At 32.4% G+C, this 288,358-nt stretch overlaps 8 protein-coding genes and 2 long non-coding RNA genes across 14 annotated transcripts in view; 3 read left to right on the forward strand and 7 right to left on the reverse strand.

The window, feature by feature from the left end:
- The first annotated feature begins 7,239 nt into the window (after positions 1-7,239).
- On the forward strand, positions 7,240-12,666 carry LOC127714680 (uncharacterized). Its single transcript, XR_007987867.1, has 2 exons — positions 7,240-8,385; positions 11,648-12,666. It is a non-coding gene; the product is annotated as an uncharacterized LOC127714680 (long non-coding RNA).
- A 30,435-nt stretch (positions 12,667-43,101) lies between these two features.
- Positions 43,102-59,054, reverse strand: LOC127714295 (uncharacterized). Of its 2 annotated transcripts, none has more exons than XM_052220355.1 (11): positions 58,988-59,054; positions 55,363-55,495; positions 54,030-54,177; positions 52,668-52,862; positions 51,743-52,088; positions 51,149-51,285; positions 50,275-50,469; positions 49,663-50,002; positions 47,428-47,764; positions 44,089-45,542; positions 43,102-43,385 (listed from the first exon to the last, which is right to left on the reverse strand). In XM_052220355.1, exons 2-10 carry the CDS (start codon positions 55,449-55,451, stop codon positions 45,509-45,511), a joined length of 1,821 nt encoding a protein of 606 aa, XP_052076315.1. In that variant the 5' UTR covers positions 55,452-55,495; positions 58,988-59,054; the 3' UTR covers positions 43,102-43,385; positions 44,089-45,508. The 2 variants fall into 2 exon arrangements, with proteins under 2 accessions (XP_052076315.1, XP_052076316.1); XM_052220356.1 differs by lacking the exon at positions 58,988-59,054 and adding an exon at positions 58,480-58,760.
- Positions 59,055-59,303: 249 nt separating this feature from the next.
- Positions 59,304-73,658, forward strand: LOC127714081 (OCIA domain-containing protein 1-like). 2 transcript variants are annotated; one of them, XM_052220029.1, is made up of 9 exons: positions 59,304-59,495; positions 61,276-61,339; positions 62,866-62,919; positions 63,476-63,508; positions 64,455-64,599; positions 65,165-65,185; positions 70,503-70,627; positions 72,491-72,757; positions 73,510-73,658. In XM_052220029.1, exons 1-9 carry the CDS (start codon positions 59,349-59,351, stop codon positions 73,548-73,550), a joined length of 897 nt encoding a protein of 298 aa, XP_052075989.1. In that variant the 5' UTR covers positions 59,304-59,348; the 3' UTR covers positions 73,551-73,658. The 2 variants fall into 2 exon arrangements, with proteins under 2 accessions (XP_052075989.1, XP_052075990.1); XM_052220030.1 differs by lacking the exon at positions 65,165-65,185.
- A 4,376-nt stretch (positions 73,659-78,034) lies between these two features.
- On the reverse strand, positions 78,035-94,435 carry LOC127714080 (lysosome membrane protein 2-like). Its single transcript, XM_052220028.1, has 12 exons — positions 94,226-94,435; positions 93,619-93,760; positions 92,459-92,668; positions 90,419-90,501; positions 89,907-89,956; positions 88,025-88,094; positions 87,066-87,238; positions 85,412-85,527; positions 82,412-82,485; positions 81,523-81,577; positions 79,848-80,006; positions 78,035-78,889 (listed from the first exon to the last, which is right to left on the reverse strand). The coding sequence occupies exons 1-12, from the start codon at positions 94,408-94,410 to the stop codon at positions 78,740-78,742; spliced, it is 1,467 nt and encodes a 488-aa protein (XP_052075988.1). The 5' UTR covers positions 94,411-94,435; the 3' UTR covers positions 78,035-78,739.
- Positions 94,436-98,576: 4,141 nt separating this feature from the next.
- Positions 98,577-134,490, reverse strand: LOC127716537 (lysosome membrane protein 2-like). The gene is made up of 13 exons (XM_052222756.1): positions 134,336-134,490; positions 120,606-120,766; positions 119,235-119,379; positions 116,560-116,775; positions 114,487-114,578; positions 113,336-113,385; positions 110,962-111,031; positions 109,267-109,445; positions 108,626-108,744; positions 107,560-107,633; positions 106,763-106,817; positions 105,151-105,309; positions 98,577-103,944 (listed from the first exon to the last, which is right to left on the reverse strand). Exons 1-13 carry the CDS (start codon positions 134,456-134,458, stop codon positions 103,879-103,881), a joined length of 1,509 nt encoding a protein of 502 aa, XP_052078716.1. The 5' UTR covers positions 134,459-134,490; the 3' UTR covers positions 98,577-103,878.
- Positions 130,128-132,352, reverse strand: LOC127716538 (uncharacterized). Its single transcript, XM_052222757.1, has 5 exons — positions 131,867-132,352; positions 131,532-131,663; positions 131,164-131,328; positions 130,741-130,920; positions 130,128-130,553 (listed from the first exon to the last, which is right to left on the reverse strand). Exons 3-5 carry the CDS (start codon positions 131,326-131,328, stop codon positions 130,212-130,214), a joined length of 687 nt encoding a protein of 228 aa, XP_052078717.1. The 5' UTR covers positions 131,532-131,663; positions 131,867-132,352; the 3' UTR covers positions 130,128-130,211.
- Positions 134,491-143,338: 8,848 nt separating the features above from the next.
- LOC127716634 (uncharacterized) lies at positions 143,339-218,924 on the reverse strand. 2 transcript variants are annotated; one of them, XM_052222879.1, is made up of 17 exons: positions 218,822-218,924; positions 209,886-209,953; positions 206,397-207,589; positions 204,308-204,389; positions 201,838-201,970; positions 193,138-193,319; positions 190,851-190,895; positions 174,523-175,529; positions 174,094-174,178; positions 165,052-165,144; positions 160,087-160,257; positions 157,882-158,058; positions 155,217-155,399; positions 153,479-153,658; positions 152,040-152,222; positions 150,538-150,726; positions 143,339-147,658 (listed from the first exon to the last, which is right to left on the reverse strand). In XM_052222879.1, the coding sequence occupies exons 2-17, from the start codon at positions 209,935-209,937 to the stop codon at positions 147,366-147,368; spliced, it is 4,248 nt and encodes a 1,415-aa protein (XP_052078839.1). In that variant the 5' UTR covers positions 209,938-209,953; positions 218,822-218,924; the 3' UTR covers positions 143,339-147,365. The 2 variants fall into 2 exon arrangements, with proteins under 2 accessions (XP_052078839.1, XP_052078838.1); XM_052222878.1 differs by lacking the exon at positions 218,822-218,924 and adding an exon at positions 218,656-218,748.
- Positions 166,781-168,790, forward strand: LOC127716635 (uncharacterized). Its single transcript, XR_007989055.1, has 3 exons — positions 166,781-166,863; positions 167,945-168,077; positions 168,540-168,790. It is a non-coding gene; the product is annotated as an uncharacterized LOC127716635 (long non-coding RNA).
- A 28,074-nt stretch (positions 218,925-246,998) lies between the features above and the next one.
- On the reverse strand, positions 246,999-267,656 carry LOC127714679 (sushi, von Willebrand factor type A, EGF and pentraxin domain-containing protein 1-like). Of its 2 annotated transcripts, XM_052220742.1 has the most exons (8): positions 267,485-267,656; positions 263,182-263,358; positions 258,519-258,695; positions 257,688-257,864; positions 255,596-255,772; positions 250,368-250,559; positions 248,592-248,780; positions 246,999-247,482 (listed from the first exon to the last, which is right to left on the reverse strand). In XM_052220742.1, the coding sequence occupies exons 1-8, from the start codon at positions 267,579-267,581 to the stop codon at positions 247,172-247,174; spliced, it is 1,497 nt and encodes a 498-aa protein (XP_052076702.1). In that variant the 5' UTR covers positions 267,582-267,656; the 3' UTR covers positions 246,999-247,171. The 2 variants fall into 2 exon arrangements, with proteins under 2 accessions (XP_052076702.1, XP_052076703.1); XM_052220743.1 differs by lacking the exon at positions 257,688-257,864.
- Positions 267,657-278,832: 11,176 nt separating this feature from the next.
- The window catches only part of LOC127715870 (uncharacterized), a 17,115-nt gene continuing 7,589 nt past the window's right edge, over positions 278,833-288,358 (reverse strand). Inside the window, exons 3-6 of the mRNA XM_052221993.1 lie at positions 287,846-288,358; positions 284,632-284,716; positions 281,807-281,899; positions 278,833-279,020 (exon numbers count right to left, since the gene is read on the reverse strand). The exon at positions 287,846-288,358 is cut by the window's right edge and continues 686 nt beyond it. Coding sequence (XP_052077953.1) covers positions 278,833-279,020; positions 281,807-281,899; positions 284,632-284,716; positions 287,846-288,358 — 879 coding nt within the window. The remainder of the gene's footprint in view (positions 279,021-281,806; positions 281,900-284,631; positions 284,717-287,845) is intronic.

Consider the following 288,358-nt stretch of genomic DNA (forward strand, 5'->3'; position numbering starts at 1 on the left):
CGATGCAAAGCTATTACTTTCATTCGATAAACACGCCATTTTAAACACGACGGGTGCAATATGTGAAGGCGGGTCTGCTTACCATCCCGGAAAACCTGAGATCATCCCCAGGTTTTGGTGGGGTCTTTAGTTTTCTATGTTGTGTTTTGTGTTTTGTGTACTGTTGTTTGTTTGTCTTTTCTTATATAGCCATGGCTTTGTCAGTTTATTTTCTACTTATGAGTTTGAATGTCCCTTTGTTATCTTTCGACTCTCTTTTGTAATTATTACGTAACAAAAAAGTTCTGATTTGTTTCCAGGCCTTGCGAGAATGATGCTTAGATTTTATATTGGCTGAACTGGATTATAGAACTAGAAATGCCCTACGGACAGGAGAAGAAATTATATACGGAAGTGTAACATTATGGGTACTCGAGACCCGATCGAGGAATAATATTGCTATAGAATCGCAGCAGATTCACATTGTTGAATAAACACATGAAGTTGGAGTCTCTACCTTTATAAAGGTAAACGCAGACGTGCCGCTGGTATGGGTGTCTTATTTTCATATATGCAGAAATGTACCTGTCAATGGGTCATACATATTTATCTACTGTTAAGCTTACTGTAAAACAATGTACTTATTTTTATTATGAATGATTCATGTTGTTAACATCTAATACATATGTCAATCGTATGTTTGATAGCTGGGAAATATATAAATAGGTGATGATATTCCTACGAAATATATTTATCATGCAATCAGCTAACTATTGTACAAATAACAGGTATACAAATAAAAACTGTGCTTTATTTGTACTTGTAAATATTTGAAATATCCTGTTACTTCGCTCCAACGTTGAGCAAATGGTAATAATAATATTTCTTTTTTCGTAACAGTTCATTTTGTGGTCTTCTTCGCGGTCCGCGTTATATTTACACTATATCGATTTCTATGAAAAATCAGAGACAACTATTTGGATTCAAACAACTGAACCTTAAAGTGCCGGGTGTAAATTTCAGGATAAAAACAATATATGTACATTGTCGGAAATATAAAATTTATTGGTACTCGCAACGAAACAGGAGAAAAGCTCGTTGAGCCTCGCTTTTCTTTCCTGTTTATAAAGCTCGAAAAAATAAATTTTATATTTTCCGATAATGTACATATATGTATATATGTATGGGTAGGAATTTTAAATGAATCAATATATGAACTTGAGCGGTTTTTAACCCCAAACAGACACTTGTAACCATTTCCCCTTAAAAAAATCTCAAAAATTGACCTAATTTTGACATTGCGAAGCACTCCGTGCCGTTCAAGAAAGGTTTAACTTTGGTTATATAAAATTTGTATTTAGTCGTGATTTGCTTCATAATCATGTCTTCTGCCATGTCTGTATAGGTTTGTTTTGCTGCCGGGACGAATTTTCTTGTTTTGTAGATTTTCTGCTTCTGTAATTACCGACTTGATTCATATATCATTCTTATTTTAATTATTCCTAATTACAATGATAATTAGAATTTGTATTGGTAAAAAATGTATATCATATGGAGTGTCTTTTACTGGAATTGTTTTTCTCAGTTATTCTTCTCCTGTGTATTAAACAACTTATAAAATATATTCCTGATAAGAAACAAACTTTTTTTAGTCCTTACCCTGACTTACCTGAAACCACGACTGATACAGTTATACCAATGTGAAAGAAATCGATTCTTCTATATATGTCAACATACGCAAATACGAGAATGAAAATCTGGGTTAGTAATACAAGAACCACCAAAGCTCGTGTCCAGTGAATAAATGCTGGAAATAAAAAACAGCTAATACAATATATGCATATATGCAGTTAAGACCAGAATCTAAAAATCTATTTTGTTAATCTACTCACAACTTTCAAAAATAAAAAGCATTATTTTTTATGATTAGATAGTGCGGCATCGTCTTGTAATACTAATCACTGAACTTTGCCAAATGATAATTTTATTGCATGGTATAATTTACAAATTAAAGGAAACTGCAAAATACCTATGTTTCATTTTTTATTCGTCTTTCAATACGAATTCATGTTCTATTTACAATTTTCTATTGCACATGAACTTATACAACCATGCAAGTTGTCTCTCAAACTTTACCTCCAGTTCGAACTCGTGCAATATTCGAACGAATTTCGAACTATACGTCAAATTTAAAACTCACAAAAAAGCTTCAGACATTTCACATGTAAAAAACTTACCATGAATAGAAAAGTTAAATTTCTGACACATTTTTACTTTTTCAAACTTTATCATTTAACTAAAATATGAAAATCACAATTAGTTATTTACTAATAATTAGGCCAAAGTATGCACCCATGTTTAATAGCCATTGCCCGATTCAGTTCTATTTAATAGTATGTTGTTTTTGAGTTATATTTTATGATAAAAAACAAGTTCAGATTATATAAAATAAAGAGTATCCAAGTGGTCATGTTTGTAAAACCATGAAAGAATTATATATTACTTCCATTGTAAAACAAATAAGAGATTCGTTCTTTGAAGAAACGAGTTATTGTTGGGAAATATTTTCTCAATATCTAACCATTATACATATAAATTCTTACATCTTTAAGCTTTCTTATTTATTAATTGCCCAATTTCCTTTGAATTAACATAAGCTGAACTAGTTAATTGTCATGCTCATGTATTTCGAAGAATAATGTTACAACTTAATATGCTTTAGCTGAACATAGTTTTCCGTCGTAATAAACTATTCATTTTGTGAATACAAACTTTTGGTTTTGTATTACGTCTTAATGAAACAATTTTAAAACCAGACTAAATGTACCATCTGCTTTTTTATAAATGTTTTCTAAAAGTGACTGAAATCCTACTACACTTTATGGTCCAAAACTATTTAAATGTGAAATGAAACAACATTACACATAATCAGATATGTATTCCGTATTTTATACTAAAGAAAATGTATCATTTCATAGGTAAAACCCCAAAACTGTCATGCATGCATTGTAGAAATTTGACAAGTCCTTTGAAACTGTCTTTTTAATATGAAAGTAGTCAACGAAGCCAAACATTGAAAATGGCTTATATGGATCTCTGAATAGGTAGCGTTTTGTAAGTTGTTTGAGACGTTTTTGTTCCAAAGACGGTTTTATCTTTCATTATTAGTGTTTTCATTAAAAGAGAAAAGCTATTACAATTAATACTTTAAAATTTTTTACCAAACACCAAGCACTGAGGTGGATGACTTTTGTCTCTTAGATTGTCTACTACCTCTTCGCACACCGATATTCTAACTTTATATGGAATTTAATTTTCAATCCTTTCGGTACAGTTACATTATATATATATGCATTTTTTTTTAATCGGAAGTTATTTTATCAACTTTAAGAATAAAAAAAACACATTTTGCTAAATTTTTAAAACAAAAACGTGACCAACTGAAATACTATATAGTTTTAATTTACAGCAGGAACGCTCAAAGCAGAAAATTTGAAAGCCAAGGATGTATAAGAACCGAAACAATTTAAGAGTTAAATGACCAAAAAGCACCTAAAATGACAACCAAATCCATCTAGGGTCAACTTTGCCTGAGGAAGTTGAAACCTAAGTTTCTTTAAAATTTATATATTTATCATATTCAACGGAAAATTAAAAAAAAATTTGTGATAAATCATGTCACTACCGAAGTGCTGACTAATGATCTGATGATACCCTCGGAAGTTGATCGTCCACCAGCGGCGGTATCCATCAAGTGCCTTAAAAAATAAAAACAACACTTTATAAATTCAATGCGTCCGAAGTGTCTTTCTGGATTTACCTTTATCAGAAACAACAAAACCAGAAAGTTAAAAAGTCAAGGATGTATAAGAACCGTCAACTCAGCTGGTGATACCATCGGGAAGGAAACCTCCACCGGCAGTGGCAGTGACCCACTGGTTGTAAATAAACTCATCAAAGATACCAGAAGTTTAATTTTGTACACCAGACACGCGTTTCGTCTACAAAATATTTTGCAGTGACGCACGAAAAAAATGTTAAAAATACCAAATAATATACGAAGTTTAAGAGCACTTAGTACTCAAAATTCCGAAAGGTTTTACAAAATACAACTAAGTTAACATATTCTGGCGTAGAAAATCTTTAGTATTTCGAAAAATTCAAAGTTTAGTTTACAGTGAGTATATTTATGACCATATCAACGATAATTCACGTCAACACAGAAATGCTAATACAGCTAGGAAAAAAAAATGAAAACAACACGTTATAAATGTGATGCGTCCGAAGCGCTTTTCTAGATAATCTATTCCTGGCGTAGAAAATCCTTAGTGTGTCGAAAAAGTTTAGTAAAAACTAAAAGGAAAGTAACAAAAATACATAATAAAGTATATTTGTAAGTAAAATCCCCTTCTACAGATATGTTAAAGTAAAATAACAAAATACCGAACTCCAAGAAAAAATCAAAACGGACAGTGCCTTATAAAATGGCAAAATCTAAAGTTCAAACACATCAAACGAATGGAAAACAACTGTCATATTCCTAACTTGGTACAGGCATTTCCTGATGTAGAAGATGGTGGATTAAACCTGGTTTTATCGCTAGTTAAACCTCTCACTTGTATGACAGTCACATAGAATTACATTATATTGACAACAATGTATGAGCAAAACAGACAGACATAATAGGTAAAAATGTCAAAAATTGGGGTACAACAGTCAACATTGTTTTATAATCTTAATCTCTATAAAAACAAACAAATATGTCAACAAAGAAGATGAACAATGTCATTATCTAGAATTTATATTTCAAGTCCATCATGCATTATTTGTGAAGTTGATACGGAATATTTATCAACAAGGTCTTGGTATCTTCCGATGAACTAATTTTAGAAAAAGGACGAGACGGTCTTTGACATAACCCTGGTTCATCAACTTTTTGCTCAGATAATGGTTACGTTTTATAAAGTCTAAGTATGAATGAGTTGGGAAATGTATATCCCATATGCAGGTGAAGTTAATATAGGTGGGGGGAATTTATAATTTCAAAATTAAAATCATCTCGTTTGTCATTGATTCTGGTACTGTGATGACCGTTTATGTCAATTCGAGATATACATCTAAAAATGAGGCAGAGGAAGCCGTGTCTGTTATTTCCTTTTATTTTTAGTTTTGGGTGATATATGAAGGGAACCCAATCAGACAAGTTTGGATTGTTTATGGAAAGAAAATCATCAATATATCTGAATGCTTCTTTGATCCTCTTGTTCTTCCGACTCATAAAAATAAGAAAAGGTCAGCAAGGAGGGTTAGTTTAGGATTATGATATCATCACTGCTAATTCACGTCAACACATGGTTATACCGTCGGGAAGGAGGATATGAAGAAACATTGTGTTAAAAATGGGGGGGAAAAAAACTTTATAAATTTCATGCATCCGAAGCGCTTTCCTGGAATTACATTCATCATAAACGTTCCAACTTTCCTACTACGTTTTAAAAGTAAAGTACAAAAATGACAATAACTTAAAACAATTTTGAAACTAATATTTCAAGCATGTTTCCCAAAAAATCTAGAAGGTTGAAATGGTTATTTTTTGGTTTTAGTTCCCTTTGATAGTATGATGTTTTTGGAATAAGTCATGTTATGAGTATAGAAAGTTCCGATTAATCCTAAAAAAAATTCCAAAATTCTGGATTTTGTTAACCGAACTACAAATTTTCCACTTGAAGCTACTATTTTTCTGTTTAACTTATTTCATCGTGCAGTGGTGGATTATACTTATGTAATAGAGGATCAGTATAGCATTTCCAGCTTTATTATCTTTTCTGATGATCAAACCAATATTCTTTGAACGTCGTGAATACGCAACACATACTAAGCTATTTTATTTGCTATATTCCCGATTTGTTTCAAATAAGCATTTAATAAGCATGTTTATGTCATGTTCAATTATTTTTTACAATAAAATAATAATCTAGTTGACTTAAAGTGAACAAAATACCAAGTTAATAAAATTCGTTGATGTGATGAATGAAAACAAATCTGTTTTAAAATTTATTACGTCTTAACAAAACAACCCAAAAACCCTGACTATATGGACCATTTACTTCTAAATAACAAAACATTTTTGTTTGGAAAGTCAGTGAATTACAAATGAACTGAATGATCAATAATAGAAGTATTGTGGGACAAAATAATAATACTCATTAGCACTCTATGATTTTTTAAATTTATATGATATTGTAGTATACAAAATGTGTCATTTCGTAGTTGAAAACAAAATACTGTTATGCATGCTTTTTTTGTTTATTGCATTTAAAATTTAATCGAATAATACGGGATGTATGGATAAAGAGATTGTAGTCCTACAGAACAAGATCACAAACTGCACACAATTTTTGTTAATATAAAAAAATGAAGATGTTGTATGATAGGAGATGAGAAAACTATCAAACGACATGACTATAAGCAGTTATATTTCCCCATTCGGCCTTGAACAATTTGAAAAAAAATACCGTTTAGTTAGCTATAAAAGGCACCTACATAAAAACGTGAAACAATTCAAGAGGGAAAACCACTTTGCGTCCCTAGTGGGGACTGTATATTACTTGACAATGTTTTTTCGTATACTTTTCAAATTTACATCTTTATATTCATTCTTAGAAAAATAAGTAGGGGGATGAAATTACACGCTAAAAATTTGGATGATGAATTTTAAGGTTAAGTAGTGATTTGATCCAGTTTAGAAAGGTCATCGACTTGTCCACATTTTAAGTTAGAGCTGGTAGAGTGTCTTTAATGATTTGTCCTAAAAGTAGTACACCAGACTGTAAAAATAATTTTGTGATATTCCAGGTCCGATTTTTTTAATTTGAATTTGTTGTCTAAAAGAAATGCAATACGAATTAACTGTGTTCTTGGGCCAATTGGTGCTTTTAGGAATGCCTAAAACAAATGAATTTGTACATGTATACTTAGATCTTAAATAACTTTTAACATTTCTACACAATACAAAAATTAATTCACAAGGTTCTTCCATTATACCATATCCGCAACATTTAATATCAGATGTTTTGTTACATATTATCCAGAGGCCTTGGTTTATGAGACTTGTTTCATTCCCATTATTCACGGATAATGTTAACCAATACTCAATACAAGAGGATGCAAGAATCCATAGTAATGACAGAAATGATGTTAAAACCCAAATAATATTTCGATCAAACTCTCCTTCATTAGCTTTATTGACTGCAATATTATGAGCTTGTCTCACAGAAAACCATGCAAAATTTGAAAAATCGTCCAGGAGGGTAGTTAAAACTTTTCCAGCTAATGAAGTTTTTTGATATCTTAGGTTCAATGGAAACCAGAAAATATATTTTAGACTTCTCTGAATTGTGTCTATTTTTAGTAACAAGCTAATTTGCATAATTGAATAAAATTAGCTAAAACATCTTTCAAATATATGTTTAGTTGAATGTACTTTAAAAGTCACCAAATTAGTTCTATTGGGTTTCTAGTCATTTATATTGTGGAAATATATATAAAAGATCATAAATTATGCATTTATAAAGCATTTTCTATTTTTTGGCACACTTAAAGGGTGCTATCTTATATGCCTTATTTTGTATACGTCATTTACTAGCCAAGTTCAAGTCACTGGTTTTCGAAAAGGTGAGCACATAAATACATGAAATAAATTTCTTTATACACCTTTTTATTGGATTAAAAAAATATAAAAAATCCACCCATGGGAAATTAGAAGAAATAGCCTTATTTATAACTCTAAAACCCCACCTCAAGCCTTTTCCCACATTTTTTACTAAACCAATTTTGGGTATATATCAAACAAAATATGATGTTATTATCATTTTAAATGTTCAATTTTGAACATTTCAAAGATTTTATTCAGATAAGATACTTTGCAAATGTATAACATCTGAATAAATAAGATATTGTAACTTTCAATAAATAATTGTTATCAAGAGTTATCTCCCTTTAAAATGTTCTCCATAATACCATAAAGAAGGTAACTGCTCAGATGCAGACTTCCCTGACACTAGCAACTAAGCCTTCTTGTGTTAGTAGGACCTTACCTAAGCTCTTTGAGTGGTATAAAGATACATCACACTTTGTATTGATGTCAATGTTGCAATATGAAGAGAAAATTCTTGAGTTTTCTCACATTTTGTCAGCTCAGTGCTTCTGCACGAAAATGTCCTGTAACTGAGTGTCAGATATTACAGAAACGTAGAGCTGACACAGAGAGATTATGTTGAGGTGAAGTGAAGAAGGAATTTAGTTTGCTGTTGCTATTATTACCACAAAGAACGTTAAGTTTAAAGCAGGTCCTGGACTTCCGTACAGAAAACTGAACAGACACATACAGCATGTAAACTACAGCAGGTAAATATTACAAAAGAATCATTGTCTGCATATATAATATCAAGCACTAAAGAAGGGTCTGCCAATACACACCCATCATAGCCAGGGGGTTCGAGGGGTTAGTATGAAGCCCCCCCCCCCCCTGTAAAACAAATAAGTTCTGTGTGTAAGTCGATGTTCTGTTATGATTGTATTGCAAGTCAATGTAACCTCCCCTTGGAAATTCCTGGCTACAGGATGGGGCCTGTGATACAATATCTATAGTTTTAAGGAAATTTAACCGCAGCTGTAATCCTTTTACAGTTTAGGATTCCAAGTCCAGAGTCTCGGACGAGCCCAATTATGAAAATCTCTCTGGGGAGGGGGTGGGGGGGGGGGGGGATTTCCCGGGTAACAGTCACCAGGGACAGTCTATACTTTGTTAGTAAAGAAAGTCCCTGCAGTCACTTTTTTGTGACAAATACATATATCCATCATGTATACATGTACATAAATATTAATGTCATGAATGTAATTTTGGCAAGATATATAATAATACATGTATTTGCATATATTTCCAATAGGCAATACTTTTTTATATGCCCGTTTATGGGACTTATTATGGTATAACTTTGTCTGTAAGTCCATCCGTCCATCTGATATGGCATTGAGAAGTTATTGAACTTTTATTTTTGTAACAGCAACAGGCGCTCATGGCGAAGCTGTTCATTTGTCTCTTACATTGTACCAAAACCCAATATTAGGCATTACATTTCAGTATAATTTTCGATCAATAATGTTGCAAGATTTTTTGTGAAAAGAGCTCATGTTGTTCACAATTAACAAATGATTAAATACATCAAATAAATAAAAAAGTCAGCAACCTAATGACAAAAATTTCCCAAATCAAAAACATTGGTGATATATAAATATATCCTTCGTATGTATTATCTATCAACATGCAGATTACAATAACAGGTGTAGTACATGTATCATCTATGTCAAGCTCTAAATTGTTCGTTATCTTTCATATGAACTGGGAATTAATTTAACAGAAACAGTGGTTGTCGTTCGTTCTTGTCTGTCATATATATATTGGTTTTTCGTATATTGTTTTGATATGAAAATATGCTGTTAGTTTTCTCAGTTGACATTCTTCATGTCGAAGACTTATAACCAGCGATTCTGTATGAGTATGGGTTTTTCTCATTGTCTCATTGTTGAATGGTTGCCTCTTATTGCTTACATACATGCACTTCATTTGAACTTTGGTGGATAGTTGTCTCATTGGCAATCATACCACGTCTCCTTATTATTTTTATAACAATCTGCTAATAATCCCTCATTTTCAATTGTCAAAATTTACACTTTTTGTTTAAAACAATTATCCATCATTATACAACATAAATGTGGATTGTGTCCACATGTGGACACAGATGATGCCCCCGCTTGCATATCATATAGTTATAAAGGGACATAACTGAAGAACGGTAAAAGTGACGCTACCCAAATTTTGAACTTGATCTGAGTTTTGTGGTATAAGCATTGTGTGTAAGTCTCATAACATTTGTTAAGTAGAGAACAGAAACGAAAAATTCAGCAATTTTTCTATTTGTAAACACGCATAACTCTAGAACGGTTGTGTATAAGTTTTATAACATTTGGTTGAGACAAACTAAAGTTAGAGAACGGAAACAATATTTGTACTTGATCTTAGGTTTGTGGTAATGAGTATTGTGTATAGGTTTCATAATGTTTGGTTGGGGCAAACTTAAGTTACAGAATGGAAACTAAAAATTTTGCAATTTTTGTATTTATAAAGGGGCATAACTCAATAATGGTTAAAGTGACACTACCCAAATTCAACTTGATCTGTTTTATCAGTGGAAGGCAAAATTAAACATTGCATTGTATAAAGCATTGATTGTAGTTGATTTAACTATAATCACGGACAAAGGAAGATAACTTAAATTTTAAAAATTACTTGAATAATGACATTGATATTTTTGGAAAAAAAATGAAAAATTTAGCAATTTTTCTATTTGTAAAGCGGCATAACTCTAGAACAGTAAAAGTGACGCCCCCAAAATTCAAACTTGATCTGTGTATTGTGTTAATAAGCATTGTGTATAAGTTTCATATCATTTGGATGAGGCAAACTTAAGTAAGAGAACGGAAATGAAATTTTTTGCAATTTTTCCATTTATAAAGGAGCATAACTCTAGAACGGTTAAAGTGACGCCACCAAAATTCAAACTTGATCTGTGTTTCATGGTAATAAGCATTGTGTATAAGTGTGATAACATTTGGTTGAGGAAAACTTAAGTTAGAGAACGGAAACCAATTTTGGGACGTACGTACGTACGTACGGACAAGGGTAAAACTAAATGGCCCCTCCGCTTCGGCGGGGGCATAAAAAATAATTTTTCTTCTGAACTGAGATTAACTTTAGGTATGAGACCTTGATGTTTAGTACATTTGTACTAATTACTCTCTCTATCATGTAATATTGAATTTTTGGTTTCCACTCCGTCTATCTGTCTGTCTGTCATTCCTTCAGTTGGGGAAATCAGTTTTCCTCTCTTTTTTTCTTTGTGCTTGAAAATATTGATTTGATATTTGATATCTATTTTCATCATGACAAGTTACAGATCAAGTTCAAATTTTGTTCCGTTCCGATGATTTTGTCCAGAGTTATGGTCAATAGACTTAATAAATTCACTCAAATATTCAGGTTTCCGCACATTTTTTATCATGCTTGTAGTTTATTACAATACACCATGCCAAGTTATAGATTAAGTATAGCATTTTGCTCCAGTATAATGAAATTTTATCCGGTAGGGGACTATGTATTGCCATGCATGATACTATACTCTTTCACTCTCATAATTATTGTCATGATTGAAATTCGTTATTTTAAAAATGAGTAAAAGTAAGTTAAAATTTAGATTAACCAATTCTGTTTACATTACAATGTTAACCATGCAGGCGAAATCGAAATTGTTCTCAGGGCTGGAATACATGTATTTTTAAGGTTGGGATTTAGAAATCTAATTTAAAGTTATCATATTAGTATGTATATACATGTACATGTATAGTTACATCAGTTTTTGCACACATCATGCACATGAGTAAAAGGAGATGTGGATTATATGTCAATGGGACAGCAACCCAACATCATTGTCGATTGTATTAAAATTGTATTTTATTATATATAAGATGTTGTTTCTTTCTGTCATAATTTGGTTTCTGTTCAAAAGGGTTATATTGGTATATCTAACAATGTAATTTTTTCATGTTTCAGGTCGTCCAGGCTATTCAGTGAGCACATACTTCCGAAGCTATTCATTGCTAGAGCAGTATAACTTATATGTACAATGTACAAGAAAACAAGCCGCCTATGAATGAAATTTCAACAGTCAAAGCTACTTGCTGTTAATAATGATGCACATTTTATTTTTTTTCTGTTCATGTCCTGATCTGCATAAATCATGATAGAAGTTATGGAGAAATTTCATACTTGAAAAAACATGTACAAAATGTTTCAAAGGGATGGAAATTATAGTACATGTTTAATAGGATAGGACAAGACTGAATTTCCAGGTTTCAAAGTGCAAATATTCATGTGTGGATATGGTCGATATATTGAACTTAGCAGTTACATAAGATACTGAATAAAATGTCAGCAGATATTCAGAAAATGGAGTTGGAAAGGCTACATCGCAGTAAGAGAAAAGTATTAAGATTCACACTGCAAGTCCAAAACTACTTATACATGTATCTGTGAAGCTGGTGTAGAACTGGAAAAATTCCATATTTTATGTAATCATGGTATTTAGTCATAATCATATCATGATAATGAAGCTCCAAATTACATAAACTACAATAGTTGCCTAAGTTGGATAATTTGTTAAAAAGGAAACCGATTAACAACTTAACAAACTAAAAGAATCAATGCATACTTTCTGTACGAAAAATTGGAGACCTCAACCACCAAACAGTTAGTTTCTGAAAATGAAAGTGAATAAGTGACGATAGAAAGAACCTACCCAAAATAAGAATTATGCTATTCATGGTAGATATTATATGTGTTGATCTTGTTTTTGTGAATATACAATGAGAATTATAAGCCAGAATGGAGGTGACAATTCATAGAATAGTACAAAGACAATGATATGGCTACTTTTGCTGTAAACTGAAATGTTGATCAGTTTTTGCCAAGTCAGCTGGTATCAATGATTTTATGAACTATAAATTCTATAATCATGATAATGATTAATCATTTGAATGTCATTATGGGCTATTAAAAAGAAATGTAAAGGATTCAGTGTCTTATTTTATAAAAACAAACAAAAAAAGCTAAAATTTGTGTAATTTACACTGGAAAAAAGAAGATTCTGATGGATTTTTTTAGTTAAAAATTTATAAAAAAATATTCTGTCATCACCTTTTCAAACCTGACCTACATATAACCAATCTCTTTTCATTTTGACTAATGTTAGGATTTGTGTTTTTTTAATTTTACAGCCTCCATATCAGGTACTATTTGAACAAAATTATTGAATAACGGGCATAATTACACACAAATTAATGTTCATGAGTAGCATGGAAAATTTCCAACAACATTACATTAGAATAAATATGCGGATACAGAACATTTCTGTGCTTATATTTCATTATAATTATTAAAGTACATATAACAGCAGGTGCCAGATATACTCAAGGAAACAGGTTAAAGACAAAACATGCAATTAGCAGTTTCAAATTGGAGAAATTGTATTTTGAATCTAACCGTCTTTTTTTTCATTTGTAAAAAAGAGCTTTCCATGAGAGCTTTTAGTACTTTGATTATGGTTTTCACTATGATTTTGCTTTGAATTAATAAGAAACAGCAGTTGAAGTATAAAATCACTCATTTTGATAAGAATTACTTCCTAATTTGTGACTTTGTGTTAAGAAAAAGATTTTGTTACATGAACATTTTTATAAAAATACTATAAAAAATAGCCTTACAGTGATATATAATAAATATATTTCTAAATATTTGCCGTGTGTGTTTTTTTAATTTTTTTTTAAGCTATCATAGTACTTCATTTTGATATATTCATCCTTTAATTACAGCTTCACCTTTTCTATATTTTAGCATTTCTTCAGGTCTTAAATTTGGTAAAATAGCCAAATTCTCAAACACCTGTTTAATAAACATAGAGGCCCTACTAAAAAAAATCAAATATATATTTATTACTTACATAATTTTATTTCCTTAATAATGCTTTATCACATGCATTGGTCAAAAGAGATATTTATCATGGCTAGAACTGATTATTTATTGGATTAAAATCCATAAAAAAACCTTGAATTTGGAAATTTTCCCGTAAAAAAAGGGTGAAAATAGATGGCGCTGTAAAACTCTGCTATCCTATAAAATTTAAGCAAAAAATTTTGCAAGTGATATTGGCATGGCCTAAGTGTTGTGTGTACCAAATTTCAAGAGATTCCGCAAAATTCACTCCTGGACACTTTTGCATGGTTTTCTGTGAGACAAGCTCATAAATGCATTCCAGTATCATTGTAGTTTGTTAAGGAATAACGTCGTCTGACTTTGGAAAGAAATCAAAATATATAAGAATTTGAACCCGGAAGAGTACTGCCAGAAACTTAAAATCCAATGATTAGATTTGAAAAGAACTGTTTTGTTTAAATTCCAAGAAAAGATATTAGGTTTAAAGAAATCTTGCTAAAAACCGAATGCGGTTCAAAATTCGAAAATGAGTTGTTAGATTTGAAAAGTATTGCTCTATTTGTAGAAAATACATTTTCATCATAATCAGGTAAGATTAAAGAATTTTTTTTATAAGAAAAATAATAAGACTTTCTAGATGCCTACAACTGAAAAATACTTATAAACAGTTTTTTAGGCAATTGACCAAAACTTTTATCTGATTTATATGATATTTAAATAAAATTAACACATGCATGTATACATGTACATGTTACAATATTTAGGAGCTTGCGTTTCCGATCATGATTTATTGATAGAGGGTTTCTGCTTTAAAGGAAACTATTGAACCAACCAATGTTTTTTATGGTAAAGCTGACGTTATCGCTTCGACGGTTTTATGCCATCATGAGTAGGTTGACGTTTATGGAATATCTGTGTCACAGATGACCACGGATATGCTCAAATTGTCATAGTCATTTTTTCATCCTCTTTTTCTCTATTGTTGTATCATCTAATGCGACTTAACATCGAATGTGAACCTACCATGATCAACACGGGTATAACATGTTGGACGGGATTTGTTTAGGGTAAGATAAGCGTCAATTAACAATTCTATTCTTCCGGATTACATAAGATCAACCCGTGTTTTTTGGCGGAGATCGTGTTGCTTAGTCTTTGGTTTTTATGTTGTGTTTTGTAGATTGTTGTGTGTCTTTGCGTTGTTTTTCATTTTATCTTGCTTTTGTCGGTCTCTTTTCGTCTTTTAAAGGTAAAAATTCTCCCTTTGATGTGTTTTGCCTCTTAGTCAGATTTAACGCCATGATTACAAAATTGACCCCGAGGGTATCATCAGCTCAGTAGTCGGTTCTTAGGTACTGACATGATTTATAACGCCTTTCTTAGCTCACCTGGCCCAAAGGGCCAAGTGAGCTTTTCTCATCACTTGGCGTCCGTCGTCCGTCGTCGTCGTTCGTCGTCCGTCGTCCGTCGTCGTTAACTTTTACAAAAATCTTCTCCTCTAGCTGAAACTACTTGGCCAAATTAAACCAAACTTGGCCACAATCATCATTGAGGTATCTAGTTTAAAAAATGTGTCGGTGACCCGGCCAACCAACCAAGATGGCCGCCATGGTTAAAAATAGAACATAGGGGTAAAATGTAGATTTTGGCTTATATCTCTGAAACCAAAGCATTTAGAGCAACTATGACAGGGGTAAAATAATTGTTTATTAGGTCAAGATCTATCTGCCCTGAAATTTTCAGATGAATCGGACATTCTGTTGTTGGGTTGCTGCCCCTGAATTGGTAATTTTAAGAAAATTTTGCCGTTTTTAGTTATTATCTTGAATATTATTATAGATAGAGATAAACTGTAATGAGCAATTATGTTCAGCAAAGTAAGATCTACAAATAAGTCAACTTGATCAAAATGGTCATTTGACCCCTTAGGGAGTTATTGCCCTTTATAGTCAATTTTTAACCATTTTTCGTAAACTTTTGTAATCTTTTACAAAAATCTTCTCCTCTGAAACTACTGAGACAAATTTAACCAAACTTGTCCACAATAATCATTAGGGTATTTAGTTTAAAAAATGTGTCCGATGACCCCGCCCGCGAACCAAGATGGCCGACATGGCTAAAAAATAGTACATAGGGTAAAATGCAGTTTTTGGCTCATATCTCTACAACCAAAGCATTAAGAGCAAATCTGACGCGGATAGAATTGTTCATTAGGTCAAGATCTATCTGCCCTGAAATTTTCAGACCAATCAGGCAACAGGTTGTTGGGTTGCTGTCCCTGAATTGGTAATTTTAAGAAAATATTGCAGCTTTTGGTTATTATCTTGAATATTATTATAGATAGAGATAAACTGTAAACAGCAATAATGTACAGCAAAGTAAGATCTACAAATAAGTCAACATAACCAAAATTGTCAATTGACCCCTTAAGGAGTTATTGCCCTTTATAGTAAATTTTTTACAATTTTCATAAATTTGTAAATTTTTGTAAATTTTTACAAAATATTTTCCACTGTAACTACTGAGCCAAGTTCATTATAGATAGAGATAATTGTAAGCAGCAAGAATGTTCAGTAAAGTAAGATCTACAAACACATCACCATCACCAAAACACAATTTTGTCATGAATCCATCTGTGTCCTTTGTTTAATATGCACATAGACCAAGGTGAGCGACACAGGCTCTTTAGAGCCTCTAGTATAATAGTCCTTTTATAATTTTAGAATTATTAAGAAACTAAGATTCCAATACCCTCAGTCAAAGTTGATCTTAGATAGATTTGGCTATTAATTTTGTACCTTTTTTTGATCATATAGCTCCTCAACTGTTTTGGTTCTTATACACCCTTGTCTTTTGAATATTTGAGCGTTCCAGATGAAAGTAACCAGGAAAGCGTTTCGGACGCATAAAGTTTTTGTTTGTTTTGGAAACTAATAGTAAATTAAAAATTAATCAAAGATTATGATGTCCAAAAATATGTTACGTAGTATGGCATGCAATTATATCTAGACTAAGACAAAAACAACAAGGATAAGCTCTAAAACATCAGAGTCTAATCAGTTTTCAAAGTCTTATGATTATGTAACAAAAAATGCGAATACACGGCCATACATTAGCTGTTGTTGTAGCTTTAATGCGAAAGGATTCACAGCAATTGTCACTTTGCTTCTTAAATCAATAAGTGAAGGTGATGAGAAACGTTATTGTACTATAGTGAACGTCTTAATACTTGTTTCATGTCCCTGAGCGAAATACTGGTTAAGTTCAAAGGAGTTTATATCACTGTGATGTTGATGTATTCCCTTGCTATGATAAATTGCTTCAATACCGTTCCTGCATCATGTTAAAATTAATTATAATGCAATACCTTGACAGACAAAACGTTATCAATATCATATAATAATTTGTACTGAAAATAAATGTGATGTTGGTGGGTGAGCAGGGGCGTATCCAGAAATTAGTCAGGAGTAGGTCACCTTACAAACTCTCATAAAAATAAAATTTTGTTGTATTGATATTAAAGTCATGGAAATAGTAACAATTAAAGCAAATGGTTAAACAGGACTTATAGAATTGATTCCAATTGCACAATTTCATTTTTCATGGATGCCTGCGTGCAAACGTGTCAATGATCACATCAAGTTCTAAATGTAAACTATAATGCATTTGCATCATTCCATCAATTAAAGTTTGTATTTCAACCATCTGTTGTTCAATATAGTAAAGGAAAAGCTGTGTTATGGCTCTCGCCACAGCGTAACTCTTTTTCCAAGGTTCGTCATCCCGGCCGCAATGTTTGTTTAGTTTAGTACAAGCATGTACCATATCAGTTAATGGTTTGTATGCTAAGATTCCCAAATTGTCAACAACCCCAACTAAAGCACAATATATACAATAAACTCCTTCTTTTGAGTGAACCCGCTAGTCATCTCGAATCAGTGTGAAACAGGTTGTTCTTTCCTGCGTATTTCTTAACGGGAACGTTGTAGTTTGTTCCTGGTTGAAATTATGATCAACATAGATTTTGGATCCTTTGTAATTTGACGTGTTGAGTGCTTCACAAGGCCAATGTCGTTTATACTTATATGTATATCGGGGGTTGTTTCATGATTTCAATCACCATTTTTGCTCGTACTAATGCTAGGTTCATTACGACTCGTTGGTACTTCAAAAGGGGCTAATTTGTGGCGTTTCTTGAAGGAAAAAGGGGGGGATAGGGTTAAGAGTTTTAATTAGACTCAAAACGAATAAAACATATTTGAATTTTGGCATCACAGAAGAAGACCATTAATGGTCGAGGAAAGTTGCTATACAAATTTTAACTTTTAAAATTTAGATAAAAGTAATATGAATAAAAATATCAGTTACCTACTGACAGCATCTATAATTGAAGACTGTTTCTTCATTTTTCACATCTTCACATCAAAGAAATCGAAAAAGTAATTAACGATCGCTGATTACATAATCATTGTATAACCAATCATGTGAAGGTACATGCACAGTATTTCGCCTTAAGGTAACTAATGCCAACTGTATTACCAGTGATAGACAAATTGATGAATAATTCAAAAGTATTACATTAAAATGTACATGGTGCATAATTTTTCCAACCCCAGGGGTGGTCACGTGCACCGGATGACCACCCTCTGGATCCGCCTCTGGTGAGTTTGTACGAAGAAAAGATTGTCTGAACAAAGGCCTGACATTTCTGTTTGCAATTATCAAGCGAAATGAAACGTTACCATTCAGATTGATAATTACATGTAATGAAAATATTTACCTTGCTACTAGTATTTAAGAAAGGAACAGAAACGAACAGATACTACAGTAGTTTTGTAAAAACGATGTCATTATAATCCATTAAATTAGATTATTTACTGGCGTTGCATGTGTCTTGTCGACAAAATTTCTTTCACGATCCATCACAATACTTGACCACCGTTACTTATTCTTTCACGATCATTTTTCTAAATAAATCGAATGACAGCCATGGATATCTATTAAAATGATATAAACTATGATCTTCTAAAGCAGACAAAAGCACGAATGGAAAAAAAATAGCATTTAGAAAGTATCAAATATGTGCAAGAAACAACTACTTGTTAAGGGAAAATACAAAATACTTATTGTTTTGATGTTTCTTACCTCTCTTTAGTTAAGATAAGAGTAAAAATTGTTTGTGTTTATTAATCATTATGTGAAAAAAATGTTTCACTTGTTCCCTTGATTGATAGCGTTTGATTTTGTCTGTTTTTATGAACTTCTACTTTTTGAATTTGCCTTGGAGTTCGGTATTTTTGTTATACTTTTCGGCCTTTATTGTCCAAAGACGACTATGGAAATAAGGATATTATCAGGATTGTAAATTTATACTGTTTACAATAGAATTTTGATTGCATCATATTTATCAATTCCAAATATTTATTACATTTTATCTTTTGATTTGATGATCAGGTTGTTCCCTTTACAGACTGCGATAAATTGTAAAAATGATAAAATTAAACAGCACTGGAAAGAAAGGAATGTTGTGTTCATCAACTGTACAGATCGCTACCCTTTTACATCTTTTATCATACGGAACAGATGGATGGGCAAATAATGCAAACGAATATCAAGGTTTATGGAATTTTTGCAATCGGACAGGAAAATACAGTTGTTGCCAATCACTGAATTCGTTTATCCCTTATGATGAGTTTTCCATTCCAAGTAGGTATTTTAGTAGTTTGATGAAATGAATTTCCGAAAGTCTAATTTTCGTCACTATTTGCTTCTTACGGGTTTTATTACACGCGTTGGATGAAAGTAGCGACGTTAAAACGTAAGAAACCAAAATTCCGTTGTCGCTGTTCTGTCGTCTATATTTATATTCAGTCATTTTGGTAAAGCTTTTTAGACATCAATAACATTGTGAAATCGTCATGAAATGTTACGTTCATGGACAGAAACTAAATAACAAACAAAAGACAGGGCAAAATTTAGAAAATATACTTTTTTTTTTCGTTTTGTCCGTATTTTATTGATAAATAAACTGTTCTAGATTATTCTTGGGTCAAATGTTCATAGTATTGTTATAAAAACCTAGACAGCATATGAAGCAAGTTAAAACAAATATGATGGAGTTTTGTTATTTAACATTTAGACACAGTCTGGAGTTAATATGTTTAAATATCAATTTTACATTATTTTTATTAAAAAAAAACTCATCTTACCAATAAATGGACTTGTTTTCTTTTGCAATCAACAGTTATGTACAGTCTGTGAAAGATTTGATAACCTTCACGGAATTAAAAAAAAAAATTTAATAGAAGCTTCTTTAAAATCAAGAGATGGCCCTTCTGACCAAATTAAGATTTTTCAAATTATTATTTTTTTTTGTATTTAACAGATACCATGATTACAAACTTAAACTTGCAGCAGCAATCGCAGTGGGGACAATGGGCTTTTAATTGTTTTCTGTATATTGTACAGTTTTAAAATTGTACATAGCATATTTGATGTAAAGTTAAAACATTTTTGTGTGAACCTTATAATGGTATCCGTGAATGAATGATATCAACCATGGGTCATTTATATTACCTCGGAAAGCCTCGACAATTTTAATCGAATTATAACGTTAGGAAATAACAACTTTGAAACAATCCCAGTAAGCGCAGGCTGTAATCGTTTTTAAGATATGTAACCACGTAATATTATGTATTGCAGCAATATAGCACATATATTTATATAAATTATAAGAAACTTATTATAAAACTTTGCATTTTTCGAAATACTAAAGATATTCTACCCCCGGAATAGATTACCGTAGATGAATTTGGCAACACATTTCGGAATTTTGGTTCCTCAATGATCTTCAAATTCGTACTTTATTTAGCCTTTTTAACTTTTTTGATTCAAGCGTCATTGATGTGTCTTTTGTAGAAGAAACGCGAGTCTGGCTTACAAAAAGTTAATCCTGGTATCTTTGACGAGTTATTTTATTATAAAAAAGCTACTTAAATAAAGGTTCTCGTCATAACAACTCATTTTATATCTTGTCTTTAATGGGGTTTTTTTTGTGTTGTTTACAGTTTCTGTCTTTCAATTGTATTTTATAACTAATCGCTTTATTAAAAGAAATCGTCAGTTAAGGGCAAAGGCAACAATAAGGGGTAGTTGGAGGAGAGCTGGCGTTTAGTATTTATATATATTTATATATGACCTGCGAAAAGGAGATAATATAATGTTTCCAAAATATGAAGAAGCAAACACTAAAACTAAACAAAATGGTTCATTTTAATCAGATATTGATACACACTCCATAATAACAAATCTAAAACGCAAGGCAGCCAAGAGAGACAACAATGGTGTACAGTTTGCTTTTTTTCTGATAATGATTATTTTACAACCACTGCACCAAGCAGCTTGAATTTTTTGGTATACATATAAATTATAACAGACCAACCCTTTGATTACGATATATATCCACTCGAGATAGTGAACATTGAAAATTTAACTATCGAAAGGGAATAAATATTTAAACGAAGGGATAAAGTGGTAGAATTTGCTTGTTGAAAGATTTGATGGAATCGGGGGTGATCCCAGATGCTCTGGAAGGATAAGCAGATCCTGCTCCGCGTGTGGCTACTAATCGTGTTGTTCAATTAAGTACTACCCCGGTGATAAGTCTAATTCCGTAGGTCACATTCGGGGAAAAGAGGACGGGATTTCAAAGTCATTTTTACAAAGTAAAATTTATCCTTCCTTAAGACAAGATACTAGTAACTACGTTGAACCTTCTTTTCAATGAAACAAAGCAGGACCACCTCTTTCAGTTTGACTTTAACTTTTGAATGGGGAATACTAGTGTAAAGTGTAGAAAAGTCAAATGTCTCAATACTATTGCGAGATGAAAGAGTCTCAGATTGTATGTACTCTAAAAGAGGTTTGGGATGTTTAAGTATCCACATCTTCTTCATACCGCCTATAGAATAGGTAGGTAGTTTCACTATAAGTTTTAAGCCCGGTTTTGATTGCTGATAAAATTTATGTTAATAATTTACAAAGAGGTTTTGTGGAGCACTTGGAAGACCCAGCAATATAAAGTTTTTTGTAGGGACACTTATGTAATTTAAGTATCCAATACAGTGAAGGAAGATCCAGTTCTTCATCTTTGGTTGAAATTCCAAAGGAACATAGAACAGACGTATGATTATTCAGGATTTCCTCCTTGGTAAACGTCGTGGGGCTATAATCCAGGATTTCCAAGTGAATTGTCAATACCTTAGTCATTGTTCAATCAGTTTATGTAATATGATTAACAACGATGTTCTTTGGGGCTTTATCTGCGGGGACAACAACATATTTGTGATGAAGGTAGGACAGGTGTTTTGCAACATTTGGGTGAAGATTGATGTAGCATGTGTATTCTTAGACCCGTTCAGTTTGCCTTAATTCTTATTTGTATCAACGACCTTGCATCATTAATCCATTCGAAAAGAGTATCTACGTTTTTTTTCTGTTAACCCATCCCCTTACATAATTCTCGACAGAATCCATCAGTATTTGAAGTTGTGTTTCCAATATAAGGATTTAGACTCACGATATTTCGGGCATTTGAATAACACATTCCGACGAGAAGTGTTAAAGACAATGTTTATGTCACCAGTGATAACGTGGCCAGTCGGATTATATATGAATGTGGAATTAGTACAGGCGGTTTCGATTTGAAATCGTTAATATGGAGATCCTGCAACACGTGTTTGTAATTGAAATTTTTTGTTGCTATTAGTTTGGTATAGGTATATGAAATGATAGGTACAGACTGATCTTTGAAATAGGGAAGTATGTTCGAGTGAGCTGATTTATGATGAAGGATATTGCCCAAGTTGATGACTTTGAGACCTTTGTTGGCAAAAGAAAGTTTTAGAAAGGATCTTTTCTCCTTTTCATCGTTTCAAATGCGAACTTGCAATATCCGATGCGATAGCTGTAAGGTTGTATTGGTTTGAATGAGGGTTTGTAACAGTGGTTTTCAAACGTATGTTGTACAGAGAAAGAAGTTTTGAAATGGGTAGTGAATAAAGCTTCGTGCGAATTTGATAAATATTCATTGACTTTTGTGTAAATGGCAGCAGGTCATTTAAAGACACATCATGGAGAGTAGGTGATGTATAATAACGAATACCATGACTGCGTCTACGTCGAAGATACCTATACCATCAAATTTGTCATTGCAACCATATTGTATCGCAGTTCCCAATTCTCGAATCCAGTAGTCTTCCTGTTGTCCACGGAGAGGCGTTGCAAGATGAGGATTATTAGTCCTGTAGTATATTTTTTTCGATGATGCATAGAAAGGATTGCATGATCAGGCTGATTAAAATGCTGGTAAATAATGTCGCTTGCATTCTTGTTGATGTCTTATCTATGGCTGCATATAGTTAAGTAAGCCTTCCTTTTGTTTCACCGACATAGGCGAATCCGCAAAGGTCACAGTCTAATCCGTAGACGAGATTTGTTGATTTTCAATTCAGATAATCGTATACGTAGCTTCTGGTAAAGCAAGATTTTTTAAAATTTTAATTGCTAGTAAATTGAACATCTATTATTAAAATGAGGGGCCTCGGTGGTCGAGTGGTCGAAGTAGTCTTACTACTGTATCACTAGCAAAAAACACCGAGGTTGCGAGTTCGAATCCCGCACGCGGCAGATGCACTCGACTCCAATCTTAATTGACTAGGATGATCAGTTTTCCTACCGAATTTCGCTGGATCTCTCTGGGCACTCCGGCTTCCTCCATCAATAAACACTGATCACCACGAAATAGCACAATAGTGTTGAAAGTGGCGTTAAACATCAATCAATCAATCAGTCAATTAAAATGTTACATTGGTATCATCAGCTCAGTAGTTAGTACTTCGGTACTGACATGATTTATAACAAACCTTTCTAAAATTGTCTGTTTATAAATTTTGAAATTATAAAGAAACTAAGGTTTCAACTCCCTCAGGCAAAGTTGACCTTAGATGAATTTGGCTATTTGTTTTAGGTATTTTTGTCATATAGCTCTTCAACTTTTTCGGTACTTATACATCCCTCGGATTTCAAATGTTTGGCTTTGAGCGTTCCTGATGAAGGTAAATCCAGAAAAGCGCTTCGGACGCATGAAATTATTAAACGTGTTGTTTTCAATTTTTTACAGTTTTTGCAGTTTTTGGTTTTTCATTTAGAAATGAGAAAATCGCGTTCAGAGACATTAAAGTCAAAATTGTCTAATTGATATTGTCATTAGTTATCAAAGGTACCAGGACTATAATTTAATACGCCAGACGCGCGTTTCGTCGTTTATCATAGTATGATAATCTGAATGTGCCATACTCGAGGGATTTGTCATATCTGGTAATGAGGGGACACTTGCAATTTCGGACACCGTGTCCATGGTAACGCTTGGTGTACAGATACTTACAATAAGTGTAACAGAATAGATAATGGAAACAAGGAATGTGTCCCGACCAAAGGCCCCAAGGCCACCATGCCTATCCATGCTAAAATAAGCATACATGTAGGACATAGCATGAAAAAAAAAATTTTACATATAAAAACTAATTATTTTCTAATGAAAAAAAAGTTAAAAAGGACAATCCTGAAGTTGTAAAATAACATCATATAAATGTGAAATCTTTTGTATCGGATTTATATACGAGTAACAACCAAATGTAAGGGTTTGCGTTTCCAGTAATTTCGCAGCAACTTGTGTTAAGAAATTCTGTATATATAATAGCAAATAATAATGAATCCGGTAACTTAATTTCTTGTCCAATGGATGTTAATTTGACATCGTGTTATCATTGTTTTTTCATAGCTTGGCTAACAGTAGCCAGAGCGACTCAATCTTTGGGAGTGATGTGTTCGTGTGCATCTTTAGTATTGATTTTCTTGTACACGATCCTAGAAAGAACTGCAAGAAACAAAATTTGCAAAGTATTCTCCGTAATTTTATGCAGTTTAACAGGTGATGATACATCTTTAGATTTGCTAAATGAATCAATAAGTAGAATAAACGCCAGCTCAAAGTCAGCAATAATTATTGGTGGGGACTTTAATTTAGGGAACATCAATTGGGAAACAACAAGCGTCATCCCTGGAAAAACAAATCAAAAACAACATCAGCAATTTTTAGACATAATAAATGACTATTCTTTAGCACAAGTTGTAAACATACCAACTCGAAATGATAAAATATTAGATCTTGTGTTAACAAATTATCCAGCCATCATTGAAAAAACTGAAACCATACCACCATTAGGAGAGGCAGACCATGATATTGTATATATAGAATGTTTATTATCATTAAAAAGATGCCAAACCAAGCCACGTAAAATCTATAAATATAAAAATGCAAACTGGCAAAAAATAAAAGAGGATATAGATCAAACATATCAAAAGATCATGCATAAAAAGGATAGTGAAGATACAAATACACTTTGGTTAATATTTAAAAACTCATTACAAAACACTATCTCTGAGAACATACCACAGAAAATGATGAGAAACAGCAAAAATCTACCTTGGATAACAGACAGTCTTAGAAGACAAATGAAAAAGTACAAGAAAAAATATCAAAAGTACAAATTGAAAGGCAAAGGAAAACAAGACCAACTCAAAAAATTAAAACATGAAATACAAAAACAACAAAGAACATCTTATTGGAATTATATTGAAAATATGATATGTGGTATACCAGTTGATGACAACCCTACTACTATATCAAAGAGCTTCCCCAAAAATCTGTTCAGTTATATAAAAACACAAAAGTCTGAAAGCTCTAACATACCACCACTCCGAAAAGAGGGCTCACTTACATCTGATTCAAAAGCAAAAGCTAATATTTTAAATGAGCAGTTCAAAAAAGCATTCACACCTGTAACAGATGATCCAATACCAGATAAGGGCGTCAGTAAACATCCACAGATGCCTGATATTAAAATACAAAAACAGGGCATAGAAAAACTTCTAAATAACATCAATTTCAACAAAGCAGCTGGGCCTGATCTCATCCATGGAAAAATTTTAAAAGAGTGTAAGACATCTATCACTCCCATCTTGTCAATCATATTCCAAACATCACTGAACTCTGGAAAGATCCCAGATGACTGGCGTCACGCAAGTGTATGTCCAGCATTCAAAAAAGGCGACAAACACGACCCTATAAACTATCGCCCCATATCATTGACTTGCATCTGCTGCAAACTATTAGAACATGTTGTAGCTAGTAATATAATGAAACATCTGGAAAAAAATAAAATTCTATATGACTTACAACATGGTTTTCGATCATCTCGCTCCTGTGAAACTCAGCTAATATCATTTATTCAAGATCTTGCAAATTCAAATAATAAAAACATTCAAACAGACATCATAATAATGGATTTTGCAAAAGCATTTGATAAAGTTTCACACCACCATCTCATGTATAAAATCGGTTTCTACGGTATAAATTGCAATGCATTACATTGGATTCAAGATTTTTTAACAAACAGAACACAAACAGTAGTCCTTGAAGGTGAAACATCAAATAAAATTCCTGTAACATCTGGGGTACCTAAAGGCACAGTGCTTGGTCCAATTTTATTCTTAATATTTATAAATGATTTGGCAGAATATATTGAACATAGTACATTAAGATTGTTCGCAGATGACAGTATTATTTATAGGGAAATTAAAAAACCAGATGACACATATAAATTACAGTCTGACTTGGAAGCGGCCGGCAGATGGGAGCAGGACTGGCTCATGCATTTTCACCCTGATAAGTGCAACATTCTCAGTGTAACTCAAAAACGCAAACCTTTAGACTTCACTTATAAATTACACAATCACTCTCTAGAAAAAGTTGACTCTACAAAATATTTAGGCCTAACTCTTCAATCAAATTTAAAATGGGACAAACATATCAATAACATGACATCAAAAGCAAATCAGTCTCTTGGATTTATTCGTAGAAACCTTAAAATAGCCTCACCTAAAGTTAAAGCACATGCATTTAAAGCTCTTGTCCGACCAAAACTAGAGTACTGCTCAACTATTTGGGATCCACATCAAAAACAGCAAATTTCACAAATTGAAAAAGTTCAGAGAAGAGCAGCGCGCTTCTCATGCAACCGCTTCCATAACACCAGCTCAGTTACTGAAATGATGACAGACTTAAATTGGTACCCACTTGAAATTAGGCGTTTACGATACAGACTTGTCTTCTTCTACAAAATTATACATGAAATTGTTGCAGTCCCTACATATAACCTTTTGATCCCACTAGACAATAGAACTAGACATAGCAATCCACACTCATTTAGGCAAATACAAACATCTAAAGACAGTTATAAATATTCATTTTATCCACGAACAGTTATAGATTGGAATCTTCTGCCACAACAAATAGTATCATGCAGTACAGTACAGGGATTCAAGAGTATGATCTCAGAATCTGCTCTCATCCCCATTTTCTATCCCTAACTATTTTGTTATCAAATGTATATAGTTTTATCTAAATGAAATTTTACAAATGCACATACATTATTTTGATTTTTTGATTTTGTTTCTTTTTATTTTTCTTGCTACAATGTAAATTATAAAATTTTATATTCGACGCCCGGCGAATAATCTTCAATAATTGAAGGATCGCTAGAAACTTAAAGAAGAAGAAGAAATAAAAAAAAAATTAATGCATGGCGATGTATTTTCACTTAAATGGTAATAGATAACTGGTTGAGGATCTTTCGAGGGAACCGTCACTAGTTATCAATGTTATCGTAGCAACATAAATAAAAGAATAAAAGGAAATGCAAGGTTTACGTCTCTGAGATATCAACATAACACACATTATAAAAATACTTGATTTTGTTTCAGGAGGTTTGATTCTTCTTGGATCTGCAATATATGGCTATAGTTATAGGTATGAAGAATGGTTAGTCTCGTACTTCCTGGACTTCTCTTTTGGTTTATCAATAACGTCCGGAGTACTCTACATTATAGGTGCCATTTTTGTTGCTGTAATTAATTTAGATACACAAGGTAAATGTAAAATAAAAAGCTGTGCATATATCACGGAGAAAGAAAAAATGACTTTGTATATGTTGAAGTAAACTAATTCAAGCTTTTAATAGGTTATGTTAGTTGTATTGATAAATCCACAGGTCGATAAAATGCAGAGAGAAGTTTAACATAATGTCATAAACATGTTGAATTCGATATTTTGGTTTTATCTTAATGTTCATTTCGTATATGGTTTTTTTTTAAAGATATGACCCAGAGCCTAACCCAAAATGACACTCATAACATTAAGTGGACGACCATTTAATTTTCTTGGTCAAAAGAGTGGAGGGGATTTGCTTGAAGATTTTGAAAATGAATTTCCTGGCCTGGTAAAAGCTGAAGATAAATAATCTAGCCAAAGACAGGATGAAAATGAATATTCTGCAAGACAAAATGCAGGAAATAATTTTTTTTCGAAAAGCCTTGAAAAAAAATAAGCATGCTTAATAAAATATGCTAATTATATTTATTCCGCAAAAAATATTTCTGAAAACCAAACATTCTCAATTTTATTGTTGAAAACAAATACTGGTGAATCTGAAGGATGCTTAGATTTTAAATACTTTTATATTTTCGAATATAAGGGGCCAAAAAAGTGGCCTCATCATACTTTCTCCGTTTGAGTGTTTCAAGAAGATACCCTGAAAATATGTGTATCAGATCAAATTTTGTCTGATTTTATACTTTGTCGACTCGTTTTATTTCCTATGGAATCTATAACACTCTTTGGTAAATAAATCAGGTTACCCAAACAATTTTATTGAGAGGATTTGTCAATTTAGCCGGGATAACCTTTGATCGTGCTTCACTGTAGGTAGCCATGCAGAGATCAGACTCCTGTTTCCAATGCTATTGACGAGAGGAAAAATGTTATAGACTTCTTAAAATTTCAAAAGAATTTTTGTTTTTAAAATACATTATAAGACAACTAACTCACACATTATAAAATATACAAGTGCATGTTATAAGGATGTCCGAAATTGAAATTACTAAATGATCGAAACAAGAAGGAGACAATTTTTTTCAAAATTAGCATTTCTGTTTTATAGGTAAGGAATATCTCCAACAATTTATTATAGTTTGCACAGCAATATTCATAGTTATTTTTGATCGACATCATATTTGTTAAATTTGGAGGATTGATATTTATAAAACCAGTATGCATTCGAATAAGCTTTTACTGTGGGTCTATGCTAAGACTTGTGAACAATTGAAGATAAATTCATAATAAACCACCCTTAAAGGAAAGAAGATAATCGATCATCCTTCAGTATCACTTTCAAATATGTTGATAATGTCCTTTCATTCAGTGATCCTTTTCAGAGTGAACTACATGTCATGTATCTCTGTGAACTTTGGGCAAATTATACAACAGAGTCAATATCATTTCAGCATTAAATTGACAAGAATAGCTCGTCCTAATCATTTGTCGATACAATTAACCTTATTTCATTCTTTAATTCTTTAACTATTTATGCATTGCGAAAGCTAATTGAAAACACTGAGCATACCTCTTCTTTTCTGCACTCTGTTTTAAGAACAATGTTATTTGCTGGTATCATGATATGTTTTATTATTTCCCCACAATACAAATTTCAAAAGAGAAAGAGATTTTGTCTAATTCTTTTTTTTTTATTACAGTTATTAATGTCCAACACACTTGCTCAGGTCAACCGAATCCAGGGCATGCAACAGGAGGTATGGTAGCAACACAACATTTAGATCTACGAAATCTCCAAGATGATCGTATCACATGTAAAATATGTCTCGACGCCGAAATAACTGTGCAGTTTGATCCATGTTCGCATGCAGTTGTATGTCGTCCATGTGCATCTCGGCTAAACATTTGTCCTGTTTGTCGAGCAAACATTATCACGTTACGGCAATTTTACTTGTCATAAAAACCTCTCTCTATCTCTTTCTGTTTTTTTTTTAAAGGTAAATAGGGAAAGAAAGATAAGCCATGTGTTTGTATCAATTTGATCAATATTGCATACACAAATATTTTGCAACAAATATTGATTGAATTTATAGTATATTTAATTTTTTTCCATAGCATTTGATGAACTGTCTTTATATCTTCATCTTTTAACGCCTTTTAATCTTTTTAACGCTCGTTGTCAACTTCCGGTCGTATTTCTTCCATAGATGTGTTACATTTTTTTTTCAAATCACTTAACAACTTTGCAGATTTTGAACAAATCTGACACAAATTATGTATAAAAAGTCTTTTTACAACCACTTCTCATTTGAATATGATTTATAGAAAAAATATATATGATAGACTCAAGTCATGGATCTGACTGACAAATTGTCAAAACAGCCTCAAATGAAGTACATATCAAAATGTGTTAGTACTATGTATTGATTTGGGGAGAGGAAAACCATTTCTTAATCTTTTTATCCGCAATTTATTTTGACCAGTTGGAAACATGACGGCCATGGTAGCACAATGTTACAATCGAATTTATGAGAAACTGTTCGGCCAATTAAAATCCAACTTATATGAAATGTATATGAAAAGTAGTCTTCAAAAAGGTTTCGTTTGTTTCTCATCGGATAAAAATATGGGTGTCATAGGCATTTTTAGATTCTGATTGAACAATTAAAATGTCTCCCCTCTAATCATAACTGCAAATTGTTATAGTAAACCCTCTGTATTTGTTTTATAAATGTATTTATGTATTTGCACACTTTGCGGCAATGGTGGCACACAAGTTCCAAATGCAAATTCTTTGTAGAAATACAATTTATCTTACTTAACAAAAATCTTCATGGACAATCATTAGCAAAAAATAATATATGGAAGGCTAGTTTCAACGGCAGATCTGATAAACATTAGCAACCATTCAGTTGGTATTGTCTGTAACGTGGGGGGTACTCTAATTGCACCAATATTGAACATATATTTTTCACCTACGTTAATTTAATTAAAACAACCAAATATTCTGTAATGACGAGTGCCTTAATTGCATCCATGCTCAACTTCACATTCTTAACAATCGAATAACGAATGTTTTATTTTATTTCTCTACATTTTATTTTAACAATGACTTTTTGTGTACGTCGCATGCGACGTTTCCATAAATTTTAATTTTTAGACTAGATAGTTCATATGTTTATTTATAATGTGACTGTTTTGTGTTTATTAAAATATATTAAGCTATGTTGAAAGAAGTGCATAATGGCAAATAAAAAATACAAATTGTTTAGTCTCTAAGAAAACCTGTAAAATACCCATAGCTTTTAAGGCAGAAAGGGTGGAAATTTTGTATTCAGTCGTTGCATTCATGTACTAATAGACCTTTTCAACAATTGTCTACACCTACAGTTGAGAACGACTACGACAGGTGAGATATGAAGGGTCGTCTCAAAAATGAAATTAAAAAAAGATATTTACTATAGATCGCATATGATTATTTTGATTGCCAATGAGAACTATCCAACAAAACGTGTATAAAAGCATTTATTGTATACCGCACCTTATTTTGTTTATTAAGTATTTGCTTACCAAAATTAAACTTATTTGTGACTTGACTATGAAGATAAGGAGGACTTCATTGTTTCATATCTGTTAGACGTCGAGTCGGAAAACGAAAAAAAAACAACAAAAAACAGACCTGTATTTTGTAGTAGATTGTTTAATTAATCATTGTTTTATGTCTGTCGACTAGGGCGGTACAAAGTAACACGATTTTACAATGCGTGTTCATCTTGGCATCGGATGCCTCAATGATACTAATGACTTAATATTTCTTTTTAATTCGCAAATTTAATGTTCAACGTGAAATCGATATGAGCGACAATGCAATTTTAATTTCTTCTCTTTCTTTTTAAATTATTCGGCTTTCTGTGCCGTTGCTAGACCTGGTCCCCGGCAACCAGATGCCGTAGCTGACCAGAGAGAGGGGAGGAAGCTGATGAATTGTCTTGCCCTAAAGAACTTCACGTGGTAATCAGCTGCAGTACAACAAATTCATAACAGAATAGATACCAAGATTTTGAAAGGCCCTTCGTGTCTCTTCTGATTCAGTATCAGATTCAAATCGTTATATTTTTTTTTTCGTTATCTTGCTATTCTTATGACTTCCGCAGAAGGGAATAAAATCACACAGTGCAACATATAAAACAGACAATACTGGTATAATTGGATATAGACCTCCCCTATGTATAGTCAGAAATGAAATTTATAAACCACTATGCGGGGAAAAAAAGGATAAAAGAGTAGAAAAACCAAAGCTATGTCCTGAAAAGGGGCAGGGTGAGCAGTTTTCGCTTCTTGCGAAACACATGAAGGTCATTTTTCGGGAACAGGGAAAGGAATCTACGACAAAAGCACACGTTATGTTGCCTTTCGGGACACGGGCAACCTATAACGGCCAATCAGTTAAAAAAAAACAATGCAATGACAACAAGTTCTGTTGAGATATAAATATCATACGCATTACTGAAGACACAATACTTGTGAAAATGCGCATGTGGCGCGGACTTGAAAAAATAGTGCCGTAGCTGATTCCAATTCATTAAGGAAACACATCATCTTTAGCATGGTATCTTGAAGCGGAGTAGTCCTGCGTTTCTAAATTATCGATATACCCATTTCCGTTTATCTTTACCACAATAGGCGTTTACCCCTCCCACAACTGAATGTGTACAACAAGTGACGTGAAGTCCTGTTACAATATAAAAATCAGGAGATGTGATATGATTGCCAATGAGACAACTATCCACCAAAGTTGTAATGATGTGAAACTAAGCAATTATAGGCAACTGTAAGGCCTTCAACAATGAGAAAAACCCATACCGTATAGTCGGCTATAAAAGTATGAAACAATTCAATTGAGAAAACTAAAACCCTAATCTATATCAAAACAATTTAAGAAAAAACAAATATGACAGACACGAATCAACGACAACCACTGAACTATAGGCTCCTGACATGGGACAAGCAAATAAAGAATGTGGCAGAGTTGAATATTTTTGTGAGCGCTCAACCCTCCCCTTACCTGGGACAGTGGTGTAACAACACAACATGTTCCTCCTTCAAATTTCATAAATAGCATTACAAAAACGAATTTATCGCTATTGGAACATTCTGCGTTGACAGACACGCTTATTTAAAGGAACGACCATTTAACTTCAAAGGGGGGGTATGGTTTTTTCCTTACAAAATATTCTGATCCCCAATTTGATGAGAAAAAAAATACTGTGGTCAACCAGATGAAAAAAAATATACTAAATCCAGCATTTCCTCCTACCATATAGTGTTAAATTTTGAAAAAAGTAATTTGATAGATAGCGTCTAAAAACTAAATAAAAATATAACATCCCCCTTTAAAGTTAAATGGCTGATCCCTAAATACTCACATGAAATTTAACAAAAAACAAACTTAAAAAGGCAGATAACAATGTGAAGTAATTACAAACTATTTCCGTTATTAAGTTTAATCATTTCAACATAAAATGTTGTATAAATACAATATTAAGAAAAGAGAAAGGTATAATTCATATTTGTTTGGAATATGTTCTTTCGTCAAAATATTGCAAAATCGATAAATCGAAGTTGTAAACGTAAAACTTTTCATGAATAATTTTTAATATTGAGACGACCCCTCCATTTTACCTGTAAACTGTAGGGGCGTATTTTTTTGTTCTTCGGTAGTGAGCCAGAAGAGGTCCATTTTTGTTTTTTTTTTAATAGGGAAGATCTTCTGGCTCTCTTCCGCCTCTTCTTTTTTGATAGGTAGTTTAGACGGCAGAGGCACATAACAAACATGGCGTCGTTTAGTCAAAATGACATTAATAAATTTATGAATGCAGATATATTAGAATGTGAGCTGTGTTATATAAACTTATAGATGAAGGATGGGGAAGACGAAGAGGGCATTATTAACTTTTTTAATCTGTCGCTAATTATGCCTATTTTCAGCTCTTACCAGTCAACCATATTCATATATGAAATCCTCCTGTCCCCACAACAACAAAAGGAATAAATATCAAATGATTTTTCTCCTTATTTAACACAAGTTTAACTTGATTGTTTGTTGCTAATTTTTAACGCCCAGTGACAATTATGTCATGCATGTTCAGGACTCGGTTCAGAAAAACACAAGTTTAAAAGTCAGGTATATAATATAAAAATGAAGAGATGTATGATTGCTAATGAGGCAACTATTCACCGGAGTTCAAATATGAAGTGGATGTAAGCAATTATAGGCAACCGTAATTAAGGCCTTCAACAATGACAAAACCCGATATTGTATTAAAAGTCGTCTATAAAAGGCCCGACTTGAAAAGTGTGAGAAACAATTCAAACGAAAAAACTAATGGTCTATTTATACATAACAAAATAATTTACAAAATATCAAATATGAGTCGAGACATGAACCAACGACAACCACTAAACTATAGGCTCCTGACTTGGGACAGGCTCACAAAGAATATGACAGGGTTGATATACAAACGAAGATTGCTAATGAGACAACCCTCCACAAGAGACCAAATGACACAGCAATTAACAGCTATAGGTCACCGTACGGCCTTCAGCAATAAGCAAAGCCCATACCGCATATTCAGCTATAAAAGGCCCCGAAATCACAAATGTAAAACAATTCAAACGAGAAAACTAACGGTCTAATTAATGTACAAAAAAATGAACGAAAAACAAAAACGTAACACAGCAACAAACGACAACCACTAAATTACAGGCTCCTGACTTGGGACAGGCACATACATACAGAATGTGGCGGGGTTAAACATGTTAGCGGGATCCGGCCCAACCCGCCCCCTAACCTGGAACAGTGGTGTAACAGTACAAGAACATTTGTGTGAGCGCTCAACCCTTCCCGAAGCTGGGACAGTGGTGTAACAGTACAATATAAGAACAACCTGCACAAATCAATTGCAATTAGATTAACTCAAAAGATCGGTACGAGACACACAAAAAAAAACTTACATTAAACCAAAAGACACAAAGCACCGAAATAAGAGTATTTGCAATAACAACTAGTACTGAAATAAATCTTGTTCTCCCAGACTGAAGTATCAATCAGTACTCAACCAACGGATTTATTAAAAAAAAATAGAAAAAAAAACAGTCTGAGAAATGTCTGGTATACATTGTATACTTGCATATTGATACATATACAATGAAAATTTTTGAAAAGTGGTGGTCCGAAAAATGATTTTGAGAACTTTCCGATATCTTTGCTTTATACAAAAATAATCCAGTTTGGTTACTTTAAAAAAATTGGATAGACAAGATGTCCTTTTCATAGGCGGATCCAGGGGGGGCCTGGGGGGGGGGGGGGGGGGGGTGGGGGGGCTGGGGGGCGTCCCCCCCCCTTTCGTGGGAAAAATTTGGTTGATTATATAGGGAATCACTGAAGCATGACTGGAGCGGCCCCCCTTATGAAAAGTTCTGGATCCGCCACTGCTTTTTGATCATATTCGAGACAAACATTCGTCTGTGCAGTTTAAGATTATTCTTAAAAATCAAATCAAATAGTGGGGGTTTAAGCCAGATTTGTCTAGCAAAATTGAGTTAGAGGAAAGAACAAAGAAAAATGTCACGAACAGAGCACACTTTTACAGTCATATCTACCGGACGTATCTTAATTTTCTATAAAATAATCGTAAATTTCATTTATGTCATCCAACATAACAACAATCTGCTATATTCGACGGCAAATTGAATTTTTTATTTTATTGATCTTCCGTAGAATATCTCAAGAAGAGGTCCACATTCATTTTTTTGGACTCTTCACCAGAAGACATTCTGGAGATGTGCAGAAGAGACCAATAAAACACGCCCTAGGTGTCATTAGTCGGTGTCGAGAGTTGTTGAAAAGGTCTACTACTGCAGTACTGCTACGTTAGCATAAATAGTACTTCAGGAGGATTTAGACAGACCTTTAGTTTTTTTTTGTATTCTCTGCGTGTTTGTTCCTCACAAGCTGCAGTCAGTAATAATATAATAAAGTTCTCCTCCGTTCCATGTTACAAATAATGGGAAAGGCAGATTCATAATAAACTCATCATAGATACTAGGATTAAATTTGTGTACGCCAGACGCGCGTTTCGTCTACAAAAGACTCATCAGTGATGCTCGAATCGAATCAAAGTTAAAAAGGCCAAATAGGTTGAAGAGCATTGTTGACAAAATATTTTGAAAGTTTTTTTTTCAAATACAGCTAATGCAATATACTCCTGATGTAGAAAATCCTTAGTATATATTTCGAAAACAAAATCAAAGTTTTGTAGACAGATAATTCATAATTATGACCATATCAATGATAATTCATGTCAACACAGAGGTGCTGACTACTGGGCTGGTGAATAGAGCTAGTGCAGTGTATATTATTTGAAAAAAAACTACAGAAAAGTAATCAATAATATGCATAGAGTATTGTCATAATTGTACATGTATATTATTAATGTGTTGGTAACTTAATAAATATAAATGCATGGATGTCTTTGCTATTGAGTAATAAGAAATATATAACCTCTTCTTTTTTTTTTTAAATCTCAAAGAAGCAAAGGGAAAAGCAAATCTAATCTAAAATATATTCTTGTATTATTATTAATGAACGAATATAGATAGCATATGTTAATCAGACACCAATTTAACAACGCAAAAAAAAAAAAAGAAAACAAACTAACAAACCCAAAACATTTAGTGATCAACACATGACAACTGTTCTCGCCATATATCAAGCTTTACTCGTGTTAAAAATCTGCCATCAAACATAGATTCTTAGATGAAATAAAACACTACAAATGCTTGTTAGAATCTGAAAATCGGGACAGGAACTGCTAATATAAGTATTATCTTTTTTACTGTAATTTAATAATGTGAACAAAGACAAGCAGAAAAAGGCATCAGCAGTAATTCAAGACATACGATTAGAGCAATTACTTAGACCAAAAATAACTATGATTTAAAAAATTTATATATATATATATCAGCGAACTTGATATTGAGGACACTATCGAAAGTAGAAGGTTTGCTTTATATCTTGATCGCTACCTCGATATTAACACATATAGACTTCAAACTAGAATCTATGACAAACGTGATGATTTCGACTTTTCAATTATATCTTATTTACAAGCAAAACCTGACCATCTGAGTTTTGGTTTTTCGTTTTTTATCATTAATTAACTATATTATTTGTTGTTTATATTGTATTATATTATTAATTATCCTCGATATTGACACAGATTAACAACTTTAAACTAAAATCTATGACAAACTTGATAATTTCAACTTTCTGATTGTCAACTTCCTATTTCTCAGTAGAAACAACCTCTGCTCCATTATATGGCCTTTACATATCTCAGTTAATACATTACGCTCGTGCATGTTCAAACTATGCGGACTTGGTTAATAGGAGTATGCTCCTCGCACAAAATCTGCCCAAACAGAGTTATATGGAAGTACACTTGAAATCGATACGCATTAGTTGTACGGTCACCATCACGAATTGGTTGATACTAGTAGATACCATGTATCGATGTCTCAACTGACCAGCGACATGTTTTCGCGGTCTTAGATTTTTAGATAATAGTTTAGGCGTCTGATGCGTCATTTTGCAAATGTGTCCTATTCCCAGTGTGACATTTTGACTGAGTATGGATTCGCGTAAGGAGACGCTTAAAACATGTCGACGCAACCGGTCTCGCTCCGTTTGGATCCTTTTTTTTTTTAACCTCGATTTGTCTCTTTTTATTCGATATACGTGATTTGAACATTGGGAAACTACTCTCGCCTTAAGGATGTTCTTGGGTCAGATTTAGGAATTATTTTCAACTGTTCGGACTCCCTGGGTTTTTTCCCACGATATAGGGTAAATTATTTTACCCCATAAAACCTACTTTTCTTTTTATATAAGACTTCAATAGCTCATAAAAGGTCATTTACCAAACTTTAAGCAGATTCTAGATTTCTTTTCTGAAATTTGAGACCGAAATAATGCCAATGCTAAATATAAGGTAAAAGTCCGAGTCAGCCTTTTCCCCCATTTTTTTGAAAATCAAATATCACAAAAAGGAGTTCCATCAATATTTTTAGCTTATTTTGTTCCTTAATTAATGCTATTCTGACTTATAATATCAATTTCAAATTCTAGATTTTTTTTAATTTCACCTAAGTATATCCTTAATTTATCTTATCTATTGTTTCAAGAAAAAAGTTTAATCATGTTTACGGTACATAATGCATCTGTTTTTATCGTTGGGTTGTCCCCACATTTTCATCATATGAAAGAACTTGACCTGCTGATGTGAAATCATGCCATACAATACTCTAGTATTGCTGTTCTTCGGAGTAGCTTTCAGCAACAACAACTCTATCAGCAGTACCTGAAAACATGACCTTGTGCAATGACCATATTTTGATTACGGCTTCAATGCAGAAAACAAATGTTCAAAAAACCAAAACATTTGAGTATTGCTTCAAACTATAAATGTTCATCGAAATACAACCGTACAAAATGATAAAAAACAGTAAAAATACAACTTTCATCAATTAATCCATCAAGTTAAAAATAAAAAATAAATAAAATGCACTTCATAAACTTGTAAGGTTAATAATACTAAGAGACTCCCGCATAATCTTGGGCATATGAATTTGATTGTCATATACAAAGAAGAAGATAAATGAGAAGGGTAAATGATAGGCAAGTGCGTTTAGCTATTACTTTACTTGACATTGAATCAACTTTTCTAATGTTGGTAACATTGTATTTTCTTTTAAAAACCATGTGTTGCGTTGTTGTTTGCTATTCTTTGTTTTGTTTTTTGATCATATACGTCGTGGTGCGCTGATGTTTTGATATTTCATTTACGTTGAAAATTTATATTTTATATGATTATAATGTAATTTAGAATAAATAGCAGAAAATTTATAATTGTTGACCGAGACAAATGGAGAGCTAGGAAAATTATCAAGGCAAACTGGAAGACGTAAAAAGATATATTAACGGCAATGAAAACACTTTCTTGTTAAACTGATGGCAATTTTATATCCCTGAACGTAAAGGTTTATCTTTCTGGATTTGTTTGTATTGAGAGCGTGTTACGTTAACGTTCTAGCTATTATGATACTGTGTTTTTTTTTAGAGTTACGTACTATTTGCTCACTAATTTCTGATATACTGATGTGTTTTAGGTTACCTTTGGTAATCCATTAAACAAAAATTATTTAGTGCAGGTTGAATCTAAAAAAATAGTTTAACCTAGGCCTACCTCAAGTCAGAAATCTCGTTAGTAGTAATGTGTTATTGTATGTTGTAGTTAAGAAGAACTTGATGTTGATAGCAGATCTTTGATAGTCTATGATATTAAATATATACTAGTACATGATCCTTTTCAAAAACCCGGGGCGATTTAGAGCTTAACAAAGATATCTGTCTAGTATATAAGAATGCATGATGGTTCTTAGATTGTTCGTTTGCCGTTGTTTGGTTGTACGTATACCTCCTTTTATTCATAGATTTAATACTAATCAGAAAGTGGATGATAATCGATAATCTGTCCACATGACCCGTTTGCAGACACCTTCTCTGGTTGTTTTCTAACACACCAGTAACATGTAGCTGGGTCGTACAACAATTCAAGTTTGACTTTTGTGGTTTTGGGCGCTGCGTCGTAAGATATTCTCGTAGAAATGTCTTACGACATGGGGTTTACTTTGTAGATTATCATGCAAAAATTCCTGAAGAATTCAAATAATTATGTTCGTTAGAAAAATGAATTCAGATGTTAGGTAGTGGTTGTGGTAGTCAAGTCCTACAGCCGAATGTTTTAACAGCTTCTTAGCGTTTGTAAAGTCTTCGTCGTTGATGTTCTCTCAGTTGGCTTTGTAAGAAGTTCTGCTTGGATGTTAGTTCAGCCTTTTTGACTCTACGTTATAGTAGGGATACACTCCCGTTTGTAGCAAAAACTCGAATTGATCGCCACACGTCTTCACAGTCTTGAACAAATCCTTCGTCGTCAGGTGATTTACCAAGATGTCCAGTTAGTTCGGCATGAACTGAAGAATCAATGAATCACATCTTTAGATCATCGCCTTCTTCGAAATATGATGTACGACCTGTCGGTATTTGATATAAAGTTTTGCTTGCTGTCACGAATTTCCACCTTCCCCCCCGCGAACATATGGGCATCATACCTGCTCCAATTGTGAAACGCGATCGGAATGTAACTTGGGAGTTGATATTCCAAGGTACAACTAATATATGCAAACTCACGATATTTTCCAAATAGATGTTCGTTATCACAAACCCTGTAATTTTCTTGTGGTTTTCTTAGCTAGAGTTGAAACTTTCTTTGTCTTAGTTGGTCATCTTCATTTCTCTTGCTGCGGTAATTTTTTTCAATGTCAGTCAATTCGAACAATAGTAGTTTACCGATGTTCAAATCTCTCAGATAATTTTAGAACATACAAATCCAGGTGAAAAAAAAATATCAGGGAATCCTGTGAATTCAAAAAGGAGCAAGATGATGTGCGTCGACAGGGTAATCGTATTCTGCTACGCATGAATCACTCGGCATGCAAATCCACACTCTGACAGAATAGCAAAATAGCAAAAGTACACAAATGGAAAATTTACAGAGTAGAATCTTCTTTAATCTAAAGATCTTAGACCACGGACACATTTCACTAGGGAGTTGAAACACATGTACAGTGCATCGGTTAACCAAGGCATGGTGTTGACGGTTACTTATGTAGTGGTGAATTCAATTGTTTTTCCTCATAACCATGTTGGGGCAGGTGTACAGCCCTGATAATAAAGTCCATAACGGTTAACATACTCGTGATGGCGCCCGTAAAATTTTCGAAGGGATGATTAATACTTCACCACTGGGAACTCTTGGTTCAATAGCTTCCTTGTAAGCAGCAACCCTTTATCAAGGAAATCATGATAGGAAATGCGAGCTCTGGAATATCGTATCAACTGGCGCTGCTGGAATGTAACTACATAGAAATTGAAAGTTCGCAATTGAGATAATGAAATCACCTTTTTTTGTAAAGAATTGTTCTCAATCGACTCTCATTGTCAATTTCTTTTAAGATATGTAAAGGCCATCGGATATGTTTCTGCAGAGGAATTGGAAGTTTACAATTAGAACGGCTGGAATTCTCACGTTCGTCATAGATTCTAGTTTGAAGATGTGCATATGTGTTTCAAAATCAAAGAAAAGAATAAGACAGACCCTCTAGTTTTGGTAGTACCCTTAATTTCATGATAACTTGGATATATGAGATGCGTACACTGAAATTCTAATTTGGAAATTATTAATATATCTCTGTGGGATGCCTTTCTTTTTGTCTTTTATAAATTCCAGTATGAATGCGGCTTCAAATGAGTACAAAAACATTTTAGCCAATAGAGGTTACAACTAGTACCCATTGAAATATCGACTGTTTGTTGAAATACCAATCCAACAAACTCATCAAATATGTTGTGAATCAAAAAGGTCATCATTTTGAAGATATCCTTTTTGGTGTATTTGTTGTTGAAATCAGTGTAATTTTTCATAAAAGAAGATTTTTATATGGATAAAAAAACAATTGTTATCTACCATCCCTAGATAAGTAGAGTTTAATGAAAAGATGTAATAGATCTTTTCATTTGAGAATGAGGATAGTAGTGTACAGCTTTGAAAATTCAATGGTTTTGAAATTTCAGCAACATTGTAATGAATGTTATGGAAGATTTTGGAGTAGGTACTTTTTTTATAAGAATCCACATCTCATTGAAACCACCGATTGGGTTCTTTCAATATTTTTTAAGTTCAGAAGCCCAATGTTGGGACCACTTCGTCATCGATCTAACAGATTTAACTACTGTGGGAGCAGACTTCATACCGAAACATAGCATGGCCTTGAATGTGAAGATGATATCAAAGTTAGATGAGATCAGATGACATAGACTGACTAAGAAGGTTACATGTGGCAACTCCATACACAATTTTGTCATTCTGATGAAAGAGGGTAAAATATATCGATTCATTTGAATGTGTTTTCAAATACTGCAAATTCAGAAATTATTTGAAGTTTTTATTTATGCAAACGGGTGAGTATCGAAATAATAAGAATTTGCATTCTGCAATCTGACACATATATTTGTATGCAGCTTTTCCTGTAATCGCAATAATTACTCTCAAATTTTAGTGTTTCATGTTGGAATTATTCCAGATATCTTAAATTTAAACTGAATCATGATTTTTCTTCAACTAAGATTACAAGAGTTTATATTCTGTTATTGTTATATATGGTACTAATGTTTGTTTTGTACTTTCAAGGTTCAAGTTGTGGTCTAACATACAAAAGATAAAAAAACTAATCAGTATGATATAGTGTTTTTATCTGTAAAGTCAGTATTTGACATTGTCATTTTTTTTTTTGCTGTGTATTTTTTTTTTATTTTGTATTTTCTCTTTTTTGTAAGTTCCATTCTGTTTACTATACATGCATTTTCCTCTTCTCTGTTTATCTGACTAATATGTACATATCATTTATAGACATACTGATACATGTTAAGAGTCTTTTAAGTCTTTTCTGGAAGGTATTGGTGTGTACCTTATTCTAATATATCATACAGCATCACATGAGTGACAGTGTCATATACAATGTGTATTTGGAAATAACATGTACAATCCAATACCTCTATTCACTCCTCCCATATAAAGAAATATTTTCCCTTTCTGTTACAACACTGTCATTTTTCTTAACACCTTTCTCCCTCCACCCTTTACTATTTCTATTTTATGTATAACAACCAATAATGAACTTTTTTTTAGTTTATTGTATTCATTAATTGTTATTTGTTTCATACATATTCGTTTGCCATTCAGCATGTAGATATAGTTTTGTAATCTTATTTTTGAATTTAGGGAGATGGATTTATATAAGAGCACTTCTCTTGTTTCCTAATTCCAATTTTTCAATTACTTTTATATTTTTCATTTACTTATTCTTGTAGTTATACAAATCAAATTCTTTGATTAAATATGTTTACACTAATATAAGATTACTTTTTAGGTTTTTTTGTGTTATGTCACTGTCTGACTGATCTATACCCCGTTTTAAGTATATTTTCAGTGTACTGCTTGAAAAATCATATTGAGTCACATCATTTCAAGGGATTTGACCATTAGAAGACTTTGAACAAAATTATAGCCCATTTTGATATGGGTTTTCTCCTTGGTGACACTGTTCATATGAAGTTTCTTTAATGAAATCGTACACTTAGCAGACAAACAGACATGACTATACATCTATTCTAGAAAAAAATATAAAATAAGGAGATGTGATATGATTGCCAATGAGACAATATCCAGTTCAAATGAAGTGGATAACAGCAATTATAGGCCACTGTAAGGCCCATATAGGAACAATGGAATTACCCGTCAGCTTTATATGATATGGAAATACAAAATTAACTAAATACTTTTCATTTTATTAGAAAATAAATATCAAAATGGAATGCATTGGCCATGTGAACAAATTCAATTAATAAATGCACAACTTCTTAGGCACCAGTTCCATGAACTATTCATGAAGATAATTTAGAGAATCTTGCACCAGAAACAATAACAGATGACACGATTTATTTCTTGACACCACATTGTCACAATAACAAAATTGTCATTACATGTTACAATTTGGCATGATACAAACAGAGCAGATAATTTAACAATGAAACACACATAAAACCACACACTTTTAACAGTCAGGGGCGTTACTTAAACAAGTTATTTTTTTAAGTTACTTATATAAGTAATTTTTGTTTTTAAAAATAATAAAATTACTTAATAGAGTTATTTTAAATTTCAATAGAAGCATAGACTAAATGTAGTTTTCATGAATTTTTACATCATTTTATATCATAAAATAAAGAATTTATTAGATTTGAGAGGAGTATAGAGATAAAGGGTTACTTTAAAAATAATGACAAAAATATTACTTGAATAAGTTATTTTACACATTTTTGAAAAAAATAGTAATAACACTTATTGAAGGAACATATGTAATTGATTTTGGTTACAAGTTATAAATAACTTCAAGTCTTAATTAATTCACAAGTATCTATCTATTTATATCAGTCTACCTTCAAGATTTTGAAGGAAAATGATAATTTAATAGTCCCATGACACCAATCTTTGACCCAGAAGCGTCAGTATGAAAGATAAGTGCGTCAGAAAGTTAATTAGTGTTTCAGAAGGATTAGATTTTATATTTCATGGGAAAAATAACCAGATGACTATGAAAATTTGTTAAAGCTACTAAAATCTGTATAATTGGACACCTACAAAAATAATATTCAGAAAAGTTACTTATATAAGTAATATTTAAAATAGCCTCGTTTTCAACATTACTTGTATAGGTAATTTTAATTGTTACTTATTTAAGTAATGCCCCTGACTGTTTAATAAATGTTAAAAAGTGTACGGACTTGATATCATACATATATACTGAATAATTGAGAATTGGGCTAAAAAACCTAGAAATGTTTTTGCATGTCTAAATGCAGCAAAAAAATCTGTATAGAATGATTTCAACTATTTCCAAAGCAAACTTTTTAAAACCATGTACTACATTAATAAATTAAAACTACTAATGCTTTTTTTAATAAATATATGTATACTGAAATAGACTTATGTTCCAACTATGGTAAGTTTTACAAAATAAATAATAATCTAGTACATGTAGAAACTCTTAGAAGACATTGGACAGATATACAACTACCTACACTGTTTCTCTCCCACAATCAACCACTACAGAAGATTAGAAGATTAAACAACAAGAATGTGTCCATAGTACACGGAAGCCCCACTCGTGCTATCATTTTCTATGTTCAGTGAACTGTGAAATTGGGGTCAAAACTCTAATTTGGCATCAAAATTAGAAGGATCATATCATAGGAAACATGTGTACTAAGTTTCAAGTTGATTGATCTTCAACTTCATCAAAAACTACCTTGACCAAAAACTTAAACCTGAAGCAGGACAGACGGACGAATGGACGGACGAACGAACAGACGAACTAACAGACGCACAGACCGAAAAACATAATGCCCCTCTACTGTCGTAGGTGGGGCATAGAAATAGGATAAAACTTTCAAGTCATTCTAAGTTTGACTCCTTGGAAGCTGAATCACACTGAAGCCATCTATGCCTGGGATAGAAAACCTTAAGTGTTTTGAATGATTTTAACATTTAATAAACAGTAAATTTACATAAAATGACTGTATCACTGATATCTCAGGAGTGCTAGCCTATTGTTGCCAATAAGATACCGAAAGGACTTTCAGTAGACAATGAGAAAGTTAACTTCAAAAACAAAACAGTGTTAATGTCTTTTCTCATTTTTATGTTCATTGACAGTTGAGTTCACATTTCCTTTTATTCTTTTCAAGTTTTATTAATAGTATAAATTCCCTACAAATTAAATATAACCTGGGTCTTTTTACAAACAAAATACACAAAATACACAAAGGCTGTGCTGCCACACTAACATCTGGTACCAATTCTTACATTGCTCACTTTATATTTCCTTCATGTATTTTGAGAACTTGACTAATTTTGATTGAAATACTATGTGTACAAATGTAAAATGACAAATTTATACTTTAACATTAAAAAAAGTGCTTTTTGTTCAACTTCCTTGAAATATGTGTCATCCATTTAAGTACTGTTGTAGTCTCTAGTCAACCTCCCCACTGTTACTGTTTAAATGTAAATAGAAAAATTAGGCAGGTCCTTTGTCAGATATTAGTACATATACTGTTCTGATCTATGTATCACTGAATATTGTCATTTGTCAGTTGTTTATCTCTAATCTCATTACTGGTTCAGCATAGTTTTTGTTGATACCATCCTGAAAAAAATATACAATCAGATGGCAAGGTGAAGAAACAAAGAAGGTATGAAAAGACCCATTTTTGGTCCCTTAAATTGCAAAAGTAGTAAAATTATCTAAGCCTTATTTAATTAATGAATGAGTTAAGCCATTTTCAATTGACTTTAATAGTTTGCTCTTATATTGTACTGTTACACCACTGTCCCAGGTTAGGGGGAGGGTTTGGCTCCAACAGTTTGTGTTTTAAAGGAAATTAAAATTAAAGGAAATGAAACAGGTGGTCTGAGGACATAGTTATCAGCCTTTGATTTTCTTTGTCTACAAATATAGTCCCCAGAGTGTGGACACTGTATAACTTGCAAATTTTTTTCATACACTTTCCAAATTAATTTATTTATATTTTATGCATGAAATATTAAGTAAGGGGATGAAATCACATATTAAAAAAATTTGGGTGATGAATTTTTAGGTAAAGTAGTGATTTGGTCCAGTTAAAATAGGTCAAAAATTAGTATGTCTGAAGCTGTCAAACTGAATTCTAGACCCACTTAACATAGAATAGTCCATATTTTGAGTTAGAGCCAATAGATTTTTCTATAATTTTAATATAATGTGTCCCAAAGGTAGTAAACAACACTGTTAAAATCTTTTTGAGATAGAGCGCAGGTGCAATTTTTTAACTTGAATTTATTGTCTGAAAGAAATGCACTACAAAATAACTGTGTTCTCAGGCCTAAGAGATGAATTCAGTAAATGTAGATTCTGTACTTAAGCAACTTCCCTGAATGATTTGCTGGTATTAAACTGTCAAACTGAATAAAAGTAAAGGATTTACATCTTATTTGATAGAAATTCTGTAAAAATGTCCCATTTTGGCATTATATGGCCAAAATAAGCACTTTTAAGTAGTTTCCATTTTTAAACCTAAGAGGCATGATAATTTTCAGTCTTACATGGCCTAAGACAATTTTATACTCATGTGGTATGCTATTTGTATCTCTTCTTTCCGTTTAAAGTTCATTAAATATATATGGAAGAATAATTTAAAATAAAAAAACTTCAAAACGTTTTAATTTGTGGAAAAAAATACATGATTATATAAGCCCCCCTTCCATTGGAAAATAACTATTTTCAAGCACAGGCTCATAAAAATTTGGCTTTTGAATCATTGTAATAAATCTGATACATCAATGAGTGTTCAGTTTCTTTAAATACATACTACATGAGGTGAGGCATAACAGATTTCCAATATTCAGAAGTGAATATCCGGTATAAGCAAATAGGCCAAAACAGCTTTTTCTGAATTTTTCTGGGTCCCAAAAGCTGTATTTATATCAACAGGGCAACATCATCAGTATTGCTGATGCTGATTTATCAGAATTAAGGCTGATTTGATCATTTCATTTCATAAATTGATATACTGGCTTCTTGAAAAATACCTTGATCATATAAAAAATGTTCATAATGCACCATATATTATAGGTTTTTTCTCTCCCTTATCATAAGGGTAACTTTACTACCCCAAAATGCCAAAGTTTAGTTTAAGTAGCCATGTTCGAGTTCTAAAACAATTATTTTTGCATTCATTCTAGGCAATGAAGTTTCAGAAACTATATTTAGAATTGACATCAACAAATGTCGAACTATAAAAAAAAATTTACATTATTATGTCACAATGTTTTTGTGTAATTAGGTGTTTTGCATATTGCCTTAAAATAATGGAGTAAGACATTTTGTTTTGGCTTCTAACTATTTTGATCTGAGCGTCACTGATGAGTCTTATGTAGACGAAACGCGCGTCTGGCGTATTAAATTATAAATTAAATTATAAGCCTGGTACCTTTGATAACTATTTGGTGAATACCTAATTCATAGACAGGTGAAACCATCTACAAAAACTTACATATTTTTTATTCTATCCACCCTTTGCTGCATTGATACATCTCCACATTGGAATGATAAAGAATCTTCACAGGTGGTTCTAATAGGAAGGTCCTTGAAATCTGTTGGTGTACTGGACCTTCTTGCATCATCTTCTGTTTCCAAGGCAAAAGTATCCTCACAAGTAGTGTTCTGTCCTGGTTTTATTATACTACTGTCTTTGATGGTACGGATAGGGGACAAGGCAAAGGAGAACTGGTCAGCACTAGTTAGATGAGACGGAATAGATGTATTATCTGAGTAGTTAGCACTATGAGATGTGTGTGAAGGGTCAACAAGAACTGGTTGTACAGTCTGGCCTGCGAAATATAGGTTACACATGTATTATCTTTAATATATCAAAAATCAAGAAATATCAGTACTGTATCTGAAGAGTTGTCACAGCAAAATCTCCTACTGATGGTGACAACTCTTCAAATACAAATACAGTACTGTTATTCCTATTCTAATGCAATAATTAAAATGTTCAAAAATAAATATCCTAAAGATGTGATAGTGCAATGTGGTTGCCTCTTTACTCCGACTATCAGGCATGAAATCAAGAGCCAGTCATCCAAAAGATAGTGTTATTTGTCACACTGCATTTGAATGTATTTTTACTAGTATCAATCTCATGACCTGACATTCTAGTATCTTTAGTTTTTTTTGTGTTTTTGGATTGGTGTCTCATTGGATAAACCTAGTGCTAGCACTTTCTATAATTTACAATTTTGTTGCAACTTTTTCATTGTGTTAAATTGACAAATAATTATTTCATTTCGCACAATATGTATCCATTTTTTGTGAATATCTAAAATATTTGACATCACTTTAATATGACAATGATGATTATAATTTTTGCATTGACATCCTAATTATTTAAGCAATCAGTCTGACAATTATGATACAGATTCTTTTAAAATATTGTACAGAAGGAAAGTTTGCAATCTGCACAAATACTTCATGCAAGGCTGAACATTATAAACCAAATCTAAAGTTTTCATTGTAAAAGACTATGAATTGTAAAATAAATGTGGATAGTGTCCACATGTGGGCACAGATGATGCCCCCGCTTGCATATCATATAGTTATAAAGGGACATAACTGAAGAACGGTAAAAGTGATGCTACCCAAATTTGAACTTGATCTGAGTTTTGTGGTAATAAGCATTGTGTGTAAGTCTCATAACATTTGGTTGAGGCTAACTTAAGTAGAGAACAGAAACTAAAAATTCAGCAATTTTTCTATTTGTAAACACGCATAACTCTAGAACGGTTGTGTATAAGTTTTATAACATTTGGTTGAGACAAACTAAAAAATTCACCAATTTTTATGTTTATAAAGGGACATAACTCAAGAAAGGTAAAAGTGTCGCCACCAAATTTCGTACTTAATCTGTATAATGTATTAATAAGCATTGTGTATAAGTTTCATAACATTTGGTTGAGGCAAACTAAAGTTAGAAAACGGAAACAAAAAATTTGTATTTGATCTTAGTTTTGTGGTAATGAATATTGTGTATAGGTTTCATAATGTTTGGTTGGGGCAAACTTAAGTTACAGAATGGACACTAAACATTTTGCAATCTTTCGATTTATAAAGGGGCATAACTCAATAATGGTTAAAGTGACACTACCCAAATTCACCTTGATCTGTGTTTTATCAGTGGAAGTCAAAATTAAACATTGCATTGTATAAAGCATTGATTGTAGTTGATTCAACTATAATCATGAACAAAGGAAGATAACTCCAATTTTAAAAATTACTGGATATTTAGAAGAAAATAAAAATTTTGCAATTTTTCCATTTATAAAGGGGCATAACTCTAGAAAGGTTAAAGTGACGCCACCAAAATTCAAACTTGATCTGTGTTTTGTGATAATAAGCATTGTGTATAAGTTTCATAACATTTGGATGAGGCAAACTTAAGTTTGAGAACGGAAACTAAAAATTTTGCAATTTTTCCATTTATAAAGGGGCATAACTCTAGAAATGTTAAAGTGATGCAACCAAAATTCAAACTTAATCTGTGTTTTGTGGTAATAAGCATTGTGTATAAGTTTCATAACATTTGGTTGAGGCAAACTCAAGTTAGAGAACGGAAACCAATTCTGGGACGTACGGACGGACAAGGGTAAAACTTAATGCCTCCACCGCTACGGCGGGGGCATAAAAAAGGAACATAGAATTCCTAAAACTTTATTAAAAAGATGCCTACCATTAGGTACTTGACGTTGAAGATGATTCTCTTTAGAATCCACATATTTTAAGTTTGATTCTAGATGTTGGGCCTGATTTGATGTATATGCATGGCTCTCTGTGGTAGTCTTGTGTACTCCACTTGGACGGATCTGTTCTGGTGAATATTTCTGAGATTCTTTAGGACGGATTTCTGTGGAAGTGTATCGCTGCACTTCACTTGGATAGCTTTCCTTAGACAAATAGCCCTGAATTTCTTTATGACGGATTTCTTTTGGACTATGTGAAGTGTACTGGTCTCTTTGGCCATTCACTAGAGGTTCTGAACTTCTTGCTGGTATAGGTGAGGATTTTTCTAACTAAAGATAACAATTAAAACCAAGTGTATTATTATGTTCCCATTTTACAATTGAGTCAATTAAATCAACAACAAAAAATAAAAAGAATAATTCAATTTTATATAAATTTTCCTCTCAAGAAATATGTCTTTAACATCCAGTGTATCTACATTTAGAATGACATTAAAAGCAATTCAAAATTTTAAAAGACATAGAAGGATAAAGCCAGTGCAATATTGACCCCAATATTTTTATAGTGGTCATATTCAAAGATATCAAGTTTCTCTGATTACCTTAGACTCAACAATGGATACTCTATTTTCCATTAGAACCATTCTGGCGGTTAGATTTTCTATCTGTTGTTGTATTCGAGTCACTACATCTATTAAATGGGGGTCTGTAGAGGTCTGATGGTCTTGCATAATCTTTGTAACTGAGGACATAGCTGACTCGAAACCTGATAGTCTTTCTGTTACAAGCTCAACTGACTGTAGAATAACAGAATATATTTTTAATCATGATTTAATAATAAGCATATCTCATTTATAAACTCTTAAATCACTGTAGGCTTAATGCAGTTAATTTGACAAATTTAAAACCAATGATTATGAATTGACTAAATTTTACTAACAGACCATTACTATTTTAGTACCATCATAAATGTTAGGTATCTTATATCAAATAAGATAACAAATACACAAGAAATTCAGCTTTATATTACTTTCTCCAGTTCACTAGTGAAGTGAAGACTGCTTTATTCCATTCAGAATCTCCTGAGCTCTCCCCTGGTTTATGATTAGGTTTATGTTGTTCAATCTAAGGTTTTCTGTGTAGCATATAGTGGAACAATGTTTGTTATTCTTTTATTTACCATTGTATTTTTTTTTTTATTTGACTGCTTTCCCCCCTCCCCCTCAACCAGGGTATGTTTTTAATTTGTTCCTCAACATTGTACCTGAACAACATTAAAGGAATACTTACATGTTGAAGTGTTGATAAATGATCCTGCATTTCTTCCTATGCAATACGAGTACTGTTGTGTATCGGTCCATACAGAATTATAGGAAAACTTACATGTTGAAGTGTAGATAAATGATCCTGCATTTCTTCCTGTGCAATACTTGTACTGTCGTGTATTGGTCCATACAGAGATAGAGGAATACTTACATGTTGAAGTGTAGATAAATGATCCTGCATTTCTTCCTGTGCAATACTTGTACTGTTGTGTATTGGTTCATATAGAGAAGCATCAGGAGATGTAGCATTTACAACTTCAATATCATCACATTCATCAAAATTTAATCCTAAAATTTTTAATTCAAGATGTAATAAAATTATTTCAATTAAATTATCAACATACATAATTTACCTTAGAACATTCACTTTCAAAAACCCTTGTCATATGTTATTTTACTGAGATACAGTGATAAATGCTGTGTTTTCACAAAAATATTCTATTTGCATATTTACATCTTAGTTTCAATGTCAATATTCCCTGTTTGGTCATGCCATATCTAATAAATTGGAATTGTTTTATCAAGCATAAGCACATGAAGACTAACATACAAAGATGTGGTTCAAATTTATCTATGAAGTTCACACATTTTAATTAGCCATTTCAAATTAAGTTTTTCCAAACAAATTTTTTTCTAAAGGTCTTGCAGATGTCCTGCTTTTTCTTTTTTACCTTTTTTGAAGTTGTGATCTTTTAACTGCAGGTGCCTGTGAACATGTTAAAAAGCTTTTTAATGGATAACATACCTTTACTGGCATTTGTATCACCTGCTCTTGACAATTTGTTAGGCATCTTTGCAATAGCAGGGGTCACTACAGCATATCTAAATCCTCTTGATGGATGTTCATCCATCCGTATAATCTCCTTGGTAACACTAGGAGACATGTTTACTATGGTAACTGGAGATGGTGGCTCTTTGTGTGCCACATGTCTAGAGGCATGCTGCTTAGGTGGCTGTTTTAATTCATTCACAACTTCCTCAGATGCAAATGTAACCTGCTTGTGATCTGCTGATCCTGGACGAGTAGAGGACTTTGCTGTGACTGATTGTGATGGAGGTTTTGTTAAATCTGTTAGTTTGGGTCTAGATGACTTTAAAATGCAATAAAAGTACAAATATCATTACAGATAAATTTAGAATGATTTAAAATTAAAATTTTGCTCTAGCTTTCGTTTTGATTCTCAACAAAATGCACCCCCTCTGATATTACTTTCAAAGCTGAACCAACTTTCATGTGACATTTAATCATTAAAACATCATTATTTTCATGAATTTGTGTGTTTGCTTGGGTCGATTATAAGGTTATTTATCATTTGATTCAGTTTCAATATTTGTGTGATGCATCATAAAATTATCAATTGACATGTTGAGTCAAAGTTGGAGCAGATATCCTGAAAATCACATATATATCTGGGGAGTTAAAAGAAACTAACTTTTTTTTGGCATGAAAAATGGCTCTCCTGTTCTTTTCAGCATTTCCTCTGATGTAATGGTTATACACAGCATGCACAGTGTATATACTTGTAATAATGTTTGTTAGAGGTTTGGGAAACAGAAGTTTTGTGTGTTTTTCATTGAGTATTTCTATATCATTTTCTTTCTCATATGAACATGATGATTTACAATGAATATTGTCTATAATCAAATTAAAATTTTATCAAACCGTATACCTTTTTATTGAGATTTTGGGAAATGGTAGAAACAGCAGATGTTGTTGACTTTTTATTAGGTTGTAAAGATTTGTTCTTCTCCCTGATCATTTGAATAACATCAGCACACATGATAATCTTTCTCTCAGCAAATCCAGCATTGAAGAACTGTTCTTTAGTCACTGGTGGTTTGTAAGTAAACATATCTCTCATTAGCTGTAATTACAATGGTAGATATATATCATAATGCATGAAAAATATGAACATAATTATAAGTGAAAATAAAATAAATTTATTTTTCGAATCAATATATATATGCCCTTCATTTGCTCTTTGGTCAGGTTGTTGTCTCTTTGACACATTCCCCATTTCCATTCTTAATTTTATGGAGTTTCTTCTCAATGATCACACTTTTAATTGATTTATTCTGTAGATGTATTTTACCATTGGAATAAAATCACAAAAGCTTTTCTAATTTCATGACCCACATTTTGTGGCAAATATTCCTCAGAAATTCATTGTATCAAATTCTCAAGTGAAGTGCACTCACATGTATATGAATGTATTAGTATATCACCTAAACAACAGTAAAGATTATTTTAATACACAAATGAGGGCTTTTAATGCACAGCTTAATTTTATCTATCATTGCAAAAATATGTGCCTGTACACAAGTAGGTTAATTGCATTTAATTGTAAAATGCATATCCAATTTATAAGGAATTTTGTATTGATTCTATAAAACTTGCAGCAACAATATGAAACACTACAAAGTTACTAATATAACCATTGATAACCAAGACCAACACCTCCTTTTCCTTTACTGTTCTCAATCATACACAATTTAAAAAGATATACTGGTACATACAAAATCCCTAACTCATAGGTGGAAGATTTTGCTCCATATTGTAAGCATTATTGTGATTTTGAGATGAAGAACAGCAATAGAAGCCCTATTCTTTTGTTTTGTCAAATGTGTGTAGGGATTTTGTGACTTGAGTTAATAAGTTATATCCCTACTTTTCCATTTCATACTAAATCAATAGATATAAGAAGATGTGGTATGAGTGCCAATGAGACAACTCTCCATCCAAGTCAAAATTTATAAAAGTAAACCATTATAGGTCAAAGTACGGTCTTCAACACCGAGCCTTGGCTCACACCGAACAGCAAGCTATAAAGGGCCCCAAAAATTACTAGTGTAAAACCATTCAAACATGAAAACCAACAGTCTAATCTATATAAAAAACGAGAAACGAGAAACACTTATGAACCACATCAACAAACTACAACTACTGACAACCCTGCTTTTACAGGATAAATATAAGCCCAACTCTAGTTATGACATGTTTGCATGGTTTTGAGTTTACAATGTAACAATACCTTATATACAGCTTCTATAAATCTAAAATCTGTTTTGCCATACAATTCTGTATCTGATGATGAGATCATTTCAGCTATGGCATGACTGTAACTGGTGAACAGATAATGATATATTGGCAGGAAAGCTGTGGGTGTTCCCTGTGACATTCTAAAACATACAACATTAAATCATATCAATATTCTGTTCTTTAAAGACATGTAAAAAAAGCTCAGAGGTTGTTTTCTTATACCTTGAAGCACTATAACTGTAAATTTTTGACATGAAAGAGAAATATACTGTCAATAAATTTTAAACTTAATTCAAATAGGATTAGAGTGAAAAATAAGTTTCAATACTCTATTGCTACAAAGATTTGGATGAAACACCACGGGCTGTAATTACTAAGATTGGAAGCTTAGAAGTCCAGTATGACATTAGGTACATTGAATTCGATTATTTCAGTAAATCAATAACCATTAGGTCAGGTTTTTGATATTCTCACTGCCTTCAGAAAAATTGTTGCACACATGCTAGTCAAACCATGTTCATAGGCGGATCCAGGGGGCCCTGGCCCCCTTTTTGTGGGGAAAATTTGGTTGATTATATAGGGAATCACTGAAGTATGACTGGAGCGGGCACCCCTCCCCTCAGGTCAGTCAGTGAGCACTGAGCCCCCCTTATAAAAAGTTCTGGATCCGCCACTGATGTCCAACTGCATGTCACAAGACCACAAAAATATACTTAAAATTAAAGTATAAATCTTTTTATGACTTATGAAAAGAAAGCTTATGTATGCTATGCTGATGACTCAACCATATTTTAAATGTAAAAAAAAAGTCATTACATAAAATGATTGATAGAACATACAAATGTAAACATACACATGATACAAATGTACACATTTTTTTTCCTTCAAAACGTGGAAAATAGTAAATAACAGGCAACACTATTTCAACATATGCATGGATTTACTGTCTGAAATTACAATTGGAAAAAAGCTATATGCATGACTTGCAAAAATAGCTTTTAACTTGGAAAGTGGGAGTTAAACAAGGCTTTATGATGAAAAATCTACACCAGCATTTAGACCCTTTTACATTTTATGTAGGCAGACATCATAGTGTAACTGAATACATTAAGCTTGGACACAGCACATATCAATAAATTAGGTGCAAAGATATGTATCTTAGCTTCTATATAATACAGGTAAAAACCATAAGATAATCATGATTATATGAATAAGAATTCCAAGATGTGGTATGAGTGCCAATGAGACAACTCTCCATCCATGTCTTGAATCACATATATGTAATTGTTCAACCAAGTGTGTGTAAGATACTAAATAAAAGTTACCCTGTGAGATCCACATTGTCAGAAAACTTGATTAATTTCAATTCCCTCTGAAGTTTTCTCAAATTGTTAGCAATATCACCAGTTGCCATCTCTTAATAATTATAACATCTGTCACAGTAAGCTACCCATGTACCTACATGTATAATAAATGAAACATATTATAACAGATACTGACTTTTCCAGTTAAATTGAGGATGACCAGAGTGACCACCTCATTTTTATAATCAGTTTATTATGCAAACATGCTGATCAACATTTGAATATCTAAACTACATGAAGTAAAATAATAAGTTTTAGAACAAAAAACTAATGTCTAATGTGATCCATTATGTTATAAATGTTTAGCGTAAACAATATTTTTTGATGAATTAAATACATCTTGTACAATTTATGAATTCACATTGTGGCAAATAGGATTCAGAAACACAAGTGCTTATATTGATTATATAAATGTTTTAATACATATGTATGCAAAAGTAAAAAAAAAGTGACTCTTGATGACTGCTTAATAGAAAAACAAAAGATATGGGGTATCCATCCATGACACAAAATCAGTAAATGCACAACAAAAAAACATACAAAAAGAAAAGGAACAGCGCTTTTATTGCTGTTCTTCATCTCAAAGTCACAGTGAGACACCAACACGGAGCAAAAAAACTCTCACCTCACTGCAAGTTTAAGACGGCCCCTAGCACCGGCTTAAGAGGAATTCTGTGCAAAAATAATTTGGATAGACTTTGTACATGTTGTAAGATGTAACACCACCCAATCGTTTATAACAAGAAATTGTTTCCTGTCTGTTCAACCAATAAAGAATTCTATATGTTAAAACCTGCATTCAAATTGTTCTTGCACACCTTTGTAACTAGTACAATTTGTCAAAACTACTTTTTTGAAGCATAACCACAAGGTACTAAACCGTTCTTACTGGCAGTATATACTGCCTGCTTCACAATTGCAAGTATGGGTTAAAATAATCAAACAAGGAAAATATATCACATCTTTAAACTTTATTGCTGTAGTCTCTCAATATCAGACTGAAAGGACTATAAGCAAACCAGCATATGGAACACTGGTTATATTGGCAAAGGTATTTTCTGTGAATATGCAATTGTCCATACTGTCTTGTGCTGTGCATTCAATTTCTATGTTGAATACACTATAATGCCACAATAAGCATCACTGTTTACCAAATGCAACATGAGCAAAATGCTTTCATTTCGATCCGTCCCAAGTCATTTCGTCCCAAGTTGATCTGGCTCCAATTTGAAAAAAAATATGAATTTTATAATAATATAAAAGCTGAACAGTAAAAAAATTCAGCAATTTTTCCATTTGTAAAGAGGCATAACTCTAGAATGGTAAAAGTGACGATAGCAAAATTCAAATTTTATCTGTGGTTTGTGGTTATAAGCATTGTGCATAAGTTTCATAACATTTGGTTGAGGCAAACTAAAGTTAGAGATGGAAACTAATTTTGGGACGTTCATACGGACAAGGGTAAAACTTAATGCCCCCTCCACTACGGCGGGGGCATTTGCGGTTATAAGCATTGTGCATAAGTTTCATAACATTTGGTTGAGGCAAACTAAAGTAAGAGAAAGGAAACCAATTTTGGGACGTATGTACAGACAGACGGACAAGGGTAAAACTTAATGCCCCTCCGCTATGGTGGGGTCATAAAAAGTGTGCTTTTGACGAATATTTAAATAGGTTATCTATCTGATTTTCATTAGATGAGACATTTACTGGATTACTTTTTTAAATATGTCAAATATTAAATCAATATTTCATATAGAAATATAACATTATTTTGATATAAAATATTTGAATTCAAATCAATTTATCACCTTAAGGTCAAGTGGTTACAGTAATTGGGCTTTGTCACAGATTTTGGTAAAATTTTGCATACAACTTTGGCTCGTTGTACTATAACTGAAAATTGAAAAAATATGCATTTATCTCTTTTTATCTCAAATATTACTGATTAAATTCTTTCAAAATAGGTAAACATTTTACAGGAAAGCACATAAAACGGCGAAAAATGTTCTTAAATTTGTCTTAAAATCATAAAATCTTCAATTTCAAATCCATAGATTTTTTGTAAAAAGCTATACTAGTATGTTGCTGATATATAAATTTCCATTTTAATTATGTAAAATAATAATATGATCACCGACTTCGTATTTACAGTCTACATCAGTCAAAAATGATATTCTAGGTGAAAAAATACCACAAAACATCAAAATAAAAAAAAAACTATGGATATTACAAGTAAACAAGACTATTGTGAATGCATAATTATGATAAAAACATACATAACTGAATTTAGCACCATCAACAATAATCAGCAGCAATTCACATTTTTTCAATTGACTGCGATCTTAACAAGTTTAAATTAACATGATGTTACTTTGTGCAAATTCCATTTACCCTGAAACAAATATGTAATCAAATCCTCCGATGTTAATATAGAATATTCATTATTTTATTATTAGGCCGGATCAACTTTGGGCTGGAACAAACTAATACCAACAAAACATCAATTTTTAACAGTTTTTTCTAAACTTTAAGGCTACAGTAGTGTCCGGTAATTCCGCCCGTCCGGTAAACCCGCCCACTCCCGTTTACTTCCGTAATTGTCACTTCTGTGAATATTTCGTCTGCTAATTTATTCAAAGGAACTGTACTTATCATCACTGCATGTCAAATTTTAAAGAAAAATCCTTTATTACGAAAATATCTAGTGATATTTATAATACAGTTCCTAAAGCTAAGGACAATCATATTATTTACAAAACTCATTTCTGACTTGAAATTTTTTTTTTGGATTATCTGGAATCCCTTTATAAATGGTCTTTTAATAAATAGATCACCTTTTCCTTCCATAAATTTGTGATAAATTGGCCTTCCATACATATTAACTGTGCATGGACGGATTTACCGGACAAACACATTTTCGATAAAAACATGGATGACCCACTTGTTTTGTTGATTTTAAAATTTATTTCAGATATTTTTTGGGAAATGAGATAAACTACTCAAAGTTGATCTGTCAGTGAATTGATTTATATTAAATGTGATACAATTTGTATATAATTAAGCAGAAATACATACGATCAAAGCCTTATGTGGGCGGATTTACCGTACTGCATCGTATAGACGTATTTACACTTGTATGCAAATTTGTCCGCCATTACGTAAAATCACACAGGTTCCCGTAAACTTTGACATCATAATTCAAAACACTTGACGTCACAATTAAAAAGTGATTGTTGCCTGACGTCAAAGGTGATTCGGAGTAGATCTAAGGTCATTCGGAGGCAAAATATAGCTAAATACCAAAAGTGTAAATACGTTTATTGACTACACCTTGTCCTATTTCTATAATGTGAATTCAGAGACATATATTCTTTTTAATTTAATGAGACATGTGCCTATGTTTTAAACAAATTTGACAGTTTGAAATGGTTGAGAAATTTATAAAATTACTGATAAATAATTTATCAGTAATTTTATTTTGAACTGTTGAATTTTGTTGTATAACAAGTTTTGATACTACCAAATCTAACAAATGAAAAAGGAAAGGTACTTCATAATATATATACTTTTTTCAATAACATACAAGCATTTCAAATTCTGAAAAAGAGTGTAGAGACGAGCAAATCAAAAACAAGTGTTTATCTGTTTACCGGGAATTTTGCAAGATAAAGTGATCATCTTATTTTTCAGATAAACATTTTCACATATTTATTATATTGACAAAATCCCAACTAAGTATAATTAATTTTAAGATAAAATGATTAAATTTGTAAATTTAAATATTTGCATTAATCTTACAAATTGTTTTATCATTTTAATGTCAGATCTGAAACCAGGAACTATACGTAAATTCTGACTGTACAGGAATTGATTTAATTTTTTTATTGTTGAAAGGGAGATAATCGCCAATAATTTGTGTCCTTGCTCCCCAGCTGACATACGAAATGTCATTTAATATGGACAGCAAAGAAGACTATAAAGCCCCACCACCTTACAGACAATATAATGAACCTTACGATCATAGAAAACCCCCACCAATGCATAATCAACACTATGATCAGCAACAGCGGATGCGAATGGATGATCCTAGGGTTTGTGTTCACAACAAAGTTACATAAATTTTCAAATTCATAAATTTTCAGTTATCATTTGTATTATATTAATTTTCAAAGGGTTCAAAATGACACCACAAGGAATAAACTGTAAGGTGTTATTGTGTTTATTTTGTAGATTTATTGAGATGCATGGGAGCAGCTCTCAATACACCTTATCGCTATTTCAGTATTTGTCCGCCATTACCGGACATCACACAGGTTCCCGTAAAATTTTGACGTCATAATACAAAATATCTGACGCCACAATGGAAAAGTGATTGTTGTATGACGTCAAAAGTTCAAGCGGGACAGATTCTCGGGTCAGCCGGGAATAGCGATAAGGTGTATAAAAGTATCGCTTTTTGGGAATCTGCGCCACTTGAACTATTTACGTCATACAACAATCACTTTTCCTTTGTGGTGTCAGACATTTTCTATTATGATTTAAAAAATTTACAGGAACCTTTGTGTTGTCCAGTAATGGCGGACAAATAGTGATAAGGTGTACATGTATGTTTGGTGCGAGCACAACAGTGTCTTCTAGATGGTTTTGAAGTTCCAGTTTAGCGAGCATATTAGCTACACAACCAAATCCTTTCAAGCTTGTTTACATTGTACAATTATAATTGTGAAGGGTCCCATACTATCGCTCCATATTTCATTGTTGACCTTATAAGCTAAATATATGCTGTTTTCTTGTTTTCCTATGGGCAATATCTCAAATTCCTTCTCTGGAAGCCTAGTGTTGAATTTGCTTATTTTACAAATTAAGAATAATACTCTTTTGTCTATATATTCTACATTTGTCATCGATCACATTAAAAGAAAATAATCCAAGATAAATTATATGCATCCCATGAGCTTATAAAAAAGATGTGGTATGATTGCCAATGAGACAACACTCCACAAGAGACCTAATGACACAGAAATTAACAACTACAGGTCACAGTACGGCCTTCAACTATGAGCAAAGCCCATACCGCACAGTCAGCTATAAAAGGCCCCAAAATGACAATGTAAAACAATTCAAACGAGAAAACTAACGGCCTAATTTATGTACAAAAAATGAACATAAAAACAAATATGTAACACATAAACAAATGACAACCACTGAATTACAGGCTCCTGACTTGGGACAGGCACATACATACAGAATGTGGCGGGGTTAAACATGTTAGCGGGATCCCAACCCTCCCCTAACCTGGTTTTACCTTCACAAGGAATGCCCAACCCTAAAAATTTAAAGCCAGGTATGTAGAAACATTTGGAGTTACATCTATATTACCAATAGGGACCTAAATAGCATAGCCAATTTCATCTAAGGTTAACTCTGCTTAAGGGAGTTGGAACATTTGTTTCTTAATAGTTTTCTCATTTATTAAAACGAAATTTTAAAAATAGTATGTAATAAACATGATAAATTATGTCAGTACCAAAGCACCGACTACTAAACTGATGATGCCCTCAGGGACTAACTGTCAATTGGCAGTGGTAATGACTTAGTGCTAGTAAATGAAAACATTTATTGGATTTACCTTCATCAGGAACACTCACTCAAACCTAAACATATGAAAGCGAGGGATGTATAAATACTTAGAAACATTAGGAGCCATATAATCAAAATGGGCATAAAAAGCATAGCCGAATTCATGTTAGGTCAACCTTACCTGAGCATTCCTGAGGGAGTTGGACCCTTATTTCATTACAATTAAACAAAAATGGCAGTCTTAACACTTCAATTTCGTAAAGAATAAACTATCAATTATTTATTTTTCAGACATTATCAGAAGAGGAAAAACAACTTTTGTATGGATGTAGAAAGGATTCTTTTTGGCAGAGAAGTAAGAATAGCATTTCAAATATTTATTTTATACATAAACAGTTCAGACGCCAGAGCTTTATAGCACACAATCATGACAGTTTTTACTAAGAACTATAGCATTGCCTTTTATTTGGAATATTTATATACATGAAAGTATGTTAAACCACTAATTAAGAGATGATAATTTGTGATTATGAATTAATTCACATGTTCACTTAGCAGTCAGGGATATAACTCTATAGGGTTATTACAGAAAAATAACATACATTTGTTATTGTGGACTAAAAAATCAAAGAACTGTGATAACATATGTATGTTACATGTTTCAAAGGGACAATATACATCACTAGTTTAGTTAAAATGCATCCAAGTTCTATTGATATTACTATTGTCTTTAAGTATACTTAACTATACAAAGATATAACAGTTCATAGTTTGCCAATTTTGCATAGTACACCTATGTTATTAAAGAAGAAATATGCCTGTAATAACTAAACGGTGGTATCACAGCTTCTCCAAAGCATTTTCTCAGACATACATCATGCTTAATTACAATGTATTTAAATTTATTGTAAGAAATAATGACAAGAGCATGTAATGAGGTTCTGCGCAAGCTTCCCAGTAATTCCCAAGTGTCTCATATAATAAGTTACATTCCTTTAATAACTAAGCTTTGTTATTACAGCTCAGTTTATCCCTTAAAAGCCTCGTCTCATTGATTTACCATGGTTAATCAAAAATGTATTAATTTAATTAAAAAATTAATTATCAAGGCTATTCATTTAGTTTCTGCGCAAAGCCTCAAGAGTTCCCTAGAGCCCATTATAAATTAAAATATTTTTGATTTATTTTACAAATAACAAACATATGTTATTGCAGATTTAGAAAATTTAAGGAATAAAGAGTAGACAACTCATGAAAGTATCTGTAATAACACACGCAAGTTATTTTCTGTAATAACCCTATAGAGTTATATCTCTGACTGCTTAGAACATAACGCCAGACAAAAAAAATTATAGGAAAGAATCATTAATATGTACAATCTCATTAAAATACAGATCCTGTGTCCATGCTTTGCTTACTAGGATCTGACAGCACTCAGTTCTACTTTCATTTTTATAGACCTTTGGGGATCCTCTGGTTTTGTCATAATGATACACACCTTCAAAAATTTATAGGCAGGAATACCATTGGCTGTTGTAATAATTACCAGAACAGAAAGTAGAATGGAGCATTGTCAGATCCTTGTAAGCAAAGCCTTGACACAGGACCTGTATTTTAATCAGATTGCATCATGTACTTATTAATACTTTATTGTAACATTTTCATGATTATTGGCTTTTTTAATATTGATAAAAGTATTGTAGGGCAACATGATTTGATAAGTTGATTTAAAAAAACTATTTTTTTTTTTAAAGAATGTTAAAATTGAATAATTATTGGACTGGGTTTGTACATCTGAGGTTGCACATTTGTACGACAAAAACTTTTCCCAATTCTTTGACTGACCACTTAAAAAGATATTTATTTTCTATTGATTTTCAGGTCTTCCTTTAAGTATTGGATGTTTTATTGGTCTCCGTATGGCCCAGCAGAAAGGTATGATAGTCCAATTAAGTACAGGTACAAAACAATGTATTTGGGTTTACTGAACATACAGTGAAAAAAAAAAATTATGGAGTAAGTTTAGTTAATTTTTGTCTAGTTCAAAATTATTATATAACCATTGAAGCTAAATGGTAAAATATTTATAAATCAATATTGAAAACATTCTTGATGATGAACTTACATAATAAAATATTGACACCAAAAACAGATAAAAATTGATCTTAAAGGTCCTTAAGGGATAAGTTGTGAACAGAAAGTAAACAATAACAACCAGTGGATAACTTGCTCCTGACATGGAACAGGCCGATGCACATAAACAAGATAAAAAATGGGCATGTCAACTGCACTACTTTATTTTATTCTGATATCCATTTCATAATTTTATTAAACAAATTTTCAAAACAAACATCTGTCTTTTTTTATATTAAAAAAATCTAAGTGACTTGGTATAAAATGTGATGCATTAAACTATAATGTAGGTCTATGTTGCCTAGTTTCCTACTATGCTAGCATATGTTCTGATATATTTGAAATCTTGTTTTTTCAGGTTTTGTAAAATGGTCAGTATGGAAGGATTTTGGTAAGTATTCATACATGCTAATTAAACACCAATAATAAATAGAAGAAAAAATGTCAGATTTTATATTGAAAATACAAATTACAATCCCACATGTACACTTATTCCCACTTTTCAAATTTATCCAACATGGAAAAGCTAGATATATTTTATTATGATTTTAAATTCTGCCATACAGAGATAATGTCTTATTTTTTATGAAAAAAAGTTAAATCCATTTGAAAAACAGATTTAAATTCAAAATGACTAAATTAAAGCAAACAAAAAACTGTATGCAGCTTCCTTGGAGTAGTTGGTAAAAAAAATATACTGCATTGTCTATATGTCAATCAGATAACAACATAACAACACAAAAAAAAACCAAAGACATAAAGCAGTTAATATATTGTCTTCAATAATAGAAACATTTAAGAGGTCAGTACATGTCCAACTTTTTTTGTTGCACAAATTCACAATCAGAATAAAAAAGAAAATGTCATTAAAGCTTTAATTAAGAAATGTATTTCAACAAAATATGAAACAGGATAAATGAAATATATATATACTTTTGCTAAGATACATTGAAATGTTATTATAATCAATGAGACAGCAACCCTACAACACACAAAAAAAAACACATTTAGAGGTCAACATATTGTCTCCAACAATAGACAGGAATCTACTCAATAAGTCAAACTCTAAATCTTCTATAAATTTAGCAGATACTGCCAAATTCCCAAAAAGCTCTCCAGGCCCTTAAAGCACCGCTGTCCTATAAGTCTTAGCACGGTTCTCTATTTCTGACCCGTGGTGCTATAATTTTCAGTTCAAAAATTGTATATCATTAAAATATAACCAGTACATTGATTGTTTGCAACACATGATAAATTTACTTGATGAGGTTAACACTCACCGAAATTTTTTTTATGATAAGTTAACAGACATTTAGTATTTTCCATATACTATTTAGGTGCATTATTTGGAGGATATGTTATTGGAAAGGCTTCCTTTATACCTGTTTGTAAACGAAGAATTGTAGAACGATTGCCTAACAGTAATTTGGCACGAGCAGTTACAGGCGAAAAGTTATTAGGGTTTGACCAAAGTACATATGGGTAAGTTAAAGCAAATTATGGCTTATTAGGGTTTGACCCAAGTACAAATGAGGGTCTAGATTGGGTTTACAGAATAAAAGATAATTGCAAAAAAAAGAGAATAAAGGACAAAAGAATAAAGAATAATGGGAAAGAAAAAACAAAGATTAGAGAATAATGGCATTAAAATTAAAGAATACAAAAAAAAGATCCCCTATCTAGACCCTCACATACATGACATATGGGTAAGAAATATCAAATAGGTAATGGCTTATTGTCCATCCTGTTATTAAGTGTCTACAATAAAAAAAAAATGATAAGTTTTAATAAGATAACCACTAGAAATATGTAGTTCTAAAAAATAACTAATTGTCTATATCATGTGTTAAGCAAATGCTAATCAATTAATCAACCATATCATGAAGAATTTTCACATTGGCCATAGGAAATCTGCTTTAAAGTAAAAATGATTAATGATCTAAATTTTATCACTACATAATTAATATCTATTTTTCTACTATCTAGTTTTGCATTTTCTTTCTCAGACATCATTATAATATTTCGGAATTATCTTTTATCATTACAGTGATTTAACAGTTGAGAACAAGTAAGCACATCTATTCATCATTCATAATTTATCAGCTTTCATATTATTCATGAGATCATACAGATAAACTGTTTTGCTTGTTGACATTTAAAAAGTATGATTTCAGATGGATTTATTCAGACTCTACTAAAAATGTCAACAGTTTTGATATTTATGCTTTTGATATCATATAACTTTCAAAATTTCAAATGAAATTGGACTATTGCTTACATCTGTGTCATTTAGTCTCTGGTGGAGTTTTGTCTCATTGGCAATCATACCACATCTTATATTTTGTTTAAATCCACAAGTAATATAAATGTATATCCCTATAACATTGCCCATCACAACTGTTTCTAGTATTCATCAGTTATGCTTGAGGCCAAAAATTTGCGATGAGTGCAGAATCAATATAGATAAAATTTATACTTTTACATTTGTATTTTCATTAATAAATGAAACTCATGATAGCATATCTCTTTCCTTCAGAATGTTAACAAAACTTTCATACAGTTTACACAAAATAAATAGAATTTTAGAATTTTTTTTTTTTAAGCATCAAAGCTCTTACAAAGATGAAATTGCAGTTTTGAATTTGATGTAATTGTTCAATTAAACCAATTTTTCCTGGAGTTGAAAAATTCGGGTCTGGCTTCGTTTACATCTTTTTCAAATACTTTGTTGAAATTTATCTGACTTCTCAAATTGTGAAAACAGTTAACAAATACTTTTTTTGAATGCCTAAGTTTATACTAGCATTATGAATATACATTTTTACTCAAAATATTTTCTATTCTACAGTCAAGGTCAAAATTGTGTCAGTACTTGCACATTCCTACTAAAATACTAATTTTAATAAAATTGTCAAAAACTTATTTCCGGTCCCAATTTGATGAGATTCTTACTGTTTCATTCCTAAATGTGTGTACTCTTGTTAGTCTTTTAGAAATACAAGTTTTTTTTCCTTGAAACTTTTTAATTTCTGACAGTATCATCAAAAAGTTGTATATGGGCTGTTTCTGGAAAGACAACCAACAATGGAAACAATTTAGAAATTAAATGATTTAACACCATGGAAAAGAAATATTTCATCAACCACCAATAACAGCTCTATGATATGCCTTTCTTAGGTGCGGTATCAGATATCCTATGTATGTTTAAACTGTACAAACACTGACTGAAACACAAGAAAAGACAATTCTTATTTGTGCTACACATCTATAGCCAAGCGGTTTAGGGGTTAGAACAACCCCTCAGTCTCCTGAAAAAAAGATTTTTAAAGACTACATTGTATTTAAGTCGAAAAGTTTGATGATTAAAGTCAGAGTGTCATGACGTAATAAAACAACCTTCATAGACATCCTGTTTAAAGACATGTGATACAACAAATTATATGTATGTTTTAAATAATCCAATAAACAAGATAAAGTAAGGATAAAACATGACACTTACAAAATGTTCCAATAAATCTTCTGGTCATGACTACCTGAGTTATGCAAATGTTCATTTTTTGGAGTTGGGATTTTAGCATTTGATGTGGTAGATCATATTTTAAACTTATAGGATTAGATTAAAGAAGATCAGTCCAATTATTTTATCATTTTTATACAACTGCAAAATTTTTGCAGCCGTATAATGGTATGACGTTGTTGTTGTCGTCCAAAGACATTTGGTTTCCAGACAATAACTTGAGTATATGTGTATTGATCTCTATGAAATCGTACTACAAGTTCCATACCACAAAAGGAAGATTGGGATTGATTTTGGGGGTTATTGTCCCAACTGTTTAGGAATTAAGGGCCAAAAAGAATAAAAAACCAAGCATTTTTCTTGTTTTAGTACAATAACTTGTGTATATGTGTATGGATCTCTATGAAATTGTACCACAATAATCCATACCTCAAAAGGAAGGTTGGGATTGATTTGGGGGTTATGGCCCTAACCGTTTAGGATTGAAGGGCCAAAAAACTTGGATTTTCTGGTTTCCGGACAATAACTTGAGTATAAGTCTATGGATCTCTATGAAATTGTACTACAAGGTTCCATATAAAAATTGGAAGGTTGGGATTGATTTTGACGGTTATGGCCTTAACCATTTAGGAAAAAGGGATCAAACACAAAACTTTTTATATACTGTGTCTACTAGTGAATTGCTTATTTCTTGACCAATTTCAATGGGGTTTAATTCAAAGTCTTGAATTCTTGGGGTTCTTTAATATGCTGAATATAACTGTGTAGATTTTGGATTTAGGGCCCTGTTTTTAAATTGGTCCACATTTAGGTCCAAAGGGTCCAAAATTAAACCTTATTTGAATTCATCCACAAATTGAATTATTGGAGTTCTTTGATATACCTACTTTAACCATGTGTTTAGATTTTTAATTTTGCGATCTGTTTTCAAATTGGTCCACATTAAGGTCCAAGGGTCCACAATTAAACTTTGTTTGATTTCAAGAAAAATTGAATTCTTGGAGTTCTTTGATATGCTGATTTAACCGTGTATTTTGATGTTTGATTTTGGGTGGTTTTCAGATTGGTCCACATTAAGGTCCAAAGGGTCCAAATTAAACTTAGTTTATTTTGACAAAAATTGAATTTTTGGGGTTCTTTGATATGCTGAATCTAATAAACATGTATTTAGATTTTTGATTATGGGCCCATTTTTTCTTATAAGTCTAAATCAGGATCCAAAATTAAACTTTGTTTGATTTCATCAACCATTGATTTCTTGGGGTTATTTGTTATGCTGAATCTAACCCTGTAATTATATTTTGGATATTGGACCATAATAGATAAATGCCCAATTTCAAATTTTTAAGTTCTTAGACCACGTTCATTCTGTGTCAGAAACCTATGCTGTGTTAAATATTTAATCACAATCCAAATTCAGAGCTGTTTCAAGCTTGAATGTTGTGTCCATACTTGCCCCAACTGTTCAAGGTTCGACCTCTGGGTTCGCATGAAGCTGCGCCCTGTGGAGCATTTTATTTTATGTTAAGATACATTTATATTAAGGTCACATTTGTATGCTTGAAAATGCAGAATAAATTCATCTTAGATATATAACTTAACATTCATATACTAGCAGGTTTCACATTCTGCGGGACATTTTATCATTATTAAATATGGACTGCATGTAAAAATCTCTATGCAGAGATTTGATAGAGGAAAGCTTATTTCATGTGTTAGAGAATGAATTGAGAAGTTAATGTAGAATATATAAATTATAAATAAGAAGATGTGATATGAGTACCAATGAGACAACTCTCTATCCAAGTCACAATGTTTAAAGAATTAACAATTATAGGTCAAAGTATGGCCTTCAACACAGAGCCTTGGCTCACACCAAACAGCAAGCTATAAAGGGCCACAAAATGACTAGTGTAAAACAATTCAAACAGGAAAACTAACTGTCTAATCTATATAAAAAACGAGAAACGACAACCACCTAAGAACCACACCAACAAACGACAACTACTGAATAACAGGCTCCTGACTTGGGACAGTTGCATAAAATTGCAGCAGGTTTTAACTTTTTAACAGGCGCCAACCTCTACCCTAACCTGAGACAGTAGTGTAACATTACAACATAAAAATACACACTATAAAATATCGATTGAAATGGCTTAAATCGATCAAAAAGACATTTAAACAAAAACAAGTAAACATACACTGAATGAATAAGTTTGATCTATGACACAATATAAATACAATATTAAAACGTAGGTGCCTATATAACATAGAGGTTACAAGTAGTAATAAAAAAGATGTAGGAAGAGTGTCAATAAGACAACTCTTACCTGGGACAAAATGGCATTAAATAAAACAACGTACACAGGTAAATTTAGATATAATAGTCTTATGAGTTGACATTAATAGATTTAACCACTGCACCGAGTGTAATAAAAAGTAAAATAACAAAAATACCGAACTCCAAGGTATTTCTTCACTGTAGTTTAATTTTCAAATTGAAAAACAAGACTTGCAAGTCTTTTAAATATTTAAGATTTAACTGTAAAGAAATGAGAAATATTGAATCACACTCGATGCAGTGGAAAATCTATAAATATCACTCATATCCTTAGAAAACAATCATGTTAATTAAAATTCTAAAACCAGTAGGTTGAGAAAAGATTAAAATTCATTATAATTTTGAGAGAGAAAGAAAAACCTTAATCAGCAACTTTCACATTTTCCCTTTTATCCTGCTGCCTAATGCTTTTTTTATGTTCAGGACAGGATGTGATACATCAAAAATATTAGGCATCAACATCATGTAACAATGCAGTGATGTTCTGTTTTTCATGTCAACCCATGCCAATTTATCAAAGAAAGACATGGGATGTCATTCATACAACCAAACAACTTTCACAATGTTTCAAACCCATAAAAAGAGTTTTAACTATTATTTAGTCCTGTAATTTCATATTCTCTCTGAAGAAACATATTGCAAAGATAAATTGTAGATAAAAAGAATAATGGCATTTAAATTTATTTTATACAGACCTAGTGGGCTGGCTTGATATTCTTGCTGATAAGTCAGTATCAAAAACAGTAATGCATTATTCTAAATATTTGTGCCTTTTGTGTTTATGAATATAAGGCATAATTCATGGCAAAGTCTGTGAAGACTTGAGGGATGATATTCCACAAGCATTACAAGTATTACTCCAATATTTTATTTAGATGTATTGATGCATTATTAACATGATTAAGCCTGGTTCAACCAACCAATTTATTTAAAAAAGAGGCAAAAGACACCAAAGGGACATCCAAACCCATTAGTCCAAAACAAACTTCTTTTGATGAGTTGTCTCATTGTCAGTCATACCTTATCTTCTTATTTTTATAATGGCAAAGCAATGGCAAAAAAAGAAAAAGACCAAAAGACAAACAACAGCATACAAAACACAACACAGAAAACTAAGCACTGAGCAAAACAAACCCCACCAAAAACATCTCAGGTGCTCCGGAAGGGTAAGCAGATACTGCTCCATTGTGTTGCTCATGTAAGTACAAACCTGGTGATAAGTCTAATTCGGTAGGTCACATTTGGGGAAAAGAGGACAGGACTTTGGTTACGACAATTGGAACATATCCTTCGTTTTGATTTTGAAAATTTTCTGGTGTGCCATTCCAGAGTTACGGGACTTTAACTTTAAGATTTCAGTAAATTTGTTCACCTGTTGTACCGTAACAAGATTAAAATGTTGTTTAAATTATATAATAGGTGCTTTGTAGACCATTGTTTAAACAAGGTTTTGCCAGCACATTAAAATTTTAGACTTATAAAAACAAAATTAACAAATAATACACTGACAATAATGATATTTTTCAGGTCAGCTGGGAGCAGTACAGAAACTAATAAGACACAAAATGGAGAAGAAATATATACAAACGCTAACTTGGATACACATAATAGACCCCAATATGACTTAGATTCAAGGATGTCACAATCACAGTGTAAGTGATTAGTAGGGAATCAATTCAATTTAAAGATCATAACATTAACACCATGTTTTTTCTCAGTGCATAAAATGCAGTTCATAGATAACAACCACATACAAACATGTCAGTTTCAATTTAACTTGTCCAACAAGGTACCGGTAACTATGCATTTCTTTAGGTTTTTATATGTTTGTCGTAGACAGGAATTCTTATGGTATACTGCAGTCCAACAGTTCATTGTCTGTCAATCAATCAATACATCATAAGATAATTCAAAATTTCTTTTACCAATTCCCATGAAATTTTAACATAACATTGATATTGATAGAAAAAAAAGCTGCGTTTCTATTTTAAAATATTTTTTTTTTACATTTGATATTTAGGGAACTTTAACCATCAGATTTAGGGGACTTTAATCGTCACATTTAAGGCAGTTCTGCACATATCGTTCTCTTACTCTCATATGTATGCTTTGATTGATTTCCTAAAAACTTAACACTATTTTTTAGGTTGCTAAAATGAGCTCCCTTTCGATTTTGAAATTTCTGGATTGTCATTCCAGAGTTATGGGACTTTAACTTTTAGATTTAAGATTTTTTAAAACAAAAAGTTTAAAAATATTATGCCAAATCTGTCGGAGTCCATATATGGCTGAGGATAGAAAATCCTTATTGTTTTGAATGATTTTTAATTTAATTAAGTAAAAATGACTGCATCAATGATATTTCATGTGAGTACAGCTAAATGCATTATACTGGGCTGGTGATTCTCTAGAGGCAAAATGTCCTCCAGCAGTAGTAATGACCTATTTGTAAAAACTCAAAAATGATGCCAAGCTAATAAATTTCGAAATCCAAATCTGGCTGAAACTGTTGTCAAGAAGAAATAATTAAATTGATATTGCTCACAATGTTTGAACAGGAGATTACTATCGAAATTTTCTTAATTTTCAATTTAATTTTGCTGGTTATAGTTTTGTATGTCTTAAATGCTTAAATAGGTTCACATATTAATATTATAGGTTATTTTATAATGTCATTTTTTCTGTCATAAAATTAGTACCTACTTTTTATACCCCTGCTTCACAGCAACTTTAAGTCATAGCTTCTATATATGTTCTACTTCCTGTTTGCCGCACACATGCACACATATGAAATATTCATCATTTTACCTAGCAACTACAAAGATTTGTGTAATACCAAGCTTCAACTGGTTTTGCCATACAGTGTGACATATTTTAGTTCATTTGATGTTCAGTGCTGTTTGCCAAAAACATATATTTTGAGCAGTGGTATAATTAGTGAGCAATAGATCATGGTAAAATCTTGTTTTAATTGATAAAAAACACATAAGTGTTATGTAAAAGTTGGATTTCTGAAATAAAAAAATGTCAATACCTTTAAAATTTAATGAAGAAAAAGACATGGAAATATAGATGAGATTAATCAAGGATCACTGAAAATTCAGATGAAAGTAATCAAGGATCACTAAAGAATCAATTTGAAGCATTTTGGAGTGGCTTGGGAATATTTTAGGAACCTTCATTAAAGTAAATTTAATCCTTTTCAAGTGTTTGTGAAATGGGCAAAACTTCAAATTTTTTAAAATATACAAATTAAACTCAAATTTCAATTATTACAATTCATTTAAAAAAAATACATAATTATTATAAAATTGAATTTCAAAGACTTCAGATGTTAAGAAATTCAAGGATGGAGTTGAGAAACCAAGGGTGATGTTATAGATATCGATTCATGAAAGGAAAACCTTCTCATTTGATTGGCCTTTGACAATACTTATTTCTTGCTAATTGTTTTATTATGAATCTTGGTACTCAAAGGACAATTTGTTTTTACTAGTTACCTTTTTTTTATTCAGCTGACCAGCCACCACAAGAAACACAGGAACCAGTTAAAAAATCTGTAACATATGACGAGCTTAGGCAAATGAGTAGACAGAAGGTTACACCATTACCAAGACAAGATATGTATCAATCAAGGTTACCAGTATATCCTGATAACGACAGACAAAATAATGACAATGATAGAAGTTCTTCACAGAGGGATGATTCTTTTAATCAACAACCTCAACAGGATGAGGAACCACGTTATAGACGTAGAAGACCACAGTTTTCTCCAGATTCAGGTGATTAAATCAAGGAGATAATTTTTTTCTTGATTTGGCCTTTTAATTTTTTTCTTTGGAGTGTCACTGATGGGTCTTTTGTAGATGAGCACATGTCTTGCCTACAAAATTATTAACTCGATATCTATGACAAGGTTATTCTCCATATTGATTGTTATTTTGTAAAGATGAATACGCATGATACTAATTTGCACTTCACATGTTTCTGGAATAACCTTCATCATATATGCTTGAGCCAAATAGATAAGACATTTAAGAGCATAAAAAATTATAAGGGGCCTAAAAAGAAAACCCAAATTGTCCACAGTCAACTTTGCCTGAGGGGGGGAAACCTTAGTTGTAAAGTGTATATCAAAGTTAATTATGGATCTAGAAATGTGAACGGAAATGATAATTGATGAACAAAAGAATTATTTTGGATATATATCAATGATACAACAACCCTATAGCACATTGAAACCATAATAAACTTCTATTGGTCAGGGGAGCATCCAGGTTTGGAATAGAGTAATTGTCTGTAATGGTAAAAATAGCACTGAACATACAGAGGCAATATTTTTTTAGAAATTTTATGCCAAAAAAAGAGTTGTTTTTTTCTAATAAAAAGGGGAGAAATACCGAAACCACTCTATGCCCACTTCCATCCTGGGACAAGCACACAATAGTTTTGATGGATATAAAGAATTGTTTTTACAAGTCTGAATGTTAGAATTATTTTACCTAATTCACAAAGTATATTCTCTTTATTTCAGGTGCAAAGAATCAGTATGGAGATGTTTGGGATAAAGTTTAACAATATTAATATACTATATTAGAGAAGAAATGTGTTTTACACTGATTGAACCCTATCTTATATGATGCTTCTTGGTTGATTTATATAAAAATTTAAGAATGTTTTAAATTTTGATTTTAAAACTATATCATTGCCCTGAAATATAATACTGATTTATATTTGTCCATCCTTAGGTCTTTGTTTCTGTCAGTCCATTTGATTAAACTACAAATTAGAGCTTGCTGAAATTTGGTTTCAGAATTCATGTGAGCATACTTTACTGCCTGATGCATTTTCAGATTCACCACTCATCAAAAGTACTTATCTGGTACAGATTTATAGATTATCTTTGGTTTTTGTCTCGCCTTGACAGAGTCAAAAAGCAAGACATATGTATGCTGTTTCCGGCGACGGCGGCGTCAACAATGTATTAGTTTGTGATTAGGTATAGTATATGGTGAACCACTAGTGGTAGGTCAATGATATTTGGTATGCAGTTGTATAAGCATTCCCACATCTCATTTCCATGGAGAATATTTGGTCCCTACCCCTCAGTCATGGTCTATTGACTGAAACTTTTGCTTAGTTTACATGTATTAGTTTGTGATTAGGTCGGTTCAAGGGGAACCATTAGTGGTAGGCCAATGTTAATTGGTATGCAGTTGTATAAGCATTAGTACATCTCATTTCCATGGAGAATATTTGGTCCAGTCCCTTTTTTTTTCTTTTTTGTCTCGCTTGACGGAGTCAAAAAGCGAGACATAGGTATGCTGTTTCCAGCAGCAATGGCGGCGTCAACAATGTATTAGTTTGTGATTAGGTCTAGTTTATGATGAACCACTAGTGGTAAATTAAAGATAATTGGTATGCAGTTGTATAAGCATTGGCATATCTCATTTCCATGGAGATTATTTGGCCCCTCCCCCTCAGTCATGGTCTATTGACTTTGAAATTTTTGCTTAGTTTTCATGTATTAGTTTGTAAATAGGTCAGTTTATGGGGAACCACTAGTGTTAAGTTAATGATAATTGGTATGCAGTTGTATAAGCATTGGCATATCTCATTTCCATGGTGATTATTTGGTCCCGCCCCCTCAGTCATGGTCTATTGACTTTAAAACTTTTGCTTAGTTTTCATGTATTATTTTGTGATTAGGTCGGTTTATGGGGAACAACTAGTGGTAGGTCAATGATATTTGGTGTGCAGTTGTATTAGCATTGGTACATCTCATTACAATGGAGATTATTTGACCCTGCCCCCTCAGTTATGGTCTATTGACTTTGAAATTTTGCTTAGTTTACATGTATTAGTTTGTGTTTAGGTTTGTTTAAAGGGAACTACTTATGATAAGCCAATGGTATTTGGTATGCAATTGTATTAGCATTGGCACATCTCATTTCCATGGAGACTATTTGGCCCCACCCCCTCAGTTATGGTCTATTGACTTTGAAACTTTGCTTAGTTTACATGTATTAGTTTGTGATTAGGTCAGTTTATGGGGAACCACTAGTGGTAGGTCAATGATATTTGGTATGCAGTTGTATAAGCATTTGCATATCTCATTTCCATGGAGATTATTTGGCCCCGCCCCCTCATTCATGGTCTATTGACTTTCAAACTTTTGCTTAGTTTTCATGTATTAGTTTGTGATTAGGTCAGTTTAAGGGGAACTGTTAGTGGTAGGTCAATGATAATTGGTATGCATGCAGTTGTATAAGTATTCGCACATCTCATTTCAATGGAGAATATTTGGTCCCTACCCCTCAGTCATGGTCTATTGACTGAAACTTTTGCTTAGTTTACATGTATTAGTTTGTGATTAGGTCAGTTCAAGGGGAACCATTAGTGGTAGGCAAATGTTAATTGGTATGCAGTTGTATAAGCATTAGTACATCTTATTTCCATGGAGAATATTTGGTCCAGTCCCTTCAAGTTATGGTCTATTGACTTTGAAACTTTTGCTTAGTTTACATATATTAGTTTGTGATTAGACCAGTTTAAGATGAACTGCTAATGTTAAGTCAGATATATTTGGTATGCAAATTTATTGGCATTTGCAAGTCTCGTTTCCATTGAGATTATGTAGCCCCACCCCCTCATCATGGTTCACTGACTTTGAAACTTTTACATAGTTTACAAGTAAATGTTTATGTTTAGATTTGTTTAAAGGGAAAGACTTATGATAAGTCAATGGTATTTGGTATGCAGTTGTATTAGCATTGGCACATTTCATTTCCATGGAGATTGTCTAGCCATGTACCTTTAGTCATAGTTCATTGACTTTGAATATTTGCATAACTTACATGTTAAAGTATTGCTATTTTAATTTCAAGATTTGCATTATCAAAATTACAAAAAGGCGAGACATATCTCTGTGTTAACAGTTTATTCAATTGAGAGGGCATTTCTCAGCTATAATATCAGGCGACAGCTAACATTTGTATATGTCATGAATAATACAACCAGTACCACAAGTTGATCAGGAACAGCATAACTTTCCAGAGCACCAAAGTTCACTCCAGTTTAAAGTTCAGACTTTTGTTCCCCATTTTAAGTTTAATTTTATGTTTAGTGTTTTTTGATCTGTTGTTTTTTTTCCTTTTTGTCTTGCCTGACAGAGTCAAAAAGCGAGACATAGGTATGCTGTTTCCAGCAGCAACGGTGGCATCAACAATGTATTAGTTTGTGATTAGGTCTAGTTTATGATGAACCACTAGTGGTAAATTAAAGATATTTGGTATGCAGTTGTATTAGTATTGGCACATCTCATTACCATGGAGATTATTTGGCCCCACTCCCTCAGTTATGGTCAATTGACTTTGAAATTTTGGCTTAGTTTTCATGTATTAGTTTGTGATTAGGTCAGTTAATGGGGAACCACTAGTGGTAAGTTAATGATAATTGGTATGCAGTTGTATAAGCATTGGCATATCTCATTTCCATGGAGATTATTTGGACCCGCCCCCTCAGTCATGGTCTATTGACTTTGAAATTTTTGCTTAGTTTTCATGTATTAGTTTGTAATTAGGTCAGTTTATGGGGAACCACTAGTGGTAAGTTAATGATAATTGGTATGCAGTTGTATAAGCATTGGCATATCTCATTTCCATGGTGATTATTTGGTCCCGCCCCCTCAGTCATGGTCTATTGACTTTGAAATTTTGGCTTAGTTTTCATGTATTAGTTTGTGATTAGGTCAGTTAATGGGGAACCACTAGTGGTAAGTTAATGATAATTGGTATGCAGTTGTATAAGCATTGGCATATCTCATTTCCATGGAGATTATTTGGCCCCGCCCCCTTAGTCATGGTCTATTGACTTTGAAATTTTTGCTTAGTTTTCATGTATTAGTTTGTAATTAGGTCAGTTTATGGGGAACCACTAGTGGTAAGTTAATGATAATTGGTATGCAGTTGTATAAGCATTGGCATATCTCATTTCCATGGTGATTATTTGGTCCCGCCCTCTCAGTCATGGTCTATTGACTTTGAAATTTTGGCTTAGTTTTCATGTATTAGTTTGTGATTAGGTCAGTTAATGGGGAACCACTAGTGGTAAGTTAATGATAATTGGTATGCAGTTGTATAAGCATTGGCATATCTCATTTCCATGGAGACTATTTGGCCCCACCCCCTCAGTTATGGTCTATTGACTTTGAAATTTTTGCTTAGTTTTCATGTATTAGTTTGTAATTAGGTCAGTTTATGGGGAACCACTAGTGGTAAGTTAATGATAATTGGTATGCAGTTGTATAAGCATTGGCATATCTCATTTCCATGGCGATTATTTGGTTCCGCCCCCTCAGTCATGGTCTATTGACTTTAAAGCTATTGCTTAGTTTTCATGTATTAGTTTGTGATTAGGTCGGTTTATGGGGAACCACTAGTGGTAGGTCAATGATATTTGGTATGCAGTTGTATTAGCATTGGTACATCTCATTACAATGGAGATTATTTGACCCTGCCCCCTCAGTTATGTTTATTGAATTTGAAATTTTGCTTAGTTTACATGTATTAGTTTGTGTTCAGGTTTGTTTAAAGGGAACTACTTATGATAAGCCAATGGTATTTGGTATGCAATTGTATTAGCATTGGCACATCTCATTTCCATGGAGATTGTTTGGGCATGTACCTTCAGTCATGATTCATTGACTTTGAATATTTGCAAAACTTACATGTAAAAGTGTTGCTATTTTAATTTCAACATTTACATTATCGAAATAACCAAAAAGTGAGACATAACTCTGTGATAACAGTTTATTGTCATAGTGTTGTCTTTCCTTGCCCCCTCTATGCCCCTCCTTAATTAGCCACTGAGTATGCATAGAAAATGAGGAGCTCCCTTGCCACCTTCATTACTAACCAAAGACAGACATGCAGACATTATAGAAATGACCAGACATAGATTCAAAAACACAGTCTTAGTAGATATCAGCTAGTATATATATAAAAGTAAATGTTGACAATCTACATCTATCCCTCGACAAAAGGGGTTCTCCCTAATCAATGAAAGAAATAATAGTATTGAGTAATGGGTAGGACAATAATATTTTGCATTCCTTATGTAAAAGATGAAACTGAATTTTGTCAGGCTAAAATGAAAATAAAACAATCAATTCAGAGTTCTATTTTTAATTTGTAAAATGAAAATAAGATAACAGAGATTTTTAGTATAAGAGAATGAGTGCCCAAAAGTTGAGCATCTGAATTTACATACAAGATATATTTTCATGCGGTATTTTGCTTATGAGAAAAATACAAAATGTATCGACTTTTCACTTCTTACAAAAGAAGCTTATAATACATCCACGAGTAATTAAATATAGATTAATACTAGTGCTGTGGATTCATTTATTTTCTTGGGTACCAATTTTCGTGGATTGAGGAAAATTGGCATTTAAGTGGATATTTGATTTTGTGGTCTTGCCAAAGTCTGCATATAACCTTATAGAAAATTTGTAATTCTTGGAACACTTAATTTCGTGGTTCATCTGTATCCACGAAATCCACGGAAATTGGTATTCAACGAATAATGATGAATCCTCAGTATATGATATATGCTGATGTTATCAATACTTGTGTATATATTTGTATTTTATAGATGACATGATAAACAGAACAAGTCCAATAAGCATTAACTAATTACTACTGTCTGATTGAGGAGTAATTAGTTTCACAATTTTCACATACTTTATTTTGATTGAAAACTGACTATTTATCATTATCTTCATCCTTAAACATCACTTTTGGTTTTTGTCCTTTTCTTTTTGAATTGGAGGATATTTTTTTATCTGGATTGATCAGCTTTGAGTTCTCATTATTGTCTTCTCCATGCAAGTCACTTGTAAAAGAACCTTTTATCTTTTTGAATTAGAAGGAAACAAAGAATTAATGCTAGCAAACTGTGCATATAATAATGGTCAACTGGTAGTAAAATTATTATATTTACTTGCAAAAATGAAGTTCTGAATTAAAAACTTGTAAAATACATGTTGTCATGTACAAAACATGTATATTGTATCTGGTTGTCCCGTGGTAACATCTCACCTCGAGTGTGGGAGTAAGGGGGTTCAAACCTTGGGCAGGTCAAACTAAAGACTTGATGAGTTGTTTATAAGATGATATTTTTTTTTAGTTTTATATGTCCAGCAGTGTTTTTGCTTTTTTTACATTTTAAAACTATTTATGATTAGTTAACTTTTTTTCTGAAATATTGTATAAATGCCTTGTTTTTCTCTGTTATAGTGATCATGAATTCATTGATTGTTGTTTACTTTACATGCAAATAATTCTTAAATATTTTAAAAAGAAAGTGTACTTGGTCAGTAGATGCTATTACTTTTCATAAAATAACAGTGTGTTATCAACTAAATCATTTTTCTTGAGTAATGATATTTAGTTGGTATTAATGATAATTAGAAATCTCAAACATATCAAAATATGGACTTTCTAATAAAGGAAAGGCAGTGCTACAAGTGTTCATTTCTATAAAAAAAAGGAAATTGGGTTTTGCTGTTCTAGATGCTATAGCCTGTATTGGAAGGATCTTCATATAACTTTCAGCATCTAGAACAGAAGAACAATTTTTCATTTTTTAAATAAGAACACTTATATCACGACCTTTCCTTTATCTATAAAGTCTTTGTCTTGCTATAGTATGGCAGTGACGAAAGTTTCACAGTGTAGATTAACAATAAAAGAGATGATCTCTTAATAAATCATCTTCTAATACAACATGTATTAGTCATTGTTTTCCTCACACTTGAAGACAGTTTGCTTAATGCCCAAGCCCGACTTTGAATTTATTCAAGGTACTTACATTATTGAAAAGACATTTTTTGAAAGAAAATAAAACCACACAGCCAGATAGCAAACAACCAGTTATAATGCAGGCATATTCTAATCCCTCAGCCAACTTTAACGGATGCAGTATTTCACTCTTAAACTTCTTGGCACTTTTGTCATCCAAACCAGCACTCTATAACAAGAAATGTATTTTCTTTTGGCATTTTATTTTTAAAAAATATGTTTGCTAGTATGCATGGAGGCAAGCACTCTCTAATGGGAAAAATATTTTCTTTTGGCATTTTATTTAAAATAACTATGTTTGCTAGAATTCATGGAGGCAAATAAAGACATACTTCAAAGGCAAAACTCATGCCTTTAATTCTTTTATTGACAAATCATATTGATTTGGAATGGCAACATTGGTCGTTTGCAAATGAAAGAAGATATATATTGTATGGGTATGTGCTTATTGGGTTTTATTTATATCTATTCCAAATAAGGTATTTTTCGTAAGTTTTTCTTTCTGAAGTGGGATTTGTAATGACTATAACAGAAATAGTAACACATAGATGTGTTAAAAGACCATTTTATCGAACAGGAAAAGTTTAATCGGATTATTGTATGTGGTAGTTTAGTATAAGGAGTATAGAAATCGTAACTATAAACGGATATTATTTTACCTTGAAAGGATTGTAGCTTATCTAGGAATTTTTAGAACTCTGTTGATGCTCATCACATCAGCATATGACGTTGAGATGACGATTTTCTGTTAAAATTTGTTGTTGGTTAGTTAACTTATCGACATTTACAAAAAACAATCAAAATGTCTGGCAACCCTATGTCAAAAGAGAGGCTAAAGATACCAAAGTGACATATGGCAAAAAAAAAAGAAAAGGACCAAAAGACAAATAACAGTATACAAAACACAACATAGAAAACTAGACTGAGCAACACAAACCCCACCAGAAACCGGGGGTGATCTCAGGTGCGTCAGAAGGGTAAGCAGATCCTGCTCCACATGTGGCACCCGTCATGTTGCTCATGTTAGAACAAATCCGGTAATAAGTCTTACTCGGTAGTTCAAGTAGAAAGGTAGGAAAAGAGTACAGGATGGTTGTTAGGACAATTGGAACAAATCCGTCGTCATCTGTGAAACAGATATTCCATAACGATCAACCAACTCGTGATGGCGTCCATTAAATTTCCGAAGGGATGTTTTCAACTTCTCACCTTGGAACTCTTGGTTTAATTGCTTCCTTATGAGGAGCAACCCTCTATCAAGGAAATCATGATAAAAAAGCAAGCCCTAGAATATCGTTTCAACTGGGAAGTATATACTTCATATGCAGGCGCTGCTGGAATGCTGCTAAATATAAATGGAAAGGTCACAGTTGGAAACTTGTGTTTTCATATGTATTACTTATGCACCTCAAGTATAAACATTTTAAATTGAAGATATCTTTTTTTTCTCAAATTGAATGAAGTATCTTCTCTCTAATCAGCTGGAATAGGAATTGCAGTTTTGTTTTCTTTCTACAGATCACATAAATAAAGTAAACAGAAAATAAAACCATGGTCATAAGAACATAAAAGGGGACTACAATCTCTGCCTTTTTTAAAACTACATCTAAATATATATCAAGACATGTTTTAATGTTTTAATGTGCATATGTATTTATGTATAAAATGGTTAGAGATATACAAACCTCATTTACCCAGGCCATAGGCAGATACAGACCACCTGTAAAATGTGCAGAGTCTCTGAAAAGTAGAAAAAATAATTGAACAAAAAACATGTTTTCAGTGAGGTTTCCATTTTACACAAAATTAATTATACATCAGGTTTGTACCTGTCAAAAATTGTATATGAACAAAATACTCAACAATACCAGGCTTACAGTTTTGTACGCCTAACGCGCGTTTCGTCTACAAAAATCTCATCAGTGACACCCGAATAAAAAAAAACAGTAAAAGGGCCAAACAAAGTACGAATTTGAAGAGCATTCATGGCCAACCATTCAGAAAGGTTTTGCCAAATACAGCTAAGGTGTATTTACATCGGATACAAATTATAGCGTGTTTTTATTAACAAATATATGGAAAATTAAATATTGTTTAAAGAAAAGTTTGGTTCTGAAAATTAAAACCGCTTCTTTTCTCTTTTTGACTGCGAAATTAAGTGAAAATGTAAAAAGTTAAAGAAGTACCGAGTACTCATGACTCATGCAAATGCGTTTGGGTGTTTATTATTGTCGTCATTGAACCGGTCTTATAAATATCATGTCCATATTTCACAGTGAATAAGTATAAACGGAAAAAGGAAAGTACATTTAAATATAAGTATAGAAGTGCATAAATAATCTGAACCGAGAGCATAATCAAGGAAGAGACACATGTTTCATGGGAATGTTCTAGGAATGTTCTAACCATGAATTGACTCCATTCCGTTTCTGACCCATGATTTATCACGTAACTAGTTATAAGCGGTGGTACTAAATAGAGGTGCTCGAATCTGGAGTCCAAAAATTGAAGACCACTCAGGGATATTTTGTTGATGTGTCGGTTGCTGTCGTAATGCTTATGTTATTATCATACCTGATATTCGTAACATTTTGTAAATATATGTTAATCTGTAGTCTTTTATTTATATTCATTACGATACCCGTCATCTAAAATACAGAAACAAATTTCCCATCATTAAAAATCTATCCAAGGATAGTAAAAATTATTTTAGAATCTTTCAAGATTGATAATAACCAATAGAAAGTTTGACAACATTTTCAGTGAGTGTTCATAAATAAGAGGCAACAGCAACTGTAGTTTACCGATGTTCAAAAATTTATTTTGAATGCACGAACTTTAAACGGAACAATTAAGAGTGAGTGCGTCAACAGGGTAAGTATCTCCTGCTATGCATGCATAACTAGTCATGAGAATCAAGCTAAAACGGTCAGGGTAAGGAACAGGACACAATCGGTAAATTTAGACAGCTATACCGGTTTGTCTTTCGTGGTATCAGTTACCGCGAAAACATGTCTCTGGTGATTTTTGGCTGACCGATCGACGAAACTAGACCATGTTTTCTTGGTGTGTATTTGATTATTCTTTTTATTTTGGTGCCATACAGGTATAAACAATGTGAGGAAAGATCGCAACTATAGTAAGTGTGATATGTAAATCAGTATATTCAAATATATTCTTAATTCTGAATAATCTTTTTCCAATTCCATATCAAGTCTGAAATATGTTCATTTTTTCAGTTTCGATTTTTCAGGCAAACCTTGAAATCAACCATTTTGTCACCAAGCCTTATTTAATATGTAACTTGTTGTGGACGAATAACTAATTGTACTTAAAAAGCAAGAAGTTACTAAGGGTGATATAACATAAGTTTAAGAAAGACCGAAAACCTCATGACCAAACAAGAAAATGACGAAAAGTCAACAGTATAACACCAAAACCACTAAAAATCATGGTTGAACTCATGCTCCGGAAAGGAGACAAGTTCCTGTACTACTCACGGTCGTTGCATATGTCAACATGTTTTATAGAATGAAACAGTTATAAAAAATTGAAAACAACACATTTAATAATTTCATGCGTCCGAAGCGCTTTTCTGGATTTACCTTCATCAGGAACGCTCAATGCCAAACACTTGAAATCCGAGGGATGCATAAGTACCGAAACAGTTGAAGAGTAGTGTTCTTGGTCTTTAGTTTTCTTTGTTGTGGTTTGTGTACAGTTGTTTGTCTTTTGGCCTCTTTTCTTTTTATGTTTTGACATTGTCAATTATTTTCGACTTATGAGTTTTAATGTCCCTTTGGTATCTTTCGCCTCTTTTTTTACTCACATCTTGCTATTTAATTCGTCAAGTTAATAATTTTATTTTTTGTCTCTTTGAAAACAACAACAGATATATATGTACATTGCAATCCAATTCCATGTTTTTGCCATGACATCTAATACCCAAAATTAAAAAGGCGGAAGATACCAAGGGAACATTCAAAACTCATATGTTATAGAAAAACTGACAACGCCATGGCAAAAAATTAAAATCTACGAAAAGCGAGACAAACACGTCCACAAAGCAATAAATAGAAAACCAAAGACTAAACAAAACGAATCCCACCAAAAACAAGAGGAACATAGATTAACCCGGAAAGGTAAGCAGTTTCAGCTCCTCACGTGGCACCCGTCGTGTTGCTCATGTAAGAACAGATCCGGTGTCTCATTTGGTGACGTCACAATCGAAGAAAATTTGACTGGGTTGTGGTTACCACAGTTGGAACATATCTGTCGTATATATGTGACACAGATATTCCATAAAGGTCATCCAACTCATGATGACATCCATGAAACTTCCGAAGGGATGACCTCAACTTTACCACTGGGAACCCTTGGTTCAATACTTTCCTTGGTATCAATACAATCATATAGGAAACGCAAGAACTTTAATATCGTACCAACTTGGAGATATAAACTCCATATGCAGGCGCTGCTGGAATGTTGCTACATAGAAATGGAAAGTGACCAATTGAGAAGCTGAAATCATTAGTTTTGTTGTAAATTTTTGTTCTAAGCCCTCCCTCATTTTAATTTCGAGATGTAAGTCAACATTTGAGGCTAACTTAACTGTGTCTGTGTTATCCTTTATTTCAAATTCGATGGGATAGATGCGTTCAACATAGTCACCAAACTTAAAGTAAAAGGATATATAATGCTGGTCTCTTTTCATTTTGCTCATATGAATAAAGGATACATGAACAAGAAAAGGAAAACAACTGCCAATTATTCGCGTTTGTTGAAAAACACGTGTAACAAATATGTTGTAAATAAAAGAAAAGCAAGCATCTTGATGATGTCAGTTCCAGAGAATTTTTGAGTTTGAATCGGAGTGGTTTTTTTTTACAAAGTATGATTATCCCTTCCTAAAACACGATATTTGTATCTATGTTGGCCATTCTCTTTTATTAAACAAAGTTGGAATAGTTCTTTCAATCTGTTTGTAAGTATAGAACGCGGTATACTAGTGTAGAAGTTAGAAAAATCAACGTTTTAATATAATTGCTAGAGGTAAGAGACTTATATTGTATTCACTCTAAAAAAAAATCGAATATTTTGCATCCACATCTGATTCACGCAGCCCTAGAGTATGCAATTTCACAATAACTCTGAAACCCGGCTTTGCTTGCTGATAAAATTGATGATATAGTTTTGAAAGAGGTTTCGTTGAGCACTTGGATGACCCATCAATTATATAACTAACACATAATTATATAAGGACACACATGTAATTTAGGTAACCAGTACAGTGAAGGAAGATCAAGTTCTTCATCTTTGGTTGAAATTCAAAAAGAACATAGAACAAACCCATGATTGTTCATGATATCCTCTTTGGTACGTGTTGTGGGCTTAACTGTAGAGATTCCGAGTGAATTGTAAATACTTAATGCAGTTATCAGGCAGTTTATTTAATGTTATTTACACAAAAAATGTTATTTTTCGAGGCTATATCTACGGACAAAAACGTTTGGTTGTTTGAAGATAGATGTGGCATGAGAGTTTATAGACCTATTCACTTTAGCATTAGTTTACCGGTTCTACATCTAGAATTGTTTGATGTATTATTGGTGTAGGATGAAGACCAACCACACTGTTTATAATATCAGGATCTCCAGCGTAGAAATGTGGCTGCGACATATAAATAGGTGCTGAAAAAAATGAAAAGTCTGAATCAAACGATTTGTATACAGATCGCTGAATTGAGAAAAAAATCATTTGAATATCATATATAAATCCTTGTTTATATTTTTTCTATTTTATGACTAGCTCTAAACAGCACATCTGAAGTTTGAGATGAGGGTAGACAAATTTTGAAGGATGAACAACACTGTCGTTAGTTTATGTAATGCTACAAAGGTGAGGGAAATAAATTAAATAAAAGAACAGAACAGAGTTTCAATGTCCCCCGCGTTGCACATATTTTATCTCTCCAAGGTACAAGGGCAATAACTAAAAAGCACTTTTTTGTTGTAATATTTCCAAAAGGCATAACTCGTTAAAAATATTTGATCAAAACTTATATTTTCGAAAATTTAAAGACATTGCTGATATAAACCTATGATATAAGTTTCATAAAATTCTGACAAGAATTGAACGCATGAGAGCGCTAACAATACAATTTTCCATATAATCAATATTTCCATGGCGCATAACTCTTTATGAATAATTGATCAGCACTGAATTTTGTCAAAGACATTGATGATATAAACCTATAATATAAATTTCCTAAAAATTGTACATCCTGGAGCGCTCATAAGGCAATTTTCCATATAATTGATATTTTCAAGGGGCATAACTATTTTAAAAATCATTGATCGGCACTGATTTTACAACTTTACAAGACATTGCTAATATAAACCTTTCATTTAAGTTTTATAAAAATCTAGCAAGATGTGTACCCGTGAGAGCGCTAACGAGGCCATTTTCCATAAATTTAATATTTCCAAAGTTCATAACTCCTTTAAAAAATAGTCGATCGTCCACAATTAAAGAACTTGTCCGAGATATTGCTGATATTAACCTACAGTATACGATTTTTTTTTTAAATCTGGCAAGAATTTTACCTGTGCCGTGAGAGCGCTAACAAGGAGATTTTCTATAAATTTAATATTTCACAGGGGCAAAACTCTTTTAAAAAAGTCGATCGTCCACCATTATAGATCTTGTCCGAGATATTGCTAATATTAACCTATAGTATAAATTTTATAAAATTCTGGCAAGAATTGTACCTGTGAGGGCACTAACAAGAACAGACGGACGGACGTACCCCTGGTATTTCTATGTCCCCCTGCAAAACAGGTGCGAGGGGGATAAAAAGGTATTCGATACGTCGAATGAATATTCTGGATGGAAAAAATGACAACTTCGAGAAGAAGAATTTTACAGAAATGCTAATAACAATAAGATGTATAATCAAATTGCTAAACATTTTAAAACTCCAAATACAATTGTGCGAACATGTTTTGAGAATTCATTTAGCCAGATTTCATAATTGTATCAGGTCAAATGATTCCAGCATTTTACGTATCAAAAATAGTATCTGAATATAGTCAAGACGAATATATACTATATAGTAAAATGAACGGATATCGAACCATTCAAGCTTCAATTAACATGTGCATATGTTATCCCGTTTTATAAAAAGCGTGAGAATTTCTTTTTATAAACGCAAGGCTGAACAACAAACCATTTTGTTTGAACAAGCTTATGTTCTGCAATCCTGCTGGTGTGCATTGACCGTAAGGAGTACAAAATCCAGCATTCTCGTCAGTTACAGCGAACAGTTTATCTGGTATAACATAGCTGTATAAATTTATGTTCTTTATTTGCTTCTCGCCTAAATATTCCAAGTAGAATGATCTGAAAATAAACGAAAAAATTATTTCTAGCCTAATTAAGAAGTTGAAGTAGATTGATCTGAACACCAACGAAAAGTCAAAACTTATTAGTGTTGTAAGGTGAACATTCTTAAAATCCCATTCAAGCCCATGTCACGATTTTTTTATAACATGTACTCAGATATTCAAGTTACAAAAAGATGTGTTTGTGTATAACAATAATTGCCAAGAAAACAATTTCATCAAAATTACATAAATTGCAGATAGTAGTGCATAGCGTATAAATCTATGTGTTCCATCTAAAAATGTGGACAAAGGAATATGGCTCAAAACAAAATATTGCCTAAATAGATATTGGTCTGCTAAATAAAATCCAATTTTTAGTTAACTTAACAATGGAAAATGAAAGCAACCTTTCCCTTCAAGCAATTTGAAAGTTAATTGATAAAATTAAACATTAATTCGAATATAATATTTCATTGAATCAAAATTTATTGTGCATTAATTTATGCTGAGTGATACATATAGATAAGTTACAAAACCGAAGGCAAAGAAACAGTCACGGCTTTTATAGATGTCTGTAATTCCAAAGCCACACTGATGAAATATGCATACTTCGCTGCAAAATCAAGATATATTCCCTAGCACCAGTTTGAGGAGAATTCTTTGTAAATGAAAATATCACTTTATTAATTTCGTGCGTCTGGATTGACCTTATTTTTCTTAGTTTCTTGTAAGATATCGATGAAGTTTCACCTGTGCATCGAAGAACACAGGTTTCGGGTAAAATACATAGTTGTGTACTCACCTGTACAAATCTGATGCAAAAACATATAATGTGTCTTTAGTCTTAACATCTGGATGGAAAAATCTACCTTCTAAAAAAAACAAACCATGAACATATGATTACTACTTGACCTGTTTTAATATACGCTTTATTGACAAATGTTTATATGTGCTCTAAGCACTTTTGCATTATAAATATGCTGTTGTTCCAGCTGAGAAAGCATATGACAATATTGTTTTCATATGCACATATCACTATTTTGACTTAGTCGTATTCATATAAAAACTTAAAATCTTCAATTCATCTGGTTATCCAATAAATACTCACACGTGCTTTTAATACTAAATCATATATCTGTATTTTGCGCCAGTGGCATAATTATCAGAAGAAAAGGAAGTCGAACTTTATTCCTTTTATTGGTTATATCAGTAACACAATCTCAATATAAAAAACGCTGCACAGGGGGGGGGGGGGGGGGGGGGGGTACATCCTGTTCTTAGATTTTAACTACTGTGAAAGAAGGCCAAACTAGTGTGAAGACACCTTCTCAACCAACAGTGTTAATCAAATGTAAATTCTTGCATGAAATAAAGTTTACTCAAATGTCTTCAATCACAGTCAGTAAAATTTTGCATAAGTCTAAAAAGTCCACTATGATACAGAAAGTACGATAATTATAATTCCTTATTCGAATGTGTAAAGTATTTACAACACAAATGTATTGGAGTTATCATTGAAATGATATGGTCATATTTATAAATTGACTGTTTACAAAACTTTGAACTTTCGAAATACTAAGGATTTTCTACTGAGTTATAGATTTCTGTTTATGCTTTTCTATGATGAGGGCCTCAGGGAAGATGAGTTATATAGCTAACAGTGTAACTGTCTTAAAATGAAGTATTGTTGTAGTTATTACCTTAGCTGTATTTGGAAAAACCTTTTGTAATATTGGGTCCTCAATGCTCTTAAACTTCGCGCTTTATTTGGGCTTTTTAAGTCTTTTTTCCAAGAGTCACTGGTGATTCTTTTGTAGACGAAACGGGCGTCTGGCGTACACAATTTTAAGCCTGGTATCTATGATGAGTTTATTGAAAGATTGTCTACAACTTCTTATTACACAGAAGGGTGTTTTTACTGACAATCGAAAAATTCCGTTTCTTGTAGAAAATAAAATATAACATGTTTTGCAAATTCAATGAAAAATACAGAATTTTTTTTTATCAAAATGGTGCACTTTCTGATCATCAACATATTTGCCGATTTTAGCATGTTTCTTGTTGAATAATTTCAAAACAGACAATATATGTCCTGATGGGTACTCTGTTAGTGGTCTTTGTCTTGTATTCACATGATGTATAAGTTATGAAAAAAAAATTCTTACAGACGGGAAAATATTATATCTTGAAACATCATATAATTATGCCGAGAATACTGCCTTGCCAAGAAGGTCTGCCTTATTTATTTTTGTTTTACTGAAATTTTCACTGATGGGCAATTAGCTAAAGTATTGGATTAATGACAAACGCTATGGTTACCGCTAATTTCTATTTTGAATAGCAAAATACCACCCTCACCATTCGATGTAAGTATCTCATGCCAGAGCTCATAATAGCGATTTCACTAGCAAATAAATACCCTTCCATGATCTAGCTATAGTTAACTGTATGCTGTTTTGTAGATTATCTTTTTATTTCATCTTTTTTTTTGCCAGGATGTTAAAACCACTTGTCTTATTATCTTCGCAGCGTAAAAGATCAAGAAATGAAAAATAAAAATTTATTTTTGATTATGCGGCCAGATATTCGTCTGAACGTGTCAGTAATCGTTTATTTATTGTAACTTCTCTAAGTATTTTAATTTTCGGTAAAAAAATCCGTTCATTTTTTAATTGACTTTATACCTGTTCCGTTTATCATGCGACATGTTTTTGTTGTCCAATGTGGAAGCTCCCTGAAATAAAAACAAATGAATATTAAAAGTCGCTATTAATTATATAACTGCATAGCAATTCATTTCTTTGGAAAAAGTTTTAAGGTTAAATAATAACATATTACCATGTAACAATTAGAATAAAATATTTCCTCTGCTTCTTCAATTTTTTTTACGGAACGTGTAAAAGCGAACAAAAAAACTGATTAAAAACCTGCATCAGCTTATATATTTTTTTTTCTTGTATAAAAATATTAGGACGCCACCATGTTCATGGCCTTTATATATATATATATATAAGCATGATTATACGTTTCGCAATGAAACTGTAAACATGAAGAGCCTGCAGACACTACAAAATTTAAAACAAATATGCGGTTAGTACTGTCGAATTCAATATTTGATTTTTTTCATTTTAAATTTTCTTAATGAATCCTCAACCCCTATTGTACGTAATAATTGGATTATCTTTTCTTGACATACTTTAACCCATTCCAGCGACTTATCTGTCCCAATTTTGACCTTTCTGTAAAAACTGTGTAAATACCATCATCTGTATTATTTTTCTGGAAATCATGAAAAAATACGTTAATGGCCAAGGTGGGTTCTCAATATGGTTTTTTAATATATTTTGCATGCAACCAGAACAACTATAGCTGCATTTGAATATCGAAAACTAACATTAAATCCATTATACAATACAATACAATACAATATGTGTTTATTCCAAGTTAAGGTCCCTCAGTGGGTAATGCCAAAGATACAATCATAATTCAGTTATACAAACAATACAGTACAAGAATACAATGTATAATACATGTGTGGTAATGACAAAACAATATAAGAAGATTTTAAATGTTGAGTTCACTGCAATAAAGATGTTTGCGGCAGTGTGACCCAAGGGGAGACAACCATTTTGGTAAATTGGTTGCTTAGCTGGAGGAGACACCAGGGGACAGTGCTTTTAAGAATCATATGCATATGAATCTCCCCGTGTCGAAACCAGCAAAGCCACCAAGAAGTAATACATAAAAAGATAGGGTCATATATATGATTGCTTAACTGGAGGAGGCACCAGGGGCGGTGCTGAAGAATCGTTTGAATATGATTCTCCCTGTGCCAAAACCAGTCAAGTAAGCAGTTAAAAAAAAAGGATATGAAATATGAGTTTAACAAACTTGTCTGAATGATTAAAGCATTAAACTATTTACAGTGAGTACGAATAAAGTTACTCAAATGTCTTAATACTGATATGTGTCCTCACGGGCCATTAACCAAAAGAACTTTTCTGGAGGATTCATGTTAGCAAAATTACTGAGATATAGTTTTAAACAAATTTTGTCGCTCCTCGCTAAATTTGGTGCAATGAAGGAGAAAGTGTATCTCATCCTCTACCTCATCCGAGTCATACTGTCCGCAAAGTCTTAGGTGTGGAGGGATACCCTGGTATCTGCCAGTTTCTATTTGCAAACGATGTGCTGAAATTCTTAGTTTCGTTAGATTCCTTCTATGATAAAAATTATTGACACGAGATAAATAATTTTCAAACCCAAAATTTACCTTAAAGGTTGAGTAAGTACGAAGTTTTCCTACTGAATGTTTTTTTATTTGATTTTCCCATAGTTTCAAAAAACATCTTTTACATGGCTTTTTAGTTTGCTTCTTGAGATTTTCTTTCTCTCAATCCCTGTAATATTTATAAAATTTGGTAGTATACGTTGAAGAGATCCATACCAAGATGACTTCCCTTGGTTATATAATTTTTTGCTTTGTTCATAAGCATTTTGAAACAAGGGAAATTTATCTAGATGTTCAAGTCGGTTCCAATATAAGAGAATATTTTTTATAATATCATAGTAAAGTGGAAAACGACCAAGTTCTGTCAATACAGCAAAGTTAGTGGTCCATCAATAAATTTACAAAACTTTACATGTAGTTTTTCACTGATAAGATGTGGATATATTTTGTCTGGAGATATGATGCTGTTTCTGAACCTTGCTGTATTTGAGTTAAAAGTGTCCCATCAAATATGATTGTGTGATCAAATACACTAGTGTATGCTAGTTTTTTTAATTTTGGATTTTGCCAGTCTTTCTGAAGTTTATGATATGCTTTTAAGCTTTTCTTGTAAAGTTCATTCTGAGCAAAGGAAAAGGAGTCCGAGGCACTAATTAAGGTGTACACCTAAGTATTTGCAGTGTTAATTTGTACACATTTAAGTTCGTGTACTTTATCATTAAATTTATGACGTATGCCCACCTTATTGAAGATTCAGATTTTGGTTTTTGATATGAGTATGATTCTATATTGATTTTTTTCTAGAGATTTCCACAAAAAGAGAAAGTAATTTGCGATACTTTAAAAATATAAAAGGTACAATGCAATTTGTATTAGATTGTTTGAAAGAAAACTTGCTTTAGGATGATTGGCTGCTCGACTATATATATGATACGTTTTTTTCTTCTGAATGATAGATCAATAATAATTCTAGTTTGACCGATTTCAGCACTTTGGTATACCTACTCCGTAAAATAGTCCAATTTTGTTGTCAATGGTTTTATTGTATTTTTGTAGTATAGAATTTACTCTTCTTAAAAGGGGGTCTTCATATCCCCATAACAACTGGGAGACTGTGTATTTAGTGAGTAGCTTGCTGTCGTCTGTTGCATCCAAAATGATTTCTGCTAACTCTTTAACATAACTGTATTCTCGTTTAATGATGTCTGCGAGTGTCTAAAAAAAATAATTTATATTACAAAAAAAGAAGCTATTATACAAAAAGTAATGTATATATGATGATAGAACTATCTGCTCAAAACAAATGTTGACATCATATTTTTGTGATGACTTCTTCCTAATAACCTAATACTATGGAAATCAAGCAAAAGAACAGAATGTTTGTTGTTTTGTTCTCTTTTGGTGATTCGTCCTCATGGTAAATGTACACAAACGAGTTTCCAATGTCTATTTATTGACCAATTGACCTATGTTTTATTTTCAATCGAACCGTATGTAATCGACCTCTCCATCGATTACGAAAAATGGCCAATCTTAATCGGGAAAAAGTTGCCAAACATTAAAACTCACACGCTGATCTATAATTTATATGAATTTTCAATTGCATTTTTAAACGCGGTAAAAGTAACCTCTATCAATAAGCAATTCCACGAGAACACTAATATAAAATGAAGCTGTATCATAAAAGGTTAAGGAAGAACGGCAAATAATTTATCCTCCGAAATAACGAATTGAAAGTGCAGAATAGCACTACATTTATATAAAAATCAATGAAATTCAAAAAGACATTAAACAGATATTTAACGTTGATGTGCCGGTCTCAGGTTGAGAACCTCGTCACTTGCTTGTCTGCTGTTATCTCTCAATGCTGTTTTTTTTTTTGTCTTTTAAAGAATTTTGTGTTGTTGACAGCGTCTTTTAATTTCATTCGCAACTTTTATAAACAAGTGCTTTGGATATGGACGTTTGAACTCTAGAGATGTTTTTGTTTTTGTTTAAAGGGCTATTGATTGCTGTCTAATTAATATTTTGCACAGGTTTTATTAAATAAATATCAAAAGAATAAAACATTTGATTTATCAAAAAATAAGTGAAAGTAAATCTGAAATGCACAATAATTTGTCAGAACCTTTCCAAACGATAACACAATTATTATGTTTACATACCATCATCAGGACATTTGCAGATGTAATACTATCAGACTCGGGTCCCACAGAAGCTCCTTCATCGAATACATAATACTGTAGCTCTCTGTATGACACGGTTTTATTTGCATGATACGTGATGTTATATTTCTGTCTATATTCCCTGACAAAATATTTAAAGATATAAGGGTTATACTGATACAACATAGGACTTTGTTGTATATTGTCTTTGATTTATTTTTCAGTGTCTCAAGGCTTGTTATGTAACGTACTTAAATCGCAGTTTTTTCTTAGTTTGTTTCAATGTTACATTAATTCATCGACACGAATATCCAAAAGACGTCTAGAGTCTATTTTTTCCCGATTCTATCTTTATGATCCAATATATGCTCGAAGAGTACAACTGACAGTAATGATATGTAAATTTGTTTCTATTGTCCATTATTATATAACTAAAAGAATAGTTGTGTATATGCCCAGTCCATATCAATTGTAATCAGTGACCCACAGTATATTTATATAACTACGCCAAAAGTTAGGCTATGAGCATTCCCGAGGAAGATTAAAACCCAACGCAGCATATTTAGTAAAACAATTTGACTTCAATTCATAAAGAAAAATGTGATACCTATATGTGTAGGGGCCTCTCTCTGCAAGAAACGGTTTATCGCCTCTTTCTATTACTTCTTCAGGATTCTGAATATCAAACACCCAAACTTGAAAGTATGTTGCAACAGGATTTTCCACCCAATCATCGTATATTTTTGAACCCTTCTCGAGAGTCACTTCCTGTTTAAAAAATATAGTTTTCATAATAAACTGATATAACTTATTTCTGCTATCTCTAATAAAATTCGTTCGGTGATTTTGGAAGTCTTGGTATCAAATATAGCGATCTCCAGACAAATAATACAAATTTTTTGAAGCTGGTTTAACCCGTTTCGCTTAATAACATTTTCGTTCCAACATGGTACTGTATATTATGCTCAATCTTTAAAAAAGATGATTTTGACGCGTATGTTGTATATTTAGATGAAGATTTCACAAATATCTTATTGTTACGTGGAAAACTTTCGCGGATTTTAAATTTTGCCATTTTTAAAGTTTAACCTGTTCTCGAGGTTTTATTTCACATTTAAATTTTTCTTGTGCCTTACTAGCATTCTGATCATTCATACAGATCACATTTGCGAGGCAATTTTTTCGTAATTTTATTCTTAAATAAGCCCTTCTGCCATCAACTCCAATTCCCTAAATGACAAAAACATTAAAATTTTACAAAAGACAACTGTTGATAAGGTTGGAACAGGCACATAGACAGCTAGGTGGTTGGGGACTAAACTAGTTTTTTTAAATATCGATTAGAGGAAAACAACAGAAGGGTACATATTTTAAAAGAAAATTCATTAAAAATCAGTATTGGAAAAGCACTTAATTTTTTATACCGGTATAATGATGATCAAAAATGCAGGCCCTTAAAATTATAATTGCAAATGTAATAATACCGTATAAAGGAATCATAAAAGTTACTTAAAGTAGACTCAATTAAAGTCTTTAATAAAAGAAAATATGAAATCATGGCGTTCTGAACTCTAATACCCGTGGCTGTACTTACTTCGCAGTAAAAGTGTGAGCAACACGAAAACCAAATTCTAATAACAATTGGTCCTCATGTTAACAGTATTGCAATCTAATTAAAATTTTGATCTATTCAATATTGTATTGAAGTCTCATCTGTCAATAATATATATTATACAACATTACATTTAGTGTAACATATAGATATAGAGAGCTATTATTTACAGAATTATAAGAGACTTTAATGCTAAAACATAGAAATTCGTCTATTATAAAAAAAAAAATATTTATAAGTACATTATTTACAGTATAAAACATTGCTATGTCTATTAAAAATAAGATAACAGGCTTTGACACAGCTACGAATCATATTAATATCTGTAAATAAAGAATAAAAACACCAATTTCTGTTCATCATCAAAAGACATAAAATCACTATTAAAATGTTTGCTTCATCAAATAATTTTTTTCTAACATCTTGATATAATGGACACGATAAAATAACATAGGCTTCATCTTCTAGAATATTTTTACAATTATCACATACTCGCTCCTCTAAAAGTAATTTTTCAAATCTCCCCGTTTCGATTCTTAGTGTGGTGCCACTCCACATCGAAATTTGGCAGAAAAACTCCTTTGTAAAAATGGCATCTATCGTTACTTGTGTCGAAGCTCATATAAGTATAAAGAAATCTGAAATCTATATTTTAATTAGATTGACATTATTGTAATATCTATATTTATGCATGAAATATCCTCTCGTTTGATTAGATAAATTGTGTATTTGTAAATATACATATATATATGAAAAGATAGTTGTTTAGGTTTAAGAAATGAAAATATGTTTTAACTCTACCTTTTGTATCCTCTTTGGCAAAATTTCATGGTAAAGAATATCGACAATTCCGCCTACCAAAACCAATACAATACCGAACATAAAACAGCCTACTAGTTTTGTTGGCGTCAAGGTGACCATATTTTCATCCGAAAATATTTAGTCGCGTGAACGCCGTTATCACATATTTTTATTTACCCACACAGTTTCCGTTATTAATAATTTTGTTTTGATATGTGTGACCCTGATGATACGTCAACTGAGATTATAGTGTAGCCTTTACATCTATTGCTATTTTTCACTATATCTCATAAGATGTATTTTTTATAACTTGATATTTACGGTCAACAATTTTATGGAATGAAAAATATTGTCTTAATCGGTTTTTAATTTTACCCTGTGCATGGTCCCTAAAATATTCATTATCATAGTCTTAATATCTGTATTCACTATTCAACTTGTAAGGTTAGTGCGACAATTGATTTGTTGACAGATACTTAACGTCCTTCCACAAATATCACAAGTTCGGGAAGATATAATATAATGTCAAATTGATATCTATAGATCCTGCAGTTTACCAGCTAACAAGTCAAGTCAACAGAAAAAACGTGTAATCCTACAATGGATTTCTGCATTTTGTACATATAATTCTAACTCTGAGATCAGTTTTTAGCATACAAACCTTTGATTTCGCCCAGGAGAATTAACGCACGACCTTCCTTCCTCATGCCTCAAGACTTACTGGGCCCTCCCTCGAGCACGATATCGCGAGATAAATGTGTAAATGGAAGTAAAAAGTGTTTTAACTGATGAAAACTATTTAATCTGTATTGTACAACATTTTTTCAACACGTCAACATACTTGTCAGACCATAAGTATTTCCTAATTACTACTAACTTCATTTTTATTGTATGTAACTACTCAGCCTAGTCAAATGCAGAAATTTTATAGCATACTCTTGTTATATTCACCATTGTGGAAATTGCTGCTACAGCAACCACTGTCGAAATACCAGACTCAAAAGTTGTATTAACCAAGAACTTCAAATCAATACAGAGATACACTTATAAATACATGTAACTGATACAGCTAGCATTAATGTTAAGGAACAAGCATGCAATGAACTTTAATTGCTTTGGGTTAACATGCATATCCCAATATTGAGTAGACACATGTGTAGAATATAAACCTGGATAGTTGAGATATATTGAGTATTCTTTTATTATGTACAGTGGCATATATTTCATCAATATTCAGGACGAGCTTGACATAGAAAAAACAGCAATCTTACATATACTAGTACTGTGTCATTGTGTCAAGTGTTTTAGTTTCAGTTTATTCTACATTCGTTCATGAATCTGTACATAGAAATTATCCAATTGTTAGGAAGCCATGGGTTGTTGTTTTGTAGAGGGCCTTCAGAGGTATTACTTATTTATTGTTGCCAGGGAATTTGGCTATTGTGAATATAAAAGAACATTATTTTCATCACAAACATAAAGACAATGTTTCCTTGAACACCATGGCATATTCTTCATCAACAAAACTTATTTTTTACAAAGACACCAAAAAATTCAAATTTCCTTGTATGTATAAAAGCCCCAACAAAATGTACAATGAGGCAAATGTTTGAACCATGTACCATAACTCATCAGTAACATGCTGTTGTCATTAAAAATGACCTACGACAAAAGCTTGTGGTACTATTGTAACTTCAGAAATTATTGGGATGTTCTAATTTATTGGCTAAATTGTGACTAGTATATTTTGTAAAATTCAACTCACATTTCAAATTTTTATAGCATTATTTGCATGTAACGTTTCCTAATAATTATCTGACATTTTTGTATATTGTTAAAAAACGCCACTGTAAGTTCAGAAATTAATGTGAGGTTTATATTAAGGCGAATAATGCAACTGATGAATATCGCAATAATAAGAACTCTCATTCTGATAACTGATACATATAGATGTATGCATATTTTCCTGAATTCGCAGTAATGAATCTCACATTTTCATCCATTCTTCAAAAATCCTAATATTAAATGCACTCAATAATTTATCAATATGTTTTTTTCCCACATGTACAGCAAAGCAAATGTACCAACTCTAGTATTATTTTTAGTTACAATTTCTATAAGCTATACCTTTCAAATAAAAAAAGAATTCATAAAAATTTCATATATATTTTTTGAAAATTTAGAAAACTTACCGGGGGTAAGTCTGCTCAGCCATTTACAACTTTATATATAGGAAGGGTTTTCCTCATTGTTAAAGGCCATACAGTGTCTATCGTTGTTTACATTCTCCTCCTTTTAACTCTGGTTGAAAGTTGTCTCACTGGCAATCATTCCACAACTACCTGTTTCCATAGCAAGAATTTTTTTTCTCCTTTTAACTAAAACAAAAGTTTAGACATGGAAAAGTAGGTTTGCAAAAAAGCTCTTGGGTTTCTTTAATAGGTAGCTTGGTATAATGGTTATAATGGTTATATGCAAAATATGCGTATAAACTGTGAATTTTTGTCTGTCATGAGTCTTGTATTTTTGTAACAAAAAGCTCACATTAAGCAAAGAATGAGTATTTTATTTGACTTAAATAAAAACATGAATACAAAGAAATTAATAATTCAAATAAACTTTTGAACAGAGATATCTCTCTCCCAAAATGTCCACATCTGAAATATATTGAAACAATTTGATGAACTGGGCCAACTACACTTAATATTCATTATGCAATTTGAGCTATTCCAAGATTAAAAGAATGGGGTTGGAAAATACTTTTCCCAAGATGCCCACTTATACAATTTAAATTAGAAATTTAATGTTATTGTGTAATAAATATTCCAAACCCTACTACCCTTATATTATTCATACTAGATGCCTCAAACTCCCAACCTCCATACAATTAATTTTGGAATAGTCCTGTACAATTTCAGTTTTCTTTAAAATAAATTTTGCCAAGTTCATATCCAGTCCATTCAACACTATAAATACCTCCCACATCAAAAATATCATTAACAGCTCAGTACTATACAGCATGTATGTAATGGATATCATAATTCAAATAAAGATTGCTTTAAAATTTCCTAATCCTGTCAAAAAAATACAAAAATATAAAATAAGTTATACATATAGGAATCTCAAAGCAATGTCACTATATTTCCTGCACCAAATAGTACATATCAACACTTCACGAATAACAACCAATAAACTGTTAAAACAGCGATAGTTTTACCCTCATCTGCCAAAACATTTCTAAGGGTGTGACTAAAGGAAGTCTTTTTTCATTCAGAATTAATCTGTCATTCTAATACATACAGGTACCTGGATGCTTAAAAATGTTTAAATCACTGAACATGATTGCTTAGATATGCCAAGCATTTCTCTCCAGTCTAAGATTATTGCATATTTATGTAAAAGCATAATAAAAATCAAATTGAACAGTCTAACATAAGTTCTTCTTATACAGAACTTACAAGAAACTTAAAATTCTAAATTTCAAAGCCATCAAAGCATGACTGCAGGTTTAGAGTTCTTACATTCTCCCTGAAAAAAGACAGGACTGTAAAACCAAACTTATGTTGTAGAATTAAGATTTAAATCATCTTAAAACTCTTTTCCTTGGAGAAGGGTCTGGCTGAGGGGTCCTTACTTTCTGTATTCTTTAAATTTTTTGGCCATTTTTCTATTTTCTTTATTTGTTTGTCCATTATTCTTGATTCTTTATATTTTGCAAACAATTTTTCTCTATTATTTATTTTTTGGGGTCTATTTTTCTCAAGACAGAGAAATTTTACTCACATGAATCTCATGTTAAAATGAAATACCAGTGAAATTCCTGATGAATTTCACCTCAAACGAGCTAAAACCATGTAAACCGATTTCACATGAGTTTCACAAGAGATGTGAAACTCGAATGATTTTTTTTTCACAGGAAATTCACGTAAATTTTCAAAATAAAGTTATTCAAATATCATTTCAATTTCTAAATTTAATTAAAATCAAGAACCATACAAACTTGTTTTTTGTAAAGTTCATGTGAAAATTTTCATGTGAGTTTCATGTATAAGCTAGTTTAAGGTGAATATCATGTTAAATCATTATCTATTTGCACTTTTCCCCCATTATTCCCAATTCATTAACCCCCAACCAGACACTCATGAAGTCTAACAGAAAATCAGAAAATATTTTAATTGTCTATTATTATACTTATTCTGAAACAGACCTAACGATACAATGAGAGCTGGCAAGACATACAGGTAATTATAGGTATGCCTCACACTCCTCAATCACATTCATCACAACTATATGGTAAAAATTAATCAAATATTACATATACTGGTAAATCTCAAACAAAATAGCCATCATAGATGCTTATCTGTCCATTAAATAAATATGATTTAATGCAAAAAGCAATAGGCTGATTTTTCCTTTAATGTTCTGAACATTTTCATTGAACAAATGCATTTTTTTTGGTGTTTTTGAAGATTTCAAAATTAGAAAAAAAATAAGATCATTTCATTTTTTTTATAACAACAGTTTTCAAAATATTTCAAAGTATAGGATATAAAGTTTGGAAAGAGATAACTATTCTTGTGCTACTTGTAGGATGAAATTTCAAAGGATCAAAAACTAATCAACTAAACCAGCATGCAAAGCATGTAATAAATGTATAACCAAATACTATATAACAAATGAGAGAAATAGAATGAATGGAAAAAGCATAAATACAGAATATGGCACACATGTATCATAAGGCCACACTTTGTTGTGGTCATGTTAAACTCTTCAGATTACAGTAAAACAAATCAAGGCTATAAAAGCTAATAGATAACAAGGATGAAATCTTAGGAAGACATCACTTGCTATAAGAATAATATGCACAAAAAGACAGGTCTACAAAACATCACAAAAACATTAAAGATTTAGCAACCACACTCAGCCAAACACAAAGAGAGATCAATTTCTGCAGACGAGAAAGCAGTTCCTTCTCTACACATTGTAATATCTGTGGTGTTTTCCTTTAAAATTTTTAAGCAAATCAAGAAATTATTAAGATATTTTTGACTTGCTTCAAGCCAGGAAGATGTTAGAAACACATAATTATTTGAGTATTTACTTTTATCAGTGCAGGATGTAAACATGGACCAATCCGAAATCCTTAAAAAAAATTTTCAATACCTTCAAATTTACTTAACAATAATACTTTTCAAGCAATAATGAAAAAAGCTAACATTTGACAAAGCATACCCTATTATACAAATTAAAGTGGATTGGTGGCTATAGCTAGTCATACTGTCTAATAAAAAATCTAACTAGACATAATGAACTATAACTATAAATATTTTTTTTTTTCAAACCAATAAAAAACGATGATAATGATGGCAATAGTAAATTAAATTGTTCAATAAATGGTTTCCTTTTACGCAAACATTATCATTATAACATGATATTATTCAAAAACTGAGATTTGTTAATCCATGTCACATGTTTCTAATATAAAAACAACTAATGACCAGGTCTTACTAAAATGAATAAAAAACTGTGGACACAGAGATATGACTTGACTGTCAGTAGAAAATTCAGAAAAAGACAATCTGACAGACAGCTAAATTGCTAATTAATTCAAAGTTGCTGGACCATGACATGGAGGGCAGCGGGTCAAATAGTAATGATAGTAATGCAACTTTATAGAATATATCATTGTCTATCATATTTATTTCCTATCAATTTAACTTAGGCAGAAAACTTAACATTGAAAATTTGTAATTAATTGAAAGTCACTGGACCATGACCTACGGTCACAAGGCCTCGAAATAGTTGCCAAACTTACATGTACTGTTAGTAATGCAACTTTATAGAAAATATCATTGATCTTAACAATTGTTGACGCCACTGGAAAAGCAACACCTATGTCTTCCCTTCCGCAGCTTTCATTGCAGGCAAGACAAAAAATGAAACACGATAGAAGGACTGGGGTGATAGCCCATATTCAACAGAAGAGCAAAATTGAACAGAAATGGACAGAAACAAAGTCTATGTTCAATGTTCATTATTGACTGATAAGTCACAGCTTTTGAATAATATGATGTTACAATAAAACAATTATAGCCTTTTCATATCAGTCAATACGTGTTTTATTCTGATACATAAAAGAATAATGACTTCGGACTGTGTCCTCAGACAATATATACTTCATTGGGACAATAAAACCATGTATTGACCTAAACGGAAGACTATAATTGTGTAGAATCAAACACAAATATATAAAAGCATTATAAAAAGAATCATAAATTAAACATGCACCATTATCACAGTAAATTTGTTAACAAATTTATGATTGACTCTCATTATACCAAAACTTAGGATGCTGTCAAGATTTTACATTATCTGTTTTTTTAAACATTTGTAAAATTGTGGTATATATATCAGGATCAAAATTCACTAAAAGTTAAAATTAAACTGATGTGAAGTTAAGAACTAATATGCAGAAATGATGTTGGTTTAAAAAAATATACTTAGTTTTCCAAGGAATGATCAATAAAATTTAAATTTAGAAAAATACTAATTTTATTAAAGTAAGCTATATTAATAACTAAGTTTAGGGAGTTATTTCTTTTCTTAAGTTATATAAAACCCAATTGTCAATCGTATTTGTTTGACATTGTTAACACAACATAAAATGTATAATGCAAAACAAATAAAAGAAAGGAGGACCAGTCTGTTTTAACAATATGAATATAACCGACCACAGAGCATTGGTTACCTGATCAGTGATACTGTATAGCGGGTAAAGGAAAATCGCGAAAATAAATTCCGAGAAAATTTATGCATACGTTCGGTACTTTTTAATAGCTAAAGTGTTTTGTAAACGATCTATTTATTCCCGGTCGATGGGTCAATAACGGTTTATGTTAATTTGAACAACATAAATGCCAACGAGCATTATTCACTGGCTGTCAGGTGTTAATTAGTTTATTGGTGTCAATTAATATAAGAGTGTAAGGTACTCTGTCAGGTATTTTATCCTTATTAATTAGTTTCAAATTATATAAGAGTTGCAAGTCACTCTTGATAATTTTATAATCTAATCAGTACATAAAAAGTCTGGTCAATTTCGTAACTAATCAAATGTAACATTTACAAGAAGTTTGTACACCTGTGACAAATATATAAGTACCGGTATTCTATTGATTAACTGTATCAAAGTATAATTAATAAATAAGATGTCATGCAGGTAAAACAATCATTTAACCATAATAATAGACACTTGTTTATCAATTTTTACAACTTTTTAAATGCAACCATTCCAGTATACGCCAAATTATTTAATTGGTATTAAAGAATCCCCCAAAATTTTTCATATACTTTGTTGCCTCTAAATCGCGAAATTTTACACTCACGAAAATAACCCGCTATACAGTATCTAAACACTCTAATGTGATTACAAAAAGCTTAAATATGAAAAAAACATGATCAAAAATAGGTATCTAAACGCTTCTTTAAAGTTATTAATTTAATATTTTGACAACAGGATGTTAACTGCTATACAGTTAAGAAAGATATCAATATGTGAAGTCAGTGATACTGAAGAGGGAAAACACTAAAATTTTTGCAGAGTTTAAATTTCACAATTTTTAGGGTCAAACCGGTTCATGAGGTTTTATTTTCATATTTTCTTGTGCATAATGTTGATCTTTAAAGAAAAAATTTCCTCAAGGAGATTTTCTTCAGGATTTTATCTGCATTTCAAAATAAACTCTATATGAAAATTTCCAATTTTACAGTATAATGATAGTCAATCATTGGAAGGAGTAAAATAATATTTCATCTTGGTAACTCCATTTGCACTTATTTTGACTAGGCTACTGCACAACTAAGTGGGCTGTGTCTCGGTTATCGTCCACCACAGTCACCAACTCGTCTTCTTTCTACAATTGAAATTTAATAGATTTTAATGTGATCGACATGGGTAGCCTGTAGCAGCCTTTTTTGTAAAGGCATGTTTCATTGAAATTATGATGAAGAAAGACTATGTTTGGCTTTGCAAGGATTTATGAAGGTATGTATGTTAAATAAATTTATCGCTATTTTACGAAATTTTCCTTTGATCTTGCTGACTGATAATTTCCTTTCTCAGTGGAGTTGAGTGATATGAAAAATTATCGCTAGAAACTAAGGGGCATGTGGCATTTCTTATGAAATTGACAACGTCGTCATAGGTAAAATAGCGATAAACAGATTATCATTGGTCATCTCGACTCAATTGCTTTTCTCACTTTCGCCGTATCGGCTCAAGCGATGATCAACGATAATCTATAATTATGTTCATAAATAAGGGTGTTGGTTTTCTCTTTTGAATTGTTGTATATGACTGGGACAAAGTTTAAACACCTACAGTAGTCACTATGGTAATTAATAAGCTACTGAGATATGTAAAATTGAGAATGGAAATGGGGAATGTGTCAAAGAGACAACAACCCGACCACAGAACAGACAACAGCAGAAGGCCACTAACAGGTCTTCAATGCAGCGAGAAATTCCCGCACCCGGAGGCGTCCTTCAGCTGGCCCCTAAACAAATATATATACTAGTTCAGTGATAATGAACGCCATACTAAACTCCAAATTGTACACAAGAAACTAAAATTAAAAATAATACAAGACTAACAAAGGCTAGAGGCTCCTGACTTGGGACAGGCGCAAAAATGCGGCGGGGTTAAACATGTTTATGAGATCTCAACCCTCCCCCTATACCTCTAGCCAATGTAGAAAAGTAAACGCATAACAATACGCACATTAAAATTCAGTTCAAGAGAAGTCCGAGTCTGATGTCAGAAGATGTAACCAAAGAAAATAAACAAAATGACAATAATACATAAATAACAACAGACTACTAGCAGTTAACTGACATGCCAGCTCCAGACTTCAATTAAACTGATTGAAAGATTATGTCTTCATCATATGAATATCAGGCACAATCCTTCCCGTTAGGGGTTTAGTATCATACCATCATAACATATATGAGAAGAACATAACCCGTGTCATGCCAACAACTGGTTTTTAAATAAATGTGTTTAGTGCCGTGCATGTGTAAATGTTAATGTTTAAAAAGACCAATCATTTAAGTAGTCTTACCGTCTGACTAGTTTTTACTTTGACAAACCAAAATGCTGCACCAATAATGAAAAGTACTCCTAATACAATCAAACCATACTGAACAGCCTGTGTAATATGGACGGGTGTCTGTACGGCTGATTTAAAGTCCTTGGCAGACTTATCATCAATTTCAGCACTCTAAAATATTATAATTAAAGCATTCAATTTTATGCTGAGTCCATAAAATACTTTAAAATGTAATCATTAAACCCTGAAGCAAATATTTAAAAAAAAAAAAAAAAAAAACAAGCATTCTGAGAGTATTGCATGGCAATACATAGTCCCCTATCAGGTAAAAATTCATTATACTGGAACAAAATGCTAACTTGTTCTATAACTTGTCATGGTATTAACAAAAAGAAAATATCAAGTCAATATCTTCAAGCATGACTAAAAACAGTGTGGAAAACTGATTATATGAGTGAATTTTTCAAGTCCAAGGACCATAACTCTGCACAAAATTAACAGACTGAAACAAAAATTTGAACTTGATCTGTAACTTGTCATGATAAAACTATACACCAAAACTTGATCTGTAACTTGTCATGATAAAACTATACACCAATTATCAATCAATATCTTCAAGCATGATGAAAAAAAAGTGTGGAAAACACTCTAACATTAGATATGATTAATAGTTCTCTAAAATTAGATGTGATGTAATACAATGTATATTTATTTTCAAGTTATAATCAAATATAATTAATAGTTCCAAATATTTTTTCTTTCATTTGTCACAAACTAATATAGATTTGTAACTTATTTATAAAATGTCAACAACTTTTATCTATACACAATGTAATGTAATGAAATATATACATTAAAAAAAAATAGATTATTATCTTTCACTTCATAATTTTTTTTTATGTATATAGCATTCAGAAAATTAGTTTATACAAAATAAAAAACACTTCAAACAATTAACCAAAGAATGTCTTTAAAAAAATGAGTTATCTCTCTTTGTACAGAAATATGGTTTAACATACAAAATGTAGTACTCTAACATTAGATATGGACCATGATAACTCTGGACTAAATCATCAAACCGGAACTTGATCTATAACTTGTCATGATAAAACTATATACCAAATATCAAATCAAAATCTTCAAGAATGAAGAAAAAAAGTGTGGAAAGCTGATTTGCCAGACTGACGGATGGACAGACGGACGGACAGACAGACGGACGGAGTGCAAACCTAAAGTCCCCTTCGACTTCGTCGGTAGGGGACTTAAAAACCATTTAAAACAAACTCAAAAATCATAAATGGTGCTATCTGATAGCCAATTATAATGTCTTGTAGACATCTGAAGAATAATGTTTGTGAGATTTATAATAATTTTTAGAAAAGGAGCCCAAAAAGTGAACTTCTCATATTTTCCTGGTAAATATCATTTTTCAGTACCAGCTTTTTGAACTGGTATAATTTATAATTGTGAAAATAATACTGATTCACCAAATCCTGTTCCTACCTCAATATCTACTGCTACTCATGATCATGCTGGTGCTATTTTTGGATGCAATTTGAAAGAAGACTTACTTGCAATTTAGAAAGGCATACAAGTTTATATACATATATAAACAGATACAAACCTCATTTAACCACAATACAGGATACACTATGTGATCTTTTATTTGTAATGTTTGTCTGAAATAAACAACATTTACAAACACATCAATAAGTGAGAAAAAAAGAATATTTTTAAATTTTACCAATTATAGTGTAAGAGTGTATGCAAAGAGTAACTGCACTTTTATGATAATTAATGAAGAACATTAAACGTAACCAGAATAAACAGTCACTGCAACTTAATTTATTGCTAAATTAAGCTGATTTTTAACTTAAGCAGACTCATACATCCTCGAAGTTTTAGAGTAAAATTTGTAAAACACTTTCACAAAACGAAAAATAAAATTAAGAATTTTTTTTTTTTTAATGTTTCTACCATTATAGTATTTTCTTTTTCTTTCTTTTTTTCAGGTGTTTGAGTTGTAGAATGAATGGAGAGATATTCGGCACCACATAGATAATATTTCATCATATTGGGGATAAAAACATGATATTTTGATATTTACCCAAGCCCAACACAAAGATTTTTGAAGGGGTTACAAGTAACTGTCAACAGAATATATGTCATCCATCCCAGACACATTCTTTTGACTCTGATCTTTTCTTTAGATCTAAAATGCAATGTGCTAGGCAGAGCAGCAACAAATACACATTATAATGTCTTAGGTATGCCATGCTGTTATCAAACCTATGACCTCCCTCAACACTAGGTGATGAAAGGAGTTTGCTTGTTTTTTTTTTAAAGGGCAGCACTTTTTTCTGAAAAACAGTTTTGTTTCAGGTATGTAGCTATATAGATATATAGTGATCTTATACTTACGTAATGTGGGAAACATTTCTGATATAGGCATTAACTTGAAGTTTCTTTTGAGCATTCATTACTACTCCTGTATTCTAAAAATCATATTTAATATAAATTTGTAATAATGTAATCAGAAAAGAAAAAGAAAAGGCTTCTATTAATGTGTAAAAATGTAATACATTTTTAAACTTTAATGCAAATTGTGTCTGCTTTCACTGAAGTTCTCAATAGAAATAAACTGTTGACACAGAGATATGTCTTGCCTGTCAGCATAAAATTCAGAAAAAGACAATCTGATGGTTATTAACATTGGTAATTAATTCAAAGTCGATGGACCATGAACTAGTGGGAAGGACCTTGAAATGGTCAACAAACTGAGAAGTACGGACAGTAATGTAACTTTAAAGAAAATAAAATGGTCTATTGGAAGTAGTTCCTACCAAACTATTGAAAATTGCCAATTAATTCAAAGTACTGGACCATGACCTAAGGGGCAGGGCCTCAAAATAGTCTTCAAACTGATATGTTCTGATAGTAATGCAACTTCATACAAAATATCATTGATCTATCACAAGTAGTTCCTAGCAAACTAACTTAAGCAGAAAACTTAACAATGTTGACGTCGTCGTCATCATCTTTGGAAAAGCAATCCCTTTGTCTGGCTTTCCACGACTTTCGTCGCAGGCGAGACAAAAATCACTTCTTTAGTAGGAATTGAAGACACTATTTTCTTTGTAATTCAATCCCTCACCATAACTTACCCCCATTAAAAGTCCACATTTGCTGAAGAGAGGCCTTATCAAAAGGGGAACTACTCTAAAATAATATCCTAAACTAAGACAGAATCAAAACTGTCTATTGAAAACTAGATTAAACCAGCATTAAATTGCATTTCATTTAAAAATAAATCAATAAAATAGCTTATTTCAATACAAAAGTGTTTGAATTGAGAATTTTAAATTAATATTTAAGAGAATGATAAAAACAGTACAAACTCCAGAACTAAAAAACAAAACAAAACAAAACAAAACAAATATAAAATAGTTTTTTTTACATTTTGTGAATTGAATGTTGAAAAACTTACCGGTTCAATATCTAGTATTGTTTGGTGTTCTATCTTATTTGGATTTAATCCATAGACAGCATCTTGTACCACAGGGTCAGCATATAGGAAATGTGGAAGTGACATAACAACTGGAGCACCTATAAAATGCAAGTATCATTGCTATTTTTTCTATCTCTTTCAAACAGTTTTCTTTCTTTAACAACATGATTATATTGAAAAGGATGGTAGAATGAAGTATTTTACTTCACAGTACAGTAGTTAAATGTATTAATAATCATGCGACCATTTGGGTAGAATTATAATCATGTGACCATTTGGATACAGTAATAATCATGTGACCATTTTGATACAGTAATAATCATGTGACCATTTTGATACAGTTATAATCATGTGACCAATAGCATACATAAAGTTTCTTATCCTTCTATGGATTCTTTATTTTTCCTTGGGTACCACTTTTTGTGGATTTAGGGGGTATAGGTGAACTAAAAATAAAGTGTTCAGCAAGGTACAAATTTCATATATATGCATGTATGTAAACAAACTTTGGAAGAAACAAGAAATCAAGATTCCCTGAAAATACTATCTTCCCTCAATACAGGAAAATTTTTACCCATAAAAATAATTTAAATGAATCCATAAAATTTAAAAATCAGTACCTTGTTTACAGGAACTAACATTCAGCAGACCTGATGGTAAACAAACACCATGTGGTGTACAGAAACCTTCATTATCAGGATTGTGAAGGTGATCTAAGAACACTCTTGGAGGGACGGTAAAACGTAGTAAATCTATGTCTCGTACTGTCTGATCAGAATCAAATGTAGCATAAATAGATCTGTGAAGAGAAAATAAATGTTTTATTATCAAATGGACCATAAAGACATGCTTTATGCCCTACCCATATAGTGTAATTTAAAAAAAATGCATAAAAAAACCCAACCCTAAAACCCAGAAATTCAACAGATCATTTTAACTTAACAAAATATTTCAAAAATTCAAACTGAGATTAGTATAGAATTTTACTACCATTTAAATTTGATAAAAGATTACTCCCATTTCTGCACATAAATGTTTCATACAGAGGGAAATGTGCAATAAACGTAGTCTTAACTGGTACATTTTGAACATCTGATAGATTAAGAATTGTTCACACTAAATGCACATAGAAAAACAATTTCACAGTCACCTCTCTATTAGAAAATAAAACAGAAGATGAATTGATCTGAGAAAACAACAATGAAAAGAATTAACTTTTTTTCATTGAATATGGTTTTCTTTATATAAGCTAAAACATCAAACAATATTTGGTAAATGGTGTCTCATTATGTATAACATAAAGGGTAAAGGTGAACCAACAATTCTAATGCGATTATTTTGTATCAATGGCTCTGATTGGATGACGACAAGCATAAAATTCTCTATCTCCCTGTCTGTAACTAAGGAAGCCGGCATTTTGAATTCCGGAATTATAGGCAGGTATGCAGACTTTATCAAAACAACCATGAAATAAAATATCCATGAAAATATAATTGCTCCTCAATCCAAAAACATTGGTACTCATGAATATAAATGAATCAACAGTAATTATAATTTGTAAACAATATTTGGACTGATGAACCTATAGATAAAAGGAAATTGGTTTACACATAGATAAGACAACATACATTCTTCAACATCAAACATGTGTTTTACACTACTGTAAATTCAGAAATTATTGCGAGGTTTTTATTAATGCGAATAATGCGACTTGGGTGATTATCACAATAATAAGAACTCGCTTTCCGATATCTCATACAGGTATCTGTATGCAGATTTTCCTAAAAATCGCAATAATTAATCATGCATTTTTGGCCATTTTCCAAAAATCGCTATAATAAATGCATGCAATAATTTCTGAATTTACGCTATATCAAGCTCTAAATCATCAAAATAAAAAGTTTGTGAGTAAATCTAAAAGAATCTATTTAAACTCTGTCATCAACAACAAATCATTAAGATACAACGTAATTAGACTGACAAGATTCCTGATGGGGGAAAGGCACATGCCTTTGTAGTCTCAAATCTTAAATAATACATGGACCTCAATATACTTATTTACACTTTTGGGTATTCAGCTGAATTCTCTCCAAATGACCCTTGAACCTTCTGACATTATGCAACAATCAATTTTTAATTATGATTTTAAAAATTTTAAATTGTGTTGCAAAATTTTGCTGGGAACTTGTGAGATTTTGAGTAATGGCAGAAAATTTGCATGCAAGTGTAAATATGTCTATGAAGCCAGATGTCTTGATAAGAAAACCCCTTGAGAGAAGTTAAAGGCCCTTAAGATAGTGGTCTACTGTGCTAACCTACAGATATCTGTAGAAAACAAGTATTTCCTGTCATCCTTCTTCACAAAGGGTGGAAACAACGTACCATCTGAAAAACAGAAATATTTTTGTATGGACTTTACCATAAATGTCATATGTTATATTCAATCTTTCGTGACTTCCAGTTATTAGGCCCCCGCTTTACAAAGTGTTTATAGTCAAAGGATAAGTACCAAGAGAGGAATCATTAAATGCCACTTTCAAATTTAGAAAACTTGAAACACACTATACTTTATACAAGAATGCAAGACAGATACCACTTGTGGAGCAGGAATTGTTTTACCTCTCAGATCACCCGAGTTAAGCCTTTGTTTTTGTGGGAGATAATGATGTTTAGTCTTTAGTTTTCTGTGTATTGGGGTTTCTTTTTTTAAACTTTTCTGTCAATTTTAAACATGATTATTTATAGTCCCATGTACTATTTCTTTAAATACCTTTAATGAAAAACACAGATTAAGTCTTTCTTTCTTACCTTGCATGATACAGTGTAATGTTGTATATCAGAATGAATGTTTTATATTGTATGGAATGTATGCATAGCTTTAAAATCATTCAAACTTTTAAAGTAGAAAACATTTTAAGGTTTGAAAATTAAGGTCTGAGGACAGGAATGCCCCACTCAAGTTTTTCAATTTTCCAAGTCAAAAAGGGGCATAACTCTAGAACATTAAACTACTAACTGCCCAAATTCGAACTCTGTCTGGCAGTTTTGGTTCTTAGTATTGTGTATGATTTTCATAAAATTTGCATGAGGCAAACTTAAGTTAAGAGAGCGAAAATGAAAAATTAGCAATTTTCTAAGATATAAAGGGTCATAACTGTAGAACAGTATGCGACTCACTACCCAAATTCGAACTCTGTCTGAATGTTTTGGTTCTTAGCATTGTGTATGAGTTTCATAAATTTACATGAGGCAAACTTAAGTTAGAGAGTGGAAACGAAAAAAATTTGCAATTTTTTAAGTTATGAAGGGGCATAACTCTAGAACTGTAAGTGACTCACTGTCCAAGTTCGAACTATTTCTGTGTGTTGTGGTCCATAGCATTAGTAATAGTTTCAAAAAATTTGCATGAAGCAAACATAAGTTAGAGTGCGGAAACGAAAATGGGACATAAGGAAGGATGGAAAGAAGGGCATTCAAGGGTAACACTTAATTCCTCGTCGACTACGGCGGGGTATAAAAAAGTAATGTTTGTTTAAAAAAAGATTAAATTTTAGTTATTTTTTTGGGAGGCAGATAAAACAAATCTTCAACTAAATAAAATATAAACAGCAATGAAAATTTATGCTTTGACAGTAACTTTCTAATAAAATGGTTTTACTGACATTAATGACAGCATAATTTCTTTTGAATAGAATAACATTGTTGTTCAATGTAACATCTAGTCCAATACTAATATAAAACTGAACAAGTTGTTGTTAGAAAGTGCTTTCCGAGTAACAAATTTGTATTCAACAGCAAGTCAATGTCTCGTGTATGGATTCAACTGTTATCAGTCAGGGGCGTTACTTAAACAAGTTATTTTTTTAAGTTACTTATATAAGTAATTTTTGTTTTTAAAAATAATAAAATTACTTAATAGAGTTATTTTAAATTTCAATAGAAGCATAGACTAAATGTAGTTTTCATGAATTTTTACATCATTTTATATCATAAAATAAAGAATTTATTAGATTTGAGAGGAGTATAGAGATAAAGGGTTACTTTAAAAATAATGACAAAAATATTACTTGAATAAGTTATTTATACATTTTTGAAAAAAATAGTAATAACACTTATTGAAGGAACATATGTAATTGATTTTGGTTACAAGCTATAAATAACTTCAAGTTTTAATTAATTCACAAGTATCTATCTATTTATATCAGTCTACCTTCAAGATTTTGGAGGAAAATGATAATTTAATAGTCCCATGAGACCAATCTTTGACCCAGAAGCGTCAGTATGAAAGATACGTGCGTCAGAAAGTTAATTAGTGTTTCAGAAGGATTAGATTTTATATTTCATGGGAAAAATAACCAGATGACTGTGAAAATTTGTTAAAGCTACTAAAATCTGTATAATTGGACACCTATAAAAATGATATTCAGAAAAGTTACTTATATAAGTAATATTTAAAATAGCCTCGTTTTCAACATTACTTGTATAGGTAATTTTAATTGTTACTTATTTAAGTAATGCCCCTGACTGGTTATAGGGCTTTCTAATTTTACTTCTATCTATTTTATTACATACATGTACATGTAGGTTTGTTATTTTTTTACGTTTAAAAAAGGTATTAATTCAAAGTAATTTTGCAACTGTAATGTTATGGATTCTGTTCTAATATAAATTTCATCCTGAAATTCTAACCTGAACCATTTATCACATTACATGTTTCTGTGGTCCAATATGGTAAAGTGCTGAAATACATAAAACAATGACTTTAACTGTGATGTTGCAAAGACATGATCATGGTTCACCCTGAACAGGTTAAATCCAGGAAACTTGGTACAAAACATAATGAAGATGTAATTAGGGTTCGTGTTGCTCAGTCTTTAGTTTCCTACGTTGTGTTTTGTGTACTGTTGTTTGTCTTTTTCTTTTTTAGGCCATGGCGTTGTCAGTTTATTTTCTACTTGAATGTCCCTTTGATATCTTTCGCCTCTCTTTTGTAGATGCTAAGAACATGCATGATAAAGAATATAATACATTGTGTCAAAACGTTGACATTCCCTCTTATTTATGAGTGAGGGTAAATTATGAATCAATTACCTCATTAATTGATGCCTTAAATGCACATAACAAGGTTATCACTAAGACAAGTGTTTTACGTTTGTCATTTAGGGGCCTTTTATAGCTTTAATACTATGCAGTATGGGTTTAGCTTATTGTTTTAGGCTGTATGGTGACCTAAAGTTGTTAACTTCTATGTCATTTGGTCTCAGGTGGAAAGTTGTCTCAGTGGCAATCGTACCACATCTTCTTATTTCTATATTATCAGGACTCATGAAATCTGAACTGTTAGACAAATTAACATTCATGGATCAGTTATTATAGTTTCCTTATATACGATAGTTAAAAATAGTGCAGCCTTATTACTTATATGCCAAAATGGGGTTATATGTACTTGTAATCTACGGAATTTTCTTTCTTTCTATTTGGGGGGATACAGAACTGTATAGCTGACTCATATAAACCCTGAAACCAAATTTCAGAAATCCTTGTAATGTAGTTCCTGAGAAAGATGTGACGAAAAATATTCATGGGACAGACAGACAGACTGACGGATGGACTGACGAATGAATGGACTGACGGATGGACGGACAGACAGAGGTAAAATAGTATACCCCCACTTTTTTAAAGCGGGGGTATAATAAAAAGGGATATAGTCAATTAATATAGTAATAAATAATGGGTGTTTTCATAATAGCCCTGTTATATGTCCAATGTCTGTAATGACTTGAGGCAATACAATGGATACGTCAAAACTTTTCAACAATTTTCAAAGATAACTAACTTACCTCATATTGTTCCAAGTTTTTATAAAAGCAAAGTTTTCTGCACCCTTAACTCCAGAATAAATACTGTATAGTCCATCATCAGATCCATTTTGCTATAAAAGAAGATATTATATATTTTTACCCATTAATTTCGATTTAATTTAATAAAGACAAATACTTGAGAGTATTAGCAAACAATTCTTTCAAAACAATCACTATAAATAAGGGTTTTTTAACCAAAAGAAAATTTTTTTTTTCTGAACTTTTTTTTTTTTTTTATCTAAACTGAATATTTAATCTGAACTAATTTTTTTTAAATTCTAAATTTATTGATTTGGGTTCTTAACTAATTCTTTTTATGCTGAAATGATTTTTTTAAATTCTGATCTGGTTTTTTTTTTCTGAACTGTCTCTTTTTATATTCTGAACTGATTTTTTATTCTAAAAGATTTTTTTTATTCTTACCAAATTTTTAATTTGCTGAACTGATCTTTTTTTTAATTCTGAACTGAATCTTTAAAGATCTGAAAGGATTTTTTATTCTGAACTGAATTTTTTTCCAAACTTAATTTTTATACTGAACTTATTTTATTATTCTGAATGGATTTTTTTTATGCTGAGCATAATTTTTAAAAAAATTGAAAGGGCTTTATTTTATTTTGAACTTAATCTTTTATGCTGAAATCATTTTTTTAATAGTGAACTGATTTTTTTATTCTGAACTATTTTTCTAATTCGAAATGATTTTTTTAATCCAAACTGATTTTTAAAATTCTGAATTGATCTTCTGAAATTCTGAATTGATTTTCACAAATTCTAAACTGATTTTTTTAAATTCTAAACTGATTTTTTTATTTCAAACTAATTTTGTTTCATATTTTGAACTGATTTGATGTTAATTCTGAACTGTTTTTTTTTTAATCTGAACAGATTCTTTTTATAGTCTAAACTGTTTCTTTTTATATTCTGTCACTGATTCTTTTTCCATTCTGAACTGATTTTTAATATATTTAACTGATTCTAATTTTTTATCCATAGCTAATTTAAAAAAATTTTGAATTGATTTTTTTTATACGGAAATGATATTTTTTCCAAACTAAATTTTCTATACTGAACTGATTTTTTTATGCTGAGCCGATTTAAAAAAATTCTGAATGGACTTTTTTATTCTAAACTTGAGTACAAACAAGTTTTACCTTGCAATACTTTATTGTGTCTGTCTTAAGTCAAAAACCATCATTAATGGGGATCTTTTTATAACATTTCTAAGTGTTTTATCTTATCTTTTAAAGAGTTTGGTGTTATTGAAAATTGAAGATTGTTTTATCAACTTGCATAATTGTGGGCTTGATCTAGAGCTTGTGACAAATGGAATAGGCTCTAGTTCATTGCTAATGACAATGTGTGCTTATACCTTCATTTTCAAAACAAGAAATTATTTTAGAAAATTGCAAGTTGACCTCTACATGTCTTATCCTGTTTTCCTGTACTGTTGGGTAACTTTCTCACTGATGTATACCCTATATCTCCTTATACTCTTATTAATGCTTAAAGTAATTTAATTCCATGTAACAATGTTAATAAAATGTGAAATCAAGCAAAGTGTAACAGATAAAATCACTTTGATTGAAACATAATCAAGTAAAGAAAGTCTGAAATAGCTGGTGTGGCTATAAAACAACAGTAACTGTTTTTAATTCCACTTTATATTAAATCATTGGTAAATGATAAGATATAAAGTTGATGTTGATGTACACAAAATAATATCTCATAAAAAGATCTGTTAAAAGAAATGAGATGATTCCAATACTAGTACTGTGCAACTGTTTTCTGCGTCTTCGGACCAATGTTTTGTACCTGGACTGCCTGGGTGACTGTAGCCGGCAGTGTAGGGTTAAATAAACAATTGAAACTCCATCATTCACATCTACAATAAGTGTTTACTCACACAGTACAGAGGGCGTGAGAAGACATTGGATTGTGTCTCATTGATATATACATGTGACTCACATCTCCATTTATTTATACCTATAAAGTTAAGAGGAAAATATTGTATAAGTACCACTAAAAACCTATCTTTAATAGACAACTTACATTGTAAAATAATCCAAAATGGTCGTCTAAATCTATAGGATGTCCAATTGATTTTGCAAAGTCAACAACCTTCTTTAGGAGATTGTCTTCATATCCCCAAAGTATATCTTTTATAGAAAGTGTCAAAAATAGCTCATTTTCATTTGCAAGTGTTAATATTAATTCCACCAGTTCTTGTATAAACCCAAATTCTCTTCTTATGAGCTCAACAACAGTCTGAAAAAATAAGGAAATCAAACGTACTGGGAAATGTACAAAATTAATTTACATATTATATAAAAGAAGAAAAAAAAGTTCACATATTTCATACAATATATTTCATAAAAATAGTATTATATTACAGGTATTATATTCTATGGTTTTCATCAGAAGGTCAGGTGACTTGAGACTCCAATTAGTAAATGACTTTTCATACCATGATTATTACCATACTGTCATTGTCATACAAGTATTTCAATAAAAAAACATTAAGTCTCTCATTCAATTATGTCTATCAACAGTTTCATTTTTTCAGATATATAAAGACCCTTTAACAATATTAAAGGCATACGATACAGTTTAGATCTCACGGTGAATTTTTGACTAAAATGTTATTAAAAAAAAAATCACATTTTATGTTAGCGACATCATTACCTCCCCTGTATCTGTATCATATGCCCTTAAGGGGAGGTGATACAGATTTAGGGGAGATAACTCTCAACCCAATAAAAATGAACAGAGATGCTAAAAATTAAAAAAAAAATCACAAAGTAGCCAAATTATTTGTAAGATAATCTGTGTATTTTGTGGCATTAGAGGTAAATCAGTTCTTAGTTTGGTTTGTTATAAACCTTTCACAATGAGAAAACAACTGCTATAGCTAAATCCATATTATCATAAGCATTATTATTATTGTTTCTTTACTCATGTCTATTTGTAATCATTATATGTAACATGCAGTGAATGGGCCGATAATTGGTTTTATAAAGTAATTGTATTTGTAGTTCTTAAACTATTCTATCATTTGTTTTGCGTAATATATCTTTGTTGATCCCCAGTAAACACATATATAGTGTAGTACATCCTATTCATTTACATTATGCATTAACAAAAAATTCTAAAAAGGTTCTTCGGAACCCTGTGTCACGTCTGGGATTGCTGCTGTCAGTGTAAAAGTGTAATGTTGACTTAAAAAGTGAGTCCATTTATAAGTGAAATACAGAATTTAAAAAAAATTCAAACTTTTTCTTTAGATGCTATTTCATGGTCTTGAAGATTAGCTTATGTTCTAGTTTTATAATAATCCATGATGGTTTACAAATTTATCATGTCAAAAAAGCTTAATCCCAGAATGTCTGTAAATGTTAACTGTAAAAATTCGTAAGGGTTCCGTGAAACCCAGTGTCTCGCCTACTTTTGCTGTTAGTCGCAGGCTCAACAAAAATGGGGAAAAAATTATTAAAAATTTTCCTCTAGATACTATCTTTTGATTGTAAGAAGTTCTGTTCAAGTTTGGTAAAAATCCAAGAAGGTTTATGAATCTAATAAATGTTTTAAAAACTTTAACTGCAGAAGGTACGTAATGTTAACTGGAATAAAACTAAGTCCATTTATAAGTAATATACAAAAAACAGGAAATAAATTTTTACAAAATTTCCTTCTAGATACTATCTTATGATCATAACCAAGCTTCTGTCCAAGTTTGGTACAAATCTAGGATAGCTTAAGAAAGTTATTAAAATTTGAAAAACTTTAACCACAGAGTGAATGCAATGTTAACTGGCAAAAAAACTAAGTCCATTTATGAGTAAAATACGGATAAACAGGAATTTTTTTTTGACAAAATTTACTTCTGGATACTATCTTATGATCATAAACAAGCTTCTGTCCAAGTTTGGTTGAAATGCAGGATAGTTTAAGAAAGCTATTAAAATTTCAAAAACTTTAACCACAGAGTGAATATTTGTGGATGCTGCCGCCGCCGACGGAATGTAGGATCGCTATGTCTAGCTTTTGCGACAAAAGTCGCAGGCTCGACAAAAAACTAAGTCCATCTATAAAAAAAAAACAGAAAATGAAAAAAAAAATACAAAAAGTTTGCTTCAGACATTATCTCTTAATCATAAAAAAGCTTCTGCCAAAGTTTCATAAAATTCTATGATAAAGTAATTGATGTGTAACAAACTTTAACCCCAGACTATATCCATTTGTTAAATGTAAAAAAAAAACCCAAGTCCATTTATCTGTAAAGTATGGAAAAATAAAAATTAATATTTTCAAATTTATGTGCTGGATACTGTCTTTTGGTCATTAACAAGCTACTGTCCAAATTTTCTAAAATTCCATGAAGGTTTGACAAAGTTATTGAAGTCTAAAAAAAACTTTAACCACAGACTGAACCTAAATGTTGACACCACCACCGCTGCCGGAATCTACGATTGCTATGTCTTGCTTTTGCGACAAAATTGTTGCAGGCTCGACAAAAAGTGGAATAACACAAGTAAAATGTATTCAAGCAGACATGTTGTTTAAACTTATTACAAAAGATGTCCCGTGAACATGATCTTTTAAAAATTACCTGCAACAAAAATCCCAACCAGTAACGATTCCTAATTATGCAAATCATATTGATGGATTTTTAGAAATAAATGCATCAGTGCGTGGATCTGAGACCATAATAACCTATATCTACATACTATCATGGGCAAATTAACTGTAGTAAATGTGTCAGTCTGTGGTCCAGCTGATTTCTCTCTTTCAAAATTAAAAGATCTTTTTTCTCTGTAACTAATTGTTCCATCTTTATTATTCCAGGTGATGTTACCTTTCTGTCTGTGTTCTCTGGAAAAGAAAACTCACCACATTATAATAAAACATTAAATATTTCATGTAAAAATGCATGTTTGCCAATATTTTTACTGGTCTTCCTTTATAAATATACCTAAAAATAAAAGAGCATTTCCAATGAGTTAAAAATATTGCACCTTAACAGATATTGCATTCTATACTTTTTTCTTAAAGTTAAATGGTATGAGCTAGAGAGGTTTCCAGTAAAACCATATTTTCACACAAGCAAATTATAGATAAATATCATGACAAAAATAGGCATTGTGTGCTTAGCTAAATGCATCAGAGCTGTAGGTATAGGATGAACAATCCTCAATGTGGCCCGAGAACACAGTTATTTCGAACCTGAGCTTTCTCAATAATATTTTTACAGTGTGGTGTACTACTTTTGGGACAAATTATATCAAAATTATAGAAAACTTCATCAGCTCTAATTCAAAATATGGACAATTTTATGTTAAGAGGGTCTTGAATTCGGTTTATTAAACAGCTTCAGACATACTGGTACTAATTTTTAACCTTTTTCAACTGGACCAAATCACTACCTTACTTTAAAATTCAAAACTCAGATTTTTTAACAGTTGTAATTTCATCCCCCTACTTGTTATTTTAGGCATAAAACATGAAGAAATAAATTCAGAAGGGGTATGAAAAAAAATTGCCAGTGATACACTGTCCACACTAGGGAGTATAGTTGCAGACAAAGAAAATCAAAGGACGATAACTGTGTTCCCAGACCATGTAGCTGAAATATTTGTTACTATATTATAAAAGGTTTACTGCTCTTATAATATTGAGGGCTATTATCCAGCTGTATATCCTATTGACTCACAATCTTTATATTGAGGGATATTGTCCAGCTGTATATCCTATTGACTCACAATCTTTATATTGAGGGATATTGTCCAGCTGTATATCCTATTGACTCACAATCTTTATATTGAGGGATATTGTCTAGCTGTATATCTTATTGACTCACAATCTTTATATTGAGGGATATTGTCCAGCTGTATATCCTATTGACTCACAATCTTTATATTGAGGGATATTGTCCAGCTGTATATCCTTTTGATTCACAATCTCATTCAATATGATATGTTTCATTGGGAATGTATAGGATAACTGTGTCTAGCTTTCCCTACAAAATGTCACTTGCTTGACAATAAAACAGTAAAACTAAAATCAAATAATAAAAGTACCTCCATAGTATGTACTGTTACCTGAATGTATATGGGCCTTTCTGTCTTAGAGCTGGTTTAGCACCATTCTGTACTACCTCTAGAGGGTTCAATAGGTCAAAGACCCATATTTGGAAATAAATAGGAACAGGGGGAGCTTTCCATGCTTTGAAGCTTGCTGACCCTTCTTTTAATGGTATTTGCTGCAAAATAAATTATATATATATTTCAATTATAAATTACTTTATTATCTGCATGAATGACTAATGTTTAGATTAACTACATGTCAGATTATTGTATTGCTACTTGAGGAATATCCATTTGATTATTATTAATTGATTGATTTATTGTTTCAGATCTCCATCATTTCTGATGGAGATTATTGAGAATCATTAATTTGTTTTCATGTAGAACCATACAAGAACAAATAAACTGCAAAATAAAACACTTCATGATTGTCAGTCATTGTCAGTCTCGAGCTCACACATAATGTACATGATGTATGGAAAATCTTTTGGTAGAAAACTTCCTCTGTGTGTGTTTGTAAAAATGCATATACCGGTAGTAGATATGAGAAAACAGTGTTATTATATTCATTTAGCTAAACATTTCTTTTTTACACTAACTGGTACTACAAATGTACATTTTTGGTGAAAACATATCTGATAACTGAAATGTGGACTAGCTTGCACAGGAAGATTTGTGCTGATACATAATATAGTTTTAATTACAAAATTCACATGGTTTGGTGCATCAATTGACCATTATCATGATTAAACCAACCTAATGTTCTGCTGCCGTACATTATATTGCATGTTTAATTCAGAAATATCTGTACTGTGATTTAATTCATCATTGGATAATATTTGACAATTAAGTTAGTTTATTTAATAACTTTAAATAACAGTACCAAATTAATTGCACCAGATGCACATTTGAACAATTATAGTCTCTTGAGGTATGCATACTTTTTCTTTATCAATATTTCTTTTGTTATGGATTCACATTAGTTAAGAAATGAGAACCACACTACATTTACATCAGCTTAAAAGTCAGTGTTATGGTACTGACATGATTCATAACATATCTGGATGCATGTACATTAAGAAATTATTAAGAAAACTAAGATTCCAACTCCCTCAGGCAAATTTGACCTCAAATGGATTTGGCTCTTCCTTTTACATGTTACAAAGTAGGTCCCTTCTGGTCATATTCACCTTAAGGATGTTCGCTACTCTGTTTCAAAATAACAAGCTTTTTAAAAGACTATTATAAATTGATAGTATATAAATAAAGAAACTAAAAAAACAGAAAAAAATGAAGGGTCTGTGTGCTTGTTTTCAAGATATAAGCCATTGAAAATTTGGCGGGAAATAATTTTCTCTAGATTTTTCATACATTTAACATTGGCACTTTTTTCTTTCAAAAATGATGAAAAAATAACAAGGATTTTGTAAGATTTTGAAATATGACACTTTAAACCTTGTAATCAAATTATGGAAAGAAAAGTAGAGGTTCGTGGGGAAAATTCTTAATGGCACTACATGGCTAAAACCAGAGGATTCCAAATATCATGAATATCTGGCAAAAACTCAAAAACAAGAGGAGCAAACATCCTTAATGTATTCAAGTACTTATATATCATTGGCTTTCCAAATTTTTAGTTTGATTGTTCCTGCTGAAGGTAAATCCAGAAAATTACTTTCCACACCAAATTTATAAAGTGTTATTTTCATTTTGTGAAAAAATGTGAAACTACATTTATTCAGGGGTTCAAATTTGCTACAAGTAATGAAAGGTCCAGGACCATTTGTTATTTTAAGTGAAAGGTCCTCCATAAGAAATTCAATGGTCCTGTATAAAGCATCAGTGAAAAGAATGGTAGGTCCATGACTTTTGTAATTTAAAAATGAAAAGTCCTTTCCTAAAACATGTAAAAAAGACAGGTCTCGGACCCCCACTTATTTGAACCCCTGTTTGTTAGTCATTCTTACACTTAACATGCAGCTGTTATTTTAGATACCATTTCTTCTAAGCATTTTTTTTTTTAAATAAATGTCATATCTTTTTTTTTAGATGATGGTATTAGTATTACCTATTAGTGTGTGTTTGTGTATTTAGGGATAATAATAAACCTTATAGGCTTATATATTAACAGCAAAAATAATAATATATATACATATATTAGAGCAATCCCGCAGCCAGAATGAAAAATTTGGAACTATTGGGGTAATATATATTTGATAAAAATAAACTTCCATAATGGAAGTGTAGCCCATATACATGATATATCGGAAAAAAAAGAGGATTGATGGAGTAAGTACAAAAATGTATCAGAACAGTTTCTGATTTAGATTGCATGCATGTCTCATGTTAGAAACCTTGACAGTTGTCTTAATGTTTTTTCCGTTTACTTAAAGAATTGTTGTTAACATTGGATCGTTACTTGGTATTGAAGGTAGTGGCAGAATATAGACATGATACTAGATTAAGGTTAATTACAGATAAAAACCAACTCTGGACTCTGAATCAATAATTGTAACTTTTACAGACTCGGGACAGTTAAGAGCTTGTCACTGTATTTAAACATCTCTAATGTTGAAGACTGTTGGTTTCTCGCTAAGTATCAATATCCGCTAATTTGACGTTGGGTTGACAGTTGTCTTAATGTTTTTTCCGTTTACTGAAAGAATTGTTGTTAACATTGGATGTAAAAAATAAATCAAACAAAAATATTGTGTTTTTTTTTAGATATGATAAAACACATAATTTTCTATATTAACATGAAAAGTCTTACACATGAATACTACTCTCAAAATTTGCACATTTCATTAAAGATCTAGACCAATTGTTATCTGCTACTTCAAAATCCAAGATGGAGGAAGACACCCCAGCCACCTTAAAGCAGGAAGATGGAAAAAGAGCATTTCCTAGTTATATTGGCTATAATCTATAGCATTATATGTATCAATCATTGCACTTTACTAAAAATTGAAATGCCCAGTTTTCTGCTAAAGTGACAGAACTTGCAATATATTGTGTACCTATCTGAACACTTGATCAACAACAATAGGGACATTGTGTTAACCCTCTTGCTGCCGAGGTTTATTTCTTGCTTTGTCGTGCCAAAAGCATCTTGACATTGCAAAACTTGTGCCTCTCTGTAGAACGGCGCTTTCCCGCTGTCCATAATTTTTCCCGCGTCAATTTAGCGGTAATTAGGAAAAGCGATGTAAAAGAAATTTTTATAAAAATTATTGCTCTTAGATTGTTATAAACGATTTTTTAATACAACATTATCTAAAAATACAACTTAACCTTGAAATATATTTTTTTCTATATTTCTTATCTTTAAACAAATGAAGATGATATACTCATTGCTAATAATTTTATAAGCGCTTTTATTTTATCTTTGTCAATTGAATTGCATAACTGATTCTTAACCACCTCTAAAATACTAGAATATATCTATCCTTGTTATTTGATTAGCTTAGTTAACCTTGTTATAATTGATAAATACCGTAAAGAATCTCTCAAATAATTATATAAACAAAACAACAACACCCAATAAAAATAAAAATAAAAACAATGCATGTACAAATAAAAATAAATAAAACTCTGAGCAACCGATTCTATGAACTACTTTGTGTTGTAAGTATTATATGTGTCAGATTAAATTTTTCATTCCAAGCCTTGTTTCGGTAGGTGAGGAAAGAATTCTTATAAACGTTATTATCCATATTCATTTTGCTGTTTATTTCTTAATCATGTTTATTATTATTTTGTTGACCACTTATTACTAAAAATTTTAGAAAAATGTTTGAAATATGAATTTGAAAGACAGAAAAACGAGGGAAGAACTTCTAAAATTAATTTCTATTGTCTACATGTGAACCTGAATCAATCATTATTCATGACTTGAAAATATTATATTTTTATTTTCATTTTCTATGATGAAATACGCATTGTAATTGGCATACATGAAATATCTTTTTTTAAATTTGTTGATTGATAAATTGTTGTTTGCCCAACTTTCAGTGGCAGGTATTTCATGCGATATTAAGGACGACTGAGATCTAATGAACAATAAATCTGTTGCTCAGTAGGTCCTACAAAGTAAAAGATCTGAGATGAATGGCTGAAAATTGAGATTGCCACTGGGAAAGGATGATATGTTGGATAGGAAGATAAATTATCCACTAATTTAACATCCCCATTTTGATTGAAAATAAATATTTTTAGATTATTGCTTTCATGATGAAACAGGTATAAAATGTACTGAAATATCATATCGCAATAAAAGTCTATCGTGTTACATTTGTGTACCTCGAAAGTATGCGACATTTACATGAAAATAATAATAATAATAATAATAAATTCTTTATTTAAAGAGGGTAAACTCAGTTAGTTACAATAAACTAATCTTCCCTGAGGCCCTCACATACAAATTACAATACAATCAAAAACAGATATTTACACATAGTTAATTTACAGTCAATTAGTTCAATGTAATATTACTAACATGATAAGATATAAGGCTGTTCAAGATGTACATGTAGTCAAAAAATCAAATACAAATAAAAATAAAAGAATATACAAATACATTGTAGAAAATATAATCTTATCAGGACTGTGTTAAGTACTTCTTGATACTTTGTTTAAAAGTGTAAGTGTTTTGAGCTTTACGCATTTTGTGTGGTAGTCCATTCCATAACACTGATCCAGAATAAACAAAAGATTTCTTAAATAGCTCAGCTTTTGGCTTAGGAACTATCAGATTACCTTGAGTGACGCCTCTCAGGGAGTAAGGATTATTATCTGATTTCAGTTTAAACTTTTGAACTAGGTACATTGGTGCTTCCATACGCATACATTTATATAGAAGTAAATATTTGTGGTATTTTATTCTATTGTCAACTGTCATCCACCCAAGTTTTTTAAATAAGGGGGCTGAGGGGGATAAAGGATCTGCATCTAAAATGACGAACTACATAATAGTTTTGTCAAATTGAACAGTTTTGTCTAACCGATTACTCGAACAATCTTTCTATCGATTAACCGGTAGTTAAGTTAATGTTTTTAAGATTGTCAGTACTCTCTACAAATGTACGGTTTAATGATAAGATGAATTGAAGTATATGCTAACTTTGGTGGATAGTTGTCTCATTGGCGATCATACCACAACACCTCCTTATTTTTAGATTGGGCCTTATAAGTCTTGGCTTTGAGCAGCCCTGGTAAAGTTTCATTTTCAATAATCTGATACTACCATATATACTATGGCGTTTGTAATAACTCCAGATTTAGAAGATGAAAATCTTCTTGGTATCAGTGAATTTATAAAATCTGAAACGGGTGATTGTTTCATTTTCTCTGGTGTCTCAGAACATCATGTGGAGTGTTTCAATTGGAGATGATTAAGCTTGTTACTCGTACCATACAGTATTATAGATTAATTCCATTATCATAATTTGCGTTTTACCATTTTTGACTCGGAATTTCGTTGAAAGTATGACAAACTTCTTAGACGATGGCGGTGGCATTATTACATGTAGGTCTAAGCAATATTATATCAAAGTGAAATAATGAATTAAATCAAAAAATTTAACCAGCTTACAATAGTTTAAAATACATGTACGCTAATTATGTTTACTTTATTCTTTCCCCGAGCTGATAGACAAGTTGTCTTCGTGTTAATTAATTTTGTAAAATTGGAGTGTTTTCAAGGTTGATAATAGTAATCAATAGACTGGACAATTGATATGTCAAATTAATTAACACGACTATCCTTTGAAACATTTATTAATGAAGTCAATACATATATATTAGAATTGAAAAAAGGTTAACCGGTTAGTGTTTTTGGTATTCCATATTTGGTCCTTCTGACGGTCAACCAATTAACCGTTGACAACACTAATAATTAGTAAACACGTTAAACATGTTAAATAAGTTGGTATTAAAGTACTAACAAGCTTATAATCCTGTATCATTTGTTGACATCCATTTTAAGTATACAAATAATGCATTTAATTCAGTTTGCTTCATTCCCGCCAAAATCGTCCTTTGGCGCCATCTTTTGACGTTGTCAGTGCCCCTCTGTATTGTGACGTTACCATGGACCTAAATTGACCTTCTACACAATCAACAAGTTTTGTGTGTAGAAGCCATAAATGTCCCTTTGGCAGCAAGAGAGTTAAATCTAACAATAGAAATCTGTTCATGGAGGCATAACTGAGTGGAATTAACCTGATCATCACAGCTTTAAACAATAGATTGCATAGTCAGTCAGTTTAGCAGTAAACTAGATATGTACATATTAAATTAAGTACATCAATTGGTGTATTCAATGTTGCAGGTTACTGCCATAATAAGTAGAAAATGCGCATTTGCCATGTTCTGCTATAAATCCAGTCTAAACAAATATGTCCCTCTACAGAAGGTTGATCACTCTATACAGGTATAATCAGAATACAGGACATCTCGGCACACTACAAACTCGGGACATGTTAAACTCGGCATAGTACAAACTGGGTCTATACAAACTCGGTACATTACCAATACATACTCGGCACATTAATGAATATATTTATGGAAATGATTTATAAAAAGCAATTTTATATAATAATTACGATGAGAAAAAAATAACAATATTTTTTTAACCATAGGTGAGAAATTGAACATATTATAGGACAGAAAGTCATATGACAAAAAGTCACTAGTCAGTTCTGACATAAATAAGAAAACACTTAATATTAAAAATAATGTGTTTTACTTTTATAAATAAAGCAACTTTTTAATTAAATTTTACTTAATAAATATCAATAATGATAAAAAAGTTGTTTATGCCTAAAATCTGATAAATGTTCATTTATCAAGGCTAATAAACCTAAACTGTTCAAATGGATACATGTTAATGTATTAATATAAAGAAAACATTGCAAGATCTTTCTCTTATATATTCAAACAAATGTTAAAAAAATATTTGTGACTTTTTGTCCTGTGACTTTTTTTGTTCTTTGACTTTCTGTCCTACATTCTTTTTTTTCTGGTCATTGATATATGCTATGCATATTTAAGGTGATGCAGTCCTATCCAAAATTGTGGCACTCGTTTTTTCCTTATCTAGATCGTATGTCGTAAAACTAATGCACATATTAATGAAAACATTCAGTTACCAGGAGGATGATAACTTCCGGAGCACCTGAGATAACCCCTAGTTTTTTGTGGGGTCGTGTTGCTTATTCTTTATTTTTCTATGTTGTGTCATGTGTACTATTGTTTGTCTGTTTGTATTTTTCATTTTTAGCCATGGCGTTGTCGGTTCATTTTCGATTTACGAGTTTGACTGTCCCTCCGGTATCTTTCGTCCCTCTTCTATAACTGATAGATAGTAATAAAAAATGACGACAAATCATTGTGTAAAGGATTGAAAAAAGGTGGCCGTTTCTACAGATCTCTCGGGTGATATAGTTGTTAGTTTGATATTTGTGATCAAGAAAAAAATAACCAGAAACAACACTTCTTAATTGTAATCGGCAGCATTTCTGATAGACCAGAAAGGATTTTAAATCATCCGAACACTTGAAGAAACAACAGTCTTAACAACTTGTAAAGAAATTAGGGTGTATATGGAAAGTTTAAATGTTCAAGATTTTAGGAGTTATCCATATTCGAATGGTTTCTTTCAAATGAATCATGTTCAGTGATTTAGTTCTATTATCACCATCGCAATAATAATTTCATCAAATATGATAGTTTTCAATAAGAACCTATCTATTCAATGGAGAGATGTCTCATTGACAATCAAACCATATCTTCTTATATTTATTAATCAGACTTTTTTTTTTGGTTAGATTGCTGCCTTACTTGGCATATACCATGCATCTCTTATTTTTATTGTGTCATCAGTGTATTTTAATTGGAGTAACATGGAGTAAAATTTCTCTGTAGTCCTTTTTTCAATGATTGATAAAAAGCAGCATAATCAACCGACCAGAACGTTTATTATCAATGAAGTATTTTCAATGAAGTAATTACATATAAACAGATTATGTACACGATCTCTCTCTCTCTCTCTCTTTCTCTCTCTCTCTCTTCTCAATAGGAAAACACATTAAATAATTCAATAAATAAATCATATATCAACTAATGAACCATTCACAAAAAAAACAACACACAATTCCTATAAATACCATACAGACACTAAATGAAAAGTTAACGACAAATACAAATGTCACTTCCTGCATTCTTTGTATTGGCAGCAGTGATCAGTCATCTGATGGGCCGTACACTTTACTGCATTCCCTCAACAATTGTGTCACAGTTTTTTCGCCGCTATCGTACTGTTCCCAGAACTGGTGGAGCCGGCCTTCCAAATCCTTGAAGCGGCGTCGCTGATGTCTGAGAACCTGTTCCTCAGATACCAATCTTAGAGTAAGATCCACGATCTCAGCTTCTCTCATTAACTCTGGTATAAGGACATAAAAGCTTACATTTGACTTTCCAGAATTTATGCGTGTGTGCCAACCTATAAACAACATAAATACATACATTAATATTTTTTAAGGTTTGTATATGGGGGTATAATATAGTTAGCATGTAAGTTCCTACTGAAAAGATACCATTAAAGTTAAACTGTATTCAATAATGGCAGTTCGATTTTACCAGGCATAATTTTTGAATTTTAATTTAGACCAAGGGTTAATCATTTATACACCGTGGCTGCGTATTTCTATAAACCCCCCTGTGATTTAAACTAATATAAATCAAGAAATGTGTACATCATACAGAAATTTAAATCTAATGTTTATTTATTTAATATTGGCGTTGTTAAGATTCACGTAAGAAAGATTGTTGAATAATATATAGACGTTTGGTTTATAAGTATTGCTCTTACAGAACATAATATATGTATACCTTCAACATCATTATTTGTGCGAATGGAATGTTGGAAGATTGACCATGTTCTTGGACACCAATATCGACCTTCGAACCATGTTGAACTGATGTATACAACGAGCTCTTTTAATTCCTGGGAGTTTGCACGTTCTTTCAGTGTATTGAAAGCTGGTCTTATATCCGAGTGAGGCAAGAAAGGCAGAGCCATCAACGTACAGATGTATCTATATTCAACTCCTCTTGAGCTGTACGTTGTTTTCAGTCCCAAATCTTGATCTTTCCGCCAAATGGCTTGACCGAAATGGAAAGCACAACCTTTGATGCTTGCATTTGGAAAGATCTGTGGTATTGCTTTCCAAGCACCTGTTAAGAGAAAATGAAAGATTAAACCACTTACTAAGTCATTAGCAATTCTATGTATTGTCAATCATCTATAATTAGAGGTTGCTAGTGTCTAAATCCACCGTACTCAAAAGTGTACTAGAGTTTTCAGTTAATTTTACACCAATTTAAAGTTATTTCGATTTATTTTTCAATTTACCTTTTTTCAAAGTCCAAGCAAAACCTTTCCACATGGAGTACACCAATCTTCTTCTTCAAACATTCAAGAACCTACATGTATATATAATAGGAGATTTAGATACAAATATGTCAGGGGTACAAAGATACAACGAAAGATATACAAAACATTCTATACATGTAAAGTGTACATGTTTTTAATTTAACCTTCAACTTTCAAATTTAAAATGGTTAAACGTCACATTGACGCATCAGAAAAACTTGAAGTCGATAACAAAAAAAAATGACGATTATGAAACTTACAGGTTTGTAATCTTTTGTCTTCTTTCGAGACATGAGCATGAAGACCAGTGGAACCTGCTTCAAACTGTCTCCCTTTTTAATGAAGGCGTGGATGGACCATAGCTGAGTGAATGGGTCTTTCGTTATTTTAAAGGTTCCATCACAAAACCATTTCTTTGCATATTTCAAAAGCTGTAACTGCCCGGGCGTTGAAAATACTAAGTGACGCTGGTCGTCTACTCTGATGTCCTCAATCAAAATGTTGTCACACTGGAGGTAATCTGTATCGAGCTATATATAGAAAATTTGATTGAATTAGTTGAGTGTTAACATATTTATTTCAGAATACACAAAGAAAAAAAAAAGAAAAATAAAAAGGATTCCGAAACAAGCTTTTTGCAGCATTAAATTTAATCACTAGAAGTAGCTATACACGTGTGTTGCAAGTTGACTATCTAGAATATCATAAATATTTTACCTCGAAAAACAATGAGGTTGGTTCATCTGGCCTAAGTTCTTCTCGGACACGGTTTGCAGTTCTTTTTAGGTTGTTTTGATTTGGCAGCTGATGATCTTCTGGTTCTATATGGCGAAGCATAGCATCATCCACAATACGACCTGCAGGTTTATGGATGTCTTGGAGTGCTGTCTGTTTTACCTAAAATTTAAAAGAATATTATTTAAAATTTAAAAGGTATATGCATAAAATTCCGAATGCAATTTAATGTTCCCAGAAATGCTATTCCTTCTGAGTGAATCTTAAATATGTACTTATATTTACAGAAATTTTCATATCTAATGTCAGTTTCCACTGAATTTACATTTTACTTTATGATATTTTAATAGTTTAAGTGAAACACGTTATTAAGTTAATATGTTCCTCTGTCTAGGCTTTGCATACCTCTTTATGAACTAGAACTTTTTTCAAAGCCCCCTTATCTGCTGGGTGTATGTGGGGTTTAGGGTTTCTTTTAAAATTTTCTCCCTTCTGTGACACAGTAGCGGGACAATTACTGCCTTTTGATCGTTTGATGCATCTCCAGTAGGTGAAATTGCCTTTAGACATCTAAAATATAAAGAATATACATGTCGTACAGTAATTAACTTATCTTAGTAAACCGCTAATATTTCAAGGATATCAAAAGTCTAACTTTAATTTCATAATTCATATTCATACCATTTATAGTTTTAAGTGGATACCTTTTTGCCAAAGCTTTAAAAAGATAATTGTCGAGAGATATCAATTCTGTACTTAGAAAAAATATATACCTTCTTTGTGTATTCGTAACCGTCATGCTAACCAGTTTTAAATTACTTCTTTGTGTCCCCTTTTCTATTATAGAAAATGTAGGTGAACCATCTGGTAAAATTGTGTCAGGCAACTCCGGCTCTTGTATGGAACTGTAAAAATAAACGAAAACATAATAAGCATTCTGTGAAAGTAAGGACTAGTTTTGAAGCTATGAAATGCAATATTTATTTGTGTAAACACTTTTCAAAGAAATCAATATGGTTTTTTTTCATGTTATGACATATTTTATGAAAGTTGAAAAATTCATTTAAGTAAAACATTTGTTTAATATATATATATATATATATCTTACTTTTCAACAATCTCCTGGTCGTCATTTTCATCTTGGTGATGGGTAAAGTCAAATGACGCATCAAGTGGTAAGGGCGATAGAGGATGCACACTGGTTGTTCTGTTTGAATGTGTCTGAGGTGCATCGGGCAGTGAAGGGCTGAGTATTCTCGTTGTATTATATGTTGGTGGCTGCATTAATGACTGTTCTGGTGCCACACTTACAACGTTATATGTCCTTTTAGGTGACAATGGCGACAGAATACGTCTTGGCACTCGTAATAAACCACTTCTGTGTGGTGTATTAACTGGCGATGCATGGGGAAGATTTGTTGGATTGCTCGTAGCTGAAGGTACTTCTGTGAATGTGGAATTTATAGAGTTTGATTTTCTGCTAATCAAGGAGATATTGAAGGTACCATATCCTGTCAGTGTGGAACGTTGCTCACTGTCTTGCTCTAATCTGGTGGATTCTACAGGAGCATTTTCTGTTGTGTTCTTGCATAGATTGCAAATGCAATGTCAAGCTTTCCATTCATAAGACGACGATAGTCTGTTTGAGTAATGCCTGAAAATGTGATCATATACGTGCATTTTTTATGTTGAAAATTCGAGAACAAATAATAATGAAAATAACAAGACTTGGAGCGAGATAATTTTATAGTCAAAGTAAGGAGACACTTCAGTGATGTACTTATGTATAAAGTTTAATATGTGTTTGCCTACTCAGTATTTACTTTAATATATTGAACTACGGAACACTACGCTCTTCTTAGTATTAATTTCAATAAAAGGAAGAAAATCGGAATGACATTAGATGTGTTAACTATATATACTAGTATATATATGTGATACATTTTAAAGACAATTATTTTAGGTTAACGGAAAAAATGTCCCAAAATTGATAGAAAAACGTAACAATTTATTACTAGTAATTATCCATATGTTGCATAAATAGTATAAACAAGTTCTTAAAATAATATTTTATTATAAATAAGATAACTGTATGTAGCATTTTTTTCATAAGCATTTTAAGATGATGATTCATCTAACTAAATCATAAACAAAATTGTAAGATAAAAATTCGTTGAAATAGTGAGAGAAAAAAAATTAAAAACAAATTCAATATATTAAAATGTAATTAATATATATACATACCTGTATTACAAACTCTGTGTACCCATCTTTCACAGTTATCACAGGTCAGTGCTTGTTGTCTGGTAGTGACAACACGGGAACACTCAACACAATGGTCTGTGCCCATTTTTGGATGAAAGTATTAAATATTAAAGCGGATATACAGAGCAATTCGTGAAACAATTAAAAAATATTAAAAGACTATGATTATATTTTTAGTTTGTTACCAGATATATATGTACTTTTTACGCAATAAATTTAAAAAGAGGCGGTACTTGACATTTTAATTGGTATGCATTTGTCGCATGGAGTTCAGCAGCATTAACTCAAGCTGCTATACTAACGGGATATCATAAAAATGTTATCAGGCTGTCATTAAATACCGCTGTTATTAATTATCATGTGATAATTATACTGCAATATATAATCAACACCTGTTTCCTGAAACTTCTCTAATTAAAAGGATAAAGGTAGCCATCCTATTCTTTTTATTGCAGTTAATTGGAGATAATCATAAAATCGTCATAATACCATCAATAAAATACATAATTTAAATAGGAAACAATAATAAAATCATTGACAATGTTACATATTTATTACAGTTTAGTGTTACAACAGTTCATTAGATACGTTGAAAAACGGGGATGCAATTTTTAATGTTTATCTAACTTTTTATAGAAAAAGAAAAAGAAAAAAAATGAATTTCAGCGTAAAAATATTAAATACAAACACAAATATTTATTTATTTATCATGCACATTTATACCCCTAGGGGTTGGAGGAATATATAAACTATACAATACAAATATATACACAAACAATATATATGCAGAAATTATAACAGATTAAACATCATATATAAAGTAGTATATAACAGTATTATTCATGCAGGTTTTTTGTCTTCTCTCCTTTAAAAGTGCAAGTGATTTTTTTAATGAACGGAACAGTAAGCTGCATAATATCAAATGAAGATAGAAGTAATTGTAATCTATCGTTTTCAGACAATTTAAAGTATTATGGACATATTTTATCTATATCTTTTTCAAACTGATACCTACATCTCTCTATTTTCAAGAAATTGTCACTTGCTCAATTTTACATAATGATTTTCTATTTTCAAAACTATTTTTAAAAGACGTTTTTGTCTATTGGCACAATAATATATCTGATACATTTTTATTGGACCGAGTTTGTAATATGCCGAGTTTGTAATGTGCCGAGTTTGCACTATGCCGAGTTGACATGTGCCGAGTTTGTAATGTGCCGAGATGTCTTGCTTCGTATAATCAACATGTAGGGGGGTTTGTTCCCAACCTGTAAAACCCCACATCCGCTTTTGTTCATACACTGTGTACCTCTTTGATTTCTTTTTTAATGAAATTGTGAAAAACAGGAATTAGTACTCCTCCTAATATAATAAAGACTGCACCAAATACTGCAAAAATTATGCTACACTTGATAGACTTTGAGCTGCACATCTTGTAAACAATAACATGTGATAGTACTTCTACTGGTTTTCTATTCACTGATATTTTTATCGTTATACATTAAGGTACCAGACCATTTTATTGACTAAAGAGTTGATGTTATGTCCAAGCAAAACAACCTTAGCTAATGCTTCAATATAATATCTGTCCACACATCTTTCCTTAAGGTTACGAATCTGTTCCATTACCTAATTACTATCAATGGAACATCTCAGGATTTATCCAGTTATGTTTGAAATTTCGAGAAAGGAAACAACATATTCATCATGTTCTTATAAACTGTCAATTTTTAGTGTCAATGAGGTCTGTCAATACCCAAGGATTTGAATAGTACTATACAAATCCTTGCAATACCATAGTTCATGCAATGACATAATATATTGTTAGTATAATAGTCCCAGGTTCATATGTAGTTATTTGGATGAATTTGAAGACTGACATTTGAAGAAATAAGACTTTATTGCCGTTTACATTTTTTTGTGATCTAAAATATTATGGTATGAAATAATCTAGTTTCCCAAGCAAGTATAAAAACCATGATGGCTGACAGACACCAGAGCAATCTCAGATATAAATATTCTATTTTTATAGCACCATCTATTGTTAAACAACAACAATGTAAATGTTAATGAAAGCATATTGAAGAATGATTTGTATCTATCAATAATTAGAAGTTAAATATAAGTGCTCAGTCTATAGTAACTGTTGTTTTCCATTCGTTTGATGTGTTTGAGCTTTTGATGTTGCCATTTGATAAGGGACTTTCCTTTTTGAATTTTCCTTGGAGTTTAGTATTTTTTTTATTTTACTTTTCATTTAAAAGAATCTACATATTAATAGATATATATGATATTCGGTGGTTGTCGCCCAGTTGGTTCATGTTGGTTCATATTTGCTTTTTGTAAATTGTTTAACATTTTTCATGTCGGGCCTATTATAGATGATTATACGGTATGGGTTTTTCTCATTGTCGAAGGCCGTACGGTGACCTATATATAGGTCACCCACCGTACGGGTTCGACAATGGGAAAAACAGGTTGAAGTTATATATAACTGCTTACTACCACTTCATTTTAACACCGGTGGATAATTGTCTCGTTGTCAATCATACCACATCTCCTGATTTTTATATCAATAATAATCTAAATGGTTTGTGCTTGTATTTTCTATGTGTCAACCCTTGGTGTAAACTGGAAGTCTCGTTATAAAAGGACCCCACTGGAAATAAGTTTTACTAACTTTTGTGGGTCATCCTAAGATATTAGGCTACAATGTAAAATCTAGTCAAGTTAAATTTCACTCATTTTTAATCTAGTCTAATCATATTATCAAAATATCATGAAAATTTTCATAATTTTATTTTTTATTTCTTAAATCAAAATTTTTAGTAAACATGTATATCATTTTAGTGTCTATAAACTATGTCTAGTGCTATATCTGTGTCTTTGTACTATTTTGTATCTGTCAAATTCATGCCTTTTTATCTTGAATATATATATATATATATATATATATATATATAATACCTTGCCATTTACCCTAGGCTAATTACCGACTTTGTATGAGTTACCCCAAAAAACAGTACTTATTTTAAACATTTTAACATAAAATGAGTAAATTACCAATTCTTTGTATTATTTTGAAAACATAAATTATCTTAATTCTCAGACAATTACAAGTTGTTACAATTTAGACTTGTATATCCAACGCAATCATAGGTTTGAACGTTTTTTTCAATTTAGACTGGTATATAAACAAGTCTAAATTGAAAACAAATATATATATATACAAGTCTAAATTGAAAACAACGTTCAAACCTATGATTGCGTTGGATATACAAGTCTAAATTGTAACAACTTGTAATTGTCTGAGAATTAAGATAATTTTTATACGTGTGCATGCAAAACAAATTTCTTGTTAGAGGGGTCTAAATGCAGCACAAACAACATTTGCCAAAAGACCAAAAAAGTGAAAAAGTATATTTTAATATAATATATAAACAAGTCTAAATTGAAAACAACGTTCAAACCTATGATTGCGTTGGATAAAAACCGCAATTTTTATACGTGTGCATGCAAAACAAATTTCTTGTTAGAGGGGTCTAAATACAACACAAACAACATTTTCCAAAAGACCAAAAAAGTGAAAAAGTATAATTTAACAAAACACATTTGACTAACAGGTCGAACAACAAATGTTCTTAAAGCCTGCTGACTGCCATTGGCGATTGCCAAATAAACCGTTTAACGGATCACCGATGTAATAAATGGATCTTAATTATAAATTTAATACTAAACAGAAAACAATAAACTTGCGGAAAAGATGGTATACCGCAAACAAAAGGTGCAAAGGTTTTTGTACACCATATCCGGATTTCGACAATTAATGTCTCTTCATTGATGTTAGGAATCGAAACGGTATTTAGAAAGCCATATAATTTACCTCAATTTAGGATAGACTCTTGAATTTTGAGGAGTCAAAATAGAATGATCGGATCATATAAACCCGAAGGCAAATATAATAAAAGCCCAAACGAAAAAATATAAACAAGTTTAAATTGAAAACAACGTTCAAACCTATGATTGCGTTGGATAAAAACCGCAATTTTTATACGTGTGCATGCAAAACAAATTTCTTGTTAGAGGGGTCTAAATACAGCACACACAACATTTTCCAAAAGACCAAAAAAGTGAAAAAGTATATTTTAACAAAATGCATTTGACTAACAGGTCGAACAACAAATGTTCTTAAAGCCTGCTGACTGCCATCGGCGATTGCCAAATAAACGGATCACCGATGTAATAAATGGTATATATATATATATACATATATGAAAAACCTATTTGGATACCAAGAGACACGTTTGTTACACTGTTTATATAATAAATATTCAAGAGGAATGTACTGTACAGTTTATTCACCATAATCGTTAGACAGTTATCTTTTACCCTCACACCGTCAGATTAATAGGCTCTAAATCTTCTACATACAGATAACGGATATGCAACTCTCTTCATATGCAACCAGACGACGCCCATTATAGTCTGCCGTTGTTAAAGTACAGGTAAAGGTAGAATACCGATCATGTCAGTATAGAATGTCGATGTTAATTAACGTAAAGGTTTCGATAGTTTACCGATGTGAACGTGAAGGTTTCGATAGTTTACCGATGTGAACGTGAAGGTTTCGATAGTTTACCGATGTGAACGTGAAAGTTTCGATAGTTTACCGATGTGAAAGTGAAGGTTAAAGTAGTACCCCGATGTTTACATAAATATGATAAAGAAGGGTTTGGATGGTAGGTCCTTAATATCTGTATAATTCTTAAAATATTTATGGCATTTTTCTACATCATTAAAAATAACGTTTATTCTGTAAAATTCTCGTGTCCACAGTTATTCTTTTTTCTTTTGCAACCACTTATTATTCTCTCTTCTTTATATCTTTTGCTCATTTTTCTATATTCATTATTTTTTTTTGAAATTATTCTTTAAACCCAATCCAGGCTCTCATAAAGCATGTAAAGATTTAAGTAGCATACTGCTGCTACAATTTCTCAGCAGTAAGCAGTAATTTCTTTAACTTACCATCTGCTCCATCGTGTGGCGTTTAAATTTCTTAGTTATTGCGTTACGCTTGTGTAGTTGACACTTCATTAACAGGGATGTGCTCCATACACAAAATTTGCTCCAACAGAGTTATGAGGAAGAACGACTGAAATCGATACCCCATAGGTTTTACGGTCACCAATATGAATTGGTTGTCCGATACGATGTGTCGGTGTATCAACTTACTAGCGACATGTTTAAGCGATCTTAATCTGTAGATACCAGTCGTCAGATCTGTTATCTAACTGACCGAGCCTTACTCATGATTGTTACATTTTGACTGATTGTAAATTCGCATGGCGGGTGATGCATGGATAGCAGGAGACGCTTACCCTGACGACGTACCTAGTCTCGCTCCTTTTGGACTTCATGCGATTCCCTCAATTTTTGTTTGTTGCCTTGATATGTCCCTTTTACCGGACAACTGTCATAAAAGTTGGAGGTTTAGCTAGCTATAAATTAAACCAGGTTAAACCCACCATGTTATTCAGAGAATGCCTGTACCAAGTCAGTAATATGGCAGTTGTTTTTACTTGTTCCGTTGATTAATAGCGTTGATTTTGTCAGTTTTTATGGACTTCCCCTTTTTAAATTTGCCTTGGAGTTCGGTATTTTTGTTATACCTTTCTTAGCCACTGATGAATCTTATGTAGGCGATACGCGCGTCTGGCGTTCTAAATCATGCTTCGTATCTTTGATGAGTAGTTTAATAAATTTACGAGATTTGATCATCGGTAAACTACTGGGAAGACTCTACGTATCACGGGCCTAGGGTAGTATGAATATTCATGAGTTTTATGAAGCAACGCGGGAATCGAAACTACTGTCGCCTAAATTGGTAAAAAAAGTATAAGCATGTACCCGTAATGGTTAAGGTAGTTTACCGATGTGAACGTAAAGGTAAAGTTGGTACACCGATCTTAATGTAAAGGTTAAGGTAGTGTACCAATGTTAATGTAAAGGTCAAGGTAGTGTACCGATGTTAATGTAAAGGTTAAGGTAGTGTACCGATGTTAATGTAAATGATAAGGTAGTTTGCCGATGTTAATGTAAAGGTTAAGGTAGTGTACCGATGTTAATGTAAATGTTAAGGTAGTTTGCCGATGTTAATGTAAAGGTTAAGGTAGTGTACCGATGTTAATGTAAATGTTAAGGTAGTTTGCCGATGTAAATGTAAAGGTTAAGGTAGTGTACCGATGTTAATGTAAATGTTAAGGTAGTTTGCCGATGTTAATGTAAAGGTTAAGGTAGTGTACCGATGATAATGTAAAGATTAAGGCAGTAGTGTTAGATAATCGGTTGAAATTACCAACCGATTATCTATTACTATCGGTTGACAGCAACCAACCGACTATTGGTTATAATCGCATCATTATACCTTGCCCCTTTTTATATGAAAAAATGCATTCAGGCTTCAGCCATATTGTACATGTCTAATGCATATATTCCATACCATTGCAGAGTTTTATGTGTTCATGCTTGATCTTTTGTTTCCTTTTCATATTTTATTTAGCAATTAAAACAGTGAATGAATTAGAATCCAAATTCAAATTGAACATATTTTGTCTTATGACTACAACATTTATTACCAACATTGACACTAAAATTTCTAGATTTAAATATTATCACTCACATTATAATTTAAGATACATAGCTGTATCAAAATTTAAATGCTTCTCATTAAAAAAAAATATATAAAGTAACTTTAAGCAATTTAAAATTAATCAATAAATAAAACAATGCATTTCCATTGAAATATATACATTAAACTAAGGGGGTCCAACCAATGCCTGTTAATTCGTGTGAAATGCGTATTTTTCACTTTTGTGATCATTATTCTTCTGTCAGCTGTGTCATTCGTGTGTCTGTAATTATGATCGTAAAAATACGGAATTCTTTCATGGTTTGTCCGTATCCGATCCGTGATTCGTATTATATTTCAATGGCGGACAAACCGAAAAAAATTTACAAAAATAAACGATGTTGGACAAACAATTTGGAAAGGAATATGACGTTTTTAACGTAACAAATGGATGAAACATCAATAGAAGTTATTTATTTTAAACCACAAACGATCAATCTGTAAAGTCAATGCTTTTACCACGTTTATAAAGAAAGAGATTGCTTATGTCTTTGATTATAGGATGTTTGACATTGTTATTGTCATCTACTGATATTTTTCGTTACAATTTGTTTGACTGCATGTAAAATGTAAACCGGAAACGGACAGGAAGTTGATATGCTAAAATGTCCGGAAACTATAACGACAATCGATTGAACAAAATCCCAATCGATTATCGACATCGCAAAGACCCTCTCGCCATGTTATTACTAGGGATCTAAACATAATTCAAGTTGAACATCTCCGAAAGGTGATATATCATGGTCCTAAGTTCAATGAACCCCAACACATTAATTAGAACCATAACTTCAAAATAATTATGGATTCCATTGAGGACTACGCCAGAGCTTGGACTAAATGAGAAGTTGAACTGGACAATTTGTCAGAATGGGTTAAAACAATCAGGTCTCTGATAAACGTCAAATTTATAAGTTGAAAAAATGTGTGAATGATCGATCAAAGTCCGTTTTCAGGGACAAAGAAGCTGTTAAATGTCTATCATCTCTTCACGATAACTATGTTGTTGTTCCTGCGGACAAAGCTTCAAATAATATTTTCTTTGTATGTACATCGTACTACTACGAGTGTAATGTAAACGAATTAGGAATAAATGAGCACTCAGGTAATCGCACATACAAAACATTTCATTTGACAAGGATGAGATTTTGGCGAATCATAAGTCTTTCAAGGCTTCAATAAACATTACATTGAACAGCAAATCTGAGGACTTACCTTGTTTGTTTTGGATACCTAAGCTTCACAAAATTCCATACAAACAACGGTACATTGTCGGCTCATCTGCATGTTCTACAAAGGAATTGTCTATAAGATTGACAAAAATTCTGTCCGCAGTGAAAGATGGTCTTCAGAAATACTGTGAAACTTTTTACTCGCGTAGTGGTATTAACCATATGTTGATTCTAAAAATCTCTAAAGAACTTCTGGATAATTTTTAATCTCGATATTTCTCGAAATTAATTATATCCAAACTTTTGATTTTTCAACCCTGTATATAACCGTAGAACTGTCAGCAGAATTGACTAAATCAGTTCTAACCGTAGAACTGTCAGCAGAACTGTCTAAAACTGTTCTAGCCATAGAACTGACCAAACCTGTCAGGATTGTAGAACAGTTCTAAAAGACGTCACTGCAATTCTAGCATCTCACTGGTCACCATTCAGTGTTATTATTATCGTTGATAAAGCCACACGCAAAATGCCTCCTGTCAAAGTTAACAGTTTTGTTGTATTTCCTGTGAACTGTGAACAGCTAATTTAACATTTCGTAAACTCTGATGAAACATCACTCTTCCCTACATTACCCCCCTCACAGATAGTTTGGGTGGAATGGGGCTGAGATTACTATAACATATAGTATATTATTGTTATAGTAATCTCAGACCTGATAAAATAACTAACTCTACACAAGAAAGGGTTAAAAAATTAAATAATTATGAAAAATGTAAACAAACTGTGACCTCGATCAAAACGGTAACAAGCTTATTGTCAAAAAGCATGTTCCATCCACACAAAAACATGTCACCCCTTTCCCGTCAGAATATCGCCAGTAGTTCATTATAAACTCTAAATAATGAAGTTTGGTATTTTCTTTACCTGTAAGTACAAATATTTCATAAAATTATTTGTTTTGCCACTCTCCTCCATCGACATCCATCGTAACAAAATTTCCGCTATAACAGCGACCGAGGAAACGGTTATGGACATTTTCCGTAACGAGAAATGTTAAAACAGTTCTGTGATGAGAATGTTTTAATATATATTATATTCTTTTGATTTATTTATATTTAAGACAAAGAGTTCTTAAAACTGTTCTATGGATAGAACTGACTAAATCAATTCTAGTCGTAGAACTGACCAAATCAGTTCGAATCGTAGATCTGTTCTAGTCGTAGAACTGTTCTAGCCTTAGAACTGTTCTAGTCGTAGAACTGACCAAAGATTTTCATTTTCGGACTTTCTATTCATAAATCGTTGAATTATTGTTTTTTTGTTTCAGTCTATATTTGTTTTTCATTTATTTGTTTTGTACACAAACCAGGCCGTTGGTTTTCTCGTTTGAATTTTGATTTACATTTTGTGATATATCGGGGCCTGTTATAGCTTACTCTACGTTATGGATTTTGCTGATTGTAGAAGACTACGTCTCATTGTCAATCATACCGCTTTATCTTAATTTTATATTGCTCTGATTACACTACGTTCAATATTCAAGCCAAAACCTTGAACATTATTCAGGATGTTAACATATGTACTAACTTACAGTAACTGCGAGTATTCTCAAATCTGTACTTAGTGTACTTTCTGTTGTTAGGGATGAGGGATGGATAAATACCCTGCCACGTCCGGTCTGTGTTTATGTTTGATGTTTTTCTGCTTTGTATCTATCTGATGAGTTAAGTCTTTTTCAACTGATTTTTATAGTTTGTTCTTATGTTGTACTGTTACACCACTCTTCCAGGTTAGGGGGAGGGTTGAGCGCACACAAACATGTTTAACCCCGCCACATTCTTCATGTGCCTGTCCCAAGTCTGGAGCCTGTAGTTTAGTAAAAGTAGTTGGTTCATGTCTGTCATATTTGTTTTTCGTTAATTGTTTTGTTATAAATTAGGCCGTTAGTTTTCACAATTGCATTGTTTCATATTTTTTTGCATGTCGGAGCCTTTTATAGCCAACTAAGCGGTATGATTTTTTCTCATTGTTGAAGGCTGTACGGTTGCCTATAATTGCTTACATCCACTTTATTTGAACTTTGGTGGATAGTTGTCTCATTGGCAATCATACCTCATCTCCTTATTTTTATAAGAATGTGCAAATAGTCAAAAGATTTATACTTTTTGGATTATCCTCAAATGGCAGGATGTTAGGACACTGAACTTTGTATATTTTCGTGAAATTATGCATGTGGTATATAGTTAGTACGGATAACACCTTAATTATTTTTTGCAGGATATTATTGAATACATAAATGTTGTGAATATTTTCAGGAATATGATTTTCTTTAAATTTTCCACAAATGACAGGCGTATTTTATGCTAAATCACCGCGGAACAATATTCGTGCAACGGGATCATCGACTTTGTCTAGTTCAGGATTTATCAAATCTCAGCCTAAATAGAATATATATATTAAAGAAGCTTTATTGCAAAATATAGATACACATGTAATTTGAATGCACATATTGAGTCTTAGATAATACAACACTTATAACTCTTCACGAAATGATAACAGCTCTAATTTACATAAAGTCAGAAAAAGGCAAAAAAAAAGAATATTCAATCTTGAATTGACTACTATTTTTTTAGGTCTCATGTCTATTGATAAATTTTCAGTTTTTGTGGTTTTTGAAACTGAATAAAAAACACAACAGCATTTTGACAGTACCCTTTAGGTAGTACCTTTGTACCAAACCATTAAAGATAAAATTATTAAACAAAGTGTATTTCAAACAACAAACAAACACATTTCTCTGAATCCTAGCCGATTTTATACCCTCCTGTCATTGATATTTTTTATATACAACGTAACAATGTTTTCCTCTTATTTCGCTTTAATAATGGGACAAAGGAGGCAACCATGACTGACGACGCCACATAGAAAGAACACGTTCTGTTTGGAAGTCATTGACAACGAAAGATAAAGTTTGCTTAAATATTCTCTAAAATTATAAGAGAAATAAACGTTTCACCCTCTTTAGAGTTTGCATATTTAACGTTTGACTGTCTCTGGAGGAGAAATATCGCATCACACTTGATGCAGTAGTATATATATATATAAGACACATTAATAAAAACATTGATAATGCAGTTGATTTTAATCTTTAAATCTTCTATTAAATTCAATACGGAAAAAGTAATTTTATCAAGTTATGTATTAAAGCAAAAAGAAACATATATTTTACGGATTGGGAACGATTTCAACACTTTCCGTTCAAGTAAGACCAAAATGGTAAAACTTTAAATAATCGATTTAATTGAGACATAGCCTATACAAACCTTATTCTTTTAAAACTATATAAACAAAAAAGGGTAGTCGAAACATCTACTGAGTGTCGTTTTTAAATAGAGAATTTTTCGAATTGCATGAAAGTAAACTATACATTATCTTCATATTTGACTGGATTTTAGACAGAATAACTTCTTTTTTAAAGAAATCAATCAAACAAACAAGCAAACAAACAAACACACATAAAACAAAACAAAAAACTCTCAAATATATCAATTTTAGTTATGTCTTTAAAATGTCAATTTGTAATATTCTTCACTATGATATACATATCAATGTTGTTTGTATACTTTTCGTCTTTTAGTCTGTAAATATATTGATACAAAGTATATACAATTTAACATAGCTTCAAAACGCGTTAGAAAGAACGTTACACACATAATTAATGTAAAAATATATATGATAAAAATATAAAGTTGTTAAGAAGCAATGCACATAATAACAAACTGACAACATATATCCATTATTCTTTAAACATAAATTGACAGCATTTTCTGTAATCCATACAACATTTATAGTGATATTTCAAGCATTTTTAATGTATGTGGATAAGAAATTGTATAAGTGCAGATAAATCAATCGGTCATAGATATTGATTTGTTTTCATAATAAAATATTTGTGACGTTACCATTTAGATATAAAATTGCAGTTGATGCAAAAAGCTTTATGATTTGCAAATATTTTTTTAATTGATCTAAGGCAAAACAAAAAAGCTACACATAAATCAATAGGACATAGGACACCATGCACCACTCATACTAGCACTTTTCCATGTTCATTGAACCGACAAATCTTGGTAAAACAATAATTTAAAATATAATGAACTTGTGTACTAAGTTTCAAAATAATATGACCACATCTTCAAAGTAAACTATCTTAAAGGAAGACTTCATCCTGATGTGAGACAGTTGAACAGACGACAGATTAGATGGACACACGGACCGAAAAGTTTAATGCCCAAGTTCTATCATAAGCGGGCATAACTATTTCATCTTTAAAATTAGAATAAAGGAGATGTGTTTCATGATTTAATTGGCAAAGCATTTCACTGAGAAAAAAAATAAAAGAAGAAAATTTTTACAATTTCTAATACTTGAAAAGGTTACTCCAAATCAAATATAACACAATTTGATGTAATTAAAGAAAGAGAGAGAAAATGCCAAGGCGGAGATAAAAGATAAAGTTAAAATATGGTAATAGGTCGCATTAGGTATGTCACAATCGAGGATAATAGGACGGGATTGTGGTCATATGACGTCATAGGGAAGTTTTCCAGAATATTGTTAAACCAAATAATTTCCAACGAACATTCTGGCAATATTGGGTATCCATCAAACAACTTTTGCCGGGAAGTACATACTTACAAAATAGGATTCCTGTTTGAATATCTTTTCTGGCAAGGATTGAACAGTATCTTTTTACTTGACTACTTGATATCTAAATGCGCTCGAGATTTAGTACGCTATTGTCAAATATTTATTACAGTTATTACTGTGGGACCATCAGTTGATAGATATTTTAATCGAATTTCAAATCTTAATAATGTAAAGCCCAAAACTATGTTCTTTTCCGATTCATATCTCCCCCCTTAAAAAAAACAACAAAAAACAAACAAAAAACAAAATCAAAACAAAATTGCAGGGAGTGTGAGAAATTCAAGGTTCTGCATATTTACCCCTAAAGACTCACAAAAGAACATACATTCCACAGATCAAATAACACAATATGGTTTAAAATAATCACGTTTATCATTTTTTTTTCGATTTAACACGTACAAACGATAAGAACAATTTTACTTCATCTAAAATAATGAGGACAAAGCCTGAATTTGTCTACTAGCTCAAAGAAATTCATCAATTTGCAACGTTACATAAAACATTCAGATCATTACATAGCTTGTGACACATCACACATTACAAACTAAATATGTACGATGCACCCCTCTGCTCTGCCATATGCATGAGTATAGTTCCACTTACTTAAGATTTAACAAACAGGGATGTTGAAATTGTTGCGCTGTCTGTAAGACACAAATGATGCCCCAGCCTGAGCATAAGAAATTATAAATTTAACGCTATGTATGATGATCTATCTTAATTTCATTCTGAATGTCCGCACTTGCAGGACTGAATGTCCAGCCAAAAAGGTTTCAACTTTCCAGGTTTAGTAGTCACCAAGTTCAACTTTTTATTTACAGTGGTAACCAAGTTCAAATTCTCGGTATTGATTAAATATTTGACAATACTAAAAAATCTTATTTATTGCATTAGGGACATTAAACTGTCGTAGTACAAACAATGTTTTCAATTATATAGCAAGTGAGAAGGAAATGAAGTCTAACTACCGGTTTTTGTGAGTATCTAACGTCCCCCCTTTCTGACTTTTAGTACAAAAAAATGACTAAGTCCAAATACCTAGCATTTTGAGAATATCTGAAAAAATCAGAGAGGATTTTTCTGTAGGAGATAGCCGGCAAACCATGTATCTATATCCAGACGGATGAAGGGACGGACGAACGGACGGGCGAACGGACGGACAGGGGTAAATTAATTTTCCCCTCGACATTTTGAAATATTTCAAGTGATCATAATTCCTTCAAAAGTAAATTAATGTTAACGAAGCACAACCTTCTTGTTAGTTTACGAATCCTAGGATCACATTAGTTTGCAACATAGTTGTAGGAATATACAGGGAATAATTCAAATATTCCATGCCTTTCTCGGACCAGAGTAAATTGTATCTACACTGTAGTGTAAAATTAGATTTTTATCTAGCTTGATCGAAAGGGTGAGCTATAGCCATTACTTTTGCTTGTCATCTGTGGTCTTTTCTGATACCATTAATTCACTGCCAAACATGTACATATAGCAAATTGTACTTAAATAGCAACAATATAAAATGTCTTAATACATAACAAAAAACTATCAGGATATACCAAAAACACTGGACAATACAACAGATCACAGCAACATCCAACAACCCACATCTTTCAGAAAAAAAAGTAAATTTAAAGCAAAAATCATATTCTAAGTACTGTATTCAAGTCTGATTGCTTTCATGTTATGCCATATCTAAACTTAGTATATACTTTGCTCGTTTTTTTTTCTCTCTTCCAATCTTCCCATATTTGACGATTATTAGCCATCTATCGTTCACTTGCTCTTCTTAAGTAATTCTGAATATATGCCTTCAATGATAAAAGATCAGCCATTACAAGTGCTCCCAGTACAACAGAAAGAATCACAATACCAACAACGCCAATATTCTTTGCCGCTGGTCTCTCGTCACTTGCGCTTTTTTTTCTTCTAAAACTCACTGCTGTAGCTTTCTTGTCCACCTGCAGTTCCGCTTTCGTTTCGTCTTCAATCTGTTTGTATGTCTCTTTCGTTACATTGTCATATCGTGGATTACCACGTTTTCGACAAGGACACTTACAAGCTGAAACATAATGAGCTGTATGCTAAGTACTGATCTGATGAATCAAACCCTTTCCATTCAATTTGTTTAGTTTGCTCTTATGTTGTGTTGATACACCACTTTCACAGAATATGGACAGGGTTAAGCGCTCGCAAACATGTTTAACCTGACCACATTCAGTTTGTGCCTGTCCCAAGCCAGGATCATATACACCAGTGGTTTTCGTTGGTTACTGTCTTCCATATATGTTTTCTCTTACTGTAGAAGTATGAACAAGGTCGTTGGTATTCTGAATAGAATTTTTCAAATGTTTAAAATTTCATCCCCAAGACATTAATAACTTAGTATAGTATAGGTTTTGCTCGGTATGGGTTTGCTCAATGTTTAAGTCCGTATAGTAAACTAAAATTGTTCACAGCTTTGTTCTGTGGTCTTTAATGGATAATTGTGTCAATGACAATCATACGAAGTCTCTTTTTTGTAGAATCTAGGATGTAAAGACAAAACTTCTACCATGACCTCGGTAAACGATAAATTTCATGGCAAAGCAACGAACAAGAAATTGTTTAACAGCACTGCTGGTGGACTATCAGTCTCCGAGGGTATTATCAGCTCAGTATTCAGTACTTCGGCACTGACATGATTTATAACAAACCTTTCTTAAATTGTCAGTTTTTAAATTTTGAAATTATAAAGAAACTAAAGTTTCAACTTCCTCAGGCAAAATTGACCATCCTGCATCTCTTTTCACAAAAAAACTTACGATAGAAATTAATCGTTAGCCAAGAACATTTCAGTATAGCTTACCATCAATTTTAGTCGTAAGATTTCTTGTGGAAAAAGCCCCTGGACTTATCTAAGCAATTATTCATCGCCTGGTACCTAAATTCAGACCTGCAAACTTTTCAAATTTATAGGGAACCCACCTCATGAGATATTTTACTCATGGAATCCTACTGTTTAAACTAAAAAGATCGAAACTGAGGAGAACGTAAAATGACATTTCAGGGCATATATACTATTTCACTAAATCAGTACAGATACAAGGCTTATAGATTAGTACGCCAGAAGCGTGTTTCATTTGAATTTCCATCCGTATATATATTATATATTTGAGTTATATATATATATAACTCAAATATAGTATATGTAAACAAAACATCTATGTGCAGTGATATTTGACAAGTTAAAATTTCAAACCAGTGAATAAGCTTTACTTTATTCGTGCTGATTTGAAGAGCAGAGGACCATAGAGTAAAAGTGTACAACTATGCAGTTATTAATTGTATGCAAATAACTGAATTTCTAACGCACTCTTTTTGTGAAAATAAGGATTTTTTTTAACTTCGAGAAGCCTTATTTCAAAGGGCTATATTCAGATATGCCAATAGACGGAAAAATGAATCTCACTTTGTACCCCGAAAATTAAACCATATCATTTTTATGTGAAAATGTCTCACTTTGAAACCAGTTATCATACATATCCAAGTTTACTATATGGGATGAGAAATTGAAGAAAAGACTACCATTATGGCATACCTGCAATGAACTGAGTATATTGAACCATCTAAATAAGACTCATCATTGGTTCTCGAATCAAAACAGTCGGAGGGTCAATCCCTGAAGAAAGTGACGTGCATTGAAAACCAAAGATTCCTAAATATTGTGCCAAATCTGACTTAGGTCTCCAGTACTTGGAGTAGTAAAACCTTATTGATTTGAATGCTTTTAATGTTTTATTAACATTTGATTCACGGAAAATGACTATATCAATGATATTTCATGTCAGCATAGGAGCACTGTTTATTTGACTGGTGAAACAATCAGAGACGAAACGTCCAACAGTAGCGAATTGACCCGGTATCAGTAAAAACTCATCAAGATACCAAGCTTAAAATTTGATAAGTTAAACGTCGATTTGTCTACATAAGAATGATCGCTCACGTTTGAATCTAATCAGATGGAAATAAATTCAAAGCTTGAAAAACATTTAAAACCAAAATGTCATTCCTTAAATTTGTGTAAATCAGACTAAACCCTTAGTGTTATTAACAGTAACGTTACAGGAAAAACCCGTATCAACGATATTCTATGTCACACAGAAGGACGACTACTTTGTTGGTGATACTCTCGGGGATGAAACGTCCACCTGCAGTGGCATCAACTCAGTGGTTGTAAAAACTCCTCACAGATACCAGGAATCAAATTTAATGCACGTTTTGTCTAAAAAGACTCACAATCAGTTGTCAATTCAAAACAGTATGGAGGCGAATTAATTTACAAAGTCGATGAACATTAAAACCAAAAATATCTAGATTGTGCCAGATGAAGATATGACCACCTTTGCCTGTTCATGGTAAAAACCCAAGAGCTGCATTAAGTCCTTTTGTGCTGAAAACTCCCATTAAGATTTTGAAAAGTTGACAGGTATGCATTTTACTAGTAATTACTTTTGTGGTGCTAATTCAATTTTGTTTGATATTTATTTAGTAGCTATTCTTATTTCAGATTTCAGATTTATCAAATCCAATGTTTTGAATGCACTCACTAAATGAAAATTTTATCCTTTTCCGCCGTGTGAATTTACAATAAAAGTAGCAGTTTATAAATTTGGTACCTCCAGAGTGTTTTATTGTATTGGCTTTCATCATGAACGCTCAAAACCGGAAATTTGAAAGCAATGCAGATACTTGAGGAGTTATATGACACAGGTCTCTTTATATTTATTTATTCCTCTTCTGACAAAAATATTGATATTTCATAGGCTAGAAATAATCCCGCATTGTATAGTAAAATGCTACTAATATGGACCATATACAGAGAGGTCATACACCAATGCGTTTTTTATGATAATTTCCATATACCCCCTGTAAGTCAGTGCATATCGAATTAATACGTACTTTTGCATGAAATGTTAACGGAAGACCATGAGGAGTTTTTCAGACACTCAATACGCCCATCTCCATATAAGGTGTAGAACAGTCTACATCTAAACTCATAAGTTACTCCATAGGCTGTTGACGATTCATCTGTGAAACCTCTCACCGTTGCATGGGGAATAGAGAAGAACTTTCGAGGATCAGGACAATCTAAAGAAAAAAAATACATAAGGATAAACAATAAATGTATTTGCCGACATAAAACACACACATTTAATTTTCCACCTCGTATGTTTAACCTCATCTATAGTATCAGTTTTCTATCTGTTTACCTGTATGCATTCAGGATACTTGACTCTTAAACTAAACTATTTTTTGAAACCCATCAGTGTATATCTAAACGCTGTATAGTAATGCAGAAGGGGAGCATGATCTTAATGCCTAATGCGAAAAACGTAAATCGTATGAAATATTCACCAGCTTGACCGTTTACGCGTTATATTAGTTCTGAGAGTTGTTGATTAGTTTCTCATTTTAAACATAACGTAAAAGACAATTTGCAGTTTAATCGACAAGGTAAGTAACCAGATCGATGATGGTCCCGGAGGAATCAAAATTTGAAGTATTTAGATTATCATTTTCAAATTGAAGGACATTTTTAACATATATTAATCTGTCATATTTTGTATTGAAAAGCATTTCAATGTCAGAACTATATATCATCGATCAAAATCTACAAAAAATCTATTGAAAATACTAGTCTACTTTTTAACTTGTTTCTTAATAACATTTCTTCCATTTAGAAAGTTTGCTATAGCATTGCGTTAATTCGATTGCATTTATGATTATTTTTATGCAGCTTGTCAACAATCAACTATGGTTTTTTAAACATTTTCCCCCGCGTCCATGAACCTTCAGTACTAGCGTACAACCATGTTTGCTTAAAGTCGTATAAATATGCACACGGATGACTACATATTAAACGGTCCTTATTAAATTTCCTCAAGACTTCAGTTCATTACGCTACATCCAACATTTTTTTATAGGTTCTTTTTTCAAAGGAGACATTTGTTTCAAATGAAAGTTATCTACAGAAACATTGACAATATCTTTGTAAACAGAAGTAAATATGTTTTATGAAAAAAGAAATGTCTTACGATACTCAAATATATTTGCCTTCTTATATTTCTGTGTGTTATTATATTGAAAAAGAGGCCCTTCAAAAGAATTCAGTTTTTCTTATAACGGCAATTTTATTATATCCAGCAGGCATTGCTTAAATAAATATTCCTTCCAACGTTCTAAAAATAGAAGGGGTTTTTGCAGGCTTTAAGCTCAGTTGCAAATAATTCAAGTATTTTACTTTCATTTGGAATAAAAGTCCTTAACAAGCGCGATTGTCGGCATTGGTAAAATCATATTTTCGCCGTTTTGTGTAATATTGCTAAGATTCAACTCAGTTCCAAAGCAAAACGTTAAAAATAATTAAATGTTGTGACCGATATCTAGATATATGTTTTTACCTTTTATGCATGATATATTACGTGTCCATTGTTTATTGCCCAGACATGTCATCTTTCCAATACCAATCTTTGTTGCGTGTCTTTTACATTTCATTATTATTGTCATATCAGGAAGAAAAGGCGTTCCGTCTTCATAATCTTCAATGTATGAGTGTTTTGTAGTCAACCGTGGATCATTACATCCTGTGGTAGAAAAGAAACAATCTGATGATAACATGGCAAATTATCGAATTTGTAAATTGGTTTCGGCAAGAGAGATGGTATTTTTTTACTTGTGCAAAGATGGGAATACTTTTGCATGGTTTAAGTATGACTAACCAATAAATGTCTACTTTTGGATTAGTTTGTGAAGATTTTTTTCTATAGTGACTACGTACCTAGTATGGGTCTTGAACAGTTTGAATTAAACATAATGTGTTAGTTTGAAACCATGGGTATTACTGATGTCATGAAACATTATTAATAATCGTTTATACAGATTTTTCCTGAGAGTTACCCTTCCGGAGAACATGAGATCACACCCAGTTTTTGGTGGGGTTCGTGTTGCTCAGTCTATAGTTTTCTATGTTGTGTTTTGTGTACTATTGTTTTTCTATTTGTCTTTTCCCCTCTGGTATCTTTTGCCTCTTGTAGTATTACAGCCGACAATGTGAATATTCAAACTTGAAAGCTCCCCCCCCCAAAAAAAAAACCCCAAAAACTTTCCAGTTTTCAACAACATTAACAGTACCAATCTATTGCACCAGATGCGCCTTGCGACAATTAATGCTAGCGTAAAATATTGGAAATGCCAAAACCTAATACAAACCCTCAAGAGCTGATAAAACTCGAATAAGAAATAAGAGCTATGTTTTAGAGCTATTTAAGTACATTTTGCCTAGTAAAATGGCAAAAACAATGGAAAGAATTCAATGGGATCAAAAACAGAAGGAGGATATAAAACAGACAAAATGATGACCGAAAGAATAAGAACGAACAATAAAACAACAATCCACAAATATTACATTGTAAACTAAAAATTTAGCATTACGTTCTTCACGAAAACAGGGTATGAACACGGATACTTCGGAAAGGCCAGCAATTCCTTCTGTGCAAGCGACATTCGTCGTGTTTACACTGCTAAAAATCTGTTGATAGATATTCGGAGGAAAGACTGTTACCGACAGAAACAACACACACATTAAAAATGCAACATGCTACCGGAAAACTAAGGAACACCAACACGAACTCCTTTAAATATTAAAGGTGAACTTTGGTGTTGCAGAAAGGCAACTGATTGTTATAACGAATCGCGTTGCGCATGGCAAGTAAATCAGCTGGTTATTCCAGTGGACTCTTATCCTCGTAATATAACGGCTTATTACCAAGTCTTAAATTTATCAATGTCTACAGGTGTTAATATGTTTCATACATTATATTCTACCTACACGAGTTCTTACCTTCAACGCATGAAAATTCAGGAGGAGTCCAAGTTGAATTATTCAAACAGGTCATCAAAGCATTTCCTTTAACAGAATATCCGTTCGTGCAGATCATTATGTGAGATGAACCATGTTCTCTTGCTTTTGATGGATCATACAAAGCCGAGTTATTGACAAATGCTGATGGATCATCACAACCTAAGTGAATGAAAATTGTTTTTAATGTTGTTTTAATATATATTCTTAACTTATTAGCAGTAAAATATTTGAAAAATCATTATAATAAAGACTATGGAATAAATGCATAAATAATTGAAAATGATCGACGGATGACATGATTTTATTTTTAATCGATAATTCAAGACGAAATGCATGTTTTATAATTTATTACATATACATTGTACTTACATCATAATAGATATGGAGGAACACAACAATAACCTTTTTGCAAAATGTACTTATAACTTATAAAAGGAACAGACTTTACAAAGTAGTTGAGGGCATGCTCGGCTGATTGAGCTCAGAAACAATGAGTTCAAAAACTCGAATTCAACACTTTTATTGTATTAATTCATGTATTCAACTGATGGTTTCAAACCAGAAAAAAAATCAAGACGACTCATTGCGCAGTTATTGCTTTTTATTGCTTACATATTGTTAGTTTATAAATATGGCATAAAAAGGGTATTTTACAGTCATTGCACGTACGTCGCCATGCTTATTATATTGCAACGTACTAACTGCATAATTTATAATTTATGTAAGTATCGGGCATATTTTGCATTAGTAATGGACGATAGGACATGGTTCAAAGTCAACTATCTCGCGTTTGCTTTTTGCTTTAATGCGATTACGTCAGTTCATTATCTTTATTTGTATTTTCTAATCGATTTCCGAGATTTGAACATCGGAAAATTACTGTTGCCTTAAATTACTTACCATCATAATTAGGTAATTTCTCTAAGATATGATCATGATGATGACCAGGTAATATTTATAGATTATCGAGGGTTTTTCAAACGAAAGGGTGTTTCTTAGCTGCAATCGTACCGAAGGGATAAAAGCCCTGAGATGAGATGTGGCTGAGAAACGTCTTCGAGTTTGAAAGACCATTGATAATCTGTTTGTTGCTATTTTGCCTATGACGTCGTTGATGTTTACTTTGACAACAGCAAGTACGCCCTTAGTTTCTAGCGATAAATTTCCATCTCAAGCGAGTGGCATGATATAAAAAATATTAATCACAAAAAAGATCAAAAGAAAAAAAAACAACAAAATAGCGATAAGTAAGCAATATATAAAAATAGATTAGGACACGGAGTTGTTTCGATATATTCCTATTCATCAGGCCAAATTGTATGCACATACATGACATAAACAGTACAATTTTACTGCACCAGGTGCGCATTTTGACAATTAATGTCTCTACAGTGATGATCGAGTCCAAAATATTCGAAAATCTAAAACATAATACAAACGTCGAAGAGCGGATCAAACAAAAAATAAAAACGATCTAAAGTAAGACCAAATCCAGATAAGGAATCAGCGCTTTGCATGACGAAGATATATTCCTTAATTTGAAATAATTTTCTCTTTTCCTGTACTAATTAATTTTCAACATCATGAAAACAGTAAATGGAAAAACATGTTTTTATGAACTTAACATAGTGTAAGACTTGTTTGAGTCCAAAAGAACTTTTAAAATATTTTTTCCTCAACACATTAAAGTAAGATTTTTTTAATAGTTTACTGTTACCTTCTTTGCAAGAAAATGCATTCTGTGTCCATGTTGAATTTTCATAACATTTTAAAGTCTTTTCACCAACCAATGCGAATCCCTCTTGACAGTTCATTTCAATTGTACTATCAACAGCCCATGACGAATTGACAAGTATGGTTGAGTTGTTGTAGTCATTTCTAGGGTCACCACAGTCTGAAACTAAAAACTAGAAAGGTGATATAGTGTTCACAGATATTCCAGCCCGCAGCAACTGAGAGATCATGATTTTATTTCTATAGCAGCTTACTGTGACATTTTATACGATGTTGTAATATTTTTGACATAGTTCAAAAGCATTGCATATGTTTAATATTTTTCGATAGGGATGGGTTTTACAGAATAGAAAATACAGGGCTAATCAAAAATAGAGACAAGGGTTAAAAAATAAAGAAAATAATAATGTGGTGCTCAAATATAAGCAATAAGGAATAATGGGCGAAAAATCAAATACAGAATACAGAATAACGGCATGAAATTGAAATAATATAGAAATGACCCCCTCTGAAAAGGTACAAGGTTAAGATACCACTCCCATTCATTTTTAACTTACTATACTTACCCATTACAGTTAAGTACAGTGTAATCAGATATACAAGTTATCAGAATGAGTTATCTTGTGTTTTTATTTAATTTTGTTTGTTTGATGAACAATACAAATATTAACGACATGTGCAGAAATCAAGAGGAAAACATTTATTACTGCCTCTTTGTATTGCGTATTCAGAAATAAACTTCTTAATAATGCAAAAGAGAGGCAAAAGATACAAAAGGGACATTCAAACTCATAAGTCGAAAATAAACTGACAACGCAATGGCTAAATAAGAAAATGACCAACAGACAAACAATAGTACACAAAACACAACATAGAAAACTAAATACTGAGCAACACGTACCCCACCAAAAACTGGGGGTGATCTCAGGTGCTCCGGAAGGGTAAGCAGATCCTGCTCCACATGTGGCACCCGTCGTGTTGCTTATGTTAGTACAAACCCGCTAATAAGTCTAATTCGGTAGGTCACATTCGGGAAAGGGGGATGGGAATGTAGTTACGACATTAGGAACATATCCGCTATCATCTGTGAAACGAACTCGTGTGATGGCTTCCGTGATATTTACGAAGGGATGATTTCAACTTCACCACTTGGAACTCTTGGTTTAATAGCTTCCTTGTGTGCAGAAAATGTTTGGGTTAAATTTCATAACAATTATGGCATTGTATACAAATTGCCTATACACATACAATGTTCTGTGACTACATCTTTGAAACCAAGGTTAAATTGCGTTTTAGAGTAATTTATTGCTTAAATACTCAGTCATGTAGATTTTTTTTCCCAAAGTATACTTTTGTTTTGAAACGAACAAATAAAATAAAGATAGTTTGACAGAATCGTAATAACAGAGGTTAATATGAATTATGAATTATCAGGAATGAGGAAATGCTATTTCTAATAAATATATATGGGGTTTAACTTCTACCGGACTTTCCGTCATAAAACTTCATTCAGAACTCGGGAGTACAACATTTGTGCAAAAAACACAAAATCCAGTATTTTTTTTGGTTGATTCCAGAGTCTCAGTATACGATAATTGTTTTTTTTTTTAATGTTCATGAGGGCAAGGCCTGTTTGAAAAGATATCCAAGAACATGTTGTTTTTTCAGAATTTCCTTCAAAGAGGATTGCTGCTTACAAAATTAAGGAACCTACCCAAACAAGGATTTTGACTGGTAAGGATGCAATCATTTTTTTCGAAAATTTAAGGAATGTCAACATGATTTTAAGTGACTGCCCTTTTTTCGTCGTTCATAACATTTCAGCAAACAAAACTTAATACTCGTTTTGATGAGCAAATTTTTTTAATGTTTTGTTGACAAATTATTGTTTTGTTGTTTATTTTCGTCTTTTAACCACGATATTGGCATTGGAAATATCCATGTAGATATAATATGTATTCTTGTGAATGTTTTACAAAAGAGGGACGAAAGATACCAGAGGGACAGTCAAACTCATAGATCGAAAACAAACTGACAACGTCATGGCCAAAAATAAAAAGACAATCAGACAAATAATAGTACAGATGACACAACATAGCAAACTAAAGACTAAGCAACACGAATCCCACCAAAAACTGGGGGTGATCTCAGGTGCTCCGGAAGGGTAAGCAGATCCTGCTCCACATGTGGCACCCGTCGAGTTGCTTATGTTATTACAAATCCGGTAAATAGTCTAATTCGGTAAGTCACATTCGTGAAAAGGGAAGGGTATTGTAGTTACGACATAAGGAACATATCCGATATCATCTGTGAAACGGTTATTCCATAACGGTCAACCAACTCGTGATGGCGTCCGTAAAATTTACGAAGGGATGACTTCAACTTCACCATTTGGAACTCTTGGTTTAATAGCTTCCTTGTGAGCAGCAATCCTCTATCAAGGAAATCATGATAGGAAACACAAGCCCGGGAATATTACAAACTTACTGTGGTGTGATCGTTTCCTCTGAGTGATATGAGTTGTTTCTTGATTGAAATAATTTTGTTAATCGATTTCATTGTGATGTCATAACTGCAATGCTTATATTTTTTTTAACGCAGGCTCATTATTTAAAACTATTTTGAAAAATTAATTTGATGAAACTAACCTTCTAAACATTCAAACTTAATTGACTCCCATGTAGAACTTTCTAGACATGTTATATTGTTTTCTCCTTTCATGGAATATCCGTCTATACAACCCATGATCACGGTAGAACCTACGGCCGTTGAGGTTTTATGGACAGTTCTTGAGTTAGCATAATCATCTTTTGGATCAGAACAGTCTGAAATAATTAGAAATATTTCAAAAACTATCTATGTTTATTTCAGTACTGATATCCTTTGTGTTGAATTATATATAAGTTTTATAATTAAGTATTTTCATATCACCGCTTATTTTCAACTGCGTTTAATTCAGATGAACTGCAAAAATGTAATATTCTGTCAATAAACATACAGAGCGCAAGAGAAAACATACGAAAATATCAGACAATATATTAATGTTTCCCGAGGTGTTATATCAAATATAGACTATCATTATACTGCTTTTTCAATATTACACCCGTATCGACCCGTGACAGTAATATATATTCCCATGAGTTCTTCTCGTGGAATTATATTAGTTGAGGGCTGATACGGTGTGTGATATTGAATAGGCCATATCATATACACTTTATCGTATACCTAAAGTATATGTTTTTCGCGAGACATAACATAATGTAGATAAGGGGTTTGATACTAGTTAACCCTTCGAAACCGTGACTGATATCGATATTATCACGGATGACCGAAACAGAAAGACTACCATTGATCGTATTAGGCATACAATTTACTTGTATTAAGTTTATAATAAACACAGTTATCAAATGTCAACGTTTAGAGTAAGTTGTAAGCTGTTTATAGTTCAATATGCGCAGCTTGCGTGTTTATCGCGTAATTTTCTATTCCAACTGTCTTCCTTCAAATGAGTGTCATTTGTCTGTTAATACCTGAACTTACGATATTCAAATTGAACAGTTGTATATTATTATCATACTCACAAGGCCGAAGATACACAGTTTTTCCATACCAAGGGTCTTCTTAAAGGCTTTTATCAAGTTCGTGAATGCAAATCAATGAATGTAACTATTTTTTAAAACAAAAGCAAAAACATACGACTGTTTGCTGTCAATAATAATTTTTTTATGTGGTGAACATTTTTCATTTGTAAAAAAGTTGCATTAGTGAGGGATATTGTTGCACATTTAAGGTTCAAAGTCATTTTAGAATACAATTAGGCGATTTAATAAGTAGCGCGTCGGATACAGTGCAGGCGATTTGGTGTCACGATATCTCAGTAGCATGAGTTCGAATCCCGGCGAGGGAAGAACAAAAAATTTGCGAAAGCAAATTTACAGATCTAACATTGTTGGGCTGATGTTTAGACGAGTTTTATATATATATATATATAAACAAGTCTAAATTGAAAACAACGTTCAAACCTATGATTGCGTTGGATAAAAACCGCAATTTTTATACGTGTGCATGCAAAACAAATTTCTTGATAGAGGGGTCTAAATACAGCACAAACAACATTTTCCAAAAGACCAAAAAAGTGAAAAAGTATATTTTAACAAAACGCATTTGACTAACAGGTCGAACAACTGATGTTCTTAAACCCTGCTGACTGCCATTGGCGATTGCCAAATAAACGGATCACAATATGTTATATATAAATATATATATACATGTACCGTATTTATTTACTTTTGCTATATATATATTCAATCCTCGTTGTTCTTCATCCTTGGCTTTTACATATTTGGATTTGAGCGTTCCTGATGACAGTAAATCCGGAAAAACACGTCAGACGCATCAAAAATATAAAGTGTTATTTTCATTCTTTATAGCAATGGGTGTATACCGCTGCTGGTGGACTACTAGTCCCAAAGGGTATCATCAGCTCAGAAGTCAGTGCTTTGGTATTAGAATGATATATAATATACTTTTCTTATTAAGTTCTTATGAATTTATAAATTATTAAGAAACGAAGGTTCCAACTCCCTCAGGGAAAGTTGACCTTAGATTGTGATTGCTGTTATTTTAAGGTCCCTGTTGGTCATATAGCTTTTCACATGTTCTGGTTTTTAAACGTCCTTGGGTTTCAAATATTTGGTTTGGAGGATTCCGGGTGAAGGTTAATCCAGAAAAGTCCTTCAGACGCATACAATTTAAAAAGTAATATTTTCGTTTTCTATTAAGAGAAAATAAGATAATATATTTTTTTTTATATTTTTTTTATAAAGTCAAATAAATGTAAATGACATTTTTACCCCGTAGGCAAGTAAACTCAGGAGCCCAACTTCCATTTGCATAACATGTCATCTCATCAACAGTAGTAGCAGGCGAAAAAGAAGTATGACAGGAAAGGTCTGTGGTCTTTGCTGTTACGAAAGTCTCATCGCTTTCAGCTGAACCATTGGCAATTATTGGTCTATAACATTCTGAAAAATATCATGTTTTTTTAATTAATATTTTTTTCAAAAAAATAATTTAGTTCAAGACTTCGTTACCTGATACTGTATATTTCTAATTTGTAAACTTTGAAATTCACAGTGTCCATAAATTAAACATGTTCTTCGTCAGCGTCCAATATGAATTTCAAAACGTCACTCAACAGACCCAAAGTTTTCCATTTTTATTAATGCATGATATTATTCCTTTGAGGAAAATTATCTATAAGGACCTTTGTTATGTTAATTGTGTCCTATGGGACGGGGGCGAAATCATATATATATATATACAATGACCTGTAATTGTTGACGATGACCAAACGGTGACCTGTATTTGTAGATGATGACAATACGGTGATCATACGGTGACCTGTAATTATTGACGGTGACCATACGGTGATCTGTAGTTGTTGACATCATTGTCCTTTGATCGTCGGTAGATTTTTACTGTTACTTTTATATTATTAATAGAAAGTAAGAGGTTTTCTTTGATATCAGCTAACTGTTGTTCTGATATACGTTATTGTGCATTAGAAAACATTAAAATAAACAGTTTTGCTAAAATCATACATTTATTTTTATTTTTTAAACTGTTGATATTTTACCATTAAATACATATTCAAATGGTTACTACTGTAGGCACCACCATTAACAAATATCATTCAATTTTCTCACAAGTTTTATAAGCTCCGGACGATTTAGAGCTTCACCTTTTCTGTCAATACCTGTCTATGTGTTGAAGACTATATTTTTCCCGATAGATTTCTTTTGATTTTTTTTGTCTTTGAGGTGTTGCCTCATTAACATCTTACATCTTCCTTTATGCATATGCCATGCTATATCTGTTTTTATCACTTACTAGTAATAGGTTTACCTAACCATTTTCGTAGAAATTTAATAAAGGAGATTCTATGAGGGTCTGGATTTGGGTTAACAGAAAATAGAAGGCAAAAACCTTATCCAGACCCTCAATTAGACGACTTAAAGATATTTTTTTAATTTGGTTACAGGGTGAACACACATTTGACAATTATTCTTTTTTAACACAAGGGTTATTTCTGTTTTCTCCATTGTGTATATAAAAAAATTGTTCTACAACTAAATATCAAAAGATCGACTGGCAACAAAATAAGCGTTTGTGATCTGACTTAATGTTTTATGATTAATAAAAGTTTACGGACGAGCCTTATAACAAGCATACAGTAACATAAACGATTGAAAAGCATCTGTAATATACAAAAGACTATTGCGCAATTTATGAACGTAAAATTTTAATGTCTACCTATATGTTGTTTATGTTAACGTTTTCTATATTTTCTGTTTAGGATTGTGTCAAATTTCATATGTCCACCTATTTTAGAATTCATTTCTTTATATTTGGCGTTTGTCTTTATTTTTCGATTTCAATAAGAATGCAACATGATGTTGGGTATCAATGAGGCGGCAACCTAACGACATAAACAACAAAAAAAACATACAGAGGTCAAATTCAGTTTTCAGGTGTCTATACAATAAGCTCTAACTATATAAATCGTAGCCATACATACAACAGGCACACTCGTTTTACAGAATAGATACTCAACATACTCAACATCAACCATTTTTGATAATTTAAAAAAATTTCAGACTAAATCTATCGTAATTGTTTTGCATAGTTTGTTCTTGGTTTGTGCCGTTACACCACTGTCCGAGGTTATGGGAGACCTTCAAACACGTTTAACCCCGCCACATTCTGTATGTGCCTGTCTCAAATCAAGAGCCTGTAATTCAGTGGTTGTGGTTTATTGCGGTATGTCATATTTGTTTTTCGTGTATTGTTTTGTACTTAATCAGGCCGTTGGTTTTCTCGTTTGCATTGTGTTACATTCAATATTTAGGGGTCTTATATAGCTTATTATGCGGTATGTGTTTTGCTCATTTTTGAAGTCCGTACAGTGACCTAGAGTTGTTAACTTCTATGTCATTTAATCTCTTGTGGATAGTTGTCTCATTGAAAATCATACCACATCTTCTTATTTTAATATAAAATATTCAAATTTACCGTTATAAGTGTTTCGGAAAAAGAAGGCCATAAAATATATTGCTTATCTGTTGTTGGTCTTTTTGGGGTTTGAAGTGCATTTGGCTGCCATAAGGCACTTTTGGTTTTGAAACTGTAACATGTAGATTGGGGTTGGTGATTACCTTTACCAACGACATCCCCGAAAATTAACAAAACACTATTATTATCAATTCATCAGTGCCGCTATTATAGTTTTTATAGCACAAAATTTCTATAGCACAAATAGGGTTTCAAACTGTGGGGACGATTTATAATTATCAGAATCTAACAAAAGAAACAACAGCTATTCTGTTTCACATTTTACTTGTTACTTATTAAAGCTAAGTCTACGTCGACAATATGACGTCGACCTTGGACTAAAAGGCACTTGGATACGTTGCCGAGCAGGTGGACTTCTCGACATTCTGTGGGCCGCGAGAAGTATTTCACGTAGACAAGAAAGAAATGATATACAACATATACACAATATGTGTACTCAAATACTGTAACAAACGCTTACTTGGATATAAAAACTCATTATTGATACCTTATTAAATACGAAACCATGTTGCCATGTTGTCAATTAAGTCGTTAGTACAATGGAATTGCTATTTAATTGTATGAAAAGCCTTCGCATGTTAACAGAATATTTTAGACATTTTTGCATAATTGTCTGTTGTTCTTGCTTTTACGTCGATTCCAGTGTAGGTTGTAATGGAAGAAAAACAAACCCTGTATACTATGATGTCCCGAATTATAATTTTATCACTGAATATTGGAAAGGAATCGACAATGTTGATTCTATTTCTTAACTTCCAGCAGCAAACGGTGTGCGCATATGCAGGCCGAAAACAAATTCACTATAAATCCATTTTATATAGGTTTTCAACGTGGGTCGACCAGGACGAGGGCGGGAAAATTAGAATGCCACTAAAAATGAGGGTTTGTTAGATAGAGAGAGAAATTATGCCTTCGAGGTAAACAGGGCAAATACTTCAACAGAATTGTTCCTAGGATTTTTTCACGTGCATGACGAGAGTGTGACATCCTGCCTACATGAGAAATGTAATAAAACATCCCCATTCTGATTAGACGTGGACGCGTATTAGCCAAAAGAACATCCTTTGTAGCATGGATTCACAACCAATTGGAGGAAATCTAGATGACCATATTTCTATACCCTAGTCGACCCCTGTGTTAACAGGGGTATATGTTTCTCTGTACAAGTATTTTCGGTAAATTCTTTAAAAAAATCTATCGGATTTAACGTCCCAATTCAGACCAGACGAGGTTACATATTGATACATCCAACACAGCCTAATGCTTTTCATTCAATTCAAAATATGGAAATATCTACAACTGAAAATGTATTTGCCTTTTACTTCAGCAGATTATTATTTCTTCTCATCTAAATTGGAATTGTCTCTCTCTTATGTTTCATTGTGTGTAAAACGGCTTTTGTATCTTCTTGTGAGACCTAGCAGGTCCGTACCTCAATAGCGTTATTGCACTTAAAGGACAAGGTCAGTTTTGAAAATAATTCACTCGTTAAAAACTCGCTTTAATAACTAGTGGCCTATAAAAGTGATTTTAAAAGTCCTCAATACTTAGTATTAAGAACCTACTTCCATTTGTCTATACAAAAAACAAATGTCAACAATAACAACTTGTTAGCTTGAAATGTGTTTTATGAATTTATTTCAATCGTCCATCATAAATTTCTGCGTCTGTTGAAACCTTTCAGATTTTTCCGGAACACCATGTTGTTTTTAAAAGGGACGTAACACCACTACTAACTGTGTATTGAAATAATCCCCTCCTACTAACCTAATATGAAATATGCACGGTCACCACGCGGTTGCTTTTAATCAATCATATTCCTAGAAATGTATAGGAGGTAAGATAACATTGAATATCTTTTTGCTTTAACGTTTAACGGACTTCATCCCGAATTTTGTAACGATTTTCTCAAATAAACGGAAACCTTTTGGACTAGGTACGATACATTGTTGTTCCCTTTCTCGATATACGCGTATAAACACAAACTTAACTAAGAATGATATTTTATTTATTATAATATAGAAATGAGAAAATGTGATATCATTGCCAATGAGACAACTCTCCACAAGAGACCAAATTGACGTAGAAGTAAAAATCTATAGGTCACCGTACAGCCTTCGACAATGAGTATATAATAAGAAATTTGTTTTTTAATATTTCCCATCTGCCATCTCGGAATTTCTGTAGCTACAGTTATGGACATCAGTTTAACCCACGTGACGTAGGCTTTTATGCTTCTCATACATAATATTTACTAGAAAATACTGAATGTTGTAAATTTCATAAAACTTATGGAGAAGAAGTTGTTAATTCTACGAACTAATCCAACAAGGGACGTTATTCGTATATTAGAAAATGTATATTGCTTGTCAGAAGCAACATGCTGGATGCCACTAACAAATCTGGAACTACTGAACATTCAAGTATCAGAGTTCAATCCGGATTTTGTAGGGGTTTGTGTTCTTTAATCATTTGTTTTCTGAGTAGTGTTTTCTGCTTTTAATTAATTATTTTGTATTTTTCTGGAATCCAAAGTGTTGTATGTTCTTCATTGACTTATGCATTTGATTGTTTCCTTAATTTCTTCTTACTTGTATACTTAAATTAATTTTGATTTACTGGAGTATATATGAAATTACTAAAGAATGATCATAATTTTTATGATAACTAATGAATAAATATACCTGGTAATGTAAAAGCACAGTCTTCATCATAATTACCATCCAGATCATAGTCAGGTAGGAAAATGTTATTTTGAAGAAGATGTTTATCAGGAACTGCAACATTCAGTGAAAAATACAATAAAAAACAAAAAACAGAACTTGAACAATGCAAACGCGTACAAATATTAAGTGCATGAACTATATCTTTACAGAAATGTGAAGATAAGACTATTTAATGCTATTATTCCAATGAGAGTTGGAAGCTTAAAGTGATAAAATGGACAAAAAGTCAACGGTACATTTTGGATTAATTGTATACAAAAGCTTTCAGAAATGCACCCAAAAAGACTTTATGTAACAAACTACTCATTACATTGTAGCAGTGGTGGTTATTACATGAATAAAAGCATCGATTTGTTGACTATAACTTTCTTAGTACCACCGTCACACTAGGCCACGATCGCACTACGATCTCTGAAAAAAATGCAAATTTTGACGATCGTAGTGCGATCGTGTAGATCGCAGTAAGGTCGTGGTACGGTCGTGGTGACGTCTTCATGATCGTGATGAGCGTGGACCAACTTTGAACACGACTCCAACTCGACCATTTACGACTCCAACTCGACCATTTACGACTCCTTAACGACTTCTTCACGACTGAAACCCGACCACTAATTGAATATCTATTCGATGATCCCGACCAAATCACGATCTCTACACGATCTTTACTCGACTAGCCCCACTAATGAACGTTGTGGATTGGTTCCTGTAAGGTTATTTCGGACCTTAACGTTACATGAACGTTGTGAGTACGTTAAAATGAAACGTTACAATTCAACGTTCTAGGAACGTTTTTTGTTAACGTTGTGTGGAAGTTTCATTTTGGTTATGGTACAAATAATACGTTGTAGAAACGTTGAATTATAGAATAACTAATCGAAGAATTCAAATAGAGAAAAATATTCAACGAGTGACCGAACAACACATTAATTCACGAATGCGCGTAGCGCATGAGTTAACTATCAGTGTTGTTCGGTCACGAGTTGAATATTTTTCGATATTTGAATTCTTTGATTAGTTATTCTTTTTATTACATTGGCAAATGGCTTTTTTTTATGAAATTAAAGTAGAAAATGTAAGGAACTATATCTTTTTCTACGCATTCACGATTTGTTTTGATCCGACGTTATCGACGTCTTGACAACGCCTATTGTTGTATGACGTCAGAGGAGTGAAATAACCACGTTTATTTCACATGTGAAATTATCGATTTTTATTTCACTGGTAAATCAATGTAATTCATTGCAACCAATGTAATAATATTAGTTATTTTTAACGTTACTTGACTAACAGGCTTAAAACGTTCGAACAATGTTCCTCATTTTGTAGAAAATTTAATCTTTCAAAAAAAAAAAAATTAAATTAATAGCAAAAAATGCAATTTAGTAAGATTTTTGCCATCATGCATATTAATCAAACCTTTATTTTATTTAAAATATATAATGGAATATCAATACTGTAATGAAAAAAAAAGTTTTATTCCTTAAACATACATTTATTATTATCATTATTTATTATAACTTTTTTCATTCAACTTTAATTTGTGAAACAAAATTAGCATTCTGTTAATCAAGAATATTCTGATAAGGTTGACCAGATGTTAGACAAATTCCAAAGATAGTTGCTATGGTAATTATAAGGTTATAGGAAATCTAAATGTAATGGGATGCATGGTCACTTTTGAGGCTATTTCCTGTCGTGTATTTGTAAGAAAGCAGTGATAACAAAGAAAACAATAAGAGGAAATCACATCATCTAAAGAGAAAGAAACATGTAAGTTATTACTTTAAACATTCTGATATATATGTATATCTATATATATATATATATATATATATATATGATTAAAAATGACAAATACAATATGTTTTTTTTTAATCTACGGGATGTTGTTTACAAATAAAACATATAATTTCTATCATTTTATAGCATTGATCTCACGTTTCGGGTGAAACAGATTTTGTTTAGATCATTTTTAATCCTAAATAAACATGAAAATTGCCACTGAACATTAGTATCATTGAACAAATTGTATATTACCAATATTTTATTATTTTATTTCTGAAATCTTTGTTAAATATGAAGATTGCATTTATAACCATTATCAATGGAAAAGTCTGTTTTAGGATGTACCTTATTACGTACTGTTTCAGAAATGTTGTTTAATGATTTCTACTTCATACAAATATAAAAGAATTCGTTAGTTTAATTTGTTTGTTCATTTCTTCGTCGCCAAACATGTATACGATATATTTGTGAAACATGATCATATACACATGTACATGTGTAACAGTGTTTTAGACTGAGGTTTTAGATATCAAATAGTGTAATAATTTCTTATTCTTTTTAAATTCAGTGCAAGAACTTGTAATTTTTATATATACGGACTCGACTGAATTTTGTTTTTTTTTTGTCCTAGGAGTAAATATCACAAAAAGCTGACGCTACTTCTTTAAATTATATGTATGCCGTGTTATAATTAAACATTAGGAAATCATGAAAAAGTGGACTCCATCAAAAGTTATATATAAAACATAATGAAACGGCATGTATGTGTGATAATTATATTTAAATCAACTTATTTATTATAACAAACGACATGGAAATCTTAAGAAGAAAGCCATTTAAAAATGTTTCCTTGAAATATAAAGAAAAGGTGAAAATGTCAAAAAAAAAGGGGAAATGTAAAAAAAAAAGGGGGGGGGGGGAAATGTAAAAAAAAAAAATATATCACACTTTAGGATATTTCTAAACAAAAAAGGCTATACAAATTGGCAGATAGTTTCGTGTATGTATTACTTGAAGTATATATTCTTCTTAATATATAATTTTACATTCTAATATAAATTTATAGGTCAGGTATTTGAGTACTACAGAAGGCAAAATAAATCAGAGTGCAAAAGGAATGGTAGGAATCATAGACAATATTCTGGCTAGAAAATATATGGAAATGGAGATGGGACAAAATGCAGAATGAATTACTTTAAGTAAGTAACATAATAGCCATCCTTTATGCCACATCGGATTCGAAATTCGCAGATACATATGCATAAAATGTTTAATATTACCGTTAAGCATGTTAATGCTGGTGTATATAGATTTGACTTCGTATTTTTTTTTTACTAGAATTATCTATTTAGTTAGAATGTTTTTTTTTGACATGGTTCTGTTTCCTGTATCCATATCTACCCTCAATTTTCCTGCTTAACTTAGCTAGCACGGTGAAGTCTAACCATTATGGTAAAGCATGCCTTATGCATATTGCTGTGCCTTGTATAGTCTAGGTAATATGCAAAAAGAGTCTTTTCTCTACCTATTTATCATATTTTTGTTGTGCCAGGACACCGGAAAGAATGTATTTTTTTGTCTTTTTGCTTATTTTTTTTAGGATTTAGTATATTCATAAGAAGTATACATTGGGTACTCATTTATTCATTACTTTATTACAGGGGCAGTGAAATAATTTTTATGAAGATTTGCTATACTGGATAAGAATTAGACATAAGACGGAGTCAGAAATAGTGACAAAAGAAAGTGTAACAGAAAGCAAAAGGAACACTCTTGTGAATAAAAACCATGTTAGAATACAGAACTAGGAAAATAAATGTATGAAGTGAATTACATATACAATTATGAATTATCATAAATAGACTTTATAATTTTCATTCTAGATCTGATTTAGCAAGGTGTAGATGCTTAAAATTAAACTTTTAACACTTTGCTGGTTGTCTAGCTAAAATAAATTATACATATTCATACCTTTGTGTTCATTATTTAAGAAAAATAGGTAACATGGATGTGTTGATTGAATTCATTCAAATATGGGTAAAATTCTAATGTACAATTCCTGGAGAGAAAGATTGATTGATAGTTGGTTGCTTAAACGTCCAGTGGCAAATTTTTCATGCATGTTCAGGAAGATGGAGAGAAAGTGGCAAAATACCAAATTGTCAGGGTAGTATGTAAGGAACAAAATGGTATAACAACAGTGGATCATTAAAACGCAATAATTGTAACATTTTATAAAACTAATACTTTCGCAATTTTGAACTGATGTAAAAACCTGGAATTATTTCAGTTGTTGCTTGGAAGGGATTTTAGCATCCTTCATATGGATCGAAAAGTTTACAAATTGAACCAACGTAGCCATCACGCTGGGCCAACATAGGGCCACTTTGCACTTATACATTGGGCCAACGTCTAAAAACAACGTTGGGCCAATGAATGTAGATACGTTGGGCCATTGTTGTGCCAACGTTCACATGTTGTCTGGGATTAGGTTAAATTTGGGTTCTAGATTGGTAACACAAGGTTCTATTAAGGTTCCAGATTGGTTACACAAGGTTCTATAAAGGTTCCAGGTTGGTTACACAAGGTTCTATTAAGGTTCCAGATTGGTTACACAAGGTTCTATCAAGGTTCCAGATTGGTTACACAAGGTTCTATTAAGGTTCCAGATTGTTTTTCATAACGTTATATCATAACGTTCTTATAACGTTACTGGTAGTCCACACTTTAATGTTCCTTGAACGTTTTTGTGTTTTGTGGGGCTAGACTAAATCAACTATACTCGATCTCATCCCGATCTCGACCAAACCAGATCGACCTGATCGTATAGGGGTCGTAGGGTAAGACGGCAATTGGTTGGGTGTTTAATTTCAGTATGAAAACGTCTGATGTTTTTGCCCCCGCCGCAGCGGAGGAGACATGAAGTGTTACCTTTGTCCGTCTGTACGTCCGTACGTACGTCTCGAAATTGGTTTCCGTTCTCTAACTTTAGTTTACCTCAACCAAATGTTATGAAACTTATACACAATGCTTTTTACTACAAAGCACAGATCAAGTTTGAATTTGGGTGGCGTCACTTTTACCGTTCTAGATTTGTACCTATACAAATGGAAAAATTGCTGAATTTTCCGTTTCCGTTCTCTATTTTAAGTTTGCCTCAACCAAATGGTATGAAACTTATACACAATGCTTATCACAAGAAAACTCAGATCAAGTTAGACTTTGGGTTGCGTCACTTTTATCGTTCTTGAGTTATGTCCCTTTATAACGTTATGTGCAAGCGAGGCATCATCTGTGTCCCATGGACACATTCTCCATTTATTTTGGTTACCATTCAATCAATGCAGAGACCATTGATTCTATCATTCACAATCAACTACAATCTGGTGAATGGCGTCAGGGAAGGCAGATGGTAGATATTGATCATATCCGTGGAAGGAATGCTGTGACATCCACTGGGGTCCGTCTAAGATACTATCTTAAGTTTCATCCCAAGTTTTTGGTGGGGTTCGTGTTGTTCAGTCTTTAGCATGTTTAGTTTTCTATGTTGTGTACTGCTGTTTGTCTGTTTCTTTTTTAGCCATGGCGTTGTCAGTTTATTTCGACAATGAGATTGGTATCTTTCGCCTATCTTTTAAGCACTATTTCAATTCACCAGCAGGTTCTGAATCAGTTGAGTGGCAATATAGTATTTATTTAGTTCAGCAGTGTAATTATACAGTTACTTGTAGTTTCACCATGAAACCGCCGATGTAGATATTTTAGTATGACATCTTGTTCTCATGTGTTTTAAAATTGCCTAGATTGTTTTAAAATGAAGGTATTTAGGTTTTGTTTTGTTTTATAATAAGTTTAACTTTAGCTTTGGTATATGTTTTGTTTTTTTTTTTCTGCGTTTAAAAAAATGTAGTTTTTTTTTTATTGCACGTTCATTAGGAGATCCTTATAGTTAAGGAAATACTTAAAATAATAATAATAATAATGATAATAAAAATAATTTGAACCGATTGTATTTTCTTTTTTATAAAATTTAATCCTCTTTTATTGAAAATGACACCACCAAATGAGAATTGTCACCGGATTGGTACCTTTGTTAAGCAATATGACGGGACAACGTGTAGTACAGGATCTGCTTACCCTTCCGGAGCACCAGCAAGTTATGAGAGTTTATCAGATCTGCACACCCTTTTATAGAATCTTGAAGCAGTCACGTGATCTCGTGTATGACCAAGTAGAGATCGAAAAGTGGTCGAATTTGGTCGAGTAGAGATCGGGTATTGGTCGAGTTAGTCTGGGATAAAAAACAATAGTAGTAGCAGTGATCGGGACGCGATCGGAAAGTGATCGGGCATTGGTCGAGTTAATCTGAACAACAGATGAAACATGATGGCGTTGGTCAGGAAGCAATCGGATATAAGTCGAGAAAAGGTCGAGATGATCGAGTACTGATCGGTTAAATATTTGTATTCCGACCAAACTCGACCTCTACACGATATTTTCCCGATCAATTCGACCGCTACTCGACGAATTCCCGATCTCTTCTCGAGTGATTGGCTTCTTGATCTCTACTCGAACTTTTTTGACATGTAAAAAAACGGGTAGAAAGTCAGAGCGATGACGAGCAAGGTAGACCACCCCGAACATTCTTGTCAAACGAGTCAGACCAGTCTCCCGATCGGTTAATCTGTCTTTATCGGGCTTGATCGAGTTGATCTGATTGGCAGTGTGAACCTAGCTTTAACGACCGGGTCATGATATTGTTATTGAGAGAGCGAAGAAGAAGAATAAGGAAATTTTAGACGGCGTAGGTCCTGTTGGGTTCGTCCTTGGTTATCAACCGAAAGGAGACTCCAGTTTGGTCATTATGATCAGTTGATGAACGAGTTACGAATCGAGAATGAACCTTCCTTCTTTAATTTTTTGAGAATGCCACCAGAGATGTTCGATGAACTTCTTAACAGAGTTGGTCCAAGAACCTGGTCTTTAACTTGCCATCACTTTAAGACATTTAGCTACTGGTGACAAGTATTAGACATTGAAGTATGACTTTAGAGTTGCTCGGAATACTATAAGCACATTTTTACCCGCGGTTTGCCGAGCAATAGTTGAAGAATATAAAGATGAGGTGATTTCATGTCCAACTGACCTAAATGATTAGAGTGCTATTGCAGACGAATTTCAGAAGAGATGGAACGTTCTACATGCGTGTGGTGCATTAGATGGCAAACATGTTGCTATTAGATGCCCACCTAAAACTGGATCCCTTTACCACAATTACAAAGGTTTTTCTCACTGGTACTCCTTGCCTTGGTTGATGCTGACTACAAGTTTTTATGGATTGATGTTGGAACAGTATTTATATGGAACACGATGTTGACGTTATTGCTGAAAGCGTAGTAAGATCGCGGTATGAACGTGGTATGATCGTAGTATGATCGTGGTAAATAAACTCATCATAGATACCAGGATTGAAATTTTGTATTTGCGCCAGATGCGCGTTTCGTCTACAAAAGACTCATCAGTGACGCTCGAATCAAAAAAAGTTAAAAAGGCCAAATAAAGTACAAAGTTGAAGAGTATTGAGGATCAAAAATTACAGCTTAGGTAATCTATTCCTGAGGTAGAAAAGCCTTAGTATTTCAAAAATGTAAAGTTTTGTAAACAGTTAATTTATAATTATGGCCATATCAATGATATTTCATGTCAACACAGAAGTGCTGACTACTGGGCTGGTGATACCTTCGGGGAATAAAAACTCCACCAGCAGTGGCATCGACCCAGTGGTTGTAAATAAACTCATCATAGATACCAGGATTGAAATTTTGTATATGCGCCAGACGCGCGTTTCGTCTACAAAAGAGCGTGCTATAATCGCAGTAGTAAGATCGTGTTGCAATCGGATAAAACGTAGTATGGTCTAGTGAGAACGTGATGAGCGTAGTAAGATCGGGATAATCGTAGTGAGGTCGCAGAATAAGCGTGGTGAGAACGTGGTATAATCGTAGCGGGATCGTTGTAGAAGCGTAATGAGGACGTGGTAGCATCGTGAAAACAAAGAAAATTTTCATTTTCATGCCGCTCATACCGCGACCTCACCACGATCTGAATTTATTTTAGATCGCGGTGAGCGTGTTGCGATCGTGATCTAGTGTGACGGGGGCTTTACGTCCAGTTGGAAAAAAAAATTCAGGACGAGAAAAAAATAACGAAATTTCTAATAGGAAGGTGACTGCCCCTAGTTGAAGGGCGAGAAATTTCGACAGCCACTGGAATATGAGGAAGTGTTTGCTACGGGCGGAAAAATTTGCATTGCAACAGGCAACCTACGGATCCCTCAGACTGAGAGAGTTGTTGCAAAGGTTTCCGTAACCTTCAGAGAACATGTCACCCTCCCTACAAAAAGAATCAGATTTAACGTCCCCATTCAGACCGGATATCGATGGGGCTGCGAATTTATACACCCTGCACATCCAAACGTTTTTAACATGGGTTATATTGAAGGATGTGAGAAGTCCACGGAGAAGCATTTTTATATACCCCAGTAAACCATTGGTCAATCATCATGAAACGGGTTCATACTTGTATAAACTTTTTGGTTGCCATGACGCTCGCCAATTAAATTAGACTGTATGTGGCCCTGTAGATGTCTTTTTGCGATTTTTTTTTGTAAGGTAAGTCCAAACATCTCTTGTCATTCGTATCAACAAACATCAGTTGATGGCATTATTTCATACCCATAAATTGTAATTGACAATGAATTTATTGCTTTAATTAAGTTCCATTATTATATAGCTAGCTTATAGTCAAGACTTGTTACGCAAGTGGATAGTGGGGGCTGGCTTTAGTCTCGTCGTTTTGATATAACTTGCTTACACATTTTCACTGCCGTGGAAACTAATGCATGTAACTGGCGTTCAATTCCTACTGTTTTCCTCGGTTTCTTGATGTTAAGTCTTGAATGGTAGTTTATCGACATATATTTATTTGAATACAAAATTGTGTGCTTGGATTCGCATTCTTTACCATTTTAAAGATTATCATGCCCAAGAAAATAGTAATACAAAGAAAGGAACGTAGAAGCATTGCATACTGTTGTGTGTTCAAATCATGCAGTTACATTACACAGGAATAAGAATGGTACATTAACCAAAATACATTTTAGGTACCAATATAATAAATAGAGTGTACTTCATCATATTTTTTAAGTTTACTTACTAAAGTTATAACCTTTAACTGTACAAATCTCTTCTTTGGTCAGACCATCACAATCAGGGTCCTCCAAATTATGTAAAGTGCAGACCTAATTCATATTGATAATAAATAAATCAATAAATAGATAAATGTTATTTCAAATGTTAGTAAAAAAAAAGGTAATTACAAAACTCTAAATTAATTCAACCGTTTTATTTTCTATATAATTGAAATTAAAGAAAATATTTTATGATATATCATATTTTTTTTTTATCATAATTCATAACTGTAAAAAATATATTCTCAATCTAAAACAAGTAACAATTATCTTATCAGCAAAACGGAAAATTCATAAAGAAAAAATATCATAAAAAAGTATATGGTTTGATAGTGAATGATTTAATTTTGGAAGGAAAAGGGCATCTTTCAAGTTTTTTTAATGGAAAAACGTACTTCTCGTTCACTAAATTTCATTCCATTACTAGTTCCAATAGCATCGTCATTAATACTGACATTCCATTTGTACATGTCTGCTGTTAGCTCAGTGGATGGAATGATAATCATCATACCCTTGTCATCACCTTCAAAAATGACACTCCATACAAAAACAGGTAGATTACAAGAAATGGATTCAACGTTTTCGTAGCTATCTTTGTTTAATTCATAAAAGTCACCTGCAGCTTTTAGGAAAAATAAATGAATAAAGTTCTCTGTTCCTTTTAAACGAACTTCACATAGGGTAAAGTGCTCTGATCCCATAATTCGAACTATGTACTTGTATATCGTATCAGTATATAACTGAAAAACGTTTGTAAACAGTCCGTTTTCGTAATATTGAACAGGAAATATCTGCTCTGCAACTTCGCTGTTTTCAAACGTTGATCCACATATGACAGAAATAGGATTATCTGCCTTTATATAGGTACCTGTCAAATCCTTAACAGATTCAATTTTAGCATAAGTATATTCTTTAATTTCTAGATTAATAGATAATGTATTTGTTGCAGTAAACGAATGATCTAGCTTTGTAATAGTAACATTAAAATTAATTGACTTAAACACAATTTTCACGTTTGTGTTATTGTATGCTGAAGTTATAAAACAGTAGGAAGTGCAATTCATAGGACAATAACTGGCAGCATGATACTCAAGTCCCCACATATCAACTGGATACAACAATGTTGATATGGCTTTTACACCTGTTTTCCACATGATCAACGTAGCTGATACCTCAGAATAAGATTTTATACGAATCACCTGCATAACAGATTGATCTTCCACGGTATCCGATCCATATACGCCTTCTAATGTTACGTTCTTATAAAATATGCCATTCGAATATTTAACTATTTCGCCATTAACATCTGTTTCCTCTCCAAATACATCAACTTGAAACTTTGTGTCACCATCATGTTGCCAGACCGGAAATACAAAATTAAGTCCATGACTATCTTTTTCTCCTGAAATAGATTATCTTTGGTTTTTGAACACTTTTCAAAGACTGGGTTGTTTATTATATAGAACAATAAGATGAAAAACAATACGTTATTTGCCAAGTCATACTTTCAGAGAGTACGATATTTCTGTATATTACTGAAAGCATTATACCCTTACAGTCTTGTTCCGAAATGTTATGTGTATGTTCACGGAAAAAAGTGTGCATATTCTTTATATCTACTTAAAAAAATGAATTCAGAGAGAGAGAGAGAGAGAGAGAGAGAGAGAGAGAGAGAGCATATTTTAACAGAATCTATTTTAATTTGGTATTCATATTTTGTTTCCTTGTTGTTATTATGATATAAAACCAGTCTGAGAGTTCCATCAATGTATGAAAATATACAATATTAGGTGAATGTCTGAAAAATATCAACTTTTTTGTATGAGACTTAGAAACTGGGAAGGGCGAAGTTTGCCGAGCCCTTCAATTATTTTGTGCCGAATAATAGTTAACATTTTTCTGACATTTTTCTGACATTGACCTAATATTGTTTATATACTGCAGCTGAAAATAGCTACACTTACAGTTATGAAAATGTAAACACAAAAATAAAACGTATTTCCATCCCTAAACAAATCTCAAATTGTGAAGAAATCGACATTGCACGAAATATCACTTTGTTACTTTATGTGGTAGATAAAGACAACAGGAAGTGTTCTAGCTGCAGTAAAAAAATGATTGAGGTATCCTTTCGCTGGTATATTAACAAAACCGTTTATGAGTAGCTGATTTCTGCTGCTTACATCCGTATATTGCATCCTTGAGGTTTAAAAAAACATGCAATTATTTGCCTAGTTTTGTAAAGAGAAATTCAAGAACTTCACTTGTATTATATATAAAATGTAAATGGACGAAAATGAAATATAAAGAAACCTCCTCTAGATTCTTTACTAAATTGGTTTGACAATACGAGATATGTCTATGTTTATATTTGAAAGGTAAGTACCACTAAATTAGGAATTGTCAATTCAGATTTTATTTGAAGCCTTATATATACATTTGATTACTTTTCACAATGGGAACCTACTCAAATCTCACGGCGTGAACTTTTATTTCTATAGTAATTTTAATCTTTCCTTTGGGAAACTAATTTTATTTTCCCACTTCGGCGAGGAAAGTACTAGCGGTCGGAAGCAGACCAAGGGATGGTCGTATTTCTATACCCCAATTTACCCTTTGAGTAGACGAAAATAAACTAACGGTTTAGCAATAGACACGGTGTTAAAATACTCAAAAGGTCTGGATCAATTTTTAAAATACTCAATGTGACGCGCACAAAAGTGGTTTAGTTAGACTTATTACCGGGTTTGTACTAACATGAGTAACACGACGGTTGCCACATGTGAAGCAGAAACTGGTATCTTTCGCCTCTCTTTTGTGAACTTTTCTTCTTTAACAAATTAAGAAATTTTCAAATTATGTTTCTAATAGGTACAATAACATCAAATAATAATTTGAAATCAATACATGTACATATTTTGATTTAAAACAAGCTTGACCTGGCTGGTAGAGAATTAACGTGGAAGTGTCTGCTATGTTGAGTCTAACCAAGCTTGAAGCGTGTACTCAACAATTGATTTTTTTATGTCAGACAAAATATTTTTTTAGGAAAACATTAATTAATCTAAATATAGAAATTCGTTTCCGAAATTCAATACTTGTCACAATCAAAATTCGAAAAAAAATAATTGTAAAAAGTATTATTTATATTCTTTTAATAAGAAACGTGCTTCTTGAATAATTGTTGCACATATTTCGTAAAAGATGCATGTTATGAATTATCTTTACCTACATGTGTAACTGGTTGTATATATATATGAATTTTAATATTTCTAATATTTGATGTATGGTATATGTTATATAAACGAGTTTCATATTCAAAGTGAAACTATAACAAGGACAGATTTGAACAAAATAGCTTAAAACTGCATATATCATTTGTATCCAGTTATGCATCAAATTAGCACCTTTGTTCATTGTCATGCATGTTTGAAGTTTCCAATGACAAGTTGTCGCTTGTAGACAAATTACTTTGTGTGTGTGAGGAGGTGTAGGGTAAATGCCAAGAATCGGTGACCAAATTTTACGTTAACCAAAACAAACATAACCTGGTCAACATATTTTAAACGATAAAACGAGAGACCAGAGTCGAGAGCATTGTAGGTTTGACTTTGCCTTTTTTTTTAAACACTTGGTACTTTATGATACGGTGCTTTTCGCCCGCAATTTGCTTTTTGTCCGCTTTTGCTTTTTGTCCGATAATTTTGCTTTTTGTCCGACACTTTTGCATTTTGTCAGTTGCTTTTTGTCCGTTTTGCTTTTTGTCCGATAATTTTGCTTTTTGTCCGACAATTTTGTTTTTTGTCCGTTGCTTTTTGTTCGTTTTGCTTTTTTTCCGATAATTTTGCTTTTTGTCCGACACTTTTGCTTTTTGTCCGTTGCTTTTTGTCCGTTTTGCTTTTTTAGCTCACCTGGCCCAGATGGCTAAGTGAGCTTTTCACATCACTTGGCATCCGTCGTCGTCGTTAACTTTTACAAAAATCTTCTCCTCTGAAACTACTGTCAAAATGAAAGCAAATATGGCCAAAATCATCCTTAGGGTATCTAGTTTCAAAAAAGTATCCGATGACCCCGCCCAATAATCAAGATGGCCACCATGTCTAGAAATAGAACATTGGGGTAAAATGTAGATTTTGGCTTATATCTCTGAAACTAAAGCATTTAGAGCCAATCGGACAAGGGGTAAAAATGTTTCACAGGTCAAGATCTATCTGCCCGAAATTTTTCAGACACATCAGACAACGCGTTTTTGGATTGCTGCCCCTGAATTTGTAATTTTAAGGAAAATTAGCAGTTTTTGGTTTTTATTTGATTGGAGTTTTATTTTTAAGTCGTTATAACGACTAAGCTTACTTGTTATAACGACTTAGCTTACTTGTTATAACGACTTAGCTAACAACTTAGCTAACTTGTTTAACGACTAAACTAACTCATTTAAACAACTTAACTAACTTGTTTACTTAAAAACTACTTCTTGTAAATACACAATTTTTTAACAGAGTTATGTTTGATTATAATGTTTTTTTTTAATTCATTGATATTTTCCACTTGTATCACAGATCATCACATATTGATTTGTAAAATTCAACCGTCTGGGTAACCGAGACTAGTTCCAGATTTGATTTTATTTATCTTTCTTTTTCAGGAGTAATAACCCGGGATACAGTCATCTTTCTTTGGTTTGTACATGCATACTCTATTGATAAGAAATATACCGAAAACTTAATCACATTTACGGATTAGTATTAAAAGTATCGCATTTCAGTGAGGAGAAATTTATATATATTTAGAAATGCACTATCTGTATCTAAAATATTGTGCACATCTATTTCGTTATAAAAATTAAGAAAATGCTAAGTAGCCTTTTAATTACTCCCCCCCCCCTCTTTTCAAGTTTGTCAAACAACAATTAATTACTTGGCTGACAATGCTGTTGTGTTAACCAAAGTTTGCTTATTACTTGAATTGCCTAGCTCGAACGTCTTAACGGTACGCCATTTCGAAATAGTTGCTAGACAATTCCGAAATTTAAAGATTAATACAGTTTATCTCAATAAATAGCTACACATGTATTCCTTAAACTTTGCGATAGTGTTCCAAAAGTTAAAGCATTGTTTGTTATATTTGTAATGTTTGTAATGTTTAAAAAAAAAACAAAGTTGTTGGAAATATGACGAAATTATTACCAGACTTAAAAGAAATTTTTTAAACTAAAATGTTGCAAAATATTTTGGAGCGACGGACAGACGGCCGTTCGTAGATCAGTGCAAATGGTGACTATATATATCACTAGCGGAAAGAAGAAACTATGCGTATAAGCTATAAAATGACGTAAATGTATGCACTTCCACATTTAGCAAACGCCGACACCATTTACCATAATGGTAAAACAATTCAAACGAGAAAAACCAACGGCTTGATTGATTTACAAAACTGTATACGACAAACAAATATGATATACAGAAACAAACAACAACTACTAAATTACAGGTTGAACCCCCGTTCCTGACTTATTTGTATGATTTTCATATATAATATTTAGCGCGGTTAAACATATTTAGAATTTCAATAACGAAACCATCACACATGGATTATTTGATTTGATCAATTTCTAAACTATTATAAAGATTTGAACATGTTTGTCTAAATCTTTGAATATCCCATGCATTCTACAAATTGGAGAAGGTACACCATTGCTAACACGTTTGAGGATGACAGACTAACTTACAACCAGAATGAATAAGCGTTTGTCTATATAACACGATCTAAAATATTCCTTGTTGTGTAAAACACTAAGAATGCCAACTCCTCACACGTACATATATCCTTATATCTTGCCTTCTACTTCTCCTGTTTATGCCCCCTTTTTTCTATTTCTTCATTTTCTTTTTTTCACTCATCTAATTATTACGTCTATTTTAATTCAACATTGTATCCATATAAATGAACGCTTACATATATATAATTATTGTGATATCATATATAAGAGAGAGGCGAAAGATACCAAAGGGGCAATCACACTAAAAAAAGGTCGAAACAAACCAACAAAGCCACAGCTAAATGAAAAACAACAAGACACACAACAGTCTACAAAACACAACATTGAAAAATAAAATCTGAGCAACAAGAACCCTGTAAAAAACCGTGATGATTTATGGTTTTCAGGAAGGGTAAGCAAATCCTGCTCCGTTAGTGTCGTATTATAATCATATTTTGGACAAGACTTCATTGTGCCAGGTCCATTAATATTCTGTTTAAAAAAGACATATGTTTAACTGAACTTTCGAACCCGTTGTCTTGGAAGATCTTTAATCCAAGGGGGTCCTAAATAGTTGCTTTTTGAGGATCCTTCAAGGAATTATAATTTAATTCCTTGCGAACACATTCATAAGGACCGAAAATTCCCATCTGCATCTTTTAAAGATTGCGAATATTGTAAAAATTGAATGGGGTACCCCATTTCAAACCCAGCGTCTCGGAAAATCTCATCTAAGGGCACTAGATAATGATTAAATTTGTAGCTATTAGATAATAATACATGGATTTCTGGCGAAAACATTTATAACGGCCGAATTTAAAGTTTGTCTTGGCTGATAGAAGAAATTTCACAATAAAAACTGAAACGCAAAAACGCACAAACGCATAAAGATGTTTATTCAGGACAATAACTTATATACTAAAAAAAAACCAGCAGAAATATATATGAACTTCCACCAATGAAGGTTGTAAAATACTATAGGTGATACTTAATGCTTTACGTAATGTTCTTTTTATCTTTTTTTTTGGTCATTAAGATAAAAAATTGCACAAAAATAAAGGAATCATCCTTTAACGAAAATACTCTTGAAAAGTCATCGGCTATTCGTTGATGGCTAAAGGCTATTTATTTCTGAAATCTAAATTTTGTTTCGCTGTTCTGAGTGTTCAATATGTTACATGCAGCTAAAATATTGGTAAAAACAATTGAAAAAAATACTGGTCTGTATAAAATGTACACAAAAGTAAACGAATAAAAGCCGCTGAAATGCAGTCCAGGACTCGGATTAGCACATTTAAAAAAATGACAGCTTACATGAACTGAGTGCCAATAAAAGCGCAAGTCCAACAAAAATAAAATCTATATTCAAAATGATAATCTTTAAAAAAAAATTGAATATGAAAATTTACAATTCAAACAATAGATCGATATCAAACAAAAATGTTTCATTATCATTTTTCTTTCGGTATATGAAACATCCAATGTCGAATTATCAAATCAATAGGATTATCCTAAAAAAGAATGTTTCTGTCATGTTGTGCAACGAAATCTCTACAGCACATGGTAGTGACAACACTATATGTTTAATAGGATCCCGCGAAAAGCCAGACTTTGGTCCACGAAGGTAGCAAATTGTCTGTGTGACCATCGCTGACGGCTTTTGGTACACATAAGATGGTTGTTGGTTAACAGATATTTTTTTTACGCCGGATGGCCATTAAAATATCACCAAGGAAAGGTCGCCGTGCTCTTTATTAATTTCCACGCAAACTGATATAGCTCCAAAGGTTTTACCATGAACACCAATGGATACTCGTGTCAATTAGAAAGTCACGCGGAGTCAATATCGGAGATGTTTAAGACAAATGCATCGGTCCTGCTGGGCGTTTGTTGCTTTATGTCTCACTCCATGGCCTATCATTAAAAGATCCCTTTTGCGGAATTTGTGGATTATTTGGTCTACTGTAGAGGGTAAATATACAGTCTACGAGCAATTGCATCCTTGGAAAAGCCTCCTTAAATTACGCCCCAAATTGTTTGTCACTGGTTGTCAGAAAGACCTGGCATATAGTCTGCACTTTATTGAAGTTTCTTTACAATAAGGGCGTGAAATTCATGACATGAGCTTAACTGTAAGGCTGTGAGGTCGTTTATACAAATTAGAATTAAGAAACTGAATGGGTCTATCAATACACATGCTATGTCACTCTTTAAAGACCCAAATGTTGCAAAATACTTGTCCTACCTCCATGACAAATATGTTGTTGTCCCCGCAGATAAAGACCAAATAACATCGTTTTTGTGTGTAAATCTCATTACATAAACTGCTTGATAAATGAATTAGGTATTGACAATTCACTTGGAAACTCAACATATACCCTCACGACACTTACCAAAGAGGAAATCGTGGATAATCATAGGTCTGTTCTATGTTCCTTTGGAATTTCAACCAAAGATGAAGAACTGGATCTTCCAACACTGTATTGGATACCTAAACTACATAAGTGTCCTTACAAACAACGGTATATTGCTGGGTCTTCCAAGTGCTCCACGAAACCTCTTTCTAGATTATTAACATCTATTTTATCAGCAATCAAAGCCGGGCTTCAAAGTTATTGTGAAACTGCCTATTCTAGAGGTGGCGTGAATCAAATGTAGTTAACCTATACCGTTGTTATTAAACCTACGAGGGCAGACTTAAGTATAATTTACAATAACCGAAAATTATACCATAGCAAACTATGGTATAATTTAGTTATACCATGGTTTATTTTTAGAAAATGTGCTATAAAAAATTGACCTTGACCACAATTATACAATAGTTTTAAGATGTCACAACAATTTAGATTCTTTTTGAAATATCTGTTTGCCCCTGAAAAGGGCCTTTTCATCAAAAGCTGTTTTCTAACTCGTCATCGGCTTCTTTCTTCTAATTCTGAGTTGGCAAGATTGAATTTCTTCTCCCGATATGCGTCCGTGCTGCTCTACAAAATTAAAAATCTGCGTACATCGATTCTTGTCAATTGTCAATTTCGACATCTTTTGTGTCTTTCCTTCCATCTGTAAACGAGACTTCTAGCCTGGAAAAAAATATTGTTTTTATTCAAAAGGTTATATTAATCACATTTATTATAAGCCTAATAAAAAAAGTATGTTTATGGTGACATGTTCATGTTAAAAATGTTAATGTAGGTTGGAAATAAATAAGATTCGACTGCAGCTGATAATTTGTCATGAGTTTTCTTACTTAAAACAACTGTCACGGAAGACCGTTATAATTAGGTAGGGTCGGGTTACCGAAAAAGAAGCTTAAATTCTAAGCCAACTTGAGTAGCATTTTCTTAATCTAGAAATGAAATATCAATTATGGTTTTGGCTTTTGATATAAATTAAATGATATAAATTAAATGGGGTATGATTTAAATTTATATTTAAATCTTAAAGATAAGTATAAACATTTTTAACTTATTAATGTTGATTGATAAAACAAATACTCACCCTTAGCAGCAAAGCAATTTTATTTTCAACTGGGAATCGTCTATGCAGTTTATGCTTAAATCTCCAATGCAGCATAATTATAGTCCGACAAATAACATTTTTTGAACCATCATCCATAAAACTGTCCTTGTGAAATTATTTTCCCGTTTGCTGAATCCGTGAAAGTCTGTAATCGTGATGATTCAAGAATTGGGTCTTTTCCTATATATTTAAATCTTCACAAATTTGTGTCAGGGTAATGTCTTATACTTCATCGCACACATATAGCGATCCTATTATTCTTTCTGTATTATCATATGAATCTTGTCTAACTGAAATCCGCGCCTTTTAAGAAGTCCGTGATTTTTAGAAAGTGGGCGGGGTTTGAATGGCCCCAATCAAGGGAATATTTTACCTGAATCTTATCAAATTATTTTGAATGCAAAACAAAAAGATCTATGCAAAATATTTTTAACAGTGAAAGTTGCAATAGGTTAAAACAGATATTTCATATTTTTGATAGTTTTGCGATGTTTCGTAAATTATACCATAGTTTTTGTTGACCCCCCCCCCCCCCCCCCCCCCCGGCAACCTGACTCGACCTTCGGTCTCGTGAGGTTAAAGCCGGGGCTTTCAACAAAAGCTATGGTATAATTTACTCGACCTTCGGTCTCGTGAGGTTAAGGCCGGGGCTTTCAACAAAAGCTATGGTATAATTTACGAAACACCACAAAACTATCCAAAAGATAAGAAATATCTATAACATACTAACAAATTCCAAAGATCTTTTAGAGTACATGCAATCTAAGACACTTTCATCTTGCAATAGTAGTATTCCTCATTCCAAACTAAAAGACAAATTGAAAGAGTTGGTATTGCTTTGTTTCATAAAAAAGAATGGCCAACGTAGATACAAGTATCTTGTCTTAGGGAGGGATAAATCTTACTTTGTAAAGAATCACTCTGATTCAAACAAAAAATTCTCTGAAACTGACATTATCAAGATGCTTGATTTCTTGATTGACAACATATTTGTTACGTTTCGAGGACGTGTTTTTCAACAAACTATCGGCATTCCCATGTGAACCAATGTGCCCCTCTTCTTGACGACTTGTTCCTTTATTATTATGAGGCTGACTTCATACAGGAACTTCTTAGGAAGAAAGATAAGAAGTTAGCAATATCCTTTAACTTTACGTTCCGCTATATAGATGATGTTCCCTCACTAAATCATTCAAAATTTGGTGACTATGTTGAACGCATCTGTCCTATCGAACTAGAGATAAAGGATACAACAGATACAGTTAAGTCTGCCTCATATCTTGACTTACATTTAAAAATTGACAATGTGGGTCGGTTGAAAACAAAACTTTACGACAAAAGAGATGATTTCAGCTTCCCAATTGTGAACTTTCCATTTCTATGTAGCAACGTTCCAGCAGCACCTGCATACGGAGTATATATCTCCCAATTGATACAATATTCCCGGGTTTGTATTTCCTATCATGATTTCCTTGATAGAGGGTTGCTGCTCACAAGGAAGCTATTAAACCAAGAGTTCCAAATGGTGAAGTTGAAATCATCCCTTCGTAAATTTTACGGACGCCATCACGAGTTGGTTGACCGTTATGGAATATCCGTTTCACAGATGATATCGGATATGTTCCTTATGTCGTAACTACAATCCCGTTCCCTTTTCACGAATGTGACCTACCTAATTAGACTATTTACCGGGTTTGTAATAACATGAGCAACACGACGGGTGCCACATGTGGAGCAGGATCTGCTTACCCTTCCGGAGCACCTGATATCACCCCCAGTTTTTGGTGGGGTTCGTGTTGCTGAGTCTTTAATTTTCTATGTTGTGTTTTGTGTACTTATGTTTGTCTTTTCTCTTTTTAGCCATGGCGTTGTCAGTTTATTTTCGATCTGTGAGTTTGGCTGTCCCTCTGGTTTCTTTCGCCCCTCTTTTCCTTTACATGTCGAAAGTAAAAGTAAGAAAATCATACTTGAGTTAGAAAACGTTCGAACTCGAATACCGTCCGTTCAAATAACCCTGTACTTCACATCTGTTCCAAAAATCTATCAAGCGAAAAGTATTCGACATTGGTCTTAAAAGTCATAGTTAACCAACTATACACAGTTCTAATAATAATAAACTAGAGGCTCTAAGGAGCCTTTGTGATCACCTTGGTCTATGTTTATATTCAACAAAGGACACTCTCCAACATTGTAAACAAGAATAGATTTCATGACAAAATCTGTTTTGTTGATCTTGTATTGCTGATCATGTGCTGTTTAGTTTCCTTCTATCTTCTTAAGTTTTGCTCAAAACACGAAAGAGGATAAAAAAAATCCCCATTTAAGGGCAATAACTCCTATAAAGAGTCACAGTCTACTTAACTATGTCGGCAAAATTTGACTTGTTAGTAGATCTTGACTTGCTGATCATTTTTGTGATTTAAAGTGTATCTTTATCTATTATAATTTTCTATAATATATGACAAAACGCAAAAAAAAAAAGAGTCGAAAATCGTCTTTAAGGTGGTATGGGAGTATAGATTAAAAATGATAGAATTTGTTCAGACTTCGCCAAAACGTAGTATATATTGTGAAATGTTCAAAAATATAATAAATATGAAAGGTCATCGAGCATTTTCTCAAACTACAGGTTGTGACAAAATGACACATTTTGTATGGATTATACAGGGAAAAACAGCATTATGTGATCAGAAGATAAACTAAATGATAGAATTAAAAACAAAATGCGAGAAAATAGCTTTTAGAAAATGCTTTGAGAATATCGTAATTTTCATTTGATTGATATCCAAAATTGTAAGAACCAATGCCATTCAATCATCAATGAGTATACCTTAGTTAAGGCAGCAAACCAGTTGGTACAGCCTAGTAGTTTGTTTCCCTTTTGCCAGAGGTGCTTTTTATATTAATTTCAACATTTTTTATTTGAAGTTGTGTTACTTTTTAACTTTCCATTTAAAGTTTTTGATATGATGTATACAAATATTAACTTTTACGAATTTTACTTTTTATAGAGATTTATGTAGAGGTTATCAGATTTTTTTGGAACCCCTTATCATAAGAAGATAAGACGGAGAAGTTTTGAATTTTACTACCTTGTAGGATCTTGTAGATTACACCTCCCGGTATCCAAAAAAGGACTTGCATATACTAGGTAAAACATTTAAGCTAAAGTGAATGAATTTTCAAGTATATTTAACATTAATCTGGTCATTCAAAAATTTAATAGTTTCTCTTTAATGGCATACAATACAGTTTCGATCCCATGATGTTTTTTTAACGAAAATTTGCATACAAGCTATAGTTTTCACTTAAGCAATTCAATTATGTTATAAAAATATACCTTCATGTGCTACTTTAAGAGATAAAAGGGGTCAAAATTTCGGTTTTTTGGACATTTCTATCCTTTTGATAGACACACCTAACTTTTTTATTTCAACAGATAAATACAAGCGGATTTTTGTACAAAAATTATGAAAATCTTCTTTACTCATCTCTTAGTATGTTCTTCAATTCTTTGAAAATAGTTAATGTTTAACAAAGTTTTGGAATCTTAGGAAAAACGGAATTTTTGCGGTAGATTTATCAAATTTTAAAAAAAAATCAATGTTGACTTTTTCATTAAAATTGGTACAAATAATCTTCATACGTAATCAAACATAATGCAATTTTAAAAAAGAGGGGTCCATGTACTCGTTTTCAAGTTAAATCAGTTTAAATCACAAAAAAAACAGTCATTTCCCGATATGTCACAGTTTGACCTCGCGAAAATTACATTTTACGTTAGCAACGCCATTACCTCCCCTGTAATTGTATTGTATGCCCTTAATGGCAGAGGGTAGTCGTGAAAGTATGGATTACTTGTACAATTCATTCAAACGTTTATAATATTTAAAACAATAAGAGAGATTTGTATGTTTAAGAACACAAACACATATTAATGTCATATAATGTTCACAATTCTTTTCTTACCAATTTGACTATACGTTTTGACTTTTAAGGAAAGATACCTCTGAAGGTGGTACAAAAGACACTTTTCTAAATGTATTTACTGTGTTTTTACACATCAGGAAGATGTATTTTTCTTTCATTAAAACTTTTTTATCAGAATTTTTTATTTCTTATGTTTTGTATTTTAATCTATACATGCAAATACCGTATAGCGGAAAGTTTGACTTCTTATTGACTAAAAAATCAGAAGACATCAGAAATTTCATGCCAATCCAATGGTTTCGTGTAAAACTTGTGTGGTATATTTGTACATTAGATGACTATCCAGTAAAGCCAATAATCAAAAGTGTGATCATTATAAACCAGTTTTTGCTCGGCTTTTAACAGTGAGTAAACCCATACCACAGAAAAAAGCTCGCTCAAGCCCTAGAATGATCGATATTTAACGCCAATGACATTTTCTGAATTTGCAACCACGAGTTCGATAGTTTATGCATGCAAATCGTAACAATACTTGTATCTACATATTTTCAAAGTTTCCTTTTTCAAGGGCCATAACTAAGGCAACAAATCATTAGTCTGAAACGAATTCAAAAATAAATTAAACAACTCAAATTAATAAATAATATGCCTCGATACAAAAAAAAGATGTAAAATTGACATTTCAAAGCAATTATTTATTTCAAGACCTTCAACAAGGATGCTATGCATTTTCTCAGGATAAAACCATACACAATGTTTCAAGCTTACAGATAGATAAGGAAAATGGAAAATCTAAGGTTTCAAGTAGAAATGTTCCATCTAAAGAGGGAGGCGAAGGATACCAAGGGGGTATTGAAACTCAGAAGTCGAAAATGAACTGACAACGTCATGGCTAAAAAAGAAAAAGACAAACACACAAACAATTAAAGTACACAAAACATAACATACTGAGCAAAACTGGGGTGATCTTAGGTGCTCAGGAAGGGTAACATGTATAACCCCGCCACATTCTGTATGTATGTTTTCTGTCCCCAGGAGCCTGTAATTCAGTGGTTGGTGTTTGTTGCTGTTGTTTTTCGTTATTTTTTTTGTACAATAATTAGGCCGTTAGTTTTTCGTTTGAATTGTTTTACATTTGTGATTTCGGGGCCTTTTATAGCTGACTATGCGGTATGGGCTTTGCTCATTGTTGAAGGCCGTACGGGGCCCTATAGCTGTTAATTTCTGTGTCATTTGGTCTCTTATGGAGAGTTGTTTCATTGGCAATCATACCACATCTTCTTTTTTAAAAGTATTTCCTGCTACACACGTGGCACTCATCGTGTTGCTCATGTTAGTACAAAGCCGGTAACAAGTCTAATTTGGTAGGCCACATTCAGGGAAAAGGGGACAGGATTGTAGTTCAGACATTTGAAACCTATCCGCTATCATCTGTGAAACAGATATTCCATAACGGTCAACCAACTCTTGATGGCGTCCGTAAAACTTACGAGGGATGATTTTAACTTCACCACTTGGAACTCTTGGTTTAACAGCTTCTTTGTGAGCAGCAACCCTCTATCAATGAAATTCATGATTGGGAAATTTGTATTATTGTCGGCAAAATAGTCTTGAAGAAAATGGGTCAACAAAATAAGTCAAGTTGACCGATTAGTAAAAGTATCTGAAAAACTTGTTTGTTGGTGTGGTTCATAAGTGTTTCTCGTTTCTCGTTTTTTATATAGATTAGACCGTTGGTTTTCCCCTTTGAATGGTTTTACACATGTCATTTTTGGGGCCCTTCATAGCTTGCTGTTCGGTGTGATCCAAGGCTCCGTGTTGAAGACTGTACTTTGACCTATAATGGTTTACTTTTACAAACTGTGACTTTGATGAGAGAGTTGTCTCATTAGCACTCATACCACATCTTCTTATATCTATTCTTACGCTATCTTTTCGGTTTATAGGTTTATGCATTATAAATAATGCCGATGATTTTCACGTTTTTGATTGTCTATGAGGTGAAGATTTCTGCTCCGCGTTGAGTGACGTACGGTGTCATGTAGTCTCTATCATCAAAGACATTTGGTCTCTTGAAGAGAGTGGTTTCATTGGCAATCTTAACAATTATTCTAAGTTCCATATATTTTTTTTTTAAATCGACCGTCACTGATGAATCCTTTGTAGGGAAACGCGAGTTTGGAGAATACAGTTATACATCTGCATGGTATCTTTCATGAATGTTTTAATTATTATCCGAGATACAGACCTATAACCACCAATACTAAAAATTGACCAATGAACTATGAAACTAAGGTCAAGGTCAGATTGCCACTTCTTGTCGGATATGTAAATCATACATAAATTAAATCTAGCCTATGTCGAGAACTCATGATTGATCGATAAATGACGAAAGTAAGGGCAGTGTCAGTTTACATGCAATTAGACATCTATATATTGCAATCATCCAATACAACCAATAGTGTCCACCTATTGTATTTATTATCTAAGATACCACACTCATTAAGACAAACAAATAAACCATAAAAATGTATTAAATTTCAGACATACTATTTGCGAATAGTATGTTCACATTACAATCATTTCAGAAAATATACTTGGTCTACAATGAGATTATTAAAAAAAATCCACCAAAATCTCATGAAAAATAAGCATCGACCAATAGCACATGAAAATAAGGCCAATGTTAGATGAACCCCGTTCAATATTCTAGTAGAAATAACAAGCCCTGCATACGCTAATTGTAATTGACCCATTGCTTAAAAAGCATCAGAAAAAAAAAAACCGAACCATAAAAATAGAAACATTGACAAAAGGTTAGGTGAAACCTACCGGTCGGACATGTGCACCCTACAATCAGCATATACACAAACAAAACAACGAAAATTAAATCAAGGACAAGCTCTTCTCAGGCGAAACTAAATGTATGTCAAAATTATAAATGATCATAAATGCTCATAATAAAGATCTTCTAAAACTTTTCCAATGAATCATTTTAAACGTAAGTGAGCGGTAAATTCAGAACATATTGATCATACTGGATGGAGAGTTGTTTCATTCAATTTGGCACTCATACCACATCTTCTTATATCTAGTGAAAGAAACGAATATTTCATGTACAAATCATTTATAAAGTGAGTATGGTTTGTATTTAACTCCAAAAAGGTCATGGTGTTTCGAAGTTCAAAATGAAACCTGCAAAAAATATACAAATTATTATATCGGACATAAAGCAAAATCAGCGGACAAAAAGCAAAACGGACCAAAAGCAACGGACAAAAAGCAAAAGTGTCGGACAAAAAGCAAAATTATCGGACGAAAAGCAACGGACAAAAAGCAAAAGTGTCGGACAAAAAGTAAAATTATCGGACAAAAAGCAAAACGGACAAAAACCAACGGACAAAAAGCAAAAGTATCGGGCAAAAAGCAAAATTATCGGACAAAAAGCAAAAGCGGACCAAAAGCACCGTATCATTTTATTCGTCTTTTTAATCATAATATGGTGAATTTTCTTACCATAAATTTCTGGCGGACAGTCGTCATTATCGTCTCTGATCCAATCTGAAAAAGTATTGAGCAATGTACTTTAAAAATGAAAATATCCCATGTATGAAAAAATAAGATCATATGACTTACCAATACATTTGGTAAACATTGTTTAGAACCTGCATACATGATTTATAATAATAAATAATCATACAGATAGCACTTTTGTTATGATTATTGTAGGTCTCCCATTTTATTAATAATAATATACCCTTTCTGTACTTCCTAGGCCAGTTTTGTTGGTGATTGCTGCCATAAATTGTCAACAGATGGAATAACTGTTATACATGCAGATGACGACGAATATTTTCACCTGTCTTTAGTTTTCTAGTTTGTGTTTTAATGACTTACTTTAAATAAATCAAACACAAACGGTAATTACTGTCCATTACTAGATTTAGATATTTCAGTTTTACACGGGAAACTCTACACAAAAATTCACGACAGAGGGACGATTGTTCGTTCCCTATTGTTAATTTTCCTATTTTGGACGGTGATGTTCCTTTGGCACAATCTTACGGTGTTTATTTGTCACAAACTCGTTCGCTGTGCCCGTGTGTGTAGCGACGTTTCAGATTTCAATGAACGTAATCTATGTATTACTGGTAAATAATAAAGTCAGGGATTTCGTTACCACAAATGACCTAAAACCTTTATAATTTTTTTCAATAGATACAAAGATTTGGTTTGGAAGTTTGGCTGTACACGTAGAAAATTTATTTCAAACGGGATACCACATCATAATTTTTAACGGAGATGTTGTTTACTGAGCCCGGAAGTTAAGATACGATCCTTAAAATAAACTTATTCTAAAAGGTGACCAATTCAACACTGTGATATGATCTTTGAATATTGTTTTTATTGGTATAAATATAGATTTTATAATCAGTAAATTAAAATCAAACTAAATATTAATGTTAAATACATATGCACATTCACGGTTCTACAATCTATCGATACCTGTATCTTGGTCATGTTTTTCTCTGTGGTTAATGACGTCTTTACACTAAATCCATTGTATGTTGGATTTGTACTGATTGATTGATTGATATTTTAGTTTTGGATACATGATTTTATTATTAGTTGTTATGGTTTGAACTAGCTGTCAGTAACTGCGAGTACTCTCAGACATGTACTTAGTGTCGTTTTTGTTGTGGGGATGTATAAATTCCCTGCCACGTCCGGTTTATGTTTTGTTCATTGTTTTTCTGCCTTGTATCGATCTTAAGCCCTTTTCAACTGATTTTTATAGTTTGTTTAGTTTGTTATTATGTTGTATACCTACTGTTACACCACTGTACCAGGTTAAGGAAAGGGTTTGCCGCAAGCAAACTAGTTGAAACCTGCCACACTCTGTATGTGCCTGTCCCGAGTCAGGAGCCTGTAATTCAGTCGTTGTCGTTTGTTGCTGCATATCATATTTGTTTTTCGTTCATTGTTTTGTACATAAATCAGGCATTAGTTTTCTTGTTTGAATTGTTATACATTTGTCATTTCGGGACCTTTGATAGCGAACTATGCGGTATGGGTTTTTCTCATTGTTGAATGCCGTACGGTGCCCTATAGCTATTAACTTGTATGTCATTTGGTCTCTGATGGAGAGTTGTCTCACACCACATCTTCTTATTTTTATATTGTTTGTCTTCAATTTCTATTTTCTTTTTCAGTTGGCGTTGTCGGTTTGTTTTCGACTCATGAGTTTGAATTTCCCTATGGTATCTTCAGCCTTTCAAAAGTTTATGATTTGTGAAGGTATAAACTGGTATCTTTTACAGTTATACCGTATAGTTATATATGACGATATGCGGGAAGGAAAAGGGTAATGTAGCCAAATTTATGGATTCGATCGATAAATGTCTTCCTTTGAATTTATCTTACTGGGAATATTCTCTATCAATTGTTTTTAAAGGTAAATTTGAAATAAACTCTCCGAAGATTTTTCAGACTCCATCATGACAGGGTTAGTCATTACACAATTAACGTGTAATAAATGCCCTTGTATATGTTCTATCGATCGTAGTCGTAATACCTCTCTTTTCCTTGAGCCAGACTTAATCATACACCGTATGTCAAGAGCATCACAAGTGTCACTTGTGGAGCAGGAATTGTTTACTCTACCTGAGCATCTGAGTTGACACAATGTGTATTTTGAATGCTGTTTTGTTGAATTTTGTGTATCTCTGTTGGGGTCATTATGACCATCTTTAAACAAATGATTTTGATTGTCCCCCCCTCCTTGTAATTTTTTTCTTCTTACCGGTACATAAGAAGTAGTGATTCTCGGTGCATGGTGCATCATGCAATTTAGCATTGACAAATTTAAAAACAACACATCCCTGATTTGTATCTTCTGGTTGTCCACTTTCCCAAAGTCGTAAGTTAGATATTGTGTTATTCATCTGTCTTTTCAATCCTATGAACGCAAAATTTCTGGAGACTCTGAAAAGACATACAGTTGCAAGCTACTAGTAACAACATTGAAATGAATAGTTATATAAATTGTATGCAAGGTAAGCATGAATATATTCTATTTGACCAAAAGAAAATTTTGCGCATGTTTTAGACAACAGCCCAACAATACAATAAAGCTAACGACATAGGTCAACATACGGTCTTCCATAAACAGACATGTGTCCGTACCATTAGCTCATTTCAAAATTGTATTTACTATTACTAAACGAGTTTGTCTCCCATCCCGGTACTACAGTTTTACTTTATTTATTTATTATTGTCTTGATTATTAAAATTATTTTTGTTGAAAATAAAATTAACATCTTTAATCGCATTTAGAAAAGTGACACTTTAAAATTAAATGTCCGTTAAATGGATATTTTTCCAACCCATTCAACATTTTATACATGTAGATGACTATACATGATGAAAGATTTTAAAATATCAACACACACACTATATTTTTGTTACACCGATGCAAATACTGGTACATTTGACATGATGACATGAGCCTGCCTCTACATAGGGACTTTTATGTTTCGGTATGAAAAAAATATATTGGTGAACAATTGTGATTGAATTATCCCTCTTGCTGCCAGGAGGGCCACATCACCTGTGCTGGAAGGACACGTATGTCCATAGTTGTACTGTTCATTACTGTATCTTGTTTCAAATGAACACCGAAGATAATATACAATACTTTGTATAGTGCAATTTTTTTGTTCGATGGGTTTCCAATGTAACGTGCAACAGCACAACATGGAGGAATTGTTATTTGTCCTTGCTACTGCGTTGCATACCCTTTTGACCACTATTTGCGTCAAACATATTTTGATCTAAGTAGTTTCCCCTATCGTGTTTAAAATGTTTCACAGATCTTGACTATATATTTATAATTAGGAACTATATCTCCATTTGAGATATTATAGTTAGAGAAAATGATTTCAGGAAAACCTTTATTTCGTCGCCTACCGTTCTTTCTATAATATATGTTATGATATAGTTTGTTATCTGTTTTAACAAAATCTTTTTGATGATGTCAATTTGTAGACATTTGAATCTTTCGTGTCTGAACGTTCAAGATAGAAAACAATCAGTAAGCTCTAATGCTCGACCATGACATCAGTGTTTCAGCATTGACCAAGATTTATAAACGTGGTATATTTGCGGTGGATTTAACTCATTTGTATACAAAACCACAAATTGCATATTCCTGAGTAAAATTGACAATCGACGGTTATGGCTACCCTTATATTCCCTTGCAGTAAATGGCAACTAATTTATTAATGCAACTTGTGCGTTTTAAACTTTTTTATCTAGTCGATTGTCCATGGTAGCTTGCTCGACATGAGTGCGAAATCTCGTGGGTTTGATCCGCAGCTGGGTGAAATCGAACACTTTAAAATTTTGTTTCCTGCTTATCAGCGAAGCATTTGGTATTTAAGAGTTAGGGAAAAGATTGGTCGGATTCTGAATAACGTGTCTGATTAGGGTGATATATTTTTTGGTGGACTGATACCTTGTGAAAGAGAAAGTCAACAATCTGACTACATGCAGTTGTGCTTGTATAGTGCACGACAGGGTGTCTTCGTATCACATTTAAATGTTCTCTTCCTGATCTTACATGTATGATTAAACTGACTATTTCCGAAAACTGTTCACATTTTACTTTTTTTTTATCAGAACGATTACCAAAGGTGATACATGTATTTTCTAAAGTTAGTTTAATGTCTTTTAGCAGCATCCGAAATAATAAAAACCTCAGATTACGTGGAAAAATTAAAAAATAGATCTCAAAAGATCTCCAAATTATGTTAATTTTATTAATAAAGGAATATGATCACACGATCTGGTCATTTTAGTGCATACAATTCCTTTGGGATGTTACTGTTTTAATATTTGATTATAAATAAATTTGGTGTATTTACTGTCTTCTGATTGGTTAAAAGTATTACCTTTATTTTCAATATTGTCAATTTTTATATCGACACACCCACTCTGACGTTGTGTATTCATACGCCAACATGTGTGTACGTTGTTATTGTTAATATAAATAATATAAAAAGCTCTTTGAGCCTTATTTTTGATAGAAATTTATTTATAATGAATGGCTATTATTTATTTTGAATTTATTGAACAAATAAATTCAAAATAAATAAAAGCCATTCATTAAGTAAATGGACATTTTACTCATTTTTTTTATCAAATTTAATATAAGAAACAGCCTTTACCAGAGATACTTTACAACATCTTTGTATTAGACATTTTGTGGCAAAATTTGAGGGAAGAATGCTCCTCAGCTATAATTACCTTTTGATTACAAAACCTCAAAAAAAGTCTTAGAGGCTATTTAGGAGGGGGTTTTAAATGTAAGAAGCTGGAAGGCCTAAATCAAATATGTAAGGCAACATCCAAAAATGGAAATACTGACATCGGCACACTTATTTTGTATGTTATTTGCTTGATTTATAATAATTTGTGATTTTCGATTTCAATGGGACACAAAGTATATTTATTATACTTTCTAGTATTCCGACCTTCGACACAATTAACTCACTTTGTATTAAGCATTCCGTTACGACTTTGTATGAAATATGAAAATATCAGCATCGAAATGTTAAAAATGGAAAAAGAATGCCAAGTAATTTGTTATAGGACTCATTGAAGTTATTATAATAACAAGCATTCTGAGAGTATTGCATGGCAATACATTGTCCCTTACCGGGTAAAAATTCTTTATACTGGAACAGAATGCTAACTTGTTCTATAACTTGTCATGGTGTAAACAAAAAGAAAATATCAAGTCAATATCTTCAAGCATGACTAAAAACAGTGTGGAAAACTGAATATATGAGTGAATTTTTTCAAGTCCAAGGACCATAACTCTGCACAAAATTATCAGCCCGAAACAAAAATTTGAACTTGATCTGTAACTTGTCTTGATAAAACTATTTATCAATTGTCAATCAATATCTTCAAGCATGATGAAAAAAAGTGTGGAAAACCTATAACACTCTTAAATTAGATATGATGTAATACAATGTATATCTATTTTCAAATTATAATCAAATATAATTAATAGTTCCAAATATTTTTTCTTTCATTTGTCACAAACTAATATAGATTTGTAACTTACCTATAAAATTTCAACAACTTTTATCTACACAATGTAATGTAATGAAATATATAATAAAAATAGATTATTATCTAATTAAAGGATTTCACTTAATAAAAATATATATATATATATACATGCAGCATTCAGAAAATTAGTTTATACAAAATAACATATAAACCTGCCACAAAATTCCTCAAACAATTTACCAAAGAATGTCTTTTAAAAAATGAGTTATCTCCCTTTGTACAGATTATATGGTTTAACATAGTACTCTAACATTAGTTCTGGAGTTTTTTCATGGACCATAACTCTGGACTAAATCAGCAGACCGGAACAAAATTCGAACTTGATCTATAACTTGTCATGATAAAACTATATACCAAATATCAAATCAATATCTTCAAGAACGAAGAAAAAAAGTGTGGAAAGCTGAGTTGCCGGACTGACGGATGGACAGACGGACGGATAGACAGACGGACAGAGTGCAAACCTAAAGTCCCCTTCGACTTCGTCGGTAGGGGACTAAAAACAAGAGGCTGTCAGAGACACAGCAAACCGGATTTTCCTGCAGAGGTCGAACCCTGAACAGTTGAGCAAGTATGGACACTACATTTAAACTTAAAACAGCTATAAATTTGGATTGTGATTGAATATTTGACACATCATAGGTTTGTGACACAAAATGAATGTAGTCAAAGAACTGATATATTTGAAATTGGACTTTTAAATACCTATTATGGTCCAATATCCAAAATCTAAGTACATATTAGAACCAGCATATCAAAGAACCCCAAGAATTCAATTTTTGATGAAATCAGACAAAAGTTTAATCTAGGACCCTTTGGACCTCAATGTGGACCAATTTGATAAAGGAGCCCACAATCCAAAATCTCTCAATACATGGTTAGATTCAGCATTTCAAAGAACCCCATAAATTCAGTTTTTGTTGAATCAAACAAAGTTTAATTTTGGACCCTGATTTGGACCAACTTGAAAACTGGGCCTAAAAATCTAATATTTAAATAGAGTTTAGATTCAGCATTTGAAAGAACCCTATATATATATTTAATTTATGTTGAAATGAAACACAGGTTAATTTTATCCATAATATTTTCTGTGCAAATGGAAATAACTCAAACTGGATAAATAGTTCTCTAAAATAAGATATGATGCAATTTTTCAAATTATAATCAATAATATAATAACAACAACCAGTGATGACTAAGTTCTCTAAAATTAGATATGATTTAACACTCAAACATTGTTAGAATCAGCATATCAAAGAACCAAAGAATTCAATATTTGATGAAATTAAACAAAAGTTTAATTTAGGACCCTTTGGACCTCAATGTGGTATTATCTTATTAATAATGAAAAGCTCAACCGTTTACAAATTCTTAAACAGGAGGGGGGGGGGTCGGGGTGACAAAAGGGGACTCACCTTATATTTCATTTGATTTGTTTTATTGACCCATACAAGAATATATATGGTTTCGGAGTGGGGATCTTGACCATTTACAAGTTTTCAAAAAAGAAGGGGGTGGGGGTTACCCCATGGGCTTTCCCTATATTTCATTTGATTTGTTTTATTGTCCCATACAAGAATATATATGGATTAGGGGTGGGGATCTCGACCGTTCACAAGTTCTCAAACAGGAGGGGGTGGGGTGACACAGGTGACTCGCTTTTTATTTCATTTGATTTGTTTTATTGTCCCATACAAGAATATACATGGTTTCAGGGTGGGGATCTCGACCGTTTACAATTTCTCAAACAGGAGGGGTTGGGGTGACCCAAGGGGACTCGCCTTATATTTCATTTGATTTGTTTTATTGTCCCATACAAGAATATATATGGTTTCAGGGTGGGGATCTTGACCATTTACAAGTTTTCAAAAAGAAGGGGGGTGGGGGTTACCCCAGGGGACTTCCCCTCAATTTCATTTGATTTGTTTTAATGTCCCATTCCAGAATATATATTGTTCAGGGGTGGGGATCTCGACCGTTTACAAGTTATCAAAAAGAAGGGGGTGGGGAGGTACCCCCATGGACTTCCCCAATATTTCATTTGATTTGTTTTATTGACCCATACAAGAATATATATGGTTCAGGGGTGGGGATCTCGACCGTTTACAAGTTATCAAATAGAAGGGGGTGGGGGTGACCCACCTGGACTTCCCCTATATTTCATTTGATTAGTGTTATTGTCCCATACAAGAATATATATGGTTTAGGGGTGGGGATCTCGACCGTTTACAAGTTCTCAAACAGGATGGGGTGGGGGTGACCCTAGGGGACTCGCCTTATATTTCATTTGATTTGTTTTTTTGTCCCATACAAGAATATATATGGTTTTAGGGTGGGGATCTTGATCGTTTACAAGTTTTAAAAAAGAAGGGGGGTGGGGTTGGTCCCGGGGACTCCCCCAATATTTTGTTTGATTTGTTTTATTGTCCCATACAAGAATATATATGGTTTAGGGGTGGGGATCTCGATCGTTTACAAGATAAAACTCAAATTTTTTTCCATGAACCAGTAATAAAACACCAAAATAATACTCTAAAATTAGATATGACTTAACCACTCATAAATCTCTAAAATTAGATATGATTTTATATCTATCAATTAAACACATCACTTTTCAAAACAAATAACTCAAACTTATTTCCATAAACCATTAAAAAACCAGCAAAATACTTCTCTAAAATCAGATATGATGTTATATCTATTTCCATATTATAATCAAATTTAATTAATAGTTGCTAATATTGTTTCTTTCATGTGTCAAAAAATAATACAGATCTGCAACTTATCTATCAATGTCAAAAACTTTATCTCATAATAAAAATAGATTATTATCTAATTAAAAACAAGTTCAGATTCAGCACTTGAAAGAACCCTATATATATATTTAATTTATGTTCAAATATAACACACACAAACTGATTAATTTTCCCAGGGGACCTGCCCTTTATTTCATATGATTTGTTTTTTGTCCCATACAAGGATATATATGGTTTAGGGGCGGGGATCTCCATCATTTACAAGTTCTTAAACAGGAAGAAGGTGGGAGTGACCCCAAGGAACTCACCTTTTATTTCATTTCATTTGTTTTATTGTAACATACAAGAATATATATGGTTTCGCGGTGGGGATCTTGACCGTTTACAAGTTTTCAAATAGAAGGGGGTAGTGTTTACCCCCGTGGACTTCCCCTATATTTCATTTAATTTGATATATTGTCCCATACAAGAATATATATGGTTTTTAGGGTGGGAATCTTGACCGTTTACAAGTTATCAAAAAAAGGGGGGTAGGGGTTACCCCAATGGACTTCCCCTATATTTCATTTGATTAGTTTTATTGTCCCATACAAGAATATATATGGTTTAGGGGTGGGGATCTTGACCGTTTACAAGTTCTTACACAGAAAGAAGGTGGGGATGACCCGAGGGGACTTGACTTTTATTTCATTTGATTTGTTTTATTGTAACATACAAGAATATATATGGTTTCAGGGTGGGGATCTTGACTGTTTACAAGTTTTCAAAAAACAAGGGGTGGGGGTCACCCCAGGGTACTTCCCCTAATTTCAATTGATTTGTTTTATTGTCCCATACAAGAATATATATGGTTTAGGGGTGGGGTTCTCAACCGTTTACAAGTTTTCAAAAAGAAAGGGGTGGTGTTTACCACCGTGGACTTCCGTTAAATTTCATTTGATTTGTTTTATTGTCCCATACAAGAATATATATGGTTTAGGGGTGGGGATCTTTACCGTTTACAAGTTCTTAAACAGGAAAAAGGTGGGGTGACCCAAGGGGACTCGACTTTTATTCCATTTGATTTGTTTTATTGTAATATACAAGAAGAACAATGGTTTCAGGGTGGGGATCTTGACTGTTTACAAGTTTTCAAAAAGAAGGGGGTGGGGTTTACCCTCGTGGACTTCCCCTATATTTCATTTGATCTCTTTTTTATCCCATACAAAAATATATATGGTTTAGGGGTGGGGATCTCGACCGTTTACAAGTTCTCAAACAGACACGCTGGGGGTGACCACAGGGGACTCACCTTTTATTTCATTTGATTTGTAACATACAAGAATATATATGGTTTCAGGGTGGGGAGCTTGCACATTTACAAGTTTTCAAAAAAAGGAGGGTAGCTGTGAACCCGAGGACTATCCCAATATTTCATTTGATTTGTTTTATTGTCCCATACAAGAATATATATGGTTTAGGAGTAGGGATCTCTACCGTTTACAATATAAAAGCACATTATCAAATTGAAGTGAGGTAGGGGTAAGAATATATAAGATTAACGGACACTTAATTATCTACAAAATGTCTAATAATGAACAGTAAATTCCAAACTTCATTTATACAGTAATACTAGTAAGTTTCAAACTGTATATATATACAGTCCTACAGATCTTATCAGAAAACAGAAAATTTTCAAATAAATCTGTCACTCCAATGATTATCATATGCTAAAATATTTCCAAGATCTAATTAATAATGAAAATAAATCATTATCATATGCTGAAATATTTATAATATCTAATTGAACAGAACTATGGTTGTTTAACATAGTACTCTAACATAATTAATAATGTAATAATCTTCAAAATGTCTAATGATATAGCTTATAATCATTACCACTTAGGAAATAGATAATTTTCAAATAAATCTGTCACTCCAACTTTTATTCTGAGATAAGACAAATCATAACATAATAATAAGAGTAAAATATTTAAAAATTCTACTTTTGGATATTAAAAATGGCGATAACTCACAAAAGAGATATACTAAAATCTTGAAAATTAATAGAGACCTTCATTAACAACATATTTAAATTTGAAAAAAAATTTATAAAGCGTTTTCATGTTATTGTGCTGACACTGTTTGGCAGCCGCCAAACCGCCCAGCCGGCGCCGTATATCACCATTTTAATAACCGATATTTCCTTCGAAAATCCGGTTAAAAACAAAGGATATGAGGTATCCATCCATGACACAAAATCAGTACATGCCCAGTAAAAAACACACAAAAAGCAAAGGAACAGCGCTTTTATTGTTTTTCTTCAACTCAAAGTCACAGTGAGGCTTTCAACAAGGAGCCAAAAAAAAAAAAAAACCTCACCTCACTGCAAGTTTAAGACGGCCACTAGCACCGGCTTGAGCGGAATTATTTGCAAAAATAATTTGGATAGACTTTGTAAGATGTAACACCACCAAATCGGGCCCGTTCAAAAGAACATACTGGAAAGTAGTACATATTTAAAACAAAATAGTTCCTACGTAACGGATAAGTTCACATTTTTCCAATTATACTTTTATTAACACAAGTGTCCAGAAGGTTAAATTGAAATTAAACAAAAGACTTACCCTTTATCTTTCAGGAACTCTTTTGCCATTAAATGTCTTTCCATGGTGTCAATCATCGCTATTGATTTATTTAGCTTCTCACATTCAGTTCTGGCAGTTTCAAAATTTGCTTTTACTGAACTAAGGTAAAAACCTTTGAAAGCATAAAAAGCCATTATTCAAATTGAAGTTTAGAAAACTGTCTGAGAAAAATAATATGAATTAATTTATGGTTTCAAAGATGTTCTTTGACTTCGTGAGATTTGTGTAGCTCATTAAAACAAAATAATTTCTTAATGTTAACTCTATGCGAACTATTTAAAGAGTGGGTTTGCGATTATGTAATAAACATGTAAAAACCTCAATAAATAGTCCCAGGGCATATATTGTGGATAATGAATAAATTTAAACTATGTTGTGATTATAAAATGCAACATTCATTTTCTAAAGAAATTTAACGAAAGCTTTTATTTTATGTGGTTTGAATTACCATTTCGTCTTATTGCAATGTAACTGTTACCAGAACTTGTTTTGTGAATAGTTAACGAACTGTTGTGACAGCTGTTTGGAAACTACACGATTGTATACTACAGGTTTATAGCATATACGCTAACGAAATATATAAAATTTTGCATTTTTTAAAGTTTAAAAGCAGATCTAGAGATAGCCATAAATTCAACTGACCAGCTGCAAGGAACTTTCATTATGATTTCCAAGTTATTGTAGGAGCTGCCTATAGTTAAAACAAAGTCAGGGCTGATCTCGAAACATGAAACAAAGTTCGAAGGACGTAACCATTAGCAAACACAATAAGCAGCTGCGTAAGGAGTAAGCATCTGAGTAAGGAGTAAGCAGCTGCGTCAGGAGCAAGAGCATGATACGCCCGTCTTCTGCATGTTTAAATTGAATAAAAAGGAATATTTAAAAGAGGTTACATTATTAGAGGTTATTAAAATGGTTCTGTATACAAACTTTCTGAGGATATCACTCGATGTATGTATATTGCCTCAAATATGACTGTTAAAAAGCCCCATAAATCTGGAACGACAAACCAGAAAAATCTCAAAATCAAGCCTGCATCTGCCAATCCCAACAACAGTGAACAGTTCGTAGTGAATTGACCCAAGAATTTTAGAGCTGGTGTGTGACATGTAAACATTGCAAATTAAATATGACGTTTAAAGTCCCGTAACTCCTGAACGACAAATAAAAAATGATAAAAAATTTTGAGGTATCTTACTTTCACCAATTCCAACCAATAATTAAGGTTTCCAGTAAATTGTGCAACATGTGGAAACATTTTTTACTTGAATCGGACAGTTAAAGTCCCATAACTGTGGCACGGCAAACTAGAAGAATTTCGAAATAGAAAGGAATCTACCTTTCATCAATAACCGTAACAGTGCTATGATATCACTTCAAGCATAATGGAGTTAGTGCACAATATGAGACAAATTTTCATGAAAAAAGTTCCATTACTCTAGAATCCCAAAAGTGAAAATCTTGAAAATTGACAGAGCACTGTGATGAAATTTCAAGAAAATGTATCTCAGGAATGTTGTGTTATTGTACAACATTTGAAAAATTAAACAATTGTCCACAAACAAAGTCCCATAACTCTTGGATGACAAAATTGGAAATGGTCAAAATCTAAAGGGAGCTTTCTTCTTTCAATCATAATAAGTGTTGAAATTTCATGTGAATTTTTTGAAGCATAACTGGATTTGAAGAGTTGACATACGGACAAACGGTTGAAAAAGCGGGTGGACGGATGGGCGGACTACAGTATACCCCAATACGTACTATCTGATGTGTGACAAAACGACACAAAAACTAAATATATCAGCAATAGACAATATGATCCTTGAGAAGATAACAATCAAGACTTTTAAAACAGTTGAGAATAACAAAAATTGAAAATCAATTAAAAAGTTGAAGAAGTGAACTCGACATGTTATTCTATTCTTAAAGGCAATCAGTTCCTGTTCCAATACGCCATCCGTTGTGTTGCTCATTACAAGTAAACTGTGTTTGAAAGCGACAATCTGTCTATCGGAAAAGTCGTGGGTGTAAACAAGTATAGGCTAACGTACGACCTTCAACAATGAGAAAAAATACCCTATACCATAAAGTAAGCTATAATTAAAAGGCCCTAGTATAATGAAATGAATAACAATTCCAAAGTATATCTAGTGTGTACTTGTGTTGATTCGTTTATGTAATTGAAAACCAAATATCGTCTTGGTCAAGTGAATTAGAGGGTTCAAATATTTGTACTCGACCAATTTTTTATTGAACTGTGATTATTTGTAAATGGCAATTCAACCACAGACGTATACACACAATAGACCTGATAACGTTGAAATGAATGCGCTCAGTTGTGAAATGCTAATGAGAGGACATACGTAACCCAACATATCTCCCTTTTTTATATCTTTTATCTCGATATTTCTTCCACCCTGAATCCTGTCAGTCCTATTGAAATACATACCACAATCATCTTCATCAATCTGCCCATCATTATCATTGTCCGCTTTGTCGCCTGGAACCATAGTCTTATTTACGAAAACTTCCTGTAATTGATTGATATGTTTTAAATTGGAAGACAAAATATAATTTCACAATCAAGAATACACAGGGGCGAATCAAAAGACTTCTGCAGGTAGCTCAAATGTCAAACAAAACAGGGTTACACTTACACAGAGGATGATTAGAAAACAGTAGATGGATTAAAAAAAAAACAAGTTCATACCGGTGTAGAGAAATAGGAGTAAGGTGACCGTCTAGGGCGAATCAGAAAACTTCGTCAGGTGGCTCAAATGTCAAACAAAACAGGGTTACACTTACACAAAGGATGATTAGAGGCAGTAGATAGATTTAAAAAACGAGGTTATTCCGGGGTAGAGAAATATAGGAGTAAGGTCGCCGTCTAGGGAGAATCAGAGAAATTCTTCAGGTGGCCCCAATGTCTCAGTAACAAAACAGGGTTACACTTACACAAAGAATGATTGGAGGCAGTAGATGGATTAAAAAAAAGCCGAGGTAATCCCGGGGTAGAGAAAAAGGAATAAGGTCATCGTCTAAGGCATACATTTGTAGTGTATGACTCCTTCTTGTAAGCGGCGTCCGTATGGCTATACGATATGCACAAATAAGTGCTATTGTAACAGCTCTGTATGGGTTCCTTGGATGACCTGTTGAGATGTCTAATCGCTGTTCAAAATGCCTTCATTTTCAAGTGGTCAAATTTCATCCGAAGGCTTCCACCCTGTCCACGCAGTACACCCATTTTGCAGAATTTCCCTATTATATTTAGTCTTCATTTCATTTCATGCATTATACAAAGAGAATTTCAACAAATCTGCAGATTTATAATCTAAATTATATTTAGATTTACTTTTTCAAAATGATTGAAATGTATTTCCTCATTTTTATACGATTAAATTTGTGGATTTTGGACTGTAGAATTCAACACTTTAATTTGATAGCTTCTTTCACAAAATATTTAACTACTTTAAGTTGTAATGTACATGACTCAGGAGTATTCTTTCTCGTTAGGTGTTTTGGGAAATCTGTCCCAGAATTCAAAGATGATAATGGCCGGGTGGCTGTTAAACGACCAGTGACAAATTAAATACATATTTAGGACAAGCACATGGTAATGCGATATGAATATTAACACTGCTTTTTACTAGTCCAAATAATTATGACGTCTGGATAGACTGTGTCGTAGGAAGGCGTCACACCAAAAATTAAAAATTAGCCTTTCAAGACGTCATAATTATTTGGACTATGCTTTTTACTAGACCGACAAGCTGAGACGAATTTTCAACGTGCTATTTCACAAGATAACAGTCCACAGGGAGACATGTCACACTACCCGGACACATTATTCCGACTCCGAGCAGATCAGGTTTTGTTCTAACTCTTTAATGCCGTGTGATTAGCGGAGAAGCAGCAAGTACCAATGTTAAAGTCTTTGGTTTGACCCGGCCGGGGTTCAAACCAATGACCTTCTGCACTCGAGGCGAACATGCTACCACGACTCAGAATTCGAGGAGTACATACATTACTTAGTACTAGTTATTTATCCTTGTGATTCCTGTATATATTGTAGAAGACTATAACCAGCAGAAATTAAAAAAAGTTTATTTGTAATGTTCCTTTTATCATCCTCCCGCAAGTTTGAATATGCAGGCTCAGAAATTTCTCTTTAACGCTATATGGTAGAACTGTTGGATTCATAGATATGATATAAAAACCAAAACAATATGACATAACAACTAAAATAGATGAACATACATGCGAAAAAAAAAGATTTTTTTTAATAAAATCGAAACTAACAAAAATTACCATAATTCTGTTAATTTTGAAGAATATAGTAAAATAACTTGTCACGATGTTTTGGATCTATGTATACTTTATAAAATGCAAAAAAAAATCATTTTGATCCTGGTACCTTCATTAGCCTGAAAATCTCATGGCTGGTCACATATATGCACCAAGTTTACATTCAGTCATTGTGTCTCATATGAACATTAAAATAAATTGGAAATGAATAAGGATTAATCAGTACATACCCGTAGAAACGGCTTACTGAAATATTGTACTTCTTTGATATATGGTCTGTTGGGATGGTCCTTTTGACCAAAAAATGTACCATGCTTGTAGCCTGAATTGGAGGATGAACAGGAACTGCTATCAATTTTAATTGCAATATATCCAGAATGACCTATAATTATTTGTTCAGAATTAATCGTTACATCCTCATCACCACTAATAATAGCAAATCCGTTATATCTACAGTGAGTATTAAACTTATTTTCAAAGTATTGTTCAGTTGGAGGTACATTCAACATCAGACCTTGTTTTGAGCCCGTTGTAAGTATTTGACATATCATGATAGGTTTATTTGACGTCACGTGAATAATATCTCCTCGGTTTAGGGCTCGTTGTATATAATGTTCTGTCAAATTTATCCGCGTTGTGATCTGACCATCAATTTTAACAACAGTTTCATTATATCGAGCAATTATACGGATCATGTCACCCATATCGTCAATATTAGAATCAACTAAAATAAAATCCTTTCCCCAAGTTTCTACGGGTGTCATTTGTGCAAGGAATGTACTTTCAACGTCTCCCCTTCTGATTATCGTGTCAATTCCTCCTGCAAAGACTGCAATATTTTCTGAACTTTTTATAAGCGTTCCGGTGAAATCACATTTTTTACATTCCAACAGTAGTGCCTCGTTATCAGATAACTGGATTTGTATGTGTTGTCCTTCACTGTAGGATGCATTGTGATACTGTACTTCCATACTTTTGTTTCTTGGTAGAAATACATTGACATGAACAGTACCGTTTGTATTAGGAACAGTAGCCAGTGCTAGAAAACAGCTTCCGAGAATCTGACAATATGTAATAACTCTATATTCTTTTCCAAGACTTTCAGTTGGGTATACTGTTAGTGGTTCCAAGTCGTCGATCATCAATCTTAACGATACTAGATTTTGTCGAATAGCGTCAGCTTCAATATTGATATACACAGCTGATTGTGTTACATTACCAGGTAAAAGATGTTCACGTGGTCTAACATGAAAGTTATAAACTGCCTGGTTAGGGGACAACTGTGTATTTGCCTGCCCATTTTTTACTGATAATGATATTTGTGGATCTGAATTATTTGTTTGAACTTCGATGGAGACATTCACTTCGCCAGTGCTGTTAGTTGCAAACGGTACCATGACAAATGAGACTGTTCCGGATACAACTGTAATATTTGTATAATTTCATTTCATAAAATCAATAACACAATAATGATAAAATCAAATTCAATATTTACCAATTACAACAATGTAAAGCAATATAGTCATACATGTATTTCTTACAGTCTTTCCTTTCCTTTCAATTATCTTTTTTTTTTTTTTGTGTTTTCGTGTACTAATAGCACTTTATAAAAGTGTTAGCCACACCCTAAATTCACTGAATCAGGACAGGAGTAACATGAGAAATGTAAGATATGTTTATTAAAGTATCGACTTAATTGAAGGCCGTACTTTGACCTATAATTGTTAACTTTTTATACATTGTGACTTGGATGGAGAGTTGTCTCATTGGCACTCATACCACATCTTTCTTATTTATATTAATTGTAAATTTCAATACTATGTATACTTCATTATATCTTAATGAACAGTTTATTACAGTTTGTTCTTATGTTGGGCACCACTGTCCCAGGTTAGGGGGAGGATCAAGTGCTTACAAACATGATTAACCACGCCACATTCTTTATGTGCCTGTCCCAAGTCTGGAGCCTGTAGTTCAATGGTTGTCGTTAGTTCATCTGTCATATTTGTTTTTCGTAAATTGTTTTGTAATAAATTATGCCGTTAGTTTTATCAATTGAATTGTTTCATATTTTTCATGGGGGCCTTTTATATCCGACTATACAGTATGGGTTTTTTTCTCATTGTTGAAGGCCATACGGTTGCATATATACTTACTTCATTTGAAGTTTGGTGGATGGTTGTCTCATTGGCAATGATACCACATCTCCTTATTTTTATATAGAAAGAAAATTACTTCTTTGAAATCAAAATCCAACAACAGTTGAAAAAATTGTACAAGACAGACAAGTCTAGCCTCATCTTTTACATCCAGTCAATGCAGTGTTTACTGTACTACATTGTAACTTTTTGAGTATGTTCACTATATGTATACCAAATGCACAGGGACGCAATCATACTACAACTGAGCTATTTTAAGAATCGAAGCGAGAGGCTTTTAACATTGCAGTATAAAATACAGGCTAAAATGGCTGAAACGTCAAATTTGCAAACTTCGTGTTGAAAATTGGCTAACAAGGTCATTAAAAAAACAGGTTGCGGGGATGAAACTTGAAACTTGAATGTCCAAAGAATAAGCAAGTCCAAACCTTGTATGTGTAGTCGTTGAACTCTAGGTTCCCACGTAAAGTTAAAATGCCCCTATTTAAAGAAGAATAAACTCACGAAAACACGAAAAATTCACTAAATTCGCGTTCATTGTTTTGATTTTGACCGCCTGACAACTTTACGGAAATATCAGAGTGATTATAACCAAGGATTCTGTAACGGGCAACTTATAATATCCGTGTTTTAAAGATTTTAATGATATCAAGCCAGTCCAGTTCAAACTATTATCACGTGGTACAATCCTCATTTACATATTATGAATATTAATTAGCAAAAGTACTACTAATTTCTGGCTATGACAATAATATCAAGTTTCACCGACATTTGAAGGAGGTCTTGATACACGATTGATAATAACATTTTTTCGTGGTACCCTAGAAGACTCCCCCATCCCCAACCCCATCCCCATCCCCATTTCTTTTTGTGTTCGTGTTGGTCATTCTTCAGATTTTATATGTTGTTTTTGTGGACTTGTTTGTCTTTTCGTCGTCGTTCTTTGCAATGGCGTTGTCAGTTTGGTTTTACCGTCAGTTTGGTTTTACCGTCAGTTTCTCTTTGACTTATGAGTTTTTTTAAAATCCCATCTTGGTATATTCCGCCTCTTTTTCTTATAAGTTATAGAAAACTACTAACAATATGTCAGAACAGAATGGACCCGTATTTATTTATTTAAGATTTTATTCAATAATCCATGTAATAAAATTTACTTTCATATGCAATTCAAAGAGTAATTTATTCTGTTGATTAAAATATTTAATCAACCCAACTGTGTGACAACATAATTAATGAACTCGCCTGTGTGTCAACATAATCAATCAACCCACCAGTGTGTTAACATAACTAATCAAACCACCTTTGTGTCAACATAATTAATCAACTTACCTGTGTGTCAACATAATTAATCAACCCACCTATGTGTCAACATAGTTTACCAGCCCACTTGAGTGTCAACATAACTAATCAACCCACCTTAGTCTCAACATAATTAATCAACTTACCTGTGTGTCAACATAATTAAGCAACCCACCTGTGTGACAACCTGATTAATGAACCCACCTATGTGTCAACATAATTAATAAACAATCTATGTGTCAACATAATTAATGAACTTACCTGTGCAATGAAATAGTAGGAGGACAAAAAACATGACTATGTAATCCATCATCCATTAAGTGACTTTCCTGGAAAAGACATTGGTTTTCTATTGTATTAACATTCAACTCCTGGAAAAGACATTGGTTTTCTATTGTTTTGACATTTAATCTTTAAGTGCGTTGTCAATGTGTTAATTAGTCACAAAGGACGTCTTATTTAAAACTCCCAAGTATTTAAAATTGCACCATATATAATGCTGAGTTGTTTCAAGACACATATATAAGTAACTAAAACCTTTCAAAAAATTCAGGCATTTTCTCTCATTGTTATTCATTTTTTTTAATTTTAGAGTTAAAAGAAAGGGAAAGCAATTTGAATTATGATTTTAATGAAATTTAATTTTCTTGAAAAAAAATTAATGAAAAATTAACAAAAAGTGCTATTGCCCCCCCCCCCCCCCCCCCCCAATAAAACTGTATAAATTCTTAGTACTGTCAGACACAGGCGATAAGTAGGGTTTTTTTGTAAATATTTTAAATTGTAAAAAGAAAATGATGGAAAGTCCCGGATGCGATGATGTTATAATATATGCAAGAAGTAAGTCACATAATTCTCATTTCATAATCAAAGCACACAGTCAATGATTTCAAAATGAAAAGCTATTCAAGAATGACCCGAATATTTGTTTAGAAATACAATGTAATAAGATATTGATCGTAAAAATGATATGATATTTTGCATGATATATTGCCCGATATAATCAACTCTTTAAAATACAATATTCTTTTAATTATTTATTAATATATTTATAGACAATTGATTATTGTTACGTTTAACCTGTGCAACTCATAGACAAAGCTTATAATCAAACCTAGCTCGTAAGATAAAGGAAGCATAAAGAGGATGACGACAAAGTGACAAAAAAGGTCTGCTTAAAACTAAAATTTCTACCTAATGGACTGCAAAACAAATGTTTGTCGTAATAATGTTAAATAATATCATTATTAATCAGCGATATCATGTATAATTATTTTTTTTAAAATTGACCTTTTATGTATTTTTCGTATAAATCCCTTACATCTGTTAGAGTCAAACGAACCCCATTTTGCTGAAAAAAATTATGTCAAAGCACCTGCAATGTATTGAAAATCGATACAAGGTCTTAATTAAAGGGCCATTAGCTACGAATTAGCCAAAAAATCATATTTTTGTTGTTTCCAAACATTTATAAAAGCTATAAAAGCAGAAAATAGAAATAATATTTCGCTATTAGCAGTAAGTTTAGTTTAATTTCTTCAAAATAAGCTAAAACCATCGCTGATGTATCTTTGGCTTGCAAGTCAATAGTTCAATCTCATTTGCATACGTATTCGTGTAACCTTTAACTTTACCCTTAGAAGAGTTGCGCATGTGTTCAGCATAAGGTCAGACTGTGCATCCATTAAAAAATTGTCAATATTAAGAAGTAAAACAAGGGAGCCACCAGAAATAACCATTTTGTTTATTAATCCGGCCTACAAAACATCACGCAAGAAATACTGATACATTATAAAGAGTGCATGCATTGTTAATTGTTTCTTTTGGACTTTCATTTATTGGAATATACGTTTTAGTATTTTAGAAATTAAATATGAGAATTTTCAAATCGATGAACATGAATTTGTAGGCTAATGCCCCTTTAATTAATTGTAAAAAAGCTATATTAATTTTACTGGCCATATTTTTGTGTCGGAAAAAACTCATAGTTAGCATATTTGTACTATTTAGTGAGTGTGTCACGGACAGCAAATAAAAATAAACCAAATGAAATCAATGCTTCTTTTTGTAATTTTATTGGGGTGTAAAAGTGTTGACCGAAGCACATTTTCGCTTCATTTTAAAAATGTGTGCACGATCAACACTTTTACACCCCAATAAAATTACCATTCACATTCTTATAATTACATTTTTATGCTAATAAGACCATGAAAAAAAAGTTTTATCAAGTTTTTCTTTTATTAACCTGTGCACTTTTTTTGTGGAAGCACGTGTCATCACGAATGCAACATTTCATTCTGATATGAAGGTTAATTTTTGAATGACGCGCGATTATTGTTAGCCAATTAAACTAATGGATTCTCGTGAAACATACACGTAATGTAATTATTAGTGTATAGCAACACAATATTTCCTACAGAACGTAACCAAACGTTACTGTGCACTATTCTATGATATTATTGATTTGTATATTTTGACTTATTTGATCCGTTCAGGAATAGTCACATGTTAAACTATATTTTCAAAGGTCGATTGAAAACGGCGGATAAAAAAGTGATATTGCACGGTTATGTTTAGAATATCTAAAAATCGACATACTTTGTGACGTCATCTTATGAAATTCATGATGTTAAAAGTTTTAAAAAGTGTATATTTATGATCGATTATTTATTAAAAAAAATCTTCAAATGCATAAGATGTATACACAAAAACAAAAAAAATAATTGAGATATCAACTAATATGTTGTGATAGTCAAAGAGGCAATATGATATCTTTAAAATTCCAACAAAATTGAATGATCGAAAAAGAGAATATAATGCACTGACGATTTTGATACAGATATGGTCGGAAATTAATAATATAACAATTGTAGCCTTTGTATGAGGTCAATACAGGTTATATCGACCCAAAGAAGAACATCGACCTCGAACTTCGTCCTCAGTCAATATACTTCTTTCAGGTCAATATATCCTTGTATCGACCTCATACAAAGGCTATAATTGTATAGTATTGCACCAATACAAATATAGCTTCAAATGATCGACGTCATCAATGACAAAAATATGTTTGAAAAGTTGTCCAGCTTTGTAATACCATAAAAGGCATAAATATCGGCGAATATAATCCCTCGTAGAATTTATAAATATTACACTATCCAGTTTATGTAAAATCTACTCGGGACAATACTTTGTTATTATAAAACACCCATGCAACCACGCATCCCATATTGCCTGATAGGACCCAACACTACTTTAGTGTTTCGGCAGTTAAAGCTTAGAATGGTCATCTTAAGATGCATTATTTTGATATAATCAAATATCAAAATTATTCATGTATATATTGATATATTGATATTTTAATTCTTCGTCAATAGATCTAAATTTTATGACAGGTCTGCAATCATCAGGGGTCCAACTGTCAATTTTATGTCAAAGTCTTTAACTTTGATCTGCAAAACATATTTCCTACACTTTTATGTTTGATATACGCAACTATTGGTGCAACATTGAATATTTGTACACAATCTTCGTCAAACTGCAATAAATGTCAATGTTTCATGATACGTTTTTTTAATTTTACGTATATATGGGTTATATTTAGATATTAAAACTAACGGAATATTTTCTGTTTCTTTCGATTTATTTTGTTGTAATAATTCAGTACGGTCAATCGATAAAGCATCAGTAATACTATCATCTATTTCGGCGTTATCATAACCCCTATCTAATAATTTCACTTTGAAATTAGTTAGATTGTTTATTAATTTGTTATGGTCACTTGTGTTTCTAATCTGCCGTATTGCTCCACCTTTAATAAATCCTCGAAATACATGCTGTGAGTGACAGCTATTTCTATGCAGATACAGATAAGAATTTGTTTCTTTAAAATGTATTTCAAGGTCAAGAATGCCATGTGTTGTAAATCTTTGATCTTTAATTACATCAACATCTAAGAACGTCATTATATCGTTTGAGATTTCATGGGTGAACTTTAATAAAGGGTTATAATTATTTGCAAGACGAAAAAATTCTGTTATTTCATCTGATGTTCCATCAAAAAATATTATGAATCCATCGTCCCTATATCTGCCATGATAGAATATTTTGTTTTTATGTTGAAATGCAGAAATTATTTGATTCATTATTTCGAACATAAGTATGCCACAGATTTCCGGTGAAGGGACTGCACCAATTGCCGTACCTATTATTTTTTTATATATTTTCCCATCAAATTCAAATACATTGTTTTCTAAAATGAGTCTCAACAGATGTATTATTACATTGACCGACGGAGTATTGACTTTGAAGTTTGATTTGTCAAACTGTCATAGTCTGGTTCAACAGCACTTAATAAAGCAGCTTGAGGAAGATTAGTAAACATCTGTGTTATATCATACGAAACCAAGAGGCTATTTGCCATAGGCACGTAGCTAAGAGAATCACCCAATGTGAACTCTAAAATGGCACGTCGTTTTAATAGAAATGCTAAAAAGCAAAAATTCCGATTCTACAATAAAAAAGAACGGAATGAATATGATATGCAGCAAAGAGCTGCACATGCAAAAACATATGTAATTAATCTATCAAAACGCAAATTATCAAACCAGGAATATATCCTGTTGGCGAAAGGCTTGAAATTTATACCAACGCCATCAAGCAGAAATGCAAAAATGTTTATACTAAAAGACTACAATGAATTTACTAGAAAATTACGATGTCGATATATGTTCAGTCAAGAAAAAACTGACCTTCATCCATTTCGTAGCAATACAGGATATAAACCTGCTTCTACGTGCCATACGTTGGAAAATTATATCAATTTAACGCAGCTTGAACATCTTTTCAACCAATATAAAAAAATATAAATAAACAATCTTAGAAGGACGAAAAATTAGCACTACGCAATTTGAAAAATGATAAAACAATAGTAATAAAAAAGGCAGATAAAAATTCAAATTGTGTTATTTTAGACAGGCTAGACTACATAACAGAAGTCACAAGACAACTAAATACTCAACATTACTGCCAATTAGATTCATTTAACATAGCAGAATTGAAAATCCAGGTCATTGAGTATGTTAAATCGTTATACAACCAAGGCATTATCGACAACATATCATTTAAATTTTTAACAAATGGTAAAAAATTAAGAGATGCACGTCTAGGGAAAATTTATATTCTTCCACAAATTCACCGTCTTGAAACGGAGACGTTCAAACAAATACAACATGATGGATTAAATGAATTAAATATAATTCCACCTGGCAGACCAATTATATCACAGTGTGGTTCCGTAACTGAACTTATCGGTCATTATGTTGATTATTTTCTTATACCTGTAGTTCAAAATCGGTCGACATATATAAAAGATACTACATCTTTCATTAATATCATTGTGAAAATAAAACCTATGGCAAATAGTCTCTTGGTTTCGTATGACATAACACAGATGTTTACTAATCTTCCTCAAGCTGCTTTATTAAGCGCTATTGAACGAGCCTATGACAGTTTTGACAAATCAAACTTCAAAGTCAATGCTCCGCCGGTCAATGTATTAATACATCTGCTGAGACTCATTTTAGAAAACAATGTATTTGAATTTGATGGGAAAATATATAAACAAATAATAGGTACGGCAATTGGTGCAGTCCCTTCACCGGAAATCTGTGACATATTTATGTTCGAAATAATGAATCAAATAATTTCTGCATTTCAACATAAAGACAAAATATTCTATCATGGAAGATATAGGGACGATGGATTCATAATATATGATGGAACATCAGATAAAATTACAGAATTTTTTCGTCTTGCAAATAATTATAACCCTTTATTAAAGTTCAGCTATGAAATCTCAAACGATAAAATGTCGTTCTTAGATGTTGATGTAATTAAAGGTCAAAGATTTACAACACATGGTATTCTTGACCTTGAAATACATTTTAAAGAAACAAATTCTTATCTGTATCTGCATAGAAATAGCTGTCACTCACAGCATGTATTCCGAGGATTTATTAAAAGTGGAGCAATACGGCAGATTAGAAACACAAGTGACCATAACAAATTAATAAACAATCTAACTAATTTCAAAGTGAAATGATTAGAAAGGGGTTATTATAACGTCGAAATAGATGATAGTATTACTGATGCATAATCAATTGACCGTACTGAATTATTACAACAAAATAAATCGAAAGAAACAGAAAATATTCCTTTAGTTTTAATAACTAAATATAACCCATATATACGTAAAATAAAAAAAAACGTATCATGAAACACTGGCATTTATTGCAGTTTGACGAAGATTGTGTACACATATTCAATGTTGCACTAATAGTTGCGTATAGCAAACATAAAAGTGTAGGAAATATGCTTTGCAGATCAAAGTTAAAGACTTTGACATAAAATTGACAGTTGGACCCCTGATGATGGCAGATCTGTCATAATATCTAGATCTATTGACGAAGAATTAAAATATGAATATATCAATATATACATGAATAATTTTCATATTTGATTATATTAAAATAATGCATCTTAAGATGACCATCCCAAGCTTTAACTGCCGAAACACTAAAGTAGTGTCGGGTCCTATCAGGCAATATGGGATGCGTGATTGCATGGGTGTTTTATAATAACAAAATATCAATGCAATAACCTAATAATAAATAAATATAATTTAATATAATATGACAATTCTAAATGGATTACGAGAAAAGAAAAAAAAACAGCCTGTAAATTTTGATTTTAGGCTCTTTTAAAGCAAATATTAAAATAAAAATTAAATAAAAATATATTATTTTGCTAATAAACCAATCCAGTTAGCTTTTATCATAAACGAAATAAAATTGTTTGTTTTTTCAAACAAATATTAACTTCTCATTAAACGAGCTTAAATCCATATTATTTTATTTCATTTAATTATCAATAGGTTTTTTGGAAAGCATGATCAAATCATGTTAAACAATATTAAATCAAATGAGAAATTTTAACCTTGGTTTGATCACAAAATAACCGACCTATGAACCAGCAAGACCGGTACAACTGCTTATAAAAAACAAACATACCTTTTGAGTTTCTATTAATTTCATTTATTGTTCTTTGTTGTTAACTGCTTTTGAATTCTAATGATTCTAAATGCATGCAACGAGGAAACTTTTGCCCTATAGAACAAAACGTTAATTTGAATGTTTTTGTTGTTGTTCATTTTTTGTCAAACATCAAATATGCATTCACATGTGCCATCAAATCAACAAATGCCATGTTGATAAAAAAAAATTCACCCTGTGGCACACACCTTCCCACTTTATTGGTTTCTCGACTCTCAGCACGTCCAATTATAGCAATATGATGTAAAATAAAATACCACTTACCGTAAGCGTTTTTTTATCCAAATTTTAGGGTTATTATTTACGAAATGACATTAAGTTTCCATTTATTTTATTTATTCCCCACTGAGAAAAAGCTGAACATTCGTTCGAAAAATCCTTGACTGACAGCGGTAACTTTTAAAGTACCAAACTATTTTTTTTTAATTCAATTTCTTTTTAACATTGATAATTATAATAATAATAATAATAATAATAATAATAATAATAATAATAATAATAATAATAATAATAAAAAAAAAAATAATAATAATAATAAAAAAAAAAATAATAATAATAATAATAATAATAATAAGTCGTCTAAAAAGCAACATACAGTCTTCTACAATAGACAAGTGCTTATACATAGTGTTCTTAATCCTCCCGAGTCTATAAAAGTTGTGAAAAAAAGAAATACAAAAACACTCATATATCTGCCATTAAAACCCGATTCTCCATAAAAAGAAAAAACAGTAAGATATAATAGAAAAACAAAGGATATGGGATATTCATATGGCTATCATGCAATCAGGATTCATGACTTAAGAAGGAAACAATTCGTAGAAACAAGATCGAGGACAAGGTTCTCAAGTTTGAAAAACAGTTACTTTTACATTATTTTCTATCTTATGGGTTTTTTTTCTAATAAAACCGGAAGCAATCTGTTGGTACTTGTGAAAAATGAAGACATTACTTTTAAATTGAATTATCACTTGACTATAAAGATACACGTAGTGTTTAAATCCATATTCTTTGCTCTGTTGGTGGATAGTCGACACATTTGCAATTATATCAGATCTCTTTATTTTTTGAACATTTGGTAAACATATACATATTCAGGTAATATAGCATAATTCCATGTAAATTGGAATACAAACAATCGGTATCTCATGAATACCAAAACGGAGAGTGACCATAGTATGCGCTGATAGGGCAAGTAAGTATACATGTATCTTCTGATACAAGTGAAGTGAATATTTTATATACCGATGGTATAATAACTTCCTTCCATTACTTTAGCACATGAACTTCTCGTTTAGCTCAGTTTGTAGAGTGATTATTTTTACTGTGTCAGTGTCGTCTCGGTTTCGATCTCCGGTTGGTTAAGTGGTAAAGTAATTGTATATGAAAAAAAACGCTTCGCTATGACAATTATCGCGCAATAAGGGCAGTTCGAAATCACCATTATGGTAAAATCTAGTATATAAAATAACCCAGGTTAAAATAGCTGCATCGGAAAGTACGTCTTCTGGGTTCCGGTTTATGATAGTGAACGATGAAAATTTGATAATTCCTGATTCCAAATAGTTATGTTACAATTGATAAACCAAAATCTGTACAGCTTATTTTATCAATTTTACTTAAAGGGATCGATGCCATATGGAGCTATAGAGTAACTTATTTTAGTTTTTACTCCCTATCCTAGCCGTCGACATAAACTATACCTATAAAAGAAACTATTCCACTTATATCTATTCCTATGTTAAACTGTACGTTTAAAAGTACTCTCTCTGTACACTTAAGAAAAAGAAAATCTCTAGATGTACTGTCGATGTACTCAAGGATAAAAAGACAGAAAATCAGTCAAATATAGTTGATGCAGTGTACCGCTAATTATTTTAACATATTCATAAACTATATAACTAACAAATGTTGCTACTCACAACTTATGATCAGAACCATTGTCATTTCCCTTCACGATTAAAATACTGTTTGGTTAACAACAACTCATAAGTGATATCCTCCACCAATTTGCCTTAATGCATCCGTTTTAATAATATATGATATGATACATTTTGAAAAGAATAATAGCAAAATTTTAATGGTTACCTGCTTTTCATTTTATCCTTTATTAAAAGTTCCAGTGTTATGTTTTCATGTATAATTAACATTCCATATATTTCCAACTTGTAAAGGTATGATCGATCTGATCATTCGAGTCGTTAATAAATAAAACAAGAGTTTTAAATGAATGATTCCGTTGACATTTCGTTTTGAGATTACGTCCTGTTTTAGTAGACTACTTACGAAGCATGTTTAATAATTTATCATACATATGCTTGCCGAACAAATCCATTTACGTCCCGTGTGGTAATGTAAAACTATCAATTATGCTTTTTAAAAAGGGGATCTGTTTATCCTGAAATACAATGCAGTTGTGATGTAAAATATCACAGTTAAAATTCGTGACAGCATATTAAATTACAAAATGTAACAAGAACACGACTGTGACAATACACTAGCCTTGCAATCCATGACCATATATAGAATACACGTATGTTCTACTTGCAATCACTAGTATCATCTATCTTAATTATGACTCTGCTTTTTCGGTAAATATAATGTATTGAACCCATCTTATTTGGCCGAAATGTGATTAATCACTGGTCAGGAGCAATATACATTTGGAGTGTTAATGAAAACCTTGCTTTTTTTTCAAATTGTAATTTGACACATGGATTTATGTTCAGTTTCAGGTAAAAGTTCACTGTATAAAATATTTCTCATAGGACACAAAGTTAATATTTAGTTTCTCAAAAAGGACACAAGCTGCTTGGCAATTCGAGGAGGAAGATATCAATATCAACATGTTTATGACATTATAAAGTCATCATATCTACCATTTCTGCACTTAGTGTCTAGGTTATGCCATCTTATTCATTCACTACACATTATCAACATTAGTTGACTGTAAACGTGAACAACTTCGCGGGTTTTTATTTTTTCACGATTTCAATGCATACATTTTTCAACGGGTGTTACATTGGGCATCAAGCAATAACTTCTGCATGCAAGCCAATATTCGTGGTTTCTATAAACATTTTGGCTTTCCATGTAGATATTTAAGGATGTTCGCTACTCTGTTTCAAAATAACAAGCTTTTTAAAAGACTGTTATAATTGACAGTATATAAATAAAGGAACTAAAAATGCAGAAAAAAGTTTAGCGTCCGTATGCTTGTTTTCAAGATATAAGCCATTGAAAATTTGGCGGGAAATGATTCTCTCTAGATGTTTCATACATTGAACATTGGCATCTTTTTCTTTCAAAACCTATGAAAAAATTACAAGGATTTTATAAGATTTTCAAAGATGGCATTTAAACCTATATATATACAAATTATGGAAAGAAAAGTAGGGGTTTTGCGGGCAAAATTTTTAATGGCATTATATGGATTCCGAATATCTGACAAAAGTTAAAAAAACGAGAGGAGCAGACATCCTTAAGCGTGTTTCGCATGTTTGCGCAATGCATACAAATAACCCTTTGTTTATAGGATAAGGATTGTCTCCTTCGTTAGGCATTTATTTCTTTTATTACTATTATATTCTTCTTTCATTCTTGTTCATTTGAAGATTGTAGTAGGATCTTATTTACACAGCCTGTAGTTAAAATGATTTACCCTAATAGAAGTTTATCAAACAGTTCGGGTACACTACCTTATACGGGTATGCATAATTTAGCATACTAATGTTCCCGTCAATATAATTGTTTGTTTACATAATACTCAATTTGTTTTACCTGGGTCATGACATTGACCATTCCAATTAATGAGTTGCAATGCATGATGGACTCCTACGTGCTTACAATTTACAAGGAACACGTGATTTCACAGATTGCCGGAAAAAATATCATGTTACTTTTTCTATTTATGTGATTACATTTACAGACCATGATACCAAATATTAGTTCTATGCTCAAATTAACGAATAAATATTTCTGTCCTGAAAAAAAAAGTGTTTGAAATACTCGAACATTAGCCACTAATATCATGGATCGACAAACAAAGATTGTAGACATTCTTTCACGGGACAGCAACCTAACGACACACAAACTCAAAAGATAATTAGTTGTAACTGAATTCAGATTTAGAAAATAGGAGGCGCCTTAACGTTTCACATTTCTCATAAAATTGGGAAAACGAGGGTCACTTGAAATATCCGTGTGACGCATACACGTGGTCGAGTATAATAATATATAATGTCATTTAACAGGTTTTTTAAATATACGGGTAGGAATTAAATTAGGTGTAGCGTGAATATCAGTGAGGCAGCAACCAAACGACAAAAATAACCAAAAGACAACTAAGGGTCAACATAAATTCTTCAACAATAGACAGGTGTCCCAGTATATATAACATATAGAATGTGCATATAAATGATGTGCCTGTCTTTAAAGCCATGGTGCTTTGCCGCCTGTAATGTTTAATACCGAGTAAGATTTCTGTACCATAATCTCTGTTCTTTATGAAATAGCATTGTTTATGGAAAGAATTAAGAATATGTGATACGAAAATTCCAAGAGCATTCAGTATCATTTAACCCATTATTTTAAACTGTTTTAACTAGTTTAAAGAGCTAAAAGGAGCTTTACTGGACAATGGACAGTTCGATATTAATTTAACGTGAAATGAATGCACAGGTACAGTGCATAACAATAGACAAAAGCTGTTCTTTACTACTTTGACAAGGCAAAAAATAAACTGGAATGGTGAAGCCGGTGAACAATATTTTTTTTTAATCTGAGCATGGAAATTGAAGACTATGTTATATACATTACACATTTATCATAAGATGAGCATAAATGATAAACAAAAGATTCCGAGATACAAATACAAAAAGACACTTTTCAAACAATTTCCACGTGTTCTCAGGTTTTAGTGAAATTGTAGTAGACCACATCGCACAATGCATTGTGGTTCATTGTGTCGATTGGTCAGTTTCTAACGAACATATTTATATTTTGTATTTGGGAAATTACTATCGAAATGAATTCTGACAACAGAATTGTAGTGGTCCCGACCTGTCAAATACCTACGAGGAAGCTTCGGTGGCCGAGTGGTCTAAGCAGCCGAAATACTGTATCACTAGCCTGTCGCAGATGCGATCGACTCCAATCTTAATTGACTAAGATTGTCAGTTTTCCAACCGAAGGTCGGTGGTTCTCTCCGGGCACTCTGGCTTCCTCCACCAATAAAAACTGACCGCCACGAAATAGCACAATAGTGCTGAACGTGGCATTAAACACCAATCAATCAATAAATACTTTTCGACAAACTATTTGGCATTTTTTTGATAATTGATACCAGGTTATATTGTGATTATATGACTTTTGTATGTATAATTTAGCATGGCTGTAAATATGTAGAGGCATGCAGGAGTTGCCTCCTATTGCTGGCAAACCAAAAAATAATAAAAAAAGATAAAAGTAAGAAAGAAAAGAACCTTATATAAAGAAATTACACAAGTGAATTTGTGGACGCTCATGTTGAATTTTAATACAGGTTGATTTTAGTGGTTTGTTTTATAGACCATGTACTATCGCTAATAAGAATGAAAAAAAATGATCAAACAAACCGCTTACATTTGAACGTCAACTATACAAGGACAAACGCAGCAGCTGAAACCGTGAATCACCATTTCAGGATAAACACTTTATTCCCACTTGTTGATCGCACCTTTACACATTTGAAAAAAAATCGTCAAAGATACGTATACCAGGCTCATAATTTTGTACGTCAGATGCACTTATCGTCTACAAAAGACTCACCAATGAGGCCCGTATCAAGAAAAGTAAAAGGCAAAAAAAAGTACGAAGTTGAAGAGGATTGAGAATAAAAAATACCAAAAGGCTTTGCAAATACACTGCAGGGGTAGAAAACGACAGATGTGCAATGAAACAAATGCTTTATGGATTCTATTTATTTCCACGGTATTTCCAGTGTTTGATGAACGACATTATAGTCTTCATAGTTGTTTAATTTCGAAATGACATCCCATAGCCTGAGGAATTACCTCAAGAGATTTACAAAATAATTTAAAGACATGCCATCAAAATGTTCCATATAACACGCATTCCTACTAAAATAAAATAAAATTCTAATGCTCTATTAAGAGTTGTCTGTAGGATTCTGCAATTGCGACCTAAATTTGGACCAGATCAATAATGACCAGAAGTAGACTAGGTGCCCAGGCTATAACAACCATTAAAATATCTGGGGAAAAGCAGAATAAAGCATAAAAAACTTCTCAGCTTCCGTGTGCTTAGGTGGACGCAAAACCCCGCCTATTTTGGTGCCTCATATTGCAAAGATGCCAATTTAAGGCCCTGTTGGCATACTATGGTCCCGCCAATATAATTTTTTGTTTACATAATACTCAAAATTTTTTACCTGGGTCATTGACCAATCCCAGTGAATGAGTTGCAATGCATGATGGACTACTACGTCTTTACAATTCTCGGAGAACACGCATTTTTTACAGACATACACTGCTGGAAAAACTTTTTATCTTTCTTTTTCTTTTTGTGTGATTACATTTACATGATCTTTGCTCAGATTAACGAATAATTGTTTCTGTCCTAAACAGTTATGTTCGAAATACTTGAACCACAAAGTACCATATCCACTAGTATTGGGTAAATAAACAAAGATTTTAAAAATTCGTTCACAAGAAAAAAATCAAATCGACACACAACCTTAAAAAGTAATTGGTTTGTTCTTGAATTCAGATTTCCAACACGGGAGACTCCTGAAGTTTTTAGTTATTTCGTTAAATAGGGAAAGCGAGCATCTAATATCCGTACAATGCACTTAAAATATTTTTTCTTTGTTACAGAATACATTGTATGTCATACCTAACATACTTCTGTCATTGCAAAGGAAAATAAGTTATAGAGAAAGTCGTAATAACTGTCCATTCCTGGGAAATAATGGAGTGGAGGCCCGTAGGGCCGACGCCCATTATTTCACAGGAATGGACAGTTATTTGGACTTTCGCTAACTTAGAATACACCTTAAATATTAAGAACGAATCATGAGTTCACAATGTTTTAGAGAATTTTATTTCATTTTGTAATGGTTTTCTTTTCATTTCACCCGTGTTGTACCTAATAATCCGCAGGCAAAATCTAAGATCAAGCTGACCATCTACTCACTAAACGAAGTATTAATGAACAGTAGAATAATTACTATAAAAAGATCTTGAATAAAGTTCATCCAGATTTATGTTCTAAGTATTTGGATACGCACGTCTTTCTTGTTTTTAGTTTATAGAAAATTTCAACAATATGGCAAGATAATAAAACTTTTTTCTCCAATCTTTAAAGCCTTCCCTACAATTCAATCTGGAGTGAGAATTGTTCGCATGCAAACTATAGATAAATCAATTCCCCGTAAAAATCTTCTTGCAAGGTCAATTGGTATCGATACGATACGAGGGTCAGCCAAGAGATCCAAAATGCTTCAAATATGGAATATATGGCCATATCGATAAGGACTGCCAAAATGAAAACAGAAACGAAAATAAAAGGGGATGGGAAAATAAACAGGTGAAATGTTACACATTTGAACACGATGGTCATACATCAAAAGATTGTCAAGAAGACACAAATTCCGTTTGGGGAAATAAAGACATTAGCAAAAACATAGGTTGTACTGTATATGGTCAATATGACCATACATATTTAGACTGTAAATCTTCATCAAATAAAAACCAAAATGTTGAACGCTTTAGTTTGATACAAATAAGAGGTTCTGGGGAGATGGTTTCCCATCACCAAATGAAAACAACACAAAAGAACACGAAAGGGAAATAAAGGCAATAGTAGTATACCTCTGTTCGAAATTCATATATCGATTGAGAAAAAACAAATCCGGGTTACAAACTAAAACTGAGGGAAACACATGAAATATTAGAGGAGAACAAAGACACAACAGAAACACTAAAATGCAACACACACAGAAACGAACTATAAGATAACAATAGCCATTTTCCTGACTTGGTACAGGACATTTTAAGAAAAAATGGTGGGTTGAACCTGGTTTTGTGGCTAGCCAAACCTCCCGCTTTAATGACAATGTTAAATATAACACTAAAATGACAGCATTACACGACAGGACTACAATACAAATAAATGGAAGAACATACAGGACAGAGAAACACACAAATAAACAATACAATAGAACATTATTACGACAAGCTAATAGTTATCAAAGGTGCCAGGCCTAAAGATGGAGAGCATTGATGACCCAAAATTCCAAAAAGTTGTGCCAAATACGACTAGGTTATCTGCCTGGGATAAGAAAAAGAAAACTGGAATAATGATTTCAGAGGCGACCAACAAAACATAGACAAACTATTAATTGAGAATATAAATAAACATATAATACAAGAACACGAGAAAAGTATAAGTATAGAAGACCCTCTCTTAATTGAAAACGATTTAAATATAGGCCAAGATATTGAAATTCAAAATGATGAGTCCAATACTAATGAAATAGAAACAGAAAATAAAAATAAAACGGCTGAAGCATTGTGTAGCGAGGTTTTCTCGAAACTCGACAACTCTCGTGAAAAGAGTGTAAAAGAAAAGAATCCAGAGGAAATAAACGCAAACGGTAGTGAGTCAATTGGAAAAAGTAAAGAGAAGAAAGATATAGAGAAGAAAACACATACAGGTAAAATAAGTAAAGGCAATGTAGAAAATAAGAATGGTAAACTTTCTGTAACAAATAAGGATAGAAAACAAAGTACTAATTCAGTTTCACATAAAGAACAAACCAAAGATATCAAAACTGGTGTGGAAAAGAAAAGAGAAAGAATATCAACAGGAGAGGGTAAAAAAAGGAACACATAGAAAAGAAACAAAAACAGGACTCTTTCCATAAAGAATCAAAATGATATGCACAATACTAACATTCTTTTTAGTAGCAATATACCAACTTCACCTGCATATGGGATATACATTTCCCAACTTATTCGGTATTCAAGAGCTTGCAGCTCCTACTCAGACTTTGTAAAACGTCACCAGTGTCTGAGCAGTAAGTAGATGAACCAGGGGTATGTCAAAGAACGTCTCGTCCTTTTTCTAAAAAAGTTCATCGGAAGGTACCAAGACCTTGTGGATAAATATTCCGTATCAACTTCACAAATAATACACAATGGTCTTGAAGTATAGTTTCTGCGCAATGACGTTGTTTATCATCTTAATAACGTGTTATAGTATTCTTTTATTTGTCTTTATTAATATTACTTTTACTGTTAAGTCTGTTTCTGTGATATCCATTTGACGTGACTCAGTACTTATGTATCCCGTCATACTTTGAACGACAAAATTATTTTATATCTACCTTTTATATCTACCTGTGTGACGTCAAACGCGCGATTCTACGCCAGTACTTAAAACCTTCCATCTTTTATTGGTGGATTTTACATAGATAAATAAAATCGTATAAAAAACAAAATGTTAAATTTGATGTATGCCTTTTTGTGCTTCTTTGTTACATTTGTTTGTTTTTATAGTGATTAAGATGATACCACAATGTTGACTGCTGTACCCCTATTTTTGACATTTTTACCTATTGTGTCTGTTTGTTTTGTTCACGCATCGTTGTAAATATAATGGAATTTGATGCGACTGTCATACAAGTGAGAGGTTTAGCTAGCTATAAAACCAGGTTCAATCCACCATTTTCTACATAAGAAAATGCCTGTACCAATTCAGGAATATGACAGTTATAATCTTTTCGTTTGATGTGTTTTAGCTTTTGATTTTGCCATTTGATTAGGGACTTTCCTTTTTGAGTTTTCCTCGGAGTTCAGTATTTTTGTGATTTTACTTTTTTGAGCACATTAATAATGGTAAATAGTTTTAAAATTGTAAATCATAATATAAGAAGAAATTTTGAGGGTAAACTAGATAACATTATTAAAAACTATGGCCACAATGACACAATCTGTTTACAGGAATGTGGTATTATGAATCTTAATAATGTTAAAAACATTGAAAACAATACTGATTTTAAGATACATTATTCACAAGGTTAACTACATACTAAAGGCGTGATGACCCTAATGAACAAAAGTTTTGAAAGTGTCAAGTCACATCATTTCATTAGCCAAAATTTGAAAGGTAGACTGGTACATAGCAGTTTTGAATTAGATAATAAAGTGTATAACTTGTTTAATATATATAGCCCAACAAGATCAACAAGGGAACAGAAACACTTTTATCAAGATTTACTTGAATATATTAGAGATGATTTAATGAAAATGTTTATATATTACTTGGAGACTTAAATCACATTGAAAACACTATAGATACTAAAAACAAAAGTGATATAATAGACAAAACTGTGATGCAGCTATATATAAAAGTTTGTGAAGAGTTGAATGAGACAGATATATATAGATGTAAATACCCTAATAAGGTTAGCTATACATTTACTGGAAATAATAGTAGTAAAACAAGAATAGATATTAATCTGCCTGCCAGAATATATGAAGAATACGGTCAGAGACATAAAACATATACGAATATAGTGATCACAAAATAGTACAGATATACATAAAGAAAACGAAACATGGGGATAATAGTAAGATCAAGGCAAGAATATTTTGATGAAGACGAAAATAATATTGACTTTTTTAGTAAAGTAGAGGAAAATAGAGGAGACAAAACGGAAATAGATTTTGTTTTTGACAAAGAAGGAAAATTCAACAAACAAACAAAAGAGAAAGTTATACAAAATGTTACAAAATTTTACAAAAGCTTATATTAGAGTCAAGACATAGAAAAGTAAGTAATAATTAAATATATAAATACATTAAAGCTTGAAAAACTTACAAAAGATGATAAAAACCGGGTATAAATGGTTTGGGAAAGAATTTTTACCTCAGATTCTGGGAAAATTTTGGAGATGATTTGGTAGAGGTATTGAACAACATTTATCTGATTGGCGAATTAACATGTAGAATGAAAATAGAGGTGATAACACTGCTGTATAAAAATAAAGGAGATAAGAGGGATTTAAAACAATGGAGGCTGACAAGTCTTCTGTGTCAAGATTATAAAATATTAACTAAATGTTTAAGCAAAAATATAATGAAGGTGATAAATAAGATTATAGATGAAAAACAAAATGGAGCTGGACCAAGAAAAGTAATTTTTGATAATCTATATTCAATAGAAAGTATAATACAATACATGGAAATGCATTGTAAAGATGGAATTTTATTAGCTATCGACCAAGAAAAAGCCTTCGACAGAATTGAACATCAATTGATAATAGAAATATTAAAAGCCATGAACTTCCCTCCAACATTCATAAGATGAATTGAAATAATCTACAAAAACATAAAAAGTAAAGTGTTAATAAATGGAGCTCTTAGTGATGAGATAAATGTAACGAGATCTATAAGACAGTGATGTAAGCTTAGTATGAGCATCTATGCAATTGTTATTGAAGCACCAGCAAATAAGATTAGAAACAATGAGCAAATACAAGGGATTACAATTTCGAATCATAGTGAAAAAATAAAGCTTTTCCAACATGCCGACGATTGTTCATTGATATCGACAAATTCAAAAGACTACGATTTATTAGTTACAGAGTATAATGAATTTGGATAAGTTAAACCGAAATACTCAAAATAGGGAACACAAACACAACAGACTTTTAAAACATAGAGCTTTTGTCTAAAGAACGTGTCAAACTATTGGGGATTTGTTTTGGAAAAAATAAAGTGGATCTAAACTGGGGAAAGAAATTAAATGCCACTATTAACCAATAAACAAATGGAAAGGCTGTAAACTCAGTTTTAAAAGAAAGGTCTTGATAATGAACACGTATATCATTAGTAAGGTTTTATTTACAGCAATAAGATAATTCCACCTACTGAAGATGTTAAAAAGAAGATAAATAAGCATATTTTTGGATTTTTCTTGGATAATTTAAAACTATTAAAAAGAAAAAAAAAAACAGCAATAAGATCATATAAAAACGGAGGACAACAGGTTCCGGATATTCAACATAAAATAGAAGCATTATTATTGAACAGAATATCACAGATAACCACGGGAAATCTATCTATATGGACAAGTTTATTTATATACTTTCTAGGCCTAACGACAAGAAATATTCTGCCAGATATGGCAAGAAATTGTTATACTCATACAGTCAATATATCAGGAGTATCTAAACTTTAGAGAAAAGCTTACATCAAATAAAAAAGTAAAAGTAAGATAGAAAAGGCAAATTTAAAAGACATATACAATGTATAATCAAATTAAACAAGTTGCGAAAACTGAAATGAATATTGAAAAACAACATCCACATACAGATTTAGATCAAATCTGGAGTAATCTACACACTATCAATAATTCATATATAATGGATTTTTATACCGACTTGTACATAAAATACTACTAACGGGAGAATTACCGGGAAAACGAAAATTACGACAGCAATCATACAAATGTCCGTATTGTAAAATACATCTAGAAACTATCGAACACCTTTTTATCAAATGTGAGGTACTGAAAGGCTTTCGGGATTTAATATGTAACATAATTATAAATGAAAATGACATGAACAGCTTTGAAATATGTATGGACAACTGCATAATTTTGGATGCAAAAAATTGAGATAATTCCATATATATTTGGTTATACGCACAGTATTTGGAGTTACAGGAAATCGACAAATGAAAACCTTCATGAAAAGTTAATGGTAAAGTACCACAAAGATGACAACTGCTACAGAAAACTGAATGACACATGAATTTAACATAATGTTATATACTAATTAAAGTGGTAAAATGATTTTACGATTTAACTTCTTTTGAGAAAATAAAAACAATCAATTATAGAGCACGATGATGAAAATGTTAACATAAAATGTATAAATCGCTCTACCCCCAAAATAGTTGGTGTATGTAAGGTGTGATTAATAAAATATTTTTATTAATCAGACAAAAAATATTAAATACAAGAGCATATCACCTGTACCTGCATAAATTTGGGTTTCATGGTGGAAATGCTCAAAAATGAAAATAAATGTTTGATATATGAATATAGCTAGACAAATTCAACTTATTTTGATATCTCTTTTTGTTATATACTTTTTATATTTTATTTTACGCATCTGGAAAACACAACTATGCTACTTTCTATACTTTTAATACTAACTTACATACTCGTAACGTTATATATTTTGACTACTTTGTTATTTATCCTAAAGTAAGAAAATAAGATAAATTATTATATGTGTAAACATTTTTACTGTTATAATATAAGAAATAATAGTAACACTTTCAATAAGATTCTTTTATTATATATTAAATAAAGTAAATATTAACGACTGTCTGAGTGCTCCAAAAAAAAAAAAAAAAAAAAAAAAAAATAAAATTGTTGTAGTTGGATTGAAAGGATGTTTATTTGTTTCTTTAAATGATATTTCGGGAGAAGAAGAAAACTTGTATTTATGCATATATGTTATTTGTGTTTTTTTTCGTTTTATAAATATTGGATGTAGAATCGTCTGAGAAAAGTGAAATGGTACAACTAGAATAAATTTCCAGGTATGTAACACTCTAGTCTAGGTTATTTAACTAATAAGGGTGTGCTCGATTATAAGTCATATCGGAAACAAAATGTGATTCTATATTTCAAACCATTCTCTCAGATGAAATAAAATTAAACAAGAAAACAGTTTTTTATGCATAACCAACATTTTGTCTTTCCTTTTGTTCATTACAGCGAACAAAAATTTTATGAAATTTTTAGATGAGTCTTAACATTCTAAAATAGCAATACAAGCAAACTGAAAGTTTTTTTCTTTTATTATTAGAAAGGAAGCAAAATTGTTTTAGGAAAATAAACACGCATGATTAAAAAAAACATTTCTGGATTCCGTTTTGTATTTCTTTAACTTAAGTGGAAAACTTCTTTTTAATTTCATTTTATCATTTCAATATTAACGCCGTCATTTGCACTGCCGATATAGCTGTTATATTTGCCACTGGACATATAATATATGTGAATGAATTCGATTACGTTACGCGTTTCTGTTGAAAATTGAATAAAAATCCCGCCCAATATTTAGCACAAGCCTTAAACAAATGTTATCTATACCCCCTCAAATTCTATTCATTAGTACAATATATTCAAATTATTACAACGAACAATCAAATAATATACCGAATACGCCATATTTTGACCATTTCAGTTTCTTGAACTATTTATTCTATTAAACCACAATAGTATTGTAGAAACATTCTGAGTAATTTTTCTGTAAAATGCAACAAACGATTTTTGCTATACAAAATCAAAATAGAACAAAATTTCAAGGAAATGATATCTTAAACGGTAAAATTAAGAGCAAATCCTTAAGTGAAATATACTTTTCTCTAATTTTCATTTTAAATAATGTTATTGTGTTCAATATTACAAAATATTCAACTGAGTTAACACATTTGATATTTTGTAGATGCACAGAAGAGGAATGGCTACAATGGAAAATATTCGTCTTTACCCGCTTGGATCCGTGGCAGAAATTCAGCCAAGATTTGCATCGGGGAGGAACTGTTAAAGAAAATTTGAACATGAAATTTAAAAATACTCTTAGTTTTATATCTAAATATCTAGACAACAACAAATTCAAAATGTCGAAATGGAAATCTTTCTATTTTATCCTTCATGTAACGATTTATTATGTCAGTGGAAACCATTAGAAAACAGTTCATGCAATTTCTGCAAAGTAAATAAAAACTATAAACATTTTTTCATTATATGTACTTATAACGCTAAATACTGGCAAGAAATATGCAAAGCTAATACTCTATCTTCAAATAGACAGACAAATACTAAGACTAGAGAATATAGTAACTGGCTATAAAATATCAGATATGAAATATTTTGAGATAAACAACTTAACCGTTATATTCTTTTCTATATATTATGCTTATTTTAATTCAAACAAAAAAGAAACAAAACGGAAATAAACGAAACTATAAAATCAAATGCGATTAGAAATATTGAAACCGTCAAAATGCTATTAAAGATGTCAACATATTTTAACTTGTTGGAAGCTATATCTGTGGTGTGTATATTCAACAAAGCAACACATACTACTTTTCCTTGTATAAATATACCACTAGATGCCCCCCCCCCCCCGCCCAAAAGAAAATCATCCCCTTAAAACATAACCTATTGATTCGTAATTAACATCATTATATACACTCACCTTTGTATTTTTTACCATTTATCATGGCCAAACAGTAAAGTTTGTAAAATAAATCTTTTTAATTATCAGGAAAGTACAGATAAATGCCAGTTACAAAGGTTTCCTGTGAAAAGTAAACATATGCACATAATAACTGTAAACGTTACGATGTAGATCCGTTATTTGCCCGATTTGTAAGCAGACATAAAATTTATGAATCGATTCATATTTATATTCATTTACTGTATTATATTAGAATGTGTAATACTAACATTTATATAAATTCATTAGATATTCTCCCTGTATATCTTATTATTAATACAAAGGGAAACTTAGCCCAATGCTGTTAGCTAAGTAAATTGTTAAACAGTTCATAGTGCAATAATTATTATTAAATTGTATTAAAAAAAAATATCAGAACTTTTCTAAGGTTCTGGAAAACTGTTTTGTCAATACATATGATTACTTGTTAAAGCAATCCGCTTTTCATTGTCTAAGTTCATAACATAGAACAACAACGCGGACGTGACATAGAGAACCCATTGTTTGAAAACAAAGGATTGATCGTCTACAAAAGACTCATCATTGACGCTTAAATAAATTTTGATTCGATTATTTATATTATGTACAAATATGAACGTAAATCTCGGTGCAAACAGTGGACAGTGTATCTGACACTGTTTACCTGTATATTGTTTTTGTCTATTATTTTGTTTTTATAAACCGCCCAACAGTTTTGCAATTTAACAATCAAATTGTTTGAAATTTTGATTTTCCTATGTGTTATATCTGTTAAAGTGTTATAGGGTCCCATATGTGTTGCTAAAGTTCCAACATAATATTTGTTCCAAAGAACTTTATTATGTAACAAAAGTTCTATTGCAATTTTTATTATATAATATTTACGAAGAACCACACTGATTCTATCAGAAAATACTCTGGACTTTTTGATCGACAATATATTTGTTGAGTTTGGAGGATTGATATTTCAACATACAGTTGGTATTCCAATGGGTACTAACTGTGCAACCCTTCTTGCTGATTTTTTTTGTACTCGTATGAAGCAGAATTCATTCAGAACCTTCTAAAAGACAAAAAGAAAAAGCACATTGCGAAATTCTTTAGTTTTACTTTCAGATATATTGATGGTGCCCTATCACTGAATAACAGTCAGTACTTGCATCTCATATATCACAGTGAACTTGAAATCAAGGATACAACTGTTACTAGAAGATCTGCTTCATACCTTGATCTTTTCCTCAATATTGACACAGATGGACGACTTCACACTAAAATCTATGACAAACGGGATGATTTCAACTTCCCTATTATCAGTTTCCCATTTCTCAACATTAACATTCACTCTGCCTTATTATATGGTGTTTACATATCTCAATTGATACTCAATTATGCTCGTGCATGTTCACACTATACTGACTTCATATACAGGAGTGTGCTCCTTACGAAAAAACTGCTCTAACAGAGTTATGAGGAGGAAAGATTAAAAATGACACTCCATAAATTCCATGGACACCATCACGAATTGGTTGATCTATACGATGTGTCTGTGTCTAAACTAACTAACGAAATTTTTACCACGTCTAAGATTGTGGTTTACCATCTACGTCGTCTGGTCTGCTAAGTACCGAACGTGACCTATTTCCGAATATGACTGTTTTGCCGAGTGTGAATTCGCATTGCAATACGACATGTCTCGGTATTTATACATCTAACATTCATGTATTTAGTTATGATGTTTCTTTTGTAAGTCTGGTTAGATATTGTGTAATGTCCTATCGTTTATGGTATAAATTCTGTATTTTCGGTACTTTTCACATATGTCTTATTTGTCAGTATAGTCGAGTTACTCGTGGTTCGTCTACAGTGTTTTTTTATCATGTTGTTTGTTTTCGAGTGTGTTTACTGTTTGTTCTTACATCATCTTGCCTTATATTACAGTTATTTTTTTTCTATACGTATGTAAAAATTAAGATAATAAGTCAGCTATTTCATTTATATGATTTTAAGTTGAAAGCTACTATATGCACAGGATTTTTTTGTTTCAGTTTTGATTTATAAGAAAAACCGACACGGTTAGAAAATACAAATAATAACATCAATACAAACACAATTCCATTTTAATATTCTTGTCATGGTTACAAAATACAGAAAATAACACCATTACAAACTCAATCCCAATTTTACATTCTTGTACGTGTCTACAATAAAACAAATCTATTCTATTTTTAGAAATTTACCTGTGATAATACAAACGTCGCAAATATACGTCACTTTTTTGGCGTTGATACATTCGTGTGACGCGCAGTTTATACTTCGATTTTGGTGTACTGGTGTACTGTCGTAAATTCATGGGAGGTGTCCATTGTTATTCTGTGGTTAACATGTTGTAATGTACTATTATATTATTTATTTATGTATTTCTCTGTTCTAGGTGTTCTTGCGTTTATTTGTACTGTATTCCTGTTACGTAATTTTATCATTTTAGCGGTATTTTTATCATTGCTATTTAAATGGGAGGTTTGGCTAGCCATAAAACCAGGTTCAACGCACCATTTTTTTAAATGTCCTGTACCAAGTCAGAAATATGGCAGTTGTTATCAAATTGTCCGTTTCTATGTATGTTGGCGTTTGTTTTTGTTGCAGTTCAGTGTTTCTGTTGTTCCGTTGTTTTCCTCTTATAGTTGATGTCTTTCCCTCGGTTTTAGTTTGTAACCCGGATTTGTTTTCGCTTAATCGATTATGACTATTGAACAGTGGTATAATACTGTTACCTTTATTTATCAAATGTGTAGAAATTTTATTACGGCAATGGATAAAATAGTATATGGTTAGAGTTCCTAATGGAGATTTTGTAATTAAATGAAAGTTCTTTGGAACAAATATTATGTTGGAAGTTATATTACGTCACAACTGCAAGTTTCACTCCCCTATACTGTTTACTACCCTTGATTAACAAAGGCACAAACGACGATGCATGAACTGGTGAAATGTAAGCAAATTGGCCAAGAGAACAAGGTACATGACAATGTGATTGCGTTACATGTATATGTTTATGTTATTATAAACGTTCTTGACTATCTAATTAACGTCAAACGAGCAGTTTCAATGATTATTACACATACATGCATAGAACCGTTGCGTACTTGCAATTGTGGTCTGATATAACGTCACTAACGATACATTTACGCCAATAATTGTAGTAGTGTGTTATTGCCAATTATCACAATATGTAAAAGGTGTCCTTTATGAAATATGCCTTGGCGTTCTCGGTGTACTCTGACATTTATTTTGCAACACCAAATAACAACTTAACATTCAGTTTGTTACGTTTATTTGGTTTTCTATATTGATTCTTCACTTTTAAATAACATGATGTTTTACAGAATGGATTTTGCATACGTTAGTTATATATTTATATAAAAATGATAATACAATTTAAAAGTGTTTGTGTGTACTGACTAAACGTTCGAAGGCGTGTCAAGATTGTTTACAATTTTACAATTTAGTTTAAAAATATTGTTACAAATGCCAAAACATGAATTAAATACCTCTTCAAAATCATTTATCTTTGATATCAAATAAGAATTGTCCCTAATATTGCTGTATATTTTTGCATGTAATGAATACACATATTCGGTTTGGTTTGCAAGTGTTCTGTGACTTCTTGTGCAAAACGATGGTGAATGTACTGTGACCTCATGTTAAAAAAATACACTGTATTTTAGTCCCTAAAAATTATTTCCATTGTTAGCAGCTCTAGGCCTTTGATATATTGTATGGGGTTGCCTTTATTTGACCTTTACTAATTTTACGAAGAATTTGTATTTGATGACTTGTAGCAATCATTGTACCTTTCAAGATTATTCATATTTTCAAATAATTGTTTTATCGAGTCCACTGTGCGAAGGACCAATTCGGTTTTTTTTAATTGACACAGCAAGTCATCCTGAAGATTACCATAGCGCATCATGGAAATACCGAATTGAGATACAAAACAAGATTTGAATTATCGCCAACTGCTGGTCATTATGGAAATCGATTTTTAAGTTATGTGAAGTTGAAACATATGGTAAGCAAAAAATCATCAATATCAATGGAAAAATATTTTGAAATGCATCACTTTTGATATCGTCGTCAACAATTAGTCCATCACAAAATTAAACCAAATAGCATATCATCACCACCATCTAAACAGAAACTGATCGAAAGTTTTCCAGATCCGACTATGTTCTAAAATATATTGATAACCTTGATGTCTATACATTAAGTTCAGATAATGTAAGGCAAATGAGATATTCAGATGCAATTAAACAATTCTGGCAAATTGGGGATAACTTGTTCCACGGAAGACTTATTCGATTAATGTCTTTAGAAAAATCCACTTTGAAATTCTTAAATGGAGTTTCAATACAGTTCAACTTTGCCGTGCTATCAAGGACAAATTTACAAGCCAACTAGCTATATCAAAGTAATAAAATGAAACCAGCATTACTTCTTCATATGATTGAAATATTTTCTGTGAACGGTAGACTTAAAAGTTACAAGACTTGTGTAGACAGCAAAAACACAGAACATGTCATTTAGATCATTTTGCGACAGTCTTCATCTATTAAATAAAAGTAAAAAAAAAAAACCCTTAGCCTTAAGGGCGGTTAAAGAGATGAGCGGTTTCAACAGGATATTATTCTACATATGACTAAGTGATACGTGGTACGTACCAGCTTTTGTTTAGTTGATGAGACTTTGGATGACTGTCTGACAACTATTTATGACATTGGATTAGCCTACAGCCTTGTAGTAAAGTCTGCTAAGTTGTTTGCAAGAGGTGATAGTTTACACATGCAAATCTGATATAACCATGTGTGCTTATCCGGAGTTCAGGATATTTTATTTGAGATCAGAATGACAATTTACCAAAGTATTTGACTGTTATGTCAAAGCTAGAACAGACAAAACGTATACATCGACTAATAGTTTCTTACAAAAAAAAGTGTGTTTGGTTAGCATATGGTTACGTTTATATAAATTACACATCAATATGATCACCCTAGGATATGAAAACTGATAGCTAAGGTTGTAATATGTTTACTTTAAGTTCGATAGGACTGATGTATTCAAACATAGTCACTAAACTTTGCACTTTGATAATGTCAGTTTCAGATAATTTTTTGTTTGAATCAGAGGGATTTTTAACGAAATTACAATTTATCCCTCCATAAAACATGATACTCATGTATTTAAGTTGGCCATTGATTTTATGAAATAAAGCAGATCAAGCTCTTTGAATTGTCTTTTAGTTTGGAATGGGAAATACTTGTGTACAGTGTTTTAATACTATTGCAAGATGAAAGAGTCTTAGATTGTATGTACTCTACCAGATCTACTGAATGTTTTAGTATCAACATCTGATTCACGCCGCCTCTAGAATAGGTAGTTTCACAATAAATTGAAGCCCGGCTTTGATTGCTGTTTAAATTGGTAAGAATAATTTAGAAAGAGGTTTCGTGAAGCACTTGGGAGACCCAGCAAATATAACGTTGTTTGTTATGACATTTATGTAATTTAGGTATCCAATACAGAAAAGGAAGATCAAGTTCTTCATCTTTGGTTGAAATTTTCAAGGAGCATAGAACAGACCTATGATTATCCTTGGTAAGTAGTGCCGTGTGGGTATATGTTGAGTTTCCAAGTGAATTGTCAAAACTTATTCATTTATCAAGGGTATGTTCTGTGATTTACACACAAAAACGATGTTGTGTGGGGCTTTATCTGCGGGGACAGCGGCATATGTGTCATGGAAGTAGGACAGGTGCTTTGCAACATTATGTTCTTGATTGATGTGGCATAAAATGAAATAACAAAAATACCGAACTCCAAGGAAAATTCAAAACGGAAAGTTCCTTATCGAATGGCAAAATCAAAAGCTCAAACACATCAAACGAAAGGAAAACAACTGTCATATTCCTGAATTGGTACAGGCATTTTCTTATGTAGAAAATGGTGGATTAAACCTGGTTTTATAACTAGCGTAACCTCTCATGTGTATCCACAGACCCATTCCGTTTTTTAAGTCTGATTTGCATCAAACACCTTACAATCTAAATTCATTCAGAAAGCTAAGAGTCTCTTCTTTCTCGCATTTAACACGTTACCTGGCTCACGATATTTCGGGATTTTGGATAACATATTTCGAAGGGAAGTGTTATTGGCAATGTCTAGAACACCAGTAATAACGTGGCTAGTCGGTATATATATGAATGGGGAACTAGCACAAGATCAATCAGAAGGTTTAAACTTCAAGTCAATATTATGATCCTGCAAAATGTGTTTATAATTGAAAATTTTAGTTGCAATTATTTGGTATAGGTATAATAAATGATAGGTACCGACTGATCTTTAAAATAGAGAGGTATTTCCGAGTGAACTGATTTATGATGTAGGATATTGCCTAAGTTGATGGATTCGAGACCTTTGTTGGCAAAGGAAAGTTTTACAAAGGATCTTTTCTTGTTTTCATCTTTTCCAATGCGAACTGGGTTGAAAAAACTGACATGCAATATCCGAGATATAACTGTAAGTTTGTATTGGTTTTAATAAGGATTTGTAATAGCGGTTTCCAAAAATAAATTGTGCAGAGAATGAAGTTTTGAAAGGGGTTGTGAATAAAGCCTTGTGAGAATGTGATGAAACCAAATCCTTTTGTATAAATGACAGAAGGTCATTAATATGGACATCATTGAGAGTAGAAGATAGGCGAAAGATACCAAAGGGACATTCAAACTCATAAGTCGAAAATAAACTGACAACGCAATGGCTAATAAAGAAAATGACCAACAAACAATAGTACACAAATAACAACATAGAAAACTAAAGACTGAGCAACACGAACCTCACCAAAAACTGGGAAGATCTCAGGTGCTCCGAAAGGGTAAGACCTGCTCCAGATGTGGCACCCTTCGTGTTGCTCATGTTAGTACAAACCCGATAATAGGTCTAATTCGGTAGGTCACATTCGAGAAAACGGGACGGGATTGTAGTTACGACATTAGGAACATATCCGCTATCATCTGTGATATTCCATAACGGTCAACCAACTCGTGATGGCGTCCGTAAAATTTACGAAGGGATGATTTCAACTCCACCACTTTGAACTTTTGGTTTAATAGCTTCCTTGTCAGCAGGAACCTTCTATCAAAGAAATCATGATAGGATGTATCAACTGGGAGATATATACTCCGTATGAAGGCGCTGCTGGAATGTTGCTACATAGAAATGGAACGTTCACAATTGGGAAGCCGAAATCATCTCTTTTGTCGTAAAGTTTTGTTTTCAACCGACCCTCATTGTCAATTTCTAGATGTAAGTTAAGATATGAGGCAGACTTAACTGTATCTGTTGTATCCTTATTTCAAGTTCGATGGGATAGATGCGTTCAACATAGTCACCAAATTATTTAGTGAGAGAAAATCATCTATATTGGGGAAAGTAAAATAAAAGATACTGCCAACTTCTTTTCTTTCTTCCTATGAAGTTCCTGTTCCCTCATATGAATAAAGGAACAAGTCGGCAAGAAGAGGGACACAGTCCTCCAAACGTAACAAATATGTTGTCAATCAAGAAATCAAGCATCTTGATAATGTCAGTTTCAGAGAATTTTTTGTTTGCATCAGAGTGATTTTATAAAAAGTAGGATATATCCCTCCCTTAGACAAGATAAGGTAGGTGATGTATAATGAAGATTACCATGACTGCGTCTACGTCGAGGAGTAGAGTTGAAAATGTTTCACATTCACCGAGCTACAGGAAGGACTAGATAGAATACTTGTACCATCAATTTTGTTATTGCAACCATATGGTGTCGATGTTCCTAATTCTCGAAATCATTTGTCTTCCTTTTGTCTACGGAGAGGTGTTTGCAAGATATAGGGATTTTTAGTCTTGTGGTATAGTTTTTCGATGACACGAACTTTCATTGAAAGGATTGAATGATTAGGCTGATTAATATGCTGGTAAACAATGTCGCTTGCGTTATTGCTGATTTCTGATATATTAAGCCTTACTTTCGTTTCACATACAAATAACAATCCGCAAAGGTTACACTCTTATCTGGAGACGAGATTTGTTGATTTACAATCCAGATCATCATCGCCTCTGGTAAAGTAGGATTTATCAGTGAAATTGCTACTAAATTGAGCATCAGTTATTAAATTTATAACGGTTTTGTAATTTTGGTTTTATTTTAGAAAAGAGACAGTGTTGTTCAAAGTCATTAACATAATTCCAAAATGTCTTGTAGAAGAACGTGCGAAGATAATTAATTGCTATTGTCATTAGTGTGTCATATTCGAGGTATTTGTCATGTCTGGTGATAAGGGAACACCTGTCATTTCAGATGACACCGTGTCCATGGTGACGTGTGTTTCGGACCGTTTCATACTTGGTGACGTTCAAGCAAGTATTCTGTTTCATCTGCGTAATTTCATGCATAGTATGCAGAAGTTATTAATCTTTTCAACAGAATCTATTCAACATTTAATTCACTAAATGCCAATATTTAAGGTGGTACCCAACACCTTGACTAATATTAATTTGGCTCGTTTAATTTTCCTAAAATTTTGACAAAATGTTTACTTTGACCCTTTGACAAAAATATAAAAATTTCAAATAATTTGAACCAACCTCTTTATCAGAAAAATTTCACTGGTTATATAGCAGTTTGACAAACACTAATTTTGATCACTGAGAAGCTTAATATTTCCTTAACAATACAACGTGATTAAAACGTTTAATTGATTTTTATAGAGTTATCTCCCTGTAGTGTTAGGTACCACCTTAACAAAAAAAAAATCGCTCTTTGACGAGGTTCAGTTCTCGCATTTAGGACAGTAATATGGGCCTGTTGCGGTGTTGACTTAATTCATTGAGATCTCACCAATAACCTATGTTTCATAATACTGGTCTTACTTAGATAATCTATTTGAAAACATGTGGAACAATACATTTCTATTCGGCGCTTTCAAAAGTTGGCACACTAGGTTTCTGAGTAACTATTGTACTGTCATAAACTTCATTGTGGAGAGTTCAAGTAAATAATCTTTGAAAAATTCAGAATTACATTGATTTGTTCGAAGTTAGTATTTACTTTTCTTTTGCTTTTGCTGCAAAATAGAAATTTACACACAGACAATATGAAATTGTAGATAATTATTCATGTATTTATTCATTTATCAAACATGTTCTTCATTATCACTTTTCTTAAAAGTAAGCGAGCAATAAGGAAATGAAAATGGGACGAATGGAAGGACGGAAAGAAGGAAAGACATAAGGACGGAAAGACAGACGGTCAAGGATAACACGTAATGTCCCTGTCGCCTGGGCATAAACATGGGGTGCACAATAACATAGTGTATTTAGAAAATGTCTATCTCAAAAGTATTTGAGAGAAAAAGAATTTGCAAATTAGTTCGACTGGAGCGAAAGGCAGTAGATTGTAAGATAGCCACTGGAAAGAGGATATTTAGATATGGGTAGTAACAACTACTGACCTCTCAAGGAGTGGTTGCAATGGTTCTATATCGTAGAGAAAGTTTTTTCGGGTTTAACGAAACCTTTCCGACCGGACGTGATTGCGTATCTCAAAATTTTCTACAGTCAAATGGACGCCTTTCATTATCAGTAGTTTTATTGCCGACTGGAAAACAAATTCAGATTCAGATGGCATATTTCTATACCCCAGTCAACTCTTTGGTAATAAGGTCTTTTTATATTGGTTTATGTTTTCAAATAGTTATATAATTAACAGCAGGTTTATACATGAGTACATTTTTCGTTAAATCCAATTTTTACATCTGTGGTTCTACCTTTTTCAAGTACCTAAATTCATGCATTGCAGACGGTCTCCCTATGCATTTTTCGTGCAATATGAGAGTTTTTTTTTTAAATGACGTCACTTCGGAAGTATTTTGATTAAAATCCAAAATCTTCTTAACATTAATTTCGCTTTGTTTTCGAAATAGATTTCAGGTATTGAGAGTCCTCATATAAAATAGTTGGCCAGTTTGGTCATTTTTCTTTTTTAGGTGTCGTTCCTTTAAAATTGATAGTTGACGTTTTTTCAATATCATTGTTTTGCTACAATACCACTCTCTAAGATTAATGGCACGCGATATTCCATCATTTTTTAATTTTCTTAAAGTTTATGTTTCAGCTTCTTTTCAAGTTAGTTCGTGCAAATATGAGGGTCTGGATGGCGGTCACCTAATTTTGCATTCTTTAATTGTTGTTATATTTGTCTATTCTTTATAGATGTTGCCCAATATTCTCTATTCTTTTTAACTTAAGCACTCCATTATTCTCAGTTCTTTTTTTTATTATTTGTTTTTACCTTTTTTATCTTTATTCTTTATTTTATAGCCCAATTTCCTGTTGTATTGGCTTATTATTCTCTATTGTTTAAACCCCATCCAGACCCTCAAATATAGAACACACAATACATTATCTATTATCTGTATAGCATTTAACGTACACACACACACACATACCCACCCATCCACCCACACCCACACACACCCCCACCCACCCACCCACCCACACACACACACACCAACCCACACACACACACACACACACACACACACACACACACACACACACTAACACACACACACACACACACACACACAGAGTTACTCTAATTAGTGTGCTAGTTGTGTGCTTTTTTGTTTCATTTTGCTGTTTTTGTTGCTGAGGAATGAGAGGGATTCTGACGGTTTATGTCCCAATATTCTGAAGAACATTTTAAAAAAAAAAACTTAGTGAATTTTAACAAGGTCTAAAACGAACTAGTAAACTCTTTGTAAACATGTACGCTTCCAAAAATGAACACTCTACTGCGCATCTGCAAACAGTACACCGCGCACCTGTAATATGATATATCAAAACGTACATGTGCATTAAGCTACGGATTTTAAACTTTCATTGTAAAAGGAACGTTAATTCTTGAACAAATTTCACTTGTAAAATACTAACAATACGTACAGAGGCCTGTTTATCAAATCAGTTTAAGGACTAGGTCATGTCCTGTGACCATATAAAGAGATATCTTTGTTCTAACTGGATTTTAACATGTGGAAATTTCGGATATGTTCTTTTGAGTTTCCTATATTTAGGACAGCGTGCGATTTAGGTGTATAAGGATGGTCTAAAAATAAGGGTTAATTAAATAAGGCTTAATTTGTACCATAAGCCTTCTGCATAGTATTTTGGTTTTACCATTGAATTGTTTACATTGAATAGTAAAGATTAATACTTTTCGGGTTCATCCATGAGATTCTGTTTTTCAGCATCTATAAAGTTTGGTTCCTTCTTTTGCCCATTATCACTAGACAATGTATATTTTGTTGTTAGTAATAAACTAGTATCAAAATAAGGAGATGAGGTATGATTTTGCAAATGAGACAACTATCCACCAAAGTTCAAATAAAGTGGATGTAAGCAATTATAGGCAACCGTACGGCCTTCAACAATGAGAAAACCCCATACCGTATAGTCAGCTATAAAAGGCCCCGACATGAAAAGTATGAAACAATTCAATAGAGAAAACTAACTTTATAACAAAACAATTAACGAAAAACAAATATAACAGACATCAACCAACGACAACCACTGAACTACAGGCTCCTGACTTGGGACAGGCGCATAAAGAATGTGGCGAGGTTTAATATGTTTGTGAGCGCTCAACCCTCCCCCTCACTTGGGACAGTGATGTAACAGCACAACATAAGAACAAACTATACAAATCAGTTGAAAAAGGCTTAATTCATCAGGTCGATGCAAAGCAGAAAAAAATCAAACATAAACACAGATAGATATTTCTACTCCAAATTTAACGACTTGAAATATTTATTAATGCATCATGCACGAGTTTGCCTTTAAACTCTGTAATGTATGAAACAATGACACTTTCTTTTAAACTAACGCAAAAATATCTATTATTCTTACCGATGATTCACCCAGTTGTGAATATTTACACTTAATTTATTCAAATCTTGTAAATAACGTAGTTATACTTTTGTTTTGTTGTATTGTTTCATGAAAGTTTAAATGCTAAATCTTTGTATAATGCTGTTTGTTATCATTTTAATAATAACTACTAATAATTGATTATATAGCTTTTTTAAAAATTATATTGATTGGTTATAATTAATTGTAATGTATTTTTATCTAGATAAATCCTTTTCACTTTTATATGGTTATTTTATTCTACGACAACGCTTTGGATAGCGATTAGGACACCCTTGGTAAGAGAGTCATAAGAGAGATTCGATTGACATGCCCAGACTTGTCGAGGGACAGTCATGATGTCATCTTAAATTATGTCTTAAGAACAGAACACAGTTTTTAATATAGAATATGGTTTTTCATCATAATTATAGGTTTATTGAAAGGATATGTACATATTTCCAATAATTGATAAATTTTGAGTTATTGAATATTCTGTGATTACGATTGGATACATTATAGCAAAAAATATACTATGTACATTTACATTTTTAAATGTTTTTAAAATTAATGTTAAAGATATAATTAAAACAGGCACATATACATAAAAACAAATATATGAAATTACATGTAAGATGTTCTATCATCTGTGACATAGTTTGTTATAAAACGCACGATTCATCTTAAAAGAGAGGCGAAAGATACCAAAAGAAAATTCCAACTCAAACGTCAAAAATAAACGTTAACATGGCTAAACAAGAAAAATACTAACTAACGAATACAACAGTACACAAAATTCAACATAGAAAACTAAAGACTGAGCAACACGGACCCAACCAAAAACTGGAGGGTGGGGGAATCTTAAACGAAGCAGTTGGATACCAACTCTTCTTTTAGATTATTTTCATATTTCCGATAAAAAGATTGTTGCTCAATGAGAAGAGGGGTAACTCAACTAAGATGTAAAGAGAGGTAACTAAACTACGATGTAAAAAGAGGTAACTAAACTACGATGTAAAGGGAGGTAACTAAGCTACGATGTAAAGGAAGGTTACTAAACTACGATGTAAAGAGAGGTAACTAAACTATGATGTGTAGAGAGGTAACTAAACTACGATGTAAAACGAGGTAATTAAACTACGATGTAAAGAGAGGTAACTAAACTGCAATATAAAGAGAGGTAACTAAACTACGATGTAAAGGAAGGTAACTAAACTACGATGTAAACTAAACTACCTACGATTTAAAGAAAAGTAACTAAACTACAATGTAAAGAGAGGTAACAAAACTCCGATGTAAAGGGAGGTAACTAAACTACGATGTAAAGAGAGGAAACTAAACTACGATGTAAAGAGAGGTAACTAAACTACGATGTTAAGAGAGGTAACTAAACTACGATGTAAAAGACGGTATCTTAACTATGATGTAAAAGGGCGGTATCTAAACTACGATGTAAAGAGAGGTAACTAAACTACGAGGTAAAGAGAGGTAACTAAACCACGATGTAAATGAAGGTAACTAAAGAAGGATGTAAAGAGAGGTAAATAAACTACGATGTAAAGAGAGGTAACTAAACCACGAGCAAATGAAGGTAACTAAAGAGGGGTGTAAAGAGAGGTAAATAAACTACGATTTAAAGAGAGGTAACTAAACTACGATGTTAAGAGAGGTAACTAAATTACGATGTAAAGAGTGTAAAGAGAGGTAACTAAACTACTATGTAAAGTGAGGTAACTAAACTACGATGTAAAGAGAGGTAACTAAACTACGATGTAAAGAGAGGTAACTAAACTACGATGTAAAGGATGGTAACTAAACTACGATGTAAAGAGAGGTAACTAAACTACAATGTAAAGGGGCAGATGAAGACGATAGATGTCGTTCTCTTTAGATGTTTTATCTATATCGTTTCACTATCGTATATGACGAAGATAATTCCAGACATACGTGTCGCTCTTTCTGAAATTTACACAAACTCTGAAATAGTAAACTACTGAAACATATTGATATACATAAATATAATCTGAAGGACTGCTGTGACTATGTACATAATAGTATTGAAAGTATCATCTGTTTATTTGTAAACGTTGCTTTAACATTAAACAGAATCAGGGACTTGTGTTACAGATGACATAGTTATTAGCACTGACAATTTAGTCTATGTACAATGTACGAAAGTTCATACCAAAGTTATTTCATTTAACTTTTCACTTTATTTGAGAAAGTGTTATACTCTATCAGGCTAAAGAACAACATGAGGAATCTAAAGGTAGCTTGTATGACGGAAAAAAAGTCTGCCCCAAACCAAAATGAGCATGTCTATCACGCTTATTGTTTGATTTGTACTAATTAGTGATATTTGTAATATACCTAAATTGCATAAGACAAAAACATATTGAATCGAATGCAGTCAAACAATTATCATTCAAACATCATAAATTAAGAACTATGCAATCATTAAAAACAGTGGAAATCGCAAGACTTACAAATTAATTGAGAAGTGTGTCAATAAAGTAAATATATTCTCCTCTCAAAGTACTAACCGTCATGTCATCATCGAGAACACAAAATGTAGATAGTGCCTTTATCAAAATATATGATTTTTATATGGTGTGTTATATCATATTAATAGGCATTTTGTAACTCATCATTTAGTAACACTTTATGTTAATATTTAACCCCAACAAATTATTTTTAGTACTTATAGATTTATGTTTGAATTGATTTGTAAATTCGGAAATGATAGAAAATGTGTAAAATATCATTCCATCGTTTTCCTATATTTTTCGTTTATCAATGTTCCGTTTCGTTTTGTTTCAAATGTAAAATTTGTATAGACTTTTTTTTTTATCAGATCTCTACTTTCATTATTTTAACTCTTACGATTCAAACATGTCTGGAGATAAAAAGTAACTATAACTTTGTATGTGATGCTAATACTCATATTCTCGATCATGCATAATGATGATGTTCATGCTATGATTTTTCAAATTGAAATTAAAGTATGGGGAAATCTGAATATAATATTATATTATCTTTTCTCTACGGAATTATTATATTTATGTTATCAGTTTAATATCTTTCGGCGCATCATTTTTTTCCCCAACCTTCCTTCAACATTCTTATATAATTGTTTTCTCCAAATGTATGTTTTTCTATCGCCTCATTCGGCGAACAATATTTGTCAGATTTGTAAATAGCTGCATGAAATGTCTCCTTAGAATAATATAGTCAGAAGCTACAACTGCAGCGACAACAAGCGTAATGAAAAAAATACCAAATACACCAATCGACTTTGCAACTGGACGATCATCCTTTGCACTTTTTCTTTTTCTAACATATGTTGATGTCAATTTTTTCTGAACCGCCAACTCTTTCTCAGTTTCATCTTTTATCTTGTGAACAACTTCATCAGTAACATATTCGTAACGAGGATTTCCGCGTTTCCGACATGGCCATTTGCATGCTAAAACATAAAAAAGAGTTACTATTCTCCATATTAAAAGGTATGTACATTCTAACTTTTTGTACTTTGACAACTATCCTCTAAACGAAAAGGAGAAATATGTGAACACAAGGTCACTGTACGGCTGTCAATAATGAGCCAAGTCTGTAACGTAAAATAGGCTGTACAAAACTTAAAAAAACACCGGGATATTAATTTAAAGAATGTTTTCGCACTGTTTGATTCTGTACAAGATTATTTAATTATCGGTTTTGATTTTTGGACAATTCGAAACTTCATGTGCATGTTTATCAGGATATGCCAACCAGATTGCACTAGAATCTACTGGAGATTGTATGATACAGGTCTTAATTTAATGTCTGCTCTAGATCTATTGAGCCTATGATATATTGGTTTCTTTACTTCATGGAACATCCTAGGGTCATAAAAACGCAGTAAATAAGATGTAACACTTGCATGGTCTTAACATGTTGATTCGCCGATGTCGAAGCCTTGAATCAAAATTAACTGAAATCAAATTTCGAAGCATGTTGAAAATATATGAGGGAAATCATGATGCAAATTATATTTAAATTACGTCATAAGAGATTAAGTTTCCAATAAGAACTGTATAGAAAAGTAAAGAAATTAAAAAAAAAAATATGTTGAATTATTCGAAACACTAAGGTTTTATTTAACCACAATGTAAAGGTTGCCTAAGAAGTATTTGGCACAAATGTTTGGAATTTTCGGTTTTTAATGCGTATTTAATTTTGCCTTTCCATTGTTTTGAATTGAGCGTCGCTGACAAGTCTAATTAAAACGTCACGGACGTCTGCAATACCAAATTATAAACCTGGTATCTTTGATGAGTTATTTAGCTGCACATGTGTGTCTTTTGCGACTTCATGCAGAGACCCCAAAAAAGGACCCGAAACATTGAAGCTACATTGTAGCACTAACCTTTAACTTCACGTTTCGCTCTTTAGCTGAATAAAGTGACCATGTTAGTTGACCTGTAAACATCGGTTAACTACTGCTACTTCTAATTTACAGTTATAAATCGACTGCTTACAGTTAATATACATAAAAATCTATGTGCAACACAACTGTGAGTATAATAAACATACTTTTGCACTGAAATTTTATTTCGGACCATGTAGAGTTCGCAAGACATTCAATACGACCATCCCCATACATGGTGTAGAATACTTTACACCTAAATTCATATGATACACCAAAGGTTTTTGAAGATTGGTCTGTGAAACCTCTAACCATCGCATGAGGAACCTGTATAGCTGTTCTTGGATCTGGACAGTCTATAAATGTTTATAATTACAGTATCAATTCAACACTAGTATTGCTACAGCCGGGCTTCTTGTATCATTAATATATGTACTTTATTTATTAGTTTGTATCAGGAAGTAAGGGCAGTGTACCTCTGATCGTCACATGCTACAATGAATGGAGCAGAATCTACTTAACCCTTCGAAGCACCTAAGATCACTATCCGTTTTTTTGTTTGGTTCGTGTTTAGTTATCAATGAAGTGATGTACACTTATTTGTCTTTTCGTCGTTTTTCGTTTATTGTTATTAATGTCCGTTTCTCTTCAAATTATGAGTTTTGAATTTCTCGTTTGTATCTTCCCCTTTTTTGGATTGTATAATTATTAATAACCCATATCTTGAACTCAAACTTCAATCAACGCTTTATTTTCATTTATCTTTCAAATCATGTCATAGTTTAGTGTTTTATAGAGTGTTGTTTGTCTTTTCATCGTTTTTCGGTTTTTGTTCAACTCATGATCTTTCATAGTTCCTTTGGCATGCTTTTGGTCTTCTGCCTTTTATATACTGTTTTGTCTCTATGCCAGTGAAAATTGAATAACGTTTTTTCTTTTTTTTTTTCTTTCAGTGTACTAGATAGCAAAAACAACAAATATTATGTGGTATAAGTAATTTTGTATACTTGATATTTACAATTATCACGTATTGAAACATAACCAAAAAGGGTTGCTCAATTTAACAATCACCAACTTGAACCTAATTTTGAAAAATCGATATTTTAATTTGCTTTTTTTGTTTAGTTTAAACATGCCAATGAATAATACAACTTTATATAATTTCAGACGTCCGAAGCACTTTTCAGTATTACCTGGATTACTTCTTAAAAAGCTAAAGACGTACAAGACTTGAAAACTTAAAGAGCTATATAACCAAAATAGACATATAGAGAATTGCCAAATTTATCTAAGGTTAACTTTATAATAATTGATTAATATCAGAGATAAAATACAAAATTAGTGTTCGAAGTAAAATCTAGCTATGTATTTGTACAGAGATATATCGTTTCACGTATTTAGTTATTAGTTTTTATAATGATTAAGATTATATTACAATGTTGACTGCTGTAACCCAATTTTGACGTTTTTACCTATTATGTCTGTTTGTTTTGCTCACACATTGTTGTCAATATAATAGAATTCTATGCGACTGTCATAGAGGTGAGAGGTTTATCTAGCTATAAAACCAAGTTTAATCCACCATTTTCTACATAAGGAAATGCCTGTACCAAGTCAGCAATATGACAGTTGTTTTCCATTCTTTAGATGTGTTTGAGCTTTTGATTTTGCCATTTTATAAAGGACTTTCCGTTTTGAATTTCCTATGGAGTTCGGTATTTTTGTTATTTTACTTTTTTCACAACCCTGTAAAGAAACAATACACACTTTGCGTTTTTTGAGTGATTTCTTTTAAGTATCAAATGGTCTTTTTGAGGTCGGGAATGGTTCAGAAAAGGGGTTTATTCTTTTTCCAATTACGTTTTCATTACAACTCAATGTTCTGTAGTGGACAATCGGGGTAATGTTTGTATAAGATTTTATGATATTTAGGTAATAAATACCTGGTATGCATTTGATTTGATGTGACCAATTACCACTGTTTTCACATGTAATTTCTCCATAACTCCACTTGGGGGTCAAGGTGGTTCCAGAATCACATTGTAATTTAATTGTCATCCCATACTGAAACAACGTTCCTTCCTGATAGTTTACAATGTACGAGTGTTCAGATGATAACCTTGGGTCAATGCAACCTAAATGAACATCAAAACGTGTAGTTAATTCAACAACAGCAGAAACAAAAACAATCCCCCGTAACCTTAAAGCAAGATATAGAAAGCAATGACGTAAGAAAGTCAGTTTGGGGAGGGTCTACGCTGGCAGTAATGCTTGGCATCGACACATTCATTGTGTTTCGGTCTTGTGACTGGAGCATCTCGTCCGTAGCTTGCATTCTTTTATATTTTCATTTTCGTTTGTGTTTTGTCATGATGAATCGGGCTGTTGGTTTTCCGTTTTGGGTTGTTTCACATTTTGTCATGTCGGGGACTATTTAGGATGGCAATCAAAACACATCTCTTTAATTTTATAATGTGAGGTTTTGTGTTTCCTTTCATCATTTCGTTAATATGGCTGCTGCTTACAAGGTAGCTTTTAAATCGACAGAGTTTTGATTGTGAAGTTGAAGACATCTCTAATAATTTTGTTGTTGATGTCATTATGATTTTATTGACTGCTATTTATTTACAGTTTCACCGGGTGTTTGTTTGTTATGAATCACACTGTTGGTTCCACTGGTGTGACAGTCTTACTTTCCCTTCCGGAACTCCTTTTTGTTTTACTTTAGTTTTCTATGATTTGTTTTGAAATATTATATTTTTCAATGAAAATGCTGTTTCTTTTGGTCTTAACTAAAAATGTCTTTAATGACTGCGTTTTCTCTCAAAATTTCGCCATCTGTCATGCTTACGGGTTTGAGGAATATCCAATTGTATACAGACTTGGTCATGTCGTAGAGCTAGTATAATACATATTGTAGATACAATGGATTGTAAGCGTTGGTTCGTTAGAAAGATACCATGAACCCGGAAAGAAGGGGGTGAGGGGGTGTATTTTTTTAACGATCAACGTTTATATTGTGTCTGTTATTTAAACTATTATTGAGACGGTTTTTCAAAATAACCGTTCTTTCATTAATTAGGCCCTATAAACAGTGAATTTAAATAACCACCTAATTATCTTGGATGATTTCCAAGAAACAACCAATAATTAAAATTCTACAGCTATTAGATTTAAATCATAAAGCAATATTTAAAAACAAAATCACATGCACTTTCTGTATACTGGACTGAAATTTCCATATACATATTATGAATCTGAATATTATCTGTAATTTACAAAATAAGGCATATTCGAACTAATTTCTGAGTATATATAATACGTATGTTACCGAATTTCAAGCAAGATAATCATAATTATAGCAACATCAAGATTCAATCTTCTAGTGATTTGCCAATAAATTAAATAAGTAAAAAAGATGTGTTAAAACAGATATTTTTTTCTGATGCAATTGTTCACATTGTCTACATTACAAGTGAGAGGTTTGCTACCTATAAAACCAGGTTTAATCCACCATTATCTACACAAGGAAATGCATGTACTTTGTCAGCAATATAACAGTTGTTTTCCATTCGTTTGCAAATTGATGTGTTTGAGCTTTTGATTTTGCCATTTGATAAGGGACTTTCTATTTTGAATTTTTCTTTGAGTTTGGTATTTTTGTTATTTTACTTTTAACTTTTGCGATTTATTCATAAGCAAAAATGGACAAATTGAAGTTATCTTTTTTTTTAGATACGTTTAATAGCCAATAATAAACCAAAAAAATTAACGGGAAATATTCGTTTTTATTAACTATTAACTATCAACTTTGACTTTACAACTCACTCATCTTATCTTCGCGGTCACCAGCAATACAATATATTGTCTACTGTTTATACATATGTGTGTCAATTGAACCGATGTGTATCATATTTCAAAATTAAGTTATCCTCATTGATATATATATATATATAAATATATATATATATATATATATAAACAAGTCTAAATTGAAAACAACGTATATATATACCATCTTTTCCGCAAGTTTATTGTTTTCTGTTTGGTATTAGATTAATATTAAAGACCCATTTTGTTACATCTTGTGATCCGTTTATTTGGCAATCGCCAATGGCAGTCAGCAGGGTTTAAGAACATCCGTTGTTCGACCTGTAAGTCAAATGCGTTTTGTTTGAATATTCTTTTTCACATTTTTGATCTTTTTGAAAATGTTGTTTGTGCTGTATTTAGATCCCTCTACCAAGAAACTTGTTTTGCATGCACACGTATAAAAATTGCGGTTTTTATCCAACGCAATCATAGGTGTGAACGTTGTTTTCAATTTAGAATTATTTATATTTTTTCGTTTGAGCTTGTATTATATTTGCCTTCGGGTTTATATGATCCGTTCATCCTAATTCGACTCTTCAAAATTCAAGAGTGTATCCTAAATTGAGGTAAATTATATGGCCTTCCAAATACCGTTTCGATTCCTAACATCACTGGAGAGACATTAATTGTCGTAATCCGGATTTGGTGTACAAATTTTTGCACCTCATGTTTGCGGTATACCGTCTATTCCGCAAGTTTATTATTTTCTGTTTGGTATTAAATTAATATTAAAGACCCATTTTGTTACATCTTGTGATCCGTTTATTTGGCAATCGCCAATGGCAGACAGCAGGGTTTAAGTACATCCGTTGTTCGATCTTTAAGTCAAATGGGTTTGTTTAAATATACTTTTTCACATTTTAGGTGTTTTGGAAAATGTTGTTTTTGCTGTATTCAGATCCCTCTACCATGAAACTTGTTTTGCATGCACACGTATAAAAATTGCGGTTTTTATCCAACGCAATCATAGGTTTGAACGTTGTTTTCAATTTAGACTTATATAAATAGCAACACATAACACACAAATCTATTTGAGTGTGGATTAATCAGTACAAAGATTAATACAATTACACAAATGAAATTATAGATTGCCTAACAATGTAATTTTAATACACTATTAAGAATGTAGTATTAGAATGTTAAAAATATTTACAATGCGATAAAAAAATAAACGCAATATTTCGCTAAACAACTAGCTTCATCGAGCGTGCATCTATTCAGGTGAAATCGGATGAAGATAAGAAACTTTTGCAGCTCATTGTACATAAGTTTTGCTGCCTCTTAAATAATTCAAAGTTTGGATGAAGTTCAAGATTATTTATTTAATTACAAAATTTGTGTTTGAAGTTTGCAACGTCCATTGGCCAATATTACAGAGATATAAAGGACGATGTTGTATAATTAATTATTCTTTATATTTCCTATTCTTTTGTCGTCTTTTTCATTAAGCCCATCATGTTCTAAAGTATGGAGCTGGTGGCTCCACGGCGAGAAGTAGAAGAGAACACTTTTGGATCCAAGGTCATGTTTTTCACTGACTGTTAATGACGTCTTGACACTTAATTCATTGGATGTTGGATTTGTACTGAGATACATTATTTTTTATCAATTGCTATTGGCTTTGAACATCCTGTTAGCAATTGCGAGTACCCCCGAGTTTGCACTTTGTTTCTTTTGTTTTTAGGGATGTATAAATAACCTGTCACGTCCGGTTTGTGCTTTTTGTTATATTTTTTTCTGCTTTGTATCGATCTGATGAGTTAAACCCTTTTCAACTGATTTTTAAAGTCTGTTCTTATGTTGTTCTGTAACATCACTGTCCCAGAATAGGGGGAGGGTTGAACCCCGACATATTTGATATGTGCCTGTAATTGATTGGTTGTTGTTGGTTCATGTCTGTCATATTTTTTTCTCGTAAATTGTTTTGTTATAAATTAGGCCGTTAGTTTTCATGTCGTGCATTTAAAAGCCGACTATACGGTATAGGTTTTTCTCATTGTGGAAGGCCGTATGGTTGCCTATAATTGCTTACATGCACTTCATTTGCGTTGGTAGATAGTTGTCTCATTGGCAATCATACTACATCTCCTTATTCTTATATCTGAATTAAAACCCATTGGTAGCCGAGAGCTTCGACGATGTGTTTGATATCAGTCAAACATAACATACTTCTAAAAAGGGGTACGATTCCCAGTGCAGGCAAATAAAAATTTCAAAAGTTAAAGGTAAGTTTTCAATTAATCCCATTAGTGAACAGGAATCTGTAAATTAGTCAATTCAAACTTAATAAAATTAAGCACACAAAAGAGACAATTGAATATAACTTGTGAGTCCATTTCAGACACATATTTAGAAAGCCTTGATTATAGTAAACAAAAACACGGCAAATGAATAGGCTGACGTCACGGCAATGGTTAAACTTAACCAATCCGTTTCTGTATGATGTTGTCATATAACCTTGTAAGACTCATTAACCGATTTAAAGCACGACGGGTGTTGTTCACCTCATCCTTTCTGTGAGGTCGTGTTGCTCAATCTAAAGTTTTTTTTGTAGTGTTTTCCTTTTTTTATCTGTATGTCTTTCTTCGAGCTATTTATTGACAACATGTCTGTTCCGTTTGCTGTATGTGGTTTTTTTTCAATAAAAAGTCGACATTTCAATGGGAACCAACTGTGCTTATACCACATATGTTGATTCAATCAAGTCAATATGGCGGCACATTCTTAAGTTGTGACATGTCAATTGTGGATTTGACGTTAAACAGTTGCAAATGAAATAAATGTTACATAAAATCACATTAGAACTAAGAAATAACAATACTATAGTTGATGTGTTGACGCCTTCAATTACGGTATGCCTTAAAAGAGTCTGGAAGGAGTTTTTATTGAAAAAAACATATGATAAGTATATCAAATTGAATTAAAATCAACAAAAAGTTTCGCATTATGAGCTGTTATTCTTAAATTGTTAATGAATTGCATATTCATAGGAAATAGACAATAACATATCGTAATTGACAATCCAAACACAACATTTCGAAGGCAAAATCAATTGCATAATTGCAGGGCATTGTAAACCAAAACATTCCAAAGATGTGCCAAATCTGCTTAGGAAGTATATGCCTAATGATAGAAAACCTTAATGTTTTGAATGATTTGAAAGCGTTACTGATAGCAAATTTATATGAAATGCCTGTAGAAATGAAAATTTTTGAAATTCTGAAATGATAAAAAAAACTTTTCTAAGACAAAACAATATGTGTTACCCTTTTGGCGATAATGAAAACAAATGTCTTACCTTCTGTGCATGAAAAGATATTTCCCTGCCAATTGGAATTGTTCTGACAAAATATTACATTATAACCAATTAATGTGTAACCCCCATCACAACCCATGGTCACATTTCCTCCAGGTGCCCATGATGTATTTTGTTTGATGTAGGAGTTGTTATAAAAAGTTTGAGGGTCTATGCAATCTGTAAAATGAAAGTACGATGCATGTGAGTTTCTATTTTACTACCCTTTACCCCTGTTAGATTGAAAACATTTTAAAAAGGTTCACTGAGATAATCGACTATACACGGACAATAACCTTCATCTAATTTTATTTTTCAGACAATTGACTACGAATGGAATCTATTTGTTTTCCTTTTTAATTGCTGGATAAATCTTTAATGCAATTGTGTTTAATGTTGAGTAGTCTTAACAGACTTCAATAACTAACGCGTCAAATAAAATCAAAGCAATATGATATGATACGTGTTTAACTGAACATATTTGCTTTAGTTTTAAATAATATCACTAGAATAAAATATACAAATTAGCAGGAACAAAATACAACTACAACAATGCTAATTTCATGACAGATGATTTGAAAAAAAATATTACTTATTTTTTTATGATTTGTAACACTTTTTCCGTAAATAAAATACATATCTATATTAGGATACATTAGGATACAACAGATACAGATACAGAAATGCGCATCTGGTGCAGAAAAATTAGTACCGTTAATGTTATAAGTACCACTGGGTCGATGCCTCTGCTGTTGGACTGTTAGTCCCAGAGGGTATCACCAACCCAGTAGCCAGTACTTCGGTACTGGCATGGAAATACGGATTTTGTGTAGTTAAAATTTGCCGTTACAAAATTTCGAAAATTATTTCAAAATAAAGAATATATCTCCCCCATGCAAAGCTCTGATTCCTTGCCCGATGTTGGATATACTTTTCATGTCATTTTTGGATTATAAGCTCTTCATATATTTTATAAGCTTTGAATTTTCAAATATTTTGGCCCTGAGCATCACTGAAGAGACATTTATTGTCGAAATACGCATCTGGTGCTTAAAAATTGGTATCTCAAATGTTATTAAGTCTGCTTCATATCTTGACTTAAATCTAGAAACTGACAATGAGGGTTGGTTGAAAACAAAACTTTACGACAAAAGGGATGATTTCAGCTTCCCCATTGTGAACGTTCCATTTCTAGGTAGCAACATTCCAGCAGCGCCTGCATAAGGAGTTTATATCTCCCAGTTGATACGATATTTCAGGGCTTGTATTTCCATTAATAATATCCTTGATAGAGAGTTGCTGCTCACAAGGAAACTATTAAATCAAGAGTGGCAAAGTTGAAATCATCCCTTTGTAAATTTTACGGACGCCATCACGAGTTGGTTGATCATTATGGAATATCCGTTTCAGATGACAGCGGATATGTTCCAAATGTCGTAGCTATTATCCCGTCCCTTTTTCTCCGAATGTGACCTACCGAATTAGACGTATTACCGGGTTTGTACTTACATGAGCAACACGATCTGCTTACCCTTCCGGAGCATCTAAGATCACCCCAGTTTTTGGTGGGGTTCGTATTGCTCAGTCTTGAGCTTTTTATGTTGTGTTTTGTGTACTGTTTGTCTGTTGGTCTTTTTCTTTTTTAGCCATGGCGATGTCAGTTTATTTTCGACTTATGAGTTTGAATGTCACTTTGGTATCTTTCGCCTCTCTTTTATTGGAAATAATGACTTATTAATCTTATAAATAGATGTATTGTGAGTGGCAAAAGATATCAAGTTATGCCATGAATTAATGTTACCTTTTCCTGGTAGGTGTATGAACACTTTTGTCACTTGAAAAAAAATATTAATTGATTTGTAACACTTTATCCTTAAATAAAATACATATTTATGGGAAATAAACAATGACTTATTAATCTTATAAATACATGTATTGTGAGTGGCAGAAGATATAAAGTTATGCAATGAATTGATGTTAACTCCTCTTTGTTTGTGTATGAACACTTTTGTCACTGGGTATGATTTACAGATAAATAATGAACGGATACTGATTTGATTAATTTCTGCTTTTAGATAAACAAGAATAGTATTACCCTTTGCGCATAAAAAGATATCTTTTTGCCATTGGGAATTGTTCTCACAAAATATAACAGCATCACCAATTAATGTGTAGCCATCATCACAATTCGTGGTCACATTTCCTCCAGCTGCCCATGATGTATTTTGTTTGATGTAGGAGTTGTTATAAAAAGTTTGAGGGTCTATGCAATCTGTAAAATGAAAGTACGATGCATGTGAGTTTCTATCTTGCTATTCTTTATCCCTGTTAGATTGGAAACACTTTAAAAAGGTTCACTGAGATAATCAATCATGCACGGACAATAACCTTCATCTAATTTTATTTTTTCAGACAATTTACTACGAATGGAATCTAGTTGTTTTCCTTTTTAATTCCTGGATATTACTTTAATGTAATTGTGTTTTATGTTGAGTAGTCTTGACAGACTTCAATAACTAACGCGTCAAAAAAAAAACCAAAGCAATATGATATGATACGTGTTTAACTGAACATATTTGCTTTAGTTTTAAATAGTACCACTAGAATAAAATATACAAATTAGCAGGAACAAAATACAACAACTACAACTATGCTAATTTCATGACAGATATTACTTATTTTATTATGATTTGTAACATTTTATCCGTAAATGAAATACATATTTATGGGAAATAAACCATGACTTATGTATCTTCTAATTAGATGTATTGTGAGTGGCAGGAGATATCAAATTATGCAATGAATTAATGTTACCTTTTCCTTGTTGGTGTATGAACACTTTTGTCACTGGTTATGATTACAGATAAATAATGGCCGGATACTGATTTGATTATTACTGCTTTTAGATAAACAAAAATAATATTACCCTTTGCGCATAAAAAGATATCTTTTTGCCATTGGGAATTGTTCTCACAAAATATTACATCATCACCAATTAATGTGTAGCCATCATCACAACACATGGTCACATTTCCTCCAGCTGCCCATGATGTATTTTGTTTGATGTAGGAGTTGTTATAAAAAGTTTCAGGGTCTGTGCACTCTATAATTGAAAGACGATGGATGTGAGTTTCTATTTCGCTACTCTTTTCTTTCTTAGATTGAAAATGTTTCATAACGGTTCACTTAAATAATCAATCATGAACAATAAATTTCATCTAATTTTATTTTTTAGACAATTGATAACATATATTATTTTACTTTTTAATTGCTGGATGAATCGTTCATGCAGTTTGTTTTTAATGTCGAGTAGTCTATCAAGATAACCAGACTACAATAACTTACGCGTCAAATTAACACAAAGCAATATTATATCATAAAACTGAACAATGTTACCTTGGTTGTGAATAGTAACACCAGATTCATTAAACATATAATTAGTAGGAACAAAATACAAAACTACAATAGCCAATGTTCACTTCATGACAAATAATTAAAAAAAATCGACTTAATTTGATATATTGTGAGTAGCAGAGAAGATACCGAATTATACAATTCCCTGAATGGATATAACATTTTCCCCAGTCGCTGTATGAACGTTTTTGTTATTGGGTAGGATTACAAACACTTGTCAAATAAAACGGGCTACCGGACTTGAACTATCTTACAAGTGATCTTGGACAGACGATGATATATCCTTATACGCGAGTCGAAAAACGGACCTTGTACTGTTTTATACAGTTCTTTTGTTTTTCTGTTAACTCACTGTCCCAGGTTAGGGGTTGGTTGAGGGATAATAAACATGTTCATCCCCGACACAATCTATAAGGTCAGGTCAGGTCAGGTCAGGAGCCTGTTATTAAGTAGTTGTCGTTGATTGATGTCTGTCATATTTGTTAATTGTTTTTTTTCATAGATCAGGCCATAGATTGGTTTTTTGGTTTGAACTGTTTCTAATTTTGTCGTGTTGGGGCTGACTACACGGTATAGGGTTTGCACATTGTTTGAAGTTGTACGATTGCCTATACTTGCTTAAATCAGCTTTATTTGGACTCTGTTTGATAGTTTTTTAATTGGCAATCGCTACACATCTCCTTATTCTATATTGTTATAAAATGAAAAAAAAATGAATTTTAGATAAACTGGTGTTCGTACAATGTACAACTCTGATGTGTACAGCATTGTATGCTGGAATGGTAATATATATATAAAATTATGGATACATTTTCATTCGTGATGCATTGTGGGAGATTATTTCCTGTCGACGTTTTTTTTATCAAACTCTTTGAGTTCATGATATACTATTACTTTTAATTCAATGTTTTCTATTCGGACCTGGAATTATGTTTCAAACAACGGAAGAAGATACAAGTGGACAATAAGAAAATCATAAATCAAAGAAAAACAAGCAATAGCAAGGCCATAAAGAACACGATGGAAATACAAAACAACAGTGTACAAAACACTCCTGACGTCGGTAATTATAGAATAATTGAAAATCCGAACAACACCAAGAATCGTATCAAAAATAAACACCGGAGATAGGATTTATGTATTAACATGAAATATCATTCATATGTTCATTTTCGGTACGTTTTTGTCCATGAAATGTTGAATTATTCGAAACACTAAGGTTTTTTCACCACCAGGCAAAGATTGCTTTTGCAGTATACGGCACTTTTTTTTTCGGAATTCCGGTTTATATGATGTTTAACTTTATACTTTTTTATGCCATTTAACTGTTTTGATTCGATCACTGATGGGTCTGATAGAGACGAAACTAGCGTTTGGCTTACATAATTATAACTGATAAATTTCTACACGTCTCAAGCTTTAGTAGTCGTAGAAAAAACTATTTGTGATTTGATAGCATTCCAACCGATGTCACTTCGAAATGAGATCATGGATAAAATAAAAGTTTGAACGTTGATTAAGTTGTAAAAAGATAAGTGGGATTACAACTGAATAATTAAAAGTATTAACAAATATACCAAACTCCAAGGTACGTTCAAAAAGGGGAAGTCCGTTAAAACGGTACAGACATTTTCCGAAGAAAATATTGGGTTAAATCTGGTTTTATAGCTAGCTACACCTCCTACTTGTATGCCAGATTTTTTTTAGTTCAGTCATATCGACAAAATTGAGTGAGCAACCCAAACAGCGTTATAGGATAATGTGACAATAATTGGGATCCAGCAGCCAAAACTGTGTAAACATACATCACCGACAAACAACACTAAAAAATTCAAACAAACATACAAATAAATTTGAAAGTCACCAACAAAAACATTGCTGTAGGTGTTAGTAAATTTGACAAAGACACAAACAAAAATATATATTTTTTTGGTAAAGTAGAAATTAAGTAAAATTTAAATACAAGGGTAAACAACATAAAAACAACACTGTAAAATCCCCTAGCGTCCTCTGGACCCACCTGCATCAAGAACGCCGAAAACCAAAAACTTGATAGCTGGATGCATAAATACCGAGTCACGTCAAGCGTCATACGACCAAAAAGGAACATAATATCACAAAGACAAATAAAGAGAAAACTGTGAAAGAAATAAAAAGATACAAAACTTCAGACCAATGATCTATAACTAAAGAACATTTTGTATTATTCATTAAGTTGACATTGAATATTTAACTATTTGGTCTTGGTATTTTCCGATGAAATTAATGAGAAAAAAGACGAGAGGAGCAGCTGCAAGCTCTTGAATATCGTATTATTTAAGAAATGTGTTCTCCAAACGCGAGTAAAATTGATATATTGCTGTTAAGGTGAGAAAAATTACAATTTCAAAATTTAAATCGTCTTGTTTGTCATAAATGCTGGTAATGAGATGACCGCTGTAGTCAAATTCAAGGCATATGACTAGAAATGAGGCAGAGGAAGCTGTATCTGTCTTTTCAAACAAAATATTACGACTGAAATTGATCTTAAGCTAAACCGAAATGTTAATGACTTACGAGGTTTTTTTTCTTCTGTGAAGTTGATCACTGACTGTTAGGAATATTTATGTACCAGACATGATTGATTGTATAAAACGAGCATTGAAATATTCCTTCATACCAAAAGATGTATCTCTTTAACGGGCAGTTTAGTAAATAAAGTTAAGATTTGCATTTTGATGGTTCAAACAATACATACACATTATATATATAGCATTGTATCCAAGTATACTTTACACATACGGATTAAAGATGATATATGATATCAATAATATCTAAAAAGTAAGCGTCATCTTCCTGGCCTTGATAATTACTACTTACCATTATTTAATCCCATGATTGATAATGCATAACATGATATGATCACACTGTCGACACCCCTAATACAACTCCGTTTCTATGTCATGCAAATCCGCGATTATTCTTCTAATGTTTTCTGTTTCTTATTGGACTTACCTCGGTATGTATTGACTGGAGATTAAAAAGATTAATTGACCAGTAATAAAAAAAAAGTGGGAAATATAGTGGATTTTCGTTTGTCTGAATCTAATCGAGTGATGGTTTGACATACATATATGCAAAACATATACATTTTGACTTTTGCATTAAAATACTTTGTTTTTATATGTCCGGCGAAGTTCCACTCCTCGTGTGCTAACGTAGAAACAATATTCTGGTTAGGGAAAGGACAAATAATAATTTGTTTAACACATTATAATCAATAAAAAAAGTCTCTGAAATAGATAAAATCAAGATACTTGGTTTCTGTTATTGAAAACATATTTGTTCCGTTTGCTGTATAATTTTGTCAATAGAAAGTGACATTTTTATAGGAACCAACTGTCCTCATCTTCTTGCCGAGAGGTTTGTTACTTCTAATGAGGTAGTTTTCAAACAGGAACTACTCTTGATAAGCGAAAAAAGGAGCTGTATTCTGAAATTCTGAAAAGCGCCTGCATATGGAGTTTATATCTCCAATTTGATAAGATATTCCAGGGTTTGTATCCATGACAGAGGGTTGATGCTCACAAGGAAGCTATTAAATCATCAGTTCCAAGTGGTTAAGGTGAAAGCATCCCTTCGTAAATTTTACGGACGCCATCACGAGTTGGTTGACCGTTATGGAATATCTGTTTCACAGATGACGACAGATATGTTCCAGTTGTCGTAACCACAATCCCGTCCTATTTTCCCCGAATGTCACCAACCGAATTAGACTGATCACCGGGTTTGTACTTACATGAGCAACAGGACGGGTGCCACATGTAGAGCAGGATCTGCTAACCCTTCCGGAGGACCTGAGATCGCCGCCGGTGTTTGGTGGGGTTCGTGTTGCTCAGTCTTTAGTTTTCTATGTTGTGTTTGTTGTACTGTTGTTTGTCTTTTGGTCCTTTCCTTTTTTTGCCATGGCGTTGTCAGTTTATTTTCGACGTATGAGTTTGAATGTCCCTTTGGTATCTTTCGTCTCTCTTTTAAAGTTTGATGATCTATTCCAACGAAATTGAAATAATTGATACCAAAGATACGATGAAGTCCGCTAATTGAGTTTTATACACAAACCTCTAAAATAATAAAATAAATATTGTGAGAAAAAACATGTGTTATCTTTTGGGCGAAATCGAAAACAATTGTATTACCTTCTGCGCACGAAAAGATATCTTCTTGCCATTTGGAATTGTTCTGACAAAATATTACATTATAACCAAATAATGTGTAACCATCATCACAACTCATGGTCACATTTCCTCCAGCTGCCCATGACGTATTTTGTTTGATGTAGGAGTTCGTATACAAAGTTACAGGGTCTGTGCAATCTGTAAAATGAAAGTACGATGTGTGTTAGTTTCTATTTTGATACCCGTTTCTCCTGTCAAATTGAAAACGATTTGCAAAACATGGATAAAGTATGAATTCAATCTTTTAACGTCGAGTAATTGTACAAAATAGAAAAATTCAATAGTTCAAGCGACAAAGTTACTTAAACCAATTTGATATATCTGATCAAAGTTAACATTATTTTTTACAAATAAAAGTGCTACAGCATTTAAACTGTCGTACAAAACGATCATGGAGAGAAGATGATTTGTCCTACTACGATTTTCTAAAACAGACTTGATATAAAAGAAAATAAGATTTCATTTTGCATTTTGAATTACCTTATGTTTGCATATTGTGTAGCACCAATTTACAAAATATCTTTTATGATTCCAGCGTGACTGATGAGTCTTTTGTAAACGAAACGCGCGTCTGTAATGTAAGTAATTAAAAAACAGGCAGTGTCATGGCCATAGAGAAACCTACGAATAGACGCGCGTCTGGGGTACAAAGTTTTAATTCTGGCAACTATGATTATAAAAATAAGATTGCCAATGAGACAACTCTCCACAAGAGACCAAATGACACAGAAATTAACAACTATAGGTCACCGTACGGCCTTCAACAATGAGTAAAACCATACCGCTTAGTCAGCTATAAAAAAGGACCCGAAATGACAAATGTAAAACAACTAAAACGCGAAAAACTACAGCCTGATTTAAGTACAAAATAATGAACGAAAAACAAATATGATATACAGCAACAAACGACAACCACGTACTGAATTACAGGCTCCTGACTTGGGACAGGCACATACAGAATGTGGCGGGGTAAATCTAGTTTGAAGGCGCGCCAACCCTCCCCTAACCTGGGACAGTGGTGTAACAGTACAACATAAGAACAAACTTTAAAAATCAATTGAAAAAGGCTTAACTCATCAGATCGATACAAAGCAGAAATACATCTAACAAAAACACAGAGTGGACGTGGCAGGGTACTTATGCATCCCCACAACAAAAAGACACTATGTACAGAACTGAGAGTACTCGCAGTTACTGACAGCTAGTTCAAGGCAAATAACAACTAATAAAAAATAAATCACACATCCAAGACCAAAATATCAATCAGTACACATCCAACATGCAATGGATTTAGTGTAAAGACGTCATTAACAGTCAGAGAAAAACATGACATTGTGCAATGCCAAGATATAGGTATCGACAGATTGTAGAGCCATGAATGTGCCTATGTATATAAAAATAATATTTAGTTTGATTTTAATTTACTGATAACAAAATCAATATTAATACTTATAAAAACAATATTCAAAGATCTAATTATAGCGTTGAATTGGTAACCTTAGAATAAGTTTGATTAAAGGATCGATAAGTTTACCCGGATCGTATCTAAATTTCCGGGCTCGGTAAACAACATCTCCGTAAAAATTAGGATGTGCTCTCCCGTTGAAAATAAGTTTTCTACAGGTACAACCAAACTTCCAAACCAAATCCTTATATCTACGGAAGAATGTAGTAAAGGTTTTAAGTAATTTGTGGTAAAGAAATCCCTGATTTGATAATTTACCAGTAATACATAGATTACCTTCATTGAAATCCAAAACGTCACAACAGACACGGAAACATCACCGTCCTAAAAAGGAAAATTAACAATAGGGAACGAAAAATCGTCCCTCTTGTCGTACATTTATTAGTTTATTTCTATCGTATTATTGCTGATGAATCATTGGAGATGAATACCCTGTCGACGTTTCTAATCTCTCTCCCTTTGGAGTTCATGCCAGAAACATTAATTTGATTCCGATGCTTTTTATATGTACTGGAACTTCTGTTTTAAAAAGCGTCACTGAACAACAGGCAGAACGATGACCATAGAAAATAAACTGTTGACACAGAGATATGTCTCGCCTATCGGCATAAAATTAAAAAAAGACAACCTAAAGGACAGCAACATTGCTTATTAATTCAGTCACTGGACCATGATCTAGTGGGCAGGGCCTGAAATGGTCGACAAACTGATATATACAGACAGTAATATAACTTTATAGAAAATATCGTTGTTTATTATAAGTAGTTCATATCAATATAACTTAAGCTGTGGTCACACCTTACCGGATAGCTCGAACGGACGTCGAACGGATGAAAAAAAAAGTTTTCCGTTGACAGAATTTGTATCCGTTGGGTGTCCGTTGGTATACTGATCAAATAAAACGAACGGGTAACGAATGCCTAACGGACACTCAAAGGATATGCAACGTACGAGAAACGGAAACGTACCGGACAGAACGGACGTCGAACGTACATCCAACGGACGAGTACCGCATAAAACGGACACCTAACGGAAGCCTACCGGATAAAACGGATGAACAAGATAAGCGGAAAATTAAAAGCGATAATAATAATACATATCTTTCAAGACTAAGCAATGATCTTGCCCACCATCTCCTTTGTTTTCTCCTTCTTCTCCTTTCGACAACTAGTAGGTTTATATTTGCAACATTTAAGTTCAGTCGCACCTGAATAAGAGCTGCTTGATAGTGAAGACATGCTCTTACTCCAAGATCCATCATGAGTAATAGACGTTCATGACACTCAAGAATTCTGACATATCAATAATTGTCATTTCTGAGTGACGCGAAATTTTCAATTGGCATTTATCCGTGTTACATTCGGTAGGTATCCGTTATCCTTCTGTTCATGTCCGTTTCCCATCCGTTCATCGTCCGTTTTATCCGTTATACGTCCGGTAGAAGTCCGTTGGTGAATTTGTCTACCGGACCTCTAACGGATGTATAACGGACAAGTAACGGATACAAAACGGAAACGAAACGGACGCCCACCGGACGTTCAACGGACACTTCATCCGTTGGACGTCCGTTCAAAGTTTTGAACATGCTCAAAATTTTCCACCGGACAGAACGGACGTCGACGGATAAAACGGACGCTAAACGGACATGAAACGGATATGGACGGACGTTTAACGGATAAGAACGGACGTCTAACGAACATGAACGGATTGAAAAAAAAGTTATCCGTTCGAGCTATTTGTTAAGGTGTGACCGAGGCTTTAAGCAGAAAAACTTAACATTGAAAATTGTTTATTAATCCAAAGTCCGTGGCCCATGTCCTAGGGGGCAGGGCCTCAAAATAGTTGTCAAATTGATATGTACTGACAGTAATGGAACTTCATACAAAATATCATAGATCTATCATAAGTAGTTCTTATCAAACTGACTTAAGCAGAAAAACTTAACATTTAAAATTGCTAATTAATTCAAAGTCGCTGGACCATGACCTGGGGATGCAGGGCCTCAAAAAAGTCGTGAAACTGATATGAACTGATAGTAATGCAACTTCATACAAAATGTCATTGATCTATCACAAGTAGATCCTATCAAAATAACTTAAGCAGAAAACTTAACATTGAAAATTGCTAATTAATTCAGTCACTGGGCCATGTCCTACAGGCGGGCCTCAAAATAGTCGTCAAACTGATAAGTACTGATCTGTGACTTCGTACAAATAATGATTGATCTATCACAAGAAGATCCTATCAAACTGACTTAAGCAGAAAGCTTAACATTGAAAATTGCTAATTAATTCAAAGTCACTGGACCATGTCCTAGGGAGCAGGGCCTCAAAATAGTCGTGAAACTTATATGTACTGATAGTAATGCAACTTTATATTAAATATCAATGATCTATCGCAAGTAGTTCCTATCAAACTAACTTAAGCAGTAAACTTTACAATTGTTGACGCAGTCACCGTCACCGTCACCGTCGCAGGCGAGACAAAAACCACGAAAATACAAACAACATTCTACAAAAAGCACTGACGTCGGTAAATATATACTGCTTGAAAGAATAAGTTACACCAAGAATTTAATTAAAAAAACCATCAGAGATACACTTGTTAAGTTTAATTTATCGTTAGATAACGATTTTGTAACATAAAAACATTTTAACCGGTGTCATATCGAATTAAAATCGTAAATAAAAACATTTTGAAGTTGATAAAGACGTTAATAGATACTTGACGTTACAGCTAAATCATTACCGGATACTGATTTGGTAAATTGCTGCTTTCAGATAAAGAAAATAGTATTACCCTTCGCGCATAAAAATATATCTTTTTGCCATTGGGAATCCCTCTGACAAAAAATTACACCACCACCAGTTAATGTGTAACCATCATCACAACCCATGGTCACATTTCCGCCAGCTGCCCATGACGTATTATGTTTGATGTAAGAGTTCTTATAAAAGGTATCAGGATCTGTGCAATCTAAAATAAAATTACGATGCGTGAGAGTTTCTATTTTGCTACACTTTTCCCCTGTCAGATTGAAAACATAAAAAAAACGGTATAAATTATCAATTTCATTTTTCACACATCAGATAATCGTACAAAATAGCAAAAATACATGAATAACGAAAGCATTCAGGTTTACTCATAACAATATGATATCATATATCTAAGTTAATATTTATTTTGAAATGTATCACCAAATACAATATACAAATTAGTCAGAACAAAAGACCGCCTTTACATCCACCAATGTCAACTACATGATGTAACATAAAAAACATATAATGTATTTAATTTTGAGTTGTTGTAGCACGATAACCGTAAATAAAATACAACTGATAGGTAATAACAATGATTTTTTAATCTGATAATTTGTTGTGGTGAGTAGCAGAAGATAAAAAGAATATACAATTGACTAACCCTTTCCGTTGTCGGAGTACGAACTCCTTTATTACCAATGTGGGACGTTCTTCAAGAGCCTATTTTTTCATCGCACTAATGATACATTTTTAGTTGTTATTTCGAAGGCGAAAAGTTTTACAAGACTTAAACTGACAGCAATATGACAGGATCTAATTTAACAAATTTAATCTAAGTAGTAATATACAAATAATAAAGAAAAAAAAGCAAGCATGACTGCTTTGTATGCATCTCCAGACTGAGTGAAAAATGTCTCTCGTGAAATAATATTGAGGCAGACACATCGCAACGGTCAAGCTTTGATATTGTAGATGCAAGAAATATTGTCACCATGGTGGAGGTTTCCGTAGCTCTTTTCAAAAACAAATTTACGACTTAAATTGATAGTAAGCTTAACTGAAATGTTAGTGAAATGTTTTTGTTTCTTTTGTGAAGTTGATCACTGACTATCACAATCTTTAATCGTTTGTCAGAATATCTTCCAGACATGATTTATTGTATTGGACGAGCATTGACACATTCCTTTATATCAAGAGGGTGTATCTCTTTAACGAGTATGAATAATGCATTTAGAAGGTTCAAACAATGTATAACAATGACAAATACAGCATTGTATCAAAGTATAGTTTACACATACGGATAAAAGGTAATTTATGATATCAATAATATCCGTTTCGACGTAGGAAGTGTGTTTCTAAAAAAACAATTAACGTCATCTTCCTGACCTGAATCATTTTTACTTGATATTACTTTCGAATCGCTTGATTGATGATACATAACATGATATGATTACACTGTCGACATCCCTTATCTTACTCCGTTTCTAGGTCATGCGATGCCGCGATTATTTTTCCAATGTTTTTTGTTTCTTAATGGGCTTATTTTACAACTGACTTCGGTATGGATTGACTGGAAAGAAAAAAAGATTTAGTGACCAGGCAGTGAGTGAAAAAGGGGGAAATATAGTGGATTTTGTTATGTCTGAAACAAATCGGGTGATGGTTTTGACATCTATACATAAAATAAATATACAATTGACTCAAGCATGTACAATTTTTTTTTCAAATATGTACTTGATATTCTATGTCAAGTCTGAAGTTCCGATGTGATTATTATTAACTGGACTATTCGGAGAAAGCAAAGAAAAATCGAATTGATAACTAATTTAGAAATGTGTAAAACATATATCTTACAATGGAAAATATCTAGCAGATACAGGATTCCTTTATAAAAGAGGTGACAATCATAATGACATATGACGTCTTAGATAACCAAAAGACAAGAATGAAAATTAAAAAACTATTTAAAAAGTATCTATAATAACATAGAATAAGGTTAAAAATTACTATTTTATAATGTTGAAACACTTCTTATTTGGATGCCGTGGTTTTTATGTACCTTTTACTTTGAGTATTATTTAAACTTAAATACGACAAAAAAAAACAAAAAAAAATCAATACAATGAAAAAAGAAACACACAAACGAAACCATAGAATAATGAAATAAGTGTGAACAACTTGAAAACTAGACTAAGAACGTTGAAATAATGATGATTGTAACTTATTAAACATAACGTCCGTGCTTTGTGAATATAATGTCTCATGCTTACGGCAACACCTATTTTAGGGGTCCATGTGTCCACCACACCCTCTTTTTCAGTGACTATCAAAATTGTAGATCCGAAATACTGACTTTCTGAACTATTTGATATATAATTTGATTTGTTCTTGTTTGAATGTGCACGACATTTTTTGATTTGACGTTAGAATTATAATCAAGTTATTAGCAGATTTAAATATGCTCGAGTAAACAAGTTAATTGTGATAAATATAGATTATACCAACGGAAGGCAGAAATTTCTGATGCACCACAAAACATTTCTAAACTACAAGGGGTTATAGCGCTGAAACGTGTGTACATATGCACAGGCGTGACTCAGTTGAACTTAGTTTTTTCCACGTCCTTTACTCATCCTAGTAGGCGACAAACTTTTTAGCAGTGAGGAAAATTAAAAGTTTCAAACTGAACTACAAGGGGTTTGAAAGTTAGATTTCAGAAACGATTTGTGACGGACACACGGACGCACCGACGGACAAACTAAATACTATGGGGCTCAGGAGATTTATCGGTGGTGCTATATTTAATTAAAACAAATTATTGCCCTTTTCATAGCAAGGGAGTTAAACATCTCTTTGGATACGCATACATTTCTCAAAGTCGGTACATATGAATGAAAGAAAATGTGAGGATAAATGCAAGTTAGATAGCAGTTAACAACACAGAAATGGACATGCCGAAGTGACTATACTGTCATAAACGATGCAAAAGCAATCACAGAGTTTGAAGACTTCGTTTAACATTCTGTTTGGACGCTTTTTTTCAAAACAAGTAGATCGGTTATAAACTGTAATCGTTTACTTATTATGTATGCATATGTTACGATGCGGTTTGTCAAGGTTTTAGATAAATGCAACATACAGAGTAGAAGAATTAAGAACAACATCTTCTTCTAAATAGATTTAAATATACAGAGAAATCAACAATGATCAGGAAGATTCCGCGCCGGCATTTGAACATGTGTTTGTTATGAGTCCACTATTTCTACTTGAAACAAACGAAAGAATTAAGACATGCATGAACATCAATATCAAAAACAAAACAATTATATTCTGAGTCTACTTAAAAATTTTACATCCGGCTTGCCTCGTAGTCGTGAGTATTATAAACATAATAATCCAACTTTATCCAAGGAGAATAATAGTGTCATTCTTTTTCTCTTGTTTATAATTTGCCGCTGTTGTTCCTTGATGCACAATGCAATCTACCTCCGCTTAGAAATCAAATCATAGTTGTCTTTTTGTTGATATCTTTAAAAGTTCATATATTGATGTTTTCTTCGGTGGTGTTATGTCGTTGAATCCCGTTTGTGTCAGAACAAACTATATTAAGCCTGAACTGTACACAATATTAATCGTATATATAGATCCATAAAATATACGAAATATCCTTTTGTGGTAGTTATTTTTTCTAACATTTGCTTCATTGAAAACTATTTCCAACCTTGAGTTAATCAAACACTTAAAATAATCACTTAACATTGAAATTTAGTCACTCAGACCAATTGTTTTCTATATTTGTTACCTTGGAGCAAACGAATTCTGTGGTCGACTGATATTGTGATCTCTTGTCTGTCTCACATCAAACTAACTTACGCTTAACCAAAATATATCCCCATCCTTTTGACTTTTACTTTAGAGTCATAAAATGATATAGTCCGTCGTGTAATAACATCATATGTTAACAGTTGTTTCAAATCAAAGTATTTGGGACTATAACGGTAATATAAAACCAAATATAATTGTTTTATTTTTTCTAGCAGTGAAGAATCTATATCATATCGGCATGCTGTCAACAATATTATACACAATTTTGGTAAAATATCTTGTAAAAACCTTGATTTTTTTACAATTAAAAACTAGGTTTTGAACAAGGTTTTATTAACCGCGACCTTCTCTTAGATCATTCTTTAAAATTGCAAATCGAAACAGGGAATGTGTCAAAGAGACAACAACCCGACCAAAGAGAAGAAAACAGCCCAAGGCCACCAATGGGTCTTCGATACAGCGAGAAAATACCGCACCCGGAGTTGGGCTTCAGCTGGCCCGTAAAAATAATGTATACTAGTTCGGAGAAATGGACGTCACTATAAATTCCTAAACATATAAATGAACCAAAATTAAAATTAAAAAAACATACAAGACTAACATAGGCCAGAGGTTCCAGACTTGGGACTGGCGCAAAAATGAAAAATCATTACACCAGGGTTTTCGATATCACAAACTTGTCAAAACATTTACTAAATTTTATCATCGGTACAAGGATATCATTCGTAAATATAAATCAACGTGCAGACATCTTATACGTTCAGGTATTTCACATCCAATCTTTTATGGTAATAATTTATACAAAGCACAAAAATGTCGTCATTCACCTCAAAAGCTAACCAAACCTTTAAACAGACTTATTCAGAAGGGATATAGCTACGATACTGATGTCAGGTCATTAAAGATGGCATTTTTTGGAATTAATATTGATTCACTCATAGGGTCTTTGCATCCGAAATAGACACATTTATTCTCAAACCAGTTGTTGGCATGATACGGGTTATGTTCTTCTCGTATATTTTATGATGGTATGATACTTAACCCCTAACGGGAGGGATTGTACTTGATTTTCATATGTTGAAAACATAATCTTTCAATCAGTTTAATTGAGGTCTTAAGCTGACATGTCAGTAACTGCCAGTAGTCTTTGTTAATTTATGTATCATTGTCATTTTGCTTAGTTTCTTCTGACCTGTTACCTATTCTAACATCCGACTCGGACTTCTTTTAAACTGAGTTTTACTCTGCGTATTGCTGTATGTTAGTTTATTCTACATTGGCTATAGGTATAGGGGGAGGGTTGAGATCTCACAAAACATGTTTAACCCCGCCGTATTTTTGCGCCTGTCCCAAGTCAGGAGCCTCTGTCCTTTGTTAGTCTGGTATGTTTTTTTTTAATTTTGGTTCATTTATATGTTTCGGAGTTTAGTGTGACGTCCATTTTCGCTGAACTATTACACGTTTTTGTTTAGGGGTCAGCTGAAGCCCGACTCGGTGTGGGATTTTCTCGCCTAGTTGAAGACACATTGGGGGCCTTTGGCTGTTTTCTGCTCTTTGGTCGGGTTGTTGTCTCTTTGACACATTCCCCGTTACCATACTCAATTCTACCATAAGATGGTGCCAAGGGAACGTCACCATCTAACAATGGATAATTAACAATAGGAAAAAGTAAATCATCCCTTGTATCGATAATTCTAGTATAAAGCTTCCCGTTAACGATATAGATATCAAGATCCAGGAAAGAACAATGTTCATTGTAAGTATTAGCTTTATTTAAGGTCAGTACAGCAGGATAAATCTCTTTAGTGTATATACTGAAGTCGTCATTATTGAGAGCCAATATATCATCCAAATATCTAAAAGCGTTATTAATTTTTTGTATCAGATGTTGTTTCGATGGGTCTTTGCTGATTTTAGTCATAAATAGTAACTCGTAACAATACAGAAATTGGTCCGCAATAAGTGGTGCACAGTTAGTCCCCATGGGAATTCCGATAACTTGACGATATACGAATCTCTATATATATAGCGAACAAAACTGTTATCTAGTAAAAATTCAAGTGCAGTTATCGTATCAAAGCAGGTCCAATTGACATAGTTCTTTTGTTTGTTGTTAATAAAAAATGACCTAAAAGAGTTTGAGCATATATATTCGCATTCTGACTTTTAAATGTCAATATAATTAGGTATATGAATTTTTTCTAAATGAGATTATGAGGCAAAGTGGTATATAGGGTAGAAAAATCAAAAGTTTGAACAGATTCAAAATCACCAATATGAGCATGCAATTTATCAAGTACTTCCAACGAATTTTTGACACTCCAAAAGTAGTTAATTCCACTATTTTCAAAGGCCTTATTTGAACAATTTATTACCAGGTTTTTTATTGTACCAAGTGTACTTGAAAGTATAACAGACAGTTTAGTAGTGGAACAATGGCATGAAGACGAAATAAATCTATATTTGTAAAGTGTTTTATGCAGCTTCGGAAGCCAGTACAAAGTTGGAAAAAAGAAGGACGAAAGATACCAGAGGGACAGTCAAACTAATAGATCGAAAACAAACTGACAACGACATGGCCAAAAATAAAAAGACAAACATACAAATAATAGTACAGATGACACAACATAGAAAACCAAAGACTAAGCAACACGAACCCCACCAAAAACTGGGGGTGATCTCAGGTGCTTCCGGAAGGGTAAGCAGATCCTGCTCCACATGTGGCACCCGTCGTGTTGCTTATGTTATTACAAATCCGGTAAATAGTCTAATTCGGTAAGTCACATTCGTGAAAAGGGAGGGTAGTGTAGTTACGACATAAGGAACATATCCGATATCATTTGTGAAACGGTTATTCCATAACGGTCAACCAACTCGTGATGGCGTCCGTAAAATTTACGAAGGGATGATTTCAACTTCACCATTTGGAACTCTTGGTTTAATAGCTTCCGTGTGAGTAGCAATCCTCTATCAAGGAAATCATGATAGGAAACACAAGCCAGGGAATATCGTATCAATTGGGAGATATATATTCCGTATGCAGGCGCTGCTGGAATGTTGCTTTCATGAAATTCGGTTCTGCTTGTAAAGAGGTGGCTAAAGGTTTATGTGTGTTAAAGATATCATTTTCCGAAAATTGAGTCAGTTTGAATGTTGGTGAATTCGTGATTTCCTTTTGCAGAACGTCAATATAAAATTTACGTCAAACAATAATAATATCAGCCGGGACAAGTCAGCTTTTTCTGGTATTATCCATTTCGTACAGTAAGTACGGAGTGACTCGTGGATGATGATACGACACTTATTCCATTTAATAATTGACGGGGGACGATATTTAGGTCCTTAACTAAGGAATGATTTCAACTTTCGGTCCTGGACGATGTTAAGGTCTTCTGTTATAACTTGCAACTTGGGCCATATCTTTGTACCTTTTTTTTACCTTTTGCTGTTAATTTTATTTGCTTAGTAACGATCTGTTGAGTCAAACTCATTCCATTGAGGGTTGTTTACCGTTTCTTGGTATGCTGTATTCATACACCGCTGTCCTAGATATTGGAAAAAATCAAAACAACACGTTATAGTTTCATGCGTCCGAAGCGCTTTTCTGGATTTACCTCCATCAGGAATGCTCAAAGCCGAATATTTAAAAGCCAAGAATGTATAAAAACCTGAACAGTTGAAAGAGTAATATGACCAAAAAGGATCTAAAAAAAATAGCCAAATTTATCTAAGGTCAAAAGTAAAATCACAAAAATACTGAACTCCGAGGAAAATTCAAAAAGGAAAGTCTCTAATCAAATGGCAAAATCAAAAGCTCAAACACATCAAACGAATGGATAACAACTGTCATATTCCTGACTTAGTACAGGCATTTTATTATGTAGAAAATGGTGGATCGAACCTGGTTTTATAGCTAGCTAAACCTCTCACTTGTATGACAGTCGCATCAAATTCCATTATATTGGCAACGATGCGTGAACAAAACAAACAGACACAATAGGTAAAAATGTCAAAAATAGGGGTACAGCAGTCAACATTGTGTTATTATCTTAATCACTATAAAAACAAACAAATGTAACATAGAAGCACACACAGGCATACATCAAATTTAACAACCTCATTTTGCTTTTTTATTATACGATTTTATTTATATATGTAAAGTCCACCCATAGAGGATTGAAAGATTTTAAGTACTGGGACCGAATCCTTACCCTGAGAGACACATGGTTAGATTAACATTAACTTTGACGTAGAATCGCGCGTTTGACGTCACACAGGTAGAAATAAAATAATTTTGTCGTTCAATGTATGACGGGATGCATAAGTACAGAGTCACGTCAAATGGATATCACAAAATACAGACTTAACAGTAAAAGTAAAAAGGCATACATCAAATTTAACAACCTCATTTTGCTTTTTTATTATACCATTTTGTTTATTTATGTAAAATCCACCCATAAAGGATTGAAAGATTTTAAGTACTGGGACCGAATCCATACCCTGACAGACACATAGTTAGATTAACATTAAATTTGAAGTAGAATCGCGCGTTTGACGTCACACAGGTAGAAATAAAAATAATTTTGTCGTTCAATGTATGACAGGATGCATAAGTACAGAGTCACGTCAAATGGATATCACAAAAAAACAGACTTAACAGTAAAAGTAATATTAATAAGGACAAATAAAAGAATACTATAACAAAATTTAAGATGATAAACAACGTCAGTACGCAGAATCTATACTTCAAGACCATCGTGTATTATTTGTGAAGTTGATACGGAATATTTATCAACAAGGCATTGGTACCTTCCGATAAACTTTTTTAGAAAAAGGACGAGACGTTATTTGACATACCCCTGGTTAAATAACTTTCTGCTCAGACACTGGTCAACTTTGCCTGAGGGAGTTGAAACCTAAGCTTCTATTTTATTAAAACAATGGAAGAATTGAACATTAATAACCAGTCCCTCGTTTCCCAAAAATGCCAACGACTAAAATTGATCCTAAGTCATGAACAACTCACTATACTTACGACCAACTTTAGTCGTAAGATTTTTTGTGAAACGCAGGACACGTTTTTTGTCTGTACAAATAATTTCTAAATTGGCAATATAACCACATCTCTGCTTCTTTTTATAAAAATGCAAAAATTTCGTATAAGTAAGTATTATGTACGAAAAAGCACATATAATGCGCTGTTCGGCTGTGCCTTTTTTATGTGCTGATTTAGGTTGTTTTACGTATTCGTTTTTATTCTGTAGTTAGTCACCACATCGGTGTTAACATGTATATCTATTATATAGTCATTTTTATAAATTTACTGTTTGCAAAAGTATGAATTATTCTAAATACTAAGGATTTTCTTATCCCAGGCATATAATCTTAGCCGTATTTGGCACAACTTTTTGGAACTTTTGGTCCTCAATGCTCTTCAACTTTGTACTTGTTTTGGCTTTCGAACTTTTTTTATCTGGGCGTCACTGATGGGTCTTATTTAGACGAAACGCGCATCTGGCGTATTAATTATAAGCCTGGTACCTTTTGCTAGCTATTATTTGTGTGTGTCTCTGTCCTGTATGTTCTCCCATTTATTTGTATTGTAGTCCTGTCATGTAATCTTGTCATTTTAATGTTATATTTAACATTGCCATAAAAGCGGGAGGTTTGGCTAGCCACAAAACCAGGTTCAACCCACCATTTTTTCTTAAAATGTCCTGTACCAAGTCAGGAAAATGGCCATTGTTATATTATAGTTCGTTTCTGTGTGTGTTGCATTTTAGTGTTGAGTTTCTGTTGTGTCGTTATTCTCCTCCTATATTTGATGTGTTTCCCTCAGTTTTAGTTTGTAACCCGGATTTGTTTTTTTCTCAATCGATTTATGAATTTCGAATAGCGGTATACTACTGTTGCCTTTATTTATGTGATTAAAGGATTCTAGAAAGACAATATAAAAGACAAACTGTATAAAAATAGGCGGAAGATACCAAGGGGACATTCAAAGCATCCTTCGAACACGAAACACTCATTAAGCAATCGTATACTGTGGATTCGTTTATTTTCGTGGGTATCAATTTTCGTGGATTAAGAAAATCTTGCATTTTCGTGGATATTGAATTTCGTGGTTTCTCCCAAGTCTGCATGCAAACCAATAGAAAATTTGTAAATCGTTGAACATTTAAATTCGTGGTTTACCTGTACCCATAAAACCCACGAAAATTGGTATCCCACGAATGATAATGAATCCACAGTATGACATTTATGATTAGTATTATCGTAATTGCAATATCTCAATGAACATACAATGGGCAGTTTCAGTCATGTCACTTGTTTTACTATCTTTCCTACATAATTGGTTTAATTTTTAGCTGTCAATTGATGTTTCGCTCGATATAGCTATATTTGTAAAACCGGTAGTGCTGATTATTTTTTTCTGTTTACAGGTTAAGTCTATCTATTACAAGCCTGGTATCTCCTAATATTTTTGTTGAGTATTTTTTCAAGATCATAGCCAGTTACGTTAAAATTGGTAAATACATCGCCATTTAAGGACGATAGCTCCTTTCAGGAGTAAATTGATGGTATCAGACATTTTAGTTTGTTTGTATCTTGCCTTACTGTTACTGTTTACATCATAATTCTAGTTTTTAAAAGTTTTCAAGATTACAAAATTAGTAAAAAAATAATCATTTTAGGAAAATCCTCTTACAAGAAGTCGTGTAATGGTTCTGTTTATGTAATATTTTTGCTGATCTTTTGTGTCTTTACTATATATTTCAATTGGTAAATAACCAAGTAAGGATAATAACATAACTAATAAAAGTAATAATTTTGGTGGGCTCAGTAAAATTTGGATAATTGTAGATTGCGAGTTATTTAGCGTTTTTGATTATTTACTGGTCGTTCCTGCATTTCTTAGTATTCTAGTTAATATTTAGGGAAAAAAAAAGAAATCTGGTAAAAACTCGTTTCAATGACGTAGATTTCTCAACAATTACGGCGACTTACGACGAATGACGACGAATGACGACGACGACAGATGACGGACGACGACGACGATAAACGTCAAGTGATGGCAAAAGTTACACGAACAATATTCGAAATAAGCACAACAAAGGATCATTATACTTGGTTTTGTTTGCTCCACAACAAAATAGATTTATAAATCTATAATTTATTCATTTTTAAAACTGACCTATATGTGTTATCTTCTATTATGAAGCGATGTGCGTGAATGATTAAGCAACAATAAAGGAAACAAAACCTACCAACGTTAACCTACATGAATAATGCATGAAAATCAAATCGCATAAAATTATCTAAGATATAACTGAAGCCTGATATATGCATTTTATTTAGCGATTACTTTTGAATTTAAGGCGTAGTGTAAACATATTTTATTGTGCAAAAGGATAAATGGATCCGACACTAGTTTTGTTAGTTCTTCTCCAAAAGCGAAATCAAGGAACAGACCAAATTCAATGCCTGTATGTCATTGATCTTCTTAAAACTGAACTCAGATGTAAAATTTAATATATTTAAATTAATGATAAAGTAAAGTTATCATTTACCCTTTTGGCAAATATAATTAGGTTTCCAAATTCCATCTGCCTCGCATGTAATTGATTCCACATCTACTTCTGCTGTATATCCACTATTACAATATAGGTTGCTAAGTTTTGAGGTTACATGGGTATAACTTTGTGGGATATCTTCTGATCCACCATTTTTTATATTAGGTGCATAGCATTCTAAAATAAGCAGCCATCATAGTTTCAAAATATGAAAATATGCGAGTCTTACATATAAATTGAAATTTAATGAACTGATGAATAGTAAAAATCTTTCTGATCTTAACAACTTGTGCAAATTTATAAGACTAATAAATATGCATTTAGGCTCTCCTGGGTAATTCATGTACTTGATATCATTTAGTTTAATATGTATACCGTAATATATGATATGTGCCTCCCTCTTGCTTCCGTATAATTTTTGTATGTCTGTACATATACATTATGTAATATTTATTGTGTGTATCTCTATACCAATGTAATTTGGTTTGTTGAGAAATAAAGATATATACATAGTCTTTTGTTCTCCGAACATCTCGGATCAGAGGTCTGAATTAGTTAAATGATTTTTTAGTTATTTTGCTATGGACATAATTTACACAGAAGACAGAGTTCCTGCAAAAATATAAAACAAAAGGAAAATCTTGAACAGTCTGCAAAGCACAATTAAAAAAAAAGCGCAGAGATCGAGTTATAAGGTAAAATCAATTGAATTAAATGAAAGCATTATGGCGGGATAAAAAGAAACATGGGGTATTGATAACAATATAAACTGCACAAACTATTTCAAACAAACGTTTCAGCATGTGGAGCAGAAACTGCTTACCCGGAGTACCGGAGTTCGGCCCCGGTTTTCTAGGGTGTTCGTGTTGCTCAATCATTAGTTCTTTATGTAGTTTTGTGAAGTTGTTCGTCTTTTCATTGTTTTTTCCGTTTGGGCTATTTTTGTCATTGCGTGGTCAGTTTATCCTCGACTTATGAGTTGTGAATGTCTACTCGCAATTGTTATCTTTCGCCTTTTTTTATAAGTAGAGTGGTTTTATGATATATTACGTTTATTTTCAAATACACTATGCTTAACTTTAAAATTACGGGTAAAACTTTCTCCCATCTGCTGCCTATGAAGAAGGGAAAATATAAAAAAATATGGCAATGAGGTATGATCGCCAGTGGGATAGTCATCCCTGATGACCAAGAGACAAATATGTGAACAATTTCAGGTCACCGTTTAGTCTCCAACAATGAACAAAACACAAATCGTAAAGTAAGCAATAAAAGGCCCCCGGATAACAACATGTGAAACACTTCAAGAGAATACAAACGGGCTAGTTTATACTACAATTGCAAAAAAAAAAAACAATTGCAATTATATAGCAGCTTTAGTAAATTTTAAATTATGTATATTAAATTTTAAATATTTTATGATCCCCTGAGTTGATTTCATTCATATTACATCAACTTCTTTATTCATTGACTTCAATGCACAAATAAAAGAGGTTGTTAAAAAGATATGTTGTATCCTTAACATCTAAATTTACAGACTAAGTATATTTTAAGTATTTCTATGGCAAAATCATAAAAAAAAATACACCACAAACCAAAAATAAAATTTTACAAAAAATTATATGCGCGAATTAAAGAAAGAGGTGATAAGAAATGGACACCTTTCCAATGCAGTTAAAAAAAAGATAAAATGAATAAAATGAATTTTCCATATTGTTTCTTTCTTATCTTAAAACGCAATGCATCCATTGGATGTTGGATGTGTACTGATTGATATTTTAGTCTTAGATACATTTCGTTTTTTTTATTAGTTGTTATTGACTTTGAAAATAGCTGTCTGTAATTACGAGTAATCCATTGAATGTTGGATGTGTACTGATTGATATTTTAGTCTTAGATACATGATTTTTTTTATTAGTTGTTATTGACTTTGAATTAGCTGTCAGTAACTGCGATTAATCCATTGAATGTTGGATGTGTACTGATTGATATTTTAGTCTTAGATACATGATTTTTTTTACAAGTTGTTATTGGCTTTGAATTAGCTGTCAGTAACTGCGAGTATTCCATTGGATGTTGGATATGTACTGATTGATATTTTAGTCTTAGATACATGATTTTTTTTATTAGTTGTTATTGGCTTTGAATTAGCTGTCAGTAACTGCGAGTACTCTCAGATCTGTACTTAGTGTTTTTTTATGTTAGGGATGAGTGATGGATTAATTCCTTGCCACGTCCAGTCTGTGTTTTTGTTTGATGTTTTTCTGCTTTGTATCTATCTGATTTTTATAGTTTGCTGTTACACCACTGTCCCAGGTTAGGGGGGCGTTGAGCCCTCATAAACATGTTTAACCCCGCCACATTCTTTATATGCCTGTCCCAATTCAGGAGCCTGTAGTTCAGTGGTTGTCGTTGGTTCATGTCAGTCATATTTGTTTTTTGTAAATTGTTTTGTTATAAATTAGGCCGTTAGATTTCTCAATTGAATTGCTTCATATTTTTCATCTCGGGGCCTTTTATGGCCGACTATACGGTATGAGTTTTTCTCATTGTTGAAGGCCGCACGGTTGCCTATAATTGCTTACATCCACTTCATTTGAACTTGGGTTGATAGTTGTCTCATTGGCAATCATACCACATCTCCTTATTTTCATATGTGTAGCAATAGCTGAACAACGTTCTTTTTTAACCAAAGTCTCATGCAAAAGTGACTCAGACAAATTTGCCTATTCGTTTTAGGTTCACTTTTGTCATAGCATTTATACATCCCTAGCTTCAAAATGTTTAGGTTTGAGCGTTCCTGTTGAAGGTAAATCCAGATAGCGCTTCGAACGCACGAAGTTTATAAAGTGTAATTTTCATTTAGAAACAGTTAGAAATTCTCAAATGTAATGGGAAAATAGGCTATGTTGTATTGAAATAAATGCCATACCCCCTCGTTGTGATTTGTTGAATGAAGTTACCTGGAAGAGTAAAAGCACAGTCTTCGTCATAATTTCCATCTAAGTCATAGTCTGCTATGTACCTATCGCTAAACAACAAGTGCTTTGGCGGAGCTAGAAGTAGAAAATGTAAAAAAAAAAAAACACTAAAATTATTTCGATTGCAAATTAATAAGATAAATATATACATCATTAACAATACAACTCCTTTCGTTTACTCGTCTCTTCCAGTTATATCAGGAGATTTTTGTCTTACGTGAAATCATTTCAAATCCTTTTTTAATATCAACATCCTGCTTTTCAATGATAATTGTAATTTTCATAAAAAGTGAGAATTTGATATCGTTTGATGTCAGCTCGAGTAATTTAATATGAATATGATATAGGCTTTTTTATTATTGATATTTAAATCAAAATAGCGAGAGTTTGATAGAAAGCAATATCTTATTCTGACGAGTTGTTAAAACTATTTTTCTTATGGTAAACATTCTCTTTGAATTACCTAGAAAATTCCGCGACTCGTTGATCGAGTCTTTGACACATACTAGTACAATATATGACTAATTATGTCCTGTTCCGGCGTCCAACTTTTTCATTGAACGTTATTTGACTTAATAGTGTACGCTTCAAAATATAATAGAATTTAACCCCAAGAAGAAAAAGGTAAAATAACAAAAATACCGAACTCCAAGATAAATTCAAATCTGAAAGTTCCTTATCAAATGGCAAAATCAAAAGCTCAAACACATCAAACGAATGGAAAACAACTGTCATATTCCTGAATTAGTACAGGCATTTCCTTTCGAAGAAAATTGTGGATTAAACCTGGTTTTATAGCTTGCTAAACCTCTCACTTGTATGACAGTTGCATAAAATTCCATTACATTGACAACAATGAGTGAACAAAACAAACAGACATAATTGGTAAAAATGTCAAAAATAGGGGTACAGCAGTCAACATTGTGTTATAATCTTAATCACTATAAAAACAAACAAATATTTCAATAAAGAAAAACAAAATGGCATATAGACAAAGCACATAAGCAAACATGAAAGACAGGAATACAAAAAATGACCACAGCACAACAACACATTAGCGGGATGCATAAGTACCGAGCCACGCCAAAAGGATATTACCAAAGAAGATTTCACCTACCTCCGTTGACATTGGGAAAAGTATATCGTTTTGACCTTTGAAAATCACCAATGACCTAACGAATAACCAATAAAAATGTTTCAATATCTTTTCATAATACTGGATACGTTTTTTGTATACATATACAAAACTGACAGTTTGCGTTAGTCAATACAGCCTTGAATAAACAATAGTATAAAAGGAGCTATGATGGGTAGCATCAACATATACATATTCAAGCATGTATTTCTGTACAATAAAACCTTAAAAAAGATAACAGAAATTATGAAAAATATTGCACAGTACAAAAGACCTTAGCATCCACCAAGAACCAACAAACTCAACATTGTCCAGATACACAGACGTCGTGCAGGTGTAAATTGTGGTGTTTTTTTTTTTAAGTGCGAACAAACTTCCCACTTTGCCTATCAATAACATATGTCGTAAAAGTAAAACACAGAATAACAAAATGAAAAGTCCAGCTACTAACAGTATAACCTCTTACTATAATGAAGGAAATAAGGCACCTAATTTGGAAACAGGACTAAAACGTGCTCGCTATCAAAATAGGAGATGACCCATGTTTATAGTTTGTTTTTACATTGCTGTCCCAGGTTAGGGGTAGGGTCTCCCCAATAAAATATTTAAACCCGCCACATCCTGCATGAGCCTGTCCAAGTCAAGGGCATGTAATTCAGTGGTTGTTGTTTGTTGCTATGTATCATATTAGCTTTTCGTTTGTTGTTTTGTACAAAAATCAAGTAGTTAATTTTTGTTTTAATTGCTCTACTTTTGTTATGTCGTGGCTTTTTATATCTTGCTATGAGATATGGTTTTTACTTACTGTTGAAAGTCAAACGGTGACCTATAGTTGCTTACGTTGACAAAATTATAAACCTGGTATATGTATCTATGATGAGTATTTCATGTCTTATTTCAAACTAAAAAGGTGATGTCATTTTACGCATGTCCCTGACCCCTTCATTTACATTTCAATATAAAAATAAGAAGATATGTTATGATTGCCAATGAGACAACTGTCCATCAGAGACCAAATGACATAGAAGTTAACAACTATAATAGGTCACCGTACGGTCTTCAACAATAATCAAAACCCAAACCGCACAGTTAGTTATAAAAGGCCCCGAAATGACAAATGTAAAACAATTCAAACGAGAAAACAAACGGCCTGATTATAGTCCGGTCTTTTATCATTAAAAACGCTACAGAAACTAATTAGAATATGAAATTAAACAGAGCTGGCGTATAAATTAATTCATTTTGACTTATCAAACCAGGCACTATACAAATCGAACTGATTTGTTTTATGAGTGGTAAAATGTTATATACAAATGTTGATAAGACGTGCCACAATGATTAGTTTTTTCACAAAATGTTGAAAACTTGGACTAAATAATACATGATATTTGCAATGGCACATTGAATAGAGATTTTGGTGAAACATCAAGATTTTCAAGAAATAGGTAACAGTAAAGTTAAATTAGACGTAAACAGTGTTCTTTTGCTATTGCTTTAAATATATTATGATTTAAATATATGAGTTTATACATTTGTTAAAAAATCGTCGGAAGAGGGTGATAAAACATATAATTTAAACAAATGAAAATATCTTAAACATTCCGGTCAGGAAAATAGTATAATACACACTTCACTTTAGAATGGACATAATCAAGTTGGTGTGGATATTTACCGAAGTTGTAGCCAGCCAGTGTACAAATGTCTTCATGTATTAGACCATCACAATCTGTGTCCTCAGTCTCGTGCAGAATACAGTTCTGTAAAGAAAAATACAAATGCTTTGTTCTCAAAGAAGCGTTAAAACAGAATCAGATAAAAAAAACATAGCAATAACCAAGTACATAAACAATTATAAGCGATTTGAACAAAAAAATGGACAACTTCGAGATCGTTTGTTCAAGTACCGACACTATCAGTCCTTTAAACTAGTATGAGCTGCTTCTTTTCCGGGCGTGGTACATTAAGGACTTACAAGTCTGGTAGTTTTGGAATCAGGATAATTTTTCTTGGTAGGGTGTTATGTCTTACCTCATTAAACTAAAGACGTAAAAATGTAGAAAGTATATCTAATACAAGGCGGTAATTCTTCTCCCGAAATTGATATGCTTTCGTAATTAATTAAACATCCATCAATCGAATAAAGTTCGTATTATATATACTTCATAAATCGAAATTAAATCTGAAAATAGGTTAAATAACATTGATTCAAATTAACCGTACCTTTTGAGAATAATGTGCTATATAAAAAATGTTAGAGATAAATGTTATCGAGTCGAAACTTTAAAGTGCAAATAGTTTAAATTATAACATGGTATTTATTAACTATTTATATGTATGCCTTTGTGAAAATTTTAGTGGTTCGAACATTTTGAAATTTATATGTGAATTATACTTAAGTTGCAGAAAAAGTACGTATTAAAAATGATACTTAATTTAACTTCATGACAGCAGACTACTGGAACGGTGATATTCTCAGGGACGAAAAGTCCCCCTATTTTGGCACCGACCTAGCAGTTGTGAAAACTCATTAACCATCCCAGGCTTATAATTTAGTCCATCATGTGATCAGATAATTTTCGATTTTGAAGTTAAGTATATACTGCTAGATTTAAGATCTCCAAAATCCATTCTCTTTTTAGATTTATGAGTTGATAGCTTTTTCTATCCCAATATAAAAATAAGGAAATGTGGTATGATTGCCAATGAGACAACTATCCAACAAAGTTCAAACAAAATGGATGTAAAAAATTATAAGCAATCGTATGGTCTTCAACAATGAGAAAAACCAATACCGTAAAGCCCCGACATGAAAAGTTGAATCAATTCAATTGAGAAAACTAAATAACAAAACAATTTACGAAAAACAAATATGACAAACATGAACCAACGACAACCACTGAACTACAGGCTCCTGAATTAGGACAGGCACATTAAGAATGTGGTTGGGTTAAACATGTTTGAAGGCACCAACCCTTCCGCTTCAAATGCATACTTTACCTTAGCTGTATTTGACAGAGTTTTTTGGAATTGTTGATCAATTTGAATACTTTTCCACTTCTAAATATTTCGATTTCAGTGTCACTGATGGGTCTTATGGAAACGAAACGTGCGTTCTGCGTGCCAAATTATAACTCTGAGATCTTATCAAAGTCTCTTTGAAATTGAGTGGACATTAAATGACGGATTTAATAGTGAGCAATTTACACTCGTTTCATAGTTAGTGTGATAAGTCTTACTATTAGTCTACCAAAGTTTCGGCAAACACAGCATGTTGATGCTTAGCTTTTGATAGTTAACTAATTATTTAGAATTTTATTTAGTAAAACTTCACATAGCAAAATTATCTTGCTTTCTTTATTTATCTTATCCCTTATCCTAGACTAAAAATGTTTTTAATTTATTCTTACGCACCACAAAATCATCTTGGTTGGTTTACTTATTTAATAATCATTTGATTGACTTTTTGGAGAAAATGAAATCAGATTCATACCCCAAAAGATTTTTGAAAGGTTGGACACAACAATTTTGTAGCTTAGAAATAGAAAATATAATTTATCCAAACATTCTGCTTTTTTAGACTGGAGTATCTTATATAAAAGTTGCAATAAAAGAAGAATGTGTCTGAGGACACGAATACCCTCGTTCAAACTTTGCAATTTTCCAAGTTAAAAAATGGGCATAACTCTAAAACGGCAAATGACTCACAGCCCAAATTTGAACTCTGTCTGCATGTTTGTGGTTCTTAGCATTGTGTATGAGTATCATAAAATTTGGATGAAACAAACTTAAGTAAGAGTGCGGAAACGACGAAATTTGCAATTTTCCAAGTTTTAAAGGGGCATAACTCTAATAGGGTAAGCGACTCACTGCCCAAATTTGAACCCTGTCTGCTAGTTTTGGTTCTTGGCATTGTGTATGAGTTCAGAGTGCGGAAACGAAAATGGGACGGACGGGTGGACGGAAGGACGGACGGAAAGATGGACGGAAGGACGGTCAAGGGTGACACTTGACGTTGACTACGGTACGGGGCATAAAAAATTAAAATGTTAAAAACAGTTTTTCCGGTCTAATATTTAAAATATCAATTGCCGTAAAACATTGACAAGGCTAATGGAAGTATGATTCAACGTGGTCCATCGAATATTGCTGTTTAACTGATATATAAAGTAAATAAGGCCTTGCAACTTGAAGATACAGTTTGTGCCATTCCACCCTTTAACCAACAGAAGTTTTGGGTTTTTTTTCAACAGTGTCTAAGTCACAAACATTCAACCTTCGTTACAATATAGAAGGGATCGATCGAATGAGGAAACAAACTTTGTTAATATTTAAACTGTATTGAGTTAATAAAACGTAGATATATTTATATATTGCAAATACGTTTTAATGTATATTTATCAAATAATCATTTTATAATTATAAAGAATAGAGAATAGATTAAGTAATTATGGATAATTGATACACCAGCGGGCGCGTTTGCAAATATTTTGCATGACTACAAGTAAAATTTGTCGTACTTACTATGAATCGATTGTAAAGTAATACTCGGGAATAATTATCTGCCAAACTTTCCAGCCAACGTTTCAAATTCTTCAATATTTCTCTTCTGTGTTAAAGGGGCATTTGGTTGCATTAATACTGATTAAAATGAGTTGAATTATTGACTTGCAAGTCAATAAACCATTAGTGATGTTTGTTTAGCTTTTTTTGAGGAAATTGAACTAAATAGCGTGTTAATAGCGGAATGGTATTTCTTCATCCTTCTTTTATAAATGTTTGCAAGAACAAAAATCTTACTTTTATTTCTCGAATTCGTAGCTAATATCCCTTTAAATTGAGAAAGATTAATCTTGCATCATATTACAAAAGATGAAATAAATACTTACTTCCACTTCAGAGAATTTCATCCCAACGCATGATCCAAATGCAATTCCATTATAACTGCCAGCATACCAAAGAACATGATCGTGTGTGTTGTTATCAAAATTTACTCGATAAAAGGTATCTGGTCGAAGCAAAATTGACCTATTATGGTCAAAGTTTCTGTCAATCGTATAAGGGTTCACTTTGAAGCTGCTAAGCACAGATGTAGTGTCAATATTTGAAACATATCCATATAATTTATGTTCCGACGCATTTCCATTTAGATTCTGGAATGTTTTGAAATTATATGTATCCATTATGTGATCTGTTGATGGTATTATTACCATAAATCCACTACCGACATTGTTGATTACAGTAACCCAAACAAACACGGGCTGGTCGCAGGATATATCTTCTATGTAGTCAATTTCTCCTTTTGCTATTTGTTCATAGTGTCCTGGTTTATCAAGATATATTTCCCATTCAAAAAAAGTAAGAGATTCTGATATGGTTAACCTACAACTTGTTACCCAAGC

The sequence above is a fragment of the Mytilus californianus genome, unplaced genomic scaffold (genome assembly GCF_021869535.1).
Source record: "Mytilus californianus isolate M0D057914Y unplaced genomic scaffold, xbMytCali1.0.p SCAF_9, whole genome shotgun sequence".
Classification (NCBI taxonomy): Eukaryota; Metazoa; Mollusca; class Bivalvia; order Mytilida; family Mytilidae; genus Mytilus; species Mytilus californianus.

Excerpts from the sequence above, each read along its gene's own strand:
- LOC127714295 (XM_052220355.1), bottom strand. The coding sequence starts at position 55,451 with ATGGCAACTGGTGATATTGCTAACAATTTGAGAAAACTTCAGAGGGAA. Across the intron at positions 52,863-54,029 it reads TTATAGAAGCTGTATATAAG|CTAATGAGAGATATGTTTAC; the intron begins GTATTGTTACAT and ends TTGTAATTACAG. Across the intron at positions 50,470-51,148 it reads ATTTATCTACACTTCAACAT|TCAGTTGAGCTTGTAACAGA; the intron begins GTAAGTATTCCT and ends GTTATTCTACAG.
- LOC127714081 (XM_052220029.1), top strand. The coding sequence starts at position 59,349 with ATGTCATTTAATATGGACAGCAAAGAAGACTATAAAGCCCCACCACCT. Across the intron at positions 65,186-70,502 it reads GATTTAACAGTTGAGAACAA|GTCAGCTGGGAGCAGTACAG; the intron begins GTAAGCACATCT and ends GATATTTTTCAG. Across the intron at positions 70,628-72,490 it reads AAGGATGTCACAATCACAGT|CTGACCAGCCACCACAAGAA; the intron begins GTAAGTGATTAG and ends TTTTTTATTCAG.
- LOC127714080 (XM_052220028.1), bottom strand. The coding sequence starts at position 94,410 with ATGAAAACTATATTTTTTAAACAGGAAGTGACTCTCGAGAAGGGTTCA. Across the intron at positions 90,502-92,458 it reads AAATTGGACTATTTTACGGA|AAAAATAATACAGATGATGG; the intron begins GTAGGTATACCA and ends CATGATTTCCAG. Across the intron at positions 87,239-88,024 it reads TTTGCATCAGATTTGTACAG|ATCATTCTACTTGGAATATT; the intron begins GTGAGTACACAA and ends GTTTATTTTCAG.
- LOC127716538 (XM_052222757.1), bottom strand. The coding sequence starts at position 131,328 with ATGTCTAAAGGCAATTTCACCTACTGGAGATGCATCAAACGATCAAAA. Across the intron at positions 130,921-131,163 it reads AAGTTCTAGTTCATAAAGAG|GTAAAACAGACAGCACTCCA; the intron begins GTATGCAAAGCC and ends TTTAAATTTTAG. Across the intron at positions 130,554-130,740 it reads CAACCTCATTGTTTTTCGAG|CTCGATACAGATTACCTCCA; the intron begins GTAAAATATTTA and ends TTCTATATATAG.
- LOC127716537 (XM_052222756.1), bottom strand. The coding sequence starts at position 134,458 with ATGTGCAGCTCAAAGTCTATCAAGTGTAGCATAATTTTTGCAGTATTT. Across the intron at positions 120,767-134,335 it reads TTAAAAAAGAAATCAAAGAG|CAAATACCATTAAAAGAAGG; the intron begins GTACACAGTGTA and ends TTTATTTTGCAG. Across the intron at positions 109,446-110,961 it reads TTTTCTACAGATATCTGTAG|ATCTATTTATGCTACATTTG; the intron begins GTTAGCACAGTA and ends TTCTCTTCACAG.
- LOC127716634 (XM_052222879.1), bottom strand. The coding sequence starts at position 209,937 with ATGATGGATTACATAGTCATGTTTTTTGTCCTCCTACTATTTCATTGC. Across the intron at positions 158,059-160,086 it reads TGAGTTTACTTGCCTACGGG|ACTGTTCTGATCCAAAAGAT; the intron begins GTAAAAATGTCA and ends TAATTATTTCAG. Across the intron at positions 155,400-157,881 it reads TAAGTTTGAATGTTTAGAAG|TTTCAGACTGTGGTGACCCT; the intron begins GTTAGTTTCATC and ends TCTAGTTTTTAG.
- LOC127714679 (XM_052220742.1), bottom strand. The coding sequence starts at position 267,581 with ATGGGTTGTGATGATGGTTACACATTAACTGGTGGTGGTGTAATTTTT. Across the intron at positions 250,560-255,595 it reads TATCTTTTCATGCACAGAAG|GTTGCATTGACCCAAGGTTA; the intron begins GTAAGACATTTG and ends ATGTTCATTTAG. Across the intron at positions 248,781-250,367 it reads TCAAATCAAATGCATACCAG|ACTGTCCAGATCCAAGAACA; the intron begins GTATTTATTACC and ends AAACATTTATAG.